Source organism: Myodes glareolus, chromosome 8 (genome assembly GCF_982192425.1).
Source record: "Myodes glareolus chromosome 8, mMyoGla1.1, whole genome shotgun sequence".
Lineage (NCBI taxonomy): Eukaryota > Metazoa > Chordata > Mammalia > Rodentia > Cricetidae > Myodes > Myodes glareolus.
In genome coordinates, this window is record NC_142033.1 from 77,292,063 (window position 1) to 77,512,189 (window position 220,127).

At 44.2% G+C, this 220,127-nt stretch overlaps 3 long non-coding RNA genes across 3 annotated transcripts; all 3 read left to right on the forward strand.

Moving 5' to 3' along the window:
* Window positions 1–64,301: 64,301 nt before the first annotated feature.
* On the forward strand, window positions 64,302–65,643 carry LOC148121199 (uncharacterized). Its single transcript, XR_015738506.1, has 2 exons — window positions 64,302–65,040; window positions 65,319–65,643. It is a non-coding gene; the product is annotated as an uncharacterized LOC148121199 (long non-coding RNA).
* A 3,900-nt stretch (window positions 65,644–69,543) lies between these two features.
* LOC146893913 (uncharacterized) lies at window positions 69,544–173,643 on the forward strand. The gene is made up of 2 exons (XR_015002575.2): window positions 69,544–69,695; window positions 170,555–173,643. It is a non-coding gene; the product is annotated as an uncharacterized LOC146893913 (long non-coding RNA).
* Window positions 151,501–159,254, forward strand: LOC125410374 (uncharacterized). The gene is made up of 3 exons (XR_015002574.2): window positions 151,501–151,717; window positions 154,401–154,488; window positions 156,068–159,254. It is a non-coding gene; the product is annotated as an uncharacterized LOC125410374 (long non-coding RNA).
* Window positions 173,644–220,127: the final 46,484 nt, after the last annotated feature.

Below are 220,127 nucleotides of genomic sequence, written 5' to 3' on the forward strand. Positions count from 1 at the left end.
TATAAACAATCATTTAGGGAATTTGGGTGTAGTTCTCTCCAAACTGCTTCCTGCTTTTTGTTGGGTGAAGTATTTTCTTTTTGGGGATTCACTGAGACAATTCAGAGAGTCTTGGTCCATCAAACCACATTAGTCTGAAAGGATTCCAGAGGTTCTCATCCTCTGTGGAAACAAAAGAAAACCTCTTTTCCAAAGAAACATATCCTTAGACTCAAATTTTGAAGTCAAGATGCCTTTGAAATATATATGTTGATTTAGCTTAGCAGTCCCCAGAATCAAATGTCTCTCTGCAGTCAAAAAATTCAAAGAAAACACAATAATATACATAATCTAGACTCTCTGCTTATTTTCTATCCTTATATGGCTTATTTTTCTTTACCCTTTTAATCTATGACTGTCTGTACTCTGTCTCTTTAAAGACTTTGTTTTACTTTTTAAATGATTTACTTCTTTTTTATAACTCTCTATACTCTTTTTCTTCTCTCTTTTTAAGCCCATGCACATTTATCCAACACTATGACCCATTTAGAGGTCTTTTTTATCTGACTCTATCTTTATTGTGTATCTGTAATTATTTTATGACCAGAAGTGCCTTTTTAAAAAAATGCTAATAGACATGCGTAGGGCTAAGGCTGTTTTGCCTTTTGGCTCCACCCAGTCCAACATGGTGTAGATTGGTTCATTGCCTCTGAGAGCCATTCTCTCTGACAAGATCCAGGGTCGGGTTGCAGTAGGTCTGTGTTGTCATTAAGCAGGTTGTAGCACTCTGCTCACAAACCCCATTTAAATGGTCTGTAGCAGGACCTCCTGAAAGAGTCAGAGTTTGTGCTGGTAGCATGACCCAGGAAGCCACTGTATCAAAACTACACTTTGTTTTTTTGCTACCACCAAATCAAGAAGACCTCTCTTAAGGGAACCACAGCCATCAAACAGAGTCCATCTAAAAAAAAATGTGGCTACACTTTTTTTTAGGGTCTAGAATTCCTTTCCAAGCTCTCTCGGTTTTTTTTTTTTAATGTGGATTTAGTTAGCACATGTTGGAGGGTCAATTTGTTGTTGAAGGTTGCTTGTTTGTTCCAGGCTGCTCAGCCTCCCAAAATAACCACACAGAAACTATATTAATTAACTCACTATTTGACCTATTAGCTCTAGCTTCTTATTGGGTATCTCTTACTTCTTAATTTAACCTATTTCTATTAATCTGTGTATAGCCACGTGGTTGTGGCTTATTCCAGGCAGCGCCTCCATGACTCTAGACTCTGCCTTCTTTCTCCCAACATTCAGTTTAGTTTTCCCCACCTAGATTCACTCTGTCCTATCACAAGCCAATTCATATTCTTTATTCATTAACCAATAAAAGCAACACAAATACAGAAGGACTTTCTACATCAAACTAGACATCAAATTACCAAATAATCCAATCAAAAATGGGGTACAGATCTAACTGAGAATTCTCAACAGAAGAATGACAAATGGTCAAAAGACACTTAAGGAATTGCTAAACATCCTTATCCATCAGAGAAATGCAAATCAAAATGACTTTGAGATACCATCTTAGACTGGTAAGAATGGCTAAGAACAAAAATACCAATGATAACTTATGCTGGAAAGGATGTATAGTAAAGGGAATATTCCTCCATTACTGGTGGGAGTGTAAACTTTTACAGCCACTTTGGAAATCAGTGTGGTGGTTTCTCAGAAAATTGGGAATCAATCTACCTCAGACCCAGCAATATCTCTCTTGGGCATTTACCCAAAGGATGCACAATCATACTACAAGGACATTTGCTCAAATATGTTCATAGCAACATTATTTGTTATAGCCAGAACCTGGAAATAACTAAGATGCCTCACAACTAAAGAATGGATAAAAAAAGTGGTACATTTATACAATGGAGTACTACTTAGCAGTAAAAAAAAAGACACCTTAAAATTTGCAGGAAAATGGATGGGACTAGAGAAAACCAAATAAACAAACATGGCATGTACTCACTTATAGGTGGATATTAGATATAAAGCAAAGAATAACTGGCCTATAGTCCACGATCCCAGAGAAGCTAGGTAACAAGGAGAATCCTAAGAGAGAGACATACATGGATCCCCCGATGGTGTGGGAGAATTGTCTGTATTCTGTCAATCATATTTTAATAAAACGCTGATTGGCCAGGCAGGCAGTATAGGCGGGAAAGCCAGACAGGAAGTAGGGGTGGAGCAAAGAGACTGGGAGTATTCTGGGAAGCAGGAAGCTCCCTCTGCCATTCCTGCCCAGACTACCAAAGAGGCAACATGTGAGCTGCCACGCTGAGAAAGGTAATGAGCCGTGTGGCTAATGTAGATAAGGATAATGGGGTAACAAAAGTTATAAGAGCTAATAAGTAGCCTGACCTAATGGGCCAATCAGCTTATAACTTACAGAGATCTCTGTGTGGTTAATTTTCTCTGGAACTTGCCGGCTGTGGGGTACCGGGTGGGAACAGAAACCCCAACAAACCAGTCCTCATGCTACAAATGGAGCCCAGACGTGGATAACTGAATCCACAGAAAGCTTGAGAAAGCTTGGGAAAGAATAGAGTAAAGCATGTTTCCTTGGTAGCAGCAATTTCTCAGGTCTGCTCTGCTTGCTAGAGGCAAGCAAGCGCTCTCATCTAAGAGAGGCTTCCTGACTCAGCTTTAGCTGCAAAACCCTGCAGTTCCTTTAAGAGGTCCTGCCACGAAACACTTTAAATGGTGTTGATGAAAGCTGAATGCATGCTTTTCAGTTTTCAGCCATAGCAGGAAAAAAGCTGCGCCATATTAAAATATCAGCTTTCTGGGCTGTCCTGCCAGGGCAATCTCTGACTCTTTTAGGCAGGCAGTCTGACTGAGTGTGGTCTGTGAGCAGAATGCTGCAGCTTGCTTGCTGACAAGGACCTTGAAACGCCATAGAGTTGTGGCAGTGAACACAGCTCTGTCTGGTATCTCAGCCATGAGGCTGGAAAGCTAAGGAATGGGCTGGGTCTAACTGTCAAAGCCACAGCTTTAGTCCTACCCATTAAGGACTCATGTGGTCAGAAAAAGAGAGACATACAGTAAAGAGAGATTCAAAGACAAAGAAAACCTCTAAATGGTTTACTATGTGTTAAAAATATATGCAGGCTAAAAGTTAAAGTTCTTAAAGTTAAAAAGAAAGAAAGAGAGTAGTTGGGTATGGTGGTACACACCTTTAATCCCAATGCCTGGGAGGCAGAGACAGACAGATCTCTGTGAGTTTAAGGTGTGGTAGCATACACCTTTTAGCCCAACAGTGGGGAGGCAGAGACAGAGGGATCTCTGTGAGTTCAAGAACAGCCTGGTCTACAGAGTTATTCCAGGACAAAGATATACAGAGAATCTGTCTCAAAAAGCCAAAAGTTAAAAGTAAAAATAAAAGAAATAGAGGTTAAAATAAAGCCACATAAAGATGGAAAATACACAGAGAATCTCGATATTGTATGTTATTATGCTCTCTTTGAATTGTTTGAATGCTGAGGAAGGAGCAACAGCTGCTAAAGACTTTTGTTTATAAATGCTGCTGAATTAATCCAAGATAAGTATTTTGAAAATACCTTGACTTCAAAACTGAAGTCGAAAGGCATGTTACTTTTGAGAAGAGATTTTGCTTTTGTTTCCACAGAAAATGAGAGGCTGTGGATTCATTCTGAATTAAGAAAAATCCAGTCTGAACAAGGAAGACCACCTGAGAAATCTCTGGCAGGAACAGATGGCCCAGATGACAGAGTTCTACATCCAGAACAGATTCAAGACTGCTGCCTGAGATGATCAAGACTCACAGGATACTCCAGTCAGGACTTGATTATAACTCTAAATTTTCTTTAGATCCCCATAAGATTATCAGTGCCTCCAACCAGCAGGAAGTAGCCTGAAATACTACACCCACATTCCCAACAAATGGACTATGGGTATTTTCCTTTGTTTTTTTTTTTAAAAAAGAGGGAAATGGTGTGGGAGAATTGTCTGTATTCTGACAATCATATTTTAATAAAACGCTGATTGGCCAGGTAGGCAGTATAGGCGGGAAAGCCAGACAGGAAGTAGGGGTGGAGCAAAGAGACTGAGAGTATTCTGGGAAGCAGGAAGCTCCCTCCGCCATTCCTGCCAGATCACCGAAGAGGCAACATGTGAACTGCCACGTGGAGAAAGGTAATGAGCCGTGTGGCTAATGTAGATAAGGATAATGGGGTAACAAAAGTTATAAGAGCTAATAAGTAGCCTGACCTAATGGGCCAATCAGCTTATAACTTACAGAGATCTCTGTGTGGTTGATTTTCTCTGGGACTTGCCGGTTGTGGGGTACCAGGTGGGACAGATACCACAACAAGCCGGCCCCTCATGTTACACCCTGGGAAGGAGAAACAAACAAGACCTCCTGAGAAAATTAGGAGGTGGGGGAGGAGGAAGAGTGGAAGGAGAGGAGGAGGCGATAAGGGGACGAGGAGAACATGAGGGAATGGAATGCTCAAGAAGGGGCAAGGACAGTGAGGGAAAGAAAGAAAAGAGATATCTTGATTGAGGGATCCATTAAAGAACTATCAAGAAACATGGCACTAGGGAAATTCCCAGGAATCCATAAGGCTGACCACAGTCAAGATTTTTAGCAACAGTGGAGAGGACACCTAAACTGGCCTTCACCTGTAATCAGACTGATGATGACTATCTACATTGTCATCATAGAACCTTCAACCAGCAACTGATGGAAGCAGATACAGAGATCTACAGCAAAGCACTGGGCAGAGCTACCTGAGACCAGCCCAAGAGAGGAGGAGAGATAAAATGAACAAAGGGGTCAAGACCATGATGGGAATACCCACAGAAACATCTAACCTGAGCTAGTGAGAGCTCATTGACTCTGAACTGATAGCAGTAAACTAGGCCCTCTGAATGTGGGGGACAGTTGTGAGGCTTGGGAAGTCTGTGCAGCTACTGGTAGGGGACCAGAATTTATCCCTAGTGCTTGAACTGGTGTCTAGGAACACATTCTCTTTGGAGGGACACCTTGTACAGCCTAGATATAGGGGGGAGGGCCTTGGTCTTGCCTCAAAGTGAAATGTCAGACTTTGGGAAGTGTCAGACCATGGGAAGCCTTAATCTTTCTGAGGAGTGAATGGAGGTGGGGTGGAGGAAAAGGTGGAGTGGGAGGAGGGGAGGAAGTAGGAATGGTGATAGCTATATAAAATGAAAAAAATAATGTATTAAAAAATTCTTAATAAAAAGATTCCCTCTTCACAGACATTTCTAGGTTTGTGTCAAGTTGACGTGAAAATGAGACACCACACCCACTGAGGTTCAATGTTCACTACTTTGAGTTCCACAACCCTCACTTTAAGGTCCACAGCTTACCTAATGTGAACTTCTGTGTTCACTACTGTGAGGCCCACAGCACATTACTGTGACATGTGTGGCTCATTCATTGTGAGATCCATAGCTCACCAAATGCGGTCCATAGAACACAATAGTGTAGGCTATAGTTCACTGCCATGAGACTCACAGCTCACCCACTGTTAAGTCCTGAACTCATCGTCATGGGACCCATAGCTCACCCACGGGGTTTATAAATCCTTTACTGTGAGGTGCATATGTCACCCACTGTAGCTTCACAGTTCACCAACAGTGTGGCCTGCATCTCACCACTGTGAAGCACACATGTCACTATTGTGAGCCCCATAGCCCCTCAGTATCTTCTTACCTGTTATGAGACTGTCATTCTGTTACTGTGGCATCCACAGCACACCCCTGCAAGGCCCACAGCTCACCACTGTGGGGTCTGTAGTTCACATCGTGAGGCAGGCCCATAGAACACATTGTGTGGTACATAATTATGGGACCCACAGATGATCCCTTGTGAAGTTCTGAGTTCATCAACATGATGCCCATAGCTAATTTACATGAGATGCCAAGTTTACCCACTGTGAGGTGCACAGTGTACTCACAGTGAGTCTCATTGCTCATCTACTTTGAAGCCCATGGCTCACTCACTGTGACATTCACAGTTTAGTGTGGTGAAGCTCACATGCCACTGTCATGAGGCCAATAGCTGAGGAACTGAGTGTTTCATAGCCTACCCACTGTGATCAATCAGAATGGCAAAGATCAACAAAGAAATTGACAAAAAACACTGGAGGGGCTGTGGGAGAAAAGGGAACACTCATTCACTGTTGGTGGGATTGCAGCCTGGTGCAGCCACAGTGGAAATCAGAGTGGAGAAGTCTTAAGAATAAATCTACCATATAACCCAGTTATACCACACCTTGGTATATTCCCAAAGGATTTGACTCAAAGACACTTGTTCAACCATGTTCATTGCTGCTTTTTACACAATAGCTAGAAATAAAAACAGCATAAATGACCTTCAACCAATGGATGGGTAAGGAAAAATTGGTACATATATACTGTAGAATACTATTCAGCAGCAAAGAAAAATGGAATCATGAACTTTTCAGGTAAATGGTAGAACTAGACCTTACTGAGTGAGGCAACCTAGATCCAGGAGGACAAATGTCTCTTCATGTTCTCTCTCACTGGAGGCTCCTAGTTGTAAATCTTCAGTTCTGAGTACACACCCTGGAGTAACTAGGAAAACCAGGACAGTAAAATTGAGCCATTGCCAAGGTAGAGGAGTAAGGGAGCAATATAGAGGGGGGATAGCAGGGTACAAGTGATCTAATAAGGGAAACGGGACAAAGGGGAGGCTTTTTGGGGAAGAGAAGGGAGATCAAGGCAGAAGAAGGAGGAAGGTGAGTCAAAAACATTAAGGATGTCTGAAAAAGTCACAAAGAATTATTATACCATTAACTATACACCTAAACCCCATATAACACACAGAATTCTGTGTATAAATATGCATATATAGTTATAATGGACTTTTCTTTTGGGGGCTGAAGTACCCCTTTATCAAAGACCACTTAACAAAAACTTCAACACCAGACATAAGAAACCCTCTTTTGATTTGTTGGCCAGGGCTGTACAAGGAACTCCCAAAACACACAGCCTATTGTTGTTGCTCTTGGTTACCCCAGAGATGGAAGGAAAGTTCCTATTGCTGAAGACATTATGCTCTTTGGACACAGGGCCCAGAAGCCCCTGAGATGGAACTGACCAGAATGACCCATCCTTGAGGATTAGCTTTCACTGTACCAAAAGATGCGATGCAAGATTCCAAAGGAGGGAAGCAATCAACAGCCTTACTGTGCTATGACGCCTATGGACCACGTCAACAGCCAGAATGCATGATAATCCTAAGGGTGTAATAGTGGCACACATACATTGGTGGTAACCAGCAGTCCTTTCATTGGATTTAAGAGCTAGAGAAGTCGTGGTTATTGGAGGGGAATCTACAGGCACTCATTTACAAAAGCAGCATGAGTCCTAACAACAACCTATGAACATCTGTCCTTATACCCACAGGAAAGTATAGTCTCCACCACTATCAAGGAAACTTCTCTTTGCAACAGACAGAGATCATTACAGAAAACCACACCCAATCAAAATGCAGAGTTGGGGAGCCCAGTCCCAAACATCTACACATCATTCTCACACCTAAGGTTCAGGGAATGCTGTGGAAGAGGAGGCAAAATGATTATGATTGTAAGAACCAGGGGATGCGGGAGTTTGCCATGAGATTGTGTCTCCTAGTGATATCAGAAGCTATACCATCAGGTCTTCCCAACATGACTGTCTGAACAGGAGCTGAATAAGGATGACACCAATGAATATGCCAAAATGGATGGGTCTCAACCCTACACAGGGAGTGGGAGAGGTGATCTTCCCCCAAAAAAACGCCCATGAGACCTCAACCTTACACAGAACGATAGGTAACTGAGGAAAGCTGGGAGTGGAAGAAAGCTCTTCCCTAGGGAAGACCACATCAACTGACTGCCCAGTGCCAAATGGCTAGCCCTGAAAATACACACATACAAGTAACATTATATGGATTGAGTGGGTTATATTTAAGCCTATATATGTATATAATAGCAGTGAGAAAAGACCATAATTTTTAGATTGCTTTTTAATTAAAATAGATTTTTTCCTACAATATATTCTGATTATGGTTCCCCTCCCCCAGCTCTTCCCAAATCTTCCCCAACTCCCTACCAACAACCCAAATCATCTTTCTTATTCTCATTTGAATACAAACAAGCATCTAAAACTACAAAATAAAACAAAAACAAAGAAAGAAAGAAAGAAGAAAAGTGATGCCCAGACAAAGCATTATGAAACAAAGAACTTCCAAAAATGCCCTTGAGTTTGTTTTGTGTTGGTGGATTGTATACCCACTGAGACTCTGTTGAACTAATTTGTCAGTGGTTATCAAATAGAGAGAGCTTCTTGGTTAGAGATGGGGCTGTGTCCACTTCTCTCGGTGCTGGAACCCCATCTGACTTAGAACAGGGGCTGTGTGTACTGCTAAGTCTCCGTGAGTTCATATGTGCGGCAATCCTGTGTTTAGAAGGCCTTGTTCTCCTAGACTCCTCCATCCCCTCTGCCTCTTACAGTTTTTCCATTTCCTCTTCCACAGGATTTCCGGAGGTCTGAGGGGAGAGATTGGCTGGAGATATCCCACCTATGATCTATAAGTGGGTTTTGTGCTTTCAAACACTTGAAAAAGTTTTAAGAACAATGAACTTCATGGCAAATGACAATTATATTAAGTTCATGTTTCCATGTTCATGAAGCTATGTTGGATTTCAATAACACACAGTATACTGCCAGTGTGTATGTTGCCAATGGCAGATCCTGTGTTCTAAGGACCAAGTGGAATAACCATGGCAGAGAATATAACTGTGCTGAGTCAGTACTCTTGACTATGTTGCTTCCACTGGAAACACCGAAGGCATTCCTCTCTGTGCTGTTCCTTTTCTTTGATGAAGGTTGGTTGGCTAGAGTCCAGCATTTGGGGCTCTAGTCAAGAGAACAGATGACTCATCAGGGTTGCAGGACTCTTTGGGAGGTGTCTCACAGTTCCCTGGGACAGATTTGAAGGGCAAGGACTATCCTTTCATTGGCTCTATTAATGGTCATTTTATTCCTCTGTTCATATTGCCAAAGGTCTCCCAGCTTTGGTAGTTGAGCACCCAGACAGGAAAGTTGAATCTGTCTTGTAGTTTTAATGTTTGGGTAATATTTAGATAAAGCTCAGACTGAAAGCCAAACAGTTTTCAATAAATCTTGATTAGATACATATTCTTTGATATTTAAAATCAGTTTTAGGAAATGCTACCAGGAGAAGGCCAATAACTTAAGAGAACTCCATTTATTTAAACAGAAGTTTGATATCAACATACTGAACTTAGGTTTTAGAAAATTTAATATCCTTTTGCCATCTTACATATATAATGTCTAAGTTGCATCTTTTAAGAAAGCCTCTGTGGCACTCAAGGACCTCCAGGTCTCTCCCATAACTATGCCATTAAAAAGGGAGGCTGAGAGGAGATGTAAAGTACAACTTAGAGTTTCCAGGTAAAGGAATAAAATCAGATAGTAAAACAATCCCTAAAAGTATCAAACCAACGGAGCAATAGACTACAAATGAGAAATTACAATGGAGAAGTAAAATGATGGCCTGCTAAGAGAGAGAAGGTAGGAAGGGGAACAAAGGAATAGAGGTCATTTCGCTAAACTATTTAGTGTCCCCCTCCCATCCTGAACACAATAAAGAGCTGGTACCAAGGTCATTAGGTAGTAAAATATTAACACCCCCACCCAAAGATAGCCAAGATGTTCCACTGTTCCAAAGTATCTCTTTTAAATGAGAGGGTACATCCTTATACACGTGAAAATACAGACAAGGCACTATAAATATTCACAAAGAGAAAGCTCTTTATTATTTGTTACTGGGTCCTCTTTAAGCCTCTTTGAACTGCTATCACCTTAATGCCCACTAATAAATATAACCCCGACAGACACATCATTTGCCTTTATAAGACAAGAGTATAAAAATCCTCCAGTCAGGGAATCACTGTCTTTTGGGGTTTGCAAAAAGCAAGCTGATCCTATTTGTCAGGTAAAAATAGTAGGTTTAAAGAGAAATATCTACAATGGGACTTTGTTTTTGTAAACAAATGTGCCCACCTTTATATCTGTTGCTAGGATCAGGGACTATCCAAGGTCCAATCCCAGCAATAACGTTTGGGTTAATTGAATGATTCTTTGCAGTTTACATTTTTGGAGACAATCACTAAGATAAAGGGGACTTTCAAATAATTAATAATTATTAAGATAACTAAGAATTCCAGTTTAGAACATTTTTAGATGTATGGAATGGGAAGAGGGCCTACGAACCCCAGTACTCCGGGGGAGGGTTGGGAGAACGTAGAGCCATCGCAGAGCAGGGCCCAGCCCCTTCAAGAGGTTTGTTCCCTGGTGCCCAGGACACTGCAACTTTCACAAATTGCGGAAGGACTGGTGGGAGGAAAAGAGCCTGTCTTGGGGAGCATACCCCAGGCAGGGCTGAAAAGAGGGCAGGGGAGGCCTTGGGAGTCTATAAAGCATCTGACCCAGATGGGAGTCCCCCGGCGACTCTCTGAGAGCTGTTTGTCTGTTCCAATGAAAATGGTCATTTCCCTTCTCTTTGTGGCTGCTGCCGCTCTGGTCCACTCATCTGTGGTCCTCACAGGCCCCCACGCTCCCCTCCCGTGTTTCTGTGTCTGCAGCCTTTGGATGCCCTGCCCATTTCTTCTGTTTTCCTGATGCTGGTTGCTGCAGTTCCTTTTGCATCTCTGACTGGCCTCCTGTCCATTGTTCACCCCACAAAGCAAACTCAGCAGATCTCCTAGGTGACCAGTTCCTCCTCCAAGATCCTCACAGAGCCCCATACTCCGACTTCACTGTTATGCTATTATTCCATATGTTACATGCATTATGTCAGTGGCATTTTTACCCTACCTCTGATATTATTATGGCTCAACTAAGGACTTAGAATTGATACATCACTACTAACTGAAGTCTACACCTGATGTGGCCTTCCTGTTTTTTGTCTTCAGTCCCAGTATCCTAAGCTACGCTTATCAATAAGACCTATTACTACCATTGTTAGCCTTGATGCCCTGATGGTAGTGCTGGTCAGGCTTCTCTAGTGTAAAGTTTCTCTTTCCTCCCTTTTTCCCTCTTTGTAAGGATGACATTACGTGAGGAACCTTGTTCTCCTCCTTGGAGTCAGATAGTGTAATACAGACACTCTTATTCTGGAATCCTTCTCCCTATGGGATTATCTCTTCATCCTCTATATTTATTATTCAGTCATTGTTTATGTCAGCAAGGAGTCATGGTACTTATTTTATACTCTGGTCTATAAGTTAAATCTACTTAACACATTATGTCATGAGAATCCCAGCTTTGGCCATTGTGGTCTCTTTCATGGAACTCACATTCCTTCCTATTCACCAGCCCTGAATCTTGAAATCTTAGTAACTATTGATGCAAATCTATGTGTCCTTACACTTTATCTCTCCCTGAATGTTATCTACTCAAATCAGAAAGCACATAACCATTTAATATTTACTAAGACTCGTTTCAGATTCATAGTACTGTTTGTATGGATTGGTAGGTAGGTAATTCTTTTTATTTCACTGAATAAATTTCTATTGTGTGGAAGTATTAGTTTATCCATTTCCCTACCATAAAGGACAACTTGGCCACTTCTGTTTTGTGACAACTGTGAATAAGGATACTACAAGCATTTTGATATTTTAATTAACATTAATTATGCATACTAATTGGTTAATTATATTTTCTAAATATAAGTAATGTATTTTGATCATATTTACTCCTAGTACCCTCTGTTGTTTCCCCTCCCCCTCCTGTTGATTCCATTCCTCTTCTAAACTTGACCCAACAAAAACAGTGTTAAGAGGAAAGTTTATAGCATTAAATGTCTACATAAGCTGGAAAAATCTCACAGGAGGGAGTTAAGGGAACACCTGAAAGCTCTAGAATAAAAAGAAGCAAACTCACCCAGGAGGACTAGACAGCAGGTAATAACTAAATTGAGAGCTGAAGTGAACAAAATAGAAACAAAGAAAACAATACAAAGAATCAATGAGACAAAGAGTTGATTATTTGAGAAAATCAACACAACAGACAAACTTTTATCCAAACTAACCAAAATGCAAAGAGAGAATATCCAAATTAACAAAATCAGAAATGAAAAGGGGGACATAACAACAGACACAGAAGAAATACAGAAAATAATCAGGTTATACTTTGAAAACCTGTACTCACAAAATTGAAAAACTTCAAGGGAACGGAAAATTTTCTGGATAAATATCAGTTACCAAAATTAAATCAAGACCAGAATAACAAATTAAATAGACCTATATCTAATAAAGAAATAGAAACAGTCATCAAAAGTCTCCCAAGTAAGAAAAAAAGGACTAGATGGTTTCAGAGAAGAATTCTACAAGATTTTCAAAGAACTAACATCAGTACTCCTCAGATTGATCCACACAATAGAAACAGAAGGAACATTGCCAAACTCTTTTTATGAGGTTACAGTTACTCTGATACCCAAACCACACAAAGACACAACTAAGAAAGAGAATTACAGATCAATCTCCCTAATGAACATTGATGCAAAAAATACTCAATAAAATACTGGCAAACTGAATCCAAGAACACATCAGAAAAATCATCCACCATGGCCAAGTAGGCTTCATCCCAGAGCTGCAAGAATGGTTCAACATATGAAAAGCTGTCAATGTAATCTACCATATAAACAAACTGAAAGAAAAAAAACACACACATGTCATCTCATTAGATGCTGAAAAAGCCTTTGACAAAATTCAATAGCATTTATGATAAAAGTCTTCGAGAGAGCAGGGATACAAGGAACATACATAATAAAGACAATATACAGCAAGTCAACAGCCAACATCAAACTAAATTGAGAGACATTCAAAGTGATCTCACTGAAATCAGGAATAAGACAAGGTTGTTCACTCTCTCCATATCTATTCAATATAGTACTTAAAGTTCAAGCTAGAACAATAAGACAACAAAAGGAGACCAAGGGCATACAAATTGGAAAAGAAGAAGTCAAACTTTCACTATTTGCTGATGATAGCGTGATAAGTGACCCCCAAAATTCTATGAGGGACCTCCGACAACTCATAAACACCTTCAGTAATGTAGCAGGATACAAAATTAACAAAAAAATTAGTAGCCCTCCCTTGTACAGATGATAAACGGGTTGAGAAAGAAATTAGATAAACATCACCCTTCACAAAAGCCATACATAACATAAAATATCCTGGGGTAATTCCAACCAAACAAGTAGAAGACCTGTATGGCAAAAACTTTAAATCTTTGAAGACAGAATTTGAAGAACACACCAGAAAATGGAAAGGTCTTCCATGATTGTGGGTAGGTAGAATTAACATAGTAAAAATGGCAATCTTACCAAAAGCAATCTATAGATTCAATGCAATGCCCATCAGAATCACAGCAAAATTCTTCACAGACCTTGAAAGAACAATATTCAACTGCATATGGAAAAGCAAAAAACCCAGGACAGCCAAAACAATCCTGTACAATAAAGGAACTTCTGGAGGCATCACCATCCCTGACTTCAAATTCTGCTATAGAGCTACAGTAGTGAAAATAGCCTTGTATTGGCATAAAAACAGACAGGAGGACCAATGGAATCACATCGAAGACCTGGATATTAATCTGCACACCTATGAACACCTGATTTTTGACAAAGAAGCTAAAATTATAAGTTGAAAAAAGAAAGCATATTCAACAATGGTGCCAGCATAACTGAATATCAATATGTAGAAGAATGTATAAGATCTGTATCTGTTGCCATACACAAAACTCAAGTCCAAATGGATAAAAGACCTTAACATTAAACCAACCACATTGAATCTCAAGGAAGAAAAAGTGGGAAGTACACTTGAACACACTGGCACAGGAGACCACTTCCTAAATATAACCTTAGTAGCACAGACACTGAGAGCAACAATTAATAAATGGGACCTCCTGAAACTGAGAAGCTTTTGTAAAGCAAAGGACACAATCACTAAGACAAAACAACATCCTACAGAATGGGAAAAGATCTTCACCAACCCCACATTGGAAAGAGAACAGATCTCCAAAATATACAATGAACTTGACATCAAAAGAACAAGAAATCCAATAAAAAATGGGGTATAGACCTAAACAGAGAACTCTCAACAGATGAATTTCAAATAACTGAAAGACCCTTAAGGAAATGCTCAACATTCTTAGTCATCAGAGAAAAGCAAATCTAAACAACTCTGAGATTCTATCTTACAGCTGTCAGAATGGCCAAGATCAAAAGCACTGATGACAGCTTAGACTGGAGAGGTTGTGGTGTAAGGGGAACACTCCTTCATTGCTGATGGGAGTACAAATTTGTACAGCCACTTTGGAAATCAGCATGGCGACTTCTCAGAAAATTAGGAAATAATCTACCTCAAGACCAACCAATACCACTTTTGGGTATATACCCAAAGGATGCTCAGTCATATCACAAGGCATGTGCTCAACTATGTTCACAGCAGCATTATTATTAATAGCCAGAACATGCAAACAACCTAGATGCCCCTCAACTCAAGAATGGATAAAGAAAATGGGGTACATATACACAATGGAGTACTACTCAGCTGTAAAAAATAATGATATCTTGAAAAAAAAACCATCTTGAGTGAGGTAACCCAAACCCAGAAAGAAAATGTAATATGTACTCACTCATAAGTGGCTTTTAGACTTAAAGCAAAGAAAACTTAGCCTACAATTCACAATTCCAGAGACCATAGACAACAAAGTGGACCCTAAGTTAGACAAACATGGACCTACATGGGAATGAGAAAAATACAAGATCTCCTGAGTAAATTGGGAGTGTGGGGGGCCTGAGAGAGGGTAGGATGGGAGGGAAGGAGAGGAAGGGAAGGGAACAGAGAAATGTGCATAACTCAATAAAAATATTAAAAAGTCATATCAAAACAGCACAGCTCGGATTTTCAGAAGAAATTTAGTGGCACGAGAAATTATCTAAAAAATGGTCAGGAGATGAAGCACCCCTTTAATCCCATCACTGGGGAGGCAGAGGCAGGCAGATCTCTGTGAGTTCCAAGACAGCCAGAGCTACATAGTGTGTTCTAGGACAGCCAGCGCTATAGGGACAGGTGGTAGGAGGCAGGTGAATCTCTAGGAGTTTGAGGTCACAGAATGACTTGGCCCTAAAGAGCAACAACAAATCAAAGCTTATGACAATACCATTCAAGAAAATCCGGTTCCAGGTTTCATCCTAACGAGGTTGCAGAACTTGGCAACTTTGGTCATGTGGTTCAGGCATTAGAAAGAAACAGGAGTAGAGAGGTTATAGAATCATCCTCTGTGGATGAGGAAAGCCACTGAGGCCAGGCATGTATCAGAGGGGGTACCTGCATGGAGGCCTAGAAAGGTCACTACCCAAAGCTGTGAAGGTGAAGCCTGGGTTGCTTTGGAGACCCCAAGATGCTGGAGATGCCAGAACCATACCTGCCAAGGAGAGCTGCTAATAGGGAGTGACTTAAAGCATCCTACCCTCTCTCAGGCCCCCCACACTCCCAATTTACTCAGGAGATCTTGTATTTTTCTCATACCCATGTAGGTCCATGTTTGTCTAACTTAGGGTCCTCTTTGTTGTCTATGGTCTCTGGAATTGTGAATTGTAGGCTAAGTTTTCTTTACTTTAAGTCCAACCAGCCCAAGAGAAAGAACTGTGTTGCAGTCCAGAAAGCTGAAAGGAGTTGGAGATCTGAAGAGCCCTTTGGTATCAGACATGAAATTTCTGCAGTGTTTGGAGTTTGCCCAACTCGATTTTGGCCTTGCTTTGGTCCAGTATTTCCTCACTACACCCTCTTTTCTTCCTTTTGGAATGGGAATGTGTTTTCTGTGACACTGTCTGTGGAAACATGGAATTTGAGTTTGGCTTTTATAGGAGGTTACAATGAAGAGATTGCCTCGAGTCCCAGAAGAGATTTTGGACTTTGAAATAGTGTTGAGACTGTGAACTCCTTTGGGGACTTTTGAAGTTTGACGAAGTGAATTCTGCTTTATGATGTAGCTAAAAGCGTATGGAGGGCCAGAGAATGGACTTTGGTGGTTTGAACAAACACATCTAGGCTCACGTATTTGAGTGCTTGGTCTCCAGTTGGTGGAACTGTTTTGAAGAGACTAGGAAGTATGGCTTTTTGGAAGAGATACGTCACCAGAGGTGGCTTAGAGGTATCAAAAGCCCACAGATCATGGACAAGCTAGGGGTAAGGGAGGAAGAGAAAATGGACGAGACTCTTTCTCACAGAGTATGCAGATGGAGTTGGAAACAGACACAAAAGGCTGTGGAGGATGAAGCCCACGTGAAGGCTGGAGGACAGGGAGTGACCCTTTGGTCAGCTCTTCTTGCTGCCCCTCCCCCACATTCAGGAGCCCTTGTGACAGGAGCTCTGGGATGCAGGCCTGGGCCCAACTGCCAACTCTCAGAACTCTCAGTGTTCAGTTGCCTGAGACCAACAGTGCGATTCAGATGGAAAATTTTCTCTCTCTTCTGTAAAGTGTTGATATTTCATGGCTGACCAGATCCCAGCACAAAGGCTCCTCGGTATGGCTGGATAGCACTGCAGATCTCCAGAGGACACCTCTGCTAGGTTTGCCTTCTCCCATACCAACCACCCTGGGCCTTGACCACTCAGTCAGGCCTACCTCAACCGCCCCAGGCCTTGACCACTCAGTCAGGCCTACCTCAGCTGCCCCAGGCCTATCTCAGGCTCTTCCTGGTCCCAGATATCAGCCAAAACCTAGTGCCTCTCCAACTCACCCCATGGTGAGTCCTTGCAAGGGCGTCTTTCTCTAAGCCTCTAAGAGGCCTTGTCCTGGACAGGCCCCCTATTCAGGCAAAAAGAGGTTTGGGAGCCTTCTTTCATCAACCCCGATATCCAGGAGATGCTGGAACTTGAGATTAGCCAAAGAGTTGAACTAAAGGTTTGGAAGGGAAAAGGAAAAGCAAGATCTGACATGCGTTGGACTATGTGGGCAGTATGCTGCAGTCCTGCAACAGCGAGTAAGCCACCACCACCTCATGCCCCTTCTGGAGTAGAAACTGAAAATCAGGCAGTTTTCAGGGCACCAGCAGTTCTCCTACCAGAAAGTCTTAGGCAATGATTTACTGCAGAAATGTAACCAACTTTCCTGGGACCTCCCCTTTCTCCATGGTGATTCTGATATGGCTCCTGTCAACATTGCAGAGTCTCCACTAGATCCCCCCTCCGTCTTATTCAATGGACTTTCTACGTACATCCCAATGTAAGTTCAGACTAACGTACCTCCACAGCTCTTTTCTCCAAACCCATGGTTTAGAGAAAATCCCAACCTTTGACGCCAAAGATGTCCTGGTCCTGATCTCCATCAGTGACTGGAATTCAAACCCAGGCCTGTGACCCAGCCTCTCTCCAAAAGCTACCACATCATTGTCCTCCAATTAGGGATCATGGGACTTCTTGTCCTACATCTTCAAGATCCCAATCTATTGTCCCCCTGCTGTTCGACACCAAGAGTGCCACCTTTTGAAGACGCACCTAGAAAGTAAGAGCGATTTACCAGCTGTGGTTAAAAAGTCACAGGAAGCATTGAATCAACTCATTTCCAATGAGCTGGGCCTGCCAGGGGTCCGCTGTACACCTACCTCACAGTGTGTGTGTGTGGGGGATTCATTAACTCTGGGTTCCAGGAGCAGCTGGGACAACACTTATAAAAGAGGCTCACACAACACAAGGGACGATAGCCCCGCAGAGTCTCGGAATGAACTCCCAGGGATGGATCAGGCAGACGTTCATCATGGGACTCCATGTCCCTCAGCACTGGCAGATGAAAACAGCCAGGATCCACAGAGTGTCTCACCAAAGCGTCCAGAGATCTTCCAGCTATGAAGGGCCCATGTAAGGCTCTGACAAACTGGAAAGAGCTCTGGAAGATCTGTACAGGAGCCCGGAAGGTTCCCTAGGCTAAGTTCTCAAGGCTATCTCTGAGGAAGAGGTGGAAACTTGCCACATGAGACACCCAAGAAGTGACAGCCGAAGTATTTCCCCGGTGGGACCAGGGGAAAAGCAGCTAGAAGGCACCCCATAAAGCCGCTCAAGCAGCTAGTGGAGGCATACCAATGACAGGAAGGTGGCCATGGCATTTGTCACGGAATACGTGTGGATCCTGCCTCGGTCCCGCCTGAAAACTCAAAGACAGATATGGAAACTTGGAAAAACCATCCTTGAAGGATTCAACCATCTACAAGAAAACTTCAAATGGGCCTTCCTTCCTAGATTCCGGCACTCGGGAGACACCTGGTGAGGCACAGATGAAGCCTGCCCCTCAGAGGCTTCAAGACCATACATGTTTCCAACGTGAACAGTGCTACATCTTTGTTCTTCCCAAAGTCCTCCAATGCCCCTTTGTCCTTCTAGGACTCCAGAGACGACTCCATTGTCAAAATGGCCAGTGTCCTGGGAGAACCTTTGCAGAAAGTCCCAGAAGAGAAAGTGATGAAAATAACTTACCAGCGGTAGCTCTTTCCACACAGAACCCTCCTGCTGCTCTCCAGCCCGAATTCCTGAGAGAGGCTCCACCTAGTGACAACTCTGCACCTTCTGAGGCCCCTGCACCTGTCCGGGAGGACGATATGACTTCCGTGTCCATCACAGAGCCTTGTGGGCAGAGTCTGGCACAGTGATATAATTCTTGGATCTTGGACAGACAACCCAGGTCAAACCCAGGCCTAGTCAAGGGTGTCTATGAGTCACAGGAATGTGAGGGTACAGTATCTACAAAGAGGTGTGATTTAAGAGCTATCTCCTAAGGGGCGTCAGTTTGGGAGATCAGTGTGGCATCTCAGTCACCAAGTAGCAGGAATACCAGGGAGATGGAGAAGGCAAAGGAGGCAGAGTCCTGTGACTGGGCACTCACGACGGAAGTTGAGGAGATGGCAAACTCTCAAACTAAAAATGAACATCTCAGGGATTTAGAACCCCTGGAGACCAGTGAAAGTCCATCTCCTAGAACCATCTCCCAGGATCCAGAAGACTTGGGCCTGAGCACACCTCACTGCCCAGCCACTGGTGTTGTCCTGCAGGACTGTGCCACTGGAATGTTCTTTCCAAACTGTGCCCCCGAGGTTCTGCTTGCTGCAGATATTCTGACCTCTGGGGTCTCCCAGCACAGCGTCAAGACTATGTCCACTCCATGCAAGTCAGCCTCTCAGGACAGGTGCCCTTTCTTGTCAAGAAAAGGGAATGTCCCCAAGATTTCCAAACCACAGGAACCATGGACTAGCCATATCTTTGGTCCAACTGACAAAAAAGAGGACTATAGAAGTCCTCTATAGACTATAGAAGTCCCCTGGATGTACAGCTTCCAGGGATGAGGCTTGTCCAAACCTACAGGCCAAATATGAAGGGATACAATTCTTCCCCAGTTCAGAGAAAACGTTTGGGGACGAGATAAAAGCTTTATGGTTTTGATTTTGAACCCCAAAAGCAAAGTGCAAGAGAACTTCCCGGAAAAGGCAAGGGATCATCAACCATGACTCAAAGTTGAGGTCAGTTGTGAGCAGACTATTCATGCCTGACAGGTCACTTAAGCACAGGACCTCATGACCTCTGGGGATGGATTCTAAAAGAGAAATTGGGGATTCACCATAGGTGTGCTCCCCAAAGAAAAAAATTACACACACACACACAAACACCCATTGTGATGGTCTTGTATCTTATAAAGATTTGTCTGTTGTATTGGTTTAATAAAATGCTGATTGGCCAGTAACCAGGCAGGAGTATAGGCGGACCAGGTAAGAAGTAGAGGTGGGACAACCGGAACAGGAGAATTCTAGGAAGAGGAAAGGCTCAGTCTGCAGTCATCACCCAGACACAGAGGACACAAGATGAGAATGCCTCACTGATAAAGGTACCAAGCCATGTGGCTAATATGGGCAAGAATAATTAATTTAAGATGTAAGAATGAATTAAAAAGAAGCCTGAGATAATAGGCCAACCAGTTTGCAATTAATGTAGACCTCTGTTTCTGTGTGTTTCTTTGGGACAGAATGGTTTTGGGACTGGGAGGGACAGAAACCACTGTCAACAAACCACCCCAAGCTCCATTGAGTAGGTATGTCTGCTACCATGGGAGCCCCACTGCAAGTCAAAAGTAGCACAAGGAAGCACTAGCTATGTTCTCCCAAGCCAACCCCAAGGTACACAGCCAACCTTCCACAGGCAGCCTTCCATAAACAAATGGATGCCGTATGGTAACAAGCAGGCCCAGGTGTCCAGAGAACCTGTGTCCCGAAACAGCCCCTATCAGCACAGGGTACAGGCACTATGTATCCCAGGGACCCCTCTCCACTCTCCTAGACATTGCCTCTGCAGAAGTACACTATCTGGAAAAGCAAGTGCCTTTCCAAATTTAAAGTAATTAAACTTTTTAGGCATTAGAAGTTGCCGTGGTCATGGTGTCTCATCACAGCAATAGAAATCCTAGCAGACAGTGCTCAAGATGGCATGCTAATATAAATGTCACTACATAAAAGATTCCAGCCTCTGAAAGCTCCACTGTCCTTAAAAATCCAAACACTTTAAAAGTCTCTTTAAGACATCCAAGTTTCCTCTAAACTCCAAAGTCTTTCTCAAATACCCAAAGACTCTCTCAAATCCCGAAGTTTCTCTGAAATAACTAAGATCTCATAATTATGGGTTCCTGTAAAAAGCACAAAACAGGCTCAATGCTTTCCTGTTCCAAGAGGGAATGACCAGGCATAGCTACATTCAAATCAAAGCAACAGCAAAGTCCACCAGTGTTAGACGGCTGGAACTCACAGCTAGGATCCAGAGAGCCTGCAAAGCCTCGCTTCTCGGGTTCTGCCATCCACAGCAAGCCCAGCTCGGGTTGTAATCTCAGGGTGTACTCCACCCCTGCTGCTGTCCTTGGGGTTGTTTCACGGTACTAGCACCTCCAAAATGCTGAGGTTTCCATTGCAGCTGGGCGACTCCTTCACCAACAGCCTCTCCAGGGCCAGGGACTCTGATTCTGTCACATGATGTTAAGCCTCAAATTCTCTTCATGATCCCTACACTCCTGCAGCTTTTATTAAACATGAGGCTACACCTTTACCAACAGCCTCTCCTGGGCATCCTAGTGCCAGTTTTCAGCCGCTTTCCATGAGCCTTTCATGCCCTCAAAACCTGGAAAACTCCTGCACATTGCAAGTTCAGCAACCAGAAAAAGGCCCAGCCTTGCTCCTTATGGATAACGGCTTCTGTGCGTTGAACTTGAGAACACACTTCCCAGGTCTTGCCTTGAAGATGCTAGCCTCTTCTTAGTCACAACTCCAGCTGGCTAGAACCAGATTCTAATTATAAACATCAAATGGCCCTGATAGAATCTCTAAGGGATTCTCAAACTTCCCTTTGCAGTTTCCGAGACAGTCCTCCTCAGTTTGCACTACTCTCAACATTCCTATCTTCCAAATGTCCACAGAACATCCTGCTGAACTTTGAGTGTTCAATGGTGTTTCCTGCCCAGAGTTCAAAACCCACCACAATCCTCCCTAAAACACATGACGAGGTTTGCCACAGTAATACCCCATGATTTAGTACTCTGCAGGCTTGCCTGCAGACCAGTCTTGTGTGTGTGTAGGGGGGCATTTTCTCAACTGATACTCTCTCTTCTGGAATGATGCTAGCCTGTGCCAAGTTAAGGTAAAACCAGCTAGGACAACCACTGGGAAAAAAACGGTCTCTTCTTTTCCCACAGACCATTAACTTCATGTGGATACTCCTCCCCACTTTAGGATTGGTTGCTACATCCCCACCGTGAGCAGATCGTATACATGGAGTCACAGCTGTTGTGGGTTCCTTACTGCAGAAGCCATGTCTTTCCTGGAAGTCAGCACTCTGTGCTGCCGCTCTTCCTTTCTGGATACCGCTCTTCCCTCCCGGAAGTCAGCACTCCACAGCGCACTTCCTCCCGGGAGTCAGCACGCCACACCACTCTTCCACCCCGGAAGTCAGCACGCCACACCACTCTTCCATCCCGGAAGTCAGCATGCCACGCCGCCACGCCACACCGCTCTTCTCGGCGTCATTCATCTCTTATGTTCTTTCCAGTATTCCTCTCAGGATAGTCTCTAAGCACTGGAGTGTGTGGTATAGGTGTCTCCGGGCATTCAACAGTCATTTGTTCTCAGGAATTTAACTAGTTATGATTCTCTGCTATCACAGCTGATCACTGTAAGAAAGAATCTTCTCTTGTCAAGGTTGACAGCAGCGCTCACCTATGGGCATAAGCATAGCTGTTTAAAGGCAATGTGATAGATGCGTGTCTATAAAGCAAAGCAAGAGCAACAGCCTTCCCACCATGGCCTATGGCCCCTGAGCCAGAAGCTTTTGACTGAGTGTATATTGCCGCCTGTGAATTCCTTCCTTGGAGTGGGCACCAAATTTCAACAAAAATGGTTGGCTCCCCCCATAACAGTCTTGCCAATATTGTACTATTGGACTCATCTTGCGTGGCTGGCCTATAAATATTTTTATATTATTTTTGAGTATAAATTAGTTGAAAAACACTTAAAAGCAGGATTATTGGACCGTTTGTATGACCATCTCCTGGATTCTAAGAGTATACCAAACTCAACTCTGTCACCTCCAGTGACTGTACTATTTGGTCTTTCTACCGGTAAATAATGAGAATTCCTATTTCACATCACATCAAAAATTGCTGTGACATTTTAAAAATATAATCATTGTAAGTTTTAAGTCACATTTTTAATGAAAAATTTTGTAGAGAATATTTCCATATTTACTTAGTTTATAAATTATTTCTAGCCAACTATCTGTTAAGATCTTTACCCACTGTTTGGTTGTCTGGCATTTTGCTTCTATTAATAAGTATTATGTGTTCTATGTTCTGAATATAATTCTATCATAAAGATGGTTTGCAAATATTTTCTTTTAGTATTCATTGTTTTGTCATTTTCTTAAGAATGGCCATCACAGAACAAAAGTAAAAAAATTTCTGTGTTAGAAAAGCCAACTATTAAAAAAAAAAAAAAAGAAAAGCCAACTATTAGCAATTTTCATTTGTGGAATGTGCTTACAATATTATATTTGTCAAGTTACTGTCAAACCAAAGGCCATGCAAAATTTATCTTGTTTTCTTTTAGAAGGTTCTCTAGTTTGATTTTCTGTATGGCCAAATGCAACTTCTGGAGGAAAGGCTGTGTTTACAGGTGATAGTTCATCAAGGCAAGCCAGGGCAGGAGCTCAAGACAGGCACCTGAAGGCAGGAACTGAAGTAGAGATGGAGGAGTGCTGCTTGCTGGATTGATCCCTCTGGCTTGCTCAGCTGGCTTTCTTGTACAATCCAGTCTTGCCTGCGTATGTACAGCACGGCCTGCAGTAGGTTGGGCCCTTCTACATCAATTAACAATTACAAAAATTCCACACAGACATAGCCACATGCCGATATGACCTGAACAATTTTTTTAGTTGGGGTTCCCATTTTCCAGGTGATGCTAGGTTTGTGTCAATTTCGTAGCTGACACTCACTATGGTAAAGCTCTGTAATTTTGAATTTTACACTCAGGTTTTAAAAATATATATTTTGAAGGTTTTTTTTTTTGTGTGTTAGTAAGATATAAGGATGGTGGGGGGCTTTTGTGGGGACATGTGTTCTGTTATAAGGGAACATAAACATCCAGTTGCTCTACTACCATTTGATGAAAAAAAGTGCCCTTTTTCTATCAAATTCCTTTGAGCCTGTGGTGGTTTGAATGAAGAATGCTCTCCACAGGCTGAGCCGTTTGATCACTTCGTCCCCTGTTGGTGATACTGTCTGGGGAGGTTTAGAAGGTGGAGCCTTGTTGAAGAGAGTATGTCATTGTGGGCGGCTTTGAGAGTATATAGCCTCACTCCACTTCCAGCTCCCTCTCTCTTGCTCTGTGCATGGGGTTGAGGATGTGGCCTCTTAGTTTCTTGCTCCTGCCACTATGCCTGCCACTTGTTGCCATGCCTCCCTGCCATGATGGACTCTACTCCCTCTGGAACTGTAAATTTGGGTAGCCAATTTCCATTTGTATGATTTCATTTTCCTTTGGCATCTACATAGCATTTCCCTGACTCGGCCTGCTCGCTCGCTCTCTCTCTCTCTCTCTCTCTCTCTCTCTCTCTCCCTCTCTCTGTTTGGATTACCTGCCTGACTTTAGTCTGCTAAGCCGTTGGCCCAAAGAACTTCATTCATTAACCAATAAAAGCAACACACACACAGAAGGGCATCCCATATCACAGCTGTATTTCAGTTCTAGGCCTACCCTAGTGTGGTGGGACACATCTTTAGCCCTAGCTCTTAGGAGCTCTTAGACACAGGTGGATTTCTGTGAGTTCTAGGTCGGCCAAGCTTACTTAGTGAGATCCTGTTTCAAAATATGAAAAAAAAGAGCTATGAATTTTGAAATATTCTTTCTTGGAGTGAGAAGGAAGGCTTATAAGGCTCAAGAAACTCGGGAAACTTGGAAGACTCAAGGAACTCAGAAAGCAGCAAAATTCACAAAAGGCTGCCCTGTAAGTATAAGCAGTGACCAGTTGCTGGGATGGAGGAAGCTCTTCTCTGGAGGTGGCAGCAGCTTGAGCAGACAACTCCAGGGACTCAGCTTCCGTGAGTCATCACCCATGCTGTGGTGGGACCTCATGGTGATGGAGTTACCTCGTCACCCACACACCAGGAAATAGGCCTATTCATGCTGTAATGACAGCATACCCATTGGTTCATTAAGCTGGACTAGGGTGGAATTTTTGCTCTGTATTCTTGCTGGTGCCCTATCTGGGGTAAACAGACATTAATTCAAGTCTCCCCAGGAGAACTCACAAAGCAATTATTTGAGGTAGGGATGTTAAAATGGGATTTAAAATCTTGTAAACCTGATGTAAGGTCATGTGAAATGAGTTTGGGTAGTTTGTGTCTGCAAGGAATTGCTGTGTTGTCAGTTATTAAACACATGAGCCCAGATTTGTTCATTGACTGCCCTGTGATACCTTCAAGTCCGGCGGGATCATAAATGATTTCCATTTTAATTCTGATTTTGACAACTTGTGTCTTCTCTTTTTGTTTCATGGATAGAAATTTGTCAATTTTATTGATCTTTTAAAGGAATCAGCCTTTGGTCGTATGTACTTCATCTATTGCTTTCCTGTTTTCGATTTTGCTTATTTCTGGTCTAATTTGTATGATTTTTTAAATCTTGCTTAAAGTTTAAATTGATTTTCTTTCTCTAGCTTTCCAATGCATAAACTTGGATTATTGCTTTTAAAATTTTGCGAAAGAGGGCTGATCTGGAGAAAAGGGGCCAATTGGGGAGGAACAGTAGTCTGGAGGGAGGGATCACATAACAAGTCTAACCCAGAGCCCATGGGCAGACTCCATCTGCAGGGGTTCTGCCCATCCTGTTGATGGTGTTGTTTGTTCTAATAAAGACTGTAGCTCTCCCCCACCCCTGCACCCTGTGGCTGATGCTTCTCTGTTTCATGTCAGTCTGTAACTGTTGCTGTCAGTCTGTCAGACGCCCCCAGATCGGTACCTGTCACTTTGTGTCAGGGCTCCTCCTGATCTCTGCTGCTTTCACGCTCACTTCCTCACCTCAGATCTCCAGCTGTCACTCCCCACCAGCCTCCTCCTTTTTCCTCAGCTGTCACTTCAGTTTCTGGTCTGAGTGGATCTTCATTCTGGGACTTGCAGCTCTTTGTCCACCCCACGGAATGCACTCAGAGGTGCTTCTACGCAACCCCTCACCTGAGACCCCCATAGCATTGGTTTCTAATAAATGCATTTTAATCAGTAGAATTATCTCTACCAATTGCTGTAGTTGTGTCTCACGAATTTCTGTATCTGAATCTTCCGGAAATATCTTTCTTATAATAGAAGCAGAAACACTTCCCAACTCCTTTATGAGACCATCACTGCACTTGTACTGAGAAACCAGAGTGCTCATATACTTCTAGTGAGAGGGGAAAATGATACAGTTGTTTTAGAAGAGAGTCTGGCAATTCCTTTAAAGCCTAAAAATAGATATTTTCCACAGAGCCCACAAATTACTCCTGCACATTTATTCTAAAAAAATGAACAGTTAACATATGTGTTACCTGTATGTAAGCAATCATAGCACTTGCATTTGTAGTAGTTTTCCAAAGTGGGAACAGCAGAGATGTCCTTACATGGATGTCAAACTGTCAACAGTGTAATTTTCAAAGTAATAACGTTATACCCATAAGATGGATTTCTGCTTAGAGAGGACAAGAAGGAAGCTATTGACAAAGGCAACGGCATGAGTGATTTCAAGGGCTTTATGCCAAATAGAAACATCCGACTTTACGAGACCACATGCTGTAGTAGTCTCTCGACAGAATCTTGGAAATGGGGGTTGCTGGGCTCCAGGAGCTGAGCATGATGGAGGAGAGGCAATGGGTGCAGCCTTGAAAGGCAGTGCAAGAGCATCTGGTGGAAGTTGTGAATCTTGGTGTCTGTTGTGGACACACACACACACACACACACACAAGCGGGTAAGATGCTCTGAAAACAGACACGCCTCCTTTCAGTGTAAGACATGACCGCTGAGGAGACTTGTGATGGCCACACAGGGCTTCTTCCCTATGTGCGTGACTCCTGGGGAACCCGTTATCATCTGAGAACAGAAAGAAACAGTGAAGCGTGTCTAAGTATTCCGAATGTAAGGATGCTTTAAAACCTTGCTCCAAATTCTTAAAATTGATATTGGAATCTTTACTATTATTCAGACTATGACAAAGATAATATCATACTTTTTTCTTAGAAACAAAACATATATGTGTCCAAAATATAACTTTAACTCAACCTGATTTAAATGCTCAACATAAAGCCCTAAATAGTTCCTTAAGCCACTCATGTTTTGGTTGTGCAGGGAAATCCATTTAGAGCAGCTCGACTCTGACCCACCTCTGTCCCCACCTAACAGGAGCCCAAACACCATGTCAGTAACATGACCCATGACCAGGCTGAGCTAGTCTTTCTCTGCTAAAGTTGAGTTCAGGCTTCAGTGAAGAGGAGTCTTTCTCCAAATGGCTGCTCATGCTCTGAGCACTCTTTCTTCAAAGCAGCTGGTCTCCAGAGAGAAAGAAAGTCAAATAACTTCTATCTGTCTGTCTGTCTATCTATCTATATCTATCTAATCTATTAATCATCCAATCACCTATTCATCTTTCCATCCATCAGTCAATCTTATTTATCTACCTGTCTTTCTATCTTCTATCTATATTAAGGGAATCTTTCTGTGTGCTCTTCCTCTCTTCCTGACCTTTAGTTCTTTTTGGTGCCCAAGAAACTTTGAGCAACAAGCCTCTAAGGCAGTGGTTTTCAACCTCCCTCATAGTGCGACTCTTTAATACAGTTCCTCATGTTGTGGTGACCCACAACCATATTTTTGTTGCTTCTTCATTACTGCAGTTTTGCTACTGTTCTGAACTGTAATGTAAATCTATGTATTTTCCAGTGGTCTTAGGTGGCCCCTGTGGAAGGTTGAGAACTGCTACTTCATCTTCCATTAGACCCCAGGTCAGCTCAGACATTGGCAGAGCCAGTACCTTAATGTCAGTTGTCTTTTTGGAGGGGGAATGAAGGCTGGTGTGTTGTATTTTATTTCTTTTTCTATATTTTAAGTAGTGGAGAAAGAATGCTTTAAATACCTTTGTGTCTGGATCACATTTGCTTTGGTCTTCCAAACACTTTAATGCAACTATAAAGAGTGAATATTGGCCGCATACATGGGAACACTTTCTCTGCAGTTCTTCCCGAGTCAGGGATTTCACTGAGGGTGAAGCTGCAATTATGTCATGGAGCAATTAAGCTCAGAGAAACATACTGTAGCAGCCTTGTTTGCTCAGCACATCCTAAATCAAATCTTAACGTGCATACAGATTACCGGTGATCTGTTACTCATGAGTCTCATTTGGTAAGTCTGGACCAGTGTCCAAGAAGCCATTAGGGGAAAACCTACCAGACTTACCAATAAAATTCATCAGGATACAAGCTCAACATACAAAAATTAGTTTATTTTTATACATTAGCAATAAACTATAAATATGAGGTTAACTCCATAAACAATAGCATAAGAGAAATCAATTGTAGAAATATGTTTTATAAAGGAAGCCATGCATAGGGAAACTGTAAGATGTTGCAAAAAGGAGAGATTGCCTAGACAGGCCAAGAGACCTCCCACGTGCATGCACCAGGATTAGTCTTCCATCACTTGAACAGTGTCAAGAGAAAAAGTTTGACAGTTGGTTTTGGAATTTTTCCTCCATGATCAGCTGGTCTCCCTGCTTTGGACCTGTGGCAATGCAGTACATCATAGCAAGAAGTGTAAGCAAAGCAAAATGGCAAAACTTGCCTCGTTGTGAGTGAGTAAGCTGGAAATGTCGAGTAACCCCCAGTTCCCACTGAAGAGCATACACTGGGTACCTAAAGATTTCTGTGGGTCTTTAAGATGGGAGCCTGATAAGGCTCCATCTCCTCCCAGTAGCTTCACTGTAGAGCCTTTAGCATGGACCTTAGTTAAGGGACATGCAGAATCCACATTGTAGAAGTTATGAATACATTTCTTTGATAGCAAAGCATCCTAAAGATTCCACGGGGGTCCTACCTAAAGCCCAGTATTCTTTACTGAAGACATGAAAAACTAATCTCCGATTTGATATGAGCTTGCTAAGGATGCCGAGTGGACAAAATGGTCTTGAATGTCTCAAACAGGCAAAACTACCCTGAAGAAGTGAATTATCTGTTTACAAAAGATGCAATTTTTATATAAAAAAATCATAAAGACTCATAAAAATCTGTTAGATCTTAGATATGTTAGATCTTAGTTCTGATAGATCTAAGACATGCAGAATATAAAATCAAAGGACATAATAGGTGTATTATGTATGCGTGGAGCATCTGAACATTCAATTAAAAGGAAAACTGGATCAACAAAGACTAAAGAACAAAAGGCTCGGTTTCTAGACCCGACAGACTCTGGAGGACAAGTCCAGCTCTGCCCCAGTCCCTAGACCTGGGGCAGGAAGAATTTTACCTATGGGTCCAGCCTGCACCTCTGAACCTCTTCAGTTGGGAACCATTATGTTGATCAAGGGAGGCAGATGTGAGGAGGCAAGGGTGGCGAGGAACGGGCTGAGGTAGATGTCCTCCTTGTCACCCAGAGCCAAGGCAATGTCTGAGCCTGGGTTGCTGCCAAGGTATAGCGTAATGTCTGCTCTATGCACTACAGTACATTTGTGAGTCAGGCAAGGGCCTGGAGGTTGAAGAACACACACACAGAGGCACGGGTAATGCCAAGAATGCCCTCTTTATTGTGTTCCAGGGCAGCTTATATAGGGTCTCCTTGACTAATGGCCATGCCCTAACTCTCAGCTGCAAGCCCACCAGAAACCACTCCCCTGCCATCAGGAACTCCTGAGGGTCTTGTGCTCAGAGCAGCTGCAAGCACAGGAAAACAAGTTATTTACTCCGGCAAGCTGGGGGGGGGTTACAGGAAATTCAGGGTCTGGGGGTCCATAGTCCCCAACACCAAGGGCTTTGACTCAGTCTGTGGTCCTGATACAGCTGTGGGAATCTGTGTTGATGTCCATGACTCCTGCTACTACTGAGGGCCTTGTGGATGACTGGAGTCTGTACCTGTGACCAAGCTGTTGTTCAAGGGATGTGCCCTCATAGGGGCCATGCTGATTTAGGATTTCTGAACCACCACCCAGAACCATGGTGACATCTGGCCTAGACTGCTACCAGGAGCCATGTCCGGGTTCTTGGCCCTGCTGCAGCTGGGCTTTGGGTTGGCATCCATGACTCCTGTTGCCATTAAGGGCCATGCAGAGGCCCACAGTCAGGCCTGACACTCAAAGCCATGTTTGTCTTAGAGAATCAAATTGCTACTGTGGCCCTGCTGACCTGGGTGGCTTGTGTTGTCACCCAGGGCTTGGCGTTGTTTGGTCCTAAACTGCGGCCTTAGGCCATGTCTGGGTGGATGAACCTACTGCAGCCAGGGACTGTGTCAATGACCCTAATGCCTGTTACCATCAAATGCTGAGCAGATACTTGGAGTCTGGGCTGCCACTTGGGACATGCTGGTGTTTAGGGGACACACTGCCACTTGGCTTGTGCTGATCTGGGTAATCTGCAGTACCAGCTAGGGCCACAATGACACTTGGATCCCGGCTGTTGCCAAAGACCATGTCTGAGTCCAGACTCCTACCAGAGTCTGAATCTGTGCTGATGTCAATGGCCTGTGTTGCTTCCAAAGACCACAGAGTCCCAGGATCTGGGCCTCCACCTATTGCCTTTCTGATGCCCAGGAGCCATACAGACCTGAGTGACATACACTGTGACTAGGGCCAGGGCATCAGAGGGGCCTGAGCTGTAGCCAGTGCCATGTCTGGGTCCCTGACCCTGCTGCAGACAGGACCTGCGCAGATGCCCAAGGCTCCTGTTGCCATCAAAGGCAGTGCAGATGCCTGGGATCTAAGCCCACACCTGAGGACATGTAAGGGCTCAAGGACCACACTGTTGTTGGGTCCATGATGATCTAAGTGACCTGCACTGCCAACTGGGACCATGGTGACATCCAAGCCTGAGCTGCTGCCAAGGACCATGTTTGGACCCATGGTCCAATCACAGCTGGGGCCTGTATTGATGTCTATGGCCCATTGTGCCACTAAGAACCATGTGGGCAACAAGGACCTGGGCTGCCACCTAAGGCCAGGTTAGTGTCAGAGGGTTGAGCCTCTGCCAGGGCCATGAAGATCTGAATAGCCTGCCCTGCCCATGGCCATGGTGTCATCCATGTCTGGGTTGTTGCCAGGGACCATGTCTAGGTCTGTGGCTCTGCTGCAGCCACAGTTCGTGCTGATGCCTGTGGCTCCTGTTACCACCAGGTATGCACCAGATATGGTGCACAGAGTTGGGCTAGCCCCTCACCTGCTGTAGCACTAGAGAGAACTGGCCTGGACAGTAGAGCTATACCTGCTGGTGGGGGTGTGGGGAGTGGGAGAGCTTGCTCTACAGCCTGTTATGAAGTGGTGTGGGTCAGGGAGAGATATCCTCCTTGCTCCTTGCCGCCAACTACAGGTGGGAAAAGCTGATCCTGTGGTCATGAGAGTGTAAGAGCTCATCCGGCAGCAGCACTTGGGAGAGCAGCCCCTGCACCTCACCAGGGAGGCACAATAGAACTGATCCTGTTGGTGGGGCCACAGATGAGCTGGCCCAGGGGCCATGAAAGTAGGAAGACTGACCCTGCTCTCCCCATCCCTCTATCGTGGAACTTTAACTATGTAAAGATGTGTTACATTTGTTTATGTTGTGGAATATTACGTTACACAAAATGTGTTGCTGTTTTACCTTGCCTGCGTAAGGCACCTGACTGATTTAGTAAAAAGCTGAACAGCCAATAGCTAGGCAGTAGAGGCATAGGTGGGGTTGGCAGGGAGGGAGAATAAGTAGGAGTCTAGGCTGCAGAGAGAATGAAGGAGAAAGAGAGGGCCAACCAGCTGGGCAGCTGCCCGTCAGCCAGACATGGAGTAGAGAATGAAAGAATGGTAAAAAGCCACGAGGCAAAATGTAGATGAAGAGCAACAGGTTCATTTAAGTTAAAAAAAAAGCACTAGCCAGAAACAAGCCTAAAACTAAGGTCAAACATTTGTAACTATTAATAAGTCTCTGTGTCATGATTCAGGGGCTGGCAGTCCGAGAAAGCCTGCTACACCCTCATCTGCCATGTGGTGGCATAGGTAAGGCAAAAAAAAAGCTTTCCCTCCCCTTGTCCCTAGCCACCTGCGGCGGGTGAGAGAGAGGGGAGAGCAGGCATGGCACCTTGCCTGGGTAGTACAATAGAGCTGACCCTGCTGGCAGCGGTGCAGGTGAGATGGGCCCGCGGGCACGAGAGCAGGAGAACTGCCCCCATTCTCTCCCTTGTATGACGTGGGATGGCAGGGTTAAGGGTAATGTGTTCTCCATCCCACCCCTTGCCACCTGCAACAGGAGGGAGAGCCAACCTCAGGGTCGTGAGAATGGTAGAGCCTGCCCTGCCTTTCACTGGTGCAGCAATCTGGAGAGTGGGCCCTGTACCTTGCCTGGGCAAAACGGTAGAGCTGGCTATGGTGGTAGGAGTGTGGCTGAGCTGGACCCGAAGGTGAGAGAGCAGGATGAGCTAGCTGAGGCAGTGCTGGGGCGTTCTCCTGGGTGGTGACAATGACGGAAGGCTGCTTCAGGAGCTCCTTCCGCTCTTTCAGCCAATAGTCACTGAGATACCAGCTCATTGGGGCGTAGTCTCTCTCTCTCTTTAAAAAAGCAGCGGCTGTCCTCCATTCTTTCTCTGGCTTCTAGCTCCTAGACTCCTATCCTGATGGTGCAGAGGGACTGTTGTGCAGGACGGTAATCTGTAAGTTTTTCCCCTTTGAATAAATAACCATTCTATTAATCATAATTCCAAACTGGTGTGGGATTGTTTGTGACTTATGCCTTCATCTGGCGCCCAACATGGGGCACGGACCCACGACCCTGGGATTAAGAGTCCCATGCTCTACTGACTGAGATGACACAGAGTTGACTTCATTGTTTATCCAGGTACAAGACATAATCAGGAATAGGCTTTGTCCAATGTACATAACACACATCTGGTCCCATACGAGTCTGCCTGGTCCTCTAGCACAAGGTAAGGCTGAAATTGGTCAATTATTGGTTGGGAGTGTGTTGCAGGCCTCAGAATTTCATAAAAATCATCACATCAATAATAAAGGCTTAAAGAAAAAATTTTCCATTACATGGCAACAAGCTAAGGACATTATAAAGAGATGTCCTACTTGTTCTTTCTATAATCAAACACCGTTGTCTGCAGGGAGTAATCCAAAGGGTACTCAAAGGAATGAAATCTGGCAGATGGATGTGTTCTACTTTATGGAATTTGGTAAATTAAAATATGTACACCACACCATAGACACGTATTCAGGTTTTCAATGGGCAACCACCCTGAGCTCAGAAAAGACTGATTTGGTAATCACACATTTATTGGAAGTTATGGCTATCATGGGGATATCTGCACAAATAAAGACAGACAATGGTCCAGCATATGTATCTAAGAAAATGAAATGCTTTTTTGCTTATTATAATATAAGACACATTACAGGTATACCAAATAATCCTACAGGTCAGGCAGTTATAGAAAGATCAAATCGTACTATAAAGGATATGCTGAACAAACAGAAAGGGACAGAAAATACCCTCAGAAATAGATTGCATAATGCTTTATTAACCTTGAATTTTCTTAATGCTAATGAGAAAGGAAAAACAGCGGCAGAAAGACATTGGATAATGGAAAAGTCTGCTGAACTAAATCAACTGTTTTATTTCAAAGATGTGCTGACCTCTCAATGGAAGCCATTGAGGCTACGTTGGGGAGAAGAAAAATTGTGGGTCTCCATGACACAAGGCAATAACAGGATATCCAAGAGGAGTCCCAGTGAGGGACCAGTACTGATAGTGTAGCGTAAGCCAGAGGTCTCGAGCCAGACCAATGGCTCATTGCAACGAACACTTGAAAATCAAGATGTATGGACTAACTGTGACTCACCGAGCGACACTAGAACTTCCATGCTGGGATTGTTCTTATTTGTTTGTTTTGGTTTCACTTTTAAATTTTTTTTGCGGGGGGGGGGGTGAGATTGCAAGGGCAGAGAGCAGATGAAAAGGGATAGGGAGATGAGTGAGAGCAGGATGTGTGATGTGAAATTCACAGACAAGCAACAAAAAGTTAACAAGAAACCCCGAAAGACTCTCAGGTAAACTTAATCACAGTTAAAAGATTTGCATATCAAAGACTAGGTAAGCACTGGTGATGTTTATAGAATAGAAGAATTATTACTACTGAGGTTTCCATACTACCAAAGAGACCTACAGATTCAGTTCAGTATCTACTCAAGTGCTAAAGCTATTCCTTGTCAGAATAGATTAAAACAATCCTAAAATTCACATCCATTATAAGAAAAAACCCAAATAGCCAAAGCAATGCTGAACAAGAGGTAAAACACGGGAGGCATCAAACTACTTAATTTTAAAACATGTTTCAAAGCTATAGTAGCTAAAACAGTATGGGGCTGGCAAACTATAGACTTAAGATGAACATATAAGCCCAGAAATAAGGTCATATGTTTATAGTTAACTGGTCTTTGGCAAGGGTGCTAAGAACACAAAGTGGGAGAAGGGTAGCATCATCTTTAAATGGTGTCAGAAAAACCTGAAGCCCACATCATCCAGCACTATTGAACTTTTGTGGCTTGGCCGATCCTGCGGTGGAATCTGGTGGGTATGGACGGGAGAGGCTGTGGCGTGATGAATAGCCTAGGCTGGCATGCAGATCAGGTAGATAAAACTTTAGAGCAACTGGGAGGAGTTAAGATAATGGGAAAGTGGACAAAGTGAGCTGGCAAGATTTATACCTAGCCAGAGCTCCAAGGGAGATATTAAGAGGAAGACATGCTGCCGAGGCAACATGGAGAAAGAGTAGGCGTGACCCCGGGCTGGATGCCGAAATACCGATCCCTATAAGTATGTCCTGTGCTCCTCTCTCTTGAAAGAAAGTACAGAGGTTTGGAGACCGCCCATTCAGCCAGGGACCCATTCAGCAGTCAGGCATGGCTGCAGCACTGACCTGAAGCATGTGGACCTAGGGAGTCTGTGTGAGTGTGACAAGTGAGAACATGTCCTAGAAAAGGGACGGCCTATTCCTGATTGACACTGGGATGGACAGAACATCATGAGTCAGCCGCACCTACCCACTTCAGGAGCTCCGCAAACCCGTGGCAATGCCCCGGGATAGAGAAGATGAGTTACAGAGAACAATTGTCTGTAACCGAGAGGTAAATGGAGTCACACGTCCTGTTCACAGTGCTGTGCCCAGCAGAGCTCTTAGGAAGAGAGTGGACACAAGGAGAAAGACTTCTTTTCTAACTGTCTATTTTGCTTCTGAATCTCAAGACCAACTGATACTCGCTTAAATGGTTGATGGCAAGCCTTCAGAGTGTGCTTGCCCCCATGCAAAACCTGCCTTGTTGCAGGATAATCACATTTTTTTTTAAAAAAAAATAAACAGGTTTAGAAAAGCACGTGAAAGACATGAAAACACCCCAAAGAGTGAGGATGGAAAACGGGTCTGCACAGCATACCAGGGTACAGTACAGCCAGAAAGGTCTTGAGAGCTTCTTGGTTGAGTAAGACACAGATGATCTCCAACAAGACAACTGAGAAAAAACTGGTTAACATCCTGTGTTTCCAAGAGCAAAACATCAGTTAAGAAGTTTAAATGCAGCCGGTTGTGGTGGTGTATGCAGGTAGGATTTGCTGAAGAAGGTGGAGGCAGGAGGATCATGAATTCGAAGGGAAAAAAAAAGTAATTTCAAAGTAGAAGGTTCTCCAAGTGGATGGGAAAAGCTTTGCCTATAAGTCATACATTTATTGAATGGAAATCCTAGCACCAGGGCTAGGTCACCCCACTATGCATCAATGGGCAGTGTAGTGGTTTGTATAACAGATGTCCCCGCACACGCTTGATTGTTTGAATGCATTGTCCCCAGTTGGTGGGCTGTTTGGGGACATTTAGTAGGTTCTGCCTTGCTGGAGGAAGTACCTCACTTGAGAAGTTTGGAGTTGTATAGCTTTTTATTTTTTTTTTCCAGTTCATTTTCTCTGTTTCCTGCTTGCAGTTGGAGATGTGATTTCTTAGATTCACGTGGTGGGCCATGAGGTTCGCCATTCCCTGAGCATACACAAGTAGCTGGCAATTGTTGGCTGGGACTCTGGTAGTATAGCTACCCACAAGCGTCCATGCTTTTTACCCATGCTTCTGTAAACAACCCAAATTAAACTTCTTGTTTCCCCAAGCCAGGCTTCGGTAAAATTGCTTCTTTGGCCTGTCGTTTGGGCCAATTCTGAGGTAATAGATGTATTTTCATAGCTAATCAGAAAGTCATCCAACATATGAACCCCAGAGGAGCAGCCTTGCTGGAGGAAATACATTCCTGGGGGTGAGCTTTGAAATTATATCGCCTCAACCTGGACGCTTCTCCAAAATGTGACTTCCCCTGAATTTTTGGGCCATATCACCAACCTGACAATAGTACGTCAACCTGAAGCTTAAGTGCCTTCTAGAGACACCTCTTCCTGGCAGCCATGGTGGGAAGGAAAAGAGAGGCAGGTTGAACCCTGGCCTCTTTTGTTGGTTATTATGTGGGGCAGTGCTTCTAGCCTCCCCGCCATCCTCACCCCCTTTAGTCTCCTTCCTCTTGATTTACATCTCTCCAAGGTAGCAGTGCCCATCAAGGGCCATGGCAGCCATTACAGATTGTCCATACAAGAACTCAGGACTGCGGACTCCTGCCTATGGACCACACTACACTAATGCTTATCTCACGTATAAGTTCTTTCCACACTTTCTGAAGCCAACGGGTCCTGCCAAAGTCCTTGTCGTTTCCCCTTGTGGATTCTATCTTGAGAGATTTGTCTAGCCTAGCAAGCTTATTTTAGGTTTTCCTCTATCTTAGACTGTCTTCACAGACATGATGGATGCTCTTGCTGGGATAAACATGCTAGCGCTGACATGACCTGGGGTAGCACCCAGTGGTGTTCTGCTGGAGATTTCCCATCACGCCGACACCGAATGCTAGTTAGTGTACACTGGAGCTGTCTGGGTGGGGATGCAGTGGGGTGAATTCTAGAATTTTAGATGAGCTGGAACCAGAGCAGAGCTGTTTCTATTCCTCCCCTCCCCTTTTTGGGGTGTGTGCGCTCTATCTTTTAAGAAAGACCACAGAAGTCTACTCTAGAAACATTTATAGGGCTAGAAGGATTGTTAATTCAAAGCTTATTAAAACCATATGTAGCCGCATGCACACGAAATCAAAATAAACTGCAATTTCCTGCTGATTGTTCTTGCGTCATGCCACTAGCGTGTGGCGAGGGGAGCCGTGTGTGGCTGAGCTAATTACCAAGGCCATATGGTGTGGGGAAATCAGGCAGTGTTATTAAAAACGCCTCTTTGCTCCTGCTGGAGCTTTTGAGACTCTCTTCTACTGGGTGGCAACTGTGGTATCTGTTGATACTTGAGTAATGTGATTGTCCACGTGTATTTTTAGATTTCTCTATCACCAGGCAGTCTTCAAACATATCCCATCTGCTGAGCCCAGGGCTGGATCTAAAGAGGGATCCCAGGTTTGACTCGTATGGGCCTGGCTCTCAAAGCCCTTTGGCAAATGTGAGTTCCCTGGTGGACAGTGCATTTCCAGCGTTCTCGTTTACTCCCTGCTGGGTTGACAAATATCTATGGTGCAGGCAGCAGATGCCAGGTGCCAGGTGTCAGATGCCAGATGCCATCCCAGCTTCAGAAATCTTGGGAATGTGTGAAGTGGCTGCTGTGCTCACCCTCAGGTTATACGGTGTCTTCATTTCCCATATCCACTCTGGGTTCTTGGTGGTAGGAAGCTGTGTTGCAGAAACTTGGAATCACGGATAAACGTGTTTTGCAGCGACAGTGAGCACACACGGCGGCCATGCTGCCACCGGAGCTGTTTCTGTCGTCAGGAATGCAGTCAGGTCACTTGTGGAGGACCATCCCGGATGCCTTATTTAATTGTCATGGTGCCCTATGAGATGACAGCCAGGTTTCTGATGCAACTAAGAACCAGAGATCAATGGTTAGACTCACACAGGTGAGAAGATGAGAAGTGGGCACCCGAGGGAGCCCATCTGCCCACGTCTCTCCTTTCTGCTTTCAGCGAGCACAGTAAATTCCGTTTGCTTATGTGAAGTCACATATGATATAATTCAGCCGCAAGCTTACATGTGTGCCTGTGGAGGGGCTCAGTTTCTCTAGACGCTGGAGACTCTGATCTGGGTGGCTCCCACACTATGCTCTGCGTGGGACCTCCAGCCTGCACTGACCTGGGTTTCCCTACTAAGGACCACTTTTCCAGAGCTTGCTTTCTGCTCTGGCCCCCAGTCAGTCACAGTCGGGCTTATCTTCCTTCCAGATACGGCCAAAGGAGGTGCACACTGTGCCATCTGGGGCTCAAGTCACGTGGTCTTTACTGTTCTGGGTTTCACACCAGGCTTCCTGGTGCTTTCTGTCACAGGATTATAGGGTAAGAGGGCAGAGCTCGTGACCACTGGGCTGTGCCACTGTGCCACACATCTGGTCAAACACTGTCACAGGAGCTTCTGTAAAGGTATTTTAAATGAGATCAACATTTGAATCAGTTGACTCTGCGTAAAACAGAATGCTTTCAATAAAGTCACAGTTTCTCAAATCTGCTGATGAGAAAAGACTCGGGTCCCTGTGCTGGCTGGGTTTTGTCGACTTGGTATGAACCTAGACATATTTGATAGAAGGAATCTTATTTTTAAGAGATACTTATTTTTCAATTTTTAACTGATTTTATTGAGCTCTATATTTTTCTTTGTTCCCCTTTTTCTCTCCTCTCCCTCTTTACCCTCTCCCATGGTCTCCAGGTTCCCAGTTTACTCAGGAGATCTTGTTTTTTTCTACTTCCCATGTAGATTGATCCATGCATGTCTCTCATAGAGTCCTCGTTGTTATGTAGGCTCTCTGGGATTGTGAATTGTAGGCTGATTTTTTCTTTGCTTTATGTTTAAAAGCCACTTATGAGAGAGTATATATGATAATTGTTTTTCTGGGTCTGGGTTACCTCACTCAATGTGATGTTTTCTAGATCCATCTGTTTGCCTTCAAATTTCAAGATGTCATTATTTTTTTCTGTTGTGTAGTACTCCATTGAGTGAATGTGCCACATTTTCCTTATCCATTCTTTGGTTGAGGGACATTTAGGTTGTTTCCAGGTTCTGGCTATGACAAACAAAGCTGCTATGAACATAGTTGAGCACATGTCCTTGTGGTACAATTGAGCGTCCTTTGGGTGTATACCCAAAAGTGGTATTGCTGGATCTTGTTTCCTAATTTTCTGAGAAATCGCCATATTGATATCCAAAGTGACTGGACCAGTTTGCACTCCCACCATCAGTGCAGGAGTGTTCCCTTTTCCCCCACAACCTCTCCAGCATAAGTTGTCATCACTGTTTTTGATCTTGGCCATTCTTACAGGTGTAAGATGGAATCTCAGAGTTGTTTTGATTTGCATTTCTCTGATAACTAAGGATGTTGAACATTTCCTTAAGAGTTTTTCAGCCATTTTAGATTCCTCTGTTGAGAGTTCTCTGTTTAGGTCTGTACTCCATTTTTATTGGATTATTTGTTCTTTTGATGACCAATTTCTTGAGCTCTTTGTATATTTTGAAGATCAGTCTTCTGTCTGATGTGGGGCTGGTGAAGATTTTTTTCCCATTTTGTAGGCTGCTGTTTTGTCTTGTTAACCATGTCCTTTGCTTTACAGAAGCTTTTCAGTTTCAGGAGGTCCCATTTATTGTTTCTCTCTGTCTGTACTACTGAGATTATATTTAGGAAGTGGTCTCCTGTGCCAATGCATTCAAGTGTACTTCCCACTTTCTCTTCTATGAGGTTCAGTGTGGTTGACTTTATGTTGAGGTCTTTGGACTTGAGTTTTGTGCATGGTGATAGATAAGGATCTATTTTCATTCTTCTACATGTTGATATCTGGTTATGCCAGCATTATTTGTTCAATATGCTTTCTTTTTCCATTTTATATTTTTTTGCTTCTTTGTCAAGAATAAGGTATTCATAGGTGTGTGGATTGATATCCGGGTCTTTGATTTTATTCCATTGGTCCTCCTGCCTGTTTTTAAGCCAATACCAGGCTGTTTTCAGTACTGTAGGTCTGTAGTAGTGTTTGAAGTCAGGAATTGTGATGCCTCTAGAAATTCCTTTAGTGTACAGAATTGGTTTTGGTTATCCTGGGTTTTCTGCTTTTCCGTATGAAGTTGAGTATTGTTCAAGGTCTGTGAAGAATTTTGCTGGACATTGCGTTGAATCTGTAGATTGCTTTCATAAGATTGCCATTGGTACTATGTTAATTCTTCCTACCCTAGAGCATGGGAGATTGTTCCATTTTCTGGTATCTTCTTCAATTTCTTTCTTCAAAGATTTAAAATTTTTGTCATATAGGTCTTCCATTTGTTTGGTTAGAGTTACCCCAAGATACTTTATGCTATTTGTGTTTATTGTTAAGGATGATGTTTCTCTGACTTCTTTCTCAGCCCATTTATCATCTGTGTAAAGGAGGGCTACTGATTTTATTGAGTTAATATTGCATTCTGCTATATTACTGAAGGTGTTTATGAGTTGTAGAAGTTTCTTGGTAGAATTTTTGGGGCTGCTTATGTAAACTATCTATTATCAGCAAATAGTGAGAGTTTGGCTTCTTCTTTTCTGATTTGTATCCCCTTGATCTCCTTTTGTTGTCTTATTGCTCTAGCTAGACCCTCAAGAACTGTATTTGAATAGATATGGAGAGTGGACAACTTTGTCTTATTCTTGATTTCAGGGGAATTGTTTTGAGTTTCTCTACATTTAGTTTGATGCTGCTGTTAGGTTGTTGTATATTGCCTTTATTATGTTTAGGTATGTTCCTTGTATCCCTGCTCTCTCCAAGACCTTTATCATGAATGGGTGTTGTATTTTGTTGAAGGCTTTTTTAGAATTTAATGAGATCAGTGTGTGTGTGTGTGTGTGTGTGTGTGTGTGTGTGTGTGTGTTAGTTTGTCTATATGGTGGAGTACATTGACAGATTTTTGTGTTGATCCATCCCTGCAATTCTGGGATGAAGTCAAAGTTTGTTTATATGGTGGATTACATAGACAGATTTTCATATGTTGATCCACCCCAGCATTTCTGTGATGAAGTCAACTTGATCATGATGGATGATTCTTCTGATGTGTTCTTGGATTCGGTTTTCCAGTAATTTATTGAGCATTTTTGCATCAATGTTTATGAGAAAGATTCATCTGTAATTCTCTTTCTTAGTTTTGTCTTTGTGTGGTTTGGGTATAAGAATAATATTAAGAAAGAATATTAAGAGCTGCAAAGAAAAAAGGCCAAGTAACATATAAAGACACAGACCTATCAGAATTACACCTGACTTCTCAAAGGAAACAATCAAAGCCAGAAGGTCCTGGTCAAGTGTTATGGAGACATTAAGGGATGATGGATGCCAGACCAGTCTACTACATCCAGCAAAACTTTCAATCGTCATAGAAGGACCAAACAAAATATTCCATGGCAGAACCAGATTTAACCAATATCTAGCTACAAACCCTACCTTACACAAAGTACCAGGAGGAAAACTCCAACTCAAAAAAGTTGGCTACAAAAACTCAGACAATAGATGATCTCACAGCAGCAAATCCCAAAGAAGGGAAAAACACACACTAACATCAACAACAGCAAAAACTAAAATAACAGGAACTAGCAATCACTGGTCATTAATATCTCTTAATATAAATGGACTCAACTCACCTATAAAAAGACACAGGTTAACAGATTAGATATGAAGACAGACTCCATCCTTCTGCTGCATACAAGAAACATACTTCAACCTCAAAGACAGACATCATCTCAGAGTAAAGGGTTTGGAAACTTTTTCTCAATTAAATGAACCTGAGAAACAAGCTGCTGTAGCTATCCTAATATCTAACAAAATAGACTTCAAACTAAAATCAATCAAAAGAGACAAAGAAGGACAGTTTATCTTATTCACAGGCAAAACCCATCAAGAGGAAATCTCAGTACTGATCATCTATGCCCCAAATATAAGGGCACCCTCATATGTTAAAGAAACACTTTTGTAGCTTAAGTCACACGTTAAGCCCCATGTACTAATGTGGTAGACTTCAGCACCCCACTCTCACCACTGGACAGGTCTGTCAAGAGAGAAAATTAACAAAGAAATAAGAAAACTAACAAATGTTATGACTCAAATGGACTTAACAGACAACTATAGAATATTCCATCCAAACATAAAAGAAGATACTTTCTTCTTAGCACCTCGTGGAAACTTCTCAAAAATTGACCACATCCTAGGTAACAAAGCAAACCTCAACAGATATGAAAAATTTGGAATAACCTCATGTTCTTATTGTTTCAGATAGATAATATTGACATCCCCAGGACATGGTGGGTCTCTGGTCTTGTCTTTCTGTTATCTTAATATCTGGTTCTGTGTTCATGGTTTGACATAACCACGAAGTTTTTCTTTCTGTCTTGCCTTTCTATTCCAAGTTAAGGTCTGATGATACACCACTACCACAGAAAATATGTGTGTGCGTCCTGGGTTTTATCTCTACTCTTTCTCCCCCTTCCTCCTTCCTTCCCTCCCTCCTTCTGCCCCTTCTCCCTACCTCCTTCCCTTTATTAATTTTCTTTTTCTTCTTATTTCTTTATTTATTATTGTTTTTATTGTGCTATATATTTTTCTCCACTCTCCTCCCTTTCTCCCCCCCTTGAGAAAATGACCCCATCATATTGGCACATAGGCAAGCCTGTAAGGGAATTTTTCTTGATTGATGATTGATGTGGAGGGCCCAGTCCACTGTGGGTAGTGCCAGCCCTGAGCAGCAGTCCTGGGTGTTTAAGAAGTGTGAGTAAGCCAGTAAGCAACATTTCTTAGTAACCTCTGCATCAGCTCCTGCCTTTGTGTTCCTGCTTCAAGTTTCTGCCTTGACTTCCTTTGTTGATAATAGACTACGACGTGGAAGTAAGTATAACCTTTTCCTCCTCAAGTTGCTTTTGGTCATGGTATTTATCACATCAATAGAAACCAAAGGCAGTCCCCAAAGAGGAAGGAATTCAGTTTCCAGACTGACTTTGGACATAAGCTACAGTTGGACTCCTTGTCTCATCTTAGCATGCTGTGCACAGCTCAGACATGCCATCCTCACAACTGCACACTCCAGCTCCTTAATAAATCTTTTCTTCTATGTATGCATGCATTCTGCCAGTTCCACTTCTCTACAACACCCTATAACAGAAAGAAGATGGATATCGGACAGTTTGGATCTTACATTAGCTTTCCACTCCTATAACCAGTACCTGAGATAATTCAACTGATGAGAAAGAAAGGGTTATTTAGGGTCATGGCCTCCCTCTTAGTTTTGTTTCTTGTTGACATACATGATTTAAAAAAAATACCTGAGAAAAGCAACTCAGAGACGTGGTTTATCTCAGCTCATGGTTCAAGGATGCCATTGGCTGTGGCAGGAAAGCTGAAACATTAGGATCCTGAAGCACTAGGTATCACTGATGTGGGAGTCCCCTCTGTGTGCTGTGATTACCATTAATGAATAAAGAAACTGCTTTGGATCTATAGCAAGGCAGAACTTAGGAAGGCAGGGAAAGCTAGGCTGAATGCTGGGAGAAAGAAGGGTGGAGTCAGAGAGACGCCATGTAGCCCTTCAGGAGACAGACGCTGGAACTTTAGCTGGTCACAGCCATGTGGTGATACAGATTAATAGAAATGGTTAAATATGTAAGAGTTAGCCAATAAGAAGCTAGCGCTAATGGGCCAATCAATGATTCACATAATACAGTTTCTGTGTGATTATTTTGGGGCAAAGTGGCCGGGAGCAATTGCATCCAACATATTACATTGCAGCCACAATCCTAAGACAGGGAGTGAGGAAAGCCTTGCTCAGCTCACCTATTCTCTCTTATCCAGTCCAGGATCCCAACTCATATCCCAACTAGTGCCGCCACAAAGTGGTGGCCTTTCCACTTCAGTTACTCTAATCAAGGAATTTCCACACCGGCACTCCAAGGGGCCCACGCCCCAGGTGACTGTAGACCTCACGTTGATGACACACAGTAACTGGAACAGTTTCCTTCTGCGGTTGCTTGGAGCCTGTGGTTGGTTGTGCAGTACATCATGGTGAGGACCCTGTGGTAAAGCAAGAGGCTCAGCTCGTGATTTACAGGCAGCAGGAAGTAAAAAAGGAGTTAGGATCCTAATATCCAAATACTCCGACTGGGTCTTCTCTCCCAAAGGTTCTACCACCACCCCAAGAAACACAGGTTGAGGATTGAGCCTTCAAATATGAACCTTTGGGTGACTTCAAAGACCCAAACTCTAGCAAATCTCACAGTTCCTTATCGAAGAAGGTGACTCTTGAGGGTGGGCCTTCATCTGATCTGCATCTGGAATTTTGCAGCTCAGCCATGGTTGCTGGCTGGATATACAATGGACGGATGAAGTTACACAGTGTGCCGAAACATGGCCTTCCCAAGGGCATTACCAAGGATTCTTGAAGATGTGAAGTAGAATATTGATTGCCCGGATACCTCTGAGTCTCCAAGAACAGGCCCTTCTAGCAAGAGGTCCTGACTGCAGCCAATGTCTTCCAACCTCCTGATCTTCGCAGTGGGGCCTGATCCTGCATCTCTTCTCACTTATCCTGCGTCTCTTCTCCACCTACCACTGGGACCACCTCTCCTCTTCAGAAGCGATGTCATCATAGTGTGTGAGCCGTACATTTCTTAGTGTCACAAAGGAATTTTGGGAGGCTGTTGCTTTGGACAAGGCTCCTGCCCTGGACCTCTCAGACTATGTGAAACATCAAGATGGAGTCACCCATGGCGAAGTTCCTCGGCATCAGAGAAGGACGGAGCTGTTATTCAACCCTTCAGGAAGCTAGTAGAAACGAGACAGTAATTTTCTTAGTCAGCCATTTTTCACTGGCATGAGCGTGAAGTCCCCTCTGCTTCTATCCTTGCAGAAATGGTACCTGGGTCACCAGATGTTACCAGTGAGGTTTCTATTGCTGTTTTCTGTCCCACCTTACAAAGACGCTAACATCGGATTGACCAACTCACTTTCCTTCTTTCTTTCTGCATTTCCCACCTTCCTCACAACCCACTTCTCCCCACAAAACCAAGTTTTCTGTTTATTTCATTGGAAGACTCATTTTATTTTATGGGAAAATTCCAGAAGAAGTAAAGGTTTTTAATTCCTTACAATGTGCATGGAGATTCCAACATGGTTAGAGCATGCATACACACTTATGAACCTTCTCAAAATATACAGAAAGCACACTCCTATGCACACACACACATTTGCCCTTCTATTTTCAGATGTACACACCCACCTTCACACGGCAGTGCACATGGACACACTCGTCATCACAGGTGCCTTGTGTGTACACACACACACACACACACACACACACACACACACACACACTGGGGTCTTCCTTTCTAGCTCCCAGAGAGTTCTGCTTGAGGGCATGAGGGGTTATTGTTGGCCCTACCTGGGTCGCATTGTGCACCTACTCCAGACTCCCTCAAGAGGAAGAGGCAGGCCACTCCTGAACTTGGAGCAGAGAGACTAATATGTGCTCTTAAGACCCACTCTTTGAGCTCAGAGACCCTTTCCTGGTGGTGTGAGGTGTTGGGTGTGCTGCTGTCTCATAGTCTGGACTGTCCCAAACTTCGGCAGAAGACAGACTCCCCCGACTCCCCAATGTGGCTTATATTAGACTCCTCTTGTCTAGTTTCCTTTTGACACTCCTTGCGAAAGAGGCCGGAGTCCTCTTTTAGAGTCCTTCCTGGGACAGTCTCAATGGGGAAGCTGTGGGATAGGGAAGTGGACAGATTACAAACCCACTTGTGGGGGTCACAGAGGTAACCCCAGAGCCATCCACTTGCTGTGACATATTTGCATTTCATTTGGTCTTTATAGGTAAAAGACAATTGCACTGGGATGTGTGTGGACTGCCCTCTGCCCTCTCCCCCACAGGTGCTGAGTCGGAATTACCTGCACTTGACCTTGTCACCAGCCCATGTCCCATGGTGCACGTCTCCTATTGAATCTTTTGAGTTAATTATCAAGCAGAGAGACCACTGGCCATATTGTGATTGCTCTGAACCTGGCCCTTTCAATACCACGTGATTCTACAGAAATCAACCTTAGACCATACACTGGCGGAATTATCCATCCATAGAATGCCTTCCATGCCATTCCCAACAGAGAGTGGAAAGTCCACAGCACGGGAGGCTCTGGTGTGTCACATAGTCCCCTCCCTCCTGTGGTGAAGGACATTAAACACACAGTGCGAGCCTTCACAGAAGTGCATGTCTTTAAATAATCGAGGAACATGGCCCCATACAAGCAGAAAGCTTTCCTTTACCCTAAAGAAAACAGGTTCAGTGACATTCCAAATAGATGACCCCAGTTCTGTTTCTCTGGCGAGCCGCCCAACGCTAGCAGTTCCATAGGACTCCACAGGATCTTGGCTCAGTATCCGCTCTTATGAACTCATCTGCTCCTGGCACTAAAAGTCCTGGAAATCTTGATGCCATTTGGGGAGACAATGTGAAAGCTGTCTGAAAGGAGTCAGGTGCACCTCCCGGTATGTGTCCAGGGCTTGGAGGTAGGGCAGTTAACTTTGCATACAGGTCTGACACTTGTCTCTTTGTAGAAGACCTGGGTCAGCTCCTGAGAGAGAGAACACAGCCATCAGGCCTTGCGAGTGAGGAAGCTGGCACAGCTGATGACTTAGACACAGTGACCAAGGGCAAAAACATGGAGGAAAATCAGGCTTTAGATAAGAGTACAATACAGTTAGAGACACATGGGTGTCTGTGACTTTCTTATATATATCTGGGAAATCACCAGGAAGGTTCAAGATTATAAAACAAGCTTCTGGAGCGATGGCCCAGTGGTTAAGAGTATTTGTTGTCCTCCCAGCATGGGCACAGCTGCTTATAACTCCAGCTCCAGGGTACGGATGCCTCTGACCTGTGCAGGCATCCTCACTCCTGTGCACACACCCACCCACGTACATATAACTGAAAATAGAGAAAGTCTTAAAAAAAAACATACAAAATATTTTAATTTCCCCCAATTTTAGAGTTTGGTTCTGTGGAGACAACAGTCAAAACAATTATCAGATATTTTACCATTTAATAAAAAAATTACAGAGTTAAAAAAGACAGTTTGAACACCTGCTGAGCAGGGAAGCATTTACAGTTTTAGCTAAACATGGATTATGATGATATGACTGATTAGAGGAGGGAGTCTCAGAAGTGAGGGACTTTCTCCATGACCCTAGTTGCAGTGAGGGACATGCCATGGTCACTCAAAGCACAGACATGTACCTGGCACACATGAGGAGATTCTGTCATCTGGGAAGAGATGTTTAGAAAGCAAAGAGGCTTCTCCACCCTTAGGTTAAAATTAGACTCCATGCTCCAAGCTGGCCATGATAACAGAGAGAGGATAAACCTACCTGGTAGTCGTTACTGACACACGAACCGGCACTGAAGGTCTTTCCAGGCAGCATGTTGTAGATAAGTGGGGGGGGGGGAAGTCTGGACTGATGCATGTGGTCCCGGATGAAATCTGGAGGCACGATGTGAAGCCACTTTCAACTTCACATACAAACGTGTGTGCAGGTACAGATGGGTGTGTGTTAGGTGCGGATAGACGAACATTTATTAGAGCAGCGTGTGCTTGTATCAGTACATACACAATTCCTTATTCCATCTTCTAAGAGGGCCTAGAATAAAGACCACCCCAGTAGCAACGAGCAGGCCCAACGCCTTGCTCTTGGCATCTAATGTGACTCTTGGATGAAAGGAAATAGAACCCCTGGGAGAGGGGGTTCCCCAGAGAATACACAGAGGAAGTGGGAGCTTTCTTGTAATGCTGGAAAGTGAGGGAAGGCAGAAACCAATAAGCTAACACACAACAAAAGCAGCGACAAGGCAAAGAGACACAGGAGCCGACTGGAAGCTCCCAAGTCAGGGCTGGGACCATCTCATCTGAGCAAGAAAGTTAACGATGCTCAGAGTGCAAGTGAAGAGCCCCAAGTCCACAATAAAGATAGAGATAAGGGGAGAATGTACGCTCTGTGCCCAGTGAACATGCAGATACCTCCACACCCAGGAAGTGGAACACACCTCTCCATTTCTCCAGGACACACTGTGCCTGGTGTCTGGAAAGAGATGCAAGGCAGAGCTGCACAGCAAAGGACTCTCCCACCTGAGACCGTGGCTGACACCATTGATGATGTCATGGTGATAGTGGGCATCCTGATGTCACGTAGGGAGGTGGCAGGCATATTACCTTTGTGGTCTTCCTCTTAATAAGCCATAACCCTTGTCTAACCATGAGAAAGCCCTAGACAAATCTCAGCTGAAAGACATTCTACAAATACCTGACCAGACTCTGTCAGGGTCATCAAAATCACACCCGTCAAGACCATCAAAGGCACGGAAGATCTGAGTTGCCTGCTACAGCCAAGAGGAGCCTGAGGAAGCAAGAAGACTGAGGTCATGGAGGATCTTTAGTGGGTCCCGGGGCATGAAAGGACGTTAGGTAAAAGCCTGAACTGCTCTCCCCAGCACTCTAAACCCTGCTAATGCTGCCCTGTTATTGCTGCCCCGTGGCACAACCTTGCAAGAAATAGAATACAAGTGTCGTCCACCACTTGACACACATGTCCACATGTCATCTAAGCGAGTATTCTAAGAACATAAGTGACTGTGGTGTTGCCTAGTCAGGGGGCACAAGAGAGGTTAACATGGTCCTCCTTCCTCATTCAGAAGTGTGAATCAGGTCTCAGTGAAGTCCTCTCAAACTTTTCTTGGCCATGGAGAGACTACCCTGCTCATGAGGGCTATGGGGAGAGAGGTTTTGTACTGAACAACTAGACACAAATGAATGTTCTGGAATGGGAGACTCGGGTGACCTTTCTTCTTCACTCCGCATGTAAGAAGAACTCAAACACACGTGGAGTCCAGGAGTGAGCATGCAATGAGTGTGCATCACAATCAGAGGAAATAGCAGTTGCAGATTGATTATCAACACATCTGGACACGCCAGCATCTGTGGCACTCAACAGACAAGACATTCTCAGTCAGCTGGGGGCCAAGGACATTGCCTACAACTGGACACTGGGACGTAGGGAGGGGACGGATCAACACCACAGTGTTGTAAGTCAACAATGAGCAACACACCCGCAGATAATGGAGTCTCTTTAAATGCTATCCCCCCCAAAATTATTTTCTTCTTTAGTCTTTAGTCATTTAGTTATCTTAAAGAACTCCTTCATTACTTTCATTTTGGAAGGATCTTAGCCTCCTCTTTGTTAACTCTCTCAGGTGGATGAATTTTTCAATCAATGTTTTTAGTTCATCCCAAACCCACTGGGATGAAACGCCATCGCTTCCAGACACTAATTCAGAAAGAGTACACACGGCTCTCTGGGAGCTGCTTCTCCAGAGACACGATGCAGCACATGCATGGGGCAGGTCTTCGGGGAAGGCATCAGTGAAGACTAGAAGTTGCCAGGTGCCTCTCTTCACAGAAAGTGTCAAGCACAAGACACCAGGCACCAGAAACAAGGTGCAGAAAGACAGGAGGCACGACCTTGTCTATAAAGTTCCTCATGGAAGGGCAGACACAACACCTTCTCCACAGACTGCAGCGACAGAATGGCCCCATTGGTTTCTAAGTGGCGAGTGAAGTCCCATCATCCCTTCCAGGTTAATGGCGGAAGGACCACACTTGTCATTGAGGACAAGCTGCTTGTGTCTTGGGTGGTAGAGCTGGGCTGTGTGGCACGGCGTGCTGTTACTGTGGCTGGTGTCTTCTCAGGAGTATCTCTGTAGAAGCCAGCAAACACTGGTTCCACATCCAGAGAGCCCGACTACTGTCAGCCATGAAGTCACCATCTTATACTGTCCTGTTGTTTGCCTCCACCCCCTCCCCTGCAGCACCTCCCCTTCCAAGGCCCAGAGTGCCGGCTCCCCATCTCTTCAAATCAGGCCCAGAATAGCTTTCTGCTCCAGATGGCTGGTACACTTGGCCTAGCCTCCCTCCACCCTTTGCCAATCCTTGCAGCTTCCAGGCAGCACAGAGATGCAGCCTCCTGTGAGAAGACAGGGAGTGAGCACCAGACCACGGCCCTCCCAGCAAAGCTGGCATTTCAGGTGTCCATTTCCCCTTGACTGGCCCTTCATCACCCCCCACTTTTGTCTGATGTGAGGGGGAAAGCAGATTTCCTCTTTAAAAAGTAAGTCTAGGATTAGGTGGGCAAACCTGGTGTAGACAGACTGTTCACATGCTACACAGGCATTCCCTCCTCTAGCTCGACAAGAAGCCCTTGATTGTCTTCACAGGTGACCTCATGGAAGCCCAGAGCATCTAGATAAGTGCCCGAGGACTGGAACGTGATGCTTCATGGTGCCGGAATTTGCATCTTTCTATACTGTGCACAATGCCTCTTTCTGAACAGAAGAGACCCTGAGAGGAAAGGGTGATGTTAGGGTGTGAACGGAGAGCAAGCAGGAATTTAACCCCTGAGGTCAGTAGTGCTGAGAATGGGAAGCTCTCAGCTTGCAGTGCTGGACTGGAACCCCGGGCTTCCCATTTTGGAGGCAAGTACCCTAACACCGGGTGTCAAGAAGGTGAAAGTTTAGCCTATGGTGTGGAGGGTGGGAACTTTGAAAACTAAGATTAAATTAGGACGACTACAAAGAGAAGGCAGGAGGCCACGCAGAGAAGTGCTTCTGTGTTCTTGACATGATGTCATTGCTTGCTGCCACTCGAGCCATGTTTAGACTTTCAGCCTCTGAGACTGAGCGAGATGAACTGCTTTCTTAATAAAATGGCCTGCCACAGGCATAGCATTACAGTAACAAGAAGCAGATGAACGCAGTGCAGAAACACAGAAAGAAGAGAAAGACACCTCGCCCTCAGGTAGATATTTGGAAAGAGCCATCCATATGGATCATTGGTTCCAAGTCTGTGGGAACAAGGAAACCGTGTCTGCCCAACCAAGGATCCATGAAGCTCATCTCATGAAAAGATCAGGGTATTTCCCCAGAGTCCGCCGTGCGCGCGAATGAATTTTCATGAGGCTTAAGTATCAAAGGCTCTGCCTTCCACTCACCAGGATCCCATTAAGCGTCACAAACACTTCAAGTTTCAGTAAATACAAAGACATTTCAGCTGCCTTGCCTTTGATTTCCTGCCACGGTTTGCATGTGCAATCAGCCACCCTGGTTTCTTCTAATCTCCCTCGGTACAAATTTCTCCTGGTAAAATTGTCAAGAGAGTCAGAAAGCAGGGAGAGGTGTGGTTAGACACTTGGGATGTGCACAAACCTCTGGGAAGAGCTGCTCAAGTTGGCGAGGACCCGGGGACACATTCTGCAGGTAAAGGGACAGCAAGGAGAGCCGGGGGTGGGGGGGGGGGCTAGGAGTCTCAGCTGGTATCTTTCCCACCACACTCAGCTGTCCTGCACATCCCCCCATGGGACTGGTTAAACACAGTGGTGTCTTGTAAAGACCTTTGATGAGACCTTTGCAATTCAGACTGTGTCTGTTTTGACTGCCTGGGCCTCGCAGGACCCCTGTGGGCAAGTGGAGTGACCAAGACCCTTTCCAGGGCATTTGGCTGGATTTTGTAAGTAGTGGAATGAGCTGCGTGCTGGAGTTTCAGATCATCACAATGACGTCAGTGCAGAGATGGGTGAACACCGGACACGGGCCTTGCTACTCTCCCTGCCCGGGACTTACTCTTCATTGGGAAGTCCTTCCCTTAAGTGTCTTCATTGCATGTCATATAAGTCTCCCAGGGTTCCTCTAGCAACTACCCCAAATGGGGAGTCTAAAAACAACAGGACCTGATTTCCTGTTATGGAGCCTGGAAGCTCAGGTCAGTTTATGGGCAGGAGGGCTGTGCTCCCTTCAAGGGCTCCTGCTTCACCCCTTTGAGCGTCTGGTGGGTCCGGCCTCCTTGGCATCCCTTGCAGCAGAATGTCTCTCCATCCTCTGGCTCCGGGACACCCAGCTTCATCCTTGTGTGGCAAGTCTCTCTCCTCATCACAAAGCCGGTCACCAGAATAGGCCCTCATCTTAACCTGAATCTGTTTGTCTACTCCTATATCCACAGCATCAGAGACTAGGATGGGTATTTGAAAGGGCATGATTTGTATCCCAATATCTATTTTGGTAGGACTCTAGTAATAATTTTGATATAATAACTTGAGAGTCTGTACTTGATATACTTTCATACTTTAAAAATTGCTGCTTATTGCATACTACTTTGAAAGGCCAGTTGTCTTGTATTCTGAATTGTGTGTGTGTGTGCACGCCTGTGTCCCCATGAGCGTGCATTTGAGCACACAGGTGTATTCACACACATGATCACTTGTGTATGTGATGTGCACATCTCTGGTGATATGTATGCCCATGCCCCCATGCTTGTGCATTTGAGCACACAGGCATGTTCACATACATGATCACTTGCTTATGTGGTGTGCACATCTCTGGTGATGTGTGTGTGTGTGTCTGTGTGTGTGCCTGTGCCCCCATATGTGTGCATTCGAGCACACAGGCGTGTTCACACACATGATCACTTGCTTATGTGGTGTGCACATCTCTGGTGATGTGTGTGTGGGGTTTTTAGTGCTTGTTTGTATAGAGGAGTGTATGTGTTAGTCAGCTTTCTAGACTGTGACAAATGGCAGAGATGACCAGTTTATAAATAGAGGAGGATTCAGTTCATACTCTGTGACCTGGTTGCCTTGGGTCCGTGGTTGGACTATAAGTATAGAGGGGCCGTAGCAAAGGGGGCCTGCTCACTGGATGGCAGCTGAGAGCAAAAAGAGAGTGACAGAAAGAGATCTGGGTCCCAGAATTTCCTGCAAGGGCATTAACAGGTGACAGAACTTCCTTTCATGAGTTCCCTCCTCCCTCCCCGTTCCCTCTAGCACGTGGGCTGGTAGCCAGGCCTACAACATGTGGGCCTTTGGGATATTCCTGATCCAGTTGCAGCAGAGTGCAGTACGGGTGTCTTCAGGTTTAATAAGTTTCAGTTGAGTGTGTTGTTTGCGCCTTTCCCTGAGGGAACACATTCCCTAAACACCTGCACAGTCCCAGCCCCAGTTAGTCTTCACAGAGGCCTTGGGAAGTGGGGAGGGGAGATCACGCGTGTCAAGTCAGTCCCTGATGACTCAGAGAACACGTGGCCAGTGGTTGCTTGGGAATATTCAGTTAGTGACGAAAGCAGAACGTGTGACCCAGATGCTCTGTTGCCCCGCCCTTCTCTCCATATCCCAGAAGACCCTTCCGATACCTCAACACGGGAAGTCCTTAGACAAGGCCAAAACAAGTACATGGCTCTAACTGCACAAAAAGGGAAGATTCTGGCATGTGCAATGCTGGCTTAGATGTTATCACATTGACCTGGCCTGAGACATACTTGGCCTGTTTGCTCACCTGAGTGATGGGGTTCTGATAGCCTCCCCCCTTTCCTGATTTCCAGGTCCTTGCTCTCTACCCCAGGAGCACGTATACACGGTTACAACATTGAACACGGCCGCTGTACTCTTCAGTACCGTGTGTCTTGTTCCTCTCTGGCTGGCTGGCCCATCCTCAGACAACAGGGAGATTTGATATTAGGAAGGAATGAGATAGAGTGTTTCATTATTCATCCATCCACCTGACTTCTCAACATACGTCCTGGTTAGTTTTTTTTTTTTTCCATCTTGACACAAGTTGGGGTCCTCTGAGAGAAGGAGACCTGACTTGAGAAAATGCTTCCATCAGATGGGTCTGAAGGCAACTCTTGATGGCATTTCTGTGATTAATGCCTGATGAGAGAGTGTCCAGTCTGCCGTGAGTGGTGCCATCCCTGCTCAAGTGGTTCTTAGTTGTGGAAGAAAAGCAGGCTGAGCAAGCAAGGGGAGCAAGTCAGTAGCTTTTCCATGGCATCTGCTTCAGTTCCTGCATCCAGGTTTCTGCCTTGAGTTTCTGCCTTAGCGTCACTTAGTAGACTGTGACACCATAGATCTGAGCCAAATAAATCCGTTCCTCCCTAAGTGGCTTTTGGTCACTGTCGTTATCACAGCAGTAGAAATCAAACTAAGACACCAGAGCAGATGGTTCTCTCTGTGCACGAGTCAGGAGCATGGACGAGCACACACTGCACTAAATGGGAGTCAAAGTGAGGGATTCTGTGCTCAAACCCGCGAGTCCAGGGCCTTCGTCTCAGCTTGGCTGTCGTCAATGGCAGTCGCTCTGCTGGAACGACCACTTTACCACTGGATTCTCCTAGTGGGGAGGGGCTGTGCCTGGTACCCAGTTGCAACAAGCTGTGCCTAGAGGAAGCTGCAGCTGCCAGGGAAGGACCTCCAGCCGCATGAAGGGTGGTTGCCAGCATGTGGTCCATTTGCTTTGTACCTGTGACAGTCCTGCTGGGGGCAGGGTGTTGCAGAAACCCCTTCCTGCCCATTATATGGTGAAGGGCACAGGTCCTCATTTTATGCGTTCTTGGTGTCTCAGAACAAGAGGCTTCTGCCCGTGGGGACCGGGAAGGTTTGCAGGAATCCCCACAGCTCTGCACAAGATCTTGTTAGGCCTTTTCTACTGAACAGAGTGTACAGCATCTGACCTAACAGCCAAGTGAATCCCGGGCCCCAGCCACTGGGTCACAGCAGAGTGAACCTCACTGTAAGCAGTACTTTCTCGCAGCTGACAACTTGAGAAGAAAGGAAACATTGCAAAACATTTCTAGGTGGGCTCCCCTGCCAGGGGCGCAGCTGTTAGAGTTGTTAGAGAGGGAAGAACTCTCTGGCTGCTAGGACAGACAGGGTGTGTTCCAGCAGACCCCAGGTCCAAGGGCTGTCTGAGGCGCAGTCCTCATGGTTGTTCTGTGTATAGGCCGTTGGTGGAAGACAGAAGTGTGGGGGCTCCCCCACGGGCTGTAGAAGCGACGAGGACTCTGGTCACACCCTGGGTCTGCCCTTTACCGCTGCAGAGACTCAGAGGGAATAAGCACGCTGCTTACGAAGGTCCTAGGAGACCCAAGTAGACAGGACAGACAGTCTGGATTGAGATCTCTCGAGTATTTACAAGGTGCCTGCGTGTTCTTCCCGTTGAAGAATGTGCAGGGAAGCTGAGGATGGAGTGGGAAGATCGTGCTGCCAGAGAAACCCTGTGTGTGGAGATCCTCACCAAGCCTCCTCCCTGGAAGGAGAAGAGGGCCCTGCCCTGGCCACCCAGAGGACACCACAGGGACGCTGTGTGCAGAACACAGTCACAGGTGACTTCTTAAAAGGCATGAGCACACCGCTAATCTTATTAACATCCTTATTTATTTTTACAGCGACAGAAACTTTAAGTTCCCAGAACTAGGATGATGACCCAACATAACTGGTGAACATACACCGCAACCTCAGGATTCTTTTTTCCTTCTTGTTTATTATCTCCTTTTGACCTTTAATTGCCCTCGATTGGTGACTCCACCTGGGAGTCAGGAGCATTTCAGATCAGCTGACGCTGACTAGGCCCCATATCGCTGAACTCTGAATAATAAAAATTCCCTAGCCAGACCATGAAATATCTCAGTTTTTAGGGTGTCACCATGGCTAGGAGGAAGGAACCATTTTGGCATTCATATTGGTGAATAATGGTCTTTATAGGACAGACTTTATTGATAACTGTGCCCTCAAATCCCCCTGGGCTGTCCCAGTCATGTCCCAACCCCCACAGAGCTAACCATGTCCCAGATTTATCTTAATTTTTCCTTTTCTTTCTTCGTAGGTTCCCCCCAGTTGGTATGGTGTGCTGTACTTGGTCTTCTTTGGAGGGACTTGTGCTGTGTTGATTATTGTGTGCTTGCTTCTGGTGAGAACCTGTGCCTCTGAGTCCTCCAAGTGATGTTGGCAGCAGCTCTGTGTCCAGTGTCACCGTAGGTCTGTTGTCCACACTGAGGACAGGGCTGCTGGCCCAGAAGGAGCAGATGTGGAGTATGTGACTGACTAGTACCTGGAGGGCATGTAAAACAAGCTGGCTCATGAGCCACAGAGAGGTTTTCCTACTGCTAGGACTGGCTAGTCTAAATTAATAAATCACACACTTGTATAAACCCCACACACAGACACAGATATGGTACAGAAACACAGATGAACAGGTACACACACAGAGACATAGACACACACAGACACAAACAGACACAGATGCACAAACAGAAACAAGCATACACAGATAGACACATATAGGCTGACACACACACACAGATTCACACACACACACTGACACACACATCCCATAGACACAGGCAAACACACACACAAACACACAGACACACACACAGACATACAACACACAGACACACAGAAACAAACACAGACAGACACATGACACACAGACATAGACAGACAGACACATGTGGTATGTAAGTAGAAAGGGGACTGTTTGGAAGAAGGGGCTAGTGGACAAGAGAGGGTAGCAGGAAGTGAATCATCAAATGAAATACTGAAATGTAAATGCCTTTATGAAACTCTTCACTTTGTACAATGAATATACACTAATATAAAAATTTAAAAACTAAAATTAAATATAGATTTTCACATGAAACAAAAATACCAAACCCTAAAGCACACTTTAAGCTAGTGAATGCATTAGAAGAAAGCACATTTTTGTTTGAGGAAATGACAAAAAATACAATTTTTTAAAGTTTAAGATTAATCAGACTTGAGTTTAAAATTTAGCAAGCTAACAAAAGCAAGCTAATTAAATATATTTCAATAATGTCATTGTGGACTTAGCTGATCAAATATATATATTGCTATACAAAAACCATAGACTGATTTATTTTGTCTTGGGTTTTAAGATCGAGTTGCATGTAGCCCGGGCTGATCTTAAGAATGGCTTTAATTAAGGAAGATCTTGAGTTCCTAAGTCTCCTGCCTCCACCCTCCAAGTGCTGGGATGACAGTTATATGCCACCTTGTCCATGTCTCATAGCCTATATATAAGGACTAGGTATTTTATTTTAATTTATCCTTATTCTAATTGACAAATGACATATACATATTTATGGTATTCGGTCAAATGTTTTGGTATATTATACATTGCTGAATGGCCATTACAATTCAAAATAATCGACATACCTAGTGTCGCTTGAGATGAGGACACTTCAAGATGCTCAGTGTTTTCAAGTGTGCAGGGTTTTGTTTGCTATAAGCACCCTGCTGGACAACACTCAACTCAGCCCTGTGGCAGCCGAAACTCATGTGACCCAGTCTTCTCCACAGTGCCCACCAGCCAGCCTCTGGCTGTGCTCTCTCTGCATCTGAGTTTCCCAAGATTTATGGAGATGTGAGATGCTGAAGAGTTTGTCTTCTGGGACCTGGCTGTCTCATTGAGCATGCCATTTTCAATGTAACTGTGCCGCAATGGAGGCAGAGACACAGCTCGGTGTCAGAAACAATTTCGTCACTGTTCAATTTCTTACCATCCACAACCACAAGTCACCTACTGGCTGAATGGGCGGGAACTGGTGACAGTTGGACAAAGTTCCCACATTAAATTGTGGCCTCATTTGGCTTTATGAGAGACATATCAATCAAAATATCATCATCTTTAGTCAAACATTTTGTTGTTGAGATAGAAACCACAAGGTGGTGCCACTTGTCACCTATTCCAATTTACAGTGTCTACTGTTACAACAACAACAACTGCCAAGAGGGCTGAGTGGACAAAGGTGACTGCCACCAAACCTTCCAGTCAATCTCTGGGACCCACAAGGGAGAAGGAGAGAATTGAATCTGAAAAGTTGTCTTCTGACCTCCATATGTTTGCCATGGCATTGTGGCATGTGTGTGCACATGCAAGCATGCGTGCACGTGTGCGCGTGCACACACACACACACACACACACACACACAATGTATAAGAAAAACAAACATCTGAAAGACTACAGATGTGTGTGGAGGTACGGAGAAAGAGGAACCCTTGTGCATTGTTGGTGGGGAGGTCGAGCCCTGTGGCTGTTCTGAAAAACAATGCAATTATTACACATTGAAAAAAGAATCCCCACAGATTCAGTGACGTTACTTCTTTGTCTACACCCCAGATGACTTAGTTTTCTTTCTTTTATTGAAAATAGATTTTTTTCATTCAATATATTCTGATTGTGGTTCTTCTCTTCCCATTCCTCCAAGACTCCCCCCACATTCCCTTTCTTTGGAATCCACACCTTTCTGCTCTTGTTAGAAAACAAATAGGCATCAAAACGAGATAAAACAAAGACAAACAAACCAAAACAGGACAAAACAAACAAACAGAAGAAAATGTGTAAAAGAAAAAGCATAAGATGTTCCTGTAGACAGAGACATACATGTTTGCCTGCACAGGGATCCCCTAAAAGTGCAAAACTGGAAGCCATAATAAATATGTGAGGGACCTGTAAGTTTTAAAAAAAAAAAGCCCTGTGAAAATATAATGGAACAAAGAACCTTCAAAGATGCCACTGAGTTCATTTTGTGTCGGCTGTCTACTGCTGGGCATGGGGCTTGACCTTAAGAGTGGTTTGTATTTCTGGTGAGACTCTGTTGGAGAGAACTGAGTTTTCATTTGAGATTGGCTATCAATTGGACGGTGTTTCTAGGTTAAGGGGAGGGGCTATGCATTCACTTCCACTCTCAGTGCTGAGACCCCATCTATGCAGATCCATGCCAGCTTCTTCATGCTGCCAGTATATGTTCATATGTGTTCTATGTGTTTGTATGTGTCTTGGTTCTGTTGTGTTTAGAAGGCTTTGCTTCCTCGGTTTTCCCCAAGCCTACTGGCTGGTACAGTCTTCCTGCCTCCTCTTCTGAAGAGTCTCCTAAGTCCTGAGTCAAGGGATTCGATGGAGACATCCAATTTAGGACTGAGTGTTCCAAGGTCTCTCACTCTGTACACATTGCTCAGTGTGGGTCTCTGTATTTGTTCTCATCTACTGCAGGAGGAAGCTTCTCTGACGATGACCCGAGCAAGGCACTGATCTCTGAATATAGCAGAATGTCATTAGGAGTTATTTTATTGCTATGTTTCTTTGGCAGAACAGTGATACTTGGTTTTCCACTAGGCCCCTGACTTATGTGGTCTCTAATTCTTGGCCACCGGAGTAGGAACAGTTTTGTGTATGGGTTCCATCTCATGGAGCATGTCTTAAATCCAATCAGATAGTGGTTGGTTGCTCCCACAGGATTCGTGGCATTATTACAGTAGCATCATGCAGGCAGGTCGTCACTGTACAAATGAAGACTTTGTGGCTAGGTTGCTGTTTCCCTTTCTTCTTCAGCAGCATGCACAGTACCTTCCAGTCCCATGAACACTAGTCCACAGGGGTGAAGACTCGTAGACACCAGTTTTACTCTTGAATGTTCAATGGTGCTGTCATCAAAAACAGGGCCTTGCTGTCAGTTTGTGAAGGTCAATCAACAGACTGGGCTGTTTGGGGGTGTCCATGGGGCAGGCCCCCTTGGCCAACAACACTATTGGTGTTACCCATTTCCAGCACTGGAAGCTTCATTTGGTAACAAGAGATGTTCAGTTGAGGCTTCATCTAACCCATTATTTGACAGTTTCATTTAGATTGCCTTTATATGTGTATATATTTTAAGAAGCTTCTACTGTATTAATTTTCCACATGGCCCCTCAAATGGCCCAAAGTTTTAGCTATCATCCTCACATTTCCTCCCTTACACCTTACTTCTCTCCCCTTCCCCATTTGATCTTCTCATTCCCGTGCCCCCTTCCTCTATAACTTTCTATTTCCCCTTCCTAGAGACATCCATTTCTCCCCCTCATTCCCTTACTCTTAACCTATGTGGTTAGCTTATTTATCAAAGACTTATTTTGTAACATTGGCATGTAAACACACACACATACACACACACACACACACACACACACACATATACACACACCATTTTTGTCTTTCTGGGTCTGGGTTCTGGGTTATTTATTGTACTGGATAATTTTATTTCAACTTGACACAGCTAATGTCATCTGAGATGAGAGAACCTCAAATAAGAGTGGGGGAGCGGGAGGGAATAGGAGGAGGGGAGGAAGTGGAAATTCTGAACGGTATTATTTATAAAGCAAAAAAGAAAATACCTCCATAAGATCAGGCTGCAGCCAAGACTGTAGGGTATTTTCTTAACTAGCGATTGATGTGGGAGGGCTCAGGTCATTGTGAGTGGGGCCATTCCTGGGCTAGTGGTTCTGGGTTCCATAAGAAAGTAGACTAAAAAAGCCATTGGAAGCAATCCAGGAAGCAGTAATCCTCCATAGCAGCTCCTGCCTCCAGGTTCCTGCCCTGTTTGAGTTCCTGTCCTGACTTCCTTCAGTGGTGGACTATAGTGTGGAAGTGTTAGCCAAATAAACCCTTTCCTGCCCATCTTGCCTGTGGTTGTGGTGTATCATCACAGCATTAGTGACCCTATCTAAGATGCTCCACTTAGGATGAGTTTTTTCTTGATCCATACATTTATCTTCTAATTTCATGTTTTTTAACAGCTGAGTAATATTCCATTGTGTAAATATAGCACATTTTCTTTGTCCATTCATCCATTGATGGACACCTAGGCTATTTCCAGTTTCTAGCTATTAGGAATAGAACAGCAATGAACATGGTTGAGCAGGCGTCTCTGTAGGATGAAGAAGTGTTCTTTCTGTATCTGCTGAGAGTGTGACAGCCTCCTGAGGACCCTTCATGTGGTTTTCTATAGTGGATTCACAAGTTTACACTCCCATTAGTAATGGCTCTGCCCTCACCTTACTCGACATCCTTGACAGCATGAGCTGTCACTCGTTTGATGCATCTTGGCCATTCTGACTGGTACGAGATGAAACCTGAAAGTAATTTTGATTGCATTTCCCTGATGACTAAGGATATTGAACATTTCAGTGCTTTTCAGCCATTTGTATCTCTGCTATTGAGAATTCTCTGTTTATATCTGTACCCCAATTTAAAAATTGGGTTGTTGCTACAACTAGAGAAAGAGGTTTCTGAGCTCCTGGATGGACAGTTTTGCTCCCTAGATTCTAGCCCCCAGGGGCACATCTTGTGCCCCACCCCACCTACTACACCATCAGAGACCAGGCAGCAGTGTCCTTGCTATCCCCAAACATCCCTGGCTGCATCAACTACGACTGAAGGCACAGGCCCCACTTGCAAGGCTAGGAGGAAGAGATGGGCAGACAGCAGTGAAGAATATATTCAACAACATAAAGAGTAATATGATAACCCCAGAAACTAATGGTTCTACAACAGCAAGACCTGAACAGCCCAATGTAGATGAAGCAGAAAAAATAATCTTAAAAATAACTTTATGAAGATTTCTTCTTAAAGAAGAAATTAAAAATTCCCTTAAAGAAATGGAGGAAAAAACAAACAAAAATTTTGAAGAAAGTAATCCCTTAAAGAAAAAAGACCAGAAAACCATGAAAAACCAATCAAACAAATAAAGGAGACACTTCAAGACTTGAAAATTGAAACAGAGGCAATAAAGACAACACAAACCAAGGGAATTCTGGAAATGGAAAATCTGGGTAAGCAAACAGGAATTATTGATGCAAGCATACCTAACAGAATGCAAGAGATAGAAGAGAGAATCTCAGATGTTAAAGATATGGTAGAGAAAATAGATTTAATGGTCAAAGAAAATATTAAATCCAACAAATTCTTAACACAAAACATCCAGGAAATCTGAGACACCATGAAAAGACCAAACTTAAGAATGATAGGGATTGAAGGAGAAGAAACCCAGCTCAAAGGCACAGAAGATATGTTCAACAATGTAGAAGAAACCTTTCCCAACCTAAAGAAAGATATCCCTATGAAGGTACAAGAAGCTACAGAATATCAAATAGACTGGACCAAAAAAAAGTCCCCTCACCATGTAAAAACCAAAACACTAAACATACAGAATAAAGAAAGAATATTAAGAGCTGCAAAAAAAGGCCAACTAATATGTAAAGGCAGACCTATCAGAATTATACCCAACTTCTCAACAGAAACTCTGAAAGCCAGAAGGTCCTGGACAGACATTTTACAGACACTAAAAGACTACAGATGCCAGCCCAGATTACTATACCCGGCAATGTTTATTACTATACCCAGCAATGTTTACAATCACCGTATATGGAATAAAAAAGATATCCCATGTTAAAACCAGATTTAAATAATACCTATTCACAAATCCAACCTTATACAAAATACTAGAAGGAAAATTCCAACTCAAGGAAGTTAGCCGCACAAACAAAAACACAAACAAAAGGTAACCTCACATCAACAAACCCCAAAGAAGGGAAACATACAAACACCACCACCACCACCACCACCAGAAAAATAACAGGAATTAACAATCACTGGTCATTAACATCTCTTAATATCAATGGACTCAATTCACCACTAAAAAGACATAGGTTAGCAGGATGAATACAAAAACAGAACCCATCCTTCTGTTGCATATAAGAAATACACCTCAACTACAAAGACAGACAATGCATCAAAATAAAGTGTTGGGAAAAGATTTTCCAATCAAATAGACTAAAGAAACAAGCTGGTGTAGCTATCCTAATATCTAACAAAGTAGACTTCAAACTAACTTAATCAAAAGAGATGGAGAAGGACATTCCATGTTCATCAGGATGAAGTCTCAATTATGAACATCTGTGCCCCAAATGCAAGGGAACCCACATTTGTAAAAGAAACATTACTACAGCTTAGCTCACACATGAAACCCCACACACTAATAGTGGAAGACTTCAACACCCCACTTTCACCAATGGACAGGTGTTGGGAGCCACCTGGAGGCACAGGTGGTCCTGCAGTTTGGAGGTAGCCATGTGGGGCTGAGCACCCTTGCCTGCACATGCTCAGACCAGCAGAATGGCATTAACCAATCAGGACAGCGTTCAAGCCTCTTCACCTTTTAAAAGCAGCTGCCTCGGGGCCCAACGCTCTCTCTCTAAGCTTTCTCTCGTCCCTGCTCTATCTTCCCTTCCCCCAATTTTCCTCAAGGGAATGCTCCAAATAAAGATGTGACCAGAGAAGGAATTCTCGTTTTTGGTGGCGTTCATTCCTGCCGGTCAGGATGGCCCCCCGCAACTGGTGCTCGAAACCCCGGGACGCTGAGGGACCCTGACAACTACGCCGGGGGACCCTGAGAAGGAAGTGCCCAGCAACGTGCTGAAAGTCCGGGAGAAAAAAAGCTGAAATCAGACACCAGGACAGAGAGCCGTGAATTTCAGAACTCTGAGAACGTGGAGCGGTGAGTGACGTCAGTTGAATTCCCCCAAAAAGGGGAGGAAAAAGAATTTCAAAGGATAGGCCTAATAAGAAAAGAAAATACAAAAAAAAATCAAAGTTAAGGTATCTGAAAGAAGGTACAGAAAGCAACGGGGAAGAAAAATCCCTTAAGTTCAGTGCAGGAGGAATGTGAACAGCAGCAAAAAAGGCGAGGTAACTAAGGCGGGACTATGAGGACGATGGGGTACGGGAGACCGCGGCTTCCGCTCCCTTTCCGTCCACCTCCGTACTCGCTGTTAGAGACTGGAGGCAACAGTCTCGTAGGGAGGCGAGTTTGATCGTGTTCTAAGACTGCCTTTCCTATTCTTAAAGAGCCACAGAGCTTTTGGAGGTGATTTTCGCCTAATTTTGTTAAGAGAGCTCAGTCTCTGGCTCTCACGTACAGAAAACTTAAACTTTGTTTGAGGAAGTAGCCGGCGGTGGTGGCGCACGCCTTTAATCCCAGCACTCGGGAGGCAGAGGCGGAAGCTGCGTGGTGAGCAGCAGCGCTGCTAAAGACCTAAAGATGGAGAGGGTCCAAACTCTGAACTGTGTTTCCATAGCAACATGGGCGGGCGGAGATGAGTTCCCAGAGAACGGGGCTCCGCGCGCGGGCAGACCGGGCAGGAGAAGCCCCCCCACGGGTGGGCGGATGCCCCCCTCGCCCGAGCTTGGCGGTGCGAATTCAATGCCTGAGGTGAGGCTGAGGTACAGTTCGCAGTTATGGGATAAACGGCGAGCCCGCGCACGGCCCGGGGCGGGGCCATGCCTTTGGGCCATGCGGAGCGCGCGCCACAATGGGCCTCAGAGGTGGGGCAACCGCCGCTGTCTGCTGCTGCCGCCCTCAGCCAAGGTCGCCAAAAAATTCAGTCAGATAAAAACATTTGTCGCCAAAAAATCAGTCAGATAAAAACATTTATCCCCCAAACATCGCCCCGTCGTCAGCAGGAAGCAGCTAGATCGATGGTCTACGCCCACTTTCCCTCAAAGAACTGGTCCTAATTATCATAATAAAGGCGCGTCAACCTGGTTACCATTACCTATTGCCTCTGGCAATGGGTGGAATAAAACAATGCTACCTAGAGGCTTTTCCATCTGAATAGTGGAGCTGGAGAGATGGCTCAGAGGTTAAGAGCACTGACTGCTCTTCCAAAGGTCATGAGTTCAATTCCCAGTGACAACTATTTTGGGGTTAAACAATAGAGGGGGACTACCCTACCAGTGACAGCTTCCCCCAGAGAAAGGATTTCTCTTGCATTCTTTACACTTAATTTTTAATTCAAAATTTTGCTGGAAAAACTGCAACAGACAGAGATGCTCTGTTTGAAAGCAATTCCGTTTAATTCTAAGGCCTGCTTTGATGGCACAGACAAACAAGATTTGCTTTTTGAAGCAGAGACCTACAGGTCTCTAAGTTCAAAACCAGCCTACTTCCAGTACTGATTGTGCTGAATTTTTACATTGAGAGTTTTTAATACTCTTAAATGTTTATTTGGGAGGAGAGTTTTGTTTATGTTTTTCTAGGAATGCTGACATACATCTGGATGCCAGCGAGACTGACAAGAGAGATAAAGAAGATGACCCAGTGGATGCTGAGTGTCCTGCTGTGGAAGATTCGTGCGGAGGCAGCAGTGATGACCCTCTGGGCAGTGTCAAGAGCAGCTGTTTCACACCATCGACTTGAGCAACACCCTGTTCAACCTCTTATCTCTTAACAATTTTCTGACTGACTCTATTTTGCCTTTTCCTTCCTTAGGAATGGGTGGGAGCAGAGATATCCTTGGCATGCTGTGTCTAGGTGGAAGTGCTGTATGTCTTTGATTGGTGTGCTACCTGCTAGCCCAAGTGAGGTGGGACAAGGTCTTTGTGACACAGGCCTTGGCATCCTTGGTATGTGTATCCTCACCCCAAGTTTGACTCTCAGCTTCTAAAGAGCTCATAGGCAATTAGCCATGCATAGCCTTTGTACCCTCTAGGGACCAGATAGTCCCACAAAGCATGGAGGAAGGTATGCATAGGCGGAGGGTGTGCAGACACAGCCCTAGCACTCCCAGGGAAGTAGTTGTCCCATTGCACGGGAAGGGTGTGTCTTGCTTTTCTTTTCTTTAATCGGTCCACACATCATGAGGTGGGGACCAGATTGAAGAATAGTTTTGCCTTATTGCTCTTATTAACAAGAGAAGAGGGAGATGTTGGGAGCCACCTGGAGGCACAGGTGGTCCTGCAGTTTGGAGGTAGCCATGTGGGGCTGAGCACCCTTGCCTGCACATGCTCAGACCAGCAGAATGGCATTAACCAATCAGGACAGCGTTCAAGCCTCTTCACCTTTTAAAAGCAGCTGCCTCGGGGCCCAACGCTCTCTCTCTAAGCTTTCTCTCGTCCCTGCTCTATCTTCCCTTCCCCCAATTTTCCTCAAGGGAATGCTCCAAATAAAGATGTGACCAGAGAAGGAATTCTCGTTTTTGGTGGCGTTCATTCCTGCCGGTCAGGATGGCCCCCCGCAGACAGGTCAGACAGACAGAAACTTAACAGAGAAATAAGGGGACTAACAGATGTTATGACTCAAATGGACTTACCAGATATTTATAGAACATTCCATCTAAGCTCAAAAGAATATACCTTCTCAGAACCTCATGAAGCTTCTCTAAAATTAATCACAAAGCAAACCTCAAAAGATACAAAAAATGGAATATCCACTGTATCTTATTAGATCACCATGGCTTAAAGTTAGAATTCAACAATAACGCTAGCTGAGGAAAGTCTACAAACTCTTGGAAATTGAACAGCGCTCAACTGAATCATCACGGGATCAAGGAACAAATCAAGAAACTAAAGATTTCCTAGAATTCAATGAAAATGAAAGCACAACATACTCAAACTTGTGGCACATTATGAAAGCAGTGCTAAGAGGAAAGTTCAAAGAACCAAGTGCCTACATAAAGAATTTGGAGAAATCTCACACTGGTGACTTAACAGCATACCTGAATGCTCTAGGACAAAAAGAAGCAAACTCACCTAGGAGGACTAGATACCAGGAAATAATCAAATTGAGAGCTGAAATCAATAAAATAGAAAAGAGAAAAATACAAAGAAACAAAGAAATAATGAGTTGGTTCTTCAAGAAGAAAATCAACAAGATGGATAAACTCTTATTCACTAACCAAGAGGCAGAGAAAGAATATACAAATGAATAGAGTCAAAAATGAAAAAGGGAGCATAACAGTAGACCCTGAGGAAATCCAGAGAATCATTAGGTCATGTTTCAAAAACCTGTACTTCACAAAACTGAAAAATATAAAAGAAATGGAAAATTTTCTAGATAGGTCCACTTACCAAAATTAAATCAAGACCAGATAAAGAATTTAAATAGACCTCTAACCCCCAAGGAAATAGAAGCAGTCATCAAAAGTTTCCCAACCCCAAAACTCCCAAGGCCAGTTGGTTTCAGTGTAGAATTGTACCAGAATTTCAAAGAAGATTTAATACCAATACTCCTCAAACTGTTCCACACAATAGAAATAGAAGGACCATTGCAAAAACTCTTTTTACAAGGCTATAATTACCTTGATACCAAAACCACACAAAGACATTAGTAAGAAAGAGAATTACAGACCAATCTCCTTCATGAACGTTGATGAAAAATACTCAATAAAATACTTGCAAACAGAATCAAAGAACATATAAAAAAATCAGACAGCATGATCAAGTAGGCTTCATCCTAGAGATACAGGGATGGTTCAATATACGAAAATCTATCAATGTAATCTACCATATAAACAAACTGAAAGTAAAAAACCACATGACCATCTCATTAGATGCTGAAAAAGTCTTGGACAAAATCCAACATCCCCTCATGATGAAGGTCTTGGGGAGATCAGGCAAACAACATACCTCAACATAATAAAGACAATATATAGCAAGCCAACAGCCAACATCAAGCTAAATGGAGAGAAACTTAAAGCAATTCTACTAAAATCAGGAACAAGACAAGGCTGTTGACTCTCTCCATATCTATTCAATATAATACTGGAAGTTCTAGCTAGAGCAATAAGAAAACAAAAGGAGATCAAGGAAATACAAATTAGAAAGGAAGAAGTCAAAGTTTCACAAAGTTTTGCAGATGATATGATACTATATATAAGTGACCCCAAAAAACTATACCAAGGACCCCCTACAGCTGATGAACACCTTCAGTAATATGCTTGATACAAGAGTAACTCAAAAAATCAGTAGCCCTTCTATATACAAATGATACATGGGCTGAGAAAGAAACCAGAAAATATTACCCTTTACAATAACCACAGATAACTTAAACTATCTTGGGATAACTCTAACCAAACAAGTGAAAGACCTGTATGGTAAGAACTTCAAGTTTTTAAAGAAAGAAATTGAAGAAGATATCAGAAAATGGAAAGATCTCCCATGCTCCTGTATATGTAGGAGCAACATTGTAAAAATGACAAACTTACTAAAAGCAATCTACAGATTCAATGCAATGCCCAGCAAAATCCTTCACAGACCTCAAGAGAAAAATACTCAACTTCATATGGAAAAACAAAAACCCCAGGATAGCCAAAACAATCTTGTACAATAAAGAAACTCCCAGAGACATCACCATCCCTGATTTCAAGCTCTAGTATAAAATTATAGTAATAAAAACAGCTTATTATTGGCATAAAAAGAGACGTAGATCAATGGAATTGAATCGAAGACCTGGATAGTAATCCACACACCTATGAACACCCGAGTTTTGACAAAGAAGCCAAAATTGTACACTGGAAAAAAGAAAATATCTTTAATAAATGGTGCTGACATAATTGGATACCAACATGTAGAAGAATGTAAATAGACCCATATCTGTCTCCATGCACAAAACTCAAGTCTAAATGAGTCAAAGACCTCAACAAAAATCCAGTTACACTGAATCTGATAGACGAGAAAGTGGGAAGTAGTGTTGAACGCATGGGCACAAAAGACGACTTCCTAAACATAACACCCGTAGCACAGACACTAAGAGCAACAATAAATACATGGGAACTCCAGAAACTGAGAAACTTCTGTAAGGCAAAGGACATGATCAATTAAGACGAAATGGCAGCCTACAGAATGAGAAAAGATCTTCACCAATCCCACATCTTTCAGAGGCTTAATCTCCAAAATATATAAAGAACTCAAGAAACTAGACATTAAAATACCAAATAATCCAATTAAAAAATAGGGTACAGATTTAAACAAAGACTTTTTATCAGAAGAAACTCAAAATGCAGAAAAACATTTAAGGAATTGCTCATCATCCTTAGCCATCAGGGTAATGTCAATCAAAATAACTCTGATATCATATCTGTCATAATGGCTAAGATAAAAAGTACTGATGACAGTTTATGCTGGAGAGGATGTGGAGTAAGGGAACACTCTTCCATTGCTGGTGGTAGTCCTAACTTGTACAGCCACTTTGAAAATCAGTATGATGTTTTCTCAGAAAACTGGGACTCAATCTACCTCAAGATCCAACAACGCCACTCCTGGGCATATACCCAAAGGATGTACACTCATACCACAAGGACACTTGCTCAGTTATGTTCATAGCACCATTATTCATAATAGCCAGAACCTGGAAACAACCTAGATGCCCCTCAATTGAAGAATAGATAAAAAAAAATGTGGTACATTTACACAATGGAGTATTACTCAGTGGTTAAAAAAAATAAAGCAATGATACCTTGAAATTTGCAGGAAAATGGATGGAACTGAGTGAGGTAATCCAGACCTAGAAAGACAAACATGGTATGTGCTCACTAATAAGTGTATGGTGTATATTAGACATAAAGCAAGGATAGCCAGGCTACAAATCACAACTCCAGAGAAGCTGGGTAAAAAGGAGGACTCTTAACAGGAACACAAATGGAAGGCCCCAGAAAAGGGAAATAGTTAAGATCTCCTAGGTTAACTAGGAGGGAGTAGAAGGCAGGGGATGGCGGATGGGAACATGAGGGCTCAAGATGAGTTGCGGGGGACAGAGTGGGAGAGCAATGAAAGAGATATTTTGGTAGAGGGACCCATTGCGGGGTTAGGGAGGAACCAAATGTAATGGATTAATACAAATTGCTGTGAATCCCCGGCGGCAGCAGGCAGCAGAAACGCTGTAGGTCCCCAAGCCTTGGCAGGCAGCAGGCCATGTGGTGGCAGGCAGCGGGCAACGGGTCCTGAGAGCAGCCAGTCCCAGGCAGGGATGGCACACAAGACCATGCGGCAGACCTCTGAAGGTGGCTGGTCCCCGGTGGTGAGCCATGTGGTGGTGGCAGGTGAGAGACAGATGGATAGGCACACCATGCAGAGTGAGGTTGGATATTTAGTGGTTATGGAAGGGAAGAGAGAAGGGAAGAAGAACAGAACCTCCATCCAGTAACTGATGGAAGCAGATGCAGTGATCCATAACCAAGCACTGGGCTGAACTCCTGGAACTCAGCTGAAGAGAGGGAGGAGGAATCCTATGAGCAGGGGATAGGTAAGATCATGATTGGGAAAACCACAGAGACAGCTGACCTAAGCTAGAGGGAGCTCACTGACTCTGAACTGACAGCTGGAAATCCTGCATGGGACTGAACTAAGCCATCTGAATGCAGGTGACAGTTACTTGACTTGATCTGTTGGGGGAGGGTCCTGGGAGTGGGGCCAGGACGTATCCTGGGTATATGAACTGAATTTTTGAAGCCCATTCCCTGTGAAGGGATACCATGCTCTGCCTTGATACAGGAGGGATTTGGTACTGTCTCAACTTGGTATGTCAGACTTTGTTGACTCCCCAAAGGAGGTCTTATACTCTCTGAGGAGTGGGAGTTGGGGTTGGATGGGAGAATGGGAGGGAAGGGAAGCCAGGTCTGGTATATAAAGTGAAAAAAACTTTGAATAAAAACATGAACAAAATTGGGTTGTTCTCTCAACGTCCAGTATTTTGAATTCTTTACATATTAGATACTGGATCTCTATCAGAAGTGTAGTTGGTAAAATCTTTTCCCATTTTGTAGCCTGATGCTTTGTCTGAATGATGGTGTCCATTGTCATACAGAAGCTTTTCTGTTTCATGGGGTCCTATTTATTGTTGTTCTTAGTGCCTGTGCTAATGGGGTTCTGTTCACAAGAGCTTTTCCTATGCCAACGAATTCAAGTCTATTCTGCACTTTCTCTTCTATCAGATTCAGGTTATCTGGTTTTATGTTGAGGTTTGTGATTCATTGGAATTGAATTTTGTGTACAAGCAGCCATGCAGTTTGACTAGCATCATTTGTTGAAGATGCTGTCCCCCCCCCCCCCCGTCGTGTGTATATTTTTGACTTCTTTATCAAAAATCAAGCTCATAGGTGTGTAGACTTATGTCTAGGTCTTCATATTGATTCCATTGGTCAACATGTCTGTTTTTGTGTCAACACTATATTGGTTGGTTTTCTCTCTCTCTCTCTCTCTCTTTCTCTCTCTAAACTATAGCTCTAACAGAATTTGAAGTCAGTGTTAGTGATACTTCTAGCAGTTCTTTTATTATTTAGGATTGTTTTAGATATTCTGGATTTTCATTGTTCTTGTTTGTTTGTTTCCATATGAAACTTGAAATTGCCCTTTCAAGTTCTTTCAAGAATTGTGTTAAAATTTGATGGGGATTGCATTGACTCTGTAGGATTCTGGTAGGGTGGCCATTTTTACTATATTAATCCTCTGATTTCTGAGCATAGGAGATCTGGTGTGGGACCATGGTTTATATTCTGTCAATTATATTTTAAATAAACGCTGATTGGCCAGTAGCCAGGCAGGAAGTATAGGTGGGACAACCAGACAGGAAGTAGAGGCAGGTCAATGAGAACAGAAGGATTCTGGGAAGAAGGAAGCCCATCTCTTTGCAGTTGTGAGCGTGCCACAGAAGAAGGAAGATGTGACTGCCTCGCTGAAAAACGTACCGAGCCATGTGGCCAACATATACTAGAATAATGGGCTAATATAAGTTGTAAGAGTTAATAAGAAGCCTGAGCTAATGGGTCAATCAGTTTATAACTAATGTAGACTCTGGGTGATATCTTTGGAACTAAATGATTGTGGGAAGTGGGCAGGACAGAAAGCCTCAGGAGATCTTTTCATCTTCTGATACCTTCTTCAATTTCTTTCTTCAGTGTCTTAAAGTTTTTATCACATAATCTCTCACTTGCTTGGCTAGAATTACTACAATATATTTTAATTTATTTTTTGAGGCTACTGTGAAAGGCACTGTTTCCCTGATTTCTTTCTCAGTCTGTCATTTGCATATAAGAAGGGTACTGATTTTCATGTATTAAATTTGTATCATGCTACTTGTTAAAAGTGTCACCTGTAGGAATTTTCTGGTGGAATTGTTAGAGTCACTTATGTATACAATAATATCACCTGCAAATAAGGGTACATTGACTCCTCTCTTTCCATGTGTATCCCTGATCGCCTACAGTTGTCTTGTTGCTCTAGTGAAGGATGCTAGTACTATATTGAACAGGTATGGAGAGAGTATATGACCTTGTCTTCTTACTGATTTGAGTAGAAATGCTTTGAGCTTGTCTCCATTTAAATTGATATTGGTTTTTGGCTTGATGTAAATCGCATCTAATGAAATGCTCATGTGGAGGGTCTTTCAGTTTGTTTATATGGTGGATTATTTTTTTTTAATCAATTTATGTATGTTGTACTGTCCCTGAATCTCTGGCATGACACCTACTTGATCATGGGGGATGATCTTTTGGATGAGATCTCTATTTCAGTTTGCAAGTATTTTATTGAGTATTTTTGCATATTTGTGCATAAGGGAAGTTGGAAGTGATTCTTTTTGTTGGGTCTTCATATGGTTTGGGTATTGGGTAACTGTGGCCTCAAAATGAACTGGGCAATGTTCCTTTTGTTTCTATTTTTGTGGAATAATTTGAGGAGAATTGATGTGAATTCTTCTATAAAAGTATGGTCTAATTCTTCACTATAAACTTGTGGTCCTGGGCTCTATTTAGTTGGTAGACTTTTAATGACTGATTCTGTTTCACTAGGGGTTAAAAGTCTGTTTAAATTGCTTTTCTATTCTTGATGTAAGGTGGTGGTATATATCAAGAAAACTATCCATTTCTTTTAGATGTTTTAATTTGTTGGAGTATAGGTTTTAAAAGTATATCCTATCATTCTCTGGGTTTCTTGATGTCTGTTGTTATGTCTCCTTTTTCTTCTCTAATTTTGTTCATTTGGATCTTATCTCTCTACCTGTTAATTAATCTGACTAAGAGTTTGCCAATATCATTAATTTTCTCAAAGAACTCTTTGTTTCATTGATTTTTTTGTATTTTGTTTGTTTGTTTCCATCTTATTGATTTCAGCCCCCAGTTGGATTGCTTCTTGTGGACTACTTCTTTTGGGTGTTATTCCTTTTTAGTCTTCTAGGATTTTTATATGTGCTGTTAAGTTACTAATATGAGATCTCTACATTTTTTAAAAATATAGATACTTAGTGTTATGACCTTGCCTCTTGGAAGTACCTTCATTGTGTCTCATAAGTTTGAGTGTGTTCTATATTCATCTTAATTCAGTTTACAAAAGCTTTTAATTTCTTTCTTGGACCATTTTTTATTTAGCAGTGAGTTATTCAGTTTCTTTGAGTTTGTAAGCTTTCTGTTGTTGGTATCCAGCTTTAATCCGTGGAGGTCAGCTAGAATGCGGGAGTTACTTCAATTTTCTTGTATCTGTGTATTGCATCTGTTGAGACTTGCTTTGTGTCCCAGCATGTGATTAATTTTGGAGAAAGTTCCATGAGGTGCTGAGAAGAAGGCATCTTCTTTTGTGTTTGGGTGAAATACTCTGTAAATGTCTGTTGGACTTGTTTGGTTTATGTTGTCAATTTACTCTGTTTAGTTTTTATCTGGATGACCTGTCTATTGGCAAGAGTGGGGTATTGAAATCATCTACTCTTGCTGTGTGAGGGTCAAATATGGGATTTAAACTGTAGTAATGTTTCTTTTATGAACTTTGGTGCCCTTGTATTTGGTGTATAGACATTTCCAATTCCAATAGCCTCTGGATGGAGTTTTTTCTTTGACAAGTATGTAGTGTCCTTTCCTATCTCTTCAGATTAGTTTTGGTTTGAGGTCTATTTTGTCAGATATAAAATGACTATGTTATCTTGGTTCTTGGCTCCATTTGCTTGGAATCTCTTCTTATATCCTTTTACCTTGAGGTGATGTCTGTCCTTGACGTTAAGATGTGCTTCTTGGATGCATTAGAAGGATGGATCCTGTTTTTTAATCCAATCTGTGAATCTGTGTCTTTTTATTGATATCATTGATGTTGAGAGTTACCAATGAGCAGTGTTGTTGATTCCCATTATTTGTTGTTCGTGTGTATGTGTGTGTTCTTTTTTACACCCTCTCTTGATTTGCTGGTCTGAAATTATTTATTTTTGTGGTTTATTGGGTGAGGTTAATCACGTCAAAGGTTTCCTTCTATTTCCATCACGGTGCTGGATTTGTAGATATATACTACTTAAATTTGGTTTTATCATGGAATGACTATCTATTGTGATATAAATTATTGTTAGTTATAATAGGTTGAGCTGAGATCTCTGGCTTTCTTAGAGTTTGTAGAACATCGAGCCAGGCCCTTTTGGCTTTTCAAGTCACCATTGAAGTTTGGTGTTATTCCAATGCATCTGCCTTTATATGTTATTTGGTCCTTATCCTTTATGCCTTTAAATATTTTTCTTTGTTTTGTACATTTAGTGTTTTGATTATTATGTGCCATGATGAATTTTGGGGGTTGTTGGTTGGGACAAAGGAATGCTGAGGTAGAAGAAGGCTATAGGGGAAGGTGTGTATGATGTGCTGGGCATGGGGGCAGAGAGGAAGGGAGGCCACTGCAGCTGTTCTGCCTCAGAGCTGGGGATAAGACTAGGGCACTGGAACTGGAGGGGAGGAGAGAGTTGCCCAGTGAATTTCAAGCAAGTTGTGAAAGAAATGTTTTTACACCTCTGTTAATAGTAGTGTTGTTTGTGATAGACAAAAGTGGCAGCAACCCAAGAGCCATCAACAGGCAGAGTGTGGTCTACTCATACAACGAAATATTACTTAGCTTAGAAGTAACTCTAATACATGGACACACCTCGAGGACATTAAGCTAACTGAAATAAGTCACTGAAGGAGCTATATAGTATTATTTCATTCCTTTGAGAAAATTAGTCAAATGAATAGAAACAGAGGCAGAAGGGCAGTTTCCTCAAGCTGGGTAGGGATGAGAATAAATATTATTTAATGGCTTCATCTTCCCAGTCTGGCAATGGAGAATCCTGGAGCTGGACAGGATGGCTGTCACATAATAGTACAAACACACTCAGATCACCATACTACATTAAGTTCGCCCACGGCTGAGGTAGTCAACTCCCACCACTGTGATGAAGAACCTAGACGTTTAATCCGAGAAGAGGGTGTGTTGCAAACTGTTAGGGGGTTTGTGTTCCACAAGTAGCCAGGCCTCACTGTTTCATTGTTCATGTTGCTTGGTAAGCTCTAGTGCATTTTTGTATGTTTTTAGCTAGACAAAAAGAAGGAACTTTGGGTTTGATTTACACATCAATGTTTTGTATGTTTTTAACTAGATGAAGGAACTTTGGTTTTGATTTACATATTAATGTTCTATATACTATGCATGTCGTTAAATATTTTGTCTATCATAATTTACCATCTTCACATTTATAATGGTGTATTATTTGTGTTTTAATAAATAAAGCTTGCCTGAAGATCAGTGGGCAATGCAGTCATACTAGTCAGCCATACAGGCCAGGGAGTGGTGGCACACACCTTTAATCCCTGGACTCGGGAGACAGAGGCAGATGAATCTTTGTGAATTTAAGGCCCCATCCTGGCCTACAAAAGATTGAATTCGTGTAAAACAGGTGATTCTGGCACTTGGGATCATATGCCTTTAATTCCAGCACAAGTAAAGTGGAGAATAAGTAAAGGAACGAAATGGCTGGGCAGAGAATATAAAGGGGGAAGAGACAGGAACTCAATGGAGTGTGGAGTTTGGAACTCATGGAGACAGGGTCTTGCCCCTTCAGTTTGAAGGTTTGGTAGAGGAAAAAGGTTTCTCTAGTGACTGGCTGTTTTTTTTTCTGGTCTTCAGGCTGAACCCCAATATCTGTCTCTGGGTTTTTATGATTCAGGTTACACATTCTCTGATGAGGCCTTGCCTCTGAGATCTTTAAAAAAGAGATTTGTTTTTTATTTTTAATTATGAGTTTTTTGTGTGTGTCTGTGTGGGTATAGACACGTGAGTACAGTGTCTGTGGAGACAGAAGAGGGTGACCTCCTAGGGCTGGAGTCACAGGTGGTCGTGAGTTGCCTAGCATGGATTACGGGGAATTGAACTCAGGTCCTCTGCAAAGCAGCACACGCTCTTAACCAACGAGACATCCCTCCCTCCAGCCCCTGCCTGAGATCTTATAGACCATTGCTAGCCTGGAGTGGAAACAACCACGTTTGAGGTCAGCTGTACGGAGTCAGCACTTGAGGCTCTGGTTCCACATTTTGGTCGCCGCCCACTAACTGATCAGGAGTGTTCTCCTCACCCTTCGGTTCTGAGTGTCTCCGTATGTCCTTTACGGCTTCTCCTTTCGTTCACGACATCCCCAGATAGGGTGAGGCTTTATTTCCAAACACACAGGGCTTCTCTCATTTTCTTTCTGTCATCAGTTTCTCACTTAATTGAATTGTGGTCGCCGTTCACCATTTGAAATTCCCTGAAGTCAGCAATGCCTAAGAAAACGTGTCTCGTCTAAGTGGGTACAGCATCCTGGAAGCGCTCATTAGCTCTCGACTGTTAATTTTGTTGCTCAAATCTGCCACATCCCCACTGACTTTTGGCTTGTTTGATCAGTATATTAATGAAAATGTGGTTTAAACCCTTCGTTGTGATAATACCTTTTGTGCAGGGTTTCTAGTTTCTTGGCCATCTCTGCTTTGTGTGTTTCAGGAACTCAAATGTTTAAAGATGTTATATCCTTGTGAAGAACAGAGCCTTCTCTCAGAGATGGCTAACTTGGAGTTTGGGTGCGGCGTCAGCATTTTACTTCTCAGAAACTATCTGCTGTGTGGCGTTAGATGCTAGCGGTCTCTGTGTCCTCACGGCTTCCCTGCGCTCCTTTTTATGTTGTCTCTTTATAAAGTCAGAAGGTTTTAGGCTGAATTTAAGAAGTTCCTGTCCCTCATCTTTGTCTTGTCACTGCAGTCGGCTGCTCAGTTATGTGACAGTTCACATGTTCGTGTGTCATTCATCCTCCGTTCCCTCCTGATTTCTCCCTCTGGCTCTGCTTCCCCACTACCGTGTATTTGAAAGTTACGTGCTCTTCCTTGTAAAAGAGTATTTGTGCTGGACATATTAGGTGTGCTTCTGTGTCTATTTAACCAACAGGGTCACACTACCGACCTTCACCCTGGTGATTCCTAGAACTCGGAATTGTTGCCTTATCAATCTGACCAGCTCAAATGTTCTTGCGGTTTTGTTTGATTTTGTTTTGCTTTGTTCTCTTGAAACATGATTTCTCTGGGTAGCCTGGGCTGTCCTAGAACTTGATTTGTAGGCCAGGCTGGCCTCAAACTCACAGAGATCTTCCTGTCTCTGCTTCCCAAGTCCTGGGATTAAAGGTGTACACTACCACTGCCAGGCTCAAATGCCCTTGGCTCAAATGTCCTTGTTATTAGGGAAAGGGTGGGTGGCATGGTGAAGCATGTCTGCTTGATGTTAACACTGGTTACAGGGACCCTGGCCTAGTTGTATTTCTGTTGCTATAACAAACACTATGACCAGGATCAACTTGGGGAACAAAAAGGGTTTGTTTTACCTTACAGCTTACTCCTTCATCACAGGCACTGAGGCCAGGAACTCAAAGCAGGAAACCAGAGGCAGAATATAAAGCAGAGGCCACGGGGAAATGTGACTTACTGGCTTGCTCCAGACGTCTTGCTCAGCCTGCTTTCTTATCCACCTCAGGACCTCCTGCCCTGGGGTGGCGCTGCCCACAGTGGGCTGGACCCTCCCACATCAATTGTTAATCAAGAAAATTCTCCAAAGGCTTGCTACAGGTCAATCGGATGAAAGCATTTTCTCAATTTCTCAGTATCTCATTTTCTTATTTTCCCTCTTCCCCAGTGACTCTGTACAATACTAGTCTGTGTCAAGATGCCAAAAACGTAGCCAGGATAGACGTCCTTCGTCTTGGGTGTTTTCCCAGGTTGACTACTTATTCTGTTCTCTTTCCCTTCTTCTCTGTAAAACCTACCTGGAAGAAATGAGCAGTTTATTAAGTAATAAATAAGTAATTTATTAAAATAAGAAATAGTTCAAGCAACAGTATATCAGAAAACTTACTTGAAATAAATGAATTATTGAGGAAAAATTTCATAACTGAAATCTCAGCAGTGTTCTATGGAATCAAATTAGTAATTTAAATTCTGCCCAAGAGAAAATATCAGACCCAGAGGGTTTTAGTAACAAGTTCTAAAATTTCAAAGAACAGATCATTCTACTCTTAGCAAAAATATCCCAGTGACTATAAACATAGAAAATAGTGTCTGGAGCGTTGGATGTAAAAAGATTTGAATCCTAATTAGTCATGAGACAGAGAAGCTCATTAGTGAACCTTATTCTCAAACTTAGACGCCAAAATCCTACACAAAACAACATCAGCATCTACCTTCCAGTGTTTTACAAGGACCAGATAGAGCAGAGGTTCTCAGCCTTCCTAACGCTGCGACCCCGTAATACAGTTCCTCATGTGGTGCTGACCCCTCAACCCTAAAATTATTTTTTGTTGTTACTTCCTAACTGTAATTTTGCTATTGTTATAAGTTGTAATGTAAATATTTGATACGCAGGATATCTGATATGTGACCCATGTGGGGGTCACGACCCGTAGGTTAAAAACCACTGTTATGGAGGGATCTGGGTTTAACTAAGAAATACAGTGTGGTGCCGCATTAGAAAATGTATAGCTATAACTTACAAAGTAAATTGTAGCAGATAGTAGCAAATCAAACAATAATATCAAATACTCACTTGATATAATAAGAAACAATGAAAATGACTTTAAAATCCTTGTAAAAATTAGGAGAAAATAGAAATTTCCTTAAAAGCGGGCCCTGCTCCTCACCTGGGCAGCAAGCAGAGCTGATCCTGCTGGCTGAGGTGTGGGTGAGCAGCCCTGAGGGTGGAAGAGTGGACAGCTGGCCACACCCCCCTCGTCTGCCATGTGATGGTGGGGGTGAGGGACAGATGCCCTTCCCCTCTGCCGCTATCACCTGTGGTGGGCAAGATAGCAGACCCTCCCCATCACCAGCGGCAGCACTCGGGAAAGTGGGCCCTGCCCCTCACGTGGGCAGCACAGCAGAGCTGACCCTACTGATGGGGTGTGGCTGAGCCACCGAGAAAATTAATGTGGGAGACATGGCCCCACCGCTCATCTGCCGTATGGTGCTGTGGGCAGGGAGAGCTGTCCCCCTCTGCCACCTGTGGCGGGTGGGAGAGGTCATAAGAGTCGGAGAGCTATTCTTGCCTCTCGCCAGCTGCAGCACTTGGGAGAGTGGGCCCTGTACTTGGCAGAACTGACCCGGAAGGTGTAGGAGTGGGACATCCAACCCTGAGGACATGGAAGCAGGAGAACTGGCCTGCCCCTTGCTCCTCGCTGCAAGGGGTGAACTAGCAGTGCAGTGCTGGAAAGCTCACCCTGCTGTTGAGGACAAGGGAGAGCTGGCAGGGTGACCAACCCTACAACTACCCAGACCCAGAACCAGGGCTCTGAGTTGGCCCACCCCAACTCCCATCCTGTCCATGGTCCGTGAGAGCCATGAAGGGGCCAGTCCTGCAGACCCAAAGCTGCAGGATCTCCACATCACAGGGCAGCAACAGGATATGCAACAAGAGTCCCTGTGAGGACCCAGCATCAAGTGCAGCAGAAGCTGGGGCCGCCAACCAGAACAATGACTCTCTGCAGTGGACACTTGCAAGTAAAGATTTACATGGATGAAAGGGTTCATTGTGTGACTCACTGTGTCATACGACAACTTCTGTAGGTACACAGATCTTTTTCCCTTCTTCTTGGCGCAGGGTCATTTGACCTCTGGCTCCCTGGAGATTCTGCACTAGCACTGGCTTGAGGGGGATAGCTTAGGAAGAATTTGGCTCTCTATTGTTATGGTGATTCCACCTGTAATCAAGGTTCTAGCAGTGGGCCCCACACGCCTGGCCCCTCCCAGCTGATTCTGCCTGAGGTGCCTGGCACCTGTAATCTCCTTCTCCTGCTCCTGATGGGAGGAGGCCTTGCCCTTTTGAACCCCCTTGCCCACTGGTATAAATACCCGATTTGAGTTTAATAAAGTGGCCATTTACTCTTTGGTAAGTGAGCAAGGTCTCTTTTGTGTGTGTCTGTTTAAACCCTCAGGACAGTTGTCCATTCTCGTGGGCCCAAGTTTGGGAAAGTGCACGCCTGGATTGGGTGTGGGTATCCACAGAAAAGGCGGGGGCCTACAAACTTCCATGTCGTGACTGAGATTTTCCTTTTTTCTCTCTTAAATTATATTTTATTTGGGGGCGAGATTGCAAGGGCAAAGGGCCAACACAAAAAGATCAGGGAAATGAAGGGGATTGGGATGCATGATGTGAAAGAAACAAAGAATTAATAGGAATCAAGTTAAGAAATAAGGATGTCCGTGTGGTGATTTCTCAGAAAATTAGGAAACAACCTTCCTCAAGACCCAGTAATACCGCTTTTGGGTATATATCCAAAGGATGTCCAATCATGCCACAAGGACATGTGCTCAACTATGTTCATAGCAGCATTGATTGTCATAGCCAGAACCTGAAAACAACCTAAATGTCCCTCGATTGAAAAATGGATAAGAAAAATGTGGTACATTTTCACAATGAAGTACTACACAGCAGAAAAAAATGACAGCTTGAATTTTGCAGGAAAATGGATGGAGCTAGAAAACATTATTTTGAGTGAGGTAACCCAGACACAGAAAGACAATTATCACATGTACTCACTCATCGGTGATTTTGAAACATAAAGCAAAGAAAGCCAGCCTACAAACCATAGTCCCAGAGAATTTAGACAACAATGCAGACTCTAAGAGAGACTTACATAGATCTAATCTACATGGGAAGTAAAAAGCAGAAAAAGACAAGCTCTCCTGAGTAAACTGAGAGCATGGGGACCTTGGGGGAGGGTTGAAGGGGGGGAAGGGAGAGGCAGGGAGGGGAGCAGAGAAAAATGTAGAGCTCAATAAAAATCAATAAAAAATAAAATAAAAAAGAAAGAAGCTTCCTTAACTCCATAAGTGATAACAGCTTTCTAGATGGGAAGAGGCAGGAACATTCAGGTTTGCGAAAGGGACAGCTCTTGCTGTCTGTCTACAGTCTTGCATAGTAGGTACAGGCTAGTCCAGGAAGGCAAGCCGAGGCAGGGCACAGAGACTATCACAGTAGACGCAGGACTTCATCACTCACGGGCAAGATCAAAACCCTGAAAAGATCTATAGCCGCATTATTAGAAATAAAAGTTCAGCAAGAGGATTGCCTGCAAATTAAAGTTTAAAAAAAAATCACGGACATTTATAGACTGCAACAGTGGTTATTTAGAAAATCAAGTTTTATTAAAAAGGCCAAATTGACAACAACTTCTAAGTTATTGGTACCTAGAAGTAAATTTACAATGAATATAGAAAGCAGGGCTGGTTTCATAAAGCAAGTAAGCGAGCATAACCAATTTAATAACACAGCGGAAAGGAGAGAAAGGGTGGGGGAAACCTCCACCAACTTAATAGGGGTCTCTGTATTGATGGGAAAGAAGAGCCGACAACGTAGATGTTGCGGTTACTTCTAAAGCTGTCCACACGTGCAGTGTAAGGCCCCCCGAAGTTCCACTTAGGGACGTCTGGGGAGCTAGATGAGTGATTATTTAGAGCAAGAAAATTGCTTGCACACGTGAAGACTGACTGTAAAATTTGGATTAAGAAAAATGGTGCTGGCGCAGATGTGGAAAAGACATAGAAAGCTGACTGGGAGCAGAAAAAAAATTGCACTTAAAGATGAGCTGCCGATTAGCCGGAGAGTGGTTCTCTATGTAAGGCCCATTAGGAAAGAAAGGCCTTTCTGGCAGGACAGTTCATACCTGAGAAGATCCTGCTGGAGAGGACACAATAGCAGATCCTATTGTAGGCTCTGACAGGCCACCTTGCAGGACAGAGTTCAGACAGTGCCAGTGAGGAGCACCCTGGACCGGGCCTGGTTAGTTATGCATCTGCGTACCTCCTGCCCCAACCGGCCCCAGGTCTGTCTCTATTGAAACCTGGAAACTTACATCAGTACCCGGAAGAGGAGCTTGGGGACTTGGGATCCTTTCGTGGGCTCCTCTGCTCAGGGCACTTTGTGAAATCTCTCTCTTCGCTTATCACCATGCCTTGTGTCTTTCTCTGGCATCCTGGGAGGGAGCCTAGCCCGCTGCAGCTGTTGGTTCACTCACAGTGGGAATATTTAGCTGCTTGCATGGGAATCCCAAAGTGCCAACCTCGCTTCACATCATACATAATGATCAGCTGTACTTAATTCAACTGTGAAAAGTAAGCTTTGAGACACACGAAAGAAGAAAAAAAAAACCTCTATATAACAAGTATACATTTAATAAGTAGGGGGCATTTATTTACATTTACCTGAGCAAATCACTAAGATAAATTTAACTGCATTAATATTTTATTTCAAAATCTTTTTAAAAATTCTGTGTATGAGTGTTTTGCATACATGCATGTATGGGCCCCACCTGTGTGCCTGGTATCCATAGCCCAGAAGAGGGTGCTGGATTTCCCGGAGCTGGAGTTACAGGTGATTATAGACTACTAGACATGGGTTCTGGGAATGGAACCTGAGTCCTCTGCAAGAGCATCAATGCTCCTAACTGCCGAGCCTTCTCTTCAGCCCTTACATTAATATTTTAAGCTTATGTTAGGAAAGGAGACCATTTAAGAAGCGAAAGTAGGCCAGTGAAGTGGCTTGGCGGGGACGTGTGCTCGCAGGCCAGAATATCCGGGTTCATTCACCAGATCACACAAGGCAGCAAAAGAGAACCATCTTCCAGAAGTTGTCTTCTGATCCCCTCATAAGATCAGTAAGCAAATCTCCATGCTTTAAAATCATATAAGAAAGAAAAGGGAAAGATCTAGCATGCATTAAAAAAAGATAAATATGCTCAGACAGATGGTCGGTGTCATTAATGCAAAAATATAACTCCCATCTCAGGGGAATAAGAATTTATTCTGGGGCCAAATACGAATGACTGTGGACCAGGAACACAATTTCTTTTCCAGGAGAAGACATTTAATACAGAGCTCTTCATTGCTTCCAGTCTTAGAGAGAAGGCTAAGGAGACCCAGCCTTGAGCCCAAAGAATCTAGACTTGCCTAGACTGGGAAGGCTGGGCTGAAATGCAGTAAACTATTTTCAGTTTATAAACAAGCAGGAACACAAATTTAAGTTGTTCCAAATTCCATGTTCCAAGTCTCTAACAGTCTCATGAAGCTTTTATAGGAACAGAATATAAAAGGTTATTAATCAAGACACTTTGCACAAACATTGGTGGAAGCAGAGAGGTGAGCCAGAGCGAAGCTGGAAAACCCACGCTGGTCACAGGTCTCAGACGCTAGCTGGTGGCATGCTTAGCCTTTTGGGTGTCAGACCATAGATGCCTGTATGCGCATTCTGTATGATTTACAGTGATTATGAAGATGTCATAATTAGAGGTGGCTAATAAGTGACTCTTTAGAAAGCTAAAGTTAACTCAAGCTAAATTATAATGGGGTTCCTGATTTGCAACATTCCAACCTCTCCACAATCATTGAAGTTCCAATCAGTTCATCAACCTCGCAGAAGGTTTAGTGCAAGACACACTTCTTTCCAGGAGCAGTATTTGTATACACAATCCCTACACGCCAATTGCAAAAACATAAAGCACTTCAAGCAATAATGATGTGAGCAGATAGTTCACAGAGGGGAGAGCTACTAATAGTACTAGACGGTAGAAAGGGTAATATATTTTATAACATGTAAAAGACATGTATGTTAAGGTGAAATATATATATTCCTGTTTTAATTGTGCTATACATTTTTCTTCTTTCCCTTCCTCCCATCACCCCTTCTATCCTCTTCTGTGGACCCCATGCTCCCAATTTACCCAGGAGATCTTGTCTTTTTCTTCTTCCTGTGTAGATCCATGTATGTCTCTCTTAGGGTCCTCTTTGTTATCTAGGATCTCTGGGGCTGTGGATTGTAGGCTGATATTTCTTTGCTTTATGTCTAAAAGCCATTTATGAATAAGTACATATTACATTTGCCTTTCTAGGTCTGGGTTACCTCCCTCAATATGGTGTTTTATAGATCCATCCATTTGCCTGCAAATTTCAAGATATCATTTTTTTTTCATTATTTTTTAAACCTCTGAGCAGTACTCCATTGTGTAAATGTACCACATTTCCTTATCCATTCTTTGGTTGAGGGGCATCTAGGTTGTATCCAAATGTAGCTATAACAAACAATGCTGCTATGAACATAGTTAAGCACATGTCCTTGTGGTATGAATGAGCTACCTTGGGTATGTACCTAAAAGTGATATTACTGGGTCTTGAGGTAGGTTGTTTCCTAATATTTTGAGAAATCGCTATACTGATTTCTAAAGTGGCTGTGTAAGTTTGTACTCCCACCAGCAATGAAGGAGTGTTCTCCTTACTCCACATCCTTTCCAGCATAAGCTGTCAGTGTTTTTGATATTGGCCACTCTGACAGGTGTAAGACGGAATCTGAGTTGCTTGAATTGCATTTCTCTGATGATGAAGGATGTTGAACATTTTCTTAGGTGTCTTTCAGTCATTTAAGATTCATCTGTTGAGAGTTCTCTGTTTAGGTCTGTACCCCATTTTTTTTTAAATTGGATTATTTGTTCTTTTGATGTCAAGTTTCTTGAGTTCTTTGTATATTTTGGAGATCAATTCTCTGTCCAATGTGGGGTTAGGGAAGATCTTTTCCCATTCTGTAAGCTGCCGTTTTGTCTTGTTGACCATGTCCTTTGCTTTACAGAAGCTTCTCAGGTTCAGGAGGTCCCATTTATTAACTGTTTTACTCAGTGTCTGTGCTACAGGAGTTATATCTAAGAAGTGGTCTCCTGTGCCAATACATTCAAGTGTATTTCCCACTTTCTCTTCTATAAGGTTCAGTGTGGTTGGTTTTATATTAGGCCTTTGATCCATTTAGACTTGAGTTTTGTTCATGGTGATAGATATGGATCTATTTGCATTTTTTCTACATGTAAACATCCAGTTATGCCAGCGCAATTTGTTGAATATGCTTTCTAGTTTTCTATTTTATATTTTTAGCTTCTTTGCCAAAAATCAGGTGTTTGTAGGTGTGTGCATTGATATCTGGGTCTTTGATTTAGTTCCATTGGTCCTCCTGTCTGTTTTTATGCCAATACCAGGCTGTTTTCAATACTGTAGCTGTAGAGTAGAATTTCAAGTCTGGGATGGTGATGCCTCCAGAATCATCATCTGTACAGGATTGATACATCATTGTACAGGATTGCTTTGGCTAGTCTGGGTTTTTTGTTTCTCCATATGAAGTTGAGTGTTGTTTTTTTGAGGTCTGTGAAGAATTTTGCTGGGCATTGCATTGAATCTGTAGATTTCTTTTGGTAAGATTACCATTTACTATGTTAATTCTATCTATTCAAGACCTTGGGAGATCTTTCTATTTTCTGATGTCTTCTTCAGTTTCTTTCTTCAAAGTTTTAAAGTTATTGTCATACAGATCTTTCACTTGTTTGATTAGAGTTACCTCAAGATATTTTATGTTATTTGTGGCTATTGTGAAGGGTGATGTTTCTCTGATTTCTTTCTCAGCCAATTTATCATTTGTATAAAGGAAAACTACTGATTTTTTTGAGTTAATTTTGTAACCTGCAACATTACTGAAGGTGTTTATGAGCTGTAGGAATTTCTTGGTAGAACTTTTGAGTCTGCTTATGTAAACTATCATATTATCAGCAAATAGAGCTTGACTTCTTCTTTTTCAATTTGTATCCCCTTGATCTCCTTTTATTGTCTTATTGCTCTAGCTAGAACTTCAAGTACTATATTGAATAGATATGGAGAGAGTGGACAACCTTATCTTGTTCCTGATTTCAGTGAGACCACTTTGAGTTTCTTTCCATTTAGTTTGATGTTGGCTGTTGGGTTGCTGTATATTGTCTTTATTATGTTTAGGTATGTTACTTGTATCCCTGCTCTCTCCTAGACATCATGAAGGGATGTTGTATTTTGTCTCAGGCTATTTCAACATTTAATGAGATGATCCTGTGTTTTTTTTTCTTTCAGTTTGTTTATATGGTGGATTACATTGACAGATTTTCATATGTTGAACCATCTCTGTATCTCTGGTCTGAAGCCTTCTTGGTCATGGTGGATGATTTTTTTTGATGTGTTCTTGAATTTGATTTGCCCATATTTAATGAGTATTTTTGCATCAATATTCATTAGAGAAATTGATCTGCAATTTTCTTTCTTAGTAGTGTCATTGTGCGGTTTGGGTATCAGGGTAACTGCAGCCTCACAAAAAGAGTTTAGAAATGTTCTTTCTGTTTCTATTGTGTGGAACAATTTGGGGAGTATTGGTATTAGTTCTTCTTTGAAAATCTTGTAGAATTCTACACTGAAACCATCTGGTTCTGAGCTTCCATCAAAAGTTGAAAGACTTTTGATGACTGTTTCTATTTCCTTAGTGGTTATAGGTCTATTTAATTTGTTTATCTGGTCTTGGTTTAATTTTGGTAATGGATATTTATCCAGAAAATTGTCTATCTCCTTTATGTTTTCCAATTTTGTGAAGTACAGGCTTTCGAAGTGTGGCCAGATGATTCTCTGGATTTCCTGCACATCTGTTGTTATGTCCCCCTTTTCATTTCTGATTTTGTTAATTTGGATGTTCTCTCTCTGTCTTTTGGTTAGTTTGAATAAAAGTTTGTTTATTTTGTTGATTTTCTCATAGAACCAACTCTTTATTTCATTGATTCTTAGTATTGTTTTCTTTGTTTCTGTTTTGTTGATTTCAGCTCTTAATTTGATAATTTCCTGCAATCTAGTTCTCCTAGGTGAGTTTTGTTCTAGAGCTTTGAGTTGTTCTGTTAACTCAGTAGTGTGGGATTTTTTTTCCAGCTTCTTTATGTAGGCATTTGGTGCTATGAACTTTCTTCTTAACACTGCTTTCATTGTGTCCCATAAATTTGGGTATGTTGTGTGGTCATTTTCATTAAATTTTTGGAAACCTTTCTGTCTGTCTGTCTGTCTGTCTGTCTGTCTTTCCTTTATCTTTCTTCCTTGACCCATTGGTGATTCAGGTGAGCACTGTTCAATTTCCAGGTGTTTGTGGGCTTTCTGAAATTAGTGTTGCTGTTGAATTCTAACTTTATGCCATGGTGATCTGATAAGGTACATTGGGTTATTCCAATTTTTTTGTATTTGTGGAGGTTTGTTTTGTTATCGAGTATGCGGTCAGTTTTTGAGAAGATTGTATGAGGTACTGAGAAGAAGGTATATTCTTTTAAGTTTGGATGGAACGTTCTATAGATGTCTGTTAAGTCAATTTGAATCATAACATTTGTTAGTTCCCTTATTTCTCCATTAAGTTTCTGTCTGGCAGACCTGTCCAGTGGTGAGAGTGGGGTGTTGAAGTTTCCCACTACTAGTGTGTGGGGCTTAGTGCGTGATTTAACCTTTAGTAATGTTTGAGGCTGCCCTTGTATTTGAGGTCTTGCTGTTGTAGAACCACTATTGTTTGGTTGCCGTGTTGCTCTTTGTGCTGTTGGGTGTGTTCTTACCATGTTGTCTACCCATAATTTCCTCCAGTTGGTGTAATTGGGGCTGTTTCTACAGTGTTCATTTCTCCCAATACCAGTGGGTCCAAGGCTCAGATGGTTATTCCTTGAGGTGAAGTCAGAGTCACATTTCTGGTTGCTCGGTGCTTCTGGAGGTCGCTTGGGCCTTCATGCCTGCTCTTGGAGGTCGCTTGGGCTTTCCTGCCTGCTCCTGGAGATAGCTTGAGGTTGCTTGGGCCTTGCTTGCATGCTCCTAGAGGTTGCTTGGTCCTTCTTGCCTCATGAAATATACATTGAGTCCATGCATGTCATCCCTGGGTTCTGAAGTATGGACCCTAAGATATGGATATCCTGTAGTGATGAATATCTTCTATTTGTTAATGATTGACAGCTGGCTGGCAGCACCCAGGTAGCTTCAGTTGGCAGATGATCACTGGAAAGACAAGGTATTAGCCCCATTTCCCACCTTTTGGGTGCAGAGGAATGTTGAAGGCTCTCACTGGTTAGTGACCAGTGGTTGATGATGTACTCAGCTATGGAGATGTAATAGTTTCCATAAAAAGCAAGCTAACAACAAAATGAGCAAAGGAAGCTTCTGGATTGGTGAACACATGGAGGTTCAAGGAAGAGGACATGGTAACAGTAAGTGTTTCAGCAGAGATGTGACATGTGGGACCCTACCTGGGTGCAGGGAGGTTGGGAGGGAGTGGAGGCTAAATCTGAGAAGGGAGACACCTCAGGAAAGTATATGGTTGCAATCTGGGGCGGAGTATGTGTGTGTGTGTGTGTGTGTGTGTGTGTGCTCGCGTGTGTGAGAGAGGAGGGGTACTGATGGAGGTGGGCTAATATACCATTCCGAGCCCATATATGAGTGTAGGCTTTCGTAGATCTTTCCCCGTGAAAGATCCCGTCATTGAGCCAAAGAGGTCAGGGGCTTTTCCTGACTCTAGGATCTGCCTCAAAGGCAGGTCTTTTCCAGCCAGAGGCAAAAATACAGATGGGCAATGTGACCTTTCACCCTCCAGGCAATGGAAGGGTTCTTACACGCCAGGGCTTCCATATTAGACTGTGCTTGGAAAGACAGATCCTTAAAGAAGAAGCCACATTAAAATTGGAGAGATAATCTAGTCTTATTGATGTCCTTATAGGAAGAGCAGATTAGGCCCAGGCACGGAGAGAGAACATAGGGTGGCAGGAAGAAGTCACAGTGGTGACCAATAAGAGGGGGTCTAATTCCAGGCACACTTTGATCCCTGACTTTTAGCCTCTAGGCTAAAGGCGTCTCTTGTGTCTTTGTTCTGGATGCCTGTACTAAAGCAAGGAGGGTGCGGGAAGCTGGCCAAACAAAGCATGTTGGTTTTACCCCCACGTAGCCCTAAACGCTCTAGTTGTTTGGGAGACGGTTATAGAGGAGCACCAGGAGGCAGGTGGGAGGCTCCCCCTCCCAGTCTTGGTTATGTTATAATGAGGGGGAAGAGGGGAAGAGAACACAGGAAGGCAGGCAGAGGGGACTTGGCACCCATTCAGCCTAGGCTGAATTAGGGAAAGGTAAGTGACAGGATTTCTAAACAGGACAGATTTGTACCGATCTCAGTGGGGACAGAACTTCCCAGCTGCCGGGATGACAGATCACAGGGCTTGTCTCTGTTGGAGAAACTGGAGCCCCACCGAGTCACAGCTGAGTCACAGCTGAGACCTCCACTGGGGGGATGCGGGGAGGGGGGCAGGATCAGCATGGGGCAGAGGTGGCACTGCTGAACACCAGGCTGGCACGACAGTAAGTCTCCTCTTTAGCTTCAAGAAGGCAAGTCAAAACAAACACACAGCTCCCGCACGATGTGAAAGGAGTCGGAGTTCAAAGTTTCCAGTTATTAAATGCTGAGAAAATTAGAGAGACGACATCAATCTTGATTTGAGGAAGAAATTTATAGAGGGTTCTAGTCAAACAATTGCTGACGTGAATTTCCTCAGAGGTAAAAATCCTGGTTAATATCCCATGAGGCCTTTTGGAATTCCCTTTTCCATGTGGTGAAAATGCTCCCACAGCTGCTGGGGGGAAAAGACACCCATTTGCTTTACCAGCCACTCTATACTAGGCCTCTCTCTTATAGAGTGGCAGACAACAGCCTAATCATTCAGAGTGGAAGTCTGAAGAAAGAAGGCGTCTGAGAGATGGGCCATTTAGAAAGAGAGGCTTGTGAACCACAATGACTGACTGAAAGAACACCCCCAAGCAGCATCTGCCTGTGTCGACATTTGGGAAGGGGGATGGGCAGGATGGAGCCTGGTACCATAGCCTCTCATCCTGCCGTGCAGCTGAGAATTTGACAGAGGAATACATAGGGAGGGAGAGAAGAGATGCCCTCCCTGGCTCCCTGGGGGCCATCTTTATGAATACAGAGGACCTATGATCCAATGCCTTCCTAACGTCTCTCAGGATGAACACGAGGCCCCAGAATGACCTGAGAAGTATCAGCACCCCACACCCTTTCTCGCGCCGTGCATTTGCGTGACTGCTCGAATAGAAGGGCAATGGGCACAGGAATTTGAGTACTTGGTCCCCAGGGGTGGGCTGTTCGGGGAGGTCTAGGAGATGCTGGAGGAAGTATGCACTGGGGGCGGGATTTGAGAGCTCAAAGCGTCACCGTACTTCTGGGTTGCTTTGCTTTGCCTCAGTTTGAAGATGTGGGTTCTTAACTTCCTGCTTCGGGACTGCCATTTGACTGCCGTGATGGCTCTTCTCCTTCTAGCACCAGAAGTTAAAGCAAACCCTTTCTTCCACGGTTGTTTTGGTTATGGAGTTGTTACCACAGCAACAGGGAAGTGATAAATACACCTTCACTCACCCTTTCCCATATACAGCTCAGACGACATGGATGGTCTACACCAGGAAAGAGAGCCGAGTTGGCGCATGCTGTCCTCCTTCCTGGAAGCACCTTCCCTGCTCTGTGTACCCCAAGACACCTTCTCCAAATGGCCTGAGGTGCTGTTTTCCAGCTGTGTCCCCAGGATGTTCTTCCCCACCTCTGTCTTCATTCTTCTCCCACACGCTACAGCATTTTCCTATTTCTTGGGCACTGAATTCTATGGTTCTAGAGTCTTCCTTAAGGTCAGGGCCAGATCTAACCCATGCAAATCCCCAGAAGCTAAGTTGTACCTGACATGGAACAAACACTCGGTAAGTACTCACTTGGTTTAGTTGTATTTGAGTCCTTGGCCCGGTAACAAGCATAGAAAAAAAACAAACAAAACAAAACAGAGCCTCAAGCCCTGACACACGCCATTCTGGTGAGTGCAGTACAGACAGGATGGGGATTCACAAGGTCTGTTAGGGTGATACGAACTTCCACGCAGGTGTTGGCCGGTCTCTATGATAGTATCCAGCTGTCAAAGCAGTCTTGGTAATTCTTTAAGTATCACCTTAACCTTCCAGAATTAGGGCTTCATGTATTCCTTATAGCTGTACTTTTAAAAGCATGTTTGCTCCAAATGCAACCAACTTCATAATAGTAAACAACCACCCCGAAACATAAGATTGGATGGTATAATCTCTGTCGCTGCACCCATGCAGGTGCCTTTCCCCACGGCACACGTGACAAAGCTGTTTCTGTAGTTACTAATGGACTACGAACCTGAAACTTCCCCCAAATAATTTGCACATGAATTTTAATGGGGACTGGAAACTAAAACTCTGCCCTTAAGCCATATTCCCAAGCTCATGCAGTATTAATGCTCCCATCAAAAATGTATATCTACTTAGAAAACCTCTCGGAGACAGAGGTTCCTGCTGAGCAAGGTGACATCTGCCGCTGCGGGGATCAAATTCTTTTCATAGTGCACACACATGTGGGGAACACAATTTACATACAGGGCCACCCCACCCTCGGAGAACTGAAGCTAAATGCGAGCTACAGCGGTCTATTATACACAGCAGACAGCGTCATAAATTATGGAGCCGCTCCAGCTCTGCGGGTGCAATCTGTCTTGACATAACAGGGGGACGCAATCAGATGGCAGTGCACCCTGGTAGTTCTAGAAAGGCCACTTTGATCTCAGGCTATTCTCTCGCACACATGGAGGAGTCTATGGCCCCCAGTCATTTGGTTTTGTTCTGTTTTCTTGTTACCTCCACTACAGTTACTATGCAGGAGAGAATAAACAGACCTACAGCTTTGCAGATTCCTCATGGCAGAGGCTCAAGGGAGATCCTCAGGACAAGGTGACGAGGCAGAGCCCGAAGAGACTCAGGGCGGAATTGTGTGGCAGGGGCAAAAGTTCACGAACTACATCTTCACAGTGGAAGGCACAAATAGGACAGTGACCACGGGGCCAGGCTTCCCTCAGTGATACCTTGTTGTCCTGATGCCATGCTTTCAGTGATAATGCTTTATTACAAATGACCACATGGAAGCATGCTGGGGTGTTGTGGAGTGTTATTTTAAGATATGTTACTCTTGTTCATGCAGTGGAGCATTGTTCAATGATGCAAAGATGTGTTGTCTACTTTTATGTTGCATTTGTTTAACTCTGTGAAGCTGTGTTACTCTGCCTGTCGAAAACACCTGATTTCTTTAGTAAAGAACTGAACGGCCAATAGCAAGGCAGGAGAAAGGACAGGTGGGGCTGGCAGAGAGAATAAATAGGAGGAGAAACCTGGAGTGAAGAGAAGATAGGGAGCAAGAAGAGGAGAGGCGGACTCTAGGGGACAGCCACCCAGCTACATAGCAAGCCACAGAGTCAGAAGAAAGAAATGTATACAGAAACAGAGAAAGAGAAAGGCACAGAGGCAAAAGATAGATGGGATAATTTAAGAAAAACTGGCTAGAAACAAGCCACATTAAGGCTGGGCATTCTTAAGTAAGAATAAGTCCCTGTGCATGCATTTATTTGGGGACTCGGTGGTGGGCCCCCCTAACCAACAACACCGGGGTGAGATAGGTGGATTGCCACCCTGTGTTTCCTAGACTTGGCTACCCAAGTGTTGAGTGAAGAGCTCAGATTTAAACACAGAAATGAAATTTTATTTGGGAGGTGGGGACAAGTGAATTTCTAAGTTGGAGACCAGCCTGGTCTACAGAGTGAGCTCCAGGAGAGCCAGGGTGACACAGAGAAACCTTGTCTCAAAAAACCAAAACAAAAAAGAGCTTTAAATAGGAGATGAGTTGATAGACTGTTTCTTATCGAATTTGTAGAGTCAACCTAAAGCCCTGAGAAGTTTATTCCACAGAAAAACATTGGACATGCTGGGAAATGCAACAGTCAACTTAAAAGTTGATGATGAGAATAAAATGTCTTTGAGGTGAACATAAACCCCAGGTTTAGTGGGGGAAAGAAATAGAAACTCAACCTCTCTATTCAGTTATGAAACTGTGGGGGACACACTAGCAGGAGCTCCCAGGCTGCTCCAGATTCATCTCTGCTGTTGTGACAAATGCCCTTTCCAAAAATAGCTTTAGAGTCAAAAAGCATTTCTTTGGCTTAAAATCCCAGGTCACAGTTCATTATTTGAGGGAAGTCAAGGCAGGAACTTAAGGACAGGTTTGCTTCTAGTCGTACAATGTTACTTCTAACCAAGTAACTCACTTTATAGCGAAAGAATACAGTATGGCTACAGCTACGGAGGATGCTCCTTGCCCATTGGCTGGCGGACTTCTGTTCAACTAGCTTTCTTTTCTTTCTTTCTTTCTTTTTTTTTTTTTTTTTTTTTTTTTTTTGGAGACAGGGTTTCTCTGTGTAACAGCCCTGGCTGTCCTGGAACTAGCTCTTGTAGACCAGGCTGGTCTTGAACTCACAGAGATCTGCCTGTCTCTGCCTCCTGAGTGCTGGGATTTAAGGCGTGAACCACCACCGCCTGGCCCTCTAATATAGTTCAGGACCACCTGCCTAAGGAATAGTAACACCCAAAGTGGGCTGGGCCCTCTTTCATCAATTAACAATCGAGACAACTCCCCACAGACTTGCCCATGGCCAATCTGATTTTGACAATTCCTGAAGTGAGGCACCCCTCCCCAATAACTCTAGGTCATGTCATATTGACAGTTAAAACTAAACAGAATACAGGGAACGCTAACTCAGTCAAGAGAAATGAGGTCTGATGTAGTGGAGTATAAAATAGAAAAAGAGCATGGGAAGCTGAGAGAGAAAGCAGGGGAAGATGGGGGAGGAATTGGAGAGGACCGGATGGGGAGGGATCTGACCAAACACAATGTATACTCGTGTGAAATTCTCAAATAATAAGGAAGACCAAACAAGCGAAAGCAGAACAAATCCTCACAAGCAGGTGCAGTGAGGACCCAGATGCCGGAGGTAGCAGGAAGGATTCTGTGATGTTCATGCTTCTAAAGTCCAGAGGGATAACTGAACACAACAGGTGCAGAAATGGTCAAACTAGAAAAAAAAAACCACTGGAAAATCTAGAACTGAAAGTACCATGTCTGTCACCCTGAGATAGTCTGCAAAAGAAGGAAGAACCATCAAGCTTAAAGAAGGGACGAACCCTCCAGACCAAAGCACAGCCTTCAAGTGGTGTGGGAGAATTGTCTGTATTCTGTCAATCATATTTTAATAAAACGCTGATTGGCCAGGCAGGCAGTACAGGCGGGAAAGCCAGACAGGAAGTAGGGGTGGAACAAAGAGACTGGGAGTATTCTGGAAGCAGAAGCTCTCTCCGCCATTCCTGCGCAGACCACCGAAGAGGCAGCATGTAACTTGCCCAGCTGAGAAAGGTACGGAGCCATGTGGCTAATGTAGATAAGGATAATGGGGTAACATAAGTTATAAGAGCTAATAAGTAGCCTGACCTAATGGGCCAATCAGTTTATAATCTTATGGAGTCCTGTGTGTAATTTCCTTTGGGGCTTGCGGGCTGTGGGGTACCTGGCGGGACAGATACCCCAAGCTAGCCGGCCCATCATACTACATTCAAGGAAGGGAGACTGGAAGTGTAGCAGAGCCCCAGGGACACACTTAACAGGGCCACGTGGCCAGGCCTGAGAGATGGTGCCCAAAGGCGGATAAAACAGAGAAGATGAAGCATACGTCATGAAATATGCATATATTTGAGAAAATTCTTTTTTTTATTGACAAAATATTTTGCAAATTCAATGAAGCTCATCCACTCATCAATTTAAGAATCACTGCAAGCTCCAAATGGTACAAACACCTTTGTGCTGCCCTCCCCCTCCCCAAACCCCAAGGCATGCCGGATACCAAGCAACTAAAAACCAGAGACATCGTTAAGCCTTGAAAAGGAGGACTAAGACACCGCACACACTGTGAGCAGGGGTGAGGGCAACCTCTCATTCTCCGTCAATAATGGAAGCCAACGAAGTCTACTTAACACATGTAGGGAAAGGGCCGTCCTGACATCTGTGTGCAGAGACTTCCAAAGGAGAATCGCAGTGAAGTGACTCCCTGCACACTAAGGTGACAAAACCCTTCCTCAGCAGACCACAGTGTCTGGGAGGACAAAAGAGGCTCAGACGAAGAGCGACGTGTGCCAGCCACACCCAGGAAGGAAGGACCAGGTAGGTTTGCTGATGATTGTACCAGACTGCATGCTTTCTTTTAAAGACTCTTTTCAGAGTCAATTTACTATTTGAAGAAAAAAGTAATAAAATGTGTTTGGGAATTACAACACTTCATAGTAAAAATACACACTAACAGCAGGAGAAAGGAGAAAGGGTTTGTAAGTAAAATTCTGCTGCTGAAAGGGACATTTTTTCATGAAGTGCTATATGGTGAGGTCAAACTATAGGCTGAGGGCTCTATAGATGGATCTGACATATTATTTGGAGTTTTATAGAGAGAAGGCCTCCTAGCTAGATGACAGTGTTGCGGCTCTCCTAAGGTCCCAATGACCAACCAAGGCACAATTTCACCGAAGTTCACTCTGGAACAATAGACATTGAGTTTATTGAGCCTTCATACAGGGTATTGGTGAAATTTTACCTATAGCAGTGTGGGCATACCTCCCAAAAGCAGCCCAGATGGAAATCCTTATCCAGCAGGAGGGAGGAGGTCTTCCTTACAGCTGTACAGATGGAGCCCTCACCTCTACTATTCTCTCTCTCTCTCTGTCTCTCTCTCTCTCTCTCTGTCCCTCTCTCTCTGTCTCTTTCTCTCTGTGTATGCATTCACACAGAGTTGCCAATTGGCAGGAGCAGTGGATTCTAAGGTGCGCGGAGCGATAAACTGCCATCAAGTTCATCTGGGATGATCTTTCCTAAAGAGCCGCAGCTAAAACGCCACAAAGGCAGCAGTTGCTCTGCTCGAAGGACAGTCACTCATGGCAGATAGATTACATTATTGAATTATATAGAAACAATTAATTAACTGTATGACAGATAATATTGAATTATATATGTATATACGATGTATATTACCAGACAGGTGACAGATTCTGTAGAGAATGAACTAAAACATAAAAGAAAGATACGATGAGGAGAGAATAACTCTTTAAGAAGGGTTGGGAAGTAGGAGCTAGGGAGTAGATTCGCAGTAGGAAATGCTCAGCAAGGTGTTAGAATTATTTGTTGTTTTTGTAGCAAACTACCCAGAATTCAGCAAATTAAACCACCAATAAATATTCATTACCTCTCAAAGGGATGAATTTGGCTAAGAAAAAATTTCAGATGTGAACACAAGCCAAGTCTCTCTCTCTCTCTCTCTCTCTCTCTCTGTGTGTGTGTGTCTGTCTGTCTGTCTGTTTCTCTCTCTCTCTCTCTCTCTCTCTCTCTCTCTCTCTCTTTCTCTCTCTCTCCTTAAAAGAGGTGGAATCACAATTAAACAGGATTACAACTACACACCAGGCTAACCCTGAGCTCAATGGTGCCATCCTGTCTTAGCTTCCCAAGCTGGTTGGATTACAGGAGTGCATCACCAAGCATAGCCACTACGAATTAACTTGTGCTATTTAAAAAATCTTTCAAATGAAATAGTCTTTTAAGTAGAAAGGTATAGGAAAGTTTTTTCTCTGAGTATAATACACACCAATGCTTTACCTTTTAGAAAGAAAAATTTCACAGTGTTTCATAACAAGGATTTTTCAGTAAAGACCACCATATTAAATCGAATTTGTTGGTGAAAAAAACACTTCAAAAATTATGTAATTGAAATTAGTTTCGTGTTTTTCCTCCTTTGTAAAATGTTTCCAGAATTGGAGTATAAGTTCTACGGTTGGAAGGTTCATATAAATGAAAATCCTTAGTGAGTGTTCCGACACCTGAGGGGTTGCTTGCATTTTGAGGGCTAGGTGTCAGGGAACTATTTGGTTGAGGAGTGTGACATGTAACTGAGGAGTGCCTCAGTTCATTTTTGTAAATTGCAGAACGCCACAGACTGAGTAATTAATAAATAAAATTGATTTAGCCTGTGGTTCTGGAGGCTGGGGAATCCATGGGGAGGGAGGGGGCCCGGAGTCGGTCTGGTGAGTGTCGTTAACAGCATCCTTTCAAAGAAACAGAAGGGCAAACAATGACATTCCAGTGAGCTTCCTTTCATGACAACATGGCTCCCCAGGGGGAGCATCTTGAGTTTCTTTGTGAAGGTGAACCATCATGACCTGAACATCTTCAGTTAGGCCCCACCTACAACACTACTGCATCAGGAATTAAGATGCCAGTGCATAAACATGTGGAACACATATTCAAAACACAGCACACAAACATGTGTGTGAACATCTGGTGGACTTGAGCTTGACCCGACATGAAAGCCTCCTTGAGGACTGGTGTCCGTGGTACCAGAGAGTGCTATGCAAGCTTCCAAAGGATCGAAGCAACCAGCAGTCCTGCCCACTGCTACTGCTATGACCAACAACAATGGCCAGATATCCCCAACAGAGAAACAATGACACTCACATCTTGGCGGTAACCAATAGCTCTTTTAATTGAAATTAAGACCAGCTCAACAGGAGGGAAATTGTACCTGGTCCTGGTAACATAGTCAATTACCTATGGTTGGTGAGTTCATGAATCTTAGAGACCCCACTCCTGCCACTTTACTAAATCCATGTAATTCCAAAAACATTTAAACTTCTTAGCCTCATATCCACAGATAAGTGTAGCTCTCACAATTCGCCAAAGTTGTCTCTCTCTTTGCCACAGACAATACCTGTAGCATGAGAGCCTGCTTGTTGGGGTTTCCGTCCTGCCCAGTACCCCACAGCTGGCAAATCCCAAAGAGAAATCACACACAGGACTCCATAAGGTTATAAACTGATTGGCCCATTAGGTCAGGCTTCTTGTTAACTCCTATAACTTATGTTACCCCATTATCCTTATCTACATTAGCCACATGGCTCCGTACCTTTCTCAGCTGGGCAAGTTACATGCTGCCTCTATGGTGCTCTGCGCAGGAGTGGCAGAGGGAGCTTCCTGTTTTCCCAGAATACTCCTAGTCTCTTTGCTCCACCCCTACTTCCTGTCTGGCTTTCCCACCTATACTGCCTGCCTGGCCAATCAGCGTTTTATTAAAATATGATTGACAGAATACAGACAATTCTCCCGCACCAAATACCATTACAGAAAACCACACCTGGCCAACATGTAAAGATCAAGTAAGTGGTTGTAGGATGCCTAGCCCCAGTGGATACTTATCTAACACAAGTCCTATACCTATTGCTCAGAGAACCTTGTGGGGGACAGAAGAGGGAATAGAAGGACTGTAATAACCAGAGGACCAGGGGAGCTTCTGTGAGATTGTGTCCCCCTAAGACAGAGATGCTTCACCCATGACACCTCAACAATGATCTGAATAAATAGGACACCAACACCCTTAACACGAAAGGGAGAACTCCCACTTGTACCACCCTAAGACAAAGAACTGCCTCTCCCAACGATGAGTCTCTTAATTGGCTGTACAATACAAAATGGTTGTTTTTGAAATTGTAAACATCCAAGCATCACTAAATGATTTGAGCAGGTTGTATTTATATATTTAGGTATACACATATATACATACATACACACAGAGAGAGAAGGAGAAAGAGTGTGTGTGTGTATGTATGTGTATGTGTGTGTGTGTGTGTGTGTGAGAGAGAGAGAGAGAGAGAGAGACAGAGACAGAGGGAGAGAGAGAGAAAGGGAAAGAGGGCATGATTTTGAGAGGGAGCAAGACAAGAATACATGTGAGGGAATAGAGAGAAGAAAGGGAAGAAGGGAAGTGGTGTAATTATATTGTAATTAAAAATAACAAAAATAATTTAAAAATTTGTGTGCTGAAGAAAGAAATTGGGAAAGACAGTAGAAGATGACCCCCCCATGATCACTGATGGAAGAATTAAAGTTATGAAAATATTCAGTCTACCAAAAGTAATCTACAAATTCAGTGTAATTCCAATTAAAATTCCAATGACAATCCTCACAGAATTAGAAAAAAAATCTTAAAATTCATATAGAAGCACAAAAGATCCTGGGTAACCAAAGTAATTCTGAGCAAAAAGAATGTGTGTGGGGGAAGTGTTACCACTCTCAATTTCTGTTTATACTGAATATTCACCCATATTAATAAAAACAGCATGATACCAACAGGAAAGCACACTTGCACATAGATCAATGGAATAGATTAAAGGACCCAGTTACAAGGCTACACAATTACAGCATACGACTTAAAAGGATTTTAATTTTTTATTATGTGTGTGTATGTGACTGTGTGTGTATATGTGTGTGCATGTATGTAAGTGTATGCATGGGTGTATGTGTATGTTCATGTGTGTACACATGAGTTCACATGCGTGTGGTACTCTGGGCCAGGAGAGGGCATCAGATCTTATGGAGCTGGTTGTGAGCTGCCAAACATGCGTGCTTGGAATTGAGCTCAGGGTCTCGGCAAGAGCGATACATGTTCATACTGTTGAGCCATCCATCAAGCTCACTACCAGCTGATTTTTGACAGGGAAGTCAAAAGCCTTAGCGAGAAAAGACATCTTTTTTAAACAAATCATGCCAGGAAAATTTGGATATCAACATACAGAAGGATGAAACTAGATGTCACTGCACACAAAACCCAGCTCCAAATGGATCAAGGACCTCAAATGTGTGACCTCAAACTCAGAAGCTGCTGGAGGAAAAGCAGGGTGTACCCTTCAAGACAGGTACACATGTAGACTTTCCAACAGTGCACCAGTTGCTTGGGAAATAAGGTCAGTGACAGACAGATGGAGCCTCGTGAGGCTACAAAGTGTCTGTACAGCAGATGAAATGTCGATTGAGTGATGACGCAGCCTGCAGAATGGGAGAAAATGTTTGGGCAAATCTGGAATATTCAAAGAACTCAGGAGACTAAGCATCAATAAAACAAGCAACCTAATTAAACATGGGACAAATTGTTCTAAAAAGAAGAAATATAAATGACTAAATTGATAATACATAATCTATGTCTATTTCTATATGTGGTAATTTGTTAGAATGGCTTACAGGCTGTAGTTCAGCTAGTCCAGCATGACTGTCTACCAACAGAAGGCCCAAGAACCCAATAGCTGTTTAGTTCATGAGACTGGTTGTCTCAGCTGATAGTCAGTATACCCTGGGATCTCAAAGAAGCAGGCTCTAATGTCAGTGAAGGAATGGACTTGCCAGCGAGAGTGACGGCAAGCAGGCAAAGACAACATGCTTCCTTCTCCCATGTCCTTTATGCAGGCTGCCACCAGAAGGTGTGGTCCAGATTAAAGGTGGATCCCCACCTTAAATGATCTGGATTAAAAGCAGGTCTTCCTACTTTAAATGATTTAATTAAGAAAAAAACCACTCACAGGTGTGCCCAGTCACCTGGGTTTTAGTTAGCTCCAGATGTAGTCAAGTTGGTAACCAAGAATAGTCACCATAGCTAATAGACATTTTAAAAACTGTTCAATATCCTTTGCCATCAGGGAAATGTAAATTAAGACTATTTTGAGATTCCATCTTGCCCTAGTTAAAATGGCTACCATCAATAAAACAAATGAGAAGAGACGATGTGGGGAAAGGGGAGTGCATCCACTCTTGGTGAGAATGTAATGGACTGCAGCTATTATAGAAATCAATCTGGAAGATTTTTTTTAAAAAAAATAGAAATAAAACTTCCATAGGATCCAACTACAGCACTCCTGGGCATATACCCAAAGGACACCGTGTCCTATTACAGAGATGCTCACACATTCATGCTTATTGCTGTTCTAGTCACAATAATAAGGAAATGCAGATCAGCTTAGGTGCCCATTAGCTGATTAATGGATAATGAAAATATAGCATGTGTGCACAATACAATTTTAATCAGTTATAAGGAAAAATGAAATTATAAAAAATTTTAGGGAAATACACAGAACTGGAAAATATACTGACTCAGGTTAACTCAGGCTGAGAAACACAAACACCACATCTTCTCTCTCATATGTAGGTCCTAGCTTTGCGCATTTAGATTTGTGTGTTTCATTTGAAATATCTGTAGATATCAGGAATATATAAGAGGGGGTAGAGAAAGTGTCCTGCAGAGAGGGAGAGGATATTAGAATACCTAAAAGCAGATGGGAAAATAATAGAAGCAGAAATGTTCATTGGGATGAGGGCATGGGAGTTGGGGAGAGGAAGAGGTTGGGTAAATATTAACTAAAGACTAAGGGTGCATGAGAAAACTTTAGGGAAAACCATTATTTTGTAGGCTAATTAAAAATCACAATAATTAAAAAAGGACTTTGAATGTAGATACCCATGCATGGGTAGAGAGCCTATCTCCTAGAAGTTATGGGTTATTAAATGAAGCTCCCAGGGCCACACGTAGAATACTTCTCCATGAATTGTTGGTCAAGGAGGCCTCAGACCCCCTGCCCCAACAGCATGGGAAACTGTTGGTGTTCTTGGTTTCCCACCAGGACCGGATGGTAAGTTTCCATTGCTGAAAGTACCACATACTTTGACTAGAGACCAAAGAGAAGCCAAGCTGGAACTGACAGGAGCATTTCCTCCCTGCTATCTGGCCTTCATAGTCCTGGAAGGTACTATGTAGGCTGCTGGGGAAGAAAAATCACCCGTGGTCTTCTCCAGCCGTGAACTCTGCATGCTGTAGCACAGACCTTCCAGGCACACGTTCCAGGGGTGCGGTGATGGAATGAAGGTTACGGAGGTAACCAACTGTTTACTGGTTGGGTTTGAGGCCCACTCCACAGAGATTTCACGAGGCTGGGGAGTTCATAGAACTTATGGGAGAACTTTCCATTGTTGTCTTGCTAAACTGGCACGTTATCAAACAGCTTTCTAAATATTCATGTGCAAACTCACAGAGTAGGTCTGCTCTCCGTCTTGATTAGGGAAATGTTTTGCAGTGAAGTTTCTAGCTTCTACCTAGATTGGTGAACGACCTCACTCAATCCAAGAATGAAGAAGGAAATCTGGGCTTAATAGATTTCCAATAGACAATACGGTTCTGCATGACAGCCCAACATTGTAGCTGTGTAATAATTCCTTTCATAAATATTTGTTGAGCCTGAATATACACCAAGAGAAAGGGCATCCAACCAGGTGGATGGCTCTGCTTCTGTGTGTTGGAAAAAGATAATAAATGGTCTTATAGAAATTTATCTTACAGCTGAAAGATAATATGTGAGATCTGAGGGAAGTCAAGATATATGTCACAAACTGTTTAATAATGAAGATGATGTTTGAGGAGGCAGGAAGGGGAGGAGAGGGAGCATCCCTGAAACTTTATCACAATACTGGGATGAGAAGGCTGAACTGTAACAGTTCCTGACCCCTGAAATTAGTGTTTAATTAACTAATTTGTGATGTGAGGGGTTTTTTGTGTGTATGTATTTATGTCTCTCTGTATGTGCGTTTGTGTGTGATATATGTATGTATAGTACATGCGTGTGGAGGTAAGCATGCTAATGCATGCACATACAGGGACCAGAACAGGATGCTGGGTGTCTTCTTATATAACTCTCACTTGTTGATTTGAGACAGGGTCTCTCACTGTACTCCGAGGCTGGCCAGTCACCGGGTTCTCAGGATTTTCTCCTCTCCAGCCCCAGTACTGGTGCGGGAGAATTATCTGTATTTTGTCAATCATGTATTTTAATAAAACACTGATTGGCCAGGCAGGAAGTATAGGCAGGTCAACCAGACAGGAAGTAGAGGCAGGCCGATGAGAGCAGGAGTATTCCAGGAAGGAGGAAGTCCCTCGGCCACTCCTGCGCAGACCACCGAAGAGGCAGCATGTAACATGCCCAGCTGAGAAAGGTACGGAGCCATTATGGCTAACATAGATGAGAATAATGGGTTAATATAAGTTATAAGAGTTAACAAGAAGCCTGACCTAATGGACCAATCAGTTTATAACCTTATGGAGTCCTGTGTGTAATTTCTCTTTGGGATTTGCGGGCTGTTGGGGTACCGGGCGGGACGGAAACCCCAACAAGCCAGCCCCTCATGCTACAGATGGCGCCAACGTGGATAACTGAATCCACAGAAAGCTTGAGAAAGCTTGGGAACGAATAGAGTAAAGCATGTTTTGTTGGTAGCAGCAATTTCTCGGGTCTGCTCTACTTGCTAGAGGCAAGCAAATGCACTCATCTAAGAGAGGCTTCCTGACTCAGCTTTAGCTGCAAAACTTTGCAGCTCTTTAAGAGGTCCTGTCATGAAACACTTAAATGGTGTTGATGAAAACCTGAACGCATGCTTTTCGGGTTTTCAGCCGTTGCAGGAAAAAAGCTCCGTCGTTTTAAAATGTCGACTTTCTGGGTCGACCTGCCAGGACAAACTCTGACTCTTGCAGGCAGGCAGTCCGACTGAGTGTGGTCTCTGAGCAGAATGATGCAGCTTGCTTGCTAGCAAGGACCTTGAAACACGACAGAGTTGTGGCAGTGAACACAGCTGTGGCTGGTATCTCAGCTATGAGTCTGGAAAGCTAAGGGATGAGCTGGATCTAGCTGTCAAAGCCATGGCTTTCCATATTGCTTTGTAAATTAAAGGCTCATGTGGTCAGAAAAAGAGAGATAAACAGTAAAGAGAGATTCAAAGATGAAGAAAACCTCTAAATGGTTTACAGTGTGTTAAAAATATATGCAGGCTAAAAGGTTAAAGTCATTAAAAATAAAAAAGAAAGAAAGGGAGATATAGGGTGTGGTGGTACACACCTTTAATCCCAATGCCTGGGAGGCAGAGGCATGTTGACCTCTGTGACTTTAAGGGACAGAGGTAGTTAACCTCTGTGACTTCAAGGTGTGGTAGCACACACCTTTAATCCCAATACCTCGGAGGCAGAGACAGACAGATCTCTGAGTTCAAGGTGTGGTAGTACACACCTTTAATCCTAGCACTGGGGAAGCAGAGACACGTGGATCTCTGTGAGTTCAAGGTGTGGTAGCAAACACCCTTGAGCCCAGTACTGGGGAGACAGAGACAGACAGATCTCTGTGAGTTCAAGGACAGCCTGGTCGACAGAGTTATTCCAGGACAAAAATATATACAGAGAACCTGTCTCAAAAAGCCAAAAGTTAAAAGTAAAATTAAAAGAAATAGAGATTAAAATAAAGCCGCATAAAGATGGAAAATATACAGAGACTCTTGATACTGTATATTATTATGCTCTCTTTTGATTGTTTGAATGCTGAGGAAGGAGCAATAGTCGCCAAAAGACATTTGCTTATAAATGCTGCAGAATTAATCCAAGATAGGTGTTTTGAAAATACCTTGGCTTCAAAACTGAAGTCAAAAGGTATGTTACTTTGGAGAAGAGATTTTGCTTTTGTTTCCACAGAAAATGAGAAGCTGTGGATTCATTCTGAGTTAAGAAAAATCAGGTTCCATCAATGGAGGCCACCTGAGAAATCTCCGATAGGAACAGATGGCCCAGATGACAGAATTCTACATCCAGAACAGATTCAAGACTGCTGCCTGAGATGATCAAGACTCACAGGATACTTCAGTCAGGACTTGATTATAACTCTAAATTTTCTTTAGGTTCCCATAAGATAATCAGCGCCCCCAACCAGCAGGAAGTAGCCTGAAATACTACGCCCATATTCCCAACAAATGGACTATGGGTATTTTCCTTTGTTTAAAAAAAAAAAAGAGGGAAATGGTGCGGGAGAATTATCTGTATTTTGTCAATCATGTATTTTAATAAAACGCTGATTGGCCAGGCAGGAAGTATAGGCAGGTCAACCAGACAGGAAGTAGAGGCAGGCCGATGAGAACAGGAGTATTCCAGGAAGGAGGAAGTCCCTCGGCCACTCCTGCGCAGACCACCGAAGAGGCAGCATGTAACATGCCCAGCTGAGAAAGGTACGGAGCCATTATGGCTAACATAGATGAGAATAATGGGTTAATATAAGTTATAAGAGTTAACAAGAAGCCTGACCTAATGGGCCAATCAGTTTATAACCTTATGGAGTCCTGTGTGTAATTTCTCTTTGGGATTTGCGGGCTGTTGGGGTACCGGGCGGGACGGAAACCCCAACAAGCCAGCCCCTCATGCTACACAGTACCCTATGCTGGGGTTACAGGCTCGCACTGGTGCTCAACAATTGCATGTGTTCTGGAGTTTGTTTGCAGAGCAAGCACTCTTACCCACTGAGTAACCCCAGCTCCTAAAATTAGATTAAGATTAGATTAGATTAGATTAAGATTAAAAGATAATCTTTTAGTTCTGATTCTTATAAAAACAAAAACAAATTCCAAAAATAGTGCTAGAAACTAGAGCAGAATTTCTAGTCCTTGGCACCAGATGGCTTATTTTTCTGGCACAGGTAAGTGGAGTGACAATTAAAGGCCTCTAGGCATCTTAGGTATTGTCCTATACCTTCTAGAAGGTGTGTAGGTGTGGTGTACTGCTGTCCACGCTACATCCCAGCGACTCAGGAAGCTTCAGCAAGAAGACTGCTGGAGCCTGGGCGTTCAGGGCCCGCAGAAGGCATGAAGGGTCTTGTGCTCACAGACAAGCCCTAGGGAGACTCAGATTATTCCTTTGGAGGAGGGGATGCATACATAACCTGTTATCTTCCCAGAAGGCTGGGAGCAGATGCGGTTTACAGCCTGTGTAATCTTTGCACTATCTGAGTGGCTGAGACCACATTGGATCCTCTCGAAGACCCTTATTGTTAGCTTGTTTTTCTCAGTCTATAGAATTCATATTTATGGAAGGTGTCACAGGTCGTCAGTCTATAGAACCTGTATTTATGAAAGTTGCCGCATGCAGTCAATCTACAGAACCCATCTTTATGGAGGTGTCAATCTATAGAACCTGTATTTATGGAAGGTGTTATATGTACTTTACAAAGAGTTTGATACAGTCACATCTGGTTTTCACTTAACTCACTTTGTTCCTCAAGGAGATTGGTGTATGCTTTGTTGTGTACACAGCTATCACCAGCAAACTGTGCTATGCTTAAATACACCTAAAATAAACTACTTGGGGTCAGACTCCTGAAGTCTGGACTGATATTGTCTACTTCCTCATGTTGAACTGAACCATCTTCTTGCCTCCCGTGGATTCTCATTCCGCTGGCCATGGAGCTTGCAGAGAACTACTCAGGGGCCAGACTGCTGGATGCTGCCTTTTTCTAATGTAGTTTGTGATACATCAGTCCCATCCTCTTTGAATCAGGCCTCACTCTGGCTATTGGCATAAAGATAAAGCCACAGGGACCCTGCCTATGTCCCAGCAGCATCCATGCCACGTAAGAGAGTAAATGCCCCTGGGGACCTGAGATGTTTCATAGTTGTTGTCAACATGGCTAGATTAACATGGGGATGTCTTTGAGGGAGTTTTCAGGAAGGTTAAGCCAAGGAAGAAAAGTCATCCTGAATGTGGGTGGCACATGGATTGGGGTGCTGGGCTAAATACAAGGAGACAGTGCACTGACCTCTGATGTCCATCTCTCTTGCTTCCTGATTCAGGCATAATGCGACAGCTGCCTCACCTACAGTCACCACGCCTACCTCATCATGATGACTGTAGCCCTTCAAACTGTGAGCCACATGTGATCTTTTCCTCCCTTAGGTTTTACCAGGTATTTGCCATAGTGACAAGGAAAATGACTGACACAAGAGCCTTGGTCAAAGGCCTGTGGATCCCTTGATGGCAGGACAGTGGCAGAACCATATGAAAACCCTCATGCTGGATCTGTTTTGATGGAAGTAGTTTAAAATGTGCTGCTCTGGCTACTTAAAAAAGAACTTCATCTATGAACAAGGACCTTACATTTTTATTTTACAAATGGCCTTATAGATATGTGGCTAGTCTTAACTATAATATTAGCTGTGTTGAAAAACAAAATACAAGTCATCTTCGAGAGAAGCTGGCCTTTTAATCCACAGTGGCAGAATCTGCAACACCGTCATTCAATAAAGCAGGATGGGTTTTCCACTGAACTGGGCAGAGGGCATGCATGGCTATGTGGGCAGAAAATGCAGGAAAAAAAATATTAACGGGAATGAAGAGGAGGAAATGGTCTTTCCAAACACTACTCTCTTTGCTGGGTGAAAACTGGGCTTTTCTCACCATGCTGACTCGGGTAAGATTGGTCCCTTTTGATTGGTTGCTCTGAGTCTCTTCTTCTTTTGGATAACTCACCAATTCACTGTTTGGCTCAAAGGCCTGACACTTAGCATGGCAGGTCTCTTCTGCAGTCTGCTTCAGGAGCAGTCCTCAGCCACGGCTTCTTTTTCCTTCTGCAAAGGAAAAAAAAAATTTCCTTTGCAGCTGACAGACCAAGTCAGACGAAGTACGGGACATGGGGTGGGGGAGGTGTCGGGGATCAAGATGGAAGCTAATAGCAAGATGATGGTTTGAAGAAGCCAGAGGAGAGAAGAGAAAGATGTCTTTGAAACCCTATCACAACACTGCAGGATAATTAGATCGCTAGCGTGTAATAGGGCTCCTTTGAAATTAGGATTTTTAAAAATTGTCCTGTAGTTTCGGCCGCTTGCAGTGCACGCAGAGCTAAGTGAGGAGGCTTCTCTTCCAGCTCTAGCAATTGAGGCCACAGTTAAGGCTCCACACGGACATTTCCTGCTTCTGCTTCTCCTTCCTGGACATTCTAACACTGTTTTGAAGAAAGCAGAGCAAATTAAGAATGGTGCCCTCCCCACGTCCGGCCATGTAGCCTGCTGTATGACATTTTCTGTAGATGTAGGTAGGTGGCCAGGTTGAGTACTCCTATAGCCCTGAGCTCCAGCAATGAAAATCATCCTGCATTTTAGAGAGAGAGGGAGAGGCAGAGGGAGAGGGAGAGGGAGAGAGATCATAGCTTGCAAAGACCTCTGATCAGAGCAGCAGGCTCCCTGTTCAGTTAAGTAAACTGAGGCACGCAGGCTTTCCAAAATGCTAGGCGCTAGGAGAGCAGCGATGGCTACAGTATGGGCAGAGGGTACTCACACTTGCTATTGGACATTGTGAGTTTTAAATGATGAGGTTCTGGCAAAATGAACCTCTGCTCAGACCTTTCTATGATCTCAACACGAACAGAGCCTCTCTTCTGCCCTGGGAATTGAAAACGGCCCAGAATAAGAGAAATTTGACAGCCACCATCTTCTAAGAATGTAGACCTCTTGGCCAAAAAGTTATCCGAGCTTTGAAAGGCAATTGAAATCACCTGGTCATCCTACCAATCACAGACACACACGGGAGTCCTGAAGCCATGCAGAGGGGTCCTACAGTTATGTAGGGGGTCCTACGGCCATGCAGAGGGGTCCTGTGGCTGTGCAGGGGGTCCTGCCTCCATAAAGGGGGGCCCTGTGGCCATGCAGGGGTTGCTGCCCCATGCAGAGGGATTCTGCCGCCATAAAGGGGGTCCTGTGGCCATGCAGAATATGAATCACAAGCGACTCTGGAAAAGATTGTTTTGAGAGCACATTCTGTCAGACTCATTTGAGGGAAAAGAAAATCCACAAAAATTAGTAAACTCCCTTCAGCCATGTTCTTTTCATAATACTTCTACCATTGGCATCACTCTGATTTCCCTGTATTCTGTGTAAACTACCCATTTTATAACAGAATCAAAAACTTAGCCAGTATAATACAAATGAAATGTAATTACTAGAATAAAAATAATATTTAGGTGAGACATGACCATGTTGAAACTGGAGGTTATGCTTTTAACAAGAATAACCTTGTCTTACGCTGGCTGAGCCAGGCTTGCAGTAGGCAATGTTCCCTCCCTCCGTACACCATGAACCCAGAAAATGGTGCCCACTGCCTTTCTCCAGTGAGAGCCAGGAAGGGTTATGTTTGCCTGGGAGTGTTTGGTGTGTGCATGCCAGAAGACAGAAAAGGCTAAAAATATTTTAAGTAATTAAGGGACACAAGAGCCAATCTACAAAAAAAAAATTATCCTAAGTTAAAATTGTGGCAATTTGCCCAATAGAAACAAGAATGGTGTCAGTGATAAAAACATCCACGTATCTAAGAAGCCACCAGTCCCTATCTTAATGCTAAATAGTCCTGTCTCCCTACTGACATAGATAACTAAGGGAGTAATACTAAATAGTCCTGTCTCCCTACTGACATAGATAACTAAGGGAGTAAAAGCCGTGGGATGTGAGAAGGGCACTCAAAGAATGTTAACTGTCGTTATCAAACCCCACTAATTTAACCCGGAATTCATTATCTGGTTTCATCAGCAGCCCTAACAATGACCTTTGCCGTTGTAGTCCCCGCCCTCCCCAGGATAACGGCTTCATCCCAGTCTGGAATCAGAGCTATCTTTTGGGTGATTTACTACTGTTTATTCAGTGCCAAGGCTTGAATCTGTTGTACCACTGAGCTATGTCTCTAGTCCCTGGTGCTTTGAGACTGGGACTCATCAAGTTTCCGGGGGTCTTAAAGTTCAGATTCTGCTCCTAAATTGCAAGATTATAGGTAGGCATCACCAGTGCCCCTCTCCCGTTATCCTTTTAATAGGTTGTTCTTCGTTTTGTGTTTGTTTGCTATTTCCCCACGGTGAGATTTGAATTAGGCTCTATTCGCCCAGTTTTAGGAGCACTTCAGTTAGGGTGTTGCTTTCATTTGAAGATTCTTGCATGAACCAAGGTTTACTATGGTGTTTTTTTTTTAAGTTCCTGGGGATCAAAAGCAGAGTCTAGCCGGGTAGTGGTGGGTGCACACCTTAATCCCAGCACTCAGGAGGCAGAGGAAGGCAGATCTCTGAATTTGGGGCCAGCCTGATCTACAGAGCAAATTTCAGGACAACCAGGACTACATAAAAAGAAAAAGAAAAGAAAGAAAGAAAAGAAATTCAAAACCAGAGCCTGGCCTTTAACCTTCCAATATCTGCTATGATGTTTGAAAAAATGACAATAAAGGGACAGAAGGAAAGATTTTTCTTTCATCCTCTGAAGGTTTACTAGAATGAACTGATGATAACTTCAAACAGGAGGAAGACACACATCTCCTGCAAGCATGGAGGCGATCCCCCGGGAATACCCGCCAGCGGAGTGGGGGACAGGTGCCGAGTACCCACTGGGAATAACCGCCAGCGGAGCGGGGGGACAGGTGCTGTGGACCCCTCCCTAGAGGGAGACCCAGAGCGCCGGAAGTAGGCGTGCTTTAGGAGACCACAGATGATTTTTTTATGGGCTTCTGGAAGCAGGAACGAAGTCCCTTGGTGCCACAAAACAGTGTTTGTAAATGATTGTCTGACTGTTTAACATAGAAGACAATGGTGTGTGTCCAGGTGTGTTGTAAATGATTGTCTGACTGTTTAACATAGAAGACAATGGTGTGTGTCCAGGTGTGTTGACAAACGGCAGCTTTTCTCCCTGTGACGTGAGTCTGGTTGAGGTGAAGCTCAGTGCCGAGCCCAGAGGCAATTGTTTCTTCCCCTGTGAGTCAGGACTGTAAGTGGACAAAGAGATGGCAGGCGAAAGCTGCCTCCAGCCTCTGCTGCAAAATTCATTAAATTTCCAATAATCAGCATGCTGGCAATATATTTTGCGTGACAGTCCTTGGACTTCTTTGATGACTTTCCTCTGCTTGGACATGGTTGGCCATGAGCCCTGCGCTGTGACATTTCACTCCCTGTCACCTACCAATGACAGGTATGGGCTGATGCATTTCTGCTTTGTTCAGTGGTTGGTCATGTATCTTCCTCCTCGGTTACCTTGGCACTCGGATTGTCCTAGCCTTGGCCAGCTGGAACTCTGAAATCTGGCCCTTCTGTCCTGCACCAGGTTTTACATTTTTTTCAAGTATGTCATTATGTTTTCAATACAAAGTGCTCCGGACACATCTGGTACCCATTCTGTCACAGCTCAGAGATAACCATGTCCCCCAGGAGTCATGGAGTCCTGTGGCAATGATAACAGAGTCCAAGATACTATGGGATCTCTCAGTAAATGAATCAATGGATATTTTGACAGGTAGGCAGGTGACCATGGCGAATAATTGATAGAGATTTTAGTTAGGGTTTTGTTGTTATGAAGAGACCCCATAACCACAGCAACTATTATACAGGAAAATATGTAATCGGGACTGGCTTGGAGTTTCAGAGGTTTAGTTCATTATTGTCATGGCTGGAAAATGGCAGCATGCATTCAGTCATGGTGCTGGAGAAGGAGCTGAGAGTTCTACATCTTAATGCAAAGGCAACAGAAGTGACTATGTGTCACAATGGTCATAGCTTGAACATGTAAGACCTTAATGCTCACCTCTGCCGTGATGCACTTCCTCCAACAAGGCCATACCTACTCCAACAAGGCCGTACTCCCTCTGAGCCAAGCATTGAAACACATGAGTCTATGGGACCGTTCCTATTGAAATCACCTCAGTAGATAAACGGATGATATAGTAAGCAGAAAGATGACAGGTGTTAGGAGATTGAGAACACATGGTAGATGAGATACACAACCTTCTCCCACACAAACCCGGGTGCCCACATGGATGCTCTTGTCTATGGTAGATGAGTTGTACAACCTTCTCCCATACAAACCAGGATGCCCATATGGATGCTCTCGTTTACAAACGTGCATGACTTGGACATCACGAGTCTACACAGTCATTTCAACTTCCAATGGTTGCCTTCTCATGTTCTATTTGTACGGTCTCCTGTCTCCCTCCGTGAGAACCTGATTCCCAGTGACACCCACAGCCTTGCTCATTTTCTCAGTCCTGCCATCAGATTCCAAAATGGTCTTGCCCTCATTTTTTTTTTTAATTATCCTCTTGAATTCGTGTATGGACGTTTTTCAAGCTCATTCTCCTTGGAGTCCATTATCTCGGGATTAGTGATCTTTTGTTTTTTGCCTTGACTTTCATGCTATTTCCATTTCTGTATTGAGATTTGCATATTTATTGTTGGTTGAGTAGGAGTGTGTTTTGGGGCATCAGGGCCCACATCCAGGGCCTCTTATCTGACTTTGTTGGGAGTTGGGCTTACTGGGAGGTAGAGGAATTGAGTGTTTGGCACCTGAGACACTCTTATGTGTCTGTGACGGGCACTGGGTAGACCAGGGCTTATAAATGTTAAAAGTGTGTGTGTGTGTGTGTGTGTGTTATATGCACGAGTGCAGTATCCATGGAGACCACAATAAGTCATTAGAAACCCTAGAGCTGGAATTACAGACAGCCATTAGCTGTTGGATGTGAGTGCCGGGAGCTGGCCTCTGGTTTTCTGCAAAAGCAGCCAGGGCTCTGAAATGCTGACCCATCTCTCCATCCCCCATTGTAAACACTTAATCATTATCTACCATCCAACACTATCATATAACAATATCGACTACAGGTGTATAAAACAGCCTTTTCTTTCTCTCAACTTTTAAGTTTCAAGATAATTACAAATTTGTAAAAGGGTCACAAACATGATGCAGTTGTTCCTTTATCAAAGTATAGTTCCTATACCAAAGTATAGGCCCCTGGCATCAGTCCAGCCCAAAGAGTTCCGATTTCACCAGTTGTTTCTGTACTCGAGTGTGTGAATGTGTAGCTCTATTAAGATGCAGAACAGTTTTGGCAGCAGGAAGACTCCTTGGGCTCTCACTATGTAGCCACATCTCCCCCCGTTCCCCACCCACAAAATACTCTGACCACAGAGAAGAGTGCTCATTCTTTCTAAGTGCATATGGAAATCTCCCCAGGATTGGTGTGTCACATGGGAGGGCATAAAACAAGACATAACAGACAGAAGGAGACTGAAATCATATCAAGAATCTTCTCACCGAAATGAGATGAAATGAGAACACTGGGACACTGGACAATAAAAAAATCATGGAAATGAAACAGCATCGCATAGTGACTGCGCACAGCAGTGGACCAGAGAAGTCGCAAGGGAAAGGAGAAACTGCCTTGGCAAAACGGCAGCACAGCATCCAAGGGATGAAGCACAATGAGTGCTTGGTGGGCGGCTGAGAGCGGTGAGTGAACACCCGCATCAGGACAGACGCAGGATGGACCACAATTCACTGTCCATCTTGACGGGCTTGAAAGAGAAGAGACTAATCCCAGCTTGGCAGAAGAAGGGGACACCGCCCGCTAAAAAGGCGTAAATGGAATGCAGAGAAGGAAAACAGCAGAAATATCAACAAAGTAAGCATACTTTGATCTATCTTATCAAATATGAGATTTATGAGAAAGCATTCAGTAGATCTATATTAACAAAACAGTTTAAAAGCTCAGCTAAAATTAGAAATTAAAGAAAACATTAGAAATTGGATACAATAAAGAGGGTCCCAAGAGACCACTATAAACAACTTGACACAAGCACCTTGGATAACCCAGAAGAAATGAATGAATTTCTAGAACTATACCACCTTCCAAGACTGAGTTATGAAGAAATAATTGTTTATAACAAATTTATTGCAAATAAGGATGTTGAGTTCCTAATTAAAACTCTCTCAACAAAGAGAGGCCCAGTGTGGACCAGAAAGGGCTCACTGGAGAATTCCGTCAAAATCCCTCACAGGTTAACATCAGTCCATCTCAAACTCTTCCACAATACCGAAGAGAAGGGAGCTCTTCCTGACCTAGTTTAGAATTCCAGGAAGATCCACATAGCAAAATTAGACAAGTATTTTACAAGAAACTAAAAGTAATGCAGGAAGATATGTCTCTCTGATGGCCTTGACCAGTGGAGTCTACTCTCCCTGTGGTTTTCAAGAGAACAGTAGCATTTGCTGAGGATGGAGCATCCTGGGAGAGGGGGCTTTTTAGAACAGCCCAAGCCCTTTCTCCATTCTCCCAAAGGGGAGTTCTTTAAAGTTAAACTTAGGAATGCCAGCTTCCCCCAGGGTCTAAGCGCCCATAATGACTACTTCGGGGGTCCAGAAGCTATGGTATGGAGTGAGCCAGGTACAGACCCCTTCTCCCCTGGTCAGCCTTTCTGAGTGTAATGTGGAGACTAAATTACCACGGCTTCTGTTGGCCCGTCTACTATTTGTGAGCAATAAAACTGCTTTCCACGGCTTGCAGTTCACTTGTCTGATCTCGCTGGATTTCTGCTCTGGCAGATGAACTTGTGCAGCCAGATCTAGAAACCTTGAGAAGGTTGTGAAAAGCCTTTATGAAGGCTTTACTGAGAGCTATGATCGGGGTGTGTCAGGGATGTGTTTGCGGGTGAGTTTTGATAGCAGTATTTTTGATGAAGAATGTTAATGCAGAACCTCAAAATAGCCACCTGAATCTAATAATATATTAAATTGATCATACTCCATAACCAAGAAAAATTCATCCCTAAAATACAAAGCTGTTTAAGAACAGTGTCTCATTTGCGTCACGTTCATAACAGACCACACTAGCAAAAGGGGAGAACCCTGAACATGACCAATGGAACAAATCATTTGACAATATTTCGTATCCCTTCATGATTAAAAGCAATCCCTCAACAAATGGATTAGAAAAAAAAAATCTCTTCAACAGAATAAGAGCTATAGAAAACAAAAGCAAAAGCAAAACCCCATAGCCTATGCTATGTTCCATAGAGAAAACTGAGAGCATGGTGTAGCCTCCAGGAACAAAAAACTGTCATGCACCCGATGGAGAAATGTGTCAGAGAAGCTTCACTCAGGTACAGTGTTGGTGGCAGAGGGTTTGCTGTTCACAAGTCATATGTGACAGCTTACCTACATAAAAGAAAGAACACGCTTGGCAACTTGTATTCGAGGCTGGGCTGTCATGCTCAGAGAGGTCAAGGATATATATGACGCAGATGGAAATGCCATTGAATGTGGATTCATTATTCATCCATTCATTTTGAGATAAAACCTCACTCTTCAGGTCTGAAATTCAGTATGTGGATTAGGTTGGCCTCAAACTCACAGAGATCCACCTGCCTCTGCCTTCTGAATGTTGGGATAAACGTGTGCACCACCAGGCTCAGCATTTGTGAGAGTTGAAAAAAAAGCATGTGTGTGGGTGCTTTGACTGCATGCATGTCTGTGCACCACATATGTGCCTGGTGTCCCAGAAGGCAAGAAGAAGCTGCTGACTCCCCTAGAACTGGAGTTGTAGATGATTGTGGGTTGTCATGTGGGTGCTGGGACTTGAGTCCAGCTCTTCTGGAGGAGCAGCCAGAGCTCTTAACCACTGACTCACCTCTCCAGCCCTATGATAAGTTTTACATCGTGCACACATTCTGATTGAATTTTTAAATGTAATCCACACAGGAGAGAGTAGTGAAAACTTTTCTGCATTTCACTTTTTCCATTTAACAAAAAGTCTTCCAGTTCCATTTATTCAGCTGTAAATAGCAGGGCTGTTTAACGGGCTTGCTAGAGGCTGGGAGGGCTGCGGACTGGAAGCACAGTGGGAGGCTGGATGTGGGCCACCCGAGCACAGCTGAAAGCAAATGACAGGTTCTGCGGCTCTGCAGCACCAGGTGACTGTAACTCACCGTGATGAAGCCATGAAGAACTAAAGGAGAGGAGCCCAGGGGCTGCAAACACAGAGAAGCATAAGGAGACAGAAATGTGAGTCATTTGATTGACAGCAGATATTATATATGTATTGAAATATTGTGCCGTAGCCCATGCATTGCACAATTAAAATAATTTTTAAAAAGTGCACCTTATGGCATCATTATGAGGCAAAGGAAATTTATAATTATGGTTCTAGGGTCAAGAGATGTCAAAAGCAACCAAGATGATACTTTTATCCTACAGCATTTGGCCATCTTGGTTGATGAACATGTTCTCACTCAGACTTTATAGGAAGTTTACTTGGTGTTTTCCCTGGGAACAGTGGTTCAGTATTTACTAACTCAGTGTTCATGGACACTTAGTGGAGCATAAACAACATGAGTAATAACTTGAACTTGTCTCTCCAATATGTAAAGAACTCTTGTTACCTAGTAAGATGAAAACAATACAACAGAAAGACTTGAGTGAACATTTTCTAGGAGGACATCAGATTGAACCAGAATTATAGCCATCTCATCAAGCAACTGGTAAATGCAAGACAAAACAAGAAGGTGATATCTCTTCATACCTGGAATTTACTCTATAGACCAGGCTGGCCTTGAACTCACAGACTTTGGCCTGCCTCTACCTCCCAAGTGTTAGAATTAAAGGCATGTGCTACCATGCCTGGCACAGGACACATTTTAATAAGATATTTAAAGCAATCTAAAGTTTCAGCTCTGGGGGGCGGATATTATTCCTGTGTAGCAATATTGTATGTCTAATCATCCATGTTTACCACAGAAGTGTTGATGGATATTTCTTTCTCACCCGCCAGTTCCCAAACAACTGACACAGAGACTTAATATTCATTACAAATTCTCAGCCAATACCTCAGGCCTGTTACCACCTAACTCTTACATTCGAATTAGCCAATATTTCTTATCTGTGCTTTGCCACATGACATACTTTTCCTCAGTAAGGCATGCCCATCTTGCTTCTCTCTGGGTCTGCTGACAACTCAATACTCCACCTTTCTTCTTCCCAGCATTCTCACTTTGGCTCTGTTCAGCTATTGGGCAGTCAGCTCGTTTATTTAACCCATCATAGCAACATATATTCACACAGTGTAAGGAATACTTCATGCAGAAGAAAGACAGGAAGGAAACCATCAACATGCTAAGAATGTTACCTATAGTTTATGGCACTAGAGAGAGCATCTTTCATTGTTTTGCTGATTATTTCAAGGCTCACCACATAAGAATGATGGCTTTTATTTTTAAAAAATTAAAAGTACTGCTTCCTGACAAAAAACAAGGCCAACTTTGTCATTCCCATTTTTCTAGCTTACAGAGATATATCTGGGTTTTCTTTTTATGCCCATAGCCAATTTGGGTGTCTCTGCAGTGTCGTTGTTGGCATAGAAATTACTTTTCAAATTAGAATTTAAGACGCATTATGAAACATTCTAAATGAGTTCAGGAAGAAGCATTTTGCATCTCATTCAAGATAAACATCCCGATGCCTGTGTTGTAATTCTGAATAATAAAAAATCTCATCGACGAGATGGGAGGAAAATGACCTCGTTCTTGTGTTGGAATATACATGATAAACCTCATGGGATGCAGCAGAATTAGACAGCCCATCGGCATCAGGCCCCTGCTGGGGGCTGACTGAAGTATTTCACTGCGTTGTTCCTTGCAGGAAACACAGGAAAACAGTACAACACAGAATTTAGAACTGAAGACTCGGGCTCATTAATTACTGTCTTCATTGCTGAGAGAGAAGCTGAATGCAGTTGCTGGATGGTGAAGTTATAAATTCTTGCTTAGCTTCAGCAGACTCTTGACTTTCATAAATACCCTGGGAGGCACTCAGGCACCAATTCACTGAACACCTAGGACTTCCAGAAGGTGGTGACGATTGGGTCTTCTGACCCTAGGCTCCTGTAGACTCAGCTCTAGACTACTCAGGTTTCTTTTGACTTAGTGGACCTCTTTCTTCCCAGTCCCAGCTATGGGAAGGGTGCATCACCTCACCGACAGAACATCCCAGTGGGAGAGGTTGCCTCTACCTGCCCAGGAAGGAGGGTGCTGTTGGGAAGTTGGGGGGCGGGTTCAGGGTGTATGGACTTGAGTAGAGATGAGGAGAGTTGAAAACACGTGGGAGTGGGATTCTCAATGGTTATGTAGAGGAGAATTAAGTTTTCCCTGTGGTCAGATTTTAAAAACGAGGGCACAGGGCTCACCATTCTGCCTTCAGTAGGGGAGGCTGGGCTGGCAGTGCTCTCATAAAAGATAGGGAGTCTTTCAGCTCTACTTATTGTAATGGATGGAGCAGTGGAAGCAGAAGGAAACTCCTTGACCACAACCTGGGAGACAGAGAAGAGGACTGTCCCTCTATATTAGGAGTTGGCAGGATCCAATAGAGCTACTTGCCTGCAGCATCAGCGTCCACAAGCTATGCGAGAGTCTGCTGAGGGGAGTTGCACAGAAACACTCACAGTGTGAGTGATGCATCCCACCAGCTAATGCTCCTGCTCTGGAGAGCCTGTGCTGGCAAGGTTCCATGTGGCTAGAGAATGGGGGGGGGGGGATTCTGGCAGTGGGACTCTGTAACGGCTCATCATTGCAGTCCCCACGGGACCTACCGTGGGGAAACCTCCTCCTAGCTGGAGCAGAGAATGGACTTAGCCTTGTGAATGTTGAGCAGCTACACACCCCTGCTCGGCTCTCACTGTGACCTGCACCAGAGAAGATCCATTCTATGATGGGCAGTGTGCTGGTGACTTGTGGCTGGTCTCTGTTGCTTTTCTATGGCTGTGACAAAGCACCATGACCAAAGTGACTTGAAGAAGAAAGCATTTAGTCCAAGACCATCATGGCGATCACGATGGCAGTCAGGCAGGCATAGTGCTGGGGCAGTCACTGAAAACTTACTTACATCTGATCCCCAAGCAGGAGGTTAGGAGACAGAGCTAACTGGTAATAGTATGGGCTTTTGAAACCTCAAAGCCACCCCAGTGCACACTTTCCCCAATAAGACCACACCTCTTAACCCTTCCCAAATAGTTCCACCACCTGGGCACCAAGCACTAAAACATAGGAGCATATGGCGGCCATTCTCATTCAAACCACCTCATGGCTTAACTTCTAAACAGTCTCTCTCTCTCTCTCTCTCTCTCTCTCTCTCTCTCTCTCTCTCTGTGTGTGTGTGTGTGTGTGTGTGTGACACAGAGATCTTTATGTTTAAGATGGAGGCTGGAGTTTTGAGGGGTTGAGAGTCTTGAAAGTGTCTGCAAGATCAGCAATCAACATAAAGCTGTTTTAGGGTTAAATTCATCATCTTTGTAGCACACGCACAGTGCTGGGAGAAGCAGCCAGAAGCAGTGGTGAGGATAGACTTTGGCAAGCACAATGTAAGGTCTCGGGTTCTCCTGGCCACAGCACTGTGGGTGTAACGCAGCTCTTAGATCACAGGTCTAGCTGCCCGCTTTTCCCAGAAATCAGGCCAAGTCCCCTGCAGATCTCTGGGACAACACAAGAAAGTATCTGTGTTGTGACCTCGGAACCCCTCCCCTTTGCTGCTACAAGTTAAGTTTATGGTCCTGCTGAGGGCCTGCCTCTAAGCCAGGAAAGCATGGGGGCTGGGCTAGGAACTTATACAAGTAGAAATCTCCTTTGTTTTGGAAACTTTCCTTAGGCTTCCTGTGTGAGAAATATTTTTTTCAAAAGTAACTAGGCTTTTTTTAAAAAAATTTTTTTTAATCAAAACTTGTTATCTAGGCAAGGATACACATTTCTTGAACCTTCCACTCTGCATTGATTGGCCAATCGCATCAGATTATGAAGTTGCCATTCCACTAGTGGGAACAGACAAAGTCACATATACATGAGACAAAAGATGGGCACCAGCTTGGACTTGGTGCGCTTGCTATCTTGATTTGGGTTTGGGGGCACACTTTTACAAAACCAATTGCCTTCTGTGGTGCCATTGGTTTGTGTGTTCCTTTGTGTGATGCTGAGATTATTCTTTGCTTGTGTCTAGCACCTGTCAGGTTATACATGGCAGTCACCTCTCCTCATGAAGCTTTTTTCTGGGGTTTGAATGGAAGATGCTCTCTCTCTCTCTCTCTCTCTCTCTCTCTCTCTCTCTCTCTCTCTCTCATCCCATCATGTTGCCTCTGGGACTATGATTTTACCTAACCTAATCACTCCCCTAATTGAAGGCCTGTCATGTCCCTCACCCATTTGTAAGATTGTTTTTTAATTTAGCTCATTCTGAAGGGTCATTTTCTATCAGATTCCCCCTGAGTTTGCACTGTGCTGTAACACCTGTCTATAGGGTTAGATTCCCTTGAATGGAAATTTCCTTAATTACAAGTAATACAAGAATATAGTTCTTAAATTGGAGGGTTTCATTCCCTCTGGTTAGACCTGGTCTCAGTATGAGGACTACAGGAGCAAGATTGAAAGCGCAGTCTATGCGCCATACCAAACGTCTTAGCTGTGGATCACAGAGTACGCCTTTATTTAATTCACAAATGAACTTAACCAACAGATTGCCAGCTAGATTTGGTTTTAGAACAGAAACAGGAGCAGCTCCAGGGGCTCAGTATGGTACAGTCCTTCTGGCATGTGAGCACATAGGTTGTACACTCCTGGACCTTGGCTAGACCAGCTCTCTGGCAGACAGACAAGGAAGGACGGGCATCTTTGCTGGTCCCCAATGCCAAGTGTCAAGCTGTTCCTTTGCAGTTGCCAAGGTACCCGTAGCGAGGACATGCTCCCTACCATGTGATGCCAGGAGGCCACTTTGCCAGCTTCTCCTCAGCTCTGATCCTGTTTAGGCCATCTTCCTCCCAAGCAGTCAATGTATAATCCATGTGAAACTAGTTACCACCCCATCTAAAGTCATTCCCGGCACAATCCAGGATACTTCTCCAGTTTCATCACTCCTACTTTTTTTGCTTACCTAGTTACATAGAGCTGAGTGGTTGTGGACAGTGGTGGGGGCATATTTCTATTTATTCTGGCATCTGGCTCCTGATTTCCTCATTCCATCACTCGGTTTGAAGAGTATTGAGGATTTTTCCTGACTTTGACTTCCAGTATCTGTTTTGGATAAACCGTTACTAATGATCTCTTTTCTATTCCCATAAACAGGAATCCTTGTGGCTACATGTTCTCTGTCCCCCAAAGCCCAGCTCTGTCCTGATAGTGGAAGGAAGTCACAGATTCCATGGACATGAATGCATGATGCTCACTGAAAGTTAAGCAGTAAGATCCGGTGTGCTCAGCTCTCCCTAGGAAGGTCTCTTTGGCATGCTCACTAATCCAGCATCCTGGGGGCAGCTCTGTCTCCATGGATGAAATGCAACCAAACTCAGTGTGTCCCTTGTGAATGGCTATTTCCATGGCTCAGACAATATTATGGGATTCCTCCAGTTGTACACGCCATCCCTCACTTCCCTAGAGCAGTGTGGGACAGTTTCTGAGAGAGGTGTCAGCAGGATAGGCTGTGCTCCACGGTGAGACACCACATTGTTCCATAGGCTCCTGCAGTGTTCTCGCGTCCCCGTCCTGACTCTACTTTGAAAGGCTATTTTCCCCCATAACGTGCAAATTTTTTGAGGCAGGTTCTGACACCTAGTCTAGGCTGTCCTGGAATGCACTGTGTAGCTCAGCTGGCCTTGGACTTTTGGAACTTCTCAAGATTGCAGCTGTGAAGTACTTTGTTCTTACTTCTGAGAAGACCTCTGGAAACAAAAGAGGTAGTTGTGTGGATTTTTTAATTTTATCAAAAATGTTATCATTATTGTGTATGTCTATGGTGTGTGTGTGTGTGTGTGTGTGTGTGTGTGTGTGTGTGTGGTGTACATGCACTATGTATGCATTTGGAGAGCAGAGAACAACTTTGTGAAACCGTTTCTCTCTTTTCACCTGTATCTGGGTCCCAGAGACACCACTTGGGTCTGAAGGTCATGGAGCAAATGCTCCCTGCACCCTGGCTGGCTCTGCTCTACTTTGTTCATAGGCAGGGCTTCACTATGTAGCCTAGGCTGGCCTAGAACTCATAGCTCTCCTTTCCCAGCATTACAGACATGGTAGGCGCTGCTAAATCATAAGATGGAGAATGCAGTTTTTTGTTTGTTTGTTTTCTTTCAAAATGCAAATTAATTTTCACTACACAGCAATGACCCATAGAGAACAACAGGAGTTGGGGGAGGCTTCCATATTATGCAATCATAATAACTCACTGTCATAACAACTGTTTATTTGTTCATAAATGTTGATTAAACATCTACTTTGCAGCTGCCTAAATTTCTTCCAGGTACAATGCTGGAAAAGTGAATAATTTACTAAAGACTCCATGGTGATTAGGATAGGATCTGCTATTGCTTTCATAATAAAATCATCATTTAAAACTCTTTCTGTCTGTGACCTTGACTAAGACAAGCTCTCCGAGCTTATTTCAACCTAGGCACAGCCGTTTTTCTTTTTGCTTCTCAAACTCGGTTATGCCCTAGGTCACTTTTACTAGCCCTTCCCTACCTATCCAATATGTTCTTTCTGTAAATCTCATGGTTTTATTTCTCAACCTTCAGATCTTGGGTCATAGAGTGACCCTACAAAGAAGTCTCCATCTCCAATACCCTGTAGCCCACTCTCTAGCTGCTATCATTTAATATTGGTTTGTTTTTGATCAGATTTGACCATTTATTGCTTTTGAAACTGTTGATAATCTTCCTGATTTGATGGCTGCAATAGACACAGGTATCCTGCCATATGGTATAACTGTAGGACCCTGCCTTATCTTTCTGGACTTACGTGGTAGCTAGTACCCAGTGCTCTCCAGACTGTAGATAATTTACATTTGACTGTCTACTAGCATTAATATGTAAGCTATTGTAAACATTTCGGTTCACAGATATAGTACATGGACCAATACACAGTATATAGTAGTTATAAAAAATAAGTGTTGGGCAAATTCAAAGCTTGTACAAGGCTGGTCACCATCTTTCTGACTATTTCTCATGACTAAGGGAGAAGAGACATGCTATTTTATTTTTAAGTTCATCTATTTAGTTTACATCCTAGTCACAGACTCCCCCCATCCTTCCCTCCAAGTCCCTCTTCCCCATCCCCCCCAATTCCCTCCTCTTCTAGGAAAGGGCTGGTCTCCTATGAGCATCAACAAAACACGGCGTATCAAGTTGCAGAACAAGGCATCCCAGTATGAGGAGTAGGGTACCATACATCAGTAAAAGAGTCAAATACAGCCCCTATTCCCACAAGAGGACCCACAAGAGGACCAAGCTACACAACTGTGTATTCGGAGGCTGCTTATTTGTTTCTGGCCTCCCAGACCTGAAACAAATCACACAGAAACTATATTATTTGCAATACTGTTTGGCCAATAGCTTAGGCATATTTTTATCTAGCTCTTAGATCTTAAATTAACCCATTTTTATTATTTTGTGTTTTACTATGAGACTCGTGGTTTACAAGCAAGATTTCAGAGTGCCTGTCTCCAGCAGCATCTACATGGTGTCTCTTTGACTCTGCCTACTTTCTTCTCCTCTATTTCTTGGAATTCATGCCTTTTCCTATTCTGCACTGTACTAGGCCAAAAGCAGCTTTTTAAAATTAACCAACAGTATTCACAGCATACAGAGGGAAATCCTGTATCACCTCCCATTTTTTGTCTAGATAGAAAGGAAGGTTTTAGCTTTAACAGCAAAATTATATACAACAAAACAGTTATCAACCAAGAATTACAGTTACAATATTTAGTCCATTTACATTTGGCAAACTAAAGAAAATACTCTATTATCTATTTTATCTTTGTGAGTCTAAAGTTTTATATCTAATATATTTTTAGTATAACTAAGTTAAACTATAACTATTTATTTTTAACTCCATTAAAGACCCCAGAGAATATAATATTACCTAAGTGAACAGGAAATTTATTGTAAGCAACTTGCAAAACTCTAGAATTGACAGAGAAATTTCTCTACCTGGACAGTCACCTGAAGGTTTTTTTTGTAATATAGGGGTACCCATTTTCAGCCCACAGGCCCATAGTATCTGGCAGACTTTTCCATAAAGCAGGAGATTTTTTTTAACCTGTGTCCAAACAATTTTTATTATATTTTTGATCTGTTACAGTGTGCTGACTATCCATACTGTTTTTCTCATATATTCTTTTTTATTGATTTTATTGAGCTCTACATTTTTCTCGGCTTTCCTTCCTGCTTCTCCCCTACCCTTCAACCCTCTCCCATGATCCCCATGCTTCCAATTTACTCAGGAGATCTTGTCTTTTTCTACTTCCCATGTAGATTAGATCTATGTATGTCTCTCTTAGGGTCCTCATTGCTGTCTAGGTTCTCTAGGATTGTGATTTGTAGGCTGATTTTCTTTGCTTTATGTTTAAAAACCTCTTATGAGTGAGTACATATGATATTTGTCTTTCTGGGTCTGAATTCCCTCACTTAATATGATGTTTTCTAGCTCCATCCATTTGCCTAAAAATTTCAAAATGTCATTTTTTTCAGCTGTATAGTACTCTATTGTATAAATGTACCATATTTTCTTTATCCATTCTTTGGTCAAGGGGCATTTAGGTTGTTTCCAGGTTCTGGCTATGACAATCAATGCTGCTACAAACATAGTTGAGCACATATCCTTGTGACACGATTGAGCATCCTTTGGCTATATACCCAAAAGTGGTATTATTGGATCTTGAGGAAGGTTGTTTCCTAATTTTCTGAGAAATCGCCACACTGACATCCAAAGGGGTTTTACCATCTTGCATTGCCACCAGCAATGTAGCAGTGTTCCCTTTACCTCACAACCTCTCCAGCATAAGTTGTCATCAGTGATTTTGATCTTGGCCATTCTTACAGGTGTAAGATGGAATCTCGGAGTTGTTTTGATTTGCATTTCTCTGATGACTAAGGATGTTGAACATTTCCTTAAGGGTCTTTCAGCCATTTTAGATTCCTCTTTTGAGAGTTCTCTGTCTAGGTCTGTACTCCATTTTCTTATTGGTTTATTTGTTCTTTTGATGACCAATTTCTTGAGTTCTTTGTATATTTTGGAGATCCGTTCTCTGTCCAATGTGGAGTTGGTGATGATTTTTTCCATTCTGTAGGCTGTCATTTTGTCTTGTTGACTGTGTCCTTTGCTTTACAGAAGCTTTTCAATTTCAGGAGGTTCCATTTATTAATTGTTTCTCTCAGTATCTGTGCTACTGGGATTATATTTAGGAAGTGGTCTCCTATGCCAATGAATTCAAGTGTACTTTCCACTTTCTCTTCTATGAGGTTCAATGTGGCTGACCTTATGATGAGGTCTTTGATCTATTTGAACCTGAGTTTTGTTCATGGTGATAGATATGGATCTATTTTCATTCTTCTACATGTTGACATCCAGTTATGCCAGCACCATTTGTTTAATAAAAGCAGGGAATTTTAAAGGCAGTCTGTCAGTAATTTTCATCTGTGTCCTGTAGAATGTCTGGCAGACTTTTGTTACGAAGCAGGAACTCTGAAGGACTGCCTCACCTTCTTTAGGCAACTTTGGCAGTCATTTTTCTGCAGCTTCTGTATGTCTAGTTTATACAGTATACTATTAAACAGTCTAGGCAAGACCAGTTTCTTGCCCAAATGGCTAGCAAACTCCATAAATAGCCTCTTTGATGCCCATCCTCTTGAAATTATTGTTGTTGCCAGAAGCAGATAGGTCTCACTGTCAAGAAAGGTCTAAGTTCTTAAAACAGTTTAAATGTCAAATTCTGTAGGTCTCTGAAGTGTTGAAGATTATCTATCTAACTGAAATAAATCTCTGTATATTTAGAAAAACTAACTGACATGGTTACAAGCCTGACTATTATAAGTGACTATTTATTAATCTACATTTTTTTAATTATATAATTTATATTTTTTAACTGAGCTGTGTAAACATAATACCTTAAGCAATAACAGAAATACATATACACAGTATAACAAAATTGACCTTAAATCTGTATCAATACAAATGCAAAGTATTCATCTCTATATAATATCCCCCTTTAAATGAAAACAAACAGTGAAAAACAATCATTTTGGGAGTTTGGGTATTGTTTTCTCCAAACTGCTTCTTGCTCTTTGTTGGACAAAGTATTTTTAGGGTTCATGGAGACTTTTCAGGGGATCTTGTTCCATCAAACCACATTAGTCTGGAAGGAATCCACAGGCTCCCATCCTCTGTGGAAACAAAAGCAGAAAACTTTTTTTTAAAGCAACATATCCTTAGACTCAAATTTTAAAGTCATTATACATGTAATATATATTATATTAATTATATTGGTTTAGCTTATCATTACCCAGAATCAAATCTCTCTGCAGTCAAAAAATTAAAGAAAATGCAATAGTTTGTATAATCCAAAGGTTTTGTGCATAGTTCATCTTTACATGGCTTTTTTCTCTATTACTTTTTTTTAACAAGTTTAATATTTATTTTATTATCTTTACATTTTAATTTATGGCTGTACTCTATCTCTTTAAAGACTTTAATTTTTTTTTCTTTCTTAAACCTATGTACATTTTTAAAACACACTGTGACCCGTTTAGAGGTTTATTTTTGTCTGAATTTATTTTTGCTGCATAATTATAATTATTTTTTGACCAGGAGTGCTTTAAAATGGTACGCAGTGTGGTTGCGGAAGCCCTGGATGCTGGCTCCACCTCCCTCAGACTTTTAATATGGCTGAGGTACCTTACTGCCAGCTTTGGGACCACTGGGTGGGAGCTGTCCTCACCACCTCAACTCTAGTAAGTAGTCGGCCCATACTGCCACCAAGTCACTTGCAGCATGCTGCCCAGAAACCCCACTCAAGTGCTTGGCCTCCTGAAAGAGCCAGAATTTGTGTTGCCAACATGAACCAGGAAGCCACCATTTCTTATGCTGAGTCAGTAAGCCTACTCTTGAAGGAGCCTTAGCACCTCTGCTCACCTCCAGCAAACAGAGCCCATCCAAAAAGAGAAAAAAATTGCTGGGTATCAAGAAGCCGTGCTTAATTCTGATCTTTTGTGTCTAAAATTCCTCTCCAAGATTTCTCAGGTTTTATGTGGATGCAGTCAGCCCTGTGTTGGGCGCCAATCTGTAGTAAGAGGCTGCTTGTTTGTGCCTAGCCACCCAGACCTAAAATCAATTACACAGAAACTATATTGTTTGCAATGTTGTTTGACCAATAGCTTAAGCATATTTCTACCTAGCTCTTAGATCTTAAATTAACCCATTTTTATTATTTTATATTTTAACACAAGGCTTGCGGTTTACTAGCAAGAGTCTGGCATGCCTATCTCCTGTGGTGGCTACATGACATCTCTTTGACTTTGTCTACTCTCTCCTCCTCTATCCGCTTGGAATTCCTGCCTTGCCCTATTCTGTGCTGCAATGGGCCCTTTATTAACCTCTTTATTAGCCATTGGTATTCACAGCATACAGAGGGGAGTCCCACATCACAACTGTCACATATATACAGAGTGCCTAGGTCAGTCCCATGCAGGCTCCATGGTTGTTGGTTCAGTCTCTGTGAGCCTTTATGAAACCAGGTTAGTGGATTTCCTGAGCCTTCCTATGGTGTCCTTGACCACTCTGGCTCCTCCACTCTTTCCAACTTCTCTTTCTCCTCCTCCTCTTCCTCCTCCAAACTCTGCCTAATGTTTGACTGTCAGTCTCTGCATCTGCCATCCTCAGTTGCTGGCTGACATCTTTCTGATGACTATTGGGTCAGGCACCAATATGATCACAGGAGACAGCCAGTTCAGTGTCCAAATCCACTATTGCTAGGAGTGTAGGTTGGGGTCCTCCTCGTAGACTCCTGGGAGATTTCCCTGCACCAGGAGATTCGACCTGACCCTAAAATGCCCTCCAGCAGTGCCCCTCAGCACTTTCTTCCTCCCTGCCCCCAACCTGATCACTCCTGTTCCCATCCCCACCTGCCTCAGTCCACTCACAAAATTGTTTCTATTTTCCCTTCCCAGGGAGATCAGGTGAATTAGCCCCATGAACCCAACTTGTTACCTAAAAGAGACATTTCTTACTCACTCTCTCTCTCTCTCTCTCCCTCCCTCCCTCCCTCCCTCCCTCCCTCCCTCCCTCCCTCCCTCTTTCTTTCTTTCTTTCTTTCTTTCTTTCTTTCTTTCTTTCTTTCTTTCTTTCTTTTAAAAAGTGTTGCCCTCCTACCCTAAGTAGCCTAGTGGTGTATTTCTACAAATCACCCTTGAATCCTACCTTAGCATGCATTTTACAAGCAGAAAAAACTGAAAATCTGAATTATGGTTGCTTCTTTTAATTGTCGTTTTAGGTCATTTTCTTTTCTTCATTTCCCATTTAAAAATTTGAAATACCTGTTAGTTAAAATATAATGGCATCACCTCCTCCCTCTTTTCCCTTCCTCCAATCCCTCCCAAGTCCCTTCCCTTCATCTCCTTCCGTGTCTCCCCCTCATTCTCAAATTGATAGCCTCTCGTTCCCTGGTTTTGTTACATACACACAGGTATACACAAATGCATAAATGCAAGATGTTGAGTCTGTTTTGTTGTTTGTGTATATGGTTTCAGACTGATCACTTTGTTTGGACAACCAGTTAGGAAGAGAGTGGGTCAGCAGAGATAAGTGGATCATGAGGAGTCCAGCTTGTACACACTTACATCACAGCTCCTACATCTATGGCTCAGGGAATATCAAGGAAGAGTGATTTTATATATATATATATATATATATATATATATATATATATATATATATATATAATGTATGTTATAATTATATGTACTTATATTGTATAATAAGTATATGTGCTTATATATAAGTATATAATATATACTATACTGTACTTATGTAATATACACACTATATATTATATAAACTTACAAAACTTATATAATATTATATATAATGAGATATATATGGTTTTCAAATTATAAACACAGAAAAGAAAGGGTAAGGATCTGATGAGTAAAATTTAATTCTCAGCAGGGTTCTTACCCAGAGATGAACATAATTGCCATTGTGTGTTTTCAGTGGTTTTCTTTTCTTTTTTTTTTAAATTAATGTAATGGGGCTGGAGAGATGGCTTGGCAGTTAAGAGGACTTTCTGTTCTTATCTAGCACCTGAGTTTGGTTCCTAGCACCCATATCTGACAACTTACAGACACCTGAAACTCCAGCTCCAGAGGATCTAATGCCCTCTTCTGGACTTAAAGACCACCTGCACTAACACATTCACGTGCACACACACACACACACGCGCGCGTGCGCGCGCACACACACACACACACACACACACACACACACACACACTCCATAAAATGATTTAACGTAACAATGTAAGAATCACCGCACACGAGACTTGGTCTCTAACATAGTCCTTGTGTGTGTCATGTGCCACTGTGGCTCTCGGTCAACCTCCCATCGCTGGACACTTAAAATTATTCTGACCTTTGTCATTGTGTCTCACACAAGGGATACACACTTGTGAAAACCTTTTCCTGTGCTTTTACTGTTTCCTCAGATGGATCCCCGAGAGAGGATTACTGGTTGAAGTCTCTAATTGTGTTAAAGCTTTCTGTATGTGTCGTCAAATTGCTTTCCAAGAAGGAATCCCAGATGGTGTCTCCACACAGGCATGGAGAGACCCATCAGCCGGGACTGTTGAATATGCCTGAGTGTTTAATTTTGGTAAAGAATGGTGGGGAGGAAAGGGAGAAGGTCTCGAGTTCTCCAGAGACTGCTGAACGGATCATTATTTTTATAATATCCACATATCTAAAAATAACCTGTTCTTTCTTTCATCACCTTATCAAACCAAGACAATCGCTACAGCTATTAATGACGATGATACAATAGATTGGGACCGAGACACTCAACACACAGCCCACGGTTCAGCTTCCCAGCTCTTCTTGAGTGTTGATGGGAACAGCACTGGTTAGGTCGCTATTTAGGATGGTTCCTCATCCTCTGACCTCGGCCAGTGGCGGGGTCGGGGCCACAGCTCCCTGACTTTCTTCCTGCGGTGGTTTGGATGAGAATGACCCCTGTAAGTCTCAGGCATGGCCATTTGAAGATTTGGTCCCCATTTGGTGGCTGTTTGGGAAGAATTAGGAGGAGCGGCTTGTTTGAGGAAGTGTGTCCATGGGCCTGTGTATTTGGTGTCACAAGGCTCACGCCATCTCATCTTCAGTGGGCCTGTCTGCCTCCTGCTTTCAGAATAAAATATGAGCGCTCAACTGTCCCCGCCACCATGCATTTACTCCACCATCATGGGCTCTAACCCTCTGAAATCATCTGCCCTATTAAACGCTTTGTATGGTTTTATCCCAACAGTGGGAAAGTAACTAAGATGCTACCTTTGGTACCTGATTTAATGTGTGCATATCTTTTCTTTTTTTTTGTTTTTGTTTTTGCTTTTTTGATACAGGTTTCTGTGTGGCTCTGATTGTTCTGGAACTAGTTCTTTAAGGCCAGGCTGGCCTCAAATTCATAGAGTTCTGTCTGCCTCTGTCTCCCACATGCTGGAATTAAAGGCATGTGCCACCACTGCCCTGCACTTTAACTTTTTGTTTAAATAAAAAGGAAAAAATGAAACAGACTAAGACACAGAAAATATAATATAGTGTCCACACCTCTCTGTGTTCAGGAAGATAATACATCTCATAGCAGCTACTGGGTTCCTGGATTCTGGGACTCTAGGCCCGGCAAGCAGAGCTCTGGCTGGGGCTGATCTCCCTCTGAACTGTTTTAAGGGACTGAGCCAGACTCTCAGGGATTATGGGCAGGGCTTCAGCCACGATAGTGCCACCTGGGGAACCAAGCTGTTACCAGATCCGTGGGCCTGAGTAGACAGACTAGCTTGGAGGTCAGAGCTGTAAGATTCCAACCAGGGCTGGTGAAGATAGCCAGGGAAAGAGATAGGAAGGGAAAAGAAAAGACAGAGAGAGAGAGAGAGAGAGCGAGCAAACAGCCTGCACATCCAAAGACCAACACAAGTGAAGAGACCACTTCTCTTCCTGCGTAGATGGTAGCTGCTCTCTTCCCATAGGGGAAAGCAGAAACTGAGGTGAATATACTAAATCCATATATTACAGAACAATAATATGTTATTCCACACAATCTTAGTGTGCTGTACACCTTAAACATATACAAAGATATTTACTTTAAGAGTAAACAAGAGCCAAGTGGTGTCCACCCAGTTGTCGCGTAGGTGCCCTTCCTCCACACTCTTACTCCTGGAAGGGGGTTGCTTCAGTCACTTCCACCCATTCACCCACACTTCTCTCCATCTGCACAGGGACTCTCGACTCATCTCTAGGTTTGGGGGACCCGCCCCCCTTTTCCTTCTCGCTGCTGTGAATCTGTGCTCTTGTTTCTGCAGGAGCACAGAAGTGTGTTTTAAGGCAGAGCGAACAAAATACAATATCAACCTTGATATTATTTCTAAAAGTGTGAACGACAAAAGGCATCTCTCTCTTTTACGTCCCCTCGCTTTCCTAGGGAAATTTATTTTTTCTTCACATACACACTGCTGTGATTTACAAATGCGGCACAAGAGAGAAAAACGCCAGGCGACAGAGCTCACATGGAGGGGTTATTTACCGGGGAAAGAAAGAGGGGAGACTCACATCTGCGGACAGGAGCAGCAGAGGGGGGGGGGGGAGAGAAACAGAGAAAGAGAGAGAGAGAGAGAGAGAGAGAGAGAGAGAGAGAGAGAGAGAGAGAGAGAGAGAGAGGTGATAGGCAGGCCCCTTTTAAAGAGGAACGTAGTGAATGTGCACAGGAGGTGCTCTTAGTGGCTGCAGCTGAGGACGAATCCTGCCAGGACCCCAAGGGCAGGCCAGTGCAGATGCCTGAAAACTAACACACTAGTCGTTTGCGTTTTTCTTGAGACTTGACTTTCTAATTTAGTTAGCAACTGGCATAAGATTTTTATAAAGAGAAAGTTGCCTGTTTTTTTCATAATGATAACTGCATTTTTTTTTCAATGTTTACTTTAGGCATTCTGGATTTGGGGCCTAGAGAGACAGCTCAAGGATTAAGGGCAACTTACTGTTCTTGCAGAGGACTTGGGTTTGATTCCTAGCATCTATGATAGGTAGCTTACAATCACCTGTAACTCCAGTTTAAGGGGGATCCAGTGCCTCTGGACTGTGTGCACTGATTTTATCATGTACACATACACACACACAAATAATACATACACATATATATATTATGTATGTATGTATGTATTAAAAAACACTAGATTTCTCTGAAGAAGAGCAAATCTGGGAACACACATGGCTCAGACATTCACGGCCTCCTGTTCATTTTGACTAGTGCTATGTCCTGAATGTTTGTGCGGTTGAGGGCCCATGCAATCCCTTCCCTTTCTTTTGCTCTTCTGCCCTGTGAGGACACAAGGACCATCTATGGGGAATCAGCCCTCACCCAGTCCTGAATCCACTCATGCCTGTCTTGGGCTTCCTAGCCTCCAGAATCAATGAGACATTCCCACTAAATTTGTTATCCAGTCCGTGGTATTTTTGTTACAGCAGCCAGATGGATCCAGACAGCTGGACTCACAAGGCTGCTCAGAGGCCCTCTGAATTCAGCGCAGAGCGCTCCAGCATCTCACTGAAAGCCTCACTCCATCTCTTTCTGATTTGGCTGAGCAGTACAGAAACCAGATTAAACGTGGGTAGTCTGAGTTGCCCAGAGAGAATATCATGTGCTCCTTTTAATGACTTGTTACTTAACAACTTGATCTATTTATGTTTATAAGAATCAGGTGGTGCCAATCTGGTTCATGAAAAAGCCACTTGATGGAGTTCCATGTAATTGCACATGGCTAATTACATAAATCAGCTATTTGTGTTCCAAATTGACCTTTGAAAGCTGTGCTAACTCCTCCAATTGTTCCCCCATAAGCAAATAGAATTAGACCTAGAGACTACAAACTGCCCGAAACAGTCAAGGGGCCACCACCTTGTTGTTAACGCCTGGCTTTCTTCCAGAAGCGCCCATACCCAAGCCTCAACGATATCGCTCTTTAAAGATGGGGGATGCCTACCTCCTACCCAGAATCCTTGGGGAGTTCAATGTGAACCCACTTGCTGATAAGACCATAATAAATAGCCACAGACTGGGGGCTTAAGAGAAACGTTTTCTCAGTTGTGGAAGCTACAGGCTCCTAGGTCAATAGGATGTGGAGGGGGTTGTCCTTTCCCTAGCATGTAGATAGCGTTCTTGCTCATGTCCTCCTGTGATTGTCTCCGTGAGAGTGTCTGCATCCTGGCCAGGTTGGACTTGGGCCTCCCATAATGACCTCATTTTGACTTAATTGTCTTTTAAAAGACTCTATCATCACCTACAGCCATCGCTGGGACCTGAAGGTGAATGTCCCCCGTAGGCTCGTGTTGAATCCTGGACCAACCAGCAGCTGGCCATGCTGTCTGGAGAGGTAACAAAACCTTTGGGAGGTGGGGCCTAGGTAAATGAATCATCACCGAGACTTTAACTTTGAAGGGCCTACCTGGTCGCAATCCCTCTTCTGCCTCCCTAGATATAAAGATGATTGGCAGATGTAGACTAAATGATGCATCTATAAAACAAACAGGGAGCGTGGAATCCTAATCCACTGTCTTAGCCCCTCAGCTTGTGGCAGTCATCTGCATTTGGCCTTTGTTGTGAGAAATGCATGATGGGTAATCTTCAGTCAACTTGACTGCATTTAGAATCACCTAAGAGACGCAGGTCTAGATGTGTCTGTCAGAGAATTAATGGAGGAGAGGAGCTACATCCTGGAGTTGCTGTACCATTCTATGGGTTTGGGGCCCAGACTCAGTACAGAAGTGGGAAAATGAGACAGTAAGATGAACTTGTGTTCCCCTTTCTCTGCTTCCTGGTTGGCGCCAGGGACCAAGCTGTTCCTGTCACCAAGTCTTCCCCACCTGATGGACTTCACTGTTCTCAATGGCGACAAGCCCTTTCCTCCCTTAGGATATTTTTTAAATCAGTTATCTGATCCCACAATGAGGAACGTGACCAAGATGCATGTCAGATGGGCATCCACATGCCTGTGTGAAGTGTGGCTTCTGATCTTGAGTCTTCCTGCTAATTGCCACCTGATCTGAGGGACTCTTCTTTCCCCGTGTGGACATCCATGCTCCTGTCTGGAGGAAGGGGGTGCTGGCCTTTGGGGATCCCACAGTAGTGGCAGCTTTGGGGATCATCCTCTTGAGAGAATGGGTCTCCTTTCAAATGTTCTGATCAACACTGACTTTCTTCTACTTCTGCCCTTTGATCCCAGCAAGCACAAGTGCGCCAGGGCAGCGATAGTCCCAAGGTGGAAATGGGACCTGAGACCACCCTTCCTCTTCAAGCTCTTAGGAAGAGGCAGCTCCTTGTGGGGAAAGGGAAACTTGAACCCTTTGGGAATTCTGTTTGTGTAAATGTCTCAGCTCTTCTGGTTATTTAGTAGTAGGGAAATGCTTCTCTTGACTTTAGAGGAGTCACCTTATCCAGCCCACACTTGTGAAATTCACATGTCTCTTATAAAAAGTGACATCTGTTCTCTACTCTTGAAATCCTAAGCTTCAAGCTGATACGATTGTGTTGGAGTTGAAGAGACACGGCTCATGGTGTGGTTGAAGTAGTAGATTCTTGGAATGAACCCAATGTGAATGAAGTTCCATGATACGGAGGTCTAATGAACAGGTGTTTGATAGGTTTCTGTGATCAGAAAAGAACCACAAAGGTGTCTGTGAACCACATGGGTTCTTTCTGAAGTGTGACCTCAGCAGAGAAGACCTGCAATAACTAAGGTAGGGTGACCCTTTTTGTGATACCAGCCACCACCCCCCGTAGCTACCCTGTTAAAACCTGTGAAGCCACTGTCATTGCAGAGAGGAAGGTCATGCATGGGCTTGGCGGTGGCTTCTGCTAACACACAGCTTCTGCCACACACCTGGCCATAATAGTTGCTGAGAACCCAAACTGAGAGCAGCAGAAACCAACTCCAAGTTCCATAAATGACCCCACTCCCTGGGATGACCAGCCATCTACCTGTTGGCAGCATGTTATATCCGGCTACTTCCATCATGGGAAAAGGAAGCATTTTGTTCTTACTGGAATAAACACCCAGGGCATGAGTTTGCCTTTCCTGCATGCAGTGCTTCTGCCAAAACCACCATCTGTGGACTTGCAGAAGGCCTTATGTGTGGTGATGGTGTTCTGTACAACAGCGATCTGATCAAGAAGTTCACCCCAGAGCAAGGAAGTGAGACAGCGGGCTCATATTCATTAAATTCACTGCTCTCACCATGTTCCTATGATCCTGAAGTAGTTGGCTTGGTAGAATGGGAGTTGGCCTTAAAGGTACAGTTACAGTAATAGTTAGGGGGCTAAACTTTGCAGTGTAGGGACAAAGTTCTCCAAGAAACTGCATAACCTCTCAGTCAGCATGCAATATAGGATGTGTTTCCTCTCACAGACAGGATTTGTGGGCTCAGGAATTAAGGGGTAATTATATAACTAGTATCACCCATTATTGTACCTAGTAATTCACCAAGAAATTCCTGACGCAGGCCTTGAAAACATCATGCTCTTTTGGCCTGGAGACCTTAGTTTTGGAGGAAGGAATGATTCCTCCAGGAGGTTCAAGAATGACTCCACTTAACTTGAAGTTAAGTCTGCTACCCCCCTGCTTTGTGCTCTTCCTGTCTCCGAATTAATAAGAAAGATGTTCCTGAGTTGGTGGAAATGACTGATTCAGATTACCAAGGGGAAACTGAAAGATTACTATGCAGGGGATGCGAGGAATCCTATGTTTGGAATAAGGAGATCACTTAGGGTGTCTCTCAGTACTACCGTGTCCTGTGAGTAATAATAGTGACAACTTGTTAGGGTCTAATTAAGGACAAGAAAGGACCCAAGATCTTAAAGAATAAAGTATATACTTTCCTTCCTTCCTTCCTTCCTTCCTTCCTTCCTTCCTTCCTTCCTTCCTTCCTTTCTTTCTTTCTTTCTTTCTTTCTTTCTTTCTTTCTTTCTGTCTCCTTGTCTTTCTGGAGTTTTTTTTGTTGGTTTGGTTTTTTTTTTGAGACAGAATTTCTCTGTGTAATCTTGACTGTCCAGGAACTTGAGTCCAGGAACTCACTCTGTAGACCAGGCTGGTCTTGAACTTAAACTCACAGAGATCAGCCCATCTCTGTCTTCTGAGTGCTAGGATTAAAATCATGTGCCACTACTGCTTGGCAGTTTTCTTATTACTCTTATTTTGGAGCTTAGGCATGGTGCCAATCTTTATGTCTTTATGTCTGTTGGTGCCAATGTTTATGTGTAAACTTGGTAAGGCTATAGTGCCTCGTTGTTTGGTTCTATTAAATGTTGTTCTAATTGGTACCTTCAATTCATAGACTTTAAGTGAATCACATCACTCTCTGCATTTTGTGGACAGGCCCCATCTAATCAGTTGCAAAATCTTCTAAGCAAACATAGTGGTCTTTATAAGATGAGATTCTGCCATACGACCCTAATATTGACATCTGCGATGGTTAGCGCTAATTGTCAACTTGGCACAACTTAAATCACCTCAGAAGAGTCTCCCGCGAGATTTTCTACATTGCGCTGACCTGTGCCAGTGTCTGTGGGGGGCTGGGTTGATTAAGTTCAATAATGTAGAAGGCTCATCCCACTCTGGGCAGTGCCATTCCCTAGGCTGAGGCTCTCGAACTGTGTAAGAGTGCAGAAATTGAGCAGAGCACAGCAAACAACCAAATGAACACAAACGCCTTTGTCTACCTCTGCCCTTGTGGGTGTGATGTGACTATTTGCAGTTCTTGGTTTGACTTTGTCACAGTGATGGACTCTGGCCTGGAATTGTGAGCAAAAATAGACTTTTTCTTCCCTAGAAAAACTGGTACCAAGAAAGCGGGGTCACTGCTGTGATAAAAACTGACCATGTGGCTTTTAAGCCTCTGAACTATTTTTGTAGAAAGAATGTGTAAGTGTTTGGTAAATTGATCTAGAAAAGCCACTGAAGACTGGAAGCAGAGACTAAAGGATCATTTAGCTGAAGCTTGGAAGATGAGGCTGGAGAGAAATGTAGGCAGTTGAGGCCTGGTATGTGGGGTTTTAGAAAGAACTTAAGGCTGTGTTGGGAACAAGATAGTGGTTTCATGTGATGGTGTGGCTCAGAATCTGTCTGCTGGTCAGCCTGGGGCTGAAGAAGCATGTGTGACTGTTAAAGAGATCAGTGTCACTGAAGGACTTCGCTGGGACAACAGGAAAATGTCTTCTCACAGGCGGTACCAAGGGGTTGGCTATGTCTTCACAATATGGGCATCATCCATGTAGTACCAGTTTGGAAGGCACAGAAGAGGCGAGACTGAGGACGTTATGGAGGGCAGCTGAGGCCTGGCCCTGTGTGGCAGGGTTGGAGTTCCCGTGGAGAGGCCCTGAGAGAACATTGCGTAAAGTTGTGGATGAAGCTTCAGTCCCAGTGGAGACCCCGGGACACTGGAGAGTACAGGACCTCGGTGCCCACCAAGGAGAGCTGCAGTTGTCAAGTGGAGCTTCAAGTCAAGGAAGAAGCCGAGTGTGCAGTAGGAGCAAGAGCCAGAGGGGCAGGACTACCCAAGCCTCGGGGGCCCAGATTAACCCCAGACTCTGCACATCAAGTTGTAGGATTTATTTTCCCTGCTGGATCATGGGTGGGTCGAGAAGCTGACTTCTGTAGGATCTAGGCCCCTGCATCCTTTCTGGCCACCAAGTCAACTTGTGCTGTTGCTACTCAGCTTTAGTTTTGAATTTGTCTTTGCTATTCTGAAGAGAAAAAAAAATCCCATTCTGGAGGAGGTTCTCTGTCTCTTGAGAGGTGATTCGTACACCTGAATCCTTCCGTACATTTTTTCACCTGTATCCTCTGTAATATTCTGTAGAGCGAGTAGGGAGATAGGGAGGTGTCCCCGAGGTGTGTGAGTGGCGCCAATGAAAGGAATTAACTGAATCCAAGAAGTTTCTTGCGGGAATTTTGAATGAGTAGTATCCATTTGATCAGAAGCATGGGTGAGACCACTAATGGGGACCTTGTATTTGGCATCTGAAGTAGGAGGAAGAGCAGCTTTGGGACCGAACCCTCCCTCAGCCCCTGTCTCTGCTACTCCTTGGCAGGGCATGTGGGAACTGCCGAGTTAGAGGACACCAGCGGGGGCTGGGGAGGCAGCTACAGGACTGGCTGCTTGGTGGGCAGGGAAGACCTTTCGACTCCTGGAGTCCAAATCTGTTGAGAGAGTGTCGGGGGATTCTCTTCTATAGAGGATGGATTTTCTTATTCCATTACTGTTGTGTTACTGGCTGACTTTATTGGGCTGCCTGGGCCTGGCTTGAACCTGGAGCCTGGATTTCCCTGGGAAGGCAAGTGCCTTCTTGTCTTCCCCCATCTGCAGCGGGAAGAGGAGGTGTGCTCCTTGGTTGGTTCCAGCAGGGACTAATTGTTTTCCCATCTCACCTTGGAGAATTACTACATGGTCCTGGAGTTGTAGAAATTGAATGTGTTCTGGATAATGGCGGTTGTTCTTTCTAGCGCTGTCATTTTCCACCATAGCACTGAGCAAGGCCTCTTGTCTGGCACACAGAGAAAGCTATGCTAAGGCATGTGGGTTTGTAGGAAAGGAAAAACTTTAGTGTGTAGAAAACCAGCGGGGGTGGGTGGGGGATGAAATCAGGGGCATTAGCAGACATACAGGGCATGATCTCATAAGTAGACCTTTAAACCAAAGCCTGAAACTCCAATTGCTCACCAGAAGAATGGGTCTTGCATCCTAGCTCAGGCACTGAGGTAAGACCTGATATCCCTCTCACACAGAAGATCATTACTAGACAATTGTCCCAATCCAGCTCCAGTAGCCCTAAGCTGCATAGTAGTTAGCAGGAGGTTTTCAGATAAAGTTGATCCAAATGGGTCAGGCAGCCACTTGCACAGGACAAAGTACCAGAGGAGAAACTGCTTGCTCTGGGGGCTTTAGAAATGATATATGAATTGCCTAAAATGTGGATTGGCACATGAGTCCCTTCGGCCATTCTCACCCCTTTAGAGCTTGCTCTACTTTGCAATAAACTCTGTGTGACTGTGTGTCTGAATTCTTTCTACAGAGATCACAGAGACCAGGAGAGCGAGGGACATTCAGACAGAGATTGCCAGGGATAGATGCTCTGGGGAAATTCACAAGAAGGTAAAGAAGCAAAGCTTCTTGCTGGCTGGATGCTGAGAGTGTGGAGCTTAGGGTCCTCTGTGCAGACCGCAGTGGTTATCAAAACTCTTCACGGGTGGGTCTCGGGGTTTTTCTGTGCTGAGTTTACTGGATTCCTCATGGGGTGAGGAGGTGAGGAGTGAGGGATAGGAGGATGAAGGATGGGGGTGCTTAACACCTGACACCAGAGGATCACTGCTTCCTCTGCATTTGCCCATTCTTTTTAAAACATCCTAAGTGTTAGTACTTAGAATGGACAAGTGAATGAGACTCACTTAGACATTTCAGGTCATGTGAGTAGCATCCACGGTGTACACTCCATGCTTGAAGAGTTGGTTTCGAACCCGTGGGTCTGTACATGACTTCTGGAAATTTTTACTGAAAGACAAATTAAGAACTTTGTTACTTAGGGAGTCTATGACCCAGTGTCTAGGCTTTAGCCTAGTTCATACCCATCAGTGAGCCAAGCCTGGAGACTTCCTGACACTTAGTATCTGTGCTGTTGGAAGATTTTTTCAGAAGCAACCGCTCAGACTGCTCAGGGGTTATCTTGGATCATAGTTATTATCCACCCTACCTAACCAGCCCCTCCCCTTAAGCAGAGACTGCTTGTTCATTTCCTGGCTGCTCAGACCCAAAATAATTACACAAAACTATATTAATTGCAATATTGTTTGGTCAATAGCTTAAGCATATTTATAGCTAGCTCTTACATCTTTAATTAACCCACTTCTATTATTTTGTGTTTTACCATGAGACTCGTGGTTTGTTACTTTTTGATTCTTGGGCAACTACATGGTATCTCTCTGACTCTGCCTACTTTTTCTTTACATCTCTGTTCTGAGTCCCCTTCTGGCTTTACATTGTTAAGCTATTGGTTGAAAGCAGCTTTTTTATTAACCAATGGCAATAAAACATATTTACAGCATACAGATGAGAATCCCACATCACCTCTGCTTTTCTGTCTAAATAAAAAAGGAAGGCTTAACTTTAACATAGTAAAATTACATATAACAAAACAGGTATCAAGCAAGAATTACAGTTGAATATTTATATCTACTTTATCTTTTATCATAATAAAAACTGTAATTATAACTAACTATTCTTCAACTCCATTAAAGGCCCCATGCGGGGCGCGCATCCTGTCCAGCAGGAATGAACGCTACCAAAAACGAGAATTCCTTCTCTGGTCACATCTTTATTTGGAGCATTCCCTTGAGGAAAATTGGGGGAAGGGAAGATAGAGCAGGGACGAGAGAAAGCTTAGAGAGAGAGCGTTGGGCCCCGAGGCAGCTGCTTTTAAACGGTGGAGCGGCTTGAACACTGTCCTGATTGGTTAATGCCATTCTGCTGGTCTGAGCATGTGCAGGCAAGGGTGCTCAGCCCCACGTGGCTACCTCCAAACTGCAGGACCACCTGTGCCTCCAGGTGGCTCCCAACATCTCCCTCTTCTCTTGTTAATAAGAGCAATAAGGCAAAACTATTCTTCAATCTGGTCCCCACCTCACTTGGGCTAGCAGGTAGCACACCAATCAAAGACATACAGCACTTCCACCTAGACGCAGCATGCCAAGAATATCTCTGCTCCCACCCATTCCTAAGGAAGGAAAAGGCAAAGTAGAGTCAGTCAGAAAATTGTTAAGAGATAAGAGGTTGCACAGGGTGTTGCTCAAGTCGATGGTGTGAAACAGCTGCTCTTGGCACCGCCCAGAGGGTCATCACTGCTGTCTCCGCACGAATCTTCCACAGCAGGACACTCAGCATCCACTGGGTCATCTTCTTTATCTCTCTTGTCAGTCTCGCTGGCATCCAGATGTATGTCAGCATTCCTAGAAAAACATAAACAAAACTCTCCTCCCAAATAAACATTTAAGAGTATTAAAAACTCTCAGTGTAAAAATTCAGCACAATCAGTACTGGAAGTAGGCTGGTTTTGAACTTAGAGACCTGTAGGTCTCTGCTTCAAAAAGCAAATCTTGTTTGCCTGTACCAGCAAAATTTTGAATTAAAAATTAAATGTAAAGAATGCAAGAGAAATCCTTTCTCTGGGGGAAGCTGTCACTGGTAGCGTAGTCCCCCTCTTATGTCTAAAAACCAAAGCAGTTGTCACTGGGAATTGAACTCAGGACCTTTGGAAGAGCAGTCAGTGCTCTTAACCTCTGAGCCATCTCTCCAGCTCCTCTATTCAGATGAAAAAACCTCTAGGTAGCATTGTTTTATTCCATCCGTTGCCTCAGGCAAAAGGTAATGGTAACCAGGTTGACGCGCCTTTATTATGATAATTAGGACCAGTTCTTTGAGGGAGAATGGGCGTAGACTATCGAACTACTTCCTGCTGACAAAGGGGCGATGTTTGGGGGATAAATGTTTTTATCTGACTGAATTTTCAGCGACCTTGGCTGAGGGCGGCAGCAGCAGACAGCGGCGGTTGCCCCACCTCTGAGGCCCATTGTGGCGCGCTCCGCATGGCCCAAAGGCATGGCTCCGCCCTGGGCCGTGCGAGGGCTCACCGTTTATCCCGTAACTGCAAACTGTAACTCAGCCTCACCTCAGGCATTGAATTCGCACCGCCAAGCTCCGGCGAGGGGGGCATCCGCCCACCCGTGGGGGGGCTTCTCCTGCCCGGTCTGCCCGCGCGCGGAGCCCCGTTCTCTGGGAACTCATCTCCGTCCGCCCATGTTGCTATGGAAACACAGTTCAGAGTTTGGCCTCTCTCCGCCTTTAGGTCTTTAGCGGCACTGCTGCTCACCACGCAGCTTCCGCCTCTGCCTCCCGAGTGCTGGGATTAAAGGCGTGCGCCACCACCGCCGGCTACTTCCTCAAACAAAGTTTAAGTTTTCTGTACGTGAGAGCCAGAGACTGAGCTCTCTTATCAAAATTAGGCGAAAATCACCTCCAAAAGCTCTGTGGCTCTTTAAGAATAGGGAAGGCAGTCTTAGAACATGATCAAACTCGCCTCCCTACGAGACTGTTGCCTCCAGTCTCTAACAGCGAGTACGCAGGTGGACGGAGAGGGAGCGGAAGCCGCGGTCTCCCGTACCCCATCGTCCTCATAGTCCCGCCTTAGTTACCTCGCCTTTTTTGCTGCTGTTCACATTCCTCCTGCACTGAACTTAAGGGATTTTTCTTCCCCGTTGCTTTCTGTACCTTCTTTCAGATACCTTAACTTTGATTTTTTTTTTGTATTTTCTTTTCTTTTTTAGGCCTATCCTTTGAAATTCTTTTTCCTCCCCTTTCTGGAGGAATTCAACCGACGTCACTCACCGCTCCACGTTCTCAGAGTTCTGAAATTCAAGGCTCTCTGTGCTGGTGTCTGATTTCAGCTTTTTCTCCCGGGCTTACAGCACGTTGCTGGGCACTTCCTTCTCAGGGTCCCCCGGCGTAGTTGTCAGGGTCCCTCAGCATCCCGGGGTTTCGAGCACCAGTTGCGGGGCGCGCATCCTGTCCAGCAGGAATGAACGCCACCAAAAACGAGAATTCCTTCTCTGGTCACATCTTTATTTGGAGCATTCCCTTGAGGAAAATTGGGGGAAGGGAAGATAGAGCAGGGACGAGAGAAAGCTTAGAGAGAGAGCGTTGGGCCCCGAGGCAGCTGCTTTTAAACGGTGGAGCGGCTTGAACACTGTCCTGATTGGTTAATGCCATTCTGCTGGTCTGAGCATGTGCAGGCAAGGGTGCTCAGCCCCACGTGGCTACCTCCAAACTGCAGGACCACCTGTGCCTCCAGGTGGCTCCCAACAGCCCCAGAAGGATATAATATTACCTAAGTTAACAGATGTACATTGTAAGCCACTTCCAAAACTCTAGAATTGACATAGACATCTTGCTACCTGGACAGTCACCCAAAGTTCTGTAACATTGGGGCATCCACCTTCAGCCTACAGGCCCATAGTACCCAGCATACTTTTCCATGAAGCAGGAAATTTGAATATCTGTTCTGCCTATACTGGAAGTTTGTCAGTAATTTTCTTCTGTCCTGCAGAATGTCTGGCAGTTTCTTCTATGAAACAGGAACCCTGAAGGGCCATTCCATCTTTTGGAATGTTCGGTAGTCATTTTTCTGTGAGTCTTGCACGTCCAGTTCATACAGCATACCATCAAGCAGTCCATGCAAGAACAGTTTTTTGCCCAAATGGCTAACAAACTCCACAAAAAGCCTCTTTGATGCCCATCTTCCTCTTGAAGTAGATTGTTGCTACCAGGAGTAGATGTGACTCATTGTCATGAAACGTCCTAAGTTTTTAAAACATTTTAAATGCCATATTCTGTTAGTCTTTGAAAGGTCTGAAGAATATCTATCTATCTGAAATATATCTTTGTACATCTATAAAACCTAACAGATATAACTACAAGCTTGGCTACTATAGATGACTATCTATTAACTGTATTCCTTAATTATACATTGTATTTTTAAATGAGCTGTACAAACACAATACCTTAATCAAGAGAAGAAATATACATAAAACAAAATTGACCTGAAATTTCTATCAACAAACCAAGATCCACACTAATACAAAGTATGAATCTCTATAGTATGTCCCCCTTTAAATGTAAATAAATATTTATAAACAGTATTTGGGAATTTGGGCATAGTTCTCTCCAAACTGTTTCCTGCTTTTTGCTGGGTGAAGTAATTTTGGGGTTTGTGGAGACCTTTCAGGGGCTTTTGATTCATCAAACCACATTAGTTTGGAAGGAATCCACAGGTTCTCATTCTCTGTGGAAGCAAAAGCAGAATCTCTCTTCCAAAGCAACATATCCGTAGACTCAATTTTCAAGTCCATATACCTTTAAAATATGTATGTTGGTTTAGCAGCCCATACAATGAAATGTCACTCTTTATTTAATTCCTTCACAGTCAAAAGTTCAAATAAAGCACAACAATATACATAATCCAGACCCTCCGTGTATTTTCTGTCTTTATATGGCTTGTTTGTCTTTACTCCTTTAATCTATGACTGTTGTACTCTGTCTCTTTAAAGACTTTGTTTTATTTTTTTCTGCACTCTTTTTCTTCTCTCCCTCTAGCCTACATACATTTATCCAATATCCAACACTGTGATCCTTTCAAAGGTCTTTTTTTTTTTATCTAACTCTGTCTTTATTGTGTATCTTTAATTATTTTCTGACCAGGAGCACTTTTTATTTTGCTAAATGCTAAGCGAGTGTGGCTAGGATCAACTCTACATGTTGACAGAGGTCTCTGTCCCACCTGGTCCTGCAGCCGTTCAGTCCCAAAGAAACACACAGAGATCTACATTAATTATAAACTGGTTGGCCTAGTAGCTCAGGCTTCTTATTAACTCTTATAACTTATATTAGCCCATAAGTTTTGTCTGTGCTAGCCACGTGGCTTGGTACCTCTTTTGGTGAGGCAGTCACATCTTGCTTCCTCTGTGTCTGGATGATGACTGCAGACTGACCTTTCCTCTTCCCAGAATTCTCCTATTCTCATTGCCCTGCCTCTACTTCCTGCCTGGTTTCCCCACCTACACTTCCTGCCTGGCTTTTTATTTAGCAAGTACAAGAAACAAATCTTTACAGGGTAAAACCATTGTCCCACAGCATCTACAGTCCTGCCTGTTGGCTCTGACATGGAGGAGGCATGTTCACTGCCTCTGAGAGTCATGTACACTGTCCCAGCTCCAGGGTTGCAGTGGGTCTGTGTCACTCTTTAGCAATTTGTAACATGCTGCTCCCAGACCCCATTTAAGTACTCGGCCTCCAGAGAGAGCCAGAGCTGATCCTTCAACTAGCAAGAACCAGGTCTGTAGGGTTTTTTTGCTTTTGTTTTTATTTGTTTGCTTGTTTTTTGTGGTTGTTCTTGTTTTTTTTTGTTTGTTTTTTTGCTGCTAATGCTGAATTAGGAAGACCTCTCTTAAAGGAGCCACAATGCTCCTGCTCACCACCAGCAAACAGAGTCCATCTGAAAAAAATCTGAAAAAAAATGCCGGCTACCAAAAAGTTATGCTTAACTCTTTTCTTTTGTGTTTATAATTCATTTCCAAGCTTTCTCAGGTTTTACATGGATGTAGTCAGCCCCACATTGGTGTGCCAATTTGTTAGCAGAGGATGCTTGTTCGTTCCCGTCTGCCCAGACCTGAAATAATTACACAGAACCTATATTAATTGCAATATTGTTTGGCAAATAGCTTAAGCGCATTTCTAGCTAGCTCTTACATCCTAAATTAACCCACTTCTGTTATTTTACATTTTACCACAAGGCTTGTGGTTTCTTACCTCTTGCTTCTTGGGCATCTATATGATGTCTCTCTGACTCTGCCTACTTTCTCTCTATATCTTTGTTCTGAGTTCCTGCCTGGCTTCACTCTGTTAAGCCACTGGCCAAAAAGCAGCTTCTTTATTAACCAATGGCAATAAAACATATTCACAGCATACAAAGGGGAATCACACATCACTCCCCCATCCCTCCACTACCACATTGGTCACCTTCTACCACTGTTTCAACCTTAGGAGCCCCAGGGCATGCTAGGAACTGGAGTCTGAGAGGGATCTGCAGCACCCATCTGTGCTGAGAGCTATCTAATAAGGAGCCATGTCATGGTGAATGTGTTTCTGTGAGAAAAACAGGAATTACCAGAAGGCCAAGGGGGCAGGCCTCTCATAGGTGTAGATACTGCTGAGCGTTAGGCAGATACCTGATCCTTCCGGCCGTCACTGACTGTTCCACAGAACACGTCAGCATCTCATCACTGGAAGGGAGTTGGAGCCAGAAGCATGGCTGGCCTGCATGGCCCTGCACAGGCAGAGCCCACACAGCTAACCAGTGAGGCTGGTGAGGACAAGAGAACCGCAGAAAGTGTCTCTCCACACCTTCATACAAAACTACTCGGTGCTGCTACAGAAGATAAACGGGATGCCTATCAGCCGTAGGGCTCCGTATCTGAGGTGTTATGACCCGCCACAGCCCACAACCTCATTGACTCAGACGTTTGTGAGGAAGTCACTCAGTCTCCAAACGCTTGGCACAGCAGCACAGGACTCAAGGGCTCTTCCTCTGCCGATGCCCAGGGTCTGCCTGCAGCATGTTCAGATCTCTGTTTTCATGCTTCTTATTACAATGGTTATTAGTTCCTGACTCCTGGTGCAAGCTGGGAGGAGCGCCCCTAATTACAGATTGTAGAACAACATTTTCCCTCTTACAGCCTGAATGGACCTCACAAAAAGAACTGGGAAGTTTGTTATTTTGCTTGATGTACCAAAATATGCCCATTAAATCCAGCAGATTGATAGGCAAAAACACCCACACTGACCCAGGCAGCGAAGATAAACATCGCAGTGTCTGTCCGCCAGAGCACAGCCTGAAGCATTGGATGCGTGCTTCTCCAGACCCAGGACACAGCAGCCGTGCAGCCTTTATTTATTTTTTGTTTTCAGTGCCACATCAGCTCAAGATTTTAAAACTGAACACAATGTGTTTTCAAAAATATTTGAAAACATCGCTGCCAACTCCATTCAAGACTAAGTATGTTTTTCTATAAAAAAAAATTTGAAAGGTTGTGAGGCTGGAGACATGGCTCAGTGGTTAGGAACGCTTACTGCTCTTGCAGAGGACCTGGGCTAGATTCCCAACACCCACGTCAGGCAGCTTACAACCACTTGTAAGTCTGGTTCCAGGAGATCCTACACCCTCTTCTAGCCTCTATAGACACCTTCACGTATGTGCCCACACATATATGCAGACACACATACACATAAAATGAATCTAGCGTAGAGATAAATATAGCTTGTCTTTCCCCCCATTCAAAGAAACCTCTCTTTTTAAAAGAAGAAAATGATTGCAGAAAGCCACACCCAACCCCAGTGAATACAAGTTTACAACGTAACTTCTGCACCTAGAGCGCAGAGAACATCAAAGAGGAGAGGGCAGGAGGGGTGGAAGAGCCAGACGGCCTGAAAACTTCCTATGAGATTGTATCTTTTAGGAATCCAAGGAAACTTGACCCATGATACCTCAACCACGTGGCCGCTTAAACAAGACCTGAACAAGTACACTACCAACAGACATACTAACATAGAAGAAGAAATCTCGTAGGGCCCCACCAAAAAACAAAGAACTACACGCAGCTAATGAATGCTGAGAAAGAGGATTGGCTTTCCTTCGGATAAGCTCTCTAAGTGGTTACCCCAATCCCAAGTGGTCGGTCCCCAGAGGGAGTGGCGCTATTAGGAGGTGTGACTTTGTTGGAGTAGGTGTGGCCTGGTTGGAAGAATTGTGTCGCTGTAGAGGCAGGCTTGGAGGTCTCTTTTGCTCATGCTTCCTTCCTGGTGACACTCAGTCCATTTCCTGTAGCCTTCTGATACAGATGAAGACAATACCATGTCTGCCTGTGTTCCACCATGCTCCCTGCCGTGATGAGAGTGGACTACACCTCTGAAACTGTAAGCCGTCACCTCAATTAAATGTTTTCCTTTCTAAGAGTTGCCATGGTCATGGTGTCTCTTTAGGCAATTGAAACCCTAAGACAATAAGCATAAATATTTAGAAAGCAGTTTGACAATATGTATATTTAGCAAGATAGTAGTCATGGCTCCTCCCTAGTACCTATAACCTCCCTACTATGTTCGACTTTTGACCAGGTTTACAGTACTAGGCATTGCACTTCCTATTGTGATACAGGACTCCAATTCAACCCCAAAGTGTTTGGTTTCCTTTATAATCTTCAAGTCATTGCACCATTGGGAGCGACTTGCCTGGTTGTTTGGAATTTTAGCAAGCAGTTTGCCTGATAATGTCATTGACGACTTTCCTCCCTCAGTGGTCTAAATGGCAGTTTCCTGCGCCCTGGAAGCCAGCCAACAGGGAGGCAGTTTTCAGGTCAGTTTCAGTCTGTGTCCTGCACACCAGGTGCTGCCTTTCCAGTTACCATCTAGCTGTGGAGGGCAGCTGAGAGCAACGGCAGGAGCCTATGTCTCATCAGCTTCTTCTGCTGCAAACTCATTTAGCAACCTCCCTGCAGATAAAGCTCATTTTCCGTTTCTTTGGTAAGGGGTCTTGGCAGTCTGACCGGCTTCTTTCATTTTGCTTTTGTCTGCTGACCATGTGCTGAGGAGAAAACACCCTCAACATCAGGGCTGCGAGCTGGCACACACGCACCAAGGTATCAAGCCTGAGAATCAGGTTTGATGGGTTGGGGAGTGGGATGCCAAGCTTCTATGAGAGATGCCAGCCTTCCACTCCGGGCTTTCATTATATTTCTCATTTATGGACATTTTCAGATGTTGGTCACCACCAATAAAAGCATCCCACTTGAGTTTGACTCTCCTCGCTTTTACCGCACGATTGCTCTGTTTGTTCGCGGGTAGAAAAATATTTAGACAGTTTTGTGAGAGGAAATAATTCCTAAAGGGATGAAATGCATTTCAAAGATCGTCAAGGCAAGCACTATAATTACCCACTTGAGCCAGAATTTCCTTTGCTACTCATAATTAATGTTGCTCTTTTAAAGAACAGCCTTGACACCCAAAGGCATAAATATTTCTTCAATGGTTCCTTTAGTGAAGTCGAGCTCCTTTAAGCACTGGAAAGCTTCACTATCGCTGTGTACTCTCTTGCCAGGCTGCATAATCCTATTGCTATGGGGATATTGAAAACCCCAAATAAACAGGCTTCAGTCTGTAAATTATGTATGAAGTCAACAGAAAATCTGGGGACCTTTTTCTTCAAAACTAAAATATGTGCTTCCAATAAACTGAGGGTTCTCTCAGTGGAATGTGTGAAAGAGGGGGATGTCAGACGTCTGGGAGAGACTGACAGAGCTGCCCAGAGCGTCACCCAAGTCCTGGAGCAGAATACATGTTGAAGAGGGGTACAGTTTCATGTCAGCTTCTTTGATGTCAATAGAAACAACAGCAGATGCTGCCAGGGCGCTCTGTGGAGAAAAAGGGCAGGGCAGCCACCCTGTCCTCGGAGCCATCCTTCATCCCACTTTGAATAAACACTGTCCTCCCGCCTGACTCAGATGTCCGCTAACAAAGCCATTGCATCCTCTCCATGAAAAACCCTGCATTGTTTTCATTAATTGCTAAGTCCACCAGAGAGTCTCTGCCAGACAACTTCGCATTTTTTTTTAAATTGATGTCTGCTCCAGAAGAGAAGGTGCTTGGGATTGCCTTGCAAGTAAGCCCCTTCTAGGAGAAAAGGAAGTATGCATACACAGGGCCGTTTTCTCTTCTGCACCGTGGTCACGTGCATTGTGCACTTGGTAGGGCGGGGAGAGCTCTGCCTTCCTGTGTCAGTGGATGAAGGGTTACATTATTTAATGGCAGGAGACTTACACTTGACAATACGCTGGCAGTGGCTGAATTGGAAAGCACTCTTGGCAGCGCCGGGTCAAGACAGTCATTTAAGCTGAAAGATTGAGGGTCATACACCATCTGGAGGGATTCACTTCTGCTGAGATTCTTTCAGCCGCCTCATATGAATTCTTGTAAAGCAAAACCATCATTGCTTCCTTCAGTTTCGGTTAAGGAGTGCACGCATCCCTGGGGTTAGCTGCTAGCTGTTGCTGCTATAGCGAGCAACACCATTTTGACATCAAATGAGCAATCACAACCTAGTCTGGGAGCTTTATTGTATTTTGTTGCTTTTTAGTGAATGACCACTGGTCAAAAAAAAAAAATTCATCACAAGATTTACAGTTGTATTTTGGCATTTGAGGCGCTAATAAAAATAAAATATAGGTGATAAGGACCACAGAGCAAACAAAAAAGATTGATCTTGACCTCACAGCTGCCCGGGCATATCTGTCCCTCAGAAGTCCAAACTGATAAGTGAAACACGCCGGCGTTTGAACAGACGAAATGATAGAGGACTGTCGAGCGAGGTAAGTTCAAGTCAAAGTTAACTGCAAAGTCATGGGAGCTTTCTGTCTGCCAACCAGTCATAGCTGTGTTTCTAGGGCTCCTGTCGCCCACCAAGGCCGTGGTGGGCAGCCTTTGGGAGTGTCTGGGGCTTAATGTAGGTGACTTTGAGAAGTGGCAGTCGTCTGCGTTATCAGAGGCCTGGGGCGCTGGTACTCTGCTCCTTTTGCCGTATGCCCTCACCTGCTGTGGCCTGCTGTCAGCGCACATTAGCTCTAAGTACCATTAATAACTCAGTCATGACATAGGACTTTGGCCGGACATCAATCAGTCTTTGCCTTTCTGGGATTTGCAGAAGAAAATACCATTAATTCTCAGTCTTCGTCCTCATTGCTCACCGGCCCCTGCGGGTCAAGACACCACGGTTCTCGGACCTTATCTACAGAGGTCAGGTGCTATGGGCGGTACCATTTGCAACTCGGGGCCAACATTCAAGCCGCAAATTAGCCCTGTCAAATTTTTGTAATTTATTAAAAAAAAAAAAAAGAAAGAACTGAATCCAGGACACTCAGGGCATCGTAGCAAAGCAGGACAGATGCTGAGCCAGGATGCTGAATGCGGGCCACGCTCTGTGTCTGCAGAATGGAGGCTGGCAGAGCTGCTGAATACGGGCAGTGCCGACACTGCCACCCCGATTCGGAACTGCGAACCGAAATGGGTCACAGCTTTTCCCCCTTCTTCTTGGGATCATTTGAAGATAAATGTGAGCTTAGCCAGGAGAGAGGCTCTGCTATGGGCCCTTGAGCTTGGTGGGAGACACGTGAGGTGGCAGGAGGACAGACAGCACAAAAGACCTTCCTGAACAGGCTGCTGGAGCAGGAGGAGAGAAGCCATGCTGCAGGCTGGCTGTGGGTCCTCTTCCGTCCAGCTGCCCGTCTTTGACCTCAGCCACATTCTCAAGGCAGTGTTACTGTGACCCCCTCCCCCAGCCTGACAAGGCATCATCTCTCTTTTCTCCTGGGCTCAATTTGTTTTGCAGAGCCTCAGGTGGGTACCCCGCAGCTTTAATCAGAGGATTCCTTGGGAACGGGCGTGTGTTTCTTGGAGTTTCTACAAAAACAGACCGCGGAGAATGGAGAATATGTGAATTCTGACAAACACATGAACCACACGGCATTCATTTTTCCAGAAACCCCTGTCAGAAAGACGTGACCCACACGGCATCCATTTTCCCGGATGCCCCTTTGAGGGAGACATTTAATAAGCTATTCACTTGGGAAGGAAACAAAAAAGAAAACATTGCGTATATGGTACCAATGAGAGCCACGAGAACAACACGGCACCCGTAGATATGCTGGGACGAACCGGAAACAGAGTAGAGGGGGAGATGGGTCAGGGTCAGAGTCAGTAGATATGCTGGGACGAACCGGAAACAGAGTAGAGGGGGAGATGGGTCAGGGTCAGGGACAAGAGAATGAAGACAGCGAGTATTCCAACATTCCCAAGTTCATCTGTGAGTGCAACGCAAACAGAGCTCCTTAAAGGCGGTACGGAAAACAAGACATTTGAAGGAAAGATAATGGGAAGACATGTGGGCAAGGTTACAGCGGACCCTGAAACAGCACGGTAGCGGGGCAAACACTCTGGACTAGGGCTCTGTGCATCCAGCCTGGCTCAGGCTCAGGCACGCTGGGACACAACGTTTTCAAATAACTGTGCTTAAGCCTTTTTTTCAGGGAAAGCTGCCAGGATCCATCCAAGGATGTTTTGAAACCAGCTTTTCAAAAATGGATACGAGGGGCTAGAGAGATGGCTCTGTGGTTAAGAGTACTTGCTGCTCTTGCAGAGGACCCAGGTACTGAAAACGACCCAGGTTCAGTTCCAAGCATCCACATATCAGCTCACCGTCATCCGTTAACTCCAGTCCCAGGGGTGTCCACATCCTCTTCTGACCTTCACAGGTGTCAGGCACCAACACGGCGCACAAACATACATGAATGCAAAGCACTACTACACATGAGAAACCAAATAGAAAAAATAGTTTTAAAAGGGCAGGTGTGTAAGAAAGAAGCCAGTTTGACTTCTCAATCATCTTTTGATGCCTGAGCTAAAAAAAACCAGGCAGGGGCTAGAGAGATGGCTCAGTGGTTAAGAGCATTGTCTGCTCTTCCAGAGGTCCTGAGTTCAATTCCTAGCAACCACATGGTGGCTCACAACCATCTGTAATGGGGTCTGGTGCCCTCTTCTGGACTGCAGGCATACACACAGACAGAATATTGTATACATAATAAATAAATAAATAAATAAATATTAAAAAAAAAACCAGGCAGAACACATGAGGCCTTCCTCCCCTGAAGAGGAGCTGCATCAGGAGGTCTGATGACTGTCTATACTTGTGTAAACACTAAGCCTCCCCTTGTGGCCATATGGCCAGCAAGCAGCTTCACTCCCTATCTTCCTACAGGTCTCCTTGCTACTGACCACTGGAAGAAGCAGTGCTAAGCTTTGACTTCTGTCTTCTGGTCATCTTCTCAAGCAAGCTCCCCCCACCCGGTGTTGGCTTTTATGCATGCTGGGCTGCCAGTCCTCACTCAATAATGCATGAAAGGGTATAGAGGCAGAAGTCTGAAAACACGGAGGACTAGGAAAGAATGGAGTCCCAGAGACACCTGGACCCTGCAGGAGTAAGTTTGTAAGAGATGAATGGAGGGAGGAATTATGCTGAGCGTGACCTTGGAATAACTGGGTCACATTAGTGTTGGGAGGATGAGTGGGAGGTAGTCACAGTGTGCGATGGTGTTATATGGCTGACGGTCATAGGCAGTATGGGAGAGTCACATGCAGGGGTGTTGTATGACTGATGATCCCCGAGTGCCGTAAGCATGGTGCCAGAGTGGTGCGGGAGAATTGTATTCTGTCAATCATATTTTAATAAAATGCTGATTGGCCAGGCAGGCAGTATAGGCGGGAAAGCCAGACAGGAAGTAGGGGTGGAGCAATGAGAACAGGAGAATTCTGGGAAGCAGGGAAGTTCCTCTGCCACTCCTGCTCAGATCACCGAAGAGGCAGCATGTAACATGTCCAGCTGAGAAAGGTATGGAGCCATTATGGCTAACATAGATGAGAATAATGGGTTAATACAAGTTATAAGAATTAACAAGAAGCCTGACCTAATGAGCCAATCCGTTTATAACCTGATGTAGACTCTGTGTTATTTTCTTTGTTGCTTGCTGGCTGTTGGGGTACTGGGAGGGACAGTAACCCCAACAAGCCGGCCCCTCATGTTACACCAGAGAGTGACCGACAGTATTCTGATTCTCAGACTGTTTGGTGGTCAAATGAGATCAACAGTCTTGCCAATGTTGTTGTAAGAACTTCAGTAGAGACTGCAGGCTCAGCCCAGAAGCCAGCAGCCCTCCTGGAAATAAAGCAAGATGAGGCAGGGGAATGAGTGCCTGTGCATACCGTCGAAACAATGGCAGGTGCAGTTCCAGACGCACTGACTGCAGATGGGTTTGATGATTCAGACTGTCCCTTGTCCACCAAAGGCCTGCCTTGGCAGATTGGGCAGCGCCAAGGCTTTGCTTTGCCCTGGGTTAGCCCCTTTGTTCAGCTGAGCTAAAGGAGGAAATGCAACAAAATGTGAGCAGAAGAGATATTTTGGGGTTCTTTGCTAAAGAAGGGAGAAGAATTGCTGATCTTATGAGGAAACTTTGCTCCTTGAAGATTTTAATGCTAATTTTGCGAATTTGAAAATCTTAGCTGGCTAGGCAAAATTCTGACGGAAGTCCAAAGTTCTGGGACAGAACTGAATCCCAGCCAGCCATGCCTCAGGATCTCCCAGCCCAGCCTCGTGCAGGGCAGATCTCGGGTGCCTAGGAGGCTGCTGGTGAGGTGCTGTGTGCATCATAAACAAGTAATCAGAGACTTACAGGAACACGATGACCTCTGAGGCTACAGTAGGAGAAACTTGAGAGCGATTTTTGGAACCCACAGCCCTGGAATATAGTGAAAAACCAAACCAAAGAAACAAAACTCACCAACCAAACAAACAATGGACCCACCCACTAACCAACCAACCAACCAACCAACTAACCAAAAGCCCAGAGGAAGAAGCACACACACACACACACACACACACACAAAGGCACGCACTCAGAGGAAACACATGTTGCTCGATCTTTTCGCTGAATGCCACAAATGTGACTAGACCAAAGCTGAATCCGTCCTCTCTCTAGAGACTGTATGTCCTGAGCTCTGAACGCAGAAGGACTTTGGAAGCTTGGTCCTCAGATCCTTTGGAGGGAGGTAGACTCTACCAACTGCAGTGGTGTGAGTGGACAATACTTCGCAAGATTCAGCTTCTCCCTGTCAGGATGAGCAAGCCACTTGGATGCACAAATGGGGATTTTCAAATAAAGGCTAGTGTGAGTCTAACAGAAGAGACAGAAGTGTAGTGTCCATTTTTCCTGGCAAGGACAGAGTCATGTGAGCTGTGTTCATAAGGAAAAGTCAGGGACAAGAGAGCTAAAAAGGGTCAAAGTAAGCACCTAGAGATGACAAAGAGGACAAAGGTACAAGAGGGACCACGAGGAAATGGATTATAAATAGCAGGCCTAAAGCCCATTGATGGAGTGAAGTGTACACACACACACACACACACACACACACACTACAAAGGAGAAAAACAGAGCCACATAAATAAAGTCTGGAGAGCATTTCCGGATGCTGAACCCACGAGAAAGGATAAAGGGATGAAGCAGAGAGCCTGAAATAACCCAAAGAACAAAACCTAAATACTCACAGTATTTAAAGATACCCAGGAAAACAGTCCTGTAACTCAAAATGCAAGGAGACACACACCTGCTCTGGGAGTGGCCACAGGTGGCCTTGGGCTTCAAATTTAGGGCTTGGCTTCCTTCCATGTAGGGATAGATGACAGGCTGAGGAAGGAGGATGTTCAGTATCATAGAGTTGGGAGGAACAAATGATGTAAGTCATGGATGGGGCAGCGCTGTGCCCGGGGTGCTACCAAGCAGGCAAGTTCTTATTGTTTTCTGTCTGCACCTCTGCCAGGTACTGCTGCCTAGCCCCATTTCATGTCTAACTTTTACTCACATAGCTCCTTCCTGTTGTGTTGTTCCCCTTCCTGCATAGCCCCTTTCTGTCCAGTTCTACTTCCTGTCTAGGCCCACTTCCATCCAGCTCCCTTCCTGGTCTAGACTTTCTGCCCCAGCTACACATCTCTGGCCAGGTGATCTCCAGAGCACTTGCCCATGAGTCGGATTGCTGAATACATAGTGAGAGTATGGCATGCTTTGTAAGAAATGGTGGGCCTGTGTTCTGAAGCTCTGCTCTGCTTTCCAGAACACTGGTAGTCACTGACGTTCCTCATGGTTCACCAACCGCACCAGATTGGGTGTTGTCTGTATTCCGGACCCAGCAGTTCTAATAGGTATGTAGCAAAGGCAGTATTTTTGGAAAGCAATAGATAAACAGAGAAATGAATGAATGAATGAATGAATGAATGGTACATTTCCTCTAGACGCTTGTTCTCATGGGCACAGCCCATAAGGTCATACATCACCCCTCCAGGGGCAGCAGCTGTGCTATCTTGGGGGCAAGTATCAAGTTATTTCTTTTCTATGCAGCCAAGCTCTGTAAAGACAATGTTTTTCTGTAGCTGGTGTAAGGAAGGAAGAGACGCTGGGGTGAAGAGCAGTGGTAGTAATCCCCACTCTGTGCTCATATGGACACAGGTCACACTGGCATTTGCTGGTGTAGACATTTCAGGGATGAATCTCCAGAATCATCTACGTCTTCTTCTTCTGTCTTGGGGTCCCTGGCCACTGTGCTTTCAGTGACAGCCTCACTCAGGTACTGTAGACCAAGGAAGGAGCAGACAGAAGGTTTCTTACCCAAGTTCTAAATGTTTAATGGACCGTTTAAGCTACAGCACTGTTAGGTGAAGTCAACTTCTTCCTAATGACATTGGGAAATATGTAGAGGAGCCTCAGAGGTCTTGTTGTTCACCTCTTTCCACTTTTGATACTCTAGGCACAGGCCTGGACCACAATGAGAGCAGCTGGCCACGTGGTGACTATGTTTATCACAGATTAGCCTCAGGCAGCCGGAGAAGTCTACTGACATAAGAATCCACCAAGATTTTTTGGGGGGTGGACAGCTGGGTTTTGTGTTAAAAATCAGTTTTCCAGTTACCTCAGAAAACCTGTTAGATGCCGCCTCTGGTTCTCAAACTTCTATCTATCATTTTGACATTTTGGCTCAATGCCAGATATGAATGCTTGCTCTCCCTGGACACTGGGTTTAGAGCCAGCTTCAGTGAAGTCAGTAGAGCCACTTGGTCACAGTGACCAGAAAGGGAGCTGCAGGCACAACATGGTGTTCACAGTCCTGTTCCTTGGTGTGCTCCTCTCAGGAGGCTGAGAGGGGACTATATACATAGGGTACTTTATTGGCAGCCCTTGTGCTGTGGGATAATCCTTTTGTACCCTGCAAAGATTTGTCACTCAAATTGGTTTAATAAAATGCTGAGTGGTCGGTAGCCAAGTGAGAAGTATAGGCGGGGTAGCCAAACTAGGAAAAAGAAGGGTGAAGTCAGTAGTCACCGGCACATTCAGAGAGAGCAAGATAAACATGCTGTACTAGATAAGCATGCTGTACTGAGAAAAGGTACCAAGTCACGTGGCAAAGCACAGATAATTAAAGTATAAGAGTTAGCTAGTAACAAGCCTGGGCTATTGACTGAGCATTTATAAGTAATATTAAGTCTCTGTGTCAGTTATTTGGGAGCTAGTGGAAGAGACAGAAACTTCTGCCAACAACCTTGTCTGGTAGAGCAGTCACATTGTTTGGATTTAGGCCCTGGTTTCTGAGCCTGAAATTTCTTTTCTAGAGATGCAGTTCCTCACCCTGTGGAAAGGAATCTGGTCTTGCTGCTCTTAAGACTGTCATTTCTGGAGTCTCATGGTTCTTGGGGGACTACTGGCCTAATACCTCTTTTTTATATCCAGAAAGTGGAGACAGCTACAGTGAGAGACTTGGAAAGACATTGAGACGTGGAGGAGAGAGATGGTGTCACCACACAGCCTTTGGACTTCTGGCGATACGTGTCCTATCTGAGGAAGCACTAGAGAGACAGAATGCTGTCTCAGGGCCAGCAGAGGCCTTGGGTCAGGGTTGAAAGCAGACAGCTGGATTAATCCTCACCGGAAAAGGCTCTAGTGAGAATGGAGGGAGAATTCCATCATCTTCTGAGTGGTGAGAAGCCAGACCCAGCCCGAGTGGACAGCAACCTACCCATGAGCAGAGGGCCAACTGGGCTCCCAACACTCAGAGATGGGGGATCTCATTCAGCTGTCTACAGGGAAAGCAGCACCTTTGCATGTTCAGTCTCTGGCAGAGGTAGACAGACTCCAGGGTAGCCTAGAGAAAGTCTGCCTTAGGTAGCAGAGTGGAAACTTAGGACTGAATGCACTCAAACCTCCCCCGCCCTCCCCACACAGAGCTGCTTAACCCCTGGCACCATTGCCTCACTTGCAGCAGCTCCAACTTCTCTTGTCTCTGCCCAGAGAGAAGGCACTCAAGGTAAGGGGCACAGAGATGGTCTGATGGTGCCATGGGAGATGAACGAGGGCACCAGTAAGAAAACTGGCCAGATGGAGGTGTGAGCCGAGGGTGTGGGAAAGTCAGCATCCCAGGATGCTTCGGGTTGTGCAGCCGACACAGGCTCTTCATGAAATAGTCTTTAACAAGAATGTTAGAATTTTGCTTTTTCGGTGCTGGCTAGCTACCCCGTGCTGCCTGACAACCGCGTAAACACAAGTACCTTATTGTCTGTCTTCAGAGCTTGATGGCTAGTGGTACCTATTAAAGCAAAGTGAAAAGGAAATACACAGTCCACCCCTGGCTAAGAATGGTTTTACTTGGAATATTCCGTCTGGGACTGTTCAATCCAAAATGCGTTTGATGGGAGCTGTACTTTAGGGTCTGACTTTGGGTCTGCTCCTGATCACAGATACTCCCAGTCAGCTTTGAGGCCATAGGGGAACACATGCATGCAACACTTGACAGTCCTACGGCACTATGCTGTGATGTTGGAAGGTAAGGTGTGGTAGATGCATTTTCCAATTAACGGCATTTCAAATTAGAATGGGTTTCTTGGGGGCACAGCCTCAAGGTCAGTAAAGGAGAATCAGACCTGTAAAGGAGGGAGGGTTATGGAAGTACCATCTTCAGAGGTGGAGAAGAAATGTCCTTCCCCCTGTAGCTCTAGCTCTTTCTGGGCCGAGGTCCAGGGTTTGCCAGCTCCCCCCGAGTCTGTTTTGCTCCAAGCTGAGCCTGTGTTTCCAAATGATAGAGGGACACAGGAGAAATGTACTTAGAACTCTGACCACTGTTCCGGACAGAGAAGGGCAGGCAGTCTGCTTAGTCCAACCACGCTCTGCTTGCCACTATGTGATGAAAGCTAGTCCTTTCAACTTATGTGAACTGGAAAGTTCCTTGGGAAGAAGGAACCTCCATTGAGGAATTGCCTCCATTAGACTGGTCTGTGGAACGTTTCTGATTGTTGATTGATGTGGGAGGGTCCCTTCCACTGTGTTTGGTGCAATCCCTGGGCAGGAAGGCCTGGCTTATATAAGAAAAGCAACTGATAAAATCTAGGAGAAGCTAGCCAGTAAACCATGTCCTTCCATGGTTTCCATCTCTGTTCCTGCTTCCTGCCCTGACTTCCCTTAGTGATGGGTTGTGACCTGGGATTTGTAATATGACATCAACCCTTTCCTCCCACAAGTTGGTTTTGCTTAATGTTTTATCCCAGCAACAGAAAAGCAAACTAACATACCCTACCCAAGAGAGACCTGGTGAATTTTCATCAAATTGGGGTAGGCCTGGCAGGGATTCTATTGAAACCCCAGCAAACTTGTCTCTGAAAACTCATTGCCTCTCAGATCCTGGGAGACAACTATTTTTAGGGAGTGTTTTGTTTTCAAAGGCGCATTGCTGTTGTGAAGCCAGCTGGGGGCTCATCTAATCAAGACGCACTTGGGAGTGTTTATGCTAATCCCCGAAGCCAGCCTCCACTATTCGGAATCAGCTCCCACTTTCTCCTCCCAGCCTTTTTTGCTCTGGGAGAAGCAGGTGCCTTGCACACAGGGCCACCATATTTACGATTGTCTTCACCGTCTCATGCCTTTGGCGTCCTTTAGATGAACCTTATCATAGGGCTTAGCAGTGAAAGTCTTCAAGAGAGGCTCACTCATACCAGCCACATATTTTACATGCTCTAACATGTATGTGGAGTATTGAGTTTGATACTTAGACACACACACACACACACAAAGAGAGAGATAGGTAGAGAGAGAGAGAGAGAGAGAGAGAGAGAGAGAGAGAGATCTTTCACATCATTCTATGCTTCTAATACCACATCCACCCAAGAAATCTTTGCTGTGACAGACTTTCCTTAGCTATATTTTAGATAGACTCCTCTGTCCCCTTTGCATTAAGCCTTGACCTTATCCCTCCACCTACCAAGTCTAGTTTTATGACATATATTTTTGTCAGCTTGACACAAGGCAGTCATCTGCAAGAGGAACCTCAGTTCCTCTTGAGTAAATGATCCCATAAGATACACTTGTAGGAGACTATGGTACATTTTCTCCATTAGTGATTGATGTGGCAGGGCCCAGACCACTGGGTGGTACCACCCCTGGCAGGTCGTCCTGAGTTGTATAAGCAAGACGTTGTATAAGTTATATAAGATGACACATGGGGAGCAGACATTAAGTGGAGATTGCATATAAACTTCAAGATCCACCTCCAGTGGCCCATCTCTTTTCTTAAGGCCCATCTCTTTCCTTCCACTTCACTAAGGTTCCACAAGCCCCGAAGCTACCAGCTGCGGGCCAAGTGTCCACAGAAGATGGGTCACACTCAATCACAGCAGCATGAATCCTGCTCAGGCTATTTAGAGAAGTGATTCTCAAGATCTGAGCAGACTGCTCATCCTCCAGAACTTCCCACATGATGTCCAACCACCCAGCCTCTTTCTGCAAGAATCCTGCTAGGCCAGGTTAGCCAGCATCCTCTTCCCTAATGTCTATGCTTGCTCATTTTCTGTCTGCTGGGCCCCGCCCCTCACCTTGTTTTTCTCTTTTTCTTTGTTTAGAACTGTGTGAAGCTTTATGCTGAGGTCTCTTCCCCTAGTGCAATGGTTTCTGAATAAAATCTGTTTGTATCCCTTAAGCTATCATTTTATTCCGTTTCTCTTCAGCAACTGTGAGACAGACATTGTCTCTCCTGGGCAACTGCTATCTATACCTTTGTGACTGAAACCGTGTGATGCCTGGGTTTTCCAACACTGAGTCTTTGGATGTCTTACAGCTCAATTAAAATCTAACCCCAGCAACAGATTAAAGGGCAGTGTCCCAGCTTCAGATGCCACTCCCTTCCAGCTGCCTGCAAAGTCAGATGTTCTCACAGTCCCCTCTCGGGTTCATTAATTCACTAAAACTACTTACAGAGTCCAAGAACACCCTGCATTATGATGGCAATATTCTTATAAAGAATGCAGATGAGTGCCCGTAGACAGGCCTTAGGGCTAAGTCTAGGAGGTCCTTAGCACAGGACCCTCAGAACTGGAGTGTTCTAGTCTCACTGACATGATCACCATAAGGCAAGCCATAGAGAGAAGAGAGAGGAAAGGTTTCTTCTGAGGTTTCCACCCACTGTGACAGTATGACCCAGCAGCACCCACTGCTGTGAACAGGAAGCAGAGTGGAGAACAATCTCTCACTGACCTGCCTTCTCCACCTAGACCCTACCTCCTGCGTTTCCACCACTTTCCAATAGTCTCTTTTGATTTTGATTCTGTCATTGAATGAACCCATTCATTAGGCCATAGCCCTCAGGATCTAATTATCTCTGGAAATGCCTTCGCAGACACACAGCAGGTGTGTCTTATTAATCTCCGAGGCGTTGTCAGTCTGATCAAGTTAGCCAAGGTTAACCATCACGGTGAGCCACTGGCTCTCTCCAGAGCTATTAGGAGTCACATCGTTGACACACCAAGATCCATACAGTCATCACTGGGAAATTCTAGGGCACTTCAAGGTCTGTTTCAAGCATCAGGAACAAAGACCATGGCTTGAGAAAGAGGTAAGGTATAAAGAAAATGAATGCACTACTTATTTCCTTTCCACTGTATTTTTCATTTTTTTAAAAAAAGTTGAGTGTGTCTGTGTGTGTGATTTGGGGTGGGGAGTGGATGTATGCACGCAAGCCACAGGCCAGTGCTGGGTGTGTTCTTTTTTAATACCTATTGTATGTTTAAGGAAGGGTCTTTCACTGAACCTGAAGCTCACTGATTTGCCTAGGCCATGGAGACTCTCAGGTTCTCTTGTCTCCACTATCCCATGCTGAGAAGACAGGTGCATGCTTGTCTTGTCTAATTTTATGTCAACTTGACACACACTGGGTCATCTGGGAAGAGGGAACCTCAATTAAGGAAACTCAAAAGGACTGAGTTGTAGGCAGGTCTCTAAAATATTTTTTTTTTTAACTTTGTGATGGAAGAGCGAGGGTCCAGAGGGCCCATCACACTATGGGTGGGACCATCCCTGGGCTGCTGGTCCTGGGTTCTATAAGAAAGCAGGCTGAGCCAGCCACGATGAGCAAGCCAGTAAAACTGCTCCCCTCCGTGGCCTCTGCATCAGCTCCTGCCTCCAGGTTCCTGTCTTGCTTGAGTTCCTGTCCTGATGTCCTTCGATGATGAGCAGTGATTTGGAAGTGTAAGCCAAATAAACCCTTTCCTCCCCAATTACGCTTTGGTCATGGTGTTTCGTCGTGGCCATAGAAACCCTGAGACAATGCTGCTGTGCCTGGCTCTTGACCTGGGTGCTTGAGGTCCAAATTCAGGTCCTCCAGCTTGAGCGCAAGCACTTCACTCACTAAGCCGTCTTCCCAGCCCCATCCGTCTGTGTTTTATTTCTCTCCTCCTTTTCTGCTTTACTTTCTACACGATACTTATTTAAAAAAAAATTAGTTGTCCCTGGCACTGAGAGATAGTTCTGTGGTTCTTTGGGAATCCAGTTCCAGAAGATCTGATGCTCTCTTCTGACCTCTGTGGGCACTAGGTACACATGTGGTACACAACCATACATGCAGACAAATACTCAAAAATGTCAAATAAAAGCAGTAAATGTTCTATTAAACTTAGCTGTCTCAGTTCTAGGGATGGGAAAGGTGGCCTTGCATTGACTCACTGAAGAAGATTTAGTGGGGCATTGGTTTATTTTTACACGAAATAGTTTGTGAAAATTTAAATTACTTTCCTAAAAGAAAAGGCTCTAAGAACTTGTGACCACAACCAAACCAAGCCAAAACAAACCAAACAGCAGCAACAATTAAAAACCTAGTCTGAAACACAGTGGCAGAGGCTGTAGGGCAACAGTAGAAAAGTCTTACATTTGTGTTCAGGGTTCCAGAGGGAAAGGAAAAAGAGCAGCACCAATGCTATATTTGAGGGTACAATGGCTGCAGATATATCATGTAACCCGCAGATTTCTATAATACGCCATCAGTAGTTGAAAACACGGAAACCCAGCAGAGACATACATAGGGGTGCAGAGGAGGCCTGAGCGCAGATTTTAGAAGATGATGCAGCAGTAACAAGGGGGAAAAAACCATATCAGATATTGTGGGTTGTCCTCAGAACATGGAGACCAGGGAGAAATATAATAATATTGAAATTACTTTTTATTGAAAAAAAATTTATACATATATTCTGACCACACTTACCCCAGCCTAGATCACACACACACACACACACGCACACATACACTTCATATCCTTTTTCTCTCTCTAAAAAACAACCAAACAAACAACTAAACAAACAACAATAAAAAAAATGCAAGAAACTCACTGCACACACAGCCCACAAATATGGAAACCAAAATGTACAAGCAGAAAGCCAATAAGGAAAAAATTGTCCAAAGAGAGCAGCCTGAGACGAGAGTATCATTGAGTTGTTTTGTATTCTCCTGCTGGTCATGGGGCCTATCCCAGGCGTGATTAATATACCCAGTGAGGACCTAACAGAGAAAACTACTTTTTCCTTTGCAATCTAGTGACAATTGCGTATAGTTCTTTAGTTGGGGTGGGAGCCTGTGTCTGCTTCTCCTTCATTGCACTGGGACCCTATCTGACTTGAACCTGTGCAGCTCCGTGTGTGCTGCCTCAGTCTCTGGGAGTTCACATGCGCCTCAGTCCCGCTGTGTCTGGAAGCCTCTGTGTGGAGTCAGCTGTCTCCGCCGGCTTTCTATCGTCTTTCCGCTTGCTCTTCTGCATAGATTCCTGCGCCCTGAGAGGAGGGTTTGATGAAGACATTCCCGTTTATGATTGAGTACTCCAAAATCTCTCATTCTTTGCACATGTTTTTTTTAAAAAAGCATAAAAACTGTCAATTCATGACTTTATATCCAGGGAGAAAACTTCCTTAAGGAGTGAAAGTAATGTAAAGATGTCTCAAATGGCGCGACGCTAAGACAACCGAATGATGATGATGGTCTGCTCCACTGTGATGCAAGGAAAGCTATTTAGAGAGAAAAGGGGCATTATTGGAGGAGAAGGGAGTATCCAGGGTGGAGAGGCCACCAAAAACACCAAAATCTATAATCTATGGGAATAGAGCAGCCTTTTTTTCCTTAACCCATTAAACTCATTAACTATTATAGCATTGCCCACTAGGGTTGCCGGCATATACGTAGATGCGATTTACTTATCCACTTGTAAATGTACACATATGTGGAAGTCGGGTCGGGAGACAGCCCCAAGTGTTCTTCCTTGAGTACCACTCATCCACCCACCTACTTGCCAACTGGTGTTTTTGTTTTTGTTTTTTGTTTTTGCTTTGAGACAGGGTCTCTCACTGGTCTGTTTCTTGCCAAACTGACTAAGCTGGCCTGGCCACTGAGTCCTGGGCCTCTGCCATCTTCGCTTCCCAAAGTACTCAAGTTATAAGCATGGGGGCACAGTGCCTGACTTTTTTTTAAATTCAGGTTTTCGTGCTTGCCACGGAAGCGTTAAGCAACTGAGCTGTCTTTGGAGCCTCATTACAAAACAGCAGTACAGGCGGGGAGGTAAGGACTCTCTGTGTTCACAGTCATTCCATATTCCCGTTGAGGAGGTAAAACTTGGATACTAAGTGTAGGGAAATGGTAAGAATTCATCTTATGATCCTGAAGCAATTGCTACAAAAATATAAAAAAATCCAAACAAAACCAAACGCATAAAGTGAGTGATCAAATGATATTAGTGCACAGGAGGGAAAGGAAAACAGCAGAAAAACCACACTTAGTAATAATTATTTTATATATAAATGGCCTGAGCTACCTTCTTCATACTTACTATTCTTTCCTCTGATCTTCCTGTGTGTATGTGTTGTGTGAACTGGCTGCAAGAACCTCCCTCCTATCCTGTAACAGGTCCCCTATCTCCTCCATCTCCATCCCCTCCTTCCTTCTGTCCCTCCCTCCACGTACGAGAGAAAACATGTGGCGTTATTCTTTCTCAGTCTGGCTTGTTTCACACAATGTGCCGACCTCCCTACCATCATTTTCCTGCAGAGAGAGGCTTTCACTCTTTATAGGGAGTAAAACTCGACAGTGGGCACATGCCACGCGTTACCTGTTTATCCACTGATGGTCACCTCTGCTGATTCCACACGTGGTGTGCAGGTGTCTCTACTGTACTGTTGACTTTGGATTCTGCAGGCACGCGGTGTAGCTGGATTATTTGGCGGTTCTATTTACAGAAACTTCCCTTACGCTTTCTATAATGTTTGTAGACGTTTATATTCCTGTAAGTAACATACAGGTGTTCTCATTAGGGTTTTCCAAAGGAACAGGGCGGGTGGAATGAATGTGTATGTGTGCGTGTGCGTGTGTGTTTGTGCATGTGTGCATAATTTATTGGCATGGTTTGCAGGCTGCAGTCCTGATGGAAAGGCACAGGATGAGGTAGCTGTTCCAGTCCACCAGGTTAGATGTCTCAACAGTCCCCGTCTGGTGCTCGAGTCCCAGGGATTCCTAGAGAGCTGCTGGTCTTCAGTCTATGTTGGAATTCTGAAGAAGTAGGTTCCAACACAGGTGAAGGGATGCCTCCGCAACAGGGTAGCCACCTTGCCAATGAGAGTGAGGACAAGCAGGCAAAAGGAAAATCTTCCTTCTTCCATGTCCTTCTATATGGGCTACACCACCAAAAGGTGTGACCCAGACTTAGGGTGGCTCTTCCAACCTCAAGAAAATCCCTCACAGGTGTGCCCAGATGGTCGGGGTTTAGTGGACTGTGGTTGGAGTCAAGCTGACAACCAAGACTAACCATCACATCCGGGTTCCTTTTACTTAGCATCCTCACCAGCTGCCCTTCCTCCCTCCCTCCCTCCTTCCCTCCCTCCCTCCTTCTCTCCATCCCTCCCTCCCTCCCTCCCTCCCTCCCTCCCTCCCTCCCTCCCTCCCTCCCTCCATTCCTTCATTTTAGATAATAGCCATTCTGGCTGGGGTGAAGGACTCTGCCTCTTTCTTCCTCTTCTGTAGGGTCTCTCTATGTAGCTCGGGTTGCTATAGAACCATTGTCCTTTTGTTTCTGCTTTCAAGGGTCAGGACCACAGGTGTGCACCGTGACATCCAACTGAAGTATAATTTTAATGTGTGTTTCTCTGGTGGCTGCAGGTATTGAGGATTTCCCCCCCCCCCCCGACACTTCCCAGCCATTTGTATAACTTCTTTTGAGAACTGTCTGTTCCCATCATTTGCCGTTGATTGACTGATTGGATTATCTGTCCTTTTGTTGATGATCTATTTGGGGTTCTTTGTATAATTTGGAATTAATGATGAATAGATAGAAAATCTTTTCTTCATTCTGCAGGCTCTCACTCAACTCTGTTGACTGCTTCCTCTGCTGTGCAGAAGTTTTTAAATTTGATCCAGTTCTGTTTGTTAATTCTAGCTTTTATTTCCTGAGTGATTGGAGTCCTATCCAGAAATCATACAACAGAGCTGTCTTGATAGATTTTTTTTTTTAAGAACTGGCTCAAATCTCCGCTATTTGGAAGGAACTTACTTCGAATGCCATGATACAGCAAAGCTGAAAGTAGAAGGCCAGAAAATGCTATAGTGTGAAAACTGATTAGGAAATTTGAAATTCTTATATGATTATCAGGCAAAGTGGACTTTAGAGCAAGGAATATTGTTGTAATATAGAGCCATACTACTTTAGTTAAAAAGGGTCAAGAGAACATGACCTGAGTGTGGACTCATTTAAAATTAAAGAAATTAAGACAACGTGGGAACACATTAAAACTAGACAACTTTAAAATCATAGATGGATATTTCAACACTTCTCTCAGTGACTTACAAAGCAGACAAAAAGTCAGGGGAAGACAGAAAAATTAAACTCTACAACCAATCGCATCTAATTGACTTAGAAAAGATTACACCACAAAACAGGAACAATTTTTGCCAATAAACATTAACTATCCACTCTACACTGAACCAAAATTAAATGCTAACATATTTGGGAAAATTGAAATTGTACAGAGCATTCTAGATATAATGGAATTGAAACAGAAATCAGATACAGAGGAAAAAGAAGAAAGTCTCCAAATACTTGGAAATTAAACTACATCTTCTTAAGGCTCTGTAAGACCTGCGAAAAGTCTCAAGGGAACAGGGAAATAGTCTAAACTGAATAAGAAGAAAAATACTTAGACACATGTAGGATGCAGCTATCCTAGTAACTGGAGGAAATTTTATTCCATGAAATGCTTATATTAAAAAAAGAAGATGAGGCTGGAGAGATGGATTAGCGGTTGAGAGCATTGGCTGCTCTTGTAGAGGACCTGGGTTGGATTGTCAATAATCACATGGTCCTTCACAACCTTCTGCAGCATCCAGTGCTCCTTTCTGACCCCCATGTAGTGCACAAGCATACATGCCGACAAAACAGACATATGAAATAAATAAATCTTAAAAAAGGAAGAGCATAAGTTTATACTCAACCTTTCATATTAGGAAACTAGGAAAGGGTGATAAAAAAAGTCAAGCATTTTCCAGATTGACATTTGTATCATCTGCAGAATTCTTGCCTTGCCACCCCTGTATAGATGTCTGCACTCTTGCTACAGTGGTTCCAGGACAACCTCGGACTTTATTAATAAGTATAGAAAAAATGTAAATGGCATTAGCGATTGTAGTTGGACTTTTCTTAGGGCCACCAGCTCACAAATAATGATATGAAGACTTCTTATTAATTATAAAAGCTTGGCTTTTATCTTAGACTTGTCCCCATCTAGCTCGTATAACTTAATCTGTTTTTATTAATCTGTGTTCTGCCATGTGGCTTGGCTCTCTCCCCTCTGTGCTCTATGTCCGACCTCTTCCATGTTTCCTTGGTGTCTCTTGAGCACCCAGATTCTAACCCCGAGTTCCTCTCCTACCCTGGAAGTCTTACCCCCTCTCTCCTCCTTTGCAATTGGCCATTCAGCTCTTTATTAAACCAATCACAGGCACTTCAGGCAGAGACACATCTTTACAGTGTATAAAAAGATTATCCCACAACAATGATTCTCATGTTACATTATTACAGAGATGCCTCTGTTATAATGACATAATGCGTTATGAGGCATTTGAAATGGATTGCTTCTTTAAGTTAACCAATGCTTTTCTTCTAATTATTAGTTTAAGAAAAACTTTAAAAACTAAGTCTTTGAGCCTATTATTCGTGATCCTAGAGAAGCTGGATAGGAGGGTGAACCTGAAGAAAATTCAGGTAGTTTTCCTCCTGGAGATTGGAAATAGACAAGAGTCCCAGGTAACCTCGGGTGCATGGGGGGGGGGGTAGGAGGGTTGTTGGAAGGGGAGAGGGTTAGAGAGAAGGGAGCAGGGGAGGAATGGGGAATGCTCGGGGGACTGGTTGGGGGGAAGGATAGATATGGGATCAGGGAAGAATATATCTCAACTAAGGGAGTCAGTTTAGGGTTTACTAGAGACTTGATTATAAATGGAATCCCAGGTCCAAGGAGAGATCCCCAGATTGTTCTCTGGACATTGGAGAGGGTGCCTGAACTGGCCTTGGCCCATAACCATACTGATGAATATTTTATCACCATAGATCATTCATCTGGCGATGGATGGATATGGAGACGGAGACCCACATTGGAACACTGGACTTAACTCTCTAGGTCCAAACGAGAAGCAGAAGGAAAGAGAACGTGAGCAAGGAAGGCAAGATCAGAGGGAACCTTCATCCGATGATGGATGGCGATACAGAAGAGACCCACATTGGAGCATCGCGAGGGGTGCGATCACCCACTGATACAAGGGGACTGATCTAATGAGAGTTCACCAAGGCCAGTTGGCTGGGACTGCGCGAGCACGTGATCCAGCCAGATTCTCTGAATGAGGCCGGATTCTCTGAATGTGGCTGGCCCGGAGTCTTTCTGAAAAGCCATTGACAATGGCACAGGGACTTGTTTCCTCTGCATATACTGGATTTTGGGGATCCAGTCTGTTTGGATGCTCACCTTCCTGGACCTGGAGGGAGGGGGGAGGAGCTTGAACTACCCACAGGGCAGGAGACCCTGACTGCTCTTGGGGATGGAGAGGGAGGAAGGGAGAGAGTGGGGGGAGTGGGAGGAGGTTGGGAGGAGGGGAGGAAATGGAGACTTTTGTATTTTAATAAACTTTGAGGAAAAAAAAAACTAAGATCGGCATCATATTTACAAATAGGATGCAGTGAGCTGTGGGCTACAGCGTAAGTCCAATTCTCTTTTTCGAAAGACAAAGGTGTAGAAGAGGAGAAAAAGGGGGACTGGAGTAAATGGGCACAGAAAATCATGGCTATATTCACAGATGGAGTGTTTAAAAAATGTTCTGATAAACTTTGTAGTTAGCAAGAGGACATAGAGAATAATTTTTAAAAGTCACATTTTCCTTTAGAGATATTTCAAAACCAAAGGAATAAAATATGTAACAATCTGCCCAGAAGCTAAAGTATCTTTTCACAAAATAACCCCCATTTCATCAACATATCTACATAGTCCAGATATTTCAAAAGATAATAGTAGACATTATCTCAACTTATTTCTCTTTCATCTTTTTTTTTGTAGTAAATAAAGTCAGACATGTTTTCAAAACAACTCAAAAAAATCATAGGAAATGAAAAACCTGGTGTTGGCAAAGGCTGACAGTTTGTATGAACTCTGGTCGTGGATCAGAAATGGGTCACATCCCTCTCAGCATACTGATGTCTGCAGCTCAGAGGTCCAGGGATGCATGGGATGCTCCCTGCAGCATGGAGAGGCAAGTTGTCACAGCCAGAGTCTAGATGAACTGCATAGCTCCCTCTGAGCCTTCCAGAAAGATAGTCTAGGTGCCTCACACGTTGACCTCTCTCAGGTCTGCAGAATGAAAGTTCAACGCTAACTTGGAGAAAGAGTGAGTGCACTTCCCGGCATGCACACTCACTTCTTACTGCCTCTTCACATGAAGGAGAAGGAAACCTGTTCGGTGTTCTTGTCTTAAGAGGTCACTAACCCCATCACGGGGAACTCATCCTCATGACCTTGTGTCCTCATTTACCTTGAGTGAGTATTGGAGCATCAATACATGGATGGATAGGAGAGGGATGCAATGGTCATGGAACACAGACTCGGGCATTTTATGACAATTATTGATATGAAAGGTTATGCACTAGCTAGGGCTGCCACGCAAACTTACCACCAACCTGGGGCCACAAAGGAGTGGTTCATTCCTTCGCAAATCCATAATCATTGTCTGTCTATAGATGAGATTCTCTTACCTCATCCAACTTCTGTGGTTCTGAAATGGCCATCTTATCATAGCTTTGCAGCCTGTGACTAGGGACAGCAGGCCACTCTGATGGTGAGAGTTACCTCAGGGGCAGGGGTAACCTTGTGGTCAGTGTGCACGCTCAGGGAAGACTCTGTGAGCATTGAAGCAGCAGAGCTGGAGGGGGTTTTGCTCTTGGGTCCAGAAAGGGGTCGGTGCTGTCTTCTCCGGTAAAAGGCACCCTGAGTCTTGGAGCTCTAGGTGCAATACCAGGAACACAACAACTAGAAAGCAGGGCAAGCTGACACTCAAGTTGTTTCGAGATATTTGCTTTGCACAGACGAGGGTTTGAGGGGGTGAGCAGGACAAATAATGAGATAGCAGGCGTCAGAAAGTGTGACCTGAGCATATAGGTGGGGATTTGTAGGAAGGGAGGGAAAGGGACATGAAGACTTGGGGTGGGTGGAGGCCAGTAGGCAGCAGTCTGGGCGAGAACCCAGGGGACGTTGTGGTATAGAATCCCAGGAAAGCTGGTCAGCTTTCCAAGTCACTGAGGCCTGGGGATGCTGGCCCTCATGTTCATCCTTTTCTGCCAGCTCAAACTTCTCACGACTGCCAACGTGAATGTGAGAACCTGCCCCTCTCCTTAGAAGAGACCTCTGGGGGGCCTGTTTTTTGGTTGATGCTCAGGTTTCCACTGTGGGGTAGCATCAACCCCATGACTGCCTTGGTCCTTGGCCTCTTCCTACCTCCTTCTTCTCCCTGATGATTTCCCCACCCCCAGCAAGCTTCCTGCATTCGGGTCCCCACTGCTGGGACAGAGACTGCACCAGGAGTCACTCCACCAGCCCCAGAGTCTGTTAGGACAGTGCCTTTCCAGAACATTGGGAGGATGAATTCGGGACGGGTTTGTAGGACACACAACTGCCTGTTCAGGTGCTTACGGGTGGGTGCTTTTGTGTGGGCAGGCGACTCTTCGGAGGGAAACAAGGAGGACTGTCTAGGTGGACATACAGGTGTCTCTTCAGTAGCCAAGGGAACACTGAGGACCCATTGCTTCATATCCCAGGTGGCAAAGCACACAGAGCCGAGAGTTGCTTTGTTCTCAGAAGGTTAGAGAGGTGAGGCGGGGCAGGCAGGCGACACTGCTGGAGCATGCAGTGTGCAGGGGAGGCCAGAATTAGATTGCAGGTGGCCGCAGAATGCAGGCCGAACGCAACACGGGGATGTTAAAAAAGACACACTTAATTGCTACCGAAAGTGCTAGAGAATCGGAACTATATTTGGATTGGAACGGCTTATTGGCAAAATATTGCGGCAGATGCTGGAAGGACGCTTAATTGGAGGAGGCTGCCTGCTCAGAGCCCAGAGATTCTGCAATTGTCGGATGCAATCTCAGTTTTGCAAAATATAGCATCTTTTAAAAGGTTGAGGGTGGCCATAGAAGCCGTTTATAGTCACGAGAGGGGCATTTTTCTTCTCAAAATAATTTGTAATTCTCTCTAATGACCGAAAGGGAAAGCAACGGTTTCTGGCCAGGGGTGTGAGAAGCCAAAGCATTCTAAGTCATGTTGTGCTCCATGCCATGATTTCCCATACCCTTCACAACCCTGGAAATTAAATAATTTTCCTCTCCCACCCAATATCAACTAGGCATCCCAGAGACCTAGTGAGGAGAATTGATTCCATCATTTCTAATGAGGATGCCACGCCGAACTTGAGACTCACAGCGATCTCACAGCACGACAGCTTGCCGCCATCTTGGACACTGCCGTCTGCCCACTCCTCTTCCCCGAGAGTCGCCTCATCACCCACAATGGGCTGACTCCAGAGATCTTCTTCTGGACCACGGTCCCATCTCCAGCTGGTCGGACAACTGGAAGGTCACCTGTTTGTAAGTTGCCTTCTGTGGTTTCCTGGGAATATAGACGGAGGAGACAGATGCCTGCATCGTCTTGACAGAGCGGGATGAAAGCTGTGGGCTGACTGGTCCTCTTCAGCCTTCCATGTATCCCGAGGAACACATCAAAATACAGGCTGCCGAGAGGAAAAGCCTCAAAAACATGGACACAGCGGGAGCCAAGAAGCACAGAGGGCCATTCCTCTGGTTCATGTTGGCAGTTCTTGCCAGACACAATCCATTCCTAGGACACTGTTGAATGTCTACTCCGGGGTTCTTTGGAAAACAAAAACAAACACACACATGCTTGACTTCTTTAAATAATTGTTCCTAAACTTGTTTATGTTGTGTCCTAGAATTTTCCAAAGAAGTTATTAACGAAGTCAGACGTGTCTCAGAAATGGGGTTGCAGTCAAAGACATATGAAGAGGTGTCGAGATAAGCCACACCACTTAGGAACCCCAAGCTGCCTTTCCTCAAAATGTGTTAGCTCATGTAGTAGTTTGAGGGAAAATAGAATGGAGGATATAATTGCAAGATGGAGGGATGGGAGAGAACCGCAGGGCCTCCTCATGTCCAAATTAAAACTTATGTCCAACAAACCACCGTGTGTCCCTGAAAGCAGCTACACTGGATCCTGAGCTGTGGTCCTAGACACTGCTGCCCCTGCCTGTTTGCAACCGTGGTGGGGATTCACTCTCTACAGGATTATAACACAGCCTTTGAGTTAAGAGCAGCCAGAAAGATGATCCGTACAGAAGAGCCTGGGAGCGCGGCAGCACCCAGCAGAGGCTGGTGCGAGCTGATCTCCTCTGCTCTGCCTGGGGAGAGGAGTTCCAGCAAGGCGCGTGGAGGAAAGGGTGTGGGGTCTGCTCCTCATGAGATCTGAAGCCCACAAAGCAAGACCAGGCTTTCCTCCTAAGTGAATGAACAGAAACTTTTCCTGAAGTTGTTTGTTTCCGCCTCCATCACCTCTATAATGAAGGCCACAGGGAAAGCTGAAGTACTTTGGATTTATTATGACCGGCCCTGTTTCTTCCTGCTTCGGCATCTCTCCCAAACCCCGCAGTGGTGACCGCTCTCGAGGCAAACAGAGCAGGGGTTCCTTAAGTCCACCTGCTTTTGTGCCACATTGGCTCCCAAGCGTCACCAGTGACATGTTTTGAGGTGTGTTGTGCTGTTCTCTGTGGCTTGTTAAGGGTGGTCAGTGCAGAGATCCATCCTGTGCATTCACTGTGACTTGTTAAAGGGATACAGTGCAGAGATTCGCCCTGCACTCTTGCGATGGTTTCTGTGACCGCCGTGGACCTGGCTGTAGGAGGACATCAAAATCAGGAGGCTAACACTGTCCAGAGAGTGGAGTGTGCACTCAGTTCCGTGTTGTTCTATGAAGTGTGCAGGCTTGTGTAAATGTCACTGCAGTAAATGATAGAAATGGAACTTCGTGCCAGCTATCACCACTGCAGTCCCATTCCAGCTGTGCTTGCATTGTCTGCTTCACCACCTGCCCCAAGCCTTGGTAACTACCGGTTGGCCCACATCAAGAAGTACGTGCATGTCTATCTATAGATACAAACACGTGGCATGTATCTATTACATACTATCATTATATAGTATGAAAATGCTGCAACACAGAAGACCTGGACAGCCGCAGTTTTCACTCCGGGAATACCCCTGAGATCTTCCCTAGTGGTCCTGTGTGCGGGTGCTCCATTCTCCTCTCCTGAGCAGTACTTTATAGGGCAGATGAGTCATATTTTATGTTACACTTCATATGTTGAAGTCCAGTTGGTTCATTTTTTGTTTTTGAATACTACCAGTGTGGTTAAGGTATGTGTTTATGTGTGTATGTGGTATGTCTATGTGCATATATGTGTATGCATATGTGTATGTGCATATATGTGTGTGTGATGCATGTATGTGTATGTGTGTGCATGTGTGTGTTGGTGGATATTAAATCTAGGCTTCATGCTTTCTAGAGAGGTACCCTTCCATGGAGTACACCCTAACTCAACATGGGCGATGTCTTAATGTAGCTGTGGCCCGTGCTGATTACAGGAGTAGGATGTGAGACTTGGGCTTACCGGCTTCACCTGTCGGTGTGGTGCTACCCAGGCAGTACCCCTGAAAAGCACCGCCCTTCCTCCTCTGAACTCTTTTCAGTTGACTGTACTCAAACATGTTCTGTTCTGCTCTTCAATTTATGTGGGTTTTTTGGGTTTTTTGTTGTTGTTTTGTTTTGTTTTTTGTTTTGTTTGTTTGTTTGTTTTTGCCAAGAACACATTTTCATTTCTGAAACTACTTGGGTCTGAAATCATCCCGTCAGAGTGACTCCTAATGTCTTCTACGTATTACAACTGTGTTATTGATTCTGTTTTCTTAGTCTTATCCCAAATTTTAGGATAATCTTGCCCACATTTACAAATAGCATTTCTGAGATTTTAGTAGAATTACATACACTACACCTCTTCAGCTAGAGGGACAATCTCCTTCTTAATACAAAACTACTTAATACAACCCCAAATAGCTGACAGTGTATGTCACACTAACACCAACAACCCGAATAGCTGACAGTATATGTCATACCACCACCGACAACCGCAAATAGCTGTTTTTTCACTTTATCTATCAACAGAACTATCTCTCTATCTAGTTGTCTGCCCACTGTGTGTTTGGGGGGGCAGAATTTTGACATAAATTGTGCATCAGAATATTTCAATCCTGAATACTTCAGCATGTTTGCCACTACCTATTTGCCTAAGGTTCTTATTTGCAATACATTTTTATTCAATAAAATGTCTTGATGTTAGATTTTGAAAAATAAAAACATTTGGGACACACAGCTTGGTTTTGCTATCTCTTTATGATTTATTCCCAATTTTACCTCCTCAGGGGTAAATGACACTCAGACTTCTTTCCACCGTAGAATAGTTTCTCATCTGCTAGCACTGCATGTGGGTATAACTGCGTCATATGCACCGTTCTTTATGACTGGCACTGCGTGCGGCTATAACTGCATCCTATGTACTGTTCTTTACGGCTGGCACTGCATGTGGTATAACTGCATCACATACACTGTTCTTTAGGGCTGGCACTGCATATATGTATAACCGCATCACATGCACTGTTCTTTAGGGCTGGCACTGCATGTGGTATAATCACATCATATGCACTGTTCTCTAAGGCTGGCACTGTATGTGGTATAACTGCATCACATGCACTGTTCTCTAAGGCTGGCACTGCATATATGTATAACCGCATCACATGCACTGTTCTTTAGGGCTGGCACTGCATGTGGGTATAACTGCATCCTATACACTGTTATTCAATTTTTTTTTTACTAAGTATGTTCTGATATTATCCCATTTGGTTGTGGTTCAAAAATTTGTTCTTTTTATTTTTTACTTAAGTTTTTAGTTTTTGAGAACTTGATACACAAGTACTATATTCATCATTCCCACCCTCCTTCTCTTCCCGCCAATTCCTCCCAACCCCACTGTCTCTAAGATTTATAATCTGTTCTTTATTATTCATATATATATATACATATACATACATATATATATATATCCTACTGATGATTTCAGTGAACATTTGATTTGTAGATCTATATCATACATCACATATTTAGGGTAGGATTTTCTCGGGCACAAGGGCAAGTGGAGGAAGTGTCAGGAGTCCTGGAGGAAGCGACACAGTCCACTTGGCGTGCTGACCTTGTATATCGACAGCTTATCAATGTCATTCTATTTCTAGCTTTATCTACTTAAAAGACACTTTCTTGTGTGCAGGTGTGTATGTGCAAAGGTGCATGTGTGTGCATATGTCACGTGTGTGGAAACCAGAAGTCACTGTTAGGCGCTCTTCTTGAGATGCTGCCCTTGTCTTTTGAGGCCGAGTCTCCCAGTGGGGACTGGCTGGATGACTGTGCCAGGCTGGCTGGTGAAGGAGCTCCTGGGATGCCCACGTCTCTGCCGTCACAAGTGCACACTCCCATCCCTTCCCCTTTTTCTTTTGTTTTGTGACATGGGTTCTGAAGGTCAAATCTGGGTTATTGTGCTTCTATGGCAGACACGCCATCAATGGAGCCGTCTCCCCAGCCCGTTTCCTTTTTAAATTTAGACATTCCTCGGGATTTTATGGAGACAATGTCATCTCGAAAGGTGATAACTCTTATCTATTCCTCTCGATTTATTTGCCCTTCGGCCCCATTTTGCCTCTAGTTGCCTTGATAGAAATGCCAGTACCTTGCTGGATGTGAGTGGTGAGAGCAGGTATCTACTGATGTCAGGGAAAATTATTCATTGTCTCACCAGAAAGCATAATGTTAGGTGCAAGATTTTACAAACCCCTTCTATAAAATCAAGGACCTTCCCCTCTCTTCACATACACATATGTGTGTGCTCAACTTTACTAGACTACATATTTGAGTGTTGTCAAATCCTGGTCTGCATTCATTAGCATGATACTGTGGTTCTTCTTCATTATCTTGTTACTATGACAGCTACATTGATTGACTTTTAAATATTGAATCATTCTTGAAAACTTGGATTAAATACCAGCTGGTTACAGAGAATTCGTTTAAAAAATAGATCTGTAAATTCTGTTAGCTACTGCTTTGTAAGGACATTGGTGTTTATATGAAAGAGGAGTATTGCAGTCTGGTTCGAGGTTTTGTATGCTGGGAAGTGCTGAGGATGGCCGCTAATATGAACTCTGGAAAATCTGCTCCTGTTCTCTTGAAGAGTTTTTGCAAAAATGATGTTAATTATTTTTCAGACATTTTCCGGAATTCTCCCTAAAAACCATGAGGTCTGAAGATAGCCTGTTGGATCAATTTTAAATGACAGTTCCTTCAGCAGCTACAGGCTGGTAAATGACCTGCTTCGTAATTGGATGAGTTGTCATAGTTCGCGAGGTTTTTCAAGAATTGCTTCACTTCATCTCATTTGCAAACTTATACATATAGAGACATTTTCCATATGCATTTATGCTAATGCTGAGGTCTGCAGACTGCGGTCAGACTCTGTCTAATGTTGAGAAGTTTTGGCTTCTTAGTAGAGGCCCCTTAACTCTGCTGATTTGTCGAAGCTGCTTTTTGAGTCATTGGTTTTTCTTTCTGTTTTTTTTTAAACTGTCATGTTTATTTGTTTGTTGTGTGTGTGTGTATGTGCCCCTGCTTTACCATGCATGTGAAGGCCAGAGGACAACTTCCAGAATCAGTTCTCTCTTTCCACCATGTGGAACCGGGGTTGTCAAACTTGGTGGCAAGTACTGTTACCTGATCTTGCTGGCTCTGGTATTTATCATCATCATCATCATCATCATCATCATCATTATTATTATTGCTTTTTGTTGTTTTAAATTTTGTTGATTTCTCTCTCCTGATTAGAAGAATCTTGATTAGCTCTCTTTTTTCCTGCTCTTGTTGGGCTCACTTACTCTTCCTTTCTTTACGGTGGGACTCAGGCTACCAGTGTGGCCATCTTCTTCTGCTGTTGTATGCACCGGGCATCCCAGAAACATCCTCACTGGATGACGGAGATTTTGCTGTAGTGTGTATTCAGTTCCACGTGTTTTTCTTTCTCTTGAGATTTTCTTTTCTTTGACCCAAGGTTATTTAGAAATTCACAGCTTCATTTCCAAGGGTTTGGAACAATGCCTGCTGTCTTTCACTGATTTCCATGGCAGTCTGAGATCACTCTCCACTTTACAGATAAACAGTCAAGGGGCTTAGAGAGGATATTGAGCATCAGTGGCAACCCGTGGTCCACGCAGTTGACCACAGAGTCCCTGTTACTCTGAGAGGAGACCTGGGTACCACTTTTCCAGGGGAGGGCCATCCAGGAAGGATGCTCGAGGTGGAAGAGGGTGGGCTGAGAGATCATCCTGTAGTGGAAAGTAAGATGTCTGGATGAAAAAGTCAGGCAGATTCAAGAATACGGCTTTTCAAAATCTGAACTGGCCACAGAATGAATAGATGTGACAGGCTACCTGCCAAGCAGTCCAGAAAGGCTTTAGGAGAAGCTGAGAAAGAGAGAGAGAGCCTTGAAGGTTAGTGTTTCAACCCAAGACTCAGCATCCCTCTCAGGGTAAAGGGAGAAGTGGGGATTTCAGATGAGTGGACGTCTTCATGAATTTCCCAGAGATTAGGGGAGAGGAGCAGGGGGATCTTGAGGGGACCACCTTCCCTTACCCCTCGTGTGGGCTAACTCCAGCCTGGGTCAGGAGCCAGCTGGACTACAACGGCGTTAGTAAAGGACGTTGAGCTAAAGTAGCACCGTGCGAATAGTGAGAATGAGTCCAGGGATGGAGAGATGTTACACACGGCCTCTTTGGTGGCTGCAAATAGTTTTGTGGAGTTCCACCCTTCAGGATACAGACGGCAGAGCCCTGACGTTCCCCTGACTGGCCAGCTGGAAATCTTGTCTGAAACAGAAAGCCAGATAGCAAGGATTGTTAATTTCGGGTCTGATAGGGTGATATTAGCCTAGTGACAGAATCCCCCTGTAGTCTGCATCCCACAGATGTGAGAGGCCCTGGGCAGTGTGACACACAAGAATGGCAAAGCCTTATTTTTCCGCTTTAGAAAATTTCACTTGATGACACTGTGGTGCATGAGAAGGCGCAGTCTGTGGCAGAAAGAACAGCTGACCCTGGCTGACTAAGGCAGGGATGGACCAGGAGGTCCCGTAGGCTGGTGTTTAGTTAGGTGAAGAATGGGTTTGGGAAAAGTGGAGCAGTTAGATAAGCTCACATATATGTTTTCTTGTATGACTGTGTGGGTAGAGGATTTGATTCTTTGTTTCTGTATATCCAGCCATGAGGACCTCTAACATGGGAATGGACAGTCTGGAAAAGCAGGCGACACCATGCCCTGTATACAAGCCCTGCAACACAAGGGAGAGCACACACTGTCACATTCTTGAAATAGCCCATCATCTCGTCACTAGAAGTGTCCTGCAAGTGACTGGCACTAGCCATGAGACAGGAGCCTCGGGGACACCCTGGAGTACACTGGGGGAGGGGTAGCAACAGGCAGTATTTGTCTTGTGGTCCTGTGGAAGTTCACTACCTTTTCTAGTAACTTGAATTAAATAAGGCAAAGTGAGATCCTTGAAAAGATCTCAGCGCCACAGGGACCTGAGGGGATTGGCTCAAAGCAGTTCACAGTTGGCTCCTCACAGAAGAAGCCAGCAGAATAGGCAGAGACGGGAGTGAGTCTCATGCTTAAAAAAAAAAAAAAAAAAAAAAAAAAAAAAGAGAGAGACAGGGTTGTGGAATAGCAGGCCCCACCAAGATGGGCAGTTATGAACCCACACTGAGAAAAAGATGGATCGTGATGGGGGACCTGCTTCAGACAAAAAGGCCTTTGAAAGGCTGGACTGGGTTGGGCGTGACTGGGTACTAAAAGGCCTGGACTGCCTGCTTTCCCTCTCGCTCCCCCCTTGCCACACCTGGTTCTTGCATTCCGTTCCTGTTTCCTTGTTGTGATCTGTAAGTTCTCTTTTAGCAAAGAACCCCTCATTATACCACATTAGGAGCTAGCGTGGGATTCCTTTATTCGCGTTCCTCCCCATCTGACGCGTTCCGCTTCAGGATCCAAAAAAGCAAGTGAGTGTGTAAAGTAGTGTTGTTTGGGGGAGGGGCGGTGAGAATTAACTCAAGGGGCACCTGACTTGGTGTTTATAGAGCTTATGTGTAAACAGATTGTAATCCATACTCTAAAGTAGGTTTTACTGTATTTAAGTTGTTATAGGTTGAATTCTGTCCCCCCACAAATTTCCACGCTGAAATTCTAATTCTCAGCGCCTCATAATGTACTCTTATTTGCAAGCAGGGTTGCAAGTAATTTGTAATTAGAGGAGTTAGACTTCACTAGCTCTGCTTAATAGGACGGACATCTAATTCGGTGTAATGGGAGGCCTATGTTAAGAGGGAAATTTGAACACATGCACACTTAGTGGGAATTCCGTGCAATGACTGGGGTGACATTGCCACAAGCTGAGGAGCCACTAGAGGCTGGGAGATGTTGGAACAGACTCGCTTACAGTCTTGGTATTTGTCACTTTGCACTTCTGGCCACTAGCACTGAGCAATGACGGTTGTCTGCTGTTTAAGCCACCCAGACCACGCGTCCTGTTCTGTCAAAGCAAATTAATATATCCCTAGCAAAGAAATACCCAAGATGCACATGGCTTGGCCACATCTGTCTGGAAGCTAAAATAGTATCCTCAGTTTAGCACAGTTAAGCAAGGAGTTATTAATCCAAGCAGAGATGACTGGGCATTGGTGGGCAGCCACTTGTGAGTCCTTCCTTTCCAGCCCCTGGATTGCGCTTGGTGGATGTTCAGAGTGAGCTTCTTCTCTTTGGAGGAATTTGTAACTTTGTTTATGGAATCTGGCTGCATTTCAAATCAGTCCTTGTTAAAAAGCTGAAGTAGAATGAGGTTAATATTTATGAAATCTCAGCATGGTGTTTCCAATGATATAAAAAATGGAAAGGAAGATGCATGTTTGTACTAAAAATGTAAAGGTAAGTATTTTCTTCAAAAGAGAAGTATACATATTCTTCTCAAATGCCTAGGAACTGTTCTCCAGGTCATGGATGAGGCCATTTAACAATACAAGAAGTGTCAAAGACTCGGAACCAAAGTCTATTCCCTGACTATGGAATAAAGCCACAAATCAATCAGGGAAAAGAATTTGGGGAATTTGCCAATGTGTATACATTTTTAAAGAAACTAAAAGTAGATAAACTTTCATAGACTAATGGGTCAAAGAGGGAAAAAACACAAGAAATTAGAAAGTACATTGAGACGAAAGAAAAACGAGAACCTAACTTATGGGATAGGATCAAACTAATGGGATGTAATGAAAACAATGCCTGCCCAGAATTTATACCTGTAGTTTTCTATGCTGAAATTGTCGTGATACCCCTCTTCTGGCCTCTGTTGGCACCTGCACATACACACACAGTTTTAGAAAGAATTGAACTGTTTAATTAGGGTTCCTTGGAGAAAGAGAATCAAGAGAATTATTCATATAATATATATATATATATATATACATCATATACATCAATATGCATACTTAGAGAGAGAGATTGTTCTATTTAGCTTTTGTCAACTTTACATAAACTAGAGTCACCTTGGGAAGAGTGAACCTCAACTGAGAAATTACCTGCATGTTTTTTTGTTTTCCTTTTGTTTTTTTGATAATTGATGTGGGAGGGTCTAGATCACTGTGGGTGGCACCGCTTTTGGGCACCACTTCTGGGCAGGTGGTATTGGGATGTACACAATAGCAGGCTAAGAAACCCATAAAAGTGAGCCAGGAGGCAATGTTCCTTATGGTTTCTTGTTTCAGTTCCTTCTTGAGTTCCCATTTTTCCTTTCAGTGATGGATTGTGATGCGGAAGTGTAAGTCAAATAAACCTTCTCCCTTTGGTTGCAGTATTTGTTAGAGTAACATTAATCAAACTAGAACGGGTGTGTACACACACACACACACACACACACTCACACGGAGAGAGAACACGCGTGCACAGCTGATTGACCCTAATTTTGTGACTAGGACTAAACCCAGAGCCTTGAACATGCGAGTTATATGCTCCCTCACTGAGCTGTCTCCCCAGATCTTTCTTTACTTTTTATTTGGAGAAACATTTTCACCAAGTTGTCATGGTAGGCCTTAAGCTCACTGTGTGGTTCCGACCGATCTGGAATTTGCCGTTATCTTACCCCAGCCTTCAGAATACAGACCTGTGTCACCAGACACGGTGAGAAAAGGGAATTAGTTTGTGTAATTATGGGCAATTCCGAATGTCAGGGCAGGCCAGCTGGCCAAAGGGAGGGACTTATTTCCAGCCTGAGGCCAGAAGCAGGCTGGAAGTAGATGCCTGCCTTCTCTTAAGACTTCAAAATGGATGATTAATCCTGCCCACACCATGGAAGACGTCCGTAGGTTTAGATGCTTGTTCCAGTTAAGAAATATCTTCACAGTGTCACAATTTTGACCAACTATCTGGGCACCATGCCCTGTCAAAATGACATGTAATATTAATCATCACCCTATCCTTCTACTTTAAGAAAGAATAGAGCAAATCACGCGGGCAGCAAGAAGGAAGATGGAAACAATGAATATTGGAATGAAACATTATAAACAAGAGAGGACCCCCTACCTCATAGCTTGGTCTTTTGAAGAGATAAACAGCATGGCAAACTTTTAACTAGACTAAGGAAAAGAAAGGTTTCATTTCTGGAGATCAAGAACAAAAGAGGGCCAGCTCACGGTGGCAGGGTGGCACATGCCTACAGTCCGTGCTGGGGAGGCAGAGGCAGGAGGGCTGGCTGCACAAGGTCAAGACCAGCCTGGTTTATATAACGAGTTTCAGGAGTACAAGATCATAGAGTGAGACTCTGTCTCAAAAAAACAAAGCACAACAACATTACCCAAAACCTTCAATACAACAACAGCAACACACACACACACACACACACACACACACACACACACACACACGAGGGGACATCACTACTTACCAAATTTACAGAAATGAAATTGGCTTTAGAGGCTGAATAAGATGCTGGAGATAGCTCAGTGTCTAAAATGCTTGCTGCGGCAGCATGAGAATCTCCACAGCACTCTGTAGAAAGCTAGACTTAGATTTCTATGCTTGTTATCCCGGAGAAGGGGAGGCAGAGACGAATGGGTCCCAGGGCCTTACTGACCAGCCTCACCTGATTGAGGAGTACCACAGTCAGTGAGAGACCCTGTCTCAGAGACTGAAGTGGATGGCACCTGAGGAACAACCCAACCGTGAGACTGGCCTTCAGCCTCTGCATACATGCACAGACACATGTGTGCGCATCCATGCATACATGTGCCCACACACCAGATCTCACACACACATAAATAAAAAGAATGTTAATAAAATATTGTGACTAATTCTAGACCAATACATTTGACAATTATGAAACAGTTCCTAGAAACTCACAGATGGGGTCAAGAAAAAAGGAAAATCATGATAAATCCATGGTTAGTGAGGTCATTGGGTTAGTCATTTTTATTTCATTTTATTTATTTTTGTTTTTATTGACCTATATATTTTTTCTCTGCTACCCTCCCTTCCTCCCCCTCTCCTTCTACCCTCTCTCATGATCCCCACACTCCCAATTTACTCAGGAGATCTTGTCTTTTTCTACTTCCCTTGTAGATTAGATGCGTTAGTCCTTTTTAAAAAGCCTTCAATGAAGAAAATCCTGAAGTCAGATGGCTTCATTGGTGAATTCTATTCAATTCTTAGAGAAAAGTCCACACAAGTGTGTAACAAACTTCCAAACATACAACAGGGAATAATTTCTAACTTAGTCTATGAGGCCAGTGTTAGTCTGATACCAAAATCAGACAAGGAAATGAAAACTGAAACCAACAACTCTTGTGAATAAGATTTGAAAATCTCGGTCTAATACCAAGAAACAGAACCCCATAGCATATACTAAAGATTATACACAATGATCAAGTGGGGTTTGTTTAGGAATGTATAGATGCCTCAATGTATGAAAGAACAATCAACATAATATATCATATTTATCGGGAGCGGAGGAAGCCCTGAGTGAATGTGTGCTGTTGATGGGCACAGCCTTGTTGGGGACAGCCTCAGATCCATGGGAATGCAGAGCCTTCCCCGTACGAATCAGGCTCAGAATCAGTAAAGCCTTCCTGTGCTCCAAGTTTGAATATGTAAGCACAAGTGTTTCCAAATGATTGATTACTGTGTGCGAAAGCTAGTACCTGCAGATTTCTCCTCCTGGCTATTCACTGCCTGAGACCGTTCACCCACAAACTCCTCCTCCTGATACTAGCTACATCCCCTCCCCACCCACCTACTCTTGTGTTGTACATAATAAGTACACTGAAGCTCCGGGTTACTGTACAGGTGGTGCCACTCCCAGTGTACAGAGTGGGCACAGCCTACTTGACCCTAGCTTGTCTGTACATGGATCTGTTCTTTCTGCATTCCCCACCACCCTAGTCAGGTTTCTGGGACCGAAATCACATGGGGTGGAGTGTATATTAATAGGAGAAAGAAAGAATACACAAAATCATATCAAAAACACTGAGAAAGCCTTTGACCAAATTCAGACCCTTTCACAATAATGATAGGTTGGAACTAGAATGCCCTCAGCAGAACCAAGCTGTCTATGAGAAACTCAGCACTCACAGTGTACATGACATTGGAAACCAAATGTTTTTCTCTAAGCACAGAAACAAAGCCAGAATGTGTGTTCTTACTTCTGTTCAACAGCATAACTACCAGAGTGTCTAGTCAGGATAATTGGACAAAAAACAAGCAAGCAAGTAAAAGATACTCCCATTGGAAAAAAAAAAGAATTTCAATTATCTTTAGTTTTAGACGACATGATGTTGTATGTGGACATTCCCAAGGAAGACCTATGCACGCAGCAAAGCAAAGAAAGAACAAACTACAACAGCTAAAAGTAATTATGAAGTCAGTAGGATACAGTATACAAAACCCAGCTTAAGTAAGTGGGAAGCGCTCTCATGTTCAGGGATTAGAAGTCTTAATGGTGCTGAGATGGTAATTATTTCCAAACGCTCTGCAGATTTGATGTAGTCCCATCTGAAATTTCATATGGAAATGCAAGGACTCAAAATAGCTCCACAGAAGTCTGTGAAAAGAACAAGGTTGACACACATTTTCACACTTCAAAAGCTCGCTAAAGCCAATGGCTCTCAGCACATCCCGACACCAGCACAAAGATCAATGGGGGTGGAATTGAAAGCCTAAAGCCGGGGCCATGGCTCATGACTAACCAATTCCAACAGGGTGTCAGGGCAGTTCTTTCAGGCTAACAGTCTTTCCAGGGACTGCTGCTGGGATAATTAGCGACCCATGGGTAATCTGGAGCTCTACCTCACACCATCTACAAAATTAAGTGCCAAATAATGAAAGAATTAATTATCTAAGAAAGAGCTTAAAATGCAGCTTTTTAGAAGAATACACAAGTTGAAATCTTGCGACCTTGTATTAGGTAATAGTTCTTTTTTTCTTGTGCCATCTTAAATATGCAACTAAAGGAAAAATATATTATTTGAGTGAAATTTAAATTAAAATCTTTTGTGAACTCTAAGTCCATTCTTAAGAGACTGAAAAGAGGGGGCTGGAAAGATGGTTTAACAGTTAAGGCTGCTCTTCCAGAGGGTCTGGATCCCAGTCTCAGCAACCAAATGGCAACTCACAGCTATTTCTCATGCTAGCTCCAGGGCATCTGAACTTCATCTGAGCTGCAGGGAACCAGGCACACATGTGGTCCACAGACTTATGCAGGCAAAATCCCATACACATAAGACAAAATTTTTAATGAAAAAAAAAGAAACTGGAAAGAAAATTCACAAGAGGACATAGTTTTCAATCATATATCTGATGCATGTTCAGCATCAGAATATATATAAAGCTCGTATAATACACCAACATAAGAAAACAAACAAGACCAAAAAGAAAAAAGAGATCACATAAAAACTAAAATAACTGGGTTTTAGTAGACATCTCTACACATATCCTACAGTAATGGTCAATAGAAAGCAGACTTATTGTCATTAGCCTTTGGGGGAGCAGCTTGTGATACCACAGTCTCACAACCTCTAGGACGCCTGCCTGCTACAAGCACAACAGACAACAGCAGGTGTGGGCGAGGGTGTGGACAAGTGAAACCGTCATCTTTACCACTGGTGGAGTGGGAAATGGTGAAGGTAGTTTCAAAATCACTCTGGGAGTACAGAAACACACTAAAGACAGAATTACAAGACGACCCAGCAATTCCAAGGTGCGTGCCCCAGAACAAGCTCACACAGAAAGCTGGATACAGATGTTCGTAGACGGATTTTTTTTTTTACAGTCACCAAAATGCGTACAAAACTCAAACACTTGTGTACCAATGGGTGGCTAAATGAAACTTTATATCTTTATGACAGACCATTATTCTGACGTACAAAGAAACGACACAGAGAGACATGAGACAGTCTGGATGAAGTTTGAAAATCTTAATGAAAGAAGCCTGACACTAAAGATGTCAAACTAATCATTTAATTTCTAGGAAATGTCCTAAGAGACAAAAAGTCCATCAGTGGTCTTTAGGGACTCAGGGTGGAGAGATCAGAGAAGACTGGTTGGGCACTGGGTGGGGAGGGGATGACACAAATACGGTGTGAGGGGTGACCGTACCATCAGTCCTATGAATGGACTAAGACCCTAAACTGTGTACCTTAAAATAACAAATTTTATATGTGACTTGTGTCTTTTAAGAAAATGAGGGCAAAGTAAAATTAACAGGCAAATAAACAGAACATTATTCTCAACACCCACAACAAACAAAAAGCTGGCATTCTTAAGTACGTTAAGAACTGCTGAAATATCTAAAATGGGTGAAAGACACTTAAGGAAATGTTCAACATCCTTAGTCATCAGAGAAAGGCAAATCAAAACAACTCTGAGACTCCATATTACACCTGTAAGGATGGCCAAGATCAAAAGCACTGATGGCAACTTATGCTGGAGAGGTTGTGGGGTAAAGGGAACACTTCTGTGTTGCTGGTGTGAGTACAAGCTGGTACAGCCCCTTTGTATATCAGTACGGCAATTTCTCAGAAAATTAGGAAACAGCCTTCCTCAAGACCCAGCTATACCACTTTTGGGTATATATACAAAGGATGCTCAATTGTACTACTAGGACATGTACTCAATTATGTTCATAGCAGCCTTGTTTGTCATAGCCAGAACCTGGAAACAACCTAAATGCTCCTAGACCAAAGAATGGATAAGTAAAATGTGGTACATTTACACAATGGAGTACTACAGGGCAGAAAAAAATAATGACATCTTGAAATTTTCAGGCAAATGGATGGGGCTAGAAAACATCATATTGAGTGTGGTAACCCAGACACAGAAAGACAATTATCACATGTACTCACTCATAAGTGGTTTTTAAACATTAAGCAAAGAAAATCAGCCTACAAATCACAATCCCAGAGAACCTAGACAACAGTGAGGACCCTAAGAGAGACATACATGGATCTAATCTACATGGGAAGCAGAAAAAACAAAATTTCCTGAGTAAATTGGGAACATGGGGACCATGGGAGAGGGCTGGAGGGGAGGGGAGAAGCAGGGAGGGGAGTAAAGGAAAATGTAGAGCTCAATCAAATAAATAAAAGGAACTGCTGAAACCCATCTTAAAAATGCCCTTGGAAATATCATCACGTGACATGGCCACACAGAGCTGCCTATGTAAGATGAAGCATCAAGGGCAAAGGAACAGACTTTCATCTATCCAACTATTAAATGGTTCAAATTCAAAGTGCGTTAGTGGTTTTAGACTTACGGTTCTATGCGTTCTTAATATTTTATCAAGTGTATTCATTTTCTATTTTTGGAATATAATCTTATGTCAAAAACATGCTACCCTTGATGAGGGTGCCCATTCTCTGGTGGATGGCCACATACCCAGGTAGACACCAGCAGCACAAAGTAGAGGCTGGAAGCAGGGACATGGGAAGAGTTGGAGCAGGAGGCGTCTGGGGTAGATTTGATAAAAACACAATACATATATGTATGTATCTCAAAAGACAAATTATAAGTAAACAAACAACATAATGCCAAAATACATGATAGATTATATATATATATATATTTATATATGTGTGTGTACTTATTAGCTAATACATATTTAATAACTAAGCTCTCAGAGAATAGTCTGGAAACTTATACCTCAGTAGGTGGGAACTTTTGAATTTCTAATGCCCCTGACTGCATACTTACTGGCAATCACTTAAGAGGAAGCTCCCTGCAATCATATAACAGAGAAGAAGAATCTAAGGCCTAGCTCATGATGTAACTCACCAAGACCATGTGGCCAATACCTGGGAAATAACATAAAAGCAGGTTCAACAGGACCCCAAAGTCCTGCCTAGGAAGCACCAGGACCCCAAACTCCTACCTCAGGAAGCACCAGAACCCCTTCTCCAGACAGATTATTCCTGTTGACAGCAGCCACGCCCTGAATCCAGCCATTGAAGAAGCCCCCTGAGCCAAGGCCCGGCAGGTACAGGGGCTCAGGTGAAGCCCAAACCTGGCTTCAGGGTGGGTGAAGACTCAGACAGCCGCTGTGGTGGCAAGCAGGGTAGGCTCCATCCAGATCCGTGCTGATACATTCCTCACATGTGCCCTCTAGGGAGTGGTAGGGGGTGGGAGAGTCTAGGATAGGGCAGGAACAACAGGGTTGGCTCAGGGGACAAATGGAGGGCAGGGCCTCCAGTTCCAACTAGGAGCAGAAAAACATGGCGACAGTAAGTAGTGTTTCAGTAGAGATGTGACATATGGGACCCTACCTCCTGGGTGCAGGGAGGCTGGGAAGGAGTGGAGGCTGAGTCTGAGAAGGGAGACACCTCAGGAAAGTATATGGTTGCAATCTGGGGCCGAGTGTGTGTGTGTGTGTGTGTGTGTGTGTGTGTGTGTGTGTGTGTGTGTGTGTGAGAGAGAGAGAGAGAGAGAGAGAGAGAGAGAGAGAGAAAGAGGTACTGATGGAGGTGGGCTGATATACCATTTCCAGCCCATAAGTGAGTGCAGACTTTCCATAGAAAGATCCTGTCATGGAGCCGAAGAGCTCAGGGGCTTTTCCTGACTCCAGGATTTGCCTCAAAGGCAGTTCTTTTCCAGCCAGAGGCAAAAATACAGACAGACAATGTGACCTTTCACCTTCCAGGCAATAGAGGGCTTCTGACACTTTACTTGCTTTTTAAAAAATCTCCTAAATTGCCAGTGCTGTTTCAAGCTTGGCAAGCCGCTTGTAGTGGTAAGTCTCCGTGTCCCCACCCGACTTCATGAACAAAACACACGCACTGCCCTGGGCTGGGCACCGGGGAACGCTGTTGATGTGTGTGTTGTGGGAACCGTGGACCCATGTAGAGGAAACAGTACCCTCTCTGTACCCACATAGAGAAAGCTCCACAGGCTCGAAGTCCAGCTGGCCGTGACTTTGATGTTTGATTTTTCCACTTAACATCAGTTTGTAAAAGCCTGTTGGCGCCATCGCTAGTTTTAAGGCTCTTGACTTTGAAAGCTGAGGTAAAACGTGCAGTGATTGGCTCTTTGCCCGGGAGATTCATCGGGCAGCTCTCAGGAGGAAACACTTGAGCCATCAACAAGGCTCTTTAGAGAGCTCCCTGAGTGCTTAGAGAGACTGGACAAGCCTCCCTCTAGCTTTCAAGTTGGCTTTGTTGTAAACTCTGAGTTGTCTATTCGCTGGTGGCTGTGTGAGGATGGGATCAAAATGGTGATAGCCTCATAGTCGCGGCCAGGTGGGCTTCTCTGAAAGGGAGTACGCATACAGGTTACCTGGCGGCGCTAATCAGAAGAGACGTTCTGTTCTCTGTACTATGGCGTACAGAGAACAGATCATGTCTGTCAACCAGCATGTTTGTTTGTTTGTTTGTTTGTTTCCAGCCAGAGTTTCTCTGTGTAGCCCTGGTTGTCTTAAAACTCGCTCTGTAGACCAGGCTGACCTTGAACTCACAAAGATCCACCTGCCTCTGCTTCCACAGTGCTGAGATTAAAGGCGTGTGCCACCATTGCCCTGCTCAAACAGCATTGTTAACCTCTTCCTGTTGACCAATCGGGAAATGCAAAACTTGATCATTTAAACTTCCTTCCCCAATTTTCCAATTAGACTTGAGCATCTTTTCTTTTTATTTTTTAATTAAAAATTAATTTATTATTTTGTGTACTTGGATGTTTTGCCTGCACAGGCATCTGTGTGCCATACGCATGCAGTGTCCTCAGAAGCCAGCAGGGGGCATAGGAGTCTCTGGAACTGGGATTACAGGTGGTTGTGAGTTGCTGTATGAGGTACTGGGAATTGAACAAAGGTTCTCTGAAAAAGTAGCCTGTGCTCTGAACCACTGAGCCATAGTTCTAGTCCAACAATACCTTTAATTTTTTAAAAAAGAGTGAGGATCTAGGTAAGACACAGGCCCTTTTCTTAGGAGGAGTGCTCATGGACACAGCAGGTGTCCTTACAGTGGGGCCGAGCTGAGTGGCAGCTGTGTCACGTGGGCTGTTACCTGACGCACACATTCCCTGGACCCGAGTAGCTAAACAGAGGATCTGGAAATGGGGAATACCAATCTCAGCTTTCCTAAGTTCTCAGGGTGATTGCAATACAGTCATAACTTGGAGAATCCCTAATTTACAGCAAAAAAAATGTGCAAAGTATTTCTATTTATACAACCAACAAAACATCCACATACAACTACAATATAACACACACTTACAGACATGTATTCATGCACCCGTATATACATATAAACAAGGCTGCAGAATAAGAGTCACACTTAGTTCATTAACACAAACACATGTACACACAACATACACATAAATGTGCACACATAATAATACACGTATTTAACTACTTGAAAACAAATGAGGATATATAACACATATACATACACGTACACATAGCAATACATATATGCACACATGCAATAATACACATATTTAATTGTTCACAAACAGACGAGGACACATAACACATATACATACATCATATACACAACACTTACATGTATGCACACATATATACAATATAGACTTTATAATACACACATTCATACTTACAAGAGTCATACATAATACACACAGAAACACATAATATATGTATATAGATACAGACAATATGCAGACTTACATGTACAATATGCAACATTTATAATACATGAGCAAAACAAAATGTCACATGCATATAATGAATACCGAAAGTATTCAACCTAAATACAAGCACACATACAAAAATAGTTTAACGCTCTCTTATGACCTTCTCTTCTATGACCGTCGCATAAAAATGTGGCAAGCGAGCAGAGAGCAGCTTTGATCTGTGAAGGAAAACCTTATTTGCTCTGCCCCCCGTAGGTTTGTCAGTCTGGAAAAAGAGGGCAAAGCTAATTTGGCTGTCTTTAAAAAGTTAGATTTGCCTGGAGTTTGAATCAGACATGATAGACTCTTAGGGTCAGACACCACAGGTTATCTGGTCTACCTCCTAGCAAAGTCTGTTTCTGACATTCTGAGATAAGGCCTGAGCCGAGTAGGAGCTGGGATCTCTGGGAGACTCTCCAACCATATGACATGGCTTTTGAGTGACAGAGATTGAGTCCTGTTCGGTGTTCCTTGAGCTCCCGACACACCCACGGATGTAGCCTATTCATGCCCTCCTCACAGAACACTTGCTGCCATGTGGACACGTTTCTCAAGGAAGTCCTGCAGCTCTGTTTTTTGATGTTTCAAATTACATAACATCTGATTGCTATAAAAGCAACCCCAAGACAAATCATCAAGAGCAAAAACTATCATCCTGATCCAGTGGCCCAACTCAAGAACAGAGCCATCCCCAAAGTCATTGTATTCCCTGTCTCAGCATCCCACTTCTAGGCTTGAGGCCACTGCTGTCTGGACTATATGGTACTGGGTTCCAGCTCTTGTAGGAAAAGAGGGTTTGAGAAATATGTGTACATCAGGAAAGATGGCCCCACTCCTCATTACAGGTGTACACCCTGTCTGGGAAACACACTAGAGCTGACCCTGGGGTCAGGGACATAGGTGAGCCGGACAAACATATAGAACAAAAACAACAGGATCTCCACAATGCAGAACAACAGAATATCCAAAAGGAGCCCCAGCGAGAGCCCATTATTGATGGTGTAGCAGAAGCCAGAGACCTGAAGGCAGACCAAGACAAAACCTCTCTCTCTCTCTCTCTCTCTCTCTCTCTCTCTCTCTCTCTCTCTCGTTCATTTTGTTTCTTTGTTTTGTTAGGATTTTGGTTTTCCTTTTAAATCTGGTTTTGTTTGGTGGGGGGAGGATGCCAGGACAGAGGGTGGATGTAAGGAAACAGGGAGATAAGTGTGATGGGAATGCATGATGTGAAATCCACAAAAACAATCAATAAAAATAAAAAAGAAAAGAGATGCGTACACATCCTAAATAAAAAAAAGCTTCCTTGTGCTCATTGATAAGTTTTACCAGAAGTATCGCCATCCTGCTGCATGTGGCTGGTGCATTTACCTTCAGTGCTTTGGAACATTCTATGCTAGGTCCACGTACAGGAAGTCTCCCTCCCGCTGTGGTGCTGTGCAGCGGCAAGGCTTTCTCAAGGCTCTGAAAAAAAAATAGGGGCCCTATTTTGAATGGCAGGACATTCAAGCATTTAGATTGATAAGAGTTGCCATCTCCTTCTAGGATGGGCTAAGGTGCCTGGCTCCTATCCCTTGACTCCTCTTCAATGTATACATCTATCCATCTGAGGAAGGTGCTGACTGCCGTGGCCTACAATGTTAGCATGGTGGTTATCGCTAATGGGGAATGTCTTCAGACCTACATCTGTTCGCTCATTAGTCTGGCAAAATGTCTTCCTTGAAAGAAAGACGAGTATGTCTGTGCACCATGTATGTGATTAGGTCTGCTCTTTTAATGCCTGGCTTCCCTTTGCCCTATTTTAGGGAGAGGAGATATTTTGGGGTTTCTGTGATTGTGATAAACACCATGACCAAAAGCAAACTGGGGACCAAAGGAAAGGGTTTATTTTATCATACAATTTATCATGAAGGAAGCCAGGGCAGGAACTCAAGGCAGAAACCTGGAGACAGGAACTGAAGAAAAGACCACGGAGGATCACTGCCTGCCGGCTTGCTCAGGTTGCTTTCTTATACCATCCAGGAACATTTGCCCAGGGATGGTACCACCCTCAGTGGGCTGAGCCCTCCCACATCCACCCTCAATCAAGACAATACCCCACCGGCTAGTCTGGTGGAAGCATTTTCTCAACTGAGGTTCTTCTTCCCATATAACTCTAGCTGTGTCAAGTTGATTAAAACAAAAACAAAAACCCAAAACTAATCAGGACAAATATGTATAAGAATTTTTACAGCCCTTCTCCAGTGTCAGTGAGATTAGTTTATCCCATAATCCCTACGGATGCCTGAATCCACAGACCCTCAATTTCTTTGCATGGAAAGTTATATTTTCATGGAACCTACATGCATCATGACACCTAACATGTATGTAGATAGTGATTCTTATAGTTCAGCAGCAACAGTGGGGTGGGGCATCTCTACACAGTCTGTTCAGAGACAATCTTTTCCTATGACTATGTTTGATCTTCAGTTAGCTCTGTTGACAAACAGTCTGTGGGCACAGAAGGGCAAGTTTGTATGAGTTGGAAGTGGATCCATTCTCAGCTTTGGAGTGGAGCTTTGTTTCCTTTGTGGCTTGTCTCTTTTATGTTTAGGACGTCTTAGTAAACAGGAATTCTCCACTGTCCTGTGGTAAATCTATCCTGGGAATGTCTTGCCTTTGGTGTCTTTGTTCATTTCATTTTATTTTTTGAGACGGTTTCATCGCACATCCCTGGCTGTCCTGGAACTCACTTTGTAAACAAAGCTGACCTTAAACTCAGAGATTAGCCTACCTCTGCCTCTCAAGTGCTGGGATTACAGGTGTACACCACCATTGCCTGGTATCTTTGGTATCTTATGGAGGTGTTCTTTGTTGCCTTGGTGTTCAGATGGGTCTCCTCCTCCATATATATGAGTCAACATCACCTTTAACTGGGTTCTGGTATCAAGCCAGACTCCAGTTTCTTGCTTTGTAGTATTTTTTCTATTGAACATCTGTCATTTTTCTCAGGAATCAGAAAAGTCATCTCTAACAAATTTCATATACACGTGGATCTAATTTTAGATTATTTTGTCTCATTGTTTAATTTCTCCTCCTCCTCTTCCTCTCTTCCACTTCCCTTTCCTATTATATCTTTTCTTTTTCATTTTATTTAAAATAGCCGAATGGTGGTGGTGCATGCTTTTGGGAGGCAGAGGCAGGCAGATCTCTGTGAGTTCGAGGCCAACCTGGTCTGCACAGTGAGTTCCAGGATGGGCTCCAAAGCTACAGATAAACCTTGTCTCAAAAAAAAAAAATAAACAACAAAAAATTTTATTTAAAATATATATATATATATATATAATATATATCCTTATTATTGTCTTTCCTCCCTCCATTCCTCCCAGCTTCTCCACTCCCTCCCAAGACTTCAATGAAACAATAATAGAAAACATAATAAGATAAACCAAAACTAACACATTAAAACTGCACAAAACAAACAGGAGGAATAGACCCCAAGAGGAGGCACCAGAAATGAAGACCAATTCGTTCACACACTCAGGAATCCCTTTAATCACTAAATCAGATTCCATAATCTATACATAACCAAAGGACCTGTAGGGGAAGAAGAGTGCAGGAAAAAATATAAACTAAAAAAAAAGTGTAATTTTTTTAAGGAAGAGCTCTTACGTGGCTTTATGAGATGAGGACATTCCAGCGATACTCTTGTGTTCACTTTCTGGTGACCGTCTAGTGCTGGGCTTGCAACCTACCCTTAAGAGTAGTTTGTTTCCCCCAGCGTGAATCCCTTGGAGGAAGGCAAATTTTGATTTGCCAGTGATTATCAACTGGAGGTAGCTTCTGGGTTAGGGATGGGGGCGGTGTACACTTCTCCTTTCAGCTCTGGACCACAACTGGTGCAGACCCATGGAGGCCCCGTGCATGCTGCCTCAGTCTCTGTGAGTTCGTATGAGCTTTGATCCTGTTGATTCAGAGGGCCTTGTTCTCTTGGTGTCCTCCACCCCTTTGGCTCCTATACGTCCTCTGCTTGCCTTCCCTGAGCCCTGAGGGGAAGGAATTTGATGGAGTCCTCTCATTTAGGGTTGTGTGTTCCAAGGTCTCTCACTCTACATAATGTCTGGCTTTGGGTTTTTGCATTTGTTTCTGTCTGCTGCAGGAGGAAGCATCTGTGATGAAGGCTGAACAAGGGACTCAATTGCCTTCCTGGCCGGAGTTTCTAGGACATCTTACCCTCCTCAGATCTCTGTTTCCATATAGAAGCTTCAGAATCAGCTTGTTAGCGTTTTAGAAAGTCCCTGGGACACCTGCTGCAGTTTCAATGTCTATGTCTATGTATCTATGCATATATTGGATTTTTCTTTTACTCATAGAAAATCTTTTTGTTTGGATTTTCTTCAGTTACATATGGAAAACTTCACAATTTTTATCTCTATAGGGCACAAACCTCTAATATTTGATTAGGTTTATTTTTAGATACTTTGCAATGTATATTTTTATTTTAAGTGAAACTTTTCAGAAACTTCTATGCCTACTAATTTTTCAGGAGTACAAGGCTGTGATGTTGGTCTTATTTACTTATATTGTTAAAGTCATAGCCTCTGATGCCTGATGATTTTTCTGTATTTTCCATAAAGAAGTCAATATAGTATCTATTTTTTATATTGTAAATCATGTCTTATACAATATGAGGACCTCCAGTGATTCTGAATGTGAAAGAAGGCTTCCTTGCCATATTCCTGATTTTTTAAAAAAAATATTTCTAAAGATTTACTATGAACTTTATCTATCCTTCCATCAATCCAGCCCGCAACAATCTGTAGTTTTTAACATCGATAGTGTGTGACAATATCACAAAGTCCATTTTTCATGTTCTTGATCTCATTGACAAAGACTGTGGAAACAGAGAGAACTCCGGGAAGACTTTAGTGAAATTTGAAGGAAAACAACAGAGTAGACTAGCAGGAGATCTCAACAGCTGCACAGAAGGCGCCGGAACAGGAGAAATGGATGGTTACACCGTCTGCGCCTGAAGCAAGAAGCCGGCTGATCGGTGGGAGCCTGCCAGCCACTGGGGTGAGGTGTCTTCGGAGAGTGACTGTCAGGACAAGCATCTTGGGAGTTTGGGTGGTGTCCAGACAGGGATGTGGAAAGAGGGGAAAAGAGAAAAGTCGAGAACTCAGGAAGCAGGCACTCTCAGCAGTGAGTCTGCAAGCCTCTGCCTGGAGGAAGGGGCTTTGGAGGGGCAGATGTTCGTAAGGGCACAGTCCCTCTTCCCATTTTCTTATTATGTCTTGGGGTACCATATTTCCTGTTACCTTCTGGCTTCATGTGGTCTTTAAGTTTCAAAACAGGATTGTTTCCTTACAGCAGGAGAGCTCAGGCCTTGGCTCAGCCAGGGAAGCACCTGCTGTTCACAGCAATAGGGCAGTACTAGCGACTGATCAAACTGTTCCTAAAGGGAGCTGCTTGCCATTGAGTTTGCTGTTTGTGTCTAGGGATATCAGATGCTCTTTGTATGACCCAAAGAGGACCCCAATAAGGGAGAGACTGCTGTATACCTCAGAAAAAGGTGCTGGCCACAGACCATGCCATTTGAACTACAGAAAGCTCACTCAGATAAGCTCTGGCAGGAGCTGACTGCCAATGGCCTCTTTCACCCCCATTCCTCCAGCATAGCATCCCTCAATATCACTGTAGCCCAGGCTGGCCTTTTAACCCATGATTCTCCTGTCTGGAGCCTCTTCAGGGCTGGGATTTGAGGCATGTGCCACCACTACTGGCTCCCCAAAGGTCTGACGGATAGATGCTATCAGCTTACCAAGTTTTCTTCCATTTGCATTTAATTAGAAGAGTTATCACAAATGTGTCATCAAACAATTTCACCACATCATTTGAAATGCATATGTGGCTTCCCCCTCATTAATCTGTTAATTTGCAGAAAGATATTTACAGGTTTTTCTAATGCTTACAAAGCACAACAGCTCATAGAAAAGCTGTGGAGAATTCCGTCTGTTTCCAGTCTAAGAGAGAATTTGTGATTCTGTAGGTGGATAACAGAGTCCTGATGTGCACTGGGTAGCTGCCGTTAGCAATGACACTCTTTTAAGACAGGGTCTCACCATGGAGCTTAGACTGAGCTCGGACTCACAGCCATCCTCCTTTCTCAGTTTCTCAAGTACTGGGCTGGTGTAGGAAGTCCTTCTGTATATGTGTTGCTTTTATTGGTTAATGAATAAAGAATCTGTCTTGGGCCTAGAAGGGCAGAATAGAGGTAGGAGGGGAAAACTAAACTGAATGCTGGGAGAAAGTAGGCAGAGTCAGGAACATGCCACGGAGGTGCCAGAGGAGAAAGATGCAAGCCTCCAGCTGGAACCTTACCGGTAAGTCAGAGCTTTGTGGCAATACACAGATTAATAGAAATAGGTTAAATTAAGATGTAAGAGATAGCCAATAAGAAGCTGGAGCTAATAAGTCAAACAGTGATTTAAATAATATAGTTTCTGTGTGATTATTTCGGGAACAAACAGCCAGGAACAAAAGAGCGGCCTCTTACAACACTGGGCTTAAAGGTGTGCACCACCATGTCTGACAATCATGATGTCTTACATACTTGCCATTAGCTAAGCAAGCAGATTCCACACGTTCCTGCCACACACAGTGGAATCTGTCTGAGGTGGTGGGCATGTCACCAGGCTGGTGGCCATCAAGTCCTGACATATCTGGATTTCAAGATAATACCCGCACATTTTGAAGAGCTTTTTTTGTCATTTACTTTTCAGTGACGTTGGAGGAGGAGATTGTATATTTGTAGGAGGATAGAATCTGGGATGGCACACACTTTACCACCGGACTGCCCAGCTACTCCACCAGTCACACTGGCATCTTTCTTCCTCTCTGTTGAGCTCAGTCCAATTTTGAAGTAGCCTTTGCTGCGAGGCCCAGGCTGGCCTTGTGACTCTGCTGCCTCCTCCTGAGATTGTGTGCCTGGGCCAGCATGCCTCGACTTGCCTTTGTTAGCACAATCCACATGTGATAGTTGAGTTTATTTTACAGTTGGTTGGGTTCTTTGCTTGTAATAGTCTCTCTCTCTCTCTTTCTTCTTTCTCTCTTTCTTCTTTCTTTCTTTCTTTCTTTCTTCTTCCTCTTCATCCTCTTCCTCCTACTCTTCTTCCTCTTCCTCCTCTATTTAAGAATTTACAGCCCTAACTTTCTGATTACTGCCTTTGCATCTTGTAAATATGGATCTGCTGTATTTTCTCTGTCTACTTTTAGGGATTTCAAATGTTGCTATGGTTTCATCTGGCATCCTGCTATAATTAGAAATGCATGTCTATTTGTTTGGTGGCACTAGGGTTGGTCCACCAAGCCTTTATAGGGTAATCTTGGCTTACCTAGGCAAGTCCTCTACAACTGAGCTATACAGTCAACTCCTCAAATGCTTTTGAAGTAGTGCATATGTGGGGAAATCTTAGCATCTTTTTCAAAAGTGTATGTGTCTTAACCTTCTTGATGCCAGATAACCCGTCTGTATGAATTTGAGTCTTTTGAGAGTTCTAAAGTTTGCTTAGAGAAAAAGTGTGGTCTGGTCTATCTCATTCCCTTAGTCTTCTTTTTTTTTTATGAATTTAGCCATCTCTTTTTTTTATATATTTTATTTATTTATTTTTAATTAATTAATTAATTTATTATGTATACAATGTTCTGTCTGTGTGTATGCCTGCAGGCCAGAAGAGGGCACCAGACCTCATTACAGATGGTTGTGAGCCACCATGTGGTTGCCGGGAATTGAACTCAGGACCTTTGGAAGAGCAGGCAATGCTCTTAACCACTGAGCCATCTCTCCAGCCCCCCTTAGTCTTTATGTATGCTCTTTGGCTGGATGTATGAACCAAATTAATGCAGGGCTAAATAACAAATTAAAAGTATACAGGTTTTATTAATTTTACATATATGAGGGGGCCAAGAAAACTGAAGTCTAAAAGCTGCCCCCGAATATGATGCACCGTTGCTTCTTAGACAGAGGGCAACTGATTTGTGAAGAAATGACGGCCCCAATGGGTCCCTAGAGTAAGACAGCAAAGGCTAGCCATGTCACAGAGAGATGTGAGGTAAGAATGGTGCTCCCCGAAAAGCCACACCTGCAAACAGCTAATTAGTTTTTCCCATTGTGGGGGGTTGGAATGACAGTCACACTTCTCTTGGCTTCCCTTCACTTCCCTAAATAGCCATTTGCCAATCACATATGAATCTGACCTAGCCACCTTTGACTCTTTTGAAGGATTAACTTAGTAGACCACTAGGTTCTGCCAAGCCAAGAGCTGAGAATGCCACCAGACGGCACCTGAACCCCAGAGTAGAGATTTCCCTGCCTGCTATGTGGGAAATGTAAAAGAAACATGCTCTTCTCTATCAAAAGGTAAAATTAGGCAGGGAAGCACCATTACAGAAAGCTGTAAAATTACTATTTGGCCAACAATCCCTCCTGGGTCAGCTTGTTCTTAATTCATAGTATATGCTCATGACTGCATCCTCCTTGTCCACCTCCTAGCTGTAAGTTAGTGCAGCCATTAAGAATGTGAGACTGGGGGCTGTGAAGATCTGAGTGGCCTGCGCTGACACCCAGGGCCATGGTGCCAGCTGGGCCAGGACTGCTGCCGTGGGCCATGTCTGGGTCTGTGGTCCTGCTGCAGCTGGGTCTGTGTTGATATCCGTGGCCCGTGTTACCACAGGGGGCTGTAGGAACCATGCACATGGAAATCCAAGGGCCTTGCTGAGCCTGCCCTGGCCCTCACTAGCCCTGGGACAGCTAGCCCTGCCCCTCTTTAGACACTGCCACAGGAAAAGTAGCCCTCCCTTCAGCACGGGAGTAGGACAGCTGGCCCCAATGGCATGGGCCTAGGAGAGCTGGCTCCACACCCTGCCTGAGGGAGGCAGTCTCCGTGGCCCAGACTGACCAGCTCAGCTACCACCAGGACACACATCCTGGGTCTTGGGTTGACCTACCCGAACCCTAACATCTGTTCCATCTATGACCTGTTGGAGTGTGTGAAGGGCCTGGCCCTATGGAACCTTAGCCACAGGCTCTGGGACCACAGCAGTATATCTAAGGGGAGTTTCGGTGAGGGCCCAGTGATGATGGTGTCCCAGAGGTCTTGAACCAGACCACTGACTCACTGCAATGAACGTTTGTGGGTGGGGCTGATTGGACCAAAGGGTCCACCCTGTGACACGCCACAGTTCCCAATGACACTAGGAACAAAGGAAGAGGTGTTTGAGAGACAAGAAAGATGGAGGAGCGAGGTGGTTTTTGTTTGTTTTGTTTTGTTTTTAATAAATTTAATTAAGGGGGTGTTCCTTTTGGGAGAGAAAATTACTGTGGTGAGGGGCAGATATGGAGGTGAGGGACTGGAGGAAGTGTTTCACTGTGAGAGTAGCCTTTGAGATGTCTTTTGCTCAAGATATGGCCCAGTGTTTCATACCATTTCCTGTTGCCTGCAAGATGTAGGACTCTCACCTGCTTCTCCAGCACCACGTCTGCCTGCATGCTGCCACGTCCCATCATGATGATAATGGCCTGAACCTCTGAACTGTAAATGAACCACCCCAATTAAATGTTTTTCTTTATTTATTGATTTTTATTGAGCTCTACATTTTTTTCTGCTCCCCTCCCTGCTTCTCCCCTCCCCTCCAACACTCTCCCAAAGTCCCCCCCCCATGCTCCCAATTTTCTTAGGAGATCTTGTCTTTTTCTACTTCCCATGTAGATTAGATCTATGTATGTCTCTCTTAGGGTCCTCATTGTTGTCTAGGTTCTCTGGGATTATGGTTTGTAGGCTGGTTTTCTTTGCTTCATGTTTAAAAACCACCTATGAGTGAGTACATGTGATAATTATCTTTCTATGTCTGGGTTACCACACTCAAAATGATGTTTTCTAGCTCCATCCATTTTCCTGCAATATTCAAGATATCGTTATTTTTTTTCTGCTATGCAGTACTCCATTGTGTAAATGTACCACATTCTCCTAATCCATTCTTCTGTCGAAAGTCATTTAGATTGTTTCCAGGTTCTGGCTATGACAGACAATGCTGCTATGAACATAGTTGAACACATGTCCTTGTGGCACGATTGAGCATCCTTTGGATATATACCCAAAAGTGATATTACTGGGTCTTGAGGAGGGTTGTTTCCTAATTTTCTGAGAAATCACCACACTGACATCCAAAGCGGTAGTACCACCTTGTATTCCCACCATCAATGCAGAAGTGTTCCCCTTACCCCACGTTCTCTCCAGCATAAGTTGTCATCAGTGTTTTTGATCTTGGTCATTCTTACAGGTGTAAGATGTAATCTCAGAGCTGTTTTGATTTGTATTTCTCTGATGACTAAGGATGTTGAACATTTCCTTAAGTGTCTTTCAGCCATTTTAGGTTCCTCTGTTGAGAGTTCTCTGTTTAGGTCTGTACTCCATTTTTATTGTATTATTTGTTCTTTTGATGACCAATTTCTAGAGTTCTTTGTATATTTTGGAGATCAACCCTCTGTCTGATGTGGGGTTAGTGAAGATTTTTCCCATTCTGTAGGCTGTCATTTTGTCTTGTTGACTGTGTCCTTTGTTTTACAGAAACTTCTCAGTTTCATGAGGTCCCATTTATTAATTGTTTCTCTCAGTGTCTGTGCTGCTAGGGTTATATTTAGGAAATGGTCTCCTGTGCCAATGCATTCAAGTGTATTTCCCATTTTCTCTTTTATGAAGTTCAGTGTGTCTGGCTTTATGATGAGGTCTTTGATCCATTTGGACTTGAGTTTTGTGCATGGTGATAGATATGGGTCTATTTTCATTCTTCTACATGTTGATAACCAGTTATGCCAGCACCATTTCTTAAATATGATTTCTTTTTACATAAGCAACACAAAAAATTCTACCTAGAAACTTCTACAACTCATAAACACTTTCAGTAATGTAGCAGGAGACAAGATTAACTCAAAAAAAATCAGTAGCCCTCCTGTACACAGATGATTAAAGAGTTGGGAAAGAAACCAGAGAAACATCACCCTTCACAACAGCCACAAATAGCATAAAGTATCTCAGAGTAACTCTAACCAAATAAGTGGAAGACTTGCATGACAAGAACTTTAAATTTTTGAAGATAGAAATTGAAGAAGACACCAGAAAGTGGAAAGATCTCCCATGCTCTTCAGTAGGTAGAATTAACATAGTAAAAATGGCAATCTTACCAAAAGCAATCTACAGATTCAATGCAATGCCCATCAGAATCACAGCAAAATTCTTCACAGACCTTGAAAGAACAGCACTCAACTTCATATGGAAAAGCAAAAAAACACAGGATAGCCAAAACAATCTTGTACAATAAAAACTTCTTGAGGCATCACAATTCCTGACTTCAAACTCTACTACAGAGCTATAGTATTGAAAACAGCCTGATAAAGGCATAAGAACAGACAAGAGGACCAATGGAACTGAATTGAAGACCCAGATATTAATCCACACACCTTCAAACACCTGATTTTTGACAAAGAAGCAAAAAATATCAAATGGAAAAAATGTTTTCCTTTATAAGAGTTGCCGTGGTCATGGTGTCTCTTCACAGCAGTAGAAACCCGACCTAAGGTGGATATTGCTGCACCAGACTTTTATATGGGGGTTGAGGATGTAAGCTCAGGTTGGCATGCTTGCTCAGTAGACATCTTATCAACTGAACCATCTCCCCAGGTGTATTTTGAGACCATACATCCTCATCTCATACCCAAGAGCTGCAAGAGACAAGGAGGATTCCTCTTCATAGGTTCTAGAGCAAGGCAGAGAAGATCCCTTCCTCATGCTCCAGGAAGAACCTGGTCTTCCTGAAACCTTGAGTTTGAAGCTCTGGCTTCTAGATTATGAGAGGATGTGTTTCTGTTCTAAAATAGCCACCAGTGGGGTCCTAGTTTGCTTTCAATTGCTGAGATAAAGACTGTGACCAAAAGCAACTAGGGAATGAACGGGTTTATTTGACGTAATGATCCCAATCACAGCCTATCACTGAGGGCATCCAAAGCAGGAGCTCAAGCAGGGCAGGAACCTGGAGGCAGGAGCTGAAGCAGAAGTTTGTTACTGTGACTCATGTTTAGTTTCCTTTCTTATACCAACCAGGGCTACCTGCCCAGGGACGGCACTGCCCACTGTGGCTGGGTCCTCTCACATTTATCATTAATGAAGAAAATGCCCTACAGACTTGCCTCCAGACAATCTAATGGAGTTACTCTCTCAATTAAGATGCTCTCTTCTCAAATGACTCTAATTTGTGTTAACAAAAACCAAACCAGAGGGAGGGAGAGTGGGAGGGGAGAGAGAGAGAGAGAGAGAGAGAGAGAGAGAGAGAGAGAGAGAGCGCTAACCGTCATTCATGGCGACCATTGGGCTTCCACTAATGTGGTTCCTAGAGAACTCAGCTACCCCAGCACTCAGCCTGTGGTGCAGGAACTCAGGCAAGTGAATTGGATTAGAGAGGGTGGGTGTGTCCAACAAGGGCTCGCTCAGTGTTTCCAAGCAGAGATGACCCCTAAGCACAAGAGAGCTACTTCCTCAAGCTTGTCTTCTCATCTGTGAGACAGGAGGCACCAGAGGGTCACCTGTACCTGAAGGTGCCAAGGACACCAGCAGTGGGAATTGTAAGGAACCCAGCCATTTGAACATGGAAGCTTTGGGCGTGAGAATAAGATAACTGTCCTCTTCAACACATGCTCCTGTGACTTACAAATTCTCTAGACCTATTTATAGTCAGGAAAAAAAAAGGGGGGGAAACCTAATATGGTAAGGTTTGAAATCTGACACGTAGAAGGTTATTCTGCATTTGAGCAAATAGTGGAGGCTATAAGGAGAGGCTGTGGGAGATGTGCAGGATGAGGCTTCCATGTTAGAACTGTGAGCTGTTTCGTTTACAGGGCAGGGTGAATTATAAACCCACAGAGAAAAGCAAGCCAGGTAATTTACTCAGCTCACAATCACTAAGTCCCCGCTGCTAGCCCGCTGGAGGAAGATGCAATTATTAATCGACTGGGACTCAGCCCTCTAGGGTAGTCAGATATTTCTGTAAACCAGGGCCTTCCGCTCCCACCCTAGTGGGTCTGACCATGCACGCCTTATTTTGCTAGATGCTCCTTTAAGAAGAGAAAACAGGAATGTTTCAGACAAGCTCTCCAGGAAACCTTTGTCTTTCGCACCACCCCCACCCCACCAGCTAGCATCTGGAGCTTTACACAGGTGGGGAGCAAATGCTTAGTTATTGCTCGCTGATCAGCATTCACGGGGAGAAACAGAGTGAAGATGCTCCTGAAGTCATCCTGGAAGGGAGGATTAAAGCTCCTAGAGATGCTGCAGTGCATCTAAGGGAGTATCTCAAATCAACTCACATCCCGCTGTCCTTGCTCCGGACTCCCAAGCCCAGCCCACATCTGCTCCTCGGGCCTTGGGGTGCTTCAGGATACTGTGTCGACATTTTGGAAAGAGTTACTTGATGGTGAAGGACGTTGGCTCAGTAATTTCCTCCCAGCTGAAACATTTCATTCTTGAGGGGGAAAGGCTGTTAAAGGAAAGGAAGTAAATGAAGTAAATGAACCAGACTCAGAAATTTGCAAGTGTCCAGAAGTTGTTGAAACTAACAAGACTCCCAAGGCCACTTCCCCAAGGTTGTATGCCGGTCATAGTTGCTGGGGAAGAAGACTCTCCAGTCAGCCGAGTTGCCTTGTTGGAAGTGTTCCGGGTAAATAGTTCTGGTGACTCGTAACCCATGCTGGAGTGGGCCTTTTGGTGACACAGCTGCCTTTGTGTCCTCCATGCTCCTGTAAGTAGCCTCTCACCTGTAATACTGCAAGTAACCTGGTAAACCCACTAGTTTGCTAAGTGAGTAGCATAGGTTGTTAGGTCTGTCATGGGTACTCTGACTGGGGTGAATAGACATGTGTTCATGTCTTCCCAGGAAAAGAATCACAACCCACCTGGCACCCGAACAAGGACTGATAGGATTAAAGATGAGCCGGGAGGGGTTGTTGCCTGGCTCCTGCAATGGGTGGGTGTCGAGTTATGTAACTGAAGTTGATCTGTGTGAGTATAGACTGCCTGTGTAGGCGAATTCTGATACGGCTACTTTTCCTGGTGTAGTATGGCCTGATGTTGTGACTCCTTGGTGTAGTGCTGGCTGCATGCTGCCTAAGATGGGTTCTAGGATCTGCAGCCAATGATGTGCTAAGCATGGAGCATCCTTGGGGAGAATTCTATGGTGGCCATATTCTTCTATCTGGTATGGTGCGGTGTGCCTTCTTGATGGATGGCACCCAGTCCATGAGCACGGGCATGACCCGAACTACTGATGGACTAGAGGGTGTACTGCAGTTCCTGACAGTAGAACACACTGGTTGGGATTGTAAGCGGTCTATGACAGCTTTTTCATGGCTTTGGTTGTTGCTAATAAGGCATGAGGTGGAGACTTAGCTATCCGTCTCCAAAGAATGTGCTTTGTGCATTTACTCCTTGTAAATACAATGGGAGAAGTACATATGGATGCCATAGCCTACGCCAGCCGATGGTTTGGAAAGAAAGGTAAGAAAGGGGGAGAAGGGGATGGAGATGTTGGCTTGCAATTATTTACAACAGACAGAATATAAGTGAAAGAGTGAAGGTTAGATCTGTGCTGGAGCCTTTCCCATGATCCATGAACTCAGAACCCATGGGAAGAACCTGACAGCAAGGAGGAAGAGAACTTGGTAGAAGAGTTTAACCTTTCCTTGCCTTTTTCCTGTTTCATCAAGACAGAATTTCTCTAGACTGGCCTTGAACTCACAGAAATCCACCTACCTCGGCCTGCCTAGTGCTGGGATTAAAGGCGTGCACCGTCATGCCAGGTTAGGCTTAACCTTTGTACTAGTTATTTTTCTGCTTCTGTGATGAAATGCCATGACCCAAAGCAATTTTTTTGTCAGAATTTATATTCACTCCTAGATCCAGACAGGTAAGAGTCTATCACATTGCGGAGGCAAGGCAGGAAGCAGCGGACAAGACTACCAGGGCAGGAAGCTGAGCGCTCACATCTGGAATCACACCCACAAAGCAGAGAAAGAATGGAAGCAGAGAGAAACTATAAGCACTGAAAACCCACCCTCATCCTGATGATGCTCTCCCTCCAAGAAGACTCACCTCTCAAAGGTTTCGCAACCTCCCCAAACAGTGTCGCCAACTGGGGAACGCATGTCCAAGTAGCTGAGCCTCTCAGGGATGCTCTTAGCTAAAACATTATACCCTTTGAAGAAGAAGAAGGGAAAATCCAGCATTCAGATAGAAGGCCCAACATGCTGGGGAGAGATGCCCTCCATCCCCCCATCCCTGTCCCTCACTGCCCATGGCAGGTAGGAGAGCTGGCTCAGAAGTCATAAGAGTGAGAGAGCTGTCCTTGCCCCCCCACCAGCTGCACCGCTAGGGAGGGCAGCCCCTGCACCTCACCTGGGCAACACAATAGAGCTGACCCTGATGGTCTAGGTGAGGGAGAGCCCACCCTCAGGCCATAAAAATGGGAGTACTGGCCTGACCATTGCTCCTCGCTGCAAGGGGTGAACTAGCAGAGCAGTGCTGGAGAGCTCACCCTGGTGTGGAGGATAAAGGAGAGCTGGCAGGCTGACCAACCTAACAACTACCCAGACCCAGAACCAGGGTTTGGAGTTGGCCTACCCCAACTCCCACCCTGTCCATGATCTGTGAGAGCCATGAAGGGGCCAATCCTGCAGACCCAAGGCTGCAAGATCTCCATGACACAGGACAATGACCGGATATTCAGCAGGAGTCCCAATGAGGGCCCAATAGTGATAGTGTAGCTGAAACCAGTGGCCTTGAGCCAGTGTTCTTTGCAATGAATGCTTGCAAGTAAAATACATGAATGAAAGGGTTCACTGTATGACTCACTGAGATTCCATGACAAGATTTTTCATTTTCTTTTTTTCTCTTAAATTTTACTTATGTATTTATGGGGGACATGTTGCAAAGGCAGAGGGTCGATACAAAAAGTCAGGCAAATGAATGGGACTGAGGTGCATGATGTGAAGGCCATAAAAAAATAAATAAAAAGAAAGTTTAAAATCAAAATAATGGCCCCACATAGGAAACTATTATAGTCAGGAAGTATTCTGTCTCTAAACTACTTGAGTTGAGAAGAACTTTAAAGCAAGATGTGAAAGATCTTCTCCCAGTCTGGCTCACGAGGCTGTGGAAATGGCAGATGGAGTGGGAACTGGCTGAGTGCTGTGGAAGTCAAGAAACTGATGAATAAACCCCCCATCCCTTCTTGAGGCAAAAGATGAACAACCTGAGGCAACATGAGGAGAAGCAGTCCCTTGTGGACTGGCTTATAAAAGCTATTAGGGTCACTTGGTTATTGCTGGCTAATGTGCCTGTGACTATCAGGGACCAGAAGATGGCAGACGCAGGAGGGGCGTTTCTAAGGGGATTGGTCATAAGGGAGGCAGTGTTTGATGCCCAGTTCCCTGGGACAGGTAGGACTGATTTTACAGGAGACCTAAAACAGAGGTTGATTCAGCAGGAACCTCAGATATCGTAGAGGGGTGTTCATGGTTTGGCTGAGCCTCATGGCAGCTCAGCAGCTTTATGAGGTAGGAGAGTTTCTAGTCAATCTGAATGACTGATATACAAACCAGGGCCATGAAGTGCAAAAGCAATCAAAAGGTGATGGAAACAGACAAAGAAGACACAGATGCTGTTTGGGCTACTCAAAGATAAATGTGACAAGGATTGGATCTAGTTGGAGTCCCCAGGGAAGACCTGGTAAAAAGTCCAATGCTGTACTAGTGAGCTTCTGGAAGACTTTCAAATCTGAGCAGTAGTTCACAGTACTACTATCATACATCCTAAATAGATTAGACTTGACCAGAGATGGGGATATGAAGTTTTCTAGTGGTAAGATTGTTCTACCATCTCAGAGATCTGTCAGAAGTCCTCCAGCGACAGTCCACCAGCTCAGAGTCTCTAGTGACAGGCACTGAAAGACGAGCTAGGCACCAATCAGTCCCACTGAGACCACCACGATGTGAGATACACAGCGGTACTGTGGCAGCATCGTTACCCCAGCATGAGGAGGCCCGTGGTTATGGACAATCTGTGGAAAACTAAATAAGATGGTAGTCCTCATATATGCTGATACTGAAAATGCTGAGCTTCTGATGAAAGAATTGCTCACAGTTATGAGATCTTTTTACAGTGTATTGGACCTTGATAGTAGGTTGGTTTTAAAATTTGTTTTTGTTGTTGTGTTTTAACTGTCCAAGACCAAGCTGGCACTTGGGCTGGGTTGGCAGTGATTCAACCCAGAATCAGAATCAACCCAGAATTCAGAGATCCTACCCACCATCTGTTAAAAGGTGTTGTTATATAATGCTAACTCTTGAGTGTCTTTCAGACATGGAGAAGCTTTTGAAAGAACAATGAAGGTAACAGGTAAGTTGTCTGAATAAAGACACCCATCACAAGTGGGAAAATGTAACATGAGGGCCAGCTTGTTGGGGTTTCCGTCCCGCCCGGTACCCCAACAGCCGGCAAATCCCAAAGAGAAATTACACACAGGACTCCATAAGGTTATAAACTGATTGGCCCTTAGCTCTGGCTACTTATTAGCTCTTATAACTTATGTTACCCCATTATTCTTATCTACGTTAGCCACATGGGCTCAGTACCTTTCTCAGTATGACAGCTTACATGTTGCCTCTTCGGTGGTCTGGACAGGAATGGCTGAGAGAGAGCTTCTGCTTCCAGAATACTCCCAGTCTCTTTGCTCCACCCCTACTTCCTGTCTGGCTTTCCCGCCTATACTGCCTGCCTGGCCAATCAGCGTTTTATTAAAATATGATTGACAGAATACAGATAATTCTCCCGCACCAGGAAAAGTCCACTCGGAGCCTTATAGTTGTTGAGGGAAAAATTCCAGGACCAGGGTATGTTCGTTCCTTACGAGTTATTGGCCAGGAAGGCCCTCAAGCCCCTCAAATCATGAAAGCCATGGCCAGTGCTGTCAGCGAATGTCAAAACTAGACAGCGTGTCCCTACTTTTGAAGGCACTGAATGCATTGGTTACAGGACATGAGGGAACCAGGTTCGGACTGAACTGTAAATTCTTCTCCCTTCTGGATGTTTTTCACAGTGCTAGAAAGTATTATATGGGCTTCTAGGAGTGGGGTTGTCACTAGCAGTCCTGTCCAGGCATGGAACCTGAATGCTACATGCCAGGTAAGATGTGCCCATAGTTGCAATTGTGGCATAGTTGTTATAGATACAACCTGTGCCGCAGGTAGAACCTTACGTTTGGTACTGTAAGGCAGCTCAAAAGCCCATAGACTTCAATATGGAGGCTAATGCTATTGTTTTGTTAAATGGATGTGATGTGCTTGTCAAAATGCCTTCTGGCCATTTCTGTTTAAGCCTGTAGATCACCATTGCTCTTGGCCTCAGTTGGTTATGGAAGGAAATTTTTTTTCTTTTGCAGTGAGAGGTATACTGCAGAGATTCATAACTGGTCCAGCTCCTGAGACTAAGTGACTTGCCATGGTCAGACATCCATAGCAACCTCCATCCCCAAGGCTCAGGAAACATCACAGGAGAGGTTTCAGAAAGAACTGGAGAAATGGATGGTTGTTTTTTGTAGCTCTTCCTTCCAAGCTGGAACGTTCCATAATGGGAAGAGCTTTGCCAATACTCGGGAAGTAAAAAAACCTCACAAGACTCTGGAAGTTCCTGAAATTAGCAAGATTCACAAGGCTCCTTCCCCGGGGGGTGTAACAGCAAGGAGTTCTGAGAAGAGGCCTTCCAGCTGTCAGAGCTGCTCGCCCAGGTCCCACATCTGGAAAAACAGACTTCGTTCACGTCTCTGTAGAATGAGCCATATGGTATGGTGGCAGTGTTCGCTTTGCAAATGTCTGCCAAGCTCAGTACCTTGCTGGACACACTCTTCAGGGTTTTTTGTTTGCTGGTTTGCCCTTGTCTTAGCTCCAGTTATGTAGGTGCCGTCTCCTGCAGGGGGTGCCAGTCCACGTTCTCATCTGTATAGAAGAGATGACTCTAAAAAATGGAGGGATTGCCTTTCAAAAGGCGCTGAGAGATTTCTCTGCTGGTAAAGGAACCAGGTTGGAGAGAGTAAAATGATCTGTCCTACCCAAAGAGAGACACGGGGAGAAGAGGATATGTCTTTAGGGGAAAAGCCAGTCTTCTCCTCTGGTGGCCCAGAGAAGCAATAACTAGAGTGGTCACCTAGGATGGAATGTGGGCAACCTGGTGGAGAAGCTGGCTCTAGTGCACTCAGACACTTTGGGTGATTATGTTTGAAAAAAAAAAAAGAAAGAAAGAAAGAAAAAGATTTTTTACAAGCCAAAAGTAGGAGGGCTATTGTACAATTAAAAAAAAATACTGATTGGTTGCCAGTGAACCTTGTTTAAAACAAATACCCAAAAGGGCATGTGGGGACAATGAAGGGAACGTAAAATAGTTGGGGCTGTCATGGTAGGAAGAAAATAACTAATTGGCCAGGCCAGCTGGCTTGATTTTCTTAAGAGCTATAACAAAAAAATAAAAAAATAAAAGCAAAACCTAGAGCCTTCATTCTTGGGAAATGGATCAAGTTCTACAGTGTCTGTAACTTGTAACTGTCCTTCAATTGAATCAAAAGACAATTTCCATTCCTCTTTATACTTGAAAGTTTTAATATCAAAGTTAGGAAATAAGAAAGAAGGAGAAAGAAAAGGCCCACCTGGGATTCTAAGCAGACATCTGGGCTCCCCCAAAGCTCTCCAGTTTTCTGCTTTGCGGTAAACACCACACTCAACTTGTCTTGTAGGTGCAGGTCTTGGTCTCACAGCTGCTGCTGTCCTTGGCAATTGTCCCATTGTACTGGCATCTCCAGTGTACTGGCATCTCCGCTGCACCGGGACTGTGCCTTCACCAATATCCTCCCCTGGTATCTCTTTAGGGAGTCTAATTCTGCTACATGGGTGCCAACCCTCTATGTCTCTCTATGACCCCTTCAATCCTGGGGTTTCCAATGCATCTGAGGCCGTGCCTTCACTAATGGTGTCTTCCGTCCCTTCACAGTGCCCAGCTGCAGCTGCTCTCTATGACCCCTTTATGCCTTCAAAGCAAGTGCTGAGAAACTCTTCCACATCACACGTTCAGCTTCCAGCACACGCTACGTCCTTGGCCCCTCCACCACCGCTTCTCTGTGCTGACCCTGAGGAAATACTTCACAGAGGATGTTGCCTCACCGATGCTGATCTCTTTTAGCCACAGCTTCTTTTCAGCCCTAGTTGACCAGTGTTGACTGTCTCAGAAAAGCAAATGTTTCACTTCTGTGGTATGTAATTCAAAGTATCACACACATGGCCCTGATAGAATTTTTGAGAGACTCTTAAACTTCTCTCTGAACCGTTATAAGCCAGGCCAATATCATTGGCATTGCTTTGAGCCTTTTCTGAGAAGTTCCCATTGCAGCTCCTGGAGCTTCAAGCATCGATGTCTTCTTCCAACCAAAGTTCCAATCACGTCCATGATCTGCCTCCGGACAACATGGTCAGGTCTGTCATAGCAAAACCTCATGAATCCAAAACCCAATTCTGTCTTAGGTTTCTGTTTCTGTGGAGAAATGCCACAACTAAGAGCAACTTGGTGGGGACTGGAGAGAAAGGGTTATGTAAACTTCCAGGTAACAGTCCATCACTGAGGGAAGACAGGGCAGGGACTGAAGTAGAGGCCATGGAGGAACACAATTTACTGGCTTACTCATTCTGGCTTGCTCAACCTGCTTTCTTACACCATCCAGAACCAGGAATGGGACTGCCACCCTTCAGGACCCCCACCCTCACCCCTCCCAATGAGCTGGGCTTTCTCACATCCATCATTAATCACAAAATGCCCCACAGGACTTGCCTACAGTCAAATCTGATGGAAGCATTTTCTCAATTGAGAGTCCCTCTTCCCAAATGACTCCAACTTTTGTCAAGTTGAAGAAAAACTAACTAGTGTAAGGAACAAGGCTGAAGGGAGGGGAAAGGCAGAGGATCTGTCTGGGCAGTGAGGGACTGTCCTTGAGGGTAGAGGCTGTTGGGTTGCTTCTCAGTTGCTGAGTACAGGCCCTGGTTTACTGTAGCGGCTTCTTGGTCTTCCTCAACCAACATGCTTTCATGGACTGGAGCTCCTATCACTTCCTTACCAGAGGGAGGACATTGAGCCCCTGCATAGTGCTACTCCTATGGAAGGCATGTGACCAGAGCAGGGCCAGGGAGAGAGACCCTTGCGGATTGGAGCCACATGCAGGGAGAGATTTTCTCCTTCTTCATACTGGAAATGAAGATGAGGCTGTGGACTTCCAGGTTGTTTCCTGCCTGGTGGGCAGAACAGGACGGAATGATACAGAAAAGTGATCTCTGCCCGCATTCCATAGCAAACAGTCCCTAAAAACCTTAGCGTCTCCAAAGTGAAGCATCTGTGTACGTCGGTGAGCTGACTGATTGCTATTGTGAGTGTCCAGCTGCAGGATGGGGGAATCAACTATGAGATGGCTAGGATTGAAATTTTCAGCCTTACCTGTGGATGTTTGGAGAGGAAGAATGAGACGATGTTTTAATTGGTCACCAATAATCAATGATTTGAATACCTCAGTGGGTGGAACTTAGGCTTCTATATTAGTAAACAAAACCACATTCAGCTGGTGGGTTGGTAGTGCACCCCAAATCTTCAGAAGGTTGGAAGTATCAGTGCTTTGGGACCTTACTAAACCTCTGTGTATCTCCTTCTGAGGCTGTTAAACTGTGTCCTTTGATGGCCTTTGTAATGAACTGCTAACCCACCAAGGCAACTTTCTGGAGGTTTCTGAGGTGTTCTTAACAATGGTAGAAGCTTAGACCAGGGTTACAAGAAGGTCTGGTTTGCTGCTATGTCTAGCAGAAGTTGTGGGTGTCTTGGGGACTTCCTGCAGCTGGCATCTGAAGCAGAGACAGTCTTTGGTAACAGTATCAGGACTCCGTGACACTGTCGGACACCCAGCTGCTGTCAGTTTCGGCTAGTGTGGGAAATCCCTCCCCTTTGGGTGACTGAAAGTTTCCTCTGTGGAGTGTGAACTGGATAGTTGATTTGGCCTTCTTCTTGTTCTCCACAAAAAGGGAACCAAGATTGGGTTAGGGTCTAAGAGGATAGTGGCAAGCTATAGAAGCAGAGCACCGGAAGAGGTCAAGACTCCCTGGGAGCTGCAAAGGGGCCTTGCAGCAAGCTGTGTTTGGAGGACAGGAACTACAGCTAGAAGAGCCCCAGGGCTAGAGTGCTGTCCTTGGGGAGCCTTGCGTTTTCTCTGGTGAGCAACTGGAGATTCCACCTTCAGTGAGAATGTGCCTGATCTGGCTTATCACCTCGGAGTGGGTTCAAAGACGACAGGTTTTCCTTTTTGAATTTTTAAATTTGATTTATTGTTTTCGCTCTTCCCCCGGGACGTGGCACTGTGAAAGCACACTGGACAGGATGTTTTGAGGCACTAGGAAGCTGCTGAGTTTTTCAGAGCCAGAAAACGACAGGATCCCCTTCCCATTGCAGAGAAGACACCGTGCTGGGGCCTGAGCAGGTGCCCGCGGGGGCTGCAGGAAGAGAACAGAGGGAGGTAGCTCTAGGAGTCCTGGCAGCAGCCTCCCAGGACCCGAATTCAAGCAGTGACAGGTCTGGTGTGGAGATGTACAGGAGGGAGCTATTTCGGGGACAGGATCCCTAGGACTTGGTGACAGATTGGCTGTGGGGAGGAGAGGGAGGTGAGGAACGTGCTGCTGGGTTTCTGGCTGGGGTTAGGTGGTGCGTGGAGATAGGGAGATTCCAGGAAGGGGGGGGGGTGGTCTGGCACATATCCACCGTACGCTGACAGTATTAGCATGTATGTGTGTCAAGTGTGATCAGAACCCCTGCTCCACTCCTGGCTCTCGAGCATGGCCATTTAACAGCGGGCACTCCAGTGGTGGCTAGCGGGGACGGCTCTGGGCTCAGGTCCAGGGCTGCAGGGTGGCTCTGACGGAGCCTCTGGCCCTGTCTGTGACACCAAGTCCTGAGAGATCATCTCAGGACCTTCCAGACAGAGGTTGTGTTTAGGCAGCCCGCTGAGACCCCCTGCTCTTAAAGGAGAAACACAATTTATTTTTAAATCTTTCTGGAGTTTTGGGTTTCCTTTTAGTCCCAAATGGCCTTTTAAGCTTCTGGCTCCTATATTTAACCTATTTAATGAGATTTCTTTTCCAGTAATTCCTGAAACTGGTAATCTCTAATTGGGTCAAATTCTCTACCCACAAGCCAGCGATGCTATTTTTAGCACAAATCCTCAGGCTGAAGCTCCTTGGGCCTTTCAAGCGCAGCTGTCAGCGCCGACTCTCACCACACTCCGCTCTCCGGAGCCAGACCTGATTTTCCATATTTTCCCTATTCACTTCAGGACCAGCCTGCCCACCCAGCCCTCTACCCTCCTCCCCATCGGCAGCTCCGGCGTGGTTTACACAAATCCATTTAGCGTTCATCAGCTTAGGTCTCCAGGGTCACTATAAATAAATCGGGTCCTTCCTGGTGGCTTTGGGGAAGTACCTATTTGCTAGTGAAGAGGAATCACCTGGGTGCAGGCAGGCAGGGGCACATACTGACCCCAACGGTCACTAGGGGGATTTAGAGAATCCCTTTCTGCCGTCCTCATTCAGCCAGGGGACGTGGCTGGTCTTAGGATGTTCCTGTCCTGCCCTCCACTCTCCCACATGCCTCCTGGTGGAAGAGGCCCTTCTTTCTTCTTTGGATCCATGAGGGTCTAGTAACCTCAGAGGTTTCCTGTCTCCTGCCCTCCTGTCCCCAGGTCAAGTGCAGGAGTGATCTCCTGGGAGCGGGGTGGGGCTCTTTACTTTTGTAACCCCAGAAAGCACACAGTATGCCTCAGGGAAAGACGAGGACATTTCTTACAGGGGCTTCTGCTGAGAAGATCTTGCCCCTCCCATTGTTTGAAGAATACACATCTCATTTCATCTGGGGGAAGAGACAAGGAAGTCACTGCCCACAGGTAGAGCCAGTGCGCTGTGGATGCCCAGCTTCTGGAGTCTCCCTGCCCTTTGCAATCACAAGGCAATTTGAGACTAACCAATACCAGTTCTCTTTCCTTCAAAGCAAGGATGTTGACAGAGGAGGGCAGCGTGGGACCTCCTGAGGTTTGATGCTTCCAGTCCAGGTTCTTTGTCTAAAGTCTCCATCTTTACAAGGCAAAATGTACCTTTCCCACGATGAGATTCTATTCTAGAAGGGTCTGTTTTTCTTCTTGTGCTTACAGAACACCTAAAAGAAAGAAACCTGGTCCAGCATCAAATGTGCCTTTCAAGTTTTGAGTCCTGAGTTCTAGTTTGCCGACTTGTAGAACATGTGGCCTGCTGATTCCCACAAATAAACACACCCTATCCTTTCCTTACCGGTCACCTGGGCCAGCCTCTCTGTGAGGATGATTTCACGTGTCATCTTGGCGGGACCACAGTGCCTAGAAAAGTAACCTGATATTATTTTGAGTCTACATCTACAAGGATGATTTGGGGGTGGAATTTACATTCACACCAGCGGCTTCTGAGTCAAACAGATCGTTCTCTGTAATGTGACTAGCCCTCATTCAATTTGTTAAGCCTCTTCAACCAGCTAAGCCTGGATAGAAAAGGCAAAAAAGACTGGCCTCCATCCAGGAATAAAGACCTCTCTAGCCATCAGATTTGTCCTACAGTATAAGCTCTTCTCTGGGTCTCTAGCGGCCCATTAGTTATGCAGATTCTGAACTTAACAGCCTCCATTGTTGCATGAACGGAACACGACTTTCGTCATGAGCGTACTCCCTTTTTCTCTCCCCCATCTCCCTCTCCTTCCCTCTCCTCCCCCCTCCCTTCTTTCTAGGCAATACACATATTCTCTTGCTTCTGTTTCTCTGGAAAGTTCCTGACTCATACTCCTCTCCTTCCAGTGAACTTCCGATACCGCCACATACTGGCTTTCTTCAGAGGGTAGGCAGGGATGGAAGGAAGCAGGGCAGGTGCAGTTTGGACGCCAACGTTCCGGGCTGCATTCATCAGGGGAGGAGCCTGGAGACAGTTGCTTCTGGTCTCCAAATTCTACAGTCTAGGACCTTTCTGTACTGCCAACCTACCAAAAGCACACCCCAGGAGGACACGTTGAAAAAACTAGTCACCTTTTGTGAAGCCGGCGGCAGTCACCCTCAAAGTAATCTGGATCAAGGACAGAAAGCCATGACCCCTGAGGGTAAGCTGCCGGGAGCACATCAGGACAGATGTGGACAACAGTAGCCAGCAAAACTTCTGGGAGAGCAATACCCATTACCCCTAGGATATGCCAAAGAGCTCCAGAGGGATTAGCAAAGATGGAGCATGTACTAACCACCAGGCCTACTGCACAGGAGCTGGTCTTTGCTGTTAGGAAAGAGGGACGTGACGATCTAAGGTTCCCAGTACACTTCGCTGACTCTAACTGCCTTTGAATTTGGCAGAAATAGACTGTCACAAAAACGCAGGGTTTGGATGCACTGCTAGCTTTGGACCTTATGGGGTGTGTGATGTACATTCAGAAAGATGGCTCTTCCTTAGGAAAATCTGAGTTAGCGTGTGTAGGTGTCTGGAGTGACTCACTGTCTCTCTCTGAGAGCATGGGCAGGATGGGCAGACAGGCCACAATACTGTGTACGGATAACAAGGGAGGCTGAGAAGCTAGGAAATAAGCTGGTCTGAAAAGGAGATGGAAGAGTCACAGGGCAGCGTGTGGGAGATTTCACAGTGAGGTCTAGGGAGTCATGACAAGTGAAGTCTAGGGCATTGTAGAGGAGATGGAGACTCCTTCATCCCCTTCAGCTTTCTCTTGGGCTCCTGGATTGTATTTAAGAACAACGAAAACCATGTCCGTTGGAGGTTTTCATGGACATAGGGACAATCACCAGACTGAAATTGAAGGAAATGCCCGAGAAACGGTGATTTCAAACTTTTAAGCAGAGAACAAAAAGGAATGGTGGGAACAGTGGATCCTAGGCTAGTGTGGAGCTCTGTCCTCTGAGCAGAATGACCCTCCGATGACCTGCAAGGGACCCTTCTACATTGCCCTACTTCCTGCATGAGGTTCTGTCCTAGCTGTAGTTATCTGGTGCTTGAATATAGAGGGGGCGAGAGGTTAGCTAAAGTGGGACTCCATCCATTGCCGCCACGGGAAAGTCATCATCCAAGCTGAGGGGAGGCTTTGCAGTGGCTCAGTGTGGGGTCACCCATGCTCCTGGAAGCAAGCCCAATAAATTCACTGGCTTACCAACTGGAGTTTGTGTGGGGTTGTCGTTGTCTCTTTCGTCTGAAACTGGTGGCCTATCACAGTGAATAGGCACTTCTTCGTGTCTCCCATGGAAGGTTCATGAAATAGATAACAAGTTCTAGGGATACACTAAAGACAACACATGAACCTGAATGTCCAACAGCCGCTTTCCCCTCTTTCCGTGCCACAGGGAACCCCACAAGACACCCGATGCTTGAAGTGACCGAAACAATGAGCCCAGATCTTGCCTGCTGAGCTCCATGACGTCTGCTGCTTGTTACCCACACCTCCTTGTGCAGCTGTCGCCCTGCTTGGGAATGCAGGAACACTTTATTTTCAGTGCCAGCTATCTGGGCACTGTCCCCAGGCCCAGGAGCAAAGAAAGAAGAGCCCTTATCTCCCACCTGCTCGTGGGGTCATGTCCAAGCCTGGCAGGTGGCAGTGGGAGCCCCATCTGTAGCATTTCTAGGCTCTGGAGTTCTGGAATGAACACAGCTGTGACCAGCCCAGACCTTCAGTCATAAGAGCCAGCCCTTTCCTGCTTTGGACTAAGACAGCCTGAGGTTTTTTTGTCCTTTTGAAAGGAAGAGTCCTAAACAGACGCATGAGCTGGTTCCTGATGGTCATCAAGCGAAGCAGAAATCCCTTTCCTAGGCCCGGATGCTTCAAGGAAGCAATGGAAAAGACTGAAAATGGCGGGGACACAGTGTGTGCAGCACCTGAAGTTGGGGGTAACAGGATGGTGGCAGCAGCAAGCCAGGACCTGTCTAGTCCATGCGTTGTTGCTATAACTGAGTGCCCAAGGATGGGGACTTTAGAAAGAAAAAAGGGGTAATTTGATCCACAATTCTGAAAGCTGAGAATCTAAGAACACAATGCTAGACTCTGCTCGGCTTCTGGAGGCCTCGTGCAGAATTACACATGAGCATAAAGTGGAAGAGGGCACGGGCCAGGGGTGCATGGGGGCTGGAAAGGGGGCAGAACTGCTAACTGTCCCTGCAGTCCACTTACGAGGGCTTCACCCCCTTGACCCATACATCTCCCACTAGAATCCACCTCTGAACGCTGCTACATGGACTAATGAAGTCCCAGCATGAATTTTGGTGGAGACAAACCGTATTGGACCCACAGCAGGGATCAGCTTGCTCAAGGCTGAGCCTAACACGTCAAACGCTTTGATCGTTCCACTATTATAAGGCCTTCATAGGTGCATTTGATCACTTAGAAATGAGCACAACAATATTAACTTTACTGAGCATTCTACAGCCACAAGGCTGGCAACCCCTATCCTTGTGTTGGCAGCGGCCCAAAGGCTATTAAAGTAGACACTAATCTCCCTACAGGTTCACAGGGAAATGTGGTCTCCAAATATGGAGTGGGAATAATCTACGGTATACAGTCTTCTAAATGCTGATCCCTGACTGCATCTACAGAAATCAGTAAGTTAAAGCAGGACCATGTGAGTTCTTGGGCTAGTAGGGCCACTGTCTAGACGGTTGAATCAAGAGTTTGAGTAATCCACTTGTGTGTACATAGAGCACTGAATTGGTGAAGCAAAATCATGTTTATTTTATGCATAGGAAGGGTAGTCGGTGTGACTGTGGCTCCTTCTTCCCACATTTTGCTAGGGAAATTAAACCCACAATTCACAGTCAGAACACAGACAGGATGAATGGCTTGCTTAAAGTCACACAGCTGGCACGGGCGTCCCTGAGATGTTAGCTCAGGCATTCACATTTTTTTAGCATGATGTCTCATGACCTGCTAGGGTAGACATGAACTGGAACTGGGTTAAATGGGCTGAGGCTTCAGGCCAGACCCACTCTGCATCACCTGAATGATCCTATCCTATGCAGTCTCGAGGCATCGATACAAAAATCACATGGGAAGGCTCTGTAATAGCGACCAGCAGACGGTGGCCAGTGACACTCTTCCATGTGCATGGAAGAGGAGACTGTGTCTGAAATCCACCCATTGGACAAAAGTGCTCAGAGCGCACCGTGAGCTTTTTAAATTAAATTTAGTTATTTATTAGGGAGCGACTGGGGTGGATGATGGAGAGGAAGAGATGCTGTAGGGACTTGGAAGTGACCGAGATTCTGGCTTCTCAGACATATACACATATCTCTGGCTGGCCATGCTACCCTTCTAGTTGTTGACATCTTTTGGAGTGGCAGATACTCCATAGGAGATTAGAGTTTTTATTTGTGACCCTGCTAGGGAAGATTTGTTCTAGGCCTTTCTCTGGACTTTCTAGTAGATCCTTGACTTCTGACAGTGTCATTCATGGTATTCTGTCTGTGTGTGAAACTGCCCAGACTTCCTCCTTTGATAAGGACAGCAGTCATGCGGGAGGTACACACCACCCCTGCTCCCACTGTATTATAGATAACTTCCTTGTTTGTCTGTGGCTGTAGACTGTCCCCTGAAGCCCTGCTTCCAGCCTGGCACATTATGCAAGAGCATTAGCACACAAGTGTACAAGCCCATACTGACAATAGCAATCATGGGCTCTTGTGCCATCTAAGGGTTTTTGACAGAGCTTGAAGGAACCCCATGCTCCCTCTGGACTGTGAGACTGAGCCAGCAACGGAGGATCTCTGGAGTCTGGTTCTTCACCGACAAAACAAAGGTGATGAGAGCGGTTTCCCAAGATGCTAAGTAAGGTATGACAGACAGTCATAAGAGGAAGGGTAGCTGTGGCAGTGAGCAAACGGGTCATGCTATGACCCACCTTCTTTCCAAACTCGAATATAGGTCCCTCCAGGTTCTCTTGAAAACAGTTGATACTGACTCAAAAAAAATGAGTGAAGAAGGAATTGCAAGTCAACACAGAAGCCAGCAGGTGCAGCTTACTTATGAACTTTGCATTTAAATGACTTCACCATATGTCTTTCATTTTTTATGTAGTAGGAACACTTCGGGATATTGCTCAGGTTGGCTTTAATAAAACCATTAGAATATGAAACCATGCAACACTAAGTAACAAGAGATTCTACCTGATGCAGACTTATTAGTAAAGACAACCGGAAATCAGGTGGTCACAGTGGTGCTTTTCAATGCAGTGACCTATGGATAGAGCCGGACTGTCTTTTCAACATCAGCTGATGCTCTCCGTGGGTTTCAGCCAAAAGAACACAGAGAGAAAAATGACCAGAGAATGAGGCTGCAGAGCACCAGGTGTGAACCTTCATGGAAGGGGCGGGACTGGGGTGCAGGCTGGTGCCAGGCAGGCTCTGCCCTGGGGGTGTCTTGCTGGGGAGTCTGCTCCAAGCAGAGGGATTAGCAGGTTATCAAGTGATTCCAGAAGATCTTGGTTGTGAACTATTGGAAAGGTTAAGTGGAACATGTGAAAATGACGGTTTCATGTGGCTCAAACTAATACTAATTCCAAATGAAAACCGGAACACCTCAAATTCTAATCCTTGCACCTATAGAATAGGAGGGCAGTGGCTATTACCCTGAGAATCCCCGGGGTCTTCTAAAACAGTAGAGTTTGAGCAGGATAGATTGAAACTGAGCATTTGGAAATAGGGCCTCCTGTAGGAGGAACAATGTCTGGGTTGCAAAATTTTGTGAGGGACATAGCTCCTGTGCACCCATGGGATCCAGAGGTGGCAAGGACTCCTCTCACCCTTTCTACTGTCGGGGTCCTCTGGGACCCTCTCTAAAGGGGAACAGAGGCAGCGACCTCAGGGGTTCATTCTGAGCAGCAGATGAAATTCTGTAAGGTCCCTTCGGTTAGTGAATGGATGTCACGAGGGTGCAAACTAGGCATCAGCGGCGGATCTGTCCCTGCCACTTGTTCAGCGAGAAGAAAACGTCTTACCATCGTTTGCATGGCTAGCTCCTATTTAGGGAGTCAGCGGAGCTGTTTTCTCTCTCCTTCCTGCCCTCACCCATCCCTGCACCTATACCTCACAGCTTCCCTGGACATTGCAGCGCTCTATTCTTGTTTAGGTCAACAGACAGAGCTCCCACCACCCACCCAGGCGGTGGGCAAACCAGACACTTAGAGCTCCCTGCATGTGTGACCAGGGAGGGATTCACGGGGCTTCTCGGTGGGCATTGACTGAGTCTAAAGCGGAGTGAGGGCTCCTCTCCGGTGACCTGGTTCTGTTTGGGGAGGGGTCATACACCTGGCAGGGCTGTTCCTCTCTACTAGGAATTTCGGCTTTTTTTTTTTTTTTTTTTTAAAAA